The 288358-nt window shown below is 40.4% G+C and overlaps 3 protein-coding genes, 4 long non-coding RNA genes, 1 other non-coding gene and 1 pseudogene across 16 annotated transcripts; 4 read left to right on the top strand and 5 right to left on the bottom strand.

Moving 5' to 3' along the window:
- Positions 1 to 28959: 28959 nt before the first annotated feature.
- Positions 28960 to 53354, bottom strand: LOC610995. 3 transcript variants are annotated; one of them, XM_038546771.1, is made up of 6 exons: positions 53124 to 53354; positions 49021 to 49222; positions 45145 to 45338; positions 32946 to 33073; positions 30263 to 30409; positions 28960 to 29209 (listed from the first exon to the last, which is right to left on the bottom strand). In XM_038546771.1, exons 1-6 carry the CDS (start codon positions 53134 to 53136, stop codon positions 28979 to 28981), a joined length of 915 nt encoding a protein of 304 aa, XP_038402699.1. In that variant the 5' UTR covers positions 53137 to 53354; the 3' UTR covers positions 28960 to 28978. The 3 variants fall into 3 exon arrangements, with proteins under 3 accessions (XP_038402699.1, XP_038402701.1, XP_038402700.1); XM_038546773.1 differs by lacking the exon at positions 30263 to 30409; XM_038546772.1 differs by lacking the exon at positions 49021 to 49222 and having other exon boundaries at positions 53124 to 53351.
- Positions 53355 to 58829: 5475 nt separating this feature from the next.
- On the top strand, positions 58830 to 61063 carry LOC119873416. The gene is made up of 3 exons (XR_005364001.1): positions 58830 to 58971; positions 59072 to 59148; positions 60820 to 61063. It is a non-coding gene; the product is annotated as an uncharacterized LOC119873416 (long non-coding RNA).
- A 49047-nt stretch (positions 61064 to 110110) lies between these two features.
- On the bottom strand, positions 110111 to 114496 carry LOC119873417. The gene is made up of 2 exons (XR_005364000.1): positions 114316 to 114496; positions 110111 to 110529 (listed from the first exon to the last, which is right to left on the bottom strand). It is a non-coding gene; the product is annotated as an uncharacterized LOC119873417 (long non-coding RNA).
- A 6298-nt stretch (positions 114497 to 120794) lies between these two features.
- On the top strand, positions 120795 to 127872 carry LOC119873418. The gene is made up of 4 exons (XR_005363999.1): positions 120795 to 120866; positions 121271 to 121319; positions 125353 to 125433; positions 127785 to 127872. It is a non-coding gene; the product is annotated as an uncharacterized LOC119873418 (long non-coding RNA).
- Positions 127873 to 130631: 2759 nt separating this feature from the next.
- Positions 130632 to 207466, bottom strand: ABCA8 (ATP binding cassette subfamily A member 8). 6 transcript variants are annotated; one of them, XM_038546766.1, is made up of 40 exons: positions 207332 to 207466; positions 202288 to 202487; positions 192203 to 192304; positions 190708 to 190912; positions 187277 to 187441; positions 184429 to 184532; positions 183084 to 183310; positions 181145 to 181286; positions 180625 to 180810; positions 178639 to 178786; positions 177000 to 177168; positions 174803 to 174861; positions 173948 to 174058; positions 172721 to 172896; positions 172135 to 172254; positions 171755 to 171893; positions 171079 to 171169; positions 167650 to 167789; positions 163912 to 164031; positions 160873 to 161071; positions 159102 to 159268; positions 155561 to 155694; positions 154886 to 155023; positions 151578 to 151685; positions 147742 to 147915; positions 147429 to 147542; positions 144845 to 144964; positions 143948 to 144016; positions 143404 to 143495; positions 142124 to 142244; positions 141102 to 141219; positions 140338 to 140429; positions 137324 to 137484; positions 136554 to 136629; positions 136385 to 136479; positions 135518 to 135637; positions 135177 to 135317; positions 133459 to 133538; positions 131707 to 131762; positions 130632 to 131575 (listed from the first exon to the last, which is right to left on the bottom strand). In XM_038546766.1, exons 3-40 carry the CDS (start codon positions 192296 to 192298, stop codon positions 131477 to 131479), a joined length of 4872 nt encoding a protein of 1623 aa, XP_038402694.1. In that variant the 5' UTR covers positions 192299 to 192304; positions 202288 to 202487; positions 207332 to 207466; the 3' UTR covers positions 130632 to 131476. The 6 variants fall into 6 exon arrangements, with proteins under 6 accessions (XP_038402694.1, XP_038402692.1, XP_038402696.1 ...); XM_038546764.1 differs by lacking the exons at positions 202288 to 202487; positions 207332 to 207466 and adding exons at positions 194222 to 194400; positions 197863 to 198084; XM_038546768.1 differs by lacking the exons at positions 202288 to 202487; positions 207332 to 207466 and adding exons at positions 194222 to 194400; positions 197863 to 198084 and having other exon boundaries at positions 143948 to 144013.
- LOC119873458 lies at positions 150557 to 150663 on the bottom strand. The gene has a single exon (XR_005365054.1). It is a non-coding gene; the product is annotated as a U6 spliceosomal RNA (small nuclear RNA).
- LOC119873258 lies at positions 196500 to 203238 on the top strand. The gene is made up of 2 exons (XR_005364282.1): positions 196500 to 196650; positions 202844 to 203238. It is a non-coding gene; the product is annotated as an uncharacterized LOC119873258 (long non-coding RNA).
- An 18204-nt stretch (positions 207467 to 225670) lies between the features above and the next one.
- ABCA9 (ATP binding cassette subfamily A member 9) lies at positions 225671 to 284713 on the bottom strand. 2 transcript variants are annotated; one of them, XM_038546751.1, is made up of 40 exons: positions 284435 to 284713; positions 279022 to 279266; positions 278645 to 278746; positions 276470 to 276677; positions 274789 to 274953; positions 274118 to 274221; positions 273318 to 273544; positions 270938 to 271079; positions 270484 to 270669; positions 269449 to 269596; positions 268661 to 268829; positions 267828 to 267889; positions 266974 to 267084; positions 266195 to 266370; positions 265838 to 265957; positions 265392 to 265561; positions 264733 to 264819; positions 262493 to 262632; positions 258617 to 258736; positions 257261 to 257459; positions 255290 to 255456; positions 254523 to 254656; positions 252226 to 252363; positions 249273 to 249380; positions 246980 to 247153; positions 246679 to 246792; positions 244051 to 244170; positions 241534 to 241602; positions 240862 to 240953; positions 239539 to 239659; positions 238847 to 238964; positions 237796 to 237887; positions 235411 to 235571; positions 234950 to 235025; positions 234783 to 234877; positions 233974 to 234093; positions 233626 to 233766; positions 232500 to 232579; positions 227728 to 227783; positions 225671 to 227595 (listed from the first exon to the last, which is right to left on the bottom strand). In XM_038546751.1, exons 3-40 carry the CDS (start codon positions 278738 to 278740, stop codon positions 227497 to 227499), a joined length of 4905 nt encoding a protein of 1634 aa, XP_038402679.1. In that variant the 5' UTR covers positions 278741 to 278746; positions 279022 to 279266; positions 284435 to 284713; the 3' UTR covers positions 225671 to 227496. The 2 variants fall into 2 exon arrangements, with proteins under 2 accessions (XP_038402679.1, XP_038402680.1); XM_038546752.1 differs by having other exon boundaries at positions 264733 to 264823; positions 265423 to 265561; positions 284435 to 284710.
- Positions 258820 to 260850, top strand: LOC119876675 (annotated as a pseudogene).
- Positions 284714 to 288358: the final 3645 nt, after the last annotated feature.

Raw genomic sequence — 288358 nt, 5'->3', positions numbered from 1 at the left:
TAAACACACAGCCCATTTACATTAATTGAAGCTGAATATTTACAAACTGCAAAGTTCTAGGCAGGTTTCTGAAAGCTCATGTGCAAGGACCGGTAAAATTTCTAGTGCTCTAACCTGAGTCTTATCATTACAGGGTTCATAAATATAGATAAATCTTGGTCGGTTGCCACTAGCATGGTTTCTGGGCCTCTACTCCGAATTTGTGGACTCCTTTTATCCAGGAGCCTAAGCTTGGAAATGACAAACATTTATCAACCTCTGAGCTCCAACAGAGATTGGTTGCTATTATGTCATCCCGCTGATCTTTTGGGATGTCTCCATGGAGCTGCTCTTCCCATGTATAGACCCTCCTCCACCATTTATATGTTCCTCTCATCCTTTCTTCCACCTTTGTTTTTTTCTTTCTAGCCTGTTCTTCGACAAAACAAAATAAACATCATAGAAATAGACCAATATCATCTGGTATGACAAAAGTCATATCTTTGTGTAGTAGTATAATAAAATTTACCTCTTTCCAAAATTACTTCTTGATTTAAGGTTTCCTCTGACTTCTGTTGTTTCCTCTCTGAGGACTCCAGAAAAAATTTAGATTTCTTGTCCTGCCTCCACTGATCTAACTAGAAGACAAACATACCTGTCTTTGTATGTTGTAAAGGATGCACGGGGGAAGAATGATGCAGGGAATTTTGTTTCTGAGCAAATGTGTGAATAAATTTTAATTCATATTGATTGTATAAATACCACCACCACTACTACTATTACTACATTGGGGGGTTTAAAATACATTTAGAATTAAAATAAAGAACAATAACAATATAAGTAGGAATGAGATAAATGGAGTTCTAGTTTCTAAGTTTTTTGTATTATCCAGAAAAGAGGGTAAGGGCATCAATTAACATTATTCTTTGATAAGTCAAGGATGAGTATTGTAATTTCTGGGATATACTAAAAGAATGGCTAATTTGTGTACAGCTTCCATGTTAACATGTTAATTAGGAAAAAGCCACTTAAAACAAAGTAAGGAAAGACCAAAAAAAAAAAAAAAAAAAAAAAAGAACAAGGACCAGATAGGACAAATAGAAAGCATATGGTGGTAAATGCTGGTAGTTTTATCTAGATGACAGTATACTTGCTATTGTTATAAGCTGAATTCTTTCTCTGCAAAATTTATATGTTGAAGTTCTACCCCCAAAATCTAAGAATGTGACTGTATTTGGAGATAGGGTCTTAAAGAGGTAATTAAGGTCAAAGTGGGCTCTAATCCAGTATGACTGGTCTACTGAAAGAAGAGGAGATTAGGATTCAGACATACACAGAGACAGAAGGAGGATATCTATCCATAAGCCAAGGAACGGCAGTTCTCAGAAGAAATAGACTCTTCTAACACCTTGATCTTGGACTTCTAGCTTCCAGAACTGTGAGAAAATACATTTCTGTTCTTTAAACAATCTAATCTGTGGTACTTTGTTCTGACAGCCCTGGTAAACCAATACAACTATCTAGATATATCATTTTTTACATTAAATATAAATGAAGTATATGCTCCAATGAAAAGATGTAGACTGTTAAGTTAGAGTTAAAGAAGACCCATCTATACACTGGTTACAAGAGACACATGACTTTGTTTGACCTTAATTACCTTTCTGTATCAAAAATAAGAGAATATAGGGCACCTGGGTGGCTCAGTTGGTTAAATATCCGATTCTTGATTTCAGGGTCAGGAGATGGAGTCCACGTTGGGCTCTGCACTGGGCATGGAGCCTGCTTGAAATTTTCTCTATCCCTCTACCCAGCCCCCCCCCGCCCCTGCTCTCTCTCTCTCTCAAAAAAAAAAAATACGGAGAGATTAAAGTGTGAAAAAAACATATACCAAGCAAACTTTAGCCAAAAGAAAATTTGGTATAGCTATGAAAAGATTAAAAGATATTGATTTTATGGCAAAAATATTATTTGAGATAGAGAACATTTCATAATAAAGAAAGTTCAATTCACCAAGACAATATAAGAATTCTAAGTATGTATTCAATAATATGTCATCAAAATACATAAAGCAGTACAATTTTCATGATAAAAAATAAAAGATACTGCAGTTGAAAAAAACTATAAGGCAAATATGGACAGAACCACAATAGTATGGGAAGATTTTAGCACATCTGTCTTAGTGGCTGATAAAATAAGTGAATAAAGAAAACCAGTTAAAATCTACAAAGTTTGAGTAACACAATCAATAAATTTGATCTAAGGACATGTAGGGAACGTGTAGGTAACTAAAGAACACACATTTGTTCCAAGCACACAATAAAAATTGTATGTGGAAACATAAAGGAAGTCTCATCAAATTCAAGAGTGCAAATCAATGTTAGACTTCTAAACAAAATTCAATAAAGTTGAAAATCAACAACAAATGATGCCAGAATAACTAGACATGCATATAAAAAAGTGAGCCCCACCCTGTACATCACCTCAAACATAAAAATTAACTCAAAGTAGATCTTAGACCTAAAGGTAAAAACTAAAACTATGAAATTCTAGAAGATTCCATCGGAGAAAATCCTCATGGCCTTAAGGTAAGCAAAGGTTTCTTAGGATAAAAACAGGCACTGATCATAAAATAAGTTAATATATTGGACTTCATCAAAATTTAAAACTTTTACTTCAAAAGACAATGTTAAGAAAATGGAGAGCCAGACCATAGACTCAGAGAAAATATTTGCAATACATATATATATGACAAATGATTCGTGTTGAGAATAAAGGATTTTTTATAGCTTATAGGTAAAGGGGCAATAACCTAATAAAAATAGGCAAAAGACTTGAATGGATACTTTATAAAATAAGGTAGTTTAATGGTAAAAAAAAAAAAAGCAATGAAGTGATGTTGAACATCATTAGTCATAAGATAAATGCAAATTAAAACCACTAGGATGGCTAAAATTAAAATGGCTGACAATAGCAAATGCTGGTGGGGTGTGGAAAAATTAGAATTTAATGTATTACTGCTGGGAATGTAAAAATGTAGAAACTCTTTAGAAAGAAGTTGGGCAGTTTCTTTTCTTTTTTGTTCTTTTTATAATTGAAAGTTTTCCCTTTGTCTTTTCACCCCTCCCTCCCACCCACCACCCTTCTGGCAACGACCAATTTGTTCTCTGTATTTAAAACTCTGTTTTTTGATTGTTTCTTTTTAAATTTGTTTTGTTTCTTAAATTCCACATATGAGTGAAATCATGTGGTCTTTGTCTTTCTCTGGCTGACTTATTTTATGTAGTATTATACCCTCTAGATCCACCCATGTTGTCACAAATGGCAAGATCTCATTCTTTTTTTTATGGCTGAGTAATAATCCATTGTATATATATCCCACATCTTCGGGATTCATTCTTCTATGGTGGACACTTGGTTTGCTTCCATATCTTGGCTATTATAAATAATGTTACAACAAACATAGGGGTGCAAATGTATTTCTGAATTCGTGTCTTTTTTAAGATTTTATTTTTATTTATTCATGAGACATACAGAGAGAGAGGCAGAGACAGAGACAGAAGGAGAAGCAGACTCCTCACAGGGAGCCCGATGTGGGACTCAATCCCCAGACCCGGGATTACACCCTGAGTCGAAGGCAGATGCTTAACCACTGAGGCACCCAGGTCCCCCTCATGGTTTTGTTTTTTGAGTGTAAATATCCAGTAGTAGAATTAGTGGATTATTTGGTAATTCTACTTTTAATTTTTTGAGGACCCTCCAGACTGTTTTCCAAAGTGGCTACACCAATTTGCATCCCCACCAACAGTGCACAAGAATTCTTTTTTCCTCCATGTCCTTGACGGCACTTATTTCTTGTGTTTTTCATTTTAGTCATTCTGACAGATATAAAGTGGCATCTCATTGTGGCTTTCATTTGCATTTCCCCAATGATTAGTGATGTTGAATATCTTTTCATGTATCTGTTGGCCATCTCTAAGTCTGCTTTGGAAAAATGTCTATTTAGATCCTCTGACTATTTTTTAATCAGGTTTTTGTATGTGTGCTGAGTTGTATAAGTTCTTTACATATTTTGGATACTAAGTTTCTTATAATGCTTGTACATTTATCATATGACTCGGAAGTTTCATTCCTAGGTATGTACATAAAAGAAGTGAAAACATACATCTACAGAAAGAATTGTAGCTCTTCCTTGACTTATGATGGAGTTATATCCCAATAAAGTCATTGTAAGTTGAAAATGTCATTACGTCAAAAAAGCATTTAATACAGCTAACCTACTGAATATCATAGCTTCGCCTAGCCTGCCCTAAATGTGCTCAGAACACTTCCTTTAGCCTACGGTTGGGCAAAATCATCTAACACAAAGCCTACCTTCTCTCATGTAACTTAGTGAATTCTGTACCGGAAATGAAAAACAGAATGATCCTATGGGTATAGAATGGTTGTCCATATATCAGTTGTTTACCCTCCTGATTGCTGGGTAAGAAGAGCTGCAGCTTACTGCCAGTGCTCAGCATCATGAGAGAGGATCATATCACATATTGCTAACATGGGAAAAGATCCAAATTCAAAATTCAAAGTAGAGTTTCTACTGAATACGTACCACTTTTGCACCACGGTAAAGTCTAAAAACTGTAAGTTGAACCATCATTAAGTCTGGGACCATCTGCACACAGAAATGTTTATTGTAATTTTATTTATAAGAATGAAAAACTGGAAGCAACCCAGTTGTTCATCAGTGAATGGGCAAATTGTGACATACCCATTCAATAAAATAATCCTTCAGCAATAAAAAGAAACAAGCTACTGATACATGTAACAACACAACTGGGTCTGGAAAACATTATGGTAGCATGACAGAAGGTCAATAGTATATGATTTTTATCGATGTGAAATTCTTTGGCGGACAAAACCAGTCGGTAGTGACAAAACAGTTTAGTGGTTGTCTAGGGCAGAGGGTAGTAATGGAGAACATTTGGAGTGAAGAGAATGTTCTATACCTTATTGTAGTGGTGGTTATGTGTTTCTATTTTTCAAAACTCACTCAACTGTATATTAAAATGTGTCTGTTTTATTGTATGTAATTATACCTAAATGAAATTAATTTAAAAAGAAAAAATCAATAACAAAAATATTAAGAAGTACACCTCTAAATAAACCATGGGAGAATGAGGTTATAGAAATATAGTAGTAGGAATCATTTTTTTAAAAATCACTGTTCATATATGGAGCTTAACTTTTTAGTGGAATTCTAGCATAAATTTAATGGGAAATAAGGTTGTTTCCAAATCATCACTGTTATAGTTAATGTTGGACCAAATTTGGTGATGTAAATAATTGAAGAGAGGTGCTTACAGAGTTCTAAATGGTTGAACCACATAAAAATCCTAGTCCAGGATGGAGAGCCTGTACTACCTCTGCTTGCTATGAGCTACCTACACATCTCACTGAAAATACAGGTCTGTCAAAACAGACACATTATAGGTCCTCATTAGTTCTTTGCATTTTGCTCACAAGGCGTACAGCGTTGTATGGCTGAGCCTATCTATAGCTGTTCCCGCACATTGGCTTCCAGGAAGTAGGGAGAGGGAATATTTGACTCAGCTCCTAATAATGAACATATTAACCCTCAGAGAGAAGAAAGCTACAGGCAGGATATCAAAGAACCCCCTGCAAATGTTTGCCATAATCATGCTACATCTGTAAATCTGCCTCTCCTTAAATTTATGATTATAAAAAACATGCAACAACAGGGAAACGCTAGTGATACAATGTTAAGTAAAAAAAAGAAGCATTTAAAAAAAAAGAAGCATTTTACAAAATTAGATAGACATCTTCATAACAACTGTATATGAAACAGGTGAATAAGAGAAAAGATGGGAAAAATGTAGCAAATTCTTTTTTTTTTTTTTTTTTTTTAAAGATTTATTTATTTGTTTATTCATGAGAGACACAGAGAGAGGGACTCTGGGATCATGCCCTGAGCCGAAGGCAAGACACTCAACCGCTGAGCCACCCAGGTGTCCCAAAAGGTAGCAAATTCTTAACACTGGTAGTGCTAGAATGGTAGGATTTGGGGTGAAAGATACTTTCATTCTCCTTTTTTTTTTTAAACCAAAACAAAGGAAATTCAAATGCATCGATTGTGCTCAATGGCAGGGCCCACTTCCCGCATTTCAGAAATGTCTGTTGGTGAGGCAAGGAGGGAAGATTGAGTGTGTTGACTTTTGGCAGACAGGAAGAGCTGAAATTCACCACTTGTGTTTCAATCTTTAAGTACATAAATAATACAAAAGTAAACAGCAGGCACCCTTTTCAGCCTTGAGTCTAAGAAGAGACTTACCAAAGGTTCTCATTCCCAAATTTCCTCTCTCACTGACCTGCCATGACCTAGAGATTTCAGGGCTGTGACTGGGAATGGGGTTCTGGTCCTGAGCAGAAAAATGGGAAGGCAAATGAATCATAAGGGAGCATAGGAGCAGGCAATGATCGGGATTGTCTCATTAGATAACTTTTTCCCCAGAGCCAAGAAGGAGATCTGCAAGACCGTCCACCCTGCTAATTCGGGCTGCCCTGGGCTCAGACACATCCTGTCCTCAACAGCCCAACGGAAGGAACATGGGCTTCAGAGTTAGATAAACGTGGGAAGAGAACCATTTGACCTTGGACAAGTTACTTTACCTTCGCTGACTCTCAGTGTCCTCTTTGAAAAAAGGTGGGTAGTAGCAACTATCAATACTATCCAGGCTTCTTTTGTTAGAAACATCAGAAACTCACTCAAGCCAACTTGAGCACAACCCAGGAGAATTTATTTGAAGGTTGCCAGAGCGTCCAATAACTTAAGAAGAAAAGGAAGGAGGAGCAGAAAGCCCTGAGAAAACCAGAGACAATGATTTTCCTTTCTTTTCTTACTTTTCTCTTTCTCATGTCTTCATTCTTCCATCCCACCCTCCAGGCTGGCTTCTGAGCTACTCATGGGAGAGGGGGTGCGGTAGAAGGATATCTGTATAAACTTGGCTGTGAAAGTCATTATTTTAAAATACTTGTTTGGGGACTTTCCATACTGGTGACAGAGGTCTTTAGAATTGTTTCTTGTATTGACTGAAGTGCCACACATCCCACAGTTAATGCATCTTGTCTTGGCTGCTGCGAAAGCCTGCCCCAAGTGCACAGAAAAAGCCACACTGTGTTTTCCATCGCAACCAAGGGAGCTGCTGGCCTAGGATGTGATTTGTCCCTGTCTTCTGCATGCTGTTTTGTCCGGCCACAAGCTTGCTTTGTTGGCTTGTAAAATTTCAACAGCTGGTGAAGAGTGGGGGGTGGGGAGTGGATGAGAAAGCCCACATTTTTTTTTTTAAACTTGCACAACAGTGGGGGAAAATTGTTCATGACGAGGACCAGCGATTTGTGAATTCATGTTTATAAACAACATTCATAAACATTGTTTATGTGCGTGATTACAAAGAGATTGACCAGAGGGGACGGGGGAGGGAGAGAGAACTAAAGCCAGACAGAAATACTAACAGGTCTTGATTTTCATCGTACCTGTACTGACAAATTCTATCCTGTGAGTCAGGACAGGAGTTCATGAAATGCAAAATTCCCACTTTTAATATCAATAAAGAAGATTGTCATACCATTTCACAGTTAAAATTGACAGCTTCAATCCACAGAGAGGCTGGCCCTTTCCAAGTTGCAAGAAGACACATTCTGGCCTTTCACGAAGATGGTGCCGAAGGTGAAGAAGGAAGCCCCTGCCCCTCCCAAAGCCAAAGCCAAAGCAAAAGCTTTGAAAGCTAAGAAAGCGGTGCTGAAAGGCGTTGCACAGTCACAAAAAAAGATCCCTCGGTGTCCATCGAAAGATGAGTGGATAAAGAAGATGTGGTCTATGTATACAATGGAATATTCCTCAGCCATTAGAAATGATGAATACCCACCATTTGCTTCGATGTGGATGGAACTGGAGGGTGTTATGCTGAGTGATGTAAGTCAATCGGAGAAGGACAAACATTATATGGTCTCATTCATTTGGGGAATATAAAAAATAGTGAAAGGGAATAAAAGGGAAAGGAGAGAAAATGAGTGAAAATATCAGTGAGGGTGACAAAACATGAGAGACACCTAACTCTGGGAAACGAACAAGGGATAGTAGAAAGGGAGGTGGGCAGGGGGTTGGGATGACTGGGTGATGGGCACTGAGGGGGACACTTGGTGGGATGAGCATTGGGTGTTATGCTATATGCTGGCAAATTGAACTCCAATAAAAAATATTTTAAAAAAATAATCAAAATAAAATAAATAAAATAAAAAAGGAATAATAATAATAAAAAAGAAGATCCGTACGTCACCTACATTCTGATGACTCAAGACCCTGCATCTCCGAAGGCAGCCCAAATGTCCTCGAAAGAGTGCCCCCAGGAGAAACAAGCTTGATCACTATGCCATCATCAAGTTCCCCCTGACTACTGAGTCAGCCATGAAGAAAATAGAAGACAACACACTTGTGTTCATTGTGGATGTCAAGGCCAATAAGCACCAGATCAAACAGGCTGTGAAGAAGCTCTATGACATTGATGTGGCCAAAGTCAACGCCTTGATCAGACTGGGATCATCTATACTGAGTACAGCTGGCTATAAATCTAAATATACATTTTTTCACCATAAAAAAAATAAAAAAAATAAAAGAAGACACACTCTGATTGGACCAGCTTGGGCAAGCTGCCCCTTTCTAGACTGATCATCTGGGCCAGGGAGAGAGGTCACCTCATGGAAAATGGCTTCCAAGGGTTCCCAGCTCAGATACAGGATCATGAAATATTGGAACCTACACTCTGTGAAGTGTCCACCACATATCCTCAGGAGATGAAGATTTGATTTATGTTAAAACCCCAGCACCATGTTTGAGATGAAACAAAATGGGCATTTGTTTCCTTGCCTGAAGCATCATAACCCTGTTTACTGAAAGCTCAGAATGAGTTACCCCAGGCTGGTTACCCTTGACCCTGCTGAAGTATCTGGGCCAGGGTAAAATGGTACATGTTTCTAAGAACCCGAAGAAACTGGTTGCTGAAGTAAGCAATTAGCTGTCAGGGATATCTTTCAATTTTCATTTTATTCACGAAATATTCACTCTTGATAATACTCCAGGTCTACACGGAGCTAAAGCTTGAATTCCCAGGTTATTTCCATAATCCTCACGGTAGAAGGGCAGGCATCATTATCTTTTCTGCAAACATGTTCACTGGAGCTCAGGGCAGGGGGGTGGGGGGGTTACCTTGGAGACCAAGGTGATGGGAGTTAGGGGTGCAATTTCCTAGCCTGATGTCATGTTCACCAGGCAGAGCCGGGTCCTTTTAGGAGTTTCGTACTCATCAATAGCTCTAGGCATTTGTTTCAGCAGATTAATTGCTGGTGTCTGATTGAGGCTTGGGGAGTTTCATTCAATCGATATTCAATCGATAAAGTCTGTTTGGTGCAGGATAGGCATATGGGCCCTGCCCTCGGGTAGTTTATAGAACAGCAGCAGCAGACCTAGAATATTGTTGAGCAAATAGTTGTGAGGCAGTTCAATTAATTTTATCCTAAATCCTACTTAGAAAATGTAGAGTATTTTGAAATAGACCAGAGAGAAAGGAAACTTGAAAATTTTCTACCGTTTGACCAAGAATTCAACTTTAAGATGTTTCTAATTTTTTTGCCATTACAAACAACTCTGCAGTACACCACTTCTTGGTCTTGGTCTTGGTCTTGTTCTTGTTCTTGTTCTTGTTCTTCTTTTCTTCCTTCTCCTCCTCCTTCTCCTTTTTCCTCCTCCTCCTCCTCCTCCTCCTCCTCCTCCTCCTCCTCCTCCTCCTCCTCCTCCTCCTCCTCCTCCTCCTCCTCCTCCTTCTTCTTCTTCTTCTTCTTCTTCTTCTTCTTCTTCTTCTTCTTCTTCTTCTTCTTCTTCTTCTTCTTCTTCCTCTTCCTCTTCTTCCTCTTCTTCTTCTTTTTCTTGCCCATGTCTTTGTAGTACTATTTCTGGTATTTTCTGAGGCTAGATTCTTAGAAATGGAATTTCTGATTCCAGGTATATGGGCATTAATTAATCAGCTAATTAACTAATATTTATGGGTTTACAATTATAGCAGCAGTATATGAGTGTGTTTGGTCTTGCTTTCTTGCTCACATTGGGTGTTATCAACATTTGTTAAACGTTTGCTATAATAATTTTTATCTCTTTACAGTTTAAATGAGGCGTAGCATTTACTGTTTTCCAGTTTGCTCATCCTGCTTCCTGTTTGTATTTCTTTTCCTATAGTCTGTTCTTACCCTTCACCTTAGTTTTGTTTTCTGTTGAGATGTTTGCCCATTTCTTATTGATTTGTAGTAACTCTGTATTTTGGGAATTATTTCTTCATCCACTATATTTGCTGAAAATATTTTCTTCAGGATGTTGCAGTTTTTTTTTTTTTTAACCTTGTTTTTGGTGCCAGTTGTAATGTGGATTTTCTATTTTTGTGTTGTCAAATCTGTCAGATCTGTTCTATTATACCTTCTCGGTTTTATATCTTGCTTAGGCAGGCTTTCTTAACCTTAAATCAATAAAAATATCTTTGTTTTTTTCTAATGCTTTTGTAGTTTTGTGGTTTATCTTTAGGTATTTAGTCCATCTGGAATTTGTTTTTGTGTATGGCATGAGGGAGGGATCTAACTCATTTTTTCAAAACAGAAAGTCTCAACACAATTATTAAATATTGTTTCTTTTTCCCTCCACTTTAAAAAATGGTACATCATATACAATATGCTCACATATTCATACTTCTGTTTCTGGGCTGAAAAAAATTGATTCTCATATATAACTGTCACCCAATCAGTATTATGTAAGCAGATGTGCAGTTTCCCAGTATCAAAACCAAGCTACTTTTCTTGCAAGGAACAGTCCCATTTCAACTCTGATAATTCTTTTACCACTCAAATCTTCAGCATTATGGCTGATTTTCTTTCTTCCATTGTTCTGTCTCCTGAAACATCTTACTGTGTGAACAGGCCTGATTTCCTCAATAAATGGTGGCAAGTGTGGTAGCTTTTTCTCTTCCATATTCCCCAAGAAGACTATTAGGTTTTATATGGAGCCCTAAACCTAGCCAATTTCAACAGACTTTGCCTTTGGATTATTCTTTAGGCCTTGTTTTTGTTTGCTTCCAGGAGAAATCACAATAGCCTGGATTCTTAAAACTGGGAACCATCAATTGTCAGAGGCCACATGCAGGTTCCTAGGTCCCACATCTAAAATTTCATTTTTTGGTTTGAGGGCTAGCCCTAGAATCTGCACTTTTTAAAAACCAGGCCTTTGCTCTTCCTGTAGGCTAGTCCCTCATTTGTAAATAAGGTGACAACTGGACAACCAGAGCTGTGAGAACAAAACCTCTGGTGTGGCAAATGATTCTCTAGTGCCACTATTTCTAGTTTTATAACAAGAGGTGCTACAAAATAAACTCTTGGGTCCTATTATTCCAAAGACGCCTTGGACGTTTACTTCAATGAAACAAGCCAGAGACATTCTAATAAAACAGAACCAGCAAAGCCAAGAAAAGAAAGAAAAGAAAACCCAAAAGCACTAGATTTTGAAATTTCACTGTTGAGTGTCTTGTATCCTTTCAGAATAAATGGGGATTATGCATAACACGCCTACAAGTCTCTCTTCTCTGAAGGCACCATCAGAAGAAAGATTCCAATGCTAACATGAGTCAGTTGCCGTGGAAGCCGACCCAGAATGAACCACTGCTTCCTTTTTCACCATCATGTCCTCTGGGAATTATTAAGAGATAGATGCCAGAGAGAGCAGAATTTGAGAAAATGCCAGGAGTTTGTTTGATCTGGTTCTTTAGAGATGCAAATGTGTGAAAGGAATTATGCGCACGATGGATGGAATCATAATATTTTATCCTGTCATCTCTACATCAAGGCTTAATTGGGCCTTGCTTTAAAAAAAAAAAAAAGACAAATGGGTGCTCTGTTTGTCAAGAGGAGAGGAGACTTCTAGATCTTTTACTTCTGATAATTCAGTCCAGGCTCAACAAATTAGTTCATTTATAAAGGATTCTATTTCTCAATGCCAATGTATAGACAGCCCCCTATTTACGTTGGTTCGACTTAATGATTTTTTGACTTTACAATGGCGTAGAAGCAATACACATTCAGTAGAGACTATACTCCAAACTTTGAATTTTTATCTTTTCCCAGGCTAGTGATAAGTGGTACAAAAGTGATCTCAGGTTTTTCCCTTTGGCTCTTTCATAGAGAGGTGCCTATTAGAAGTTGAATGGTATCCTACCCATCCACAAAATTCAAAGGTTAAAGTCTCAACCTCCAGAATCTCAGAATGTGACCTTATTTAGAAATAGGGTCATTGCAAATATAGTTACTTAGGTTGAGGTCACACTGGAGTGGAACCCACACATATGGAGAAGGCCATGTGAAGATGAAGGCAGAGATCAGAGTGATGCACGGAAGCAAAGAATTGGCAAAAATTGCCAGCAGACCACCAGAAGCTAATAGAGAAGTATGAAATGCATTGTCTCTCCAAGCCCTCAGAAGGAGCCAACCCTGACAACCTTGATCTTAGTCTCCTGGCTTCCAGAACTGTGAAAGAATACATTTCTGTTATTCCAAGCTACCCAGTGTTTGGTGCTTTGGTACGGCAACCTCAGGAAAAAGAATACAGGGCTAAATTTACTTTCTTCGAAAGTTGTTGATTTTTTAGTCATGGGTGGTTGAACCAGAGGAATCAGCTTTGAGGGCAGGTCATTGGAGACAAGTGATAAAGACTGATTTACAATTTGATTTAATTAAAAACAAACTTTTATTTGACACTTGCTCTATCAAGTGCTGGATTGGATGCACAAAGGGGCTGTAAAGGTAAGACACAGTTCACTTCCCTCAGGAACAATCTAAGACAGGATAGGAAAACATAAGAAGAGCAGACATAGCTACACAAAACAGTCCTGTAATAACCGTTCAAATGCTACTGGATTTAAGCAAAAAGTAGACCAAATTATGTTGGGAAGATCGAGAAAAATTTGTTTTATTTTTTAGAAGAGGTATTATTTGATCTAGTCCTTAAACATTGGTAATATTCTAACAGGTAGAAATTGTTGGGAGAAGAAGGGGAGAATGTAGTGGGAGAAAATTTCAAAGTTATTTTATTTTGTGTGAACTTGAATTATAGGGATTTGAAAATATGATGTTAGTAAAGTCCAATTTATGGTACAAAATTTGGAATTATTCTTATTACCCAAATTACAAACCCAGCTTGTTGTATAATCTCTAAATGAGTAGGGCTGAATGGATGGTAAATTGTGTTCAAATTATTACTAAATGTCGATGCCTCTTTTACGGGTAAAACCAATTACTCACTCTTCTGTATCATTACTGTAATTATTCCAAAAACCAATCTGTTGCTTGTATGATTGGGAAATTCTATGAATGATTGTGGCAATTATGATGCTATTATTTTAATATTTACCATTATTAATAATTTAAAATCTTTCCGTGTTATGTAACTATTCTCTAAACTTTTATTATGTGCTTATGCTATGCCCAATACTGAAAAATGTGCCTTAAAAAAAAACAAAAAACAACGCAATGTTAGATGTGGTAAAATGCTCCGAAGGTGACAGCGCAGTGGTTATCATACACAATAAGGGTAATTTAGAAGAATTCTTTCTGCAAGACATTAGAGCTAATGTTGAGAATAAACAAAATAAGTGGGTGCACCTTAGGCTCACAAAAACTCTGTAATTGGACAAAATAATGAGGGAACATGGAAAAACAGCTACCCATCTGAAAGAACAATTTTGCTTGTAGCTCTATGTGTTCAGAGAACATAGACTCCAAACTCTGTAGATGTTCCTGCAGGATAATTGCTCCTAAGATAGATGAATCGAAGAAACACCTTCCTTGTGCAGAATGGGACTGCCTCTGGCTGAGAAGGTCCACCAGGGGTTGGGAGGCTGTAAAGGCAGGAAAGCTGAATGAGCTAGGGAAAAAGTGAGTGGTCTAGCCTGGTGGGAGCTTAGAGGAGCAGGAACTGGTCTGGAGAGGGCCTCAGGGGCACCCACCGACTGTCTCCATCCCCCAGGGAAAGTCAGCAGTAGGGCATCCACTGAAGGTTTTGAGCAGGGTTGTTGTACTGTGTCTGAGAAGGTGGGTGCTTGCCCACAGTAAACGTTCGACTCATCAGAGCCACCGTGTAGGACGTTATCAGTACCTACACGGGGTAGACATCGCTTGAGTTGTACCCACATCCTGAGATCCAACACAAGTAAGCTCATCACATTCCTCTCCTGCCAAGATACTGTATGGCATTTCCCCCCATCCCTGCCTTTGGCAAAAGGAGCAGTGACAGGCACTTGCTCCCGATTCCTGGAGTCTCAGGATTCTAGGAAATAGGGGAAAGCGGCTCTGAAATGCATTTCGCCCATATAAAATGGCAACTCTTTCTTTTTTCTTTTTTCTTTTTTTTTTTGTAGGGTACGTACATTGCTGGCAGAATGACACAGCTGTTTCCTGAATCAAAGATCAACTTGTGAGATTAGTTTTTACTGGTGGCATCGGGGTAATTGCTTCTGTAAAACATCTGCTCCATAATAGAAAAACAAAGATTTCTTTGCCCCGACTGAGTGTAATTACTTTTGGCTACCGGAGGGAAAGTTTTGGGATCATCATCAAAATGCAAAGAGGATTGTTTGCAGGGGGATTTTTCTTTTTCTTTTCCTTTTTTTCCCCCCTGGAGTAGTGAGGGGATTGTAGGAAGATCTGGGTTTATTAGTGTTTTGTAGGCTGTAATCAAATAAGGTGAAACTCCCAGATTGCTATGGGCTTATTAATACAGCTGATGCTGACCCCAGTGAATTAAATTTGGTCAATTCAAAACTATTTCATTTTGAAAGGAAGTGAGGGCATATCAGAAGTGGGGCTTTTCCTGCCAAGTCCATAAACAGCTGTAATTTTAGGGCATCCTTCACCCCCTTAAGATCTGCTTTGGCAAAGTATGACATTTTGAATGCCTCAGGCTTGCTCTGATTTGCTGTTCGGGTCCACGTCCTGTGGATGCAGGCTGGCTATGATTCCATCCCCCTAACAGAGTGCTGCTGTCATGTTTGATTGTCAGCGCTCTCTCTCTCTCTCTCTCTCTCTCCTTCTCCATATGTCACTTTCACCATACACCGCACACCTCAGCATCCTGAACTCTCCATTCTTTCTACGGTTCTCCCTACATCATACCCAGGCCCTGATCTGACTCTCTTCATACAGCCTTGCAAACTTCCCAGTCTCAACCCTACTCTGCTCTCCCTAATTTCCTAAATTCATCTCTAGTCTCCCAAATTCAGATTTTATCACTTCCGTTTTGCAAGCTTCCAAAAGCAGATTCCCTCTTGGAGCTAGTGTAACAATTTTAAGGATATTCCTTCCTCTCTTTGCTCTTCCAACTCTTCCAAATGCTTGTTATTCGCAGGCCACTCTTCCCCAGATCAGAAGTGCTGGTCTTGCTGGCAGTTCCAACCCTCTGACTCACTACATATTCCTTCCCAGGGGACCTCATCCTTTTTCCTTCCATTACTTCTATTTTTGTGAATTTGTAGTGCGTATATTCGTCTTCTGAGCTCCAGATCCTAGCCAACCAACTGAGTTGCTCCCCTTTGATGCTTTCATTTCCTAGGGCTTCTATACCAAGTTCCTACAAGCTGGATGGCTGAAAACAATAGAAATTGCTAGATAACATAGTGATGTTAGAACTACTTTTATTGGTAAAAATAATAGCTTGTCAACTGTTGCAAATGAGCTCTCACTGGAGAAAGGAAAGTCTTTGGGTTTTCTTGTATTGGCCAACATGTTTTGGAGACACCTCTTACCATGAGTAGGGTATGAAAAAGCTTACAAGGTGGCAGCCCACTCTCTTAGAGTGAGCATCTGAGGCTGGGTCCTTGAATAATCCTGTGTTGAGCTTCTGACTCTTGAACATTTCTGGGTGCCTGAATCTAACTGAGAGTAGCTGAATAGTGTTTCTGGAATGCTTATGGTGATGGTCTTGGCCAAATCTTTTCCAATTAAGGTGGTGTTCATAGCTCCCAAAAGACAGAGAACTGGGACTTCATCTGAGTCCACAGAACAGATTGCATGAACTGTTTTGTGTCTGCTTGCCAATAAGTGTTGAATAAATGTCCATGCAGTAGGAAGAATCTGGTCTCACATTTTCTTGCCCTATGACCTAGCAGGAAGGTTGTAAGAGAACAGCTAAACCTTCCCCACTCTAAACTTTAGCATCTATCATCACCTACAAAAGGAACTTAGAAGTCATGCAAGACCCTTAGGCCAGCTCACAGCATAAGTATATGTAAAAATAATAGACCGTTTTAGTCATCAACTTACGAATTGAAACAGACTTCAAAAAGGCAAGTATACAATTCTTCATTGGACAATTTAGAGTTGTTGCTCTAAAGGAAAATGTCTTTTAAGCCCCAGGAAATATCTAGTGGGAGGTGGAAGAAGAGGAATTCAAAGATTAGCTAATGGCCACATTAAAAGCCAAGAGGGCAAGGACACAGACGCCCACTCTGGGGAGACAGCTGTGGCTGAGACTTGGGAGGTGGAGTCCTCTTAAATCCAAGAGTAATGAGGAAAAGACTGGTTAGGAAAAATATGTCCCATTGCAATTATCTTTGCCCATAAGGATTTAGGACTTATTTTTCTTTTTAAAAATGTTTTAAATTTAAATTCAGTTAACATATACTGCATTATTAGGTTCAGGGTAGAGTTCAGTGATTCATCAGTTACATATAACACCCAGTGCTCATTACATCACGTCCCCTCCTTAATGTTCATCATCCAGTTACCCCATCCCCCACCGACTTCCCCTCCAGGAGCCCTCAGTTTGTTTCCTATGATTAAGAATCTCTTAAAATTTACCTCTCTCTGTGTTTTTTATCTTATTTTTCTTTCCCTTCCCCCAAATTTATCTGTTTTGTTTCTTAAATTCCACATGTGAGTGAAGTCATATGATATTTGTCTTTCTCTGATTGACTTATTTCACTTAACATAATACCCTCTAGTTCCATCCACGTCATTACAAATGGCAAGATTTCATTCTTTTTAATGGCTAATATTCCATTATATGTATATGGAATACACACACACACACACACACACACACACACACACACACCATATTTGCTTCTCTTAAATCAAGACCAGACAAGGGCCGGATGCCAGCAAAGCCATGACAGCAGTGACCTACCAAATGGTAGGGCAGTGGGGTTAAGGATAGAGCCATCCAGCCTGAGGAAACAGCAGTTACAGTTCAAGCCCTGCCTTGTCATTGTCTTCTGGATTGAGACACAAGATTGGCATTTTGGAGATCAAAAGACAAACAGCAAACAACTCCCAAGAGATTTTATTCTGGGGTGAAAGTCGTCTCAACTAACTGTGTATTTAATCTCTGGACAGGACAGTGTAAGAATGAAAAGTGGACCAATGAGAGAAAGGATAAGCCCTCCACCCCTCTTTGCCTGCTTTCATTTTTAAATGTTGCCAAACTGATCCCACATTGACTTCCCTTCACTCTCAAGTAAACTGCTTTATTTCTTATTCAGTCATCACAGCTTGCTGGTCTGTTACTTGGCTTCTGGAAGGATGGTGTTTGCAACCTCAGTGGGCACGAAGAAAGAAAGAAAGATGGGCTAGTCCAGAAAGAAAAGGGCTAGGGGCAATATGATTTTGATAAACTGAAAAAGAACAGCTGGCAAACCTTCCTGCAGGCCGTGATTCTTCATTTTCCAGATGCTAACTTCTCTACCTTAAAAAGAGCCCAGAGAGAATCATCCCAGTTGGAAGCAAACCAGCTGGGTGAGGGAATAACAATGATGCACATGTTGGCACTTCTCCATTCCAGCTTCTGTGGCAGGGCTTGACATCTTTATACATGGCACGATGGCTATGGGAATCTAGAACACCTTTCTGTGCAGTGCTCCCAGGCCGTGAAAGTATTTCCAGAGTTTGGAGGTCCCAGACTGCCTTTTTAAAGTTAATTAATTCTTTTTTTCCTTATTTATTTTATTGAGGTATAATTGACATATAACATGAGTTTCAAGTGTGCAACGTATGTTCGGAATTTGTATATATTGTAAAGAGATCACTACAATAAGTCTAGTTAACATCTGTCACCACATATAGTTACAATTATTTTCTTGTGATGATGAGTGTTGAGACCTACTCTCTTAGCAACTTTAAAATCTGCAATACATTATTATTAACTATAGTCATTATGCTGTACATGAGATCCCCATGACTTAATTATTTTATAACTGGAAGTTTGTGTCTTTTTACTTCCTTCATCTATTTCTTCCATCCCTCATCCCTTGCCTCTGGCAACCACCAATCTGTTTTCTGTACCTATGAGCTTGGGGTTTTTTGTTGGTTTTTCAAAAATTCCACATGTAAGTGAGATCATATGGTATTTGTTTTTCTCTATGGGACATTTCTCTTAGCATAATGCCCTCAAGGTTCATTCATGTTGTTGCAAATAGCAAGATTTCATTCTTTTCTAGAGAAACAGAGCACAAGCAGTGGGGGAGTAGGAGCAGAGGGAGAGGGAGAAAGAGAATCTCCATGCTCAGCCCAATACAGGGCTTGATCTCACAACCTTGAGATCATGACCTCAGCTGAAATCAAGATTTGGATGCTTAACCCACTGAGCCACCTAGGAACCCGAAGAGTTCATTCTTTTTTATGGCCGAATAGTATTCCATAATATATATATATATATATATATATATATATACTTTATGGCCGACTAGTATTCCATAGTGTGTGTATATATATGTATATAGTATATATAATGCATATTTATTCATTTGTTGCATATTTATTCATTTGTCCATCAATGGACACTTAGGTTGTTTCCATAGCTTGGCTATTGTAAATAATGCTGCAATGAGCAAGGAGGTGTATATATATTTTTGAATTAGTGTTTTCATTTTCTTAAATATTCAAAAGTAAAACTGGTGACTTACCTGGGAATTATAATTTTTTTTTTATAAAAGTATAATTAACATAGTGTTATATCAGTTTCAGGTGCACAATATAATGATTCAGTATTTCTGACATTACTCAGTGCTCACCATGATAGTATACTCTTAATCCCCTTTATCTATTTCACTCATTTTTAGTTCTATTTTTAATTTTTTTGAAGAACTACCCTACTGTTTCCACAATGGTTGTATCATTTTACATTCCTTCCAGAAATGCATGAAGGTTCCAGTGTCTTTACATCCTTGTCAGCTCTTGCTATCTTCTGGTTTTGTTTTGTTTCCTAATAGTAGCTAAACTAATGGGTGTGAGGTGGAGAACAACTTCATTTTAAACTAGCTTTGTTCTCCACTGGACAACTTTATGATGATATATTTTACCCATGTGAGTATGAATCAGGATACCTCTCCAATGGTGCTATTGTTACATGAAGAATAGACAGATCCAAGCAGAAAGACACCATCAGGTGCCTGTGGCATGAGAAAATGGGAAAGAACCAAGCAGGGCACATTCGAAGGGGGCAAGAGAAGTTCAGTGCAAGTGTAGACAAGGCCCAGCTGAGCTGGTGAATGCTTCATGGTAGACTGGTCAAATTATATCCCTTGGACTCAGATCCTCATTAAAGACCTGCACCTCAGAGACATTTTGGCTGACCAAGGCACATCATTATGAAGACAGGGCATGATAACAGTAATTTAAATGAAGTTAAAAGAGCAGTCTAAATTAGAACAGGTACTCATATTTCAACTCCTCTCAAGAAGAGTCTCCATGGGGTGAAGAAAATTCACTGAAGGAATAATGAGGAAAATAATCTTTGGAAGGTGAACTTGACCAGCTGTGGTGAGTAAGGTTTAGAAATAGGTAGCTCATCCCAGGGATTCAAGGGCTCTATTGTTTTCTTTCAAGTCATTTCAGTGCAGAGCAATTTTCAGCAGCAGCTTGGTCTACCCTGTGACTCAGTCACGTTCTGTTAGAGCTTTGTATCAAATGCTACCTTGTCTCTGCTAGCATGGCTAAATGCTACATCGTCCCCCATGTGGGGAGCTTCAGAACCACTCTCTTGGGGAGTCCCCGATGGAGAATGTGGCATTTTTTCCCGACACCTTTCCCTAGCTGTGCTTCCCTGCTGTCTTGCACACACTCTGTATCCATCAGGGTGATGGTAAGCTTCTTGGGACAAAGGGAGGGGTCATTTTTTTACTGCACTTTATGACACCCAACAGAGGAAACACACAGCATAGGTGTGGGAGTTTGGCTGACTTGTGGTAAAAAATAAACATGGTTTCCTGTTTGCCTCTTATTTTCATTCCTAAGTGGTGAGGAGTTGCTGGTACTTCCAGCCAGGACTAGTATTTTATGCAGGCAAAGGAGGTGTCATTTGCAGACCAAAATAATCCATATCTGTAACCTTGCAAAAATCTTCACCTCTCACTCACCAGTATCATTGCTTAAAGTAATACTGAGTATCTTAAATTGGGCTAAATCATTGTGTTACTGGGAGGGTTGAAAGATTGGCACCTTGAAGCATTATAATTATCTCATGCATCTAATTAGCTTGAAGCAGTTCCAAGTCCAGAGAATATTCAGCTGTCCATCCAGCCATCTCCATCCATTCATCCATCCATCTATCCATCCATCCATCCATTCATTTATCCATTCTTTAGTTGCCTCTTCTTGCAACTAATTTTACACAATCTAAAATCGATCTTACACAGTCTTGTGACTTTTTAATAATGCCAGGTGTACATATTAGCTTTTCCAGGGAGACTGCAAGCTCCTGAGTGAAAGGAGACCATCTTGAAAATTTTTTTCATCAGATTGTAGAGCCAAAGGCTAGGTACCCAATAGGTGTACAATATATTCGTGTTAAAATTGAACGAGACCTGGGAGCTGGTCTTCCCACCCTGGCAGAGGAGGACCTACAAACCAAGCCCTCCTCCCATTTCCCTGCAGGACTGCTGCAACGTGGCTGTTTTCAGACTGATTTACAAGATGGGCGGAAGTGCCTCAATTACTCAAAACACACAGTGCTACCTAAGGGAAATGCCTGCCAATTGCAGGAGAGTCTGCTGACATCTACTTTTTGTTTCTGGAGCTTTCAAATCTCCTGTCTGCCCTCTGTCACAGGCATGTTCATCTCAGAGTCACCTTGTGTGCTCACTAGCATCATCAGTAGTCCTTGGCAACAGCTGTTGCATCAGTGGAAAACCACACTTGGTGTTCAAAGCTTGGGCGCCATGTTTTATTTTCATTCCTCCACTTCTTCGCTGGACATTTAATGAGTAGCCTTTGAGTACCAGGCATTAGACCAGGCATGGGGGAATACGGTGGTGCATAACATGCAATCACCACTCTTTAGCAAAGCAGAGCCCTCAAGACAGACAACAGACAACCACAATTCACTGTGATAAATACCACAACAGTGGAGCAAAATAGAGAGGAACTAATTCCACCATAAGTGAGGAGGGCAGCTTCACCGAGAAGGTGATTTTCCAGGTGAGTCTTAAGGATAAGCGGGAGTGACCCAAGAGAAGAGGAGAGGAAGGACAGTGGTGGCAGAGTGAATCTGTGTGCACTGGTGCCGAAGAGTGGAAGAGTCCAGAATATCCAGCGGTGAGGTGCAGCTTGGTGTGAGGGGAGGAGCATGGAACTCAAAGGAGGTGGGGGAGAAAATGGGAGGTGAGGCTGGAACAGGTGCAGAAGGGTGTGGGTGGGGGGGATGCTGAGGATCTGGGCTCTTGTATATGGACAACAGGGAGCCGTTTACAGAATGGGGAGACAGAATCATATTCGTGTCTCAGAAAAATCTTTCTGATGAGAGAATGGCTATCGGGCTATTGTACGTGAAGAGAAGGGATGATGAGCGAAAAGCTAAGACAGTAGAAGGAAGCTGGAGATGAAGGACATAATTAGTTTGAAAGATGCTTAGATGGTTGGAGCCATAGGTGGGCCACACACACACACACACACACACACACACACACACACACAGATGTTAAGCTCGACTCCAAGATTTCCAATTCCAACAGCTTGGCCACTTTATTAAATGAGGTGGAGAATGTGGGAGGGAATAAAGATGTTGGAGGGAATGTGATGTTTTGGGCTGGGACATGCAGAAATGGACACACCCAGGCAAGGCTGGAATTCATAGAAGGAGGGATGAGGCTACAAAGGGTGTTGTTTCAGGGCTGTAGAGCTCTGCATTTGACTCACAGATGACCACTTTAAGGTAAATTGGGAAGCTTTATCTTCTTGAGCATCGGATCGACTTGGGTTGGAGTCTGTCACTGTAATTTACTCACAGCCTGACCTTATGCAAGCTCACCCACGGCTCCCAGCCTGCTCGCACATCTGAAAGGTGGAGGATGCTAACATCTACCCGTAGTGTTGATATATGGATCTACAGGGCCGTGGTGATGTGCCAAGACACGGGAGACCCTCTGCAAACACCGTAATCAGCATGGTGCAGAGTTCTAAAAAGACCCTGCTGAGCACTCAAGTGGGCTCTGTGCAAATTTAGTTATTCCCAAAATTCTCAAAAAAAAAAAAAAATCCAGAAGATCTTTCTGGCTCCTGAGCTAGGTGTGGCGTTTCATTATGCTTACCAAAGCCCTATTTCCTCATCTTAATTATTCCTTGAGGAAGGCTGCAGATTCTGAAGGACACTGGGCCCCTAAGATTCAGCTCACGTGTTCCCTTTCCTGGCATTCCAGAAAAACAAATGTTGGAAAAAACCCCAAAGCCTACTGTCCACACAGCAATCCTCAGAGATTCCTGCAATTGCTCGGTTACATGGCTATTCACGACATGCAGATTATAGGGTTACTTAGTTAAAGGCTCTGTGGCTCAACCAGATAAAACTAAATAAAAAAGAAACATGCAAACGTTGGACATTTTCTGAGCATATGGCAGCAGTTACTTCTAGTCAGCAAGAAATAGGAACAAAACATAACAAAAACCGTGAGGCTTTTGTTTTGTTTTCCTGTTTTGTTTTGCTTCTCAAGGATGTGGATTATCTGGGACCCAGGAGTGCTTATAAGGAACAGCCTTGTTTGAAAATATCTGGTATTAATAAAAAGGATAAAAGTGCAGGATATTTGCAATTTTTATGTGGGCCTTGTTTTGGTGGCTGTTGTTAGAGCTGTGTTTTGGAATTTGCGTGGAGGTGGTGGTCTATAGGTCTCGAGACCAGCCTGGGCAAATAAACCTATTCCAGCAAACAGCACCACCATCCATCCAGTTGCTGAAGCCAGATATCTAGAAGCTATTCTGGAAACCTTTTGCTCCTTCACCTGTGACATCTACTCAAACATCAAGTATTGTCAGTGTACCCCAACCCAGGCCTCTGACCTATGACTCTCTCTCTTTTGCCTCTACCTTGGGCCAGGCCATCGTATCATATCCCTAGCCTGGACCATGGCCTTGATCCCCTAACTAGAGTCTCTTGTCTCTGATTTTCTGGTTCTCCCCGTATGGTAACCAGCATCATCCTTTTAATGGGCAAAAATCGCATGGCGCTCTTGTGGTTGAAACCCTTCTATGGATTCCCCAGTGCCCTTGAGGTGTGGTTGAGCCTTTGCTGTGCTTCTGAGACCCCTCCCAGCACCTGATGCTTCTTCCCCTTCACCTGACACCATGCTTCCCCCTTCTCTGTCTCCACTCCAGCCACATGGGTCCCCCCTTCAGTTTCTTGAACGCATGGTGCTCACTCACCATCAGGACTTCATACAAACAGTTCCCATGCCAGGAAGATGCCTCTGCTATGGTTGACTCCTCTTTGTCTCAGTTTAAATGTCACTTCTTCAAAGAAAAATTCCCTGGTTTTCTAGGTAAAGTCTAGCCCCTCCCCCGCCCCAGTATGCCACATAGGATCCCGCGTTTCCTGGTGGAGATCACTCATGTAGCACCCTTTGTTGCAACTCCTTGCTGGTCTGTCCTTCCCACTAACCTTCAGGCCCCTCTGGGTGGGGAGTAGACACCACATCTATCTAGTTCCGTTGGGTACTCCTAATACCTGTACAGCGCCTGGTGTACTGGAGAGACTCCCCACCCCAACATTTGTTAAAAGAATGAATGTGCTGGAGGTATAGATACTTGTCAGCCGATGTGACATCATCCCTGTGGAAGAGGCACTCGGAGCTCCTTACCCCACAATGTGACTGCCACTTTCTGGACCTCAGAGCACAGTGGGGGGGATGCAGGCAATGAGCTGTGTAGGGGTAATGGGGAGGTAGACCCAGGACTCTGTGCATAGGGATGTTGTCATGCTCACTGTCAGTGCCCAGGGCCTGCCGCAGGCCCGGCCTGTGGGAGACACTCAGGAGATGGGTGCGGGGCCTGAGCTCAGAGTGCTCTGTCCTAGTTCTTCCTCACTCCTTGATCCTGCTGCCTCCCTCCCCTCCCTGTCACCCTCAGGGCCCAGAATCAGTGCATATGTAAACCCCAAGGGACAGGAAAGGGCCTCTCTCCGGATTTACCAGCTGTGGCCACACGCCCTGCCCAGCCCAGGCAGGCCCAGTCCAACCAGCCTCGCAGATTTCCTCTCCTTCCTGCCACGCTGAAACACTTGGGAGGGTTTTTGAAGGCACCCCATCCTTATTCTATCCAGTGATACCTTGGAGGTCACAATGACAAAGCAGATGGAAAAGTTTAATTCACAGACAATAAAAACTATAATTTCTAGAGTCTCAAATGAAAGGCACTTCTGAAACTTAAAAATGGAGCCAATCGCATTTCTTTGGGATTTCCAGGCTTGCTTCCTCCTTGTAAATAGCTAAATGCAGCAGCTTCCCTTTACCTGGCAGTGGTGCCAACCTCTGTCCATCCCAGTGTCTCCCAGTCCAGGCTCTGGGCACCTGCTGGGGCGGTGGGGAGGGCTGGGGGCTCTGCTCCTCACAGCGGGAGCAGTTCTTCACTTTCAGGGAGAAGAGTTCCCAGGTTGGTGTGAGGGAGCGATTGTAGGCTAAGGGGCTTCTGTGTTGGATTTTGCAGCCCCAGTCCTAGCCCTCACCACCCCCTCACTCTCAAATTCACCACACATGCACACAGGCACACATGCCTGCACATGCACACGTGCATTACACGTGCATACACACCGCACCCACCCACCCACAAGCAGGTGTGGCTACCTACACACACTCGTGTACACATGCACACACTCATGCACACGCATGCACATGAGCCTGGATTTGAGACTTAGAATCGAGCCTTGGAGAAGATAAGGAAATAGACGGCTACCACTACGTCCTCGTGCGGTGCCAGGCATCTCCTTGGTCCTTCCTACACATCACCTTGGTGAGAGGCTGGCCCTGGTCTCCCCTCCTCACCTGAGAGAGGCTGAGGGCACGTTTTGCGAGGGGCAGGTGGTCTCGGCACTGAGGGAGCCCCAACAGAAGGTCCCACGGTTTTAGGGACCCTAAGGCCAGGGGGGAAGAGGAGGAAGGCTGGGGGTGGAGAAGTCTTGGGGACCGAGTCCTGGGGGTGGGGAAAGTCATGATTTCCCCCCTCCTTCTGCCCAACAGAGGCTCTGAGGATGAAGAACCCGGTCTACCCAAGCCCTCGGGTAACAGACCCAGAAATGAAGGCACCCAGCGAGGGCCCCGAACGTGAGAACAGCATGAGGCCCAGGGCCCTGACTCTGACTGCAACTCCCTGTCTGTGGTCAGGCCCGGAAAGGTCACACATGGGTTCCTAACCTGGAGCCATGCCGTCTTGCCCAAGGCCACAGGTGTGAGCAGCAGAGCTCGTCCTCAAACCGACCTCAAGCTTCTAGCGGAATCGGGAGCCGTCTGTCTGTTGCCCTGCGCCCCTCCTAAGGTCCCCACTTAGGGAGCTGCACGCCGCCCAAGCCCCAAGGAAAAATATTTCTCATGCACCTGCCCCGCTCGGCTGCCCCCAGCTTGGTGCCCTCACCTTACATCTGAGCCCCGGAGGGCAGTAGCTAAAATGCAAAGATGTTAGCTACACACTGTGGCAGATGAATCCCCCAGCATTTGTCGCAGAGGCGCGGGGTCCCTATCAAGATAGGGAAGAGCAAAGAGCAAATAAACTGCAGTGCGTGAGAATGGGGTGAGGCTGCGTGTGCTGGTTCTGAGCAAGTGTGGAATATAAATTACGGCTCGTTTGGGGCTGCTGGGCAAAGGGCGAGCTGGGGAGGGCATGTCCAGGCCATTAGAGAGCGCTCATCAAATGCCCACATGAGATTGGAGGCAGAGATGTGATGGCCTGTTAGGATTTCCTGAAACTTAATAACAGTGGATTATTATACTGGAACAATAGTGTGGATTAAATGAGGTAACTCCACAAAAAGCTTTTAACACACGGTGCCTGGAACAAGGTGATTACTCAGGATATGCTGGCTGATGTAATCATTATTACTTCTCACCTATGAATCTTGCCCTGCTCAAAGCCGTAGTGGAAGAAAGCTTTGTCTGTGTAGATCTCGCTTTGCGTATTAATGGGTTCCTGCAAAGCTGTAGATAAATCAGATTTATTGCCAGGTGTGAATTAAATTAATCGTTCTGCTTTTACTGCCAGAGCCCGGGGTCTAAGTGTCGGAGATCTCTGTGGGTCTCATGCTTTTATTGGCTTCCATCGTGATTGTGCAGAGCTTTTTCTCTGCTTGGGTCTGGGCGGAAGGCTACGCCTTGTTTAAAAGAAAACACGCCCAGGTTGGGTAGCATGGATGTTAAGCTCTCGCTGGCACCCATACAGAGCTTGGCCTTTGGTGTGGAATCCTCGCCCTGAAAGAAGCAGCAGGTGCGAAGGAGTGGCTCGCAGAAAAAAGAAAAAAAAAAAAAAAGGGAAGAAAGAAGCTTAAACACAAACTGCCAGGTTATGCACAAGATACTCAGGATGGATTCTTAACACACATGGTCAGTTAGCCTGCAGGCAGGTAGAGCAGTGTTGGGACAGCATTAGATGGCGCTCTACCAGAGATCCTTCTAGAAAAGGAACTGGATGAGTTCTTCACTTCCTTTGCAGGGAATTTCATCTCCAAGAAGGTAGAGGAAACCACACAGAGTTCATTCATGGTACAGTTGTGGAAAGTCGAGGAGAGACAAACAGAGAAACAGACTCTATTTTTTAAAAATTTATTTAAGCATGAGAGGTACAAGCAGAGGGCGAAGCAGGCTCCCTGCAGGACTCGATCCTGAGACTCAAGGATCACACCCTGAGCTGAAGGCAGATGCTCAGCTGCTGAGCCACCCAGGCATCCCGAGAAACAGACTCTTAAGTATAGAGAACAAACTGTTGGGTACCAGAGGGGAGTGCAGTGAGGCGGGGGGGGGGGGGGGCGGGTGGCTGGGTAAAACAGGTGATGGGGATGAAGGCGTGCACCGTGATGAGCACCAGGTGTTGAATGCAAGTGTTGAATCACTCTGTTGTACACCCGAAACTAATATAACACTATATGTTAACTATCCTAGAATTTAAAATTAAATTAACTTGAAAAAGAAACTCTAAGGAAAAAAAAAAAAACAAGGATAAAAGAAAGAGGACACCAGCCCCAAAGAGGAGGAACTGTAGTGTCTTCTCCGTAGCATACAGTTCAGAAATACATGAAGGTCTATAGCTAAATGATGGCATTAACAAAAAGATAAAGCCCTCCATGAATTTGTGAAAAATGTTAATGATTTTTTTTAAACAAAGAATAAGTTTTGTTTCTGTTTTGGGGGGTTGTTTAGTATTTTCAAAAGATGGAAGCAAGGAGAGGATAGAGCACCTTCCTGGAGACAGCACTGTAACGAAACAGACCGAAGCATGGCTTCGGTAACCATGGCAACACGGGGAGGGACCTGGAAGTGGACCAGGTGGCCTGTCAAGAGGTGTCAAGCAACAATGGCAAATGACAACCCAGCCGAAACAAGAGAGAGAGATCTAGGCCCAAAGGCATCCCGCCATTATCAATAATGGCAAGGTGGAGGAGGCTAAGAAGCGACCTTGGGATGGATGCTTAAAAAGTGTAAGAATATAGATTTTATCCAGCGCAAATAGAAATTTCTCACTCTACTGGTCTGACCTGCAAACTGGTGGGTAGCCATTGTGGCAGACATTGATTGCTCCCCCATTAGCCATTTTATTACTTTCTTTTAGTGATGATAGAAATTGCTTCCCAGTAAACACCCCCATATGTGCCTTACCAGCTTACCTCATGGTTATGGCATGGGCAAGCTGTCCCATTCTGGCCAAGGAGAATTGCTGAAAAATCTGCTGAGTGGCTCCCAGGAAAGATTCTGTGTGTGTGTGTGTGTGTGTGTGTGTGCGCGTGCACGCAAACATATGCATGCATTCGTAGCATGAGGAGAAATTTTGGCCTTCCAGTGTTTGATGTGCTTATGTGAGGATGTGGTGTTTGGTGCATTGGCAACCACTTTGTCACCATGAGAAGTGAATCCCAAGGTTGCCATCCAACATTCTGGTGATGGTAGACCAGGAGGATGGAAAGAGTGGGGTCCTTGATTCATTTCACTGAAACCACCCCCTTCCCCATCTTTAGACTTCTGAGAAAAATCTATTGAGGATTAAGTCTAGTTAAGTATCACAGCTTCTGATTGTTTCACTTTCCCCAAAATACTCACATGGAGGTATGTTTGTGGCTCTCAAGCTATCTAAATGTTAAGTCAGGTTTGAGAATGCCTCAGCATTCCTGAGTCTCTGGGCTCTGTCTCTCTTTTTTTTTTTTTTTAAGATTTTTAATTTATTTATTCATGAGAGACACACAGAGACAGAGAGAGGCAGAGACACAGGCAGAGGGAGAAGCAGGCTCCATGCAGAGAACCCGATGTGGGACTCGATCCCGGGTCTCCAGGATCAGGCCCTGGACTGAAGGTGGCACTAAACCACTGAGCCACCCGGGCTGCCCTGGGCTCTAACTGTCTTAATGCAAAACCCTGTAATAAGGTGCCAGAATGCAGTTTTAAAATTTTTATTATTTCATGTCTTTCGATTTTGTTGCTTTAACTATTGGGGGGAATAAAGGCGTTTTAGTGTGACTCATTGACTTTTCTTTCTCATGGTTGCTGTCATTGTTTCTCACACCCAGCTCTGTGGAAGACAAGGATAAATCCTGGAGGCTCCCTTCAGCAGTGCATGGAATGCTCATTTTCTGCAGGTGCGAATTCAGGGGCAGGTCCCGGGGAGACACCAGTCTTTTCATCTCCTACAAGGTGGAGAATAATGGCAATGACATAGAATGTGGAGAGAAAGGAGCACCTGCCCCAGCATAGCAGGTTCATAGCCTGGCTCTGCACTGAGCAGTGATAATCTTGAGCAAGTTCATGTTAAGGAAGCAGCCTTTCCTGCTTCATCGATAATGTGGGAATGATGTTAACATGGAGGTCATGGAGATTAAGGATTGGTAAAGTCTTTAGCGCTATACTTGGCACATGGCACAAACTCAACACATGGGTGCTGCTGTTCCCAATCCATGGCAAAACAAGGACGAGTTGGTCACCCTGCCAACTGATGAAGTGAACAAGGTTGGGAAGGAGTGCCCAAGTGCCGATGCATGAACGTGGTGGACAGGAAATTTGTTACCAAAGGGAATTCCAAGACCTCCCCCAAACGTTTTGAACTGAAATCACTACAAGCCCGGGGAATCTATTCATATGTACACATAAATATTAGAATCATAGGAATGTATGTCTAGAAAGACATCACCGTAATGGTTTGAAGGAAATGCATTTTGGAATGGTCCCACTTGGACTGAGTCCAGAAGTTCACAGGTGGGGTAGAGGGATAGGAGCCAGAACCATCTTCCCTTATCACAAAAACTTCCCTTTTCCCCAGACCTCTCTCTCCTCTTGAAATGAGGAGACCACAGCTAGCTAGCTATCCTATCTCCGAACACCACAGCTGCAACCATTTGCCTTCCAATCTCCCCCTAACCCTAAGGTTACCGTCTCTTAGGCACTAGGCCATGTTTAGTCTCTCGGTGTAGCCGGGTTTACTGTTCTCAGTTCTCTGCTCCCTCTTACCCTACAAACCCGCAGTCAGCAGAAATGGAACAAGTGCATTTCTCTGCAGGCTAGCGAGTGAGAAACTTGGGTGGCTGCAGTGGCAAGCCAGTAAATTTTAGGCTAGTTTTGTTACACAGCATTTTTGCGGCCAGAACTGACTAATACATTTCTTGAAAGGGGAAAGAATTGCGGTTTGTCAGAGTTCTCACTAAAAGACTTAAAAACCCTTTCCCAAGGAGAAGCAGCTTGCTCACCGTTGTGGCGAGAGCCTGGAAAGGGGAGAAGAACTGCCCAAACTGGTAGCGCTTGTGCACGGCGATGTCCCCAAAGCGACTGCGGCGCTCCTTCTGGCCGGCCAGTCTCTTCTCTGCCTTCATGTCCAGAAAGTGCTGGAAGGGGCCCTGCTGGGGCAGACAGGCCACATGCCCCCGCAGTGAGGAGCCGGGGTAGCACCTGGTTACCAAGTGCCACGTGCTCACACCAAGACAAGGCAGCTCTTGTCCATGCCTCTCATTTATTAGTCGGACGTCCACTTACCTTTCTTAATTTTCTGTGGCCTTGGGAGATGGCTCAAGGGTACAACCCTTCTGTTTGTTGCTGGGAGTCTGGCACACCAGACCGGGGGTCAGGGCGCTGAGTTCTAGTTAAGAGCTTGCTACTTGCTCCAGGGCCTTGACTCACCCCCCTACCCCCACCCCCACCCCCACCTCGTATAGTGGATTATTTACGCCTTTTTCCGGCCTTGAAATGGCACGGTTGATATGAAACTGGAATGTCAAGAATGCCAGGGCTTGAAGGCCATCCTTCTTGGAGGCAAGGGACCGGAGGCGGGGTGCAACATATGTCGGAGGGTCTTATCTTGCGATTCTAATCTCACTTCTACTTGAAACAGAGGAGCAAAGGAGCCCCGCTCACATTCCACTGGAAGCGTGCCGTGGATTTCCCCAGCCAGAGTGTTCCCCTTCACTGCCCTGCCCGGACCCAGCTGTCTATTGGGGGGTCCTGTGGGGTGCCCACTGCCTGAGCAGTGCCAGGCACTGCCTTCTGACTGCTGTGATGCTTGCTCTCGCCTGGCCTTCCCGGATCCTGCCCATCTCACCCTCACTCAGATCCCTCTCCTGCCCTAACCCCCTTGGGCTGACTACAGAGCATCTAATTCTGTTTGTACATCAGTTTCTCCAAGGAGCTGGTTCCTCCTCTGGCCCTGCCCGTGTGGCCAGTGGGAGAGCAGTGTCCAGCCTAGATTCTGACCCCGGGGCCACCCCAGGCATGCCTGGTGCTGTTTGCTGAGGAGGCTCAGCAAACACGGTCTCTATCCACATCGTGATTCGTTTACACCCCCAAGAGGCAGGGACACGGTTAGGAACGTGAGTAGGGGATGGGTTCCTGCTGCTGGCATGCCCTCCTTCCTGGCTGACACACCTGGGAGGGTGGGGGGCTGCCAGCGAGTGGGCGGCTGGACACGCCGCAGGAATCTCATCCCAATTAGGGGCTTGGGCCGTTTCCTGCCTCCCACACAGCAGGAAACAAAGATGCATGTTGTTCTGCTGCTTTCCAGCACTGACCATAAGGAGCCACAAGGACACTGTGACAGCAGCTCTGGAGGCGGGCGAAGGGGCTGACCAAGACCAGGGACCACGAGGGATTCCAGGGATCAAACATCCCACTTCCTGGGTGGAGAAACTGAGACCCAGCCAGGTGGGAGGACTTTCCTGAGGTCTCTCCCGTACCTTCTCTGGCATCACGTATAAATTCACTGCATTGCTTCTGGGTGGTGACTCCGTTCCAAGGAAGGTGGTGTTCAGAGCCCACCTTGAAGAGCAATGGCATGAAGCTGCTGGAGCATAGATGGGGCTGGGGCCCCCTGAGTGCTCTGGAAGGGGCCAGAGCCCCCAGAGGGCAAAGCAAATCTGCAGTGCACCATGAGAGGCCTCCAGCCTGGCCTCCCTCCAGGCCGACCTCCTCCTTTTCCTGACTTGCCAGGTCGCCTTTCTCTGGGAGAACCAGCATCACCAGCACCATCATCACATTTTTAACACAATCAACACGTGCCTCCTTTTTTGCCTTGGTCTCTTCCCCCTCTGTCCCTGCCCTGCCTTCCCCTGCCTCACTCTTATTCGTACTTCAGGGCTCTGATTTTTGGCTCCCAGTGAAGGGCCACCTCCACCAGAGTCAGTGACGCCCTAGCTCCCCAGCCAGAGTGGGATCCTCCACCTTCGGGCTTCCATACCATTTACTCCGGGGGTCTCGGTCCCCCTCTCGACTCCCTGTGAGTGTCTCTCTCCTTGCCCATGTCTCAGCTAGACTCTAAGGTCCGTGAGCACAGGGCCTCTGTTTTTCCATCCGCACGGATTGTCCACCTACATGATTACATGTCCTGCAGGGGGGAGCGCTCCACAGACATTTGTCACATGAGCGAGCGATTCAGTTTAGAAGAAAGCCATTTCTGGGTTTTAGGACAACAGGGTTAGATGACCACCAAACTTCTCAAACACGTCTGTCTCACAAAGCAAAATGAACCTGTGAGCCACAAGGTAGGGTGTTAGGGGATGAAACCTCACATCTTAGGCCTTGGAGGTGTGACAAATTCAGGGCCAGGAGAAGAAGCAGAGGTGTCCTGGGGTGGAAAAAACCATTCAGAGCACTGGAAAACTATCTGGTTTTGAGGATTTCTTCTTTTGTCTTTTAGGGGAGCCCTGATGAGGTTGAATCATGGAGGGATTGGTTCAGGGCTTTGTTTCTTCCCCTGCACTGGTCCCATGTGGTGACAGAAGGTGATGGGGGGTGGGCTGGGGACATCAGGGAAGAGAAACCACTGACACTGGCTCCTTTGGTCTTTGTCAGCACTTGGCGTGCTGAGCTTACCCCTGTGTGGGGCACACTCTCATTTCTCAGTGCACAAAGGATAAGGCAAAAAGGGATCCTTGGAAGACTCACGTCATGTATTCGTAAGCTCTTTGCTATTGGAGGAGACAAGTCCCAGTGTTGTCTCACAGCTTTGCTGGTGCTCAGACTCGAGATTAATGGTGGGTAGACAGGTCCCAGGGGGATCAGCAGCTTCCAGTCTGTTCCAGGGAAGGGAGGAGAGAAATGCCATGCTGCAGGGTCCATGCACAGTGTTGGCTTCTTTCCCTCCCAGACCAGGATTACTTTCTTTGTGTTTGGTCCCACCCACAGAAGAGCAAAGAAGGTTCGCGCCGCAGCAAAGGAAGCAGACCCTCAACCCAGAACCAAGAATGAAAGCCCTCATTGGGAGAGACACATCGAACCCATGTGATTTGCTTTCTGGAATATGATAAGCACGGTGGGCAATTCCCTTTGCTGGGTGCATTAATGGCAAATTGTTTTTGCTGATGCCTCAAGAGTTAATTATTGCTCTGGGTTGAGCAGAGAAGATCGTTATGGGCTACACGTTGGTCATTTAATTAGGTTAATTAAATAATGAATTATGTCATCTTTCCCACTTTTTTTACTTATGCGGAATTATTATTATTTTTTTATATATTAGTGCAGAAGTCGGAAAACTTTCTCTGGATGGGCCGGATGGTAAACATCTATTAGGTTTTGTGGGCCGCATGGCCCCTGTAGCAACTACACGACATGGCTGTTGTGGCACAGAAGTAGCCATAGATAACAAGTAAATAAGTAGGTGCGGCTGTGGTTCAATAAAACTTTTATTGATGGGCAACAAATTTAACTTTCCTATCATTTTCCTGTATCACAAAATATTATCCTTTGGATTTTTTTTTCAGCCATTTAAAAATGGCAAAACCATTCTTAGTTTGCAAGTCCTACAAAACAGATGGCAGGACAAATTTGGCCTAATGGGCTGTAGTTTGCCAACCCCTGATTAGTGGATGCTTGGATACACCCCCTGTTGCAAGGAGACAAGTGCTAATTTCCAAAATAGAAATGAGTATTCTGAAGTTTTCTCAGCAATTTCAAAATCGCTATACAAGACAGGCGTCTGGCCCATGACCAAGCCTTAAGCAAACCAAGCCTAGGCTGGCTGGTCTAATTCAATGACAAAATCGAGGGTTCCCAGGGACCTTGAAGCCATCCAGGTCCTATTCTAGACTTGATGCGTGACCACATTTAAACCAATTTAGGGATACGAGGCTCATTTAGAGATACAAGCCTCTGGAGTCCTGGAGTAAATGATCTCATCATGGTGACCCTTAATCACTAATTTTCACACGGGCAACTTGGAGGCCTGTGATGCAGTTCTGCCTCTGTGTAACCTAACTTCCTAATGGTGTTGGACAGGATTGTTTATCCCCATACCCTCCCCTCACCCCACCCCATACACCAAACACGTAACACCGTCTCTAGGTTTTCCTCTACCGAGGCAGCCATGGTATTGAGTGTTGCTTGTGTCCTTTTCTCTAGATTTTAAGAGCTGAAGTTGTAAGGACAGCCAGCGTGGGAGACCTGGGTCTGGGTGGTATTTGCCCATGTGGCTCCTGAAAGCTGTCAGCAGCCCGGAATGAAACATTGCTCTTCCAACAGAATTTCAAACTAGAGAATGAAGCAAACTTGACGTAGCAATTTCCCCAGGATGCCAGAGTAGGAAAAAAAAAATTCGGAATGATTCTTTCTGCATCTGCTGGAATACTTAATTTTTGAGACCATGGGAAGGTTCTGATATTTTAAAAACTTTCATTGGTGGAAGTAGGGTGGTGGTGGGCTAGCAGAGCCTAGCCCAGGATCATGTACTCAGTAGATTCTCAGCAAGTGATAATAAGACAAATGAAAGGGGGAAGGGGCTTGGGGGGCCCTGATCTGCCAGCTGAACTACTTCTTAGTTCCGTGGAAGAGCATGTGTTATTCTGGGAGGAAAGGTCCCCCCCAGACCAGGCCAACCAAATCCTGCCCTAATTTTACACCACCAGGCTACACTTTGCTCTGTCTCAAACAGCTGCCACTGGCTCAGTATTATCTTAAAAGAGGAATCCAGGGGCGCCTGGGTGGCTCAGTTGGGTCAGCATCCGACTCTTGATTTTGGCTCAGGTCATGATCTCAGGGTTCTGGCATGGAGCCTGCTTAAGATTCTCTCTCTCCCTCTGCCCCTCCCTTCCCTCTCTAAAAAAAAAAAAAAAAAAAAAGGAATGCAGCTCCCATGGGCTTTGCCAAAGCTTCCTCGGTCAATAAGTGTCTGCTTTCTGCTGCGCTGGCAATCAGTTCTGCTGGAAGCAGGGACTGTTCGGCAGGTGGACACAGCCAGCCCCCACTGAGCTCAGGATGTGTTCCCAGGCTGCGACGCGCGCCCCTTTGTCCGGGAGAAAAACTTTGGAGGGTTATAGGAGGGATGGGAGGAGAGAAAACTGGGGTTTCATGTTGCTCTTTTTCCTTATGGAATAATTATGACATTTAAGACATTTTTATGTTCTTATCCTTGGCAATTTTGGGGGGTTGGGGGTGGGGTGGGGAGGGAACAGTCGCCCCGGAGATGGAGGGGAAGTTGGAAAGAGTTTGCCCTCTGGGAGTGATTAAACCCTGGAGAGAAATACACATAGTCCTAGAAGACTGGGAAGGTTTTTAAAAAGATTATTTACAACATAAAAACTAGCTCCACACCCTCAATCCAGAAAGCACTTCTTGCCTGGTATAGGAAGGGCTTCTTTGCATCTTGGCACTAGACTCTGAGCTCTTAAAGGCACAGTTTGGGGTCTGTGGGTCTTTGAAGCCCCAGCATTCAACCTGAAGCTCGGGGTACAGCAGGTGCTCCGTACACGCAGGTGACAGAGTCAATAAAGACTGAATGAGCAAGAGGAAGACGTGCTGAGCATCTGCAGCTTTCTGGGCAACGTATCCTGTGCTCAGCAGGATCCCAGCTTCTCCCCACCCAGGGCGGGCTGTCTGTGCAAAGGAACAGCGGTCCAGACCTGGGAGAGTGGCTTGAAAAGGTGCGAAATGTGTTGAATTTCCATCTCTTTGCTGCAAGTAAATGGAAAAATCCTTTATTGCTGCTCTGGTGTCTGGCCCGTCTTGTCTTCAGCAGTTTCTCTTTAAGGGGAATTTGGCTTCCAGACTGTGGGGAACTATCAGACTTTGGCTCCAGCAGGAATTCTCATCCCTAGTGGTGTGTTGGAGCATCTTGGGCGGGGGTGGGGGGTTTAAAAATTCCAAAGCAAGGCTGCACCCCAGGCCAAATGGACCTGTGTTTGGGCAGGTGGGACCCTGGACAGGCCCTTCCGGGGGGATTTGACCCTGTGCAGCCCAGGCTAAGAACCACTGGGGGAGAGTTGAGTTCACCTGTGCTGACACGGTATTATTACCAGACAGCCGCTCCTCTGACTGCAAGTTAGCGGCCAGGCCAGGGGGGGATTTTAAGGGTGGAAATAATAATCTTGCGGATTACAGTGTTCAATTGGAGTCAGCACTTCTTATTTTTGAGAGTGGCTTCAATAACTGAAAAAAAAAAAAAAAAAACCCACCCTGAGACTTTGTATCAAAAAGTCACTTAGTTGGGCTTTAAAGCTTTATTGCTTCTTGCCAGCTTTTGAATGGGAGTTGGGGGTGGGGGGAGTATTTAGTGTTAGAGGAATGTCATGATTTTTTTTAGAGCAAGATTTGCATTAATATTTTTCTGAATCCCCAGCTCCTTGCATGGGGCCTGCCATGTAGTAGCTGCTCAGAAATGCTGGAATAGTTATAGCAGCTGCTGCTTGCTGGATGCTTCCTGTTATATTCACCATCTCACTTATCTTCAGAGCCACCATATAAGACAGGTCCTATTTGTATCTGCATTTTATAGGGTGAGGCCGACTTCTAAGATGGCCTCAGACTCTGCCATCTGCTTGAGTGTGAATATATGGGATGTAGCCCATGAGGATGTTACATTGTGGCAAAGATGAAAGGATTTTGAAGATGGAATTAGGGCCCCTGATCATTAATTAAAAGGGAGTTTATCTTGGGTGGGCCTGACCTAATTAGGTGAGCCCCTTAAAAGAAGTTCAAGAGGCTCGAGACTCAAGTCATGCTGGCCGTACAGAAGCATGCCACCATGATTTCTTTTTCTTTTTCTTTTTAAAAAATTATTTATTTGAGAGAGAGAGAGGGAGAGGGAGAGAGTGTGCATGAGCAGGAGGGGCAGAGGGAGAAAGAGAATCCTAAGCAGACTCCACACTGAGCGCGGAGCCTGACTTGGGGCTCAAGCTCACGACCCTGAGATCATGACCCCAGCTGAAATCAAGAGTCCGACCCTCAGCCAACTGTGTCACCCAGGCACCCCAACATGCCACCAAGATTTCTAAAGCTGCAAGCAAATGGACTCTGGCAGGACCCTGAGTCTCAGATAAGTCCTGAGCAGAGGACCCAGCTAGGACTCGTAACCTATGGAAACTGAGATATGGGCAGGCATGGCTGTAAACTGCTAAATTTGTGGTAATTCTGTTACCCGGCAATAGAAAACTAATACACTAGTGAAGGAATAATGATGTAGAGAAGTTATAGGGCTTGGCCAAGAGTCCACATCAGGAATGTGAGTGGACCCCTGACATTTCTGACTCCCTGTTGTTTGGCACTGACAACTACCATCAGTTTGAGAAATAAGGCTCATGTGCATCAGTTCACTGATCTTCTGTAAACTATAAATAGGGCAAAACCAAGGCTGATATCAGAGCCTGCTACTTTGTGAAGCAAAGTAGAACCAGAAGCAGGAGATGTCAGCGTATGTCCCACATGGTTTCTTTTTTTGAGGGGGGGTTGTGGTGGTTGAAATAAACTTGATTCTGACATCAAAATTCTGTATACATATACCTCCCAGAGGAATTTCTTTTCTTTTTTCTTTTTCTTTTCCTTTTCCTTTTCTTCTTTTCTTTCTTTCTTTCTTTCTTTCTTTCTTTCTTTCTTTCTTTCTTTCTTTCTTTCTTCTTTCTTTCTTTCTTCTTTCTTTCTTTCTTTCTTTCTTTCTTTCTTTCTTTCTTTCTTTCTTTCTTTTCTTTCTTTCTTTTTTTTTCAAATTGTTGGACCTAATAATTCATCTCTCTGTTAGTTAAAAATTTTAGAATTGACTTGGATTTTGCCATCAGTCATCTTCTGTATCATGAACGTTCCTGAGGTTTGTCAATTGCCTCTTTGAAAGATCTTTCTTTTTTTTTTTTTTTGAGATTTTATTTATTTGCTCATGAGAGACACAGAGAGAGGCACAGACACAGGCAGAGGGAGAAGCAGGCTTCCTGTGGGGAGCCTGATATGAGACTTGATCCCAGGACCCCAGGATCACCATCTGAGCCAAAGGCAGATGCTCAACCACTGAGCCATCCAGCCCCTGGAAGGTCTTTTTATGCTGTTCTCCTTTTTAGTTCCATTGCCAGTCTAGACTCCCATCTTCTCCTAACTAGGTTATTGCAGATATATATATATTTATTATATTATATTTACATATTATATTGATAATATATAATATATATTTACACATTATATTTGTATATTATATATATTTATTATATATATTTATATATATATTTGAAATCAAGTCCATCTTAGATCTTTCACCACATTGACTTTCCTAAAATACTTTAATCTGAACCATCCAAACGCTATCAGACTTTTGGGACCCTAACACACAATAACAGAAAAAGAACATATGTTCTCCACTTTATTATATCTAATATCCTTCTTTCTCCATGATCTTTTAGTTGCATCAGCTTCTTTTGGTTTTTCAAAACCGTTGTACTTATTTCCGCCTTGTTGCAGTTAGCGATTTCTGTTTGCCTTCTATCAGTGTTCCCTATAATAGGCACCACACTGGGTCCTGATTCAGCCACACATGGTTTCTCCACACAGTGGGGATCGGAGCAACAGGCATGGAGAGGGTGTCTTTTCAGAGTCACGCTCGCAGCTGGCCCCACATGTAGACACGTTTGGAAGTCATGCACTTCCAAGAGAAGGACTGAGGAAGACTCTTTTAAAAAGGAATGGGAGCACGAGAGCCAATTTACCGAACATCAAAGAAACCTCAAGAAAAAAAGAGACATGGCCAGGGGCACATGGTGACATCCATCTGTTTTGCTTCTGTTGAGAGAATGCCGACCTACTTTTCTGATTGGATCCAGAGTTGAGGCCATCATGATTATTAGGGTTGTCCATCCCTGAATAAAAGCTAATCCTTGCTTCTAGTAGTAGTAAAGTACATTTTAATCCAGCTCTTCCAGTGTGTGTGTGTGTGTGTGTGTGTGTGTGTGTGCATGTGCAAAAGTTTGTTGGTGGAGAAGGGGTATCTTGGAAAGTTACTGTTTTCTTCCAGTATCTTCCTCTTTTCTTTTTATTCACCTTTCTTCTTTCTGCCTGGGAGGTGGATGTGATGCACAGAGCTGAGCAGTCATTTTGTGAGCATGAAGACTTATCTTGAGGAGGAGGAGGAGGAGAAGAAGAAGAAGAAGAAGGAGGAGGAGGAGGAGGAGGAGGAAGCTATGAATAGCTTGGGTCTCTGATGCCATCATGGACACCCCTACCATCCTTCCTCTGGACATCTTGTCACATGGGGGAAATGCATTCATCTTTCTGTTGGTGGAACTCTTTTCTTCGAATCCCCTCAGGGCAAATGCACTTCTGTCTGATATAAACTCTAACATATAGGAACGCCTGAGTAGCTCAGTGGTTGAACATCTGCTTTGGGTTCAGGGCATGGTCCCGGAGTCCTGGGAGTGAGTCCTGCATCGGGCTCCCCACAGAGAGCCTGCTTCTCTCTCTGCCTCTCTCTGTGTGTCTCTCAAGAATAAATAAAATAAAATCTTTTTTAAAAAATCTAAAAAATAAAGTACATATCTCAACTATTTGAAAAATACTTGGTAAACTGTCCAGTGTTAACATGTGCGAGGAATAATTCGACATCTTTATTGTAATTTAAAGATCCTTTTCAGGAGTTATAATCAGGGTGAGGGGGATTCAGGGATGCCTCTCTCCTTCATTACTGGCTCGTGGGAAATATGCCTGATGGTGTGAGATGGGGAATAGGGTGGTTGAAAGAGAATTTGATCACAGTAATGAATCAATCACTCATCAGCCCTGATGTGCTTTAACTTTGTCTGAGGCAAAGAAGAGCCAAGAAGGAGTTACTCTTTGTCTTTTAGCAACACTTAACTGAGCCTCTATTTGGGTACATTCAGGTTTGGGGTAAGAGGAGTGGGCTGTAGCCACTGCATACGCCAGTGAGGCCACTGCCTGCATCATTAGACATGGGATCTGCCCCAAGAAGGGGACAGACCCACTTTTCCCTCCCTGGCCCAATCACAGCTGAACCACTGAACTCAGCTCAGGAGCATCTCACAAACTGTCTCTCGTACAGAAGACAACGATGACAATGGTGCAGACGCTAAGATCCTAAAACTCTCTGTGTTATTTGGGGCCTGGATGAAGGAGGTGAGAATACTAGCCCAAAGAAGAGTGAACCCAGTGGGAGACATGGCAGTTAGGAAAGACTGCCACGCAGGGGAATGATCCGACCCATGTCACCCAGCCCCAATGGGTGGAATTGGAACCAGTGATGGAAGCTTCTAGAAGGCGGCTCTGGATTCAGATTTGCTTATGATGCTCACAGCGGCAGCTGCCAAAGACAGAGCGGTCCACCTCAGTAGATGGCCACGTGACTGCTGGCATTTCAGATTGACCTACTGCTTGCAGAGAGGGCATATAGGGATCCCAGCGTTCACACGTTCGCTCCTTCCCTCGGTGACCACTGACGGATTGGGGTTACTTAGGTCTACTGTGTGTCAGGCTCTTCGTGGTCAGCCTGCGACTTTTTTTTTTAATTTATTTTTTATTGGTGTTCAATTTACTAACATACAGAATAACCCCCAGTGCCCGTCACCCATTCACTCCCACCCCCCGGCCTCCTCCCCTTCCACCACCCCTAGTTCGTTTCCCAGAGTTAGCAGTCTTTACGTTCTGTCTCCCTTTCTGATATTTCCCACACATTTCTTCCCCCTTCCCTTATATTCCCTTTCACTATTATTTATATTCTCCAAATGAATGAGAATGGAGAGATCACTACCAACACCAAGGAAATACAAACGATTTTAAAAACATATTATGAACAGCTATACGCCAATAAATTAGGCAATCTGGAAGAAATGGACGCATTCCTGGAAAGCCACAAACTACCAAAACTGGAACAGGAAGAAATAGAAAACCTGAACAGGCCAATAACCAGGGAGGAAATTGAAGCAGTCATCAAAAACCTCCCAAGACACAAGAGTCCAGGGCCAGATGGCTTCCCAGGGGAATTTTATCAAACGTTTAAAGAAGAAACCATACCTATTCTCCTAAAGCTGTTTGGAAAGATAGAAAGAGATGGAGTACTTCCAAATTCGTTCTATGAGGCCAGCATCACCTTAATTCCAAAACCAGACAAAGACCCCACCAAAAAGGAGAATTACAGACCAATATCCCTGATGAACATGGCTGCAAAAATTCTCAACAAGATACTGGCCAATAGGATCCAACAGTACATTAAAAAAATTATTCACCATGACCAAGTAGGATTTATCCCTGGGACACAAGGCTGGTTCAACACCCGTAAAACAATCAATGTGATTCATCATATCAGCAAGAGAAAAACCAAGAACCATATGATCCTCTCATTGGATGCAGAGAAAGCATTTGACAAAATACAGCATCCATTCCTGATCAAAACTCTTCAGAGTGTAGGGATAGAGGGAACATTCTTCGACATCTTAAAAGCCATCTATGAAAAGCCCACAGCAAATATCATTCTCAATGGGGAAGCACTGGGAGCCTTTCCCCTAAGATCAGGAACAAGACAGGGATGTCCACTCTCACCACTGCTGTTCAACATAGTACTGGAAGTCCTAGCCTCAGCAATCAGACAACAAAAAGACATTAAAGGCATTCAAATTGGCAAAGAAGTCAAACTCTCCCTCTTCGCCGATGACATGATACTCTACATAGAAAACCCAAAAGTCTCCACCCCAAGATTGCTAGAACTCATACAGCCTGCGACCTTGAAGATCTCTTCCCTCCTGGTGATTCTTGGGTGCTCTGAGCATGACGCACTCCCCATTTTGCACAAGGGAGAACCAAAGCACCCAAATCAAATCCGGGACGAGTCGCACGGAGACCCTTCGTCGTCTCTGCGCCCCTGCCCTGTCTCCTCTCCTTTCTTTTTCCATTATCTGTTGCTTTCAGAGAAAAAAACCAAGTCATGCTCTGCTAAACCATCAAGGCTTGGTGAGCATGTTCAGACAGGATGTGCAGTTACCCAATACTGGTCTGAATGATGTGTTTTCCTGACTCTGACAAATTGGAGCAAGCTCTCCTTTTGATCTACAGTCTTCCAAATCTCCCCCAGATCCCCCCCGCCCCCCCCCTCCAGGGGAGGCGGGTCATAGGCGAGGGATGTGGTTCGGATTTCATACAACACATGGCTTTCGGACTGGGGAGTGGCTGCAGATGCTTCTGAGGCAGTCACCCCTGCTCTGCTATGCCCCGAGATTCCAAAAATTGCTGTGGAAACCGCACATTTCCAAGCGAGCCCATTTCACCCATTTCTTAAATGTTTATGACTCTCCCTCCCTCCCTTTATCCATCCTTCTCTCTGACTCAGTCTTTCTCTCTTTCCCTATGCACGCGTGTGCACACACACGCACACTCCACCACTCCACTGTTGATGGATCTTTACATCCTACACTCGTCAGTGTTTCCTGCCAGGATCCCTTGCCTGGCGGATCCTCCGTGGGGCGAGGAGCACCCCCGCAGCCGGGGAAAGACCACCTCGCTTCTGCAGCCGGGCATTCCACAAGCAAGCAGGCCCACTCGCCTCGGGCCTCTCTCTTCTTAATGCGTCAGGCTTGCGAGTGGTAGTGAGAGCAAATTGGCAGCCGTGTAGGACTGTCTGACGCTGGTAAAAGCATCTGTTGGAAAGCTTGCTTTGTAATTTCCCGAGCCTTTTGGGGTCAGAAGTGGGTAGAAACCCCTACATGGAAGAAAAAGCCTAATTACTTTCAAGTGGGAGGAAAATAAGAAACAGAAGTGCTCCCAAGGGTGGAGCCTGTGGACTCCGATGACCTTCAGGCTCTCAGGATCAATGTCTCCAAAGCTTCCCAAAGCACTGCTTTCTTCTGGAGCAAACCCTGGCATTCTCCTGAGATAACTGATGGGGCCCAGACTGGCCCCTAAGTGGGCAGGAGGGCTGCTCACACGCAGGCTCCGCCAATGGTGCTCTCCTGTTAGGCCGGGGGTGAGCCAGAGAACACACCAGGTCCCCTTGGGGCATTAGTGTCTTTGATTATCTTTGTCCATTTTATTCACCGAGGTATTTTCAGCACTTGGAAAAGAACCTGCCACAGGGTGGGTGCTCAACAAAGATGCGCAGAGTCACAGAACGAATCCTCTGTGCTCCCTCAAGTCCCTGTTGCTTATCTGGCTTGGCATGAAACGGCCCGATCTGTGAGACTCAGATCGAAAAGCAAAGGGGGACTTGGATCCCTACATGGAACTGGAAAGGAATGGAAACTGGGAAGGTTGGAAGAGAGGGGGGGAATACCATTCTGCTCCAAGGAGGTGTCTGGAAAAGCCCCGGGCTTCCTGCGTGCCCGCAGCAAGCAGCTGAGCTGGGAGGCGGGAGGAGGCCAGAGCTTTCCCCCACCTGCCTGTCAAGGTTCTAGCTCATCCTCCACTCGGTCTGCAGTGAAGGTGTTGCACTTGCTTGGCTTCCAGGCTGAGGCCTTTATCCCAAAATAAAGGGGCTCCTCTCTCTCTCTCTCCTTTTCTCTCTCTCTCTCTCTCCAACTTTTGCTACATCTCTTCTCTTCTCTTTCCTTACCCTGCAATTCTCCTTAATTACTAGTTTCAGTAGAAGGGGAATAAGACCGAGCTTTGCAAAAAAAAAAAAAAAAAAAAACCAAAAACCCACTTTCCAAGCCCTCTCTTATCTGGTCCTGGTCGTCAGGGCCCTCCTCGGCCCGAATGTGACTAGCATCCAGAAGACTTTTAGGGAGGCGAAACCACAATTTTCAAGAAGTGAGCCCTGGCGGTGTAACGAAAGGCCCTTCTGATTCAGCCCGGATGGGGCTCTGGAGGTAATTAGGAGAATTTATGGATCCCCTTCTGGCCACTCTCATTTGCCTTTGTGCTTAGCACGCGGAGTAAGTGATAGCTCCACGTTACTGACCAGAAGAAGCTGCATTTTCCACTTGGCAAATGAGGCTTAAAGAGAAGTTTTCACCTGCCCCCCCTTGCTTTCCTCTCCCCTGTCAGTGGGGCACACACAGGGGAAATGCCGTGTGGATATATTTGCAGAAGGCTTGACTTCTTTAGCTAGAGAAGGATGGAGATGCAGGGATGATTCGCCCCCCGGCCTTCTGGGCGCAGACGCCGCCGGCTGCTCCATGTGTTTAACTCAGGGTTGGTAAATTAGAGCTTGAGAGCCACAGGCAATGGTAAGTCATCCCTTGGGGAATAGGTAGGTGAGGGAGGAGAAAAGGGGGGGGGAGAATTTACAAAAGGGGAAACAAGGAGACAAGCTTCCAGCTGGTGTAGCTGCCAACCCATGGATCAGTTCTGGGGTTGCTGCTCCTGCTCTGAAGACACCTGCCACTGACCCTCAGTGACTTGTTCCTCATACTTGAAGGGAGACCATGTTGGCCAGTGGCTGTTCCCTGCCTTGGTGGGACATGTCTGGGGCTCAGGCCTGGGCTTTGCTGGGCTTAGAGGCAGCCCCGCATGGAAGAGCCCAACTCCGCAGAAGCAAAAGTGATCATTGGAGTCCCTTGGCCAGAACAAAGCCATCCCCCAGAAAAATGTGTGCTCTGCTTTTCCTCCCAAGTATCAGAGGCTGTCACTGAGAAGGTGAGGCTGACTCTGGGGCTCACGACACAGAATGTGGCCTCTGAGGCAATTGGCATGCACGGCCTTTCATCCCATCGCTGTGGTCCTTCCTGGCACAGCCCCAGATAACACCTGAGTAATGAAATTAGAGCCTTTGAGCTAGAAGTTCAGTTACAAAGAGCAGTAGCTCCACAGACTTGCTCTTTGCAACCACAATGTTTTTCCTACCCCAGCAGTTCTGCCCCTGAGCGAAAGGCTCCAGCCCTGGGACCCCATTTTATAAACCCACAGGGGATCTGCAAATGCATGGGGACTGGGTCGGCCTGTAGCCTTGGGCTGGCCTTACCCTTGGCATCTTTCCGAGGTTCTGTTCTGCCAAGAGACGGACCTTCCTTAGTAGCCTTGCCATCTTCTGTGTCTTTTGCTTTGTACTTGGAGATGTGGGCACCTTCCTTCTGCAGCATCTGCCCACCAGGCAAGGGCTGGTCTTCAGGCAGATCCTCTTGCTTCTTGTTCTCCTTCTTCCTCTCACGGGGAACTCTAGGGATTAAAAAAATCCACCATCAGGTACGACATTCTGAGTGACCCAGTAACTTCCAAATGAGAGGCCCGGCATGTGGTCACGAGAGGAGGTTACTGAACTGGAACTTTCAACTTCGTGAAAAATCATTCAATCTGGAAAGAAAATAAATCGATGCTGTCAGCTTATTCTTGCATATTTGCATGTGGCAGTAATGAGAGAAGGGTGGGAAGATCTCCCAAGTAGTAGAACAGCCTGAGAACAGGTGTCCCTCATGCAACATTTCCAGTGGTGCCACTAAAGAATTACACACATACACACACATATATATTACAAAGAAAACAGTTCTTACAGAGATGAGACACTAGAGTTCAGGAAGCATCTAAGAGCTGGTATATATATATATTTAATATCAAGCAATTTTCTTTTTAAATTCTTTTACATTTGAGTATGATTGACACACAATGTGACCTTACTTTCGGGTGTACCACATAGTGATTTGACTTGTCTACACTTGATGCTGTGCTCACCACAATGTACCAGGTGTCACCACACTATTTAATTTTTATGGGGTAGGGTTAATATATTGCATACCAAATTGTGTTTTCTGTTTCTCCACCCATCCCCGCCCCATTTCACATTGTATCAATTCTGTATTGGGGGAATATTAAGCAGTTCTTCAGTGATTTTCTTTTTTTTTTAAGATTTTATTTTAGAGAGAGAGAGAGAGAGAGAGAGAGAGAGAGAAAATGAGCAGGAAGGATAATCTCAAGCAGACTCTGCACTCAGTGTGGAGCCCACAGTGGGGCTTGATCCCAGGACCCTGAGATCATGACCTGAGCCAAAACCAAGAGTCAGACGCTTAACCAACTGAGCCATCCAGGTGGCCCTTCAGTGATTTTCAAACATCCAAGTCATCCCACTGGACAAGACCCACAAGGTCCTTCCTGATCTTGCTTCCTTCTCCCTCTGCTGTTCTACTCAATCTGCTCCTGCCCCCTCCCTGCCTACCCCAGTGTCCTTTCAACAGGAGAACCATCCCTGTGCCCTCAAAATGCTGCTGGCTCTTGGGCTTCTGGGGTTGGCTTGTCTCCCTCTCTCTGCCTGAATATAATATTTTCCCTCCTTCCTTCCCCTGAATGCTCATCCTCCTGGGGAACTCCTTCTCATCACTTCTTCTATGGTGCTTGCTGTTCATGACACCTGCCCCACCCTGAGCTGTAGACTACCTTCGCTCTGGTCTTTGGCATCTTTATTTTTCTTAAGATTTTATTTATTTATTTGAGAGAAAACGTGTGCACATGTGCATGAGAGAGTAGGAGTGGAGGGAAGGAGCAGAGAGAGAAGGAGAAACAGACTCCCCACTGAGCAGGGAGCCTCAATGATGCAGGGCTCAATCCCTAGAACCTGCGATCATGACCTAAGACAACGGCAGACATTTGACTGGCTGAGCCACCCAGGTGCCCCTCTGGCATCTTTCAAGTATCTCCATTTTAGTGCAATAAATGGTCTGTTTCCATACTTATGTCCACTGTTAGATTTTTATGTTCTATGAAATCATAGACTCCTTCTTGTTCACCAATGTCTCCTTAACACATAGCAGCATATCTAGTAAGAGGCAGATCCTTAATCCATATTGGATGGGTAGATGGATGGATGGATGGGATAGCATGGATGGATGAGAGGATGGTTGGGAGGATGAATGGATGAGAAAGTGTTGGGTAAATGTAGAGAAGAACAAAAGACAGTAGATTCAGAATATTACTATGTGGAAGGGAATGTTGGAGGGGGGATGCGTAATCAACCTCAGATCCGCAGTGATGACCAGAGTTAGGAGCAGAAAGTCCACAGGGTTGCATCTGGGATTCATCAAGAGTGTCCAACTACGGCAAGGACTCAGAAAGCAGGACGTGATTTTTGCTTTGGCATTTTGTGGTTAGCACTAAATGGTAACATCTCTGGTGGATTTAATATTTTTCCCTGAAAGCCAAAGAAATTTAATCTGAAAACTGGCCTCCTACAGGTGATAATTAGGAGAGAATGGTTAAGGATATAGAAACATCAGGTCTCTGCTTGGAGCCTCGGGTTAGGACCAGTCATTGAACTACCCTCACTGATATTGGACAGAAACCTAAACGTTTCTCCATGCCATGCAATTTTTTAAAAAGTGCATCATTTTTCTTTTACGAATCTAAACTTGGTGTCCGAAGTTGCAGTTCTTGAAGTTTCTATTCATTTAGGACGTTTCTCTTGCTCCTCTCAAAAGATCCACTTAGTCCATTTGTATGCTGTCTAGTTGGAAGTAGCTGGCAAGGCTTTTTTTTCTTTTTAAGAAAACAAGATTCTTAAGCTTAAAAGAACATTAGCTCTGTGTTTGATCACTAGATACCTCCAACTTTTCTAGCAAGTTGTAACATTTGTACTGACAACCCTAAGGCATATTTTGGCACATTAAGGAAATCTACACTCAATAAATATGTTATTATACACGTCCCTAGTGCCCTACTCAAGGACCTTAACGTGCTCCACTCACTTTAGGATGCTTGTTTATAAAGTTGTAGCTGGGCCTTCCCATCGACCAGACCCAGGCAGATATGCAAATGAGCATGGGCCCATAGGACTCAATTAAGCCTTGCCTTGTCATCGGGTGACCATCAGGGAGCTGGGGATGTCCTCCAAGAGAGCACTTAAAAATTATACTCACAAAATGTTGACGAGAATACTTTTTTTAAAGGGCCCCAAGTCAAGTGACCAGTAACCAGATTTCCATCTGCTTCAAATTAAATGCGTTTATTATCTTTGCATCTCATTCTGCAGGTCCACATCGTCAGTGAGAAAATACCCTTTGGGATCTTAACTTACACTTAAAAAGCATATTTATATAAGTTTAGCTGGCTGTTTGCTTTCACACACAGGCAGCGATATCTCTTCTTTCACTTTGACTCTCCGCTTTATTGAAGCTGCGGGAGGATGCCTGTGGGTTCTACTCATTCAACGCTTGGGTTTTGTTGCTGTTGTATTTGTGTTAGGTGTTGGAAGTAGAGTGGAAACCAGATAGTAAGTAAATATATAAGTGAAGTCATTGTAGTTTGTGAAAGGTGCCAGAAGAGACATTAGGAAGCAAGCCAGTAACTGTCAAAGACCACCCCTTGGAATGGGTGGTCGGTAGAGCCTCTGGGCAAAAGAATTAGGAGCTGAGACCCGAAGGTAAGAAAAGCTGTATTCAAAGAGAAACTAGGGGATGAACATCTGGGCAGAGAAAACAGTCACCATAGAGGCTTTGAGTCATTCCAGGATCAAAATATTTAAGGGAGAGAAAGCAAGCCAGTGTGGCTGGAGAGGATAGAGAACGTGAAAGTGGCGTGAGATGCAGCTGGAGAGAGGCCAGAGTCGGGTCAGGCAGGGCCCCATGGGAAATGTTCAGGATTTTAGATTTTATTCCAGGAGCGACTGGAAAGCCAGGAGAACATGCCATGCTTGGATTTGCATTTCATGAGGATTAGGTTGGTCAATCTGTGAAGAAGAGATTGGGAAGATTGAGGGGGAGGATGAGAGGTGGTTGCATCAGCCTGGGTGGGAGGTGTGTTGATGGAGGTGGAGAGAAGGGGAGGGATGGAGAGGCTTCAGGAGGAGACTTGGCAAGACCCCCCTGCTAGAGAGGGCAGGGGACAGGAAGACCCAGAGACCCACTGGTGTTCTGACCTGAGCAGCAGGTGGATGCCGGTGCTCCTTACGAGAAGGGGCAGTCCTATTGGAGCCATGGCTGTTGGTGGAAAGGTAGGGACCGGAAACCCGTTCTGAACATATGAACTGGGGACACAATTTCTAAGCTCCAGGTAGAAATGAAGAAGTCGCTCGGCAATCAGTCTCTCAAAAGGGTGAAGCTTGTCATTTGTTGTTGTAACTTTAGAAGTAAAGACAGAAACATTTGGAAGAACATGCCGTGGAACTTGAGACAACTCGAGTTGGGGAATTTAGGGATGGTCAAGGGTGGACAATAAATCTTGTGGGTGGCACAACCTGTGGAAATATGCAACCATGGGTTTTCTCCTCTGCCACTTCTTATTTGATCAGACTTTATTCCTGTTCTGGAATAAAAACACTAGGTGGTGGTGGTGGTGGTGGGTGTGGGTGTGTGTGTGTGCAGGGAGTCCAAGAGCTGCTGGTGCTGAGAGGGATCATGGAAACATCCAGAAAGGAGGATGAGAATCATGATGGAGAGAGAGAGAGAAGTTCTCGGGGCTGGGAAGACCTGCCTACGGGATGATACAATCTACCTATTTAATATTGTCCTTTGAGTTCCAGGGAGTGGAATTCATTTTTTTTTAAGCAACTCTACAAGTGACATTTTCTCTTTGAATCGAGTATGAGAAAACATGAACCGAGGCACCTCGTAGCATTTCTTCAGCTGCGTCTCTGCCTTCCTATTAATTTTCAGCAGATTCTGTTTGTTTTTCCGCCAGTCTGCCCACTTCTGAGTACACGCTGTCCCGCTCTCTACTTTGCTTATCTCCTTTTCTGTTTGCTTATCTCCTTTTCTTTTCTGGATGGTGCTTTTAGGAAGCATACTATTTGGAGGGTGGGGGAGCAGCCTGCAATGCAAAATGCATTATCGGGAGGTTCTCACTGGCACCTGACTTGGAAGAGTAAGATTGTCCCTGTGGATTTCTGGTTTGTGTATCTACAATCTCAGAGTTGTGCAGGGGAAAGTCATTGGGTAGAAGAAGTCTGAGTTTGGAAACTAGAGAGGTCTGACTCTATCCCTTAGCCTTACTGTTTTTTTTTTGTTTGTTTTGTTTGTTTGTTTGTTTTATTTCATGACTTTAAGCTTGTGACCTAATGTCTCCGGACCCAATGTTTTCATCTGTAAAGTAGGTAATGATATATGTGCAAATTGCAGGGTTGTTGTGGAGTTTAAGTGATGTGACACAAGCGAAGTTCCTAGAGTAATACTTAATTCATGCTGGTGACCACAAACGGCCCATCCTATCATTCTTATTAAACTTACCAACACACTGGTTGTCAGTTTGATGGGAAACAAACGCTGTTGGTAGCCTGTAAAGGCTGTTGACAAGCATTACCGTATGGGTGGAGGGGTGCTGGGGTGCTGGCTGGAGTTTCTCTGTCACAGTCTAGCAAAGTCTGCCAACCTTGCGAAATTGGATGAAAAATTCTAATTGAACAGTTACATTTAAAAGTGGGGGTCTTTCCTATGCATTGTGGGTCACAAGCTTCTCCTAAGAAGACAGGGCTGGTGACCTGGGGCCTCCACTGTTCCAGACGGTGATTGTCAACCGTGACTTAGAAGCAGCTGATGCTGTGATAGGAGATGCCTTTCCCAGTTCCCCACTGTCCCTTCCCAGCTCTCTGTCCCTCCTAGACAGTCTGGTCTTGGATCTTATATGGACTCTCAACTAGCTTGTATGACCTTGGGCAAATTCTTTTTTTCTTTTTTCTTTTTTTCCTAAAGATTTATTATTTATTTGAGAGAGACAGAGTGAGTGGGAAGAGCAAGGGGAGAGAGAATTCCAAGTGGCCTTCAAATGATTGCGGAGACCAACTTGGGGCTCAGTTCTGAGACCCAAAGATTATGACCTGAGATGAACCAAGGAGTTAACTGACCGCCCCACCCAGGCGCCCCTTGGACAAATTCTTTAACTCTTTCAGTCTCAGTTTCCCCATCTTTAAACTGGAGATGATAGTAATATTTACTCTGAAAGCTTCTTTTAAGTATTAAATCACATCAATAAAAAGTTTTCACAATGCTTGGCCTGCAAAAAATACTTAGGGCTAGTTATTGTTATCATCAGGACACTTAGCAAATTTGTGGGCATTTTTTTTTAAAGATTTTATTTAATTGTTCATGAGAGACACACAGAGAGAGGCAGAGACACAGGCAGAGGAAGAAGAAGGCTCCCCCCAGGGAACTTGTTATAGAACTAGATCCCAGGACCCCAGGATCATGACCTGAGCTGAAGCCAGATGCTCAACTACTGAGTCACCAGGTGCCCCTGTAGGCATCTAATGGAAATACAAACTTAGATGAATACTAACAGAAATCAGACTGTGGGTAAGAAAAACATATGTTTCAGGAAAATAATATTTTTAAAAAATACCAATGGGATTTTCTCTTTCATACATGCTTGTACTTGACCCCCCCCCCACACACACACTCTTTTCAGGAAAAAGCTTTGTAGGTAGATACCCTCTGTTGTCTGCCAAGTCCACCCTTTGCTTATTCCCATATCCATGGACCATCTTGCCTCTGGTGTCCAGTTAGGTTTGGCCAATGGGATGCTCCCATAGAGGATCAAAAGAGGGGAGGATAAAGATGCCACTATTTATTCCTCTGGCTGGCTCCTTCCTTGGAAGGAGCCTTGACTTGCTAGGACCCTTCCTGAAGGTTACAGGTTCTCTTTCCACACTCTATCCTTCTGGGTTTGGTAGTCCTTCCCTCAGGTCATCAGGTTTCGGGTCCAGAGGTGGTAATGGTTCCACTGTTCCTTGCAGTTCCCCTATACTTTTCCCACACCTTTGCAAAACCACTTTGATTTCTTCTACAATATAAATTATTGGTTGAGGTAGCTTCCACTGTCTTGGAGAAGATCAGAAGTCTTATAGCAGAAGTCTTTCCACCAGACAGGAAGAGGAAGTAGAAAGGTTGCCATAAGAGGCAGGAAGACAGGGTAAGACTTGATGTGTACCATGGCTTGGTCCCTAAGAAATGGTTGTCTCTCCTCCCTTGCTTCCCTGTGGCCCAACCCACCAGGCTTCAGCAAAATTGGGGTGATGAGGTGTTAGAAACTCTCACAGAAACCCCAGATGGTTTGAGGGAGACTCATCTTGGCTCACCCCCTACTCTGTGCATTCCTACTGTGTCCACCATGGTCTAGAGGGGTCCTTGAGGTCCAGGGTTTCTGTCTGTCCTGGTGAGAGGATGTGCAGGAGTGAGAGCGGCTGTGTCCTGGCATCAGCCTATGGTCAGAGCAAAGAAGCTAGAGGCCACAAAGCACCCACACCTGGCAATCTGAGGGACCCTCAGGGATCTGAGGCATCAGCAACAGATGCCAGCAGGACACCCACGATGGAGAATGAGATCAACCACACCTAAACAAACACCAACCCAAGACATTGAGGAACAAGACTGGTTGGTAGCTGAGGACACCAAGGCTGCCAGCCACAAGGGCATGTCATCTTCCCTCTGCACCCAGATACCATGTCGGAAGGAGGAGAAGTGAGACAAGTGGCCACCTTTGAATTGACAGAGTGTTTACCCAAATGAGGCTGAGTTCATCTCAAAGTGAAGTGTTTCAGACAGGAATCGAATAAGTTATCTTATTCAGCACTTTTTTCCCCCTCTGCCATTAAGGAGGGATGGGAGCTCAAGTAAGAGAATAATGATGACCTACAATGAGCTTCTTTTTTTCAATGCCTCTGAGTGTTCTGTGTAACTTTGATGCCCTGTCCTTGACGTCCTCACAAGACTGATCCTTTCCATCGGACCTTTGTGCCAGAGCCGCTGAATCACATTAGGGAGGGTGAATGCCTTTAACTTAATACAGTCATTACTTTTACTTATTAAATCATCTTAATATAATAACATTGAAGTAAGTTAATACAGAAAAATATCCATATCCCTTCTACATATTGCTAAGACATTTACTTTTTTTGTGGTTTCTTTATCCATATTGTTAAAATACTGGGAGATAGACTGGCTAAACCCTGTGCTTAAGAAAGGCAGTGGTGCCCATAGCCAGAACTTGTCCCTGGTGACATAAAGGAAGAGAGAGAGATGAGCTGGTTACCTGACGTTGTCATACGGCAGCAAGCTTTTGCTTACTTGGGAGACCTTCCAATTAGTGAAGTGGGACATTCTTAGGAAGGTGTCCAGATTCAACAGTGTGTTGGTAGGATTTCACACTTTATTTCCTACTCCTTAGCCTTTGCCCTTATACAAAATCCCAGGATTCATAAGGATCCCTCTCCATCCTTTCTCTGGCATCATAGGCCCTGATTTGGGGGGGCTCTAGCCTCCTTTAGAATGTCAACATTATGATGTTCCTGGAAGAATTTTGCAGATGGAATCCCTGGGCCTGTTTTAACGGGAGTCCTAGGGAAGAGATTTGAGCTTTGCTTACCTCTGCATGCTTTCTCCCTTTTGTCTTCAGATGCTCGTGACATTTTAAGGCAGTGTTTTACTTGGGTTGGAAAATGTGCTCTGAAGCAAAATACATCCCCCTGCTCTCATGGGTATGGCTCTGATTTGGAAGCATGTGCTGTTCTAAGCAATTGCCTGTTCACGTGCCCCCACGTGCTTAGAGCTCTAAAGAGACACAATCAGATCTGTCCACATCCTTGAGCAGGGGAGATACCTATTTATTTCAACAAGGTGGCCGGTCGGGGTTAATCCAGAAGTGATATTATGGAATGGGAAGCCTATTTGTGATGGGTGAGAGCAGCTGGTATTTTGAGACGTCATCTGGTTGTCTGTGTAAATACTTCCAAGGGTGTTTTCTCAGCCATCCCCACAGTTGGCAGTAGGGCTCTGGGTGATGACAGCTTTGGGGTCACATGACAAGTGCCCAACACAGGTGATGCACCTGTAGGTTTTTCAACTGTGAAGAAAGGGGGGCTTCTTAGATGAATCCCAGGGAAAGAAATGGAGTACATACTAAATAAAACCTAGACACAAGATCTGTGGACAAATGGATGAAATAAATAAACCATTTAAGACTTTATAGTTTTTTTTTTTTCCCACTAAAAACCAGGCTACTTGGTACCTGAGATCTACTGTGTTAGTTTTACCAGCATGACCATGTGTGAATCTATTTAGTTGCCAAACATGCAAAGGTAGTTTTAGCTTTTTTTTTTTTTTTTTTGGCAGGGGGAAGAGGGTGAGGGGGGCAGAATTGAGTTCTTATTATATTGTGGTCAGAGAATATAGTCTGTATGCTTTATCAATACTTTGATATTGGGGGGCCTGGGTGGCTCAGTCAGTTAGGTGCCTGCCTTCAGCTCAGGGTTCTGGGATCTAGCTCTGAGTCAGGTTACTCGCTCAATGGGGACTTTGCTTCCCCTCTAACCTCTGCCCCTTCCTCCCTTTCTCTCAAATAAATAAATAAATAAAATCTTTTAAAAAGTACTTCGATATTATTCAAGATGTCCTTTGTGGCCTAGCATGTGCCCACCTTTTGGAAATATTCGCTGAAGACTTGAATGTGAATTATCAAGGAGTTGAGACAAAATTCTAAACATGTGGATTTTATCAAATATCTTAATCATGCTATTCAAATTTCTAACATTGTTATTAATCTTTTTTTTTTTTTAATTTTTTATTTATTTATGTTAGTCACAGAGAGAGAGAAAGAGAGGCAGAGACACAGGCAGAGGGAGAAGCAGGCTCCATGCACCGGGAGCCCGACGTGGGATTCGATCCTGGGTCTCCAGGATCGCGCCCTGGGCCAAAGGCAGGCGCTAAACCACTGCGCCACCCAGAGATCCCACATTGTTATTAATCTTGATCACTTGATTAGTTTGTAATAGATGAATGTTAAAATCATACGTTAAGAAGTTCAAATTTAAAAAAAAAAGAAAAAAAAAAGAAGTCCAAATTTTCCTAATTCTGTTGACTTCTACTTTATATGAAATCACTGCTTTTGTAGGTCAGTCAAATATTGGCAATTTCATGTGGCTCAGCCTGGTACTTTGAGGCTATGTTGCTAATGTTCACCGTCTCTGCTTTCTTATATTTTTCTGGTTTATTATGTGATAACCTTCCTTGTCCTTAAATAATATCTTTTCAAGTCTATTTTATCTGACATTTATGTGGCTAGAGCATCTTTATTTTGATCAGTACTTTTCTGGTGTAATCCATGTGCCTTTATTCTGTTAAGCTCTATTTGGACTAATGTTTAGAATTCTATTTTTTCTGTTTATTATACTTTCTATTTGCTCTCTGTCCCTTTTCCTTGCCTTATTTTTGACCTTTAAGTTAAGTAAATTTTCTTTAATCTGTTTATTCCCTGTATTTAACTCTTTGGAGGTTATATATTCTATTTCTCCGATAGTCTTACCAACAGACTCAACTTTGATGACTTCCTTTTTTTTTTCCAAGTAAACCCTTGAGCTCCAGGGTATGTTCAGGAGTTGGAATATCTCAGATGTGGATAAATTCACCAGTTTCTCCAGAAACAAGGATGCTTTTATTTGGTCATTTATCAGCCAAACATATATAATTGATGGAAAGGAACATAAAATGTCCCTGAGGTTAGTGGAGGTACATCTCCTCTGGTGATAGAATTTAATAAACTGAGTTCCATGAAATTACCAGTGCTCAATTGGTTTTGACTCACAAAAATGGCAATTTAATGGAGCTCAGTTCAATATTTTACTTCCCCACCATGTTGTCGTTATCTTTATTATTGTTATGTTATTCTTTTGCATTTTTACATTGCTTCTTCCTTGCACCCTTTTTCTGTTTCCCACCACAAATCTTGGTGTCTCTGTCTTGTACTCTCCTCCTTGGCTCTTGCCTTGTCTCTCTTCCTCATCTCCAAAACTCTGGGAGGTGAAAGAGGAGTCTGGAGTCACTATAATGTAGCAGGAAGACTATGGCTCTGTTGCTCAATGGCATGGTGCTAACACTCTCTCTCTGAATGGCTCTGGATATGTCACTTAAATTTTCTGTGCCTTGGTTTCCCATCTACGAAATAGGGCTCATAATGGTTCCTATCTCGTGTTGTTGTGAAGTTTAAATAAGCAAATGTAGCTAAAGGATATAAAAAAAAAAAAAAAAAAAAAACACAAGCTGGATGTTCAGTAAATCTTAGTTAACAACCCCGGATCAAAGTCTCCTTTTCTTTAGTTGAAAAGGATGATAAATTGAAAGATACTCATAATATGTTATTGAGTGAAAAGAGGTCACAAAATAGTAAGTGTAATATAATTTCATGTTGTAAAAATAGTATCTATGTTTATATACACAAAGGAGATACATAGAATTTCCTAGATTATGGTTTATTTATATCTTCCATTGTGCTTTCTAATTTTTCCAAAGTGAACATATATCCTGTGTAATAAACTACACTTTAAAAATGCCTTGAGTTGGCTTATGTGTATGTTTGCTCTATTGCAGGGTTTAAATTAGTGAGTTACAACACAGAGACTGTGCATAGAAGGGAGAAGACCACCGGGTGATGTGGTCGTTTTGATAGGGTCCAGACTGCTGGCAGACAGCTAAATTAGATGGGTCATCTCAGAGACATTAAGAAATTGGAAACTGAGGCATGGGGCGCCCCCTGTGAGCGAATGAGTGGGTACGGAAGTTGGAGCCAGGGTAGAGGAAGGGCAATGAGGTGGTCATGCAGCAGAGACAAGCTAACATGTGGCCCCAGAGAGGGGTGTGTGGAGAGAAGCTGCCTGAGTCCCTGATGATACTCCAGCCTTCAGCTCCAGTGACCTGTGGTGGGTGGGGGGTTGGGGGGGTGGGGGGATCATATTTATTTATTTATCTGTTTGTTTGATTATTTATAAATTTATTTTTTATAGGTGTTCATTTTGCCAACATACAGAATAACACCCAGTGCTCATCCCATCAAGTGCCCCCTCAGTGCCTGTCACCCGGTCACCCCCACCCCTGCCCACCTCCCCTTCCACCACCCCTAGTTCATTTCCCAGAGGTAGGAGTCTCTCATGTCCTGTCTCCCTTTCTGATATTTCCCACTCATTTTTTCTCCTTTCCCCTTTATTCCCTTTCAAGGGGATCATATTTAACCCTTTGCAAGCAACGTCTGTGCAACCTTAAAATCCGTTTCTCACTCTGGAAGCTAGCTGGAGTGCGTTTCTGTTTCTTGCCAACAAATGCCCAGGGAATTTCCACTGGCTGCTTCTTGCAAAGCCTCAGCACCCATTCTTACCAGCCACTCCTCAAATGTACCTGCTGGTTTGGTTTCTCTCTGAAGGTTTTCGTCCTGTTTTGCAGTAGCAGAGTGAGCAAGAAGAGTCTGGGGGCCTTAGCTGTAGGGTCAGCTCTGGCCTCCTGCCATTACCGAGAGCCATTGGCCCCAATCCATCAAAATAATCGCAGAATCTTAAAGCACTAGCGATGGTAGCCAACTTCGCATCAGGAATCTCAATCTTTCTGAAAGAAGCAAAGTCAGGACATGCCCCTCTGATGCAGCACACGAAGGAAGGCTCTGAGCATGAAATAATTAGGCCAGGCCTGGTTCACGTCATTTTCCTTTATCTCCAACTGTCACTATCAGACTATTGAAACAAGAGATTTCAACCTAAGAAACTTAAACCTATTGCACTAGGCCGTGGTGATTCCCTCTGAGTCAGACAGGATGATATTTGAGGTCACAGAAAACCCTGAGGTTAGATTTTTTTTTTTTTTAATACAGAGGAGGAAGATTTCAGTTAATGATAGAACTCACCTAGAATTTTGGTTTCTTAATTCAAATTCACCATGCCAGCTACCAACATGAAGGCCACCCATCGCCCCTTCCCTCCACTCCAGGGCACCCTTGTGCCTTGAGGCCACTGTTATCTTGAACTGTACCCCTTCCTCTCCCCAGAGATAGTCCATCAGTGGAGATGCCCTGAACTGAAGCTTTGTGGGACTGCAGCCTTCTTCAGGGAAGAATAGGCAGAAGGATGCTGGAGGAGCATCACTTTCCATGGGACACTATGCGAAGAAACTAGGGAAGGATGGCCAAGAAGAGGCTTAAGGAACAGTCATTGCTCAACTAAGGAGGCAGTTGAGAGCTAGATCTATAGGAGTTCATTGCACATGTTCATTCTGCAAAGTGACATGCTCTGCCCGTGGGCTGGTCCTACAAGTGGAAGTTGGGGACCATTTGTTCTTCTTATCTCGGCCCGGAAATGGATTCCAATTTCAACGTAAAGCATTAGTCACAACACAACTTTATATAATTCACTAACTCAGAGTTATAATTATGTAGATAGACAAAGGCTGATGTTTATTTTCATACTCTTTATTTTTAAAAAGTGAGAATAAAGAGAATGAGAGACAAACTAAAATAGTAAATTTCTCTTTTACTTAAAAAATATCTACTTGTAAAACATGATGAATCTGTGGATTCAATATTATCACTCTCTGTGCATTAAAATGGATTTCCAGGGGTGCCTGGGTGGCTCAGTCAGTTAAGGTCATGGTGTTGGGGTCCTGGTATTGAGCCCCACATCACGGTCCCTGTTCAGCGGGGAGACTGCTTCTTGCTTCTCTCTCTCTCTGCTGCCCCCCCCCGTTGTGCTTTCTCTCTGTCAAATCAAGAAATAAAATCTTTAAAAAAATAATAATAAAAGGGGTTTCCAAAGTACTAGTACTTGAAAAAACTATTAGCACCAGTGGAAATGACTTTGAACATGTATGGAAAAGAATTCTCACAAATTTCTTCAAAATGTAATAATTCATATACTTTGCTAGATGCTTAGATAATCTCATTTATTCATTTAGCCATTCAACAAAAATATATTGAATGCCAACTCTGCACCAGGCCATGTGCCAAGTCCAAAGTAGGGAAGTTTCATTATGTAATAGAACAAGTCTGGGACATTCTCTGGATGATGGGGCTACAGGGAACCAGAGAAGTAAACAATTTGGGGGAAGAATAAAAGCATCCGGGGACTCAGGTCAGTACCTTCTCCCTGGAAAGGTTTGGGGAGATTTGGAAGTACTACAGGTGACTATTAAGTATTTAGGGAACTTTTTCTTCTGATTGCTCCCATCTAGGAATGGAGAACTTATGTTTAATGGGCACCTGCTGGGGGATAGTCACAGTATTGGATGACACACACACTTCTGTACGTGTATGTATTGGGTATATACTAGATGACATACAAAATATTTATAATATTTTGAATAATGTAATAATTTAAAATGTAATGATGCAATATTTAAAACATAATCATTGCAATAAACCTGTGACATAAGTATTACTTGCCCATTTGAATGATGAGGAGTCGAAGCTCAGAATCACCTGTGTAAAGTGGTACATATGAGGAAGAATGATTTGTACTGAAGTCTGTCGAATTCCAAAATCTGCTATTTTTTCCGCTTATATTGCTATCCAGGGAATAAATCAATTAAAAACTGTAAAACTCAAATTTTATTTTGATATATGACATCCCTTATGAGGTGTGTGAACCTGGGCAGTTTCTTTAAGCTCTCGGAACTTCATTTGACCATTTTAAGATGGGATCATAACAATCTCACTGCCTGTCTTAAAAGGTTGCTGAAAAATTCAATGAATTAAGTCAAAGTACTCAGTCAGCTGCACCAAGTAATGTCCAAGACGGCGTTGTAAAAGTGCTGAACTAAAATGAAGACCCGTCATCTTATCTTTTTGATGGTGCAAGAAAACCAAAGGCAATTATTTAAATTTAGCCAACGAGGTAAACAAGATAAAAAAAAGAATGACAATTTCTTTTAATTACAACCGAAGGGAAATACGAATTAAAATGGTTTTTTGTTTCAAACCGTGTAATGTTGCTTGACTACTAAAGAGGAGATAGGTTGGTGGTTAAGAATAAAGATTTAGTAGCCAGAGTAGCTGGCTTTGAATCCTGTCTCTGCCACTAACTGGCTGTGTTACCTTGAGCAAGTTACTTGACCTCTCTGTGCCTCGATGGCCTCTTCTATATAATGAGGCTAATATAGCCCCTTTTTCATGGGCTTGTTCAGAGAATTCAATAAGCTGACATTTGATAAGTACTTAGAAAATTATGTATAAGTACTTGATAAAATAAAAAAAAATCTTTGGGGCTCTGAATAATAAGGAAAACAAGGCTCAGAAAGGTCAATCAACCTACTCAGAGTCACAAAGGTACTAAGTGGCTGTGCCTGGGTTTGATTCTGGCTCAGTCTGACTCCAAAAGCTTGGCTCTATGTGCCGCACTGTCTCCCAGTGGGGACCTACTGTAATTCAGCCAGGTCCTAATTTGGCAAATGATACTGTATTTACCCTAGTATTGAAGGGTGTGTCCAAAGTCTGGAAGGTTGCTGGGTGAGTCTGTGCAGGACGCCTGAGAAACACGTCCCACATAGAGGCCAAGAGACTCACCGGGGTACCGCAGGGGACACTCTTTGGGGACCCCTAGACTTCCTTGGAAGGGCTTTGAAAGTTAGAATTCCAGGGCACTAGACATAAATGTCCATGATGCTTCTCTATTCCAGGTATTGTCCTAAGAGCTTTATACATCTTCCTTTCACAGCACAGAGATTAATCTGGGTTCTCCCGGGGGACCCACACAAGCCCTAGAAGCTTGAGTCTTCCTGCTGATGCACTACCATTATTTTGTACTAGCTTTTGCTAATAGAATTGCCACTGAACTGATTGTATTAACTCTAGAGTGAAATAAAAAAAAACAGAACTAGGCAGATTGTGTGGGTTACCCAGTCACATATAAGGATAAGGGTGAGAACATGACAGCTTTACTGTCATCTCCTCTGGAGTAATGTTCTTACTCTCTCTGGATCAGATGCAGCCGAGCCCATCCTACACGTGTGAAAAAGTGCCAATCTCACATGATGTCAGAAGGAGAAATGAACATGGGAGTGGATGACAACTCGCCCTTATTCCTTAAGGAAGAATTTTTTAAAAGTTTAGCTGCTTGGATACAGAAAGAAACACTCATAAAAAGAAGAACTGACGGCATGCGTATTAATCAAGAATCTTCTGTCCTTTTTGGTTTGACCAAAGCACATTTCTGAGGCTCAAAGCTCAATGATCAAATGCCACACTCTGATGTTCTGATGAAAGCAGTGGGATTTTGTTGAAGCCTAGATTTGGATTTTTTTAAAAATATAACAAGGTGATTTACAGATTTTATTTATTTATTCATGAGAGACAGAGAGGTAGAGACACAGGCATAGGGACTCCATAGGCTCCATGCAGGGAGCCTGCCATGGGACTCAATCCCGGGTCTCCAGGATCATGCCCTGGGCCGAAGGTGGCATTAAATGCTGAGCCACCCGGGCTGCGCTAGATTTGGATTTTTATGACCCTCTCCAAACTGGTGGCCAGACCCCTGTGATCACAGGGAGGGTAGAAACACCAGCAGCAGTACTATGCTGAACATCGATAGATCTCTTCCATCACAAGCGATCCATGGGCATTCTCCTATTAGACCTCTTCAACAATTCTGTGTGGGAACTGCTTTTACCTCCCTTCCGAAAGTGGGAGAAAAAGTCCAGGAGCTGATGAGACTCATGTCCCGCTGCACAGCTGGCTAGTGGTCCATCCAGGATCTCTTTGTAAATATTAGGGATATTTATATCCTATCCTATTGTTGCTGATCAAACAGTAACAAATCTATGCTAGAAAAGTTTGATGATCTTAGTGCATTGGGCTGCTCTAACAGAATACCATAGACTGGGTGGCTTGTGAACAACAAACTATTTCTCCCAGTGCTGGAAGCTGGAAAATCCAAGATCAAGGCCCTGGCAGGTTCAGTGACTAGTGAGGTCCCTTTCCTGGTCATAGATGGTTGTCTTTTTGCTGTGTCCTCACATGACAGAGGGGGCAAGCTTTTACAAAGCACTAATCCCATTCACGAGGCTCTCCCCTCATGTCCTCATCATCTCCCAAAGGCTCCACCTCCTACTACCATCACATTCGGCCTTAGGATCTAACATATGAATATGGGGATGGGGCCACAAGCATTCGCCCTATAGCACTGAAATTCATAAAAACAGACATAGCACGATATTGAAAATGTGAATTTACAAGTCAACGCCCCCCACAAGTGTAATTCGCGAGATTACTTTAAAAAACAGCAACCCTAGATCTTTAGGGGATTTTACATAGTTTTTGCAAAGCTGCTCGATGGAATGGTTTAATGCTTTAAGAACAGATTTTTCCAGTTTTTTGGACCATGCTGAAGCATTGCCAAGTTGTATCATTTGAGAATTCTTGGGATAGTCTCATATAGAAGGGGAAGCCTGCTGATTTGCCCAGTCCATTAAGATGACATTGCAAGAAATTAATAAGAATCTTTCATATAAAATAACATTTACTGAGATTTATAGTGGATATAAATGATTTGGGGGAAGACAGCTTATTAGCAGAAAGGTTCCTTTTTCACCTAATCACCAATTATTGTAACTTGGGGGGAAGCCAGCATGGCATCTTCTAACCTTCCTTTGTCATTGAGTGTCTTTCTCTGAGAGGGATACCCACCACTGACTTAGGGAGGCAGCAAGTGGCCAGCTGGGTCTCCATGTTCCTCACAATGATTTATCCATCAAAACTGATGGTAACAAGGAGCTCAAGAGGTGGACAGTCATCCACAGCTAGGAAATATTCCATGTGGAACTGTGCTTCCTTCCAAGAAGAGTAGGCAACCATGTGAATGTTCTAGAAAGAACCATAGAGGGAGCCCAGCATGGGCTCACAGAGAGGAGAGACCACCCATGCATGGGAGGCTGGTGGCTATTGACAGCCCCACATTCCACAGTGAGCTCTAACGGGTCTGGAGCCCGGCTCTGCTGACCCCAGCCCTTCCCAGCAGTGGGAAATGTGGCTCCCAGGTCCACTCCAGACTGCTCTCTGGGGTTTTCTTCTCTGGGTACTAATCACTAGGTAAGCAGAGACGCAACAACCAGTGTCTTCTCTCCCAGTGATCTTGTGGTTCATTTCTCCCACCTAACCCATTCATTCCTCCCCCTCAACATACTCTGGGAATTACTGTATTTTTCTCTGCGTGTTTATGCTGATTACATATTTGTTGCTCTTGTCTCCCATACGCCCTCCTTAAAGGGTGGGCATGGTCCCCTTCTTCACTATGCATTATCTGGAGTGTCTAACTTGCAGGACTTTGTGCCCAGAGGGGGTGTGGTAAAGGCTTGTTTACCAACTTTTCAATTTCTCTGTGTACCCTGTCTTCTACCCTGGGAGCTAGCCTGAATCAAACCTTCGATGGAGTCTGGAGAAGGCAGTCCAGGTCAATGCCATTCCAGATAATACGTTTCTCCTATGACTGAAGCACAGGGTAAGGCTCTTTAAATGAATAAGACATAGTCTGTGCCTTCCAGAGCCTTTCAGACCAGAGGAGGCATTTGCAGCTTTGCTCTTAACACGCTCTGCTGGGTCCAATTAGTTGTGAAAGGTGTCATCAGCGATTTGTTGCTACTAATAAAGTAATAAATGGGGAAGAGTTATTTTAAAAGTAAATTTCAGTGGATTCAGACATTTTTCGAATAATCCTTCATAAATTTTCTAGGATTATTGATGAGTGTGAAACTTTTGAGTTCATAACTTTTTTTTTTTTTTTTTGGTCTCTTTTTTCACACCCCAATGGACCAATAGAAGGCATGGTTGCCTCATTCTGGCAGAGGCGTAAGTAAGATGGATAGTGAAGGATGATGTATGGCAACCAGCTTGACAGCTCTGACCCCACACCTTTCTCACCAGTGCAAAGGAAGGTTATTTGAATGCAAGGCATGAGGGTAATGTTATCACAGATACCATCTGATTATAGGAAGAGGGAGGTAAATTCTGCTGGGGAAGGAAAGGGATTGAATGAAGTTCTTGGATAGGACAGATCAAAATTGAATCTTGAAAGGCATTCTCAACTTGGGCAGAGAGCTCTGGGGAGCGGGGTCCACCAGCAGTAAGATTTAGGCAAAGTTGCCACAAGGGAAAGTTTGGAAAGTGTTCAGGACCCTATGAGTAGTCCAGCATGGGAAGAAAGATGGTGAGGAGGGATCTAGACTAAGTTGGGGAAAATCTTGAAGGGTTATTGGTGGAAGATGGAGGTGTTTAGACTTTATGCTGTATGTAGTGGAAAAACATCCACATTTTTCAAATTTGGCACATTAACATGTATAATTCTGTGTGCCGGACACATAGACTAGTTCTTAAAGTGTCCTGGAAGGGTTTAGACACATTTGTCTGCTTTTGGCAGCTATGTTTATTTCTAAACAGCATAGTGGTTAACTGGCTCTAGAGCCAGTTAATTTGGGTTCAAAAACTGGCTCGCTTATTAACTATAGACCTGGCTTCACCATGCCTGAGATTCTTCATCTGTAATATGGGGATAATAAAAGTGCTTATTTCACGTATTTGCTACTAATTATTAGAGGTATTAAAATGTAAGTGCTTAGTATTAAGTGGGTGAAAATATATCTTAGCTCAGAATAAGCACTAAGTACCTGCCAGCCGCAGTACTATTATCTTTGCTGAGGGATACCTGGGTGGCTAGTTGGTTAAGCATCTGCCTTCAGCTCAGATCATGATCCTGGAGTCCTGGGATCCAGCCCCAAGTTGGGGCCCTGCTCAAGTGGGAGCCTGCTTCTCTCCCTCTCCTCTCCGTTCATGCTCTCTTGATATCCCTGTCTATCTCTCTGTCAAATAAGTAAATAAAATCTTAAAAATAAAAATCCTGTTATCTTTGCTGAGTAAGTACATGCGTGTTCTCTGATTATTTCCTGATGATGTAAATGAAATAGGACACATCTTAATGAATCAATCCATATTTCTTTTTTTAAAATGATTTTGTTCATTTATTTATTTAAGAGAGAGAAAGAGACAGAGACAGAGAGAAAATGAGGGGAGGACCAGAGGGAGAGAGACAAGCAGACTCCATGGTGAGCACATAGCCTGGTGAGGGGCTCGATCTCACAACTCTGGCCTCATGACCTGAACCAAAATCAAGAGTTAGTCGCTCAACAAACTGAGCCACCTAGGTGCTCCTCAAACCATATTTCTTAAGTGATCATTGGAATCACTGTGTTACGTTCTGCGAGGGATATAGAGAAGGAAGTTGGGCGCACAACACCCTCAAGCATGTTTCAGTCCAAAGAGAATAAAAAAGACCAAGTGGGGAAAAGCTGAGCAATAGCAAAGCAAAGCTGCACCAGTTTACCAGCTAGCACAATGCTGCACCAGAGGAAGGGCATTACAGAACACTTCTCCAAGAGTTTGGAGACGAGGTGATAGCATGTAGGCTGGAGTGCTTTGGGAGATCTTTAAGGAATGAGGAGGAATTTGATCCGGGGGTAGGAATCAGATATTCCGGGAAGAGAAGGAGGGGCATCTAACAAGGTTCTGGGTGTTTATTTGTCATTTTTCCCACTCTTTTAGTCATACATTGGTTGGTGGTTTAAGGTGTTCTTAAAATTTTCTCAGGTTCCATGCATCTATGCTTCTCGGGCCTTCTTTCTCTTTGGGGCATCTTCCTGGTTCCCACGGTGGGGCTCTGTATAACTGTGCGTTCAAGGGCACCTGGGTGGCTTAGTGGTTGAGCATCTGCCTTTGGTTCAGGTCGTGATCCCTGGGTCCTGGGATCAAGTTTTACATCAGAGTCCCCACAGGGAGCCTGCTTCTCCCTCCGCCTGTGTCTCTGCCTCTCTCTGTGTGTCTCTCATGAATAATTAAATAAAATCTTTTTAAAAAAATAACTGTGCATTCAAGAAATGATCCTTCTCCAGTTTAGAAATTGTAAATATGGCCATAGGATTTATCTCTTAGAAATCAATTAATCTGTGCAGAAAGATCTTTGCATGTTTTATACTTTTGAGAAACACTTTTCCCTCTTCCCCAAATCCCTTTTTCTGTTAATTGGTCAGTAGCTGCTGGTAAGCAAATCCCCATTTATTCCACCAACTACTTTAAAAAGTCCCTGAAAAGCTTTGCATAAGAAGCTCCACTGATTTGGCCAAAGAGGGGAGGAACAGGGGAAAAGGAATCAGGAGGGGATACCATTGTTCAATTTTCTCAATAACAGAGACCAGGAAGCCAAATATAAAAGAAATGGAACTCAGGAATATCTGAAATGGGTGGTTGTCAAGAAAATGTTACATTCAGTCTTTGCTATTTGTTGCACGTGAATATTCTTATTTTACTCATCCTGATTTCCTCTGAAGGAGATAAATGATGTGGGGGGAGGGTCTGTACATAATGTGAGTCAGGTGGCCTTAACTACACATACATGTCTGCTGGGGGCCTACGCCAGCAGAACCCGGAGGAGCAGAGTACAGTAAAGGACAGGGGGTCATCGGGACAGCAGTGGACAACAATGGGAAGCACACGCAGAAGAGTCCATGAGCAAGCATCTCTGGGACATGCTCTTCATTCAGCAGTGCAGAGTCTTTCAATGGACAAAGGGCCCAGACAGAGAAAAAGGAGTAGGATATCTGGAAGAAATAAGAGTTATTGGACCAAGAATCAGAGGCAGGAGTGGGAGAGAATTCTGAATAAAGCAGACTGCTCTCCATGATGTGGTGGGCATCATCCAATCAGTTGAAGACCTGGAGAGAACCAAAGGCTGACCTCCCTGGAGCAAGAAGGAACTCGGCCAGCAGATGGCCTTTGGACTTCTTCTGCAACATGTCTCCCCCTGGTTCACCAGGCGATTGTTTTTGAACTTGAACTGGCCTCACCAAGCCCCACAAATATGTGAGCCAATTCTTTAAAACAAATTGGTCTCTCTCTGGAGAATCTCAATGAGTACAGTGGCACAGTAGGTATTCCATGCATTTCTCTCCTTGCTCTTTTTTTTTTCCCTCTCACTTTGTTCTTAAAAACACTATTCAAGTTCATAAAGCTACTCAGTGGCAGAGACAATATTCAAATCCACCTCTGTATAAGTACCGCGCACTAACTGATTGCGCCACTGGAGCTCCAATCAAACAAACATTGTATGGTCTCATTCATTTGGGGAATATAAAAAGTAGTGAAAGGGAATAAAGGGGAAAGGAGAAAAAATGAGTGGGAAATATCAGAAAAGGAGACAGAACATGAAGACTCCTAACTCTGGGAAATGAACTAGGGGTGGTGGAAGGGGAGGTGGGCGGGGGGTGGGGATGACTGGGTGACGGGCACTGAGGGGGGCACTTGATGGGATGAGCACTGGATGTTATTCTATATGTTGGCAAATTGAACACCAATAAAAAATAAATTTATTAAAACAAAAACAAAAACAAAAACAAATCCACTTCTGTGTGACTTCAAACCCCATATTCTGTTCACCAAAGATATACTCCTTAAGACCCAAGGAAGGGCTTTTGAAAAACTAAAACTTGAATCCCTGCCTTCTGGTCGGTCTGGAGATTCTACTGGAACCTAATAGGAGACCTAAGCAAGGCTCAAGTAACTGGGCTCGCTGCCTCACTGGGCTGTGCTGTACAAAACACAGCTGGCCTCCAAGGCTGAGAAAACACAGCCTCGGGTCCTCGCCAGCTTGGGTTGGCTGGAATCAGGGTGACCTGATCCTTCTGAGCCCTTCAGCTTCAGTGGAAGGAGAGGTGATGTTTCTTTCCATCCCAGGTGCCTGGAAGTTCAGCTGGGGAGTCCATTATCCCAGCCACAGCCTGCCAAAGAGATGCTCTGCTTTTCTGTTCCTTCTCAATATTTCCTGGCAGTAGATTCCCCCTTTATTCCTGCCCCTCTCTATCTAAACGGGACCTGGACCGCACAGGGGGAAAGGGAGTGAATTCAGGGTCCGTGATATAATAGGAGAGGGGTTATTGGATTGAGGAATGACAATCCTCTCCCTTATTAATCTCCCCTACTTAGGACCAAGAAGCAGAAGGCCTGAGATAAGGAGGCAATTTTCTCATGATTCCTTTCTGCCTGTTGGCAGCGTGAGTGGCAGGACTATAAAATCGGAGTAGGTTTTTCCAATTGCTTTGGGCAGCAGAGTGAGTCCCCACTGTTACATGCCTGAATTCTCCACTTCAGGAAATCGGGGCCAGCTGCTCGACAGCCAGCGGCTGAGAAATATGGGGGTGCCACTTGGTGTGTGAGAAGCACACAATCCCACCGCTCTAATTGCCTGAGGGCTCCTTTGAACGTTGGAAAAAGAAAAGAGGAAGGAAAGCACTGTGGTTTTTAAATTATTTTTCTTATGTGGTTTTCTTTCAGGGAATTCTGCGATGGAACCGTGAATAAATGAGAACGATCTTTAAAATATTCAGTATACCAGAAGTTATGTGCTCCAAGGAGTATTACACATTATAAATCTTATCAGTGCAATCATCTTGACTACATGCTTATTCTAAATCTTTGGTGGGGTGTGCATCTCTTCTGTAGTCAGGTCTTTGCCTTCAGAAGCCCAGACTTTCATCATCACAGAGGAAACAGATTAATTATATCTCATGTGTCAATAACCGTAAATGGGGGATCCCTGGGTGGCGCAGCGGTTTGGCGCCTGCCTTTGGCCCAGGGAGCGATCCTGGAGACCCGGGATCGAATCCCACGTCGGGCTCCCGGTGCATGGAGCCTGCTTCTCCCTCTGCCTGTGTCTCTGCCTCTCTCTCTCTCTCTGTGACTATCATAAATAAATAAAAAAAAAAAAAATAACTGTAAATGGGCTACCTATCAAGGTGTTGAAAATATGGCTGGATTACAAAGGGAAACCTAACTATCAGTTGATTAAAGATATATGTTTATAATAAACTAGCTCATAGAGGTTGACCATAAAACCTGGGAAAAGGCATGCTAGGCAAATGTAAGTTAACAGAAAGTATGAATCTTCACTTAGTGTCAGACAAGATTAAAGCCAAGGCAAAGAGCATTAAATGAAACAAAGAAGAATGCTTTACATTTATAAAGAGAATCACATTTATGATCTAACAAATACGTTCCATGAGGCCAGGAAGATTTGATTTCTTTCTGTTTTCCTTTTAAAGATTTTGTTTTATTTTTAATTTTTTAATTAAAAAAATTTAAAGATTTTATTTATTTATTCATGAGAGAGAGAGAGAGAGAGAGGCAGAGACACAGGCAGAGGGAGAAGCAGGCTCTATGCAGGGAGCCTGATGTGGGACTCGATCCTGGGTCTCCAGGATCACGTCCTCTGAAGGCAGCACGAAACTGCTGATCCACCCAGGCTAACCAATTTTTAAAAAAAATTTTAAGAGCGAGAGAGAGAGAGTTTGAGCAAGGAGAGAGGTAGAGGGAGAGAGTGAGAGAGAATCTTAAGTAGGCTCCATTCTCAGTACAGAACCCATCTCACGACCCAGAGATCATGACCTGATCCGAAATCAAGAGTTGGATGCTAAACCGACTGAGCCATGCAGGTGCCCCTTAAAGATTTTATTTTTAAGTAATCTCTACACCCAACGTGGGACTTGAACTCACAACCTGAGATCAAGAGTCACATGCTCTACTAGCTGAGCCAGTCAGGCACCCCCAAATTAGTATTTGAGAGACTTTAAAAATTAGGTGATTTCAAATTAAAAAACACTCCATTTTTCCAGTTTCTCTTGTAAAATCAGAAAATCTGGCAATACTGGGCCTGAATGTTCATGTCACATCCATTAGTCAGGCAGGAGTTGGCAAGCTGTGTCCCATGGGCCGAGTCCAGCCCTCTATCCAAAGAAATCCACACCAAGGACAGTTATGCCAAGACACATAATATAAGGTCAGTATAGCAAAATCAATTGTATTTCTATGTAATACCAAGAGATTATTAGAAAATAATGTTTAAAAATCATATTTTTATGCTGGCATCAGAAACATTAAAAAAACAAGAATGCATCTAACCAAAATTCTAATATCTTTTCATAGAAAACTACAAACATACCATTGTATTAGTTTCCTGGGTCTACCATTACAGATTACCGAAAACTAGGTAGCAGGCTTAAATGAAGCTCTCTTGTTAAGAAACAAAATTTAGTCCCCTACATGCAGACTTTTTAAACCCAAAATGCTTTTGGAACAGATTTAAGGCCATTCCAGATGCAAGGAAGAGAAGTAAATTCATACATACAATAGATGCTTTAGGGTATTAGGGCTTAATTCCATGTGGGATCCCTGGTTGAGAAGTGTTGTCAGATTAGTCTCTCCTAGAAGTATGGTGGGAAGTTGAGGGGAGAAAGCCAGAGTTCATATCCTACCCAGTCCTCCCAGCTGCCCTTTGACCCTATTAGCAGTACAGTCACTTATTTCCAGATACTGGAGAGTCAGTTTTCAACATTCAAGAGGTAATTGTGCCCTAAAACATAATTGTGTACTTAAGAGCTTCTTTTTTCCCTTCTTTCTCAGAATAGACTCTGAGATGTTGGCTGTACTTGGATTTCCTTCTCTCATTCTGTAGCACTCACTTCTCGGGCTGGATAATGTTTTCTATTTAGGAATCACAATTGAAGAAGTGGTTAAGCCACTTACGCTTCCAGGGACTATTGTTTGAGCATTTCCAATGAGGGCTAAGCTAAGAAGGGAATCACAAGGGGCCTAAGTGTTTACAAAGTAGGTATCTATAGCAGATTGCCTGCATCTGGGCATTTATAGACTTACATGAGGATGATGGTCCCTTCTCTTTCACCCCACTCTTCCTTAGTTCCACCTCTTAGGTCAGTAATGGCCATTGTAATTGGGGAGCAGTCTAGAGACTAAACCTACCCTTGCTATATGTACTCCATGGCCATCATCATGGCCTTAGAGCCCTAAGAAGTTTCAATAACAGTCTGACCTGGCAGTGACTGTGGTTACATAAGACTCACACAGTGGGGGCTTCGTACGGGTTAGCTCTTCAATGAACTTGAGCAGACCAACACAGAACAGAAGACTAGAAGAAGGAGGGAAGACTGCTGGACACACAGAAGCGGAGAGAGGGGGGGGTTCCTTTCTCTGGAGAGTGACCCAGAGATATAACACTCTTTCAGCTTAATAGTCTGCAGGCATGTGTATGAGAGAATGTCCTAGACCTTCATCACCTAAGAAAGAAGATAAGCCTTCATTTCCATGGGATTCTGGACTGGGTTAACGTTAAAGCATCCCACACAGGTCAGTCATTGTTATGCAGATTGGGGTGCTCAACCATGTTCCTCTGCTAATGGCTGGTGAAGATCCTAGCTCACTTCTGAGAGGCTTCCGTACCCACAAGGCTCTGAACGTTAAATGTATAATAGTGGGTTATAGTCTCAATAGTGGGACTGTGATTCATTCCTATGACAATCCTTTAATTTGCCGGCCAAAATATATGTGTGGAATGGGGATAATGTTTCAGAAGTGGCCTTATGCTGGTGCAGAATAGGCACGAAGGAAGGCAGTTCCTTATCTCTGTCAGTTGTAGGAGGCATGAGTCAAAAATGGATTTTTATCTTATCTTTGTATCATTTAAGAAATATTTATTGAGTACGTACTAGGTTCTGGGGAATGTGATGGCAACTATAACCTCAAGGAGCACTCAATGTAGTTAGGAAGATAGACATGCAAACCAATAGTCGAAATGTCATGGGATAGGGTTCATTAGATCAGGGAAAACATCAGAGTTTCTGTGAATGCAGAGATGCTGGAATGGAGTTCAATAAAATGAGTGGAGGAAACAGGATGTGCAAAGGAATGATCAGAAAGACCCAGATGTGTTTAGAGTAGTAATTAGGTAAGGCCAGGCAAGAAGACAGTTGGAGAGAGAGAGAGGAGAGTGAGAGAGAGAGAGAGACAGGCAGAGAGAGAGAGAGAGAAGCTAGATTGCAGGTACATGTGTGGTGCTGGGTGGTAGGCTGAGAGAGGACATCAGATCTTGAAGCTGGAAAGACATGTAGAAGGTCTCTAAAAATCATATTATAGAATTCTGACTCTCAGAGCCAGTATGTACACTCAGAAAGCTGGTTCTTGAGACCAAGAAAATCACTGGAATCATGATTTCCTTTTGGAATTGGTTGGTGACATCATTCCACGCTTCAGAAGCAAATGGTTGTGAAGGAGGGTGGCTCAACCAGCATACCCCTAAAGGCGCTAAGAAGGAATTTTGTCCACCAGCCCATAATACCCTGCTATTCAAAGGCAATCCAAGAAGTGTTGAAATTATATATATATATTTTCCTCTTCAGGTTTTTAAAGACTTGACTTATCCAGCTACAGTTTGGTTTTTTTTGGGTTTTGTTTTTGTTTTTTTAATCGATGAAGAGGGACCAAAACCTTACCATGAGACCTTATGTAAATTATCTAATCCCGCTAAGCTCTTGTGTTTTCTCAGCTTTGAGGATACTAATGGTCTCCTCCACCCGAGAGTTTCTGAGAAGATTTTATGAGAAAGTCTATGTAAGATACTTAGCACAGTGCCTAGAACATAGCAGAAATGTGATCAATGATGAACTATTATGGGGGTTTGGTTTTAAAAAAATCTATCAATTGATTGTGCCTCTTCGATCCTGTACCCTTGACCCTCTCTAAAACATCCTATTGGCTTGATCTCATTTTCAAACCTTATCTCTCTTCAAGGGAAGTTGAGTCTAAAATGTAGTTGGGAAACTGAATTAGGATCTCTTCTGCATGAAGGTCATGTTCTGATAAACCCAATCCAACTGTATTCCAGTTATGAGGGTGAATCAGGATGATGAGCAAAGAGCTTGGGAATCCTGGCATGAGATCTGTCCACAGGTTGCTGCAGCTGGTATAAATAGCTATGAATTGCCAGATGATTTGCTAAGGCACCACACCCTATATGAGGGGGGTACATATCCCTGCTAAGGGAAGGCAGCTAAAAGAAAACATTGTACTATGGAAAGAGCAAAGGGCATGTTCCATGGACAGCAAGAGCCAGTGAAAAGGCAAGGCTCACCTTCTACATCCTTGGAATGGCTGGCGAATATGCCCTTGAGCTTCACAGATGGCGAGTCTGAGAACAAGGAATGCAATGTCCTTGGAGAGTGGCTGCTGGGTGATTGATGAGGTAGGGACTCCACAGCTGTACAGAGCCATCGGCCCCTCCCGGGAAAGCTCAGAGACTTGCAATAGTCAAAGCACGTGACCCCTTGCAGAGTGAGCAATAACACAAAGATATGCAAATGGACAACATGGCCTAGAAAGATGGCTCTCTCCCACTGGCCTTTCAAAGGTTTTGGGATAGATCTCAATCTCACCCTTTTAACACGCTTTTTGGAGTTTTTCTATTTTGGTCAGTGCCTATGATGATTATGAATGCCTTGGAAACTGGCAGAAAATGAAGTGATCTGGTTCTCTGAAATGCATGATGTTGGGAAATGGCTTCATGGCAGAGACTGGACATGTAGAGAGAGCTCAGAAGTTGGCTGCCATTTCTGTTCTGGTAGGGGGTAAGGGCAAGGAGAAGAAAAGGAATGGTAAATGCTATTTTTGTTGAGAGCATGTCAATACCTACCATCTGCTAGGTATTGCCCAATGTGTTTTTGGAGGTATTTTGTCAGTTAATCCTCAAGATAAGATACAGACAAGGGCTATGATCACTCCCATTTTGTGGATGATGAAACCAAAATTTAGAGAGCTCAAGTAAATCACTCTTGGTCACAGAGCTAGTATATGGTAGGATGGGGTCTTTGAACAGGATCTGATCCTGAAGGCTGTACCCTTAACCACTAAGCTAAACTATCGTGACTTTTATCCGACCTAGAGAAATACTGGTCTAAGCATGTTTCTTCAGGAGCAGCACTTATATCTTTGATGAATGTCCTTGACCTTGACTAAGCTTCTAAAGAAAGGAGTCCGTGTCTTGTTAGAATTTAGTGTCCCTGCACCTGGCTGGTGGCCCATACTTGATAGCTGATAAGTGTTAGTCAGCTGAACTGACTGAATTGATGAGTTCTTTTTTTTTTTTTATTTTAAACATTTTTTTTAAAATTTTTATTTATTTATGATAGTCAGAGAAAGAGAGAGAGAGAGGCAGAGACACAGGCAGAGGGAGAAGCAGGCTCCATGCACCGGGAGCCCGACGTGGGATTCGATCCCGGGTCTCCAGGACCGCGCCCTGGGCCAAAGGCAGGCGCTAAACCGCTGCGCCACCCAGGGATCCCTGAATTGATGAGTTCTATATGACATTTTCTGAAAGCTCGCCTTGCAATTTAAGAAACGTGGTCCCTTTACATTCGTGCGAACAACAAAAATCACAAACCTCCCTCAAGAATTAGAATCCAATTCAATTAAAAAACATGACTTATTTATTTCTGGCAAGGAGTTGAAGTGAGAAACATTGTCCTTCTCCCCATCTATTTGCCATAAATTATTAACTTGCATGGTGCCTGATATGAATTTGTATTAAGTAACTGTGGCTTAAAAATATTTGTGAAATCATCAATGTATTCTTTACAAGACTTGACTTAAATATGTGAGGAGACAGGACTGCTGGCCACCAATGGAATGTTGTGGGAATCTGTTTAATGTGGGTTGTCACATTTGGGCAGTTATCAAGCCCAGGAGTTGTTTGGGACAAAACTCAGACCTTTATCTATAATTGTGTAAGTACCAGTGGCTCTGATCAAGATGAAAGTGTGTTTCTCCCCTGGGTATGCTGGTAAACATCTAACAAAGAGCTCTCTTGAAAATAAAAAAAGCCCTAGTTTGTAGCATTGGCTTGTTTGTGTAATTTAATATTCACTCCATGGTTGATTTTAATTCCATTGAAGATGGAACTGAAAAGAGATGTACATAATCTTGTCTCTTGAAATGGTTTAAATGGCCTCTAACATATCACTTATTCCTCTAGAACTTCTATCCTGGTCTATGTGGGATTCCCCTCACTATCTATGCATAGTGGGTGCTGGGCTGGTTCCACTATTATGGCTTTTTGTCTACTGAACCAGATGCTTAGGATTAGGCTTCAGATTCATAGGCTGTGCAATTTCCTGTGATGTTTTATCCTGGACAGAGTAGTAGCTAGAAGGTCCCTGAGAGTCCATATAGCCCAAGACTTTACAAATAAACAATCATGAGGATGGTGGGAGCAGAGTACACCCAGTCTTCATGGTCATCTGTCCAGAGTGAGAAATGCCCACCATTTAGGGACCAATGGGTGGAGGAAGGAGCCATGTCAACCATCAGATGTAGGTTGAGTGGGGAGGTTCTGCAAGCTGCCTTGATGAACTCTTACAGGCAGCATTTGTCCTCTTCCATCCTTGAATCCCCAGAATCCTTGGCTTGGAAGCTTCTGTGTAGTTTAGTAAACTGTCATGTGCTAGACCCACGAGGCGACTGATGCCCAGACCTTCTGCCAAGGAGCAGAGCATAAAAACTCTGTGCTACACACACAGAATGGTGATCTGTCCTTCGTGCTAAGGGCTCAGAGAGGAGCATGCCTGAATCAGACAGCATGCCTAAATCAGACTGAGCTGTGTGGGGGTGGTAGTCAGGGAGGGCTTCTTGAAGAAGGGAGGCCCAAATGAACTCTTAAAGGATGAGTTTCTTTCTTCACAGCTCACTAGATAGGACTCAAGTCATTCAAGTTAGTTGGACTCTCATTCCTTAAAATCTTCATAAAGGAGTCTCTTTCATCTGCTTTGGACCCCAGGCTCCAGGAAATAAGAAGCATTTGGTAGGATTGTCTCTAGATGAAGCTATTAATAGTCCTATAAATATAATGAATTTTTGTTGGGGGAATTTACTAGTTCTTAAAAGAATATTTCTGATCAGCAGATATCAAATTTCTAACAGAAAAGGGGCCGAGGGCTGATCCTATAAATTCCCCTTGCCCTTTCAGACTTAACCAATTATAATTGTTTAAAGAAGAATGAAGATTATTATTGCAAAATGAAAGTTTACAAGAGCCACTAAATGAAGACAAGTCTTCCCAAGGCTCATGAAGAAGCCAGAGTGAATCATCCAGGATGGGATGATCACCTTGTCCAGTAGGTTTATTCCTCTATGTCAGTATGCTCTTCTGAGATGAGTTGGAGAACTTCCACAGAGTTTGAGAACTAACACATGCATGGTGGGTAAGGTCTTTGGCTACCAAAAGACTTCAAAGTAAGGACATGCTTCATCCCAGTTCCTATGAATATGGAAGATTACCAGGGGCAGTGTTGAAACTCTAGCTATGGTACAAAGCCGCCCACTCTTTAGGACAAATAAAAAGGATGAAGGGTGTGTTCTTAGGAAGAGTTAGGCTTTTATCACTGTAGAAAAAAGGATGACTGCCCCAGGGTGGTGGCTTTGGTTTGGGGGAGACCTGAAGAACGAGCTGTTTGTGTTTTGTGTGTGTGTGTTTTTTTTTTTTTTTTTTTTTTTTTTTACAAGAATATCCTAGTTACCAATTTGTCTTTCAAGGGACTGATGGTGGCCAAAGGACACTGCCGGAGGACTGGGAAGGGGAGGTCCCCACTGATGCCAATGGTGGGACAGCCAGAGAGGACTCAGGGTGGCCTTGAGTAGAGATGCCTGTGTGGTTTAAAGGGATGGGTGGGATGGGCCCATCAGAAGTCAGAGATAGTACTAGCTAATCTACTCTCTATTCCGTAATCTCAGGCTTGGAAAACTGCCATGGCACTTGGCTTTTGCCAACCATAGAGATGCCCTGGGAGACCCCCCAAATTCAACTAACTCTATGAAAATGAGTTCTGTGAGCTTTAGAATTCCTCTCAGTGGGGGGCAGTGCCTATATACCCAACCCTGTGTTGCAAAGAGATTATGACTTTATTCAGCATTTCTAAGAGGCTATTCTGGGGAATGTTATACTGATGATGTTGAGGGAGGGGTACTGTGGAAAAAAGTTATCTATGTTCAAGCAAGTCTGTAAAATATGTAGTTAAATAGAGTTAGAATGTTTATGTTCTACAAGCTTTTTCCAGGCTTCTCACCTGCTATCCTGAATTGTGGGTCCCTAACAGGGATATCTTAGGGACCCACAATATCTCAAAATTCAGGTTCTAATGTAAAAAGTAGGTGATGTTTCTACTTTGGGGTTACACTGGTAACACAACATCAACAGCACACTGCAGGCATGGATTTGTGTATTTTGAATAAGAACCAAACAAATGCCATATGTACAAAGAAAGGACTAGTGGGGGCAGGGGCAAAAGGGAGAGACTGGTGGCAGAGACTTAGAAGTCAGCCACCCCTGGTTGAGGGTTAAGTGCCCATGATTCTAATTCTGAATTACTGGGTGACCTTTGCAGGATCACTCAACATATCTGGTTCTGTTTCCCCACATGCAATGCAGAAATTTAAAAACTCTCAAACTTTTCTTACAAAATATTGCAAGCCTATTACACAAGCCAATGCTGTGAGAAGGTCTTGAGCTCTGTGGTCAAGTACATGGCCTAATGACAGGGCAGGATGCTGGCCATCAGCAGGATTAACTGAAGAGTTTGCTGGGCAGGCACAGAGAGCATCTCCTGCCAGGACTAGGGGGCAGCTGACATCCTGGGGTCAGGAGGAGGCAAGCCTGGTGTGCATGAACACTCGGGCAGGTATTCAGGTTGCATTCCTGGGTGTTAGTGGCTTCCATCCCCAAAGGACAACCCTGAAGACTTGAAAAGACAAGAGAACCCAGAACAATAATAAGCAGGTGGTCTCTCTTCTGCAGCCGGCAGACAAAACAGCCCAGCTGACCCTCGTGGGAGTCTCTCTTTCTATTTGTCCTGGGGCTTTCTTAGTCACTGGATGTTTTATAGGACTTGCCCAAGGGATTATTTGCTTAGAGCACAGCTAAATCCTACTAAAGGACGGGACTTCCAAGAAAGGACACATCTAAAAAGTGTTTTCTTGTTGGTTTTTCTTCCTCAGTTGGTGGTTATGGCAAGCTTGTGTACATTGGGCCCATAGGCGATATCCTTTGTCCTAATTTTATGATTCCTCATTTCCATTGCTGAGTCATCCATTGGGCTGTCTTGGAATCCCAGGGGAAAAAAAAAACCTGGAAGGAGGAGCCAGCAACAGGGCGGCCTGACCTTTTTGAATAGAGCAAGTTCGCCACCTTGAGTTGCAAGTGAGTACTGCCGGCCCTTGGGTGATGAGCAAAAATTGGGAGAGGGGACAAATGGGGCTGGTTCTCTTTCAAAACAGAACAGTAAGGCCTGGCCTACCTCTATGACATCCTGAATTTTTTAAAAAGATTTTTATGTATTTATTCATGAGGGACACAGAGAGGCCGAGACATAGGCAGAAGGAGAAGGAGGCTATCCGCAGGCAGCCCGATGTGGGACTTGATCCCAGGACCCCGGGATCATGAACTGAGCCAAAGGCAGACCCTCAACCACTGAGCCATCCAGGTGCCCACATCCTGAATTATCTTTAAGAAGACCTAGTGTAGGGATCCCTGGGTGGTGCAGCGGTTTAGCGCCTGCCTTTGGCCCAGGGCGCGATCCTGGAGACCCGGGATCGAATCCCAGGTCGGGCTCCCGGTACATGGAGCCTGCTTTTCCCTCTGCCTATGTCTCTGCCTCTCTCTCTCTCTGACTATCATAAATAAAAATTTTTAAAAAATTAAATAAAAGAAGACCTAGTGTACCAGTCACAGTTGTTCAGGGGAACATAACCAATAGAATATATATGTATACGACTAAGAGATTAGGCAGGAGTTGATGTTAGGGTCTTGAGGCAAAATTTCTTCATTTCTAGGAAACCTTGGTTTTTGCCCTTAAGGCCTTGGACTGATTGGATGAAGCCCATCCACATTAACCAGGGTAATCTCTTTTACCTAAAGTCAACTGATTGCGGATTTTAAACACATCTCAAAATACCTTCACAGCAACACCGAGACCAGCATTTGATTAAATAACTGGGTATTGTTAGATAAGCTGACACATCATCAATGTGATGTTGAACGAGGCAGATGCAGCCCCAAACACTGGGAATCCCTCCTGTGCAGACCCTTGGAAAGCACAGAGGACGACAGGAGATCACCACGAGTCCCACTGATGTGGGGAACAAAGGCAAAGAAAAATTATTAAGTTTCCTTACTACCGACAGCCCACTGACAAGTCCTTGAAGCCATCAGAGTGACCTTCCTCTAGGGACTCAGCTGCCTCGTTAATACTTTGCTAAGGGCAAAAGGCAATCTTAGCTCAATCCCCCAGGATCCTGTAAGTCTACTTTAACATATAAAAATTCCTTTGGAAATGTCCTTAATCTCAACACCAACCCCTGAACGCAAGACACACGTTGGCAATCAGCCCCCAAGTATATGACTCACTGATATACATCTGAAGGGTCTCATTGAATAAAGGACAGGTGGGGCTAGGTAGGGAGTGATAGGTAGGGGGCTAGGGGATCAGGCTCACAGAAATCTCAGAAATGCTGAGGCATAAAGAAACCAGAGATAAGGGAACAAACGAGACCACCCTGCCCTAGGTGTGGGTGGGAAGGGTGTCTTTTTATGACAGCCACTTGTGACCAACAAAGAATAACCAGAACCTAAAAGAAGTAAGCCATTAAAGATGTTATCACCAGCCCTTACTCAAACCAGGACATCACAAGAATGATCGGGCCATAAGCTCTCTGGTCAGTTCTAAATAAAAGACTGTCGGTGGAGGTTGGCAACCCCATCAGGTGCCCTCTCACTCCTGAGAGCTTTTTCTCTATCTTTGCTTAATAAACTTCTATCGCTTTACTGACTCTCCTCTGTCTGCAAGATTCATTCTTTGTGTGAGACAAGAACCTTGCTCTCCTGCTTCAAACACACTGCTGTGCAGAATTTTCTTCAGCAATCGTCCATGGGGTTTCCCGACCTTCCCTGTCTTTTGAAGCTAGAAGCTGCATCTGTAGCTGGGGCCATGTGTGCAAAATGCCTACCTTGCCCACCTTGCCTCTTCCAGCTGCCACCACCCTCCCCACAGAGCCCTGGCCTGGGAAGCCCCTGAACCAGGATGTGATTTCTGAAATGCCTTCCTAAAGCATTTCCCTTCATGAGCTCATCGATCGGTTTTCTGTGGGCTTGGCAGGTGTTTGCTACAGGTAAGGAAGGAGTAAGGAAGAGGAGGACATGATGGAGAGGCCCTCCCATCTGATGGGAAGAGAATCATGAAGAGAACTCTGGGTTCTGGAAACTGAGGTCAAAACCTGAGAGGAGGGGCTGTCTGTGTGTAGCAGGTTCCGACAGAGCCCCAGTTTCAACAGGTAGGCAGCTAAAGAAGAAACATAGCAGGTGAAGGACACCCTTCTGTTTGGCAAAAACCATTAATTACCAATCAGCGGATGAATCTTGATAGTGACACGTGACCAGATGTCTGTGTCTCTTCCCCTAACAGAGCTAAAACTCATGTTTCCCTGCTTAAAAAAAATAGGCAAAGAGGGCTAAGATAGCTAGCTTAATAATGGAGATCGAGTTTCCCATGCTTCCCCTATAATACTGCGGGGCCCCAAACATCCCCACGTCCACCTGATTGGGGAAACTGTCTTGGATCTTTTTTTTTTTTTTTTTTTTTTGCAAAAAAGAAAGGAACGTTAAATATGTTTCTTAGCGTTGTCTCTCCTTTTCCACTTGAGCAATAAATGTGTGCAGGAGTCACTGTAGTCAATAAGATTGTCACTGGCTGTGTTAGCTTCAAAGTACAAGAAGACAAGAGTGAATAATCCCTAAAAGGACTGGGCTGTGCTCATGGAATGTTAGCCTAGGAAATGCTGAGATGCACACGCCCATAGGGGGGCAGCATTTCTCCTTGCCTAAAATGTCTTAACTATTTCAGACACATCAGTAGGGCAGGGTATCTACATCCAAGAAGTGAAGGAAGTCATCCGGGTTCAAGAATGACCACAGATGCCCCCTGGAAGGGAGAAATCACTGATGATGTGCTCGATTGTCGTTAGAATTGGTTCCTTCACCTCCTCGGCCAGGGACAATGGAAGCAGATGGAGGATCAGAGGATGAGAAAGGATAGATGCCCCCTAAGAAGAAGGTTTCATAGTGAGAGCTGGGAATTCCACTTTCATAAGACCAAGCAATGGTCACAGTCTCTCTTTTGGGTTAAATATTGTGCCGTTTCATGCCTGTCCCATGCTCCATGCCAACAAAGGCTTAGATTGTTTTTTTTTTTTTTTTAGTATTTTATTTATTTATTTATTTATTTATTTATTTATTTATCCATGAGAGACACACAGAGACAGGCAGAGACACAGGCAGAGGAAGAAGGAGGCTCCCTATGGGGAACCCGATGTGGGACTTGATCTCAGGACCCCGGATCACGACCTGAGCAGAAGGCAGATGCTCAACTACTGAGCCACCCAAGCGTCCCAAAAGGCTTAGATTTTAAAACTTGAAGAGAATGAATGCCTTGTTGAAAAAGAACACTGGCAATCTCAATATTTCAAGCCCAGTAAGTGAGATAGAGCCTTTTGGAACTCTTGAAGAGTTAAAATTCTAAGGGGACGAGGTGACAAATTTATTTGGGGAGAATCTTGTCCCAGAGCATCCCCTCAGCTTTCAGATCCTGGGTATTTTTTTTTTTTTTCAGGATTCTCAAGAGAAATGCCAACAGTGCCTCCACACCCTGCAAATGACAGCCGCCTAACTCCTCTGAGGCTTTTCTCTTCACCTTAATCACAGCTAGATGAAGAAAAATACTAGCAAGGGCGTCATCAGTGAGATGAGTACATCTACCCTCTAGAATATTCATAATTGCACCGGTCCCTGGAGACAGGTGGGGACTCAATCGAATTGTCAGGAAAAGCCTGAACTGCTTGCTCCACACCCTGGGCCCCCCAACCCCACCCCACCCCACCCCGCCCCAAATGTCTTGCTTTGACTTGCTGCATGGTACCAGCAATTTGTGATCAGAAATCATCTGATCTCTCAGTCGTTGTGGGCAGAAGTGACCATGGGAAGCCCCTTGACTGTGTACAGATCTTCCCATAGCAGAGTGGAGAAGGACTGGAAAGATACAGTCTCTCATCCTTGCATGAAAATAAAGACTGTGTTCATGAAAGTAGAAATGTGGCTCTTCTCTGACTTTTACTGAAAAGAATGCCTCGCAGTCAGATGACCATCCCTTTTGTAGATGATGAGACATCAGGTTGAGCTCCTCAGTGGGAAAGAGAGGAGATCTCCTTTCCCAACATCATCTGACAAGTCTCCTCGGGGTGGGGGTAGGGGGTCATTGATGGCATTCATGCGATTATGTTTAAGAAACTCAGGGTAGATTTGTCAGGGCATGGTGTTTAATTCTTTTTTAATTGTATTGTTTTTTTTTTTTTTTTCCTTCTTCAGATAGCAAAATACAGGGAACCAAATCCAGAGGAAGTCTCTGTGGAAGATGAAGGTCAAACAGAAGGGAGGAAGTGGCCAGTTTATGATTTAGCACTCTCCAGAGGCAAAGCCAATTGCATTTCTCCAGGGAGATTTGCTCAACCCTCAACAGGTTCAGCCAGAGAAACCCATTTGCAATTCCCCAGACAATGATTATGAAACACACTTCTCCCTCCCCCATCCAACTGGGAAACACAGTCCCCATGCTAGTGACCCAGAAATAAAAAGTCCTTATGCCCAGTGTGGAGAACATACAAAAAGTATTCGTACAAATTTAAATTTCCAGGGAAGGCAAAGAAAAGGACAACACAATGGATTTCTTGTTCACTGCTCATGAGTGTCATGAACTCTTAAGGCTTGATGGGGGGCGGTCTTTGCAAGCCACCCCAACCCAAGTGTTGTCATTTTGCGCAGAGGACATTTTTGGAAGAGTGATGTCTAGTGCGAGAATTCGAGGAGCTTTAGCAGAGCCAGACCGTTACTATAATCACGTTAGAATCCAGCTCCTCATGTACCACTTGGATGATTCACATCCAAAATTGTTTTTTAGGGAAGCTGATTTTGTTGTTGTTGTCATAACTACAAGCCATGCTGTCATTTCCCAGCACCCAGAGAGTTGTTACAGGCAAAGCTTAATGGAATAATATAGATGGGTCTTCAGCAAGTCAAGGATCTATGGTTCTATGTCTCCTTTCTGCTCTCAGGTCATGGAGTTGTTTTCATTGTCACATAGCAATGGCACAGTGGTCCCTATATTGAGGCCTGTCCCTCCTGGTTCTGGGAATCGGATCATCAACATCAATCAAATCATCATGACCAACAACAAAAATCTCATCCAACCTGCTTGCTTTGTGAGCAAAGTTTCTTACACTCTGTTCATTAGGGCACTGGTTCCTTGACATCTTCTTAGATCTGCCTCTACATGAGGTTGTCTTAGCCCATAAAGTTTGCAAATTTTGATGATCAGTGAATTTAGTCTGCTAAAAAAAATTAAAATAAAATGTGATCTGCTAAAAAAATTTTCCTAACCCTCCAAATTTCTCGAGCAAAAGCTTCAGATATTGCTAGAATTACCAAAGGTGGCACAGAGACACAAAGTGAGCAAATGCTGTTGGAGAGACGTCGCCAATCAACTTGCCCGGTGCAGGGTTGCCACAAACCTTCAATTTGCTTAAAAAAAAAAAAAAGAAAAAGAAAGAAAGAAAGAAAGAAAGAAAGAAAGAAAGAAAGAAAGAAAGAAAGAAAGAGAAAGAAAGAAGAAAAAGAAAAAAAGAATGCAGTATCTGCAAAGGGCCATACATTGAAGTGTAATAAAATGAGGTATGCCCATAAACAAATGGAATTTCAGATCCAGGATCTTGGTTCTCTCTCTCTGTCTCTCTCTTAATCTTTCATTATTAGAGACACAGAAGTAGTTTTGAGTGTGTTCAGACAACTACAAACAAACGGCTTATGCATCTGATGATATTGGCAGCTGAGAGCATATGACAAAGGTCCCCATTCAATTTCCCTTCTCAGGGTTGAACCAACCTTTAAACATAATGGGTAATTATTCTTCAGTAGGAACACAGATTTCCAAATCAATAAGCACTGAACTTTTGGAACCCTCCCATGGCTTAATTTGAATGCAGCTCAAGCTGTCACCACCCAGGAGGCCCGGATTAAATTCTAGGAAGAGAAGTGTTTCTTGTCCGGCCTTCCTGATGTGGCAGAGGCTTGGCACTTGGCTAAAAAGCAAGCAAGAAATTGGCCATGGCGGTTTCTTTGTTTGACCAGGAGGTGGCACGATCTGAAAGCCTATTACCACATCTCACTAGAAACAAGGAGTTTCTGTTTTTTCACAGTGAGGTCAAAGATTCAAAGCAGGACTGGAAGAAGACCAAATACTGTCAAAGACCATAATTCATATCTTGAAGGTTCTTGCAGTCCCTGGGTGTATTTCTTTGGGAAGGCCCAGAGGAAAAAACAAAAAAACAAAAACACAACCAGGCAATAAGAAATCTCATATGTACATTCTGGGAATTGTAGAGACGGTTTCCCATGTTCTTTTAGAGAAAGGTACAAAAACAAGGCGCTTTTATGTTGTCATAAATAATAAATTGGAGTAGAGAGTGGGAGAAGGACCTTTCGTTCCTTTTCTAGAAAGAAACAGCTTCATGATTCCATGACCTTTCCTGTTGCCCTGGAGGAATAGAAACTTCCTGACTTCTACAATTAGACCATTTGACGATTCTTATCTCTCATGGTATTTAAGAACTGGGAAGGATTTTAGAGAACACTTGGTCCAAGTATTAGCCAGCACAGGAAGCGATCTCATGAGCAGATAGAAGAAACGCTGTCTATTTGCAAAAGTCACTAGGGCCAGTGGTACATTTCCACATCATTCAGCTCATCCTTGGGACTGCATGTGAGGTTTTTGTTTTAGTTGAGCTACTGATAGTCCTAATACTGCTTATTGGGTACTTCATTCATTCACGATCCATTCATTACATGAATATCCGCTTCTTTCATTAGTACTTAACCATGGCTTCCCATGCTAGGCACTGAATGAAACAGGTTATGTGCCTTCTCTCACTAAACACTATAGTCAGCACCTGAGACAGGTACTATTATTTCCCATTTACAGATAAAGCAATGGGCACTCAGGAAGATTAGGTAATTTGTCCACAGGAACCACAGATCCAAGGGACCACAGCTAGCAAGTGGTGATGGTCACTGCGATGCTCTCATGGACCCAAAGAGCATGTGGATGGCCCTGTAGGGATCCTGTCTTCTCACCCTGCCACCAGAGCATCTTCATCTGAACTCTGCTGGGCACATCTGCCTTACCGGGCATCTGGATCGATCTTCAACACCTGAGTTTAACAACTTCCTTTTCATCCACATGATGACCCTTCAAATACTTGCGTGCTATGAACGTATCCTGGCACTCATTCTATCAATTTGGTTTCTTTTAGGCTAAGCAGACCCAGTTTTCTAACTGTTCCCTTAAAGACATGGCTTGTGCCTTCTCACTACCCTGTTGGTGCTCTCTGCAAGCAACTCATTTGTCAGTGTTTCTCTTTTTTGAAAAGAAATTACCTCACCAGAAAACAGTGGGCATAATTGCTTTCCTTGATCCACACAGTGTCCTGTCCAGGGTGGGAAGATATGAGTTCTGATGATATTTCTGAAACCAAACCAGCTATCATTTGACGCTGTGTACCACTTAATCTCCGTGGTATTCTATTTCCTTATTATTTCCTATAGGTCTCTTTGTACCTGTCATAACCTTCTGAGACTTGCCATTCCTCGTTCATGGGCCATCTGCCTCCTGCGTTAGCCTGGGCTTTGTGATGGCTGAGGCTGGCTGGGGCTGCTCTCACCACCCTTAGAGACTGGCCCAACCTTAGAGCACCACACAGCCGTGTAACTGGCAAAATCATGGATCCACCACATGGAAAAATTATACTTCCTCTTCCTCCTTCACAGGATTGTTGTGTAAATCAAGTGAGAAAACCCATGTAAAAGGACTCTGCTAAAAATAATGCTACTCCCATTACCTGCAGACTCCATTGCTCATGCTTTTTTAAAAAAAAGGCGAATCATGGTTTTGCATGGAATACAGCACTCCCTGGGTAGTTGTTCCTTACTTTATTCAGCTGCTCATTAATTCTGTATTTTTTAAGAGTCTACTATGGGCTCAGATCATGTATTTTAGTTTAAAGGACTATTTATAAGCTCAGCAAATTCCTCTGGTCTACTCAAGTTGCACTATTTTCCTTGTCTAATCCTGGCACTCTTTCTTCTCTTGCATCTACTTTTATCACTTACAAGTGGACAATCTAAACCTATTACTTTTACTGCAATATGCAGTGACCAAGTTGGGTTTTGACTGCGTTAGTTAGATGCATAAAATCCACGTGTTTGATTTTGCTTGCCTGAAAAATCACATGGGGAGAATGGGCCGTAGGGGCTGTTTCAAATATTGGAAGGGGTTGATGTGCTTTAATTTATTTCTCCTGATAGAACAAGAACAAGAAAGCATGGCTCAAGGTGATTTAATCACATCAGGGAGAATTTTATCATGATGGAAGATAATCAATCCCTACATTAACTTGCCCAGTTCAGGCTGAAAGGAGCCTAAAAAGTAAGGACCTTAAGAGAAATTGATACTGGTGATGATGGTGTATTTTTCTTTTCCATTAGAAGTCTTTCAAAGTAGGTGAAATGCCTTTTTACTTCCTAATGTTTCCTATGAAGGTGTTCCATGGAACTTTATGCAATTAGATTCCTTACAAAAGACTCGTCTATTATGTGCCTTTCTGGGAGATTTATAATGTACAGTAAAGAAACCAATAGAACTTTGTTTAACCCAGTGTTGTCCAATCTTAACTTTAGAATCCTTTGTTCATAGGACTGTTTATCATCTGTTATCACCTTGGGAAACGTATGCATGCAATAATTTTGGACAGATCCAGCACTTGAAGCCAAGGAATCCCACTCAAACTCTAGTGGTCTCTGCCTTCTATACAGTCTTCTTCATTCTTAGACATATGCTATTTGCAAAACCCTCCAGCAAATATGCAAGTGTCTTAAAAAAAAAGTCTTTCCTTCCTGTAATTTGAGTTTGAGGTGCATATATCAGATGAGGCCTCAGAATTCTCTATTACCATAATTTATAAAGGTCAATGTGAGACCTGACCAGACTCTAAAGTCTTTCTGTGCCTCAAGATATTCCAAGCGCATTTCATGGAGTTGTCTTCCAGCCACAGGGGCTCTTGTCCTTTAAGTTTAGCCAACAGAGTGGAGAAGGTTGCCTCTTTGGGGTCAGCCAGCTGAGCTGAAGGAAGTGTTCTTTCCTTCCCAGACATTCTGCTTTGGTCCTCCTGCAGAAGGTGGGACTAGGTCCTACCAATACCCAAGCCCAAAGCCTGGGAATCTCACTCTATCCAACACTCATGACATTTTACCTAATGCATCTGGCCCAGAGTCATGCCAAACGGAAAGTGGGCTTGCCATTGCAGCCTGCATCAACTTTGCTATGGAGAACTCTATTGTTCTACTCTGCTTCTTCCTTGAGGGATCTAACCAGCAGGGACTTGTAGTCCTTTAATCTGTCTCACAGCAGGAGGAGACTGCCACAGCACCATGATTTTGAGACTCAGTCTACTTTGGGGGATCTCTGCTTCCCAGATCTTTTTTTTTTTTAAGATTTTATTTATTTATTCATGGGGGACACACAGAAGGAGAAGCAGGCTCCTTGCAGGGAGCCTGATGCGGGACTTGATCCCCAGACCAGGGTCACACCCTGAGCCGAAGGTAGATGCTCAACCATTGAGCCCCCCAGGTGTCTGCTTCCCAGATCTTAATGCCTGCCTGTTCTGTCATAGTCCTAGGGCCACAGCCTTACTCCCTAACCCCTCCAGGATCAGAGCTCCATTTTACCCAGAAGCTGATAAAACAGGTGTTCTTCTTCTTGAGCATTTACATACTGGCCGACCCTGACTCTTTCTGCTCCGAAGCCAGCCAGCAGCCACACAGATCTGAGTATAACTTTCACTTAATGCTCCCCTTGGTAGAAAGGTGTTTACTATGGAAATGTTGGCTCATGTGGTAACTCTATGTTAACATTCTGAGGATATGCCAAATTCTTTTTAACAGTGCTGAATCCTTTTACATTCTGAGCAGGGACGTACGAAGTTTCCAGTATCTCCACGTCATCTTCAACACTTGCCAGTTTTTGTTTGTCTTTTTAACTGTAGAGGTCCTAGTGGGTATAAAGTGCTGTCTCATTTTGGTTTTGGTTTGTACTTCCCTTATGCCTAATAATGGGGAGCATCTTTTAACATGCTTATTGGCTATTCGTAGATCTTGTTTAGAGAACTCTATTCAAACCTTTGCCCTATTTTAAAATTGGGCATTTTATCTTGTTATACTGAGTTGTAAGATTTTTTGAATATATGTTTTGGATATTTGACCTTTGTCATGTTTGATTTGCAAAAATTTTCTCCCTTTTTGTGAGTCATCTTTTCACTTTCTTGATAGTGCCTTTTGACACACAAAAGGTTTAAATTTTGAAGTCCAAATTATTCATTGTTCCTCACACTTTTTGCGTAATAGCTAAGAAGTCATTGCCTAAACCATGGTTGCTAAGATTTACACCTAGTATACCTAGTTTTATAGCTGTAGTTCTTATATTTGGTTGTTGATCCATTTTAAATTTTTTTTTTTAATTTTTATTTATTTATGATAGTCACAGAGAGAGAGAGAGAGAGGCAGAGACACAGGCAGAGGGAGAAGCAGGCTCCATGCACCGGGAGCCTGACGTGGGATTCGATCCCGGGTCTCCAGGATCGCGCCCTGGGCCAAAGGCAGGCGCTAAACCACTGCGCCACCCAGGGATCCCGGTTGTTGATCCATTTTGAGTTAATTTTTATAGAAGGTGTGAGGAACGGGTTTGCTTTCATTCTTTTGCTTGGGAATATCCTAGAATATACTTTTGCCTTGTACTTCTTCTTTTTGAAATTTAATTTTATTTATTTATTCATGAGAGATACACAGAGAGAGGCAGAGACATAGGCAGAGGGAGAAGCAGGCTCCCTGCAGGGAGCTTGATGCAGGACTCGATCCCAAGACCCCGGGATCACGACCTGAGCCGAAGGCAGACATTTAACCACTGAGCCACCCAGGAGCGCCTTGCCTTATATTTCGCTATGGGGAAAAGGCCTGGTAAAGTCTTTGCAATCACGTCATTGCCAAATTAGGAAACTAACTACTTGATTCCAGTTATGAATATGTGTAGTTGGAACTGTGAGTTGGATACCAACTTCTGTTAGGGGACAGAATCTCATTGTAACAAACCCCAAGAGACTCTTAAATTATCATGTTGGCTTTTCTATGTAGAGTTTCTGTATGGACTTAGCAGGCTTCAGATTATTATGTTCCAGCAAGGGGGCCATTTTCTGGGAAAGAGACATCTTTTAGGCAGATGGAGATTTTGGCAGTGATGGCATTTGGTTAATGGCATTTGGCTTGCAGAGATCTTGCAACATTGAGTCTTGGGACTGAAGATAGATAATGTGATGATGGAGTCAATTCATGGTCCAATTTCAGGGAAGACAGCAGGATTTTTTCTAGGGAGTGTCTCTTTTTTTCCTGTATGCCACTGGCTCTTAAAAATATGAGACATACCAGACCCAGAAAAATGCTAACAATCTCACCCTTTCCACAAAGGAGATTAGGAGACTCAAATGAGTGTCATCAAGAGTTTTGATTCCTGCTCGGCAACATATGAGCTAGTTTTTTCACCCTTGATGAAAAGTCATGCTTTATAGAGCTTTTGTGGGGATGGGGGAATCCTCATTTTTTTGAACCATCTTTCCACTCTTAGATTTAATTACATTAAGTGTCCAAAAATTTAATTAAGATCCATTCTTGTGACAAATGCCTTCCATCCCCCCCAGCAAAAAATTGCCACTGGAGAGCATTTAAAACGTGAGGCCGCCTTGACCTTGAGTCCAAGAGAAAAGCTCCCACACAGGCAGCTCCTTTGACTAGGTCAAGGATGATTTGTAGCTCTGAGTTGCTGGGTTTCTTATGAAACAAGCATGAATTGTCCTGGCCCGTGTTGAGAGTCTGGAATGGAATGTTATGTCACCCTGCAGGGTGATAGGAGTTGGGTTTCCTTGTAATGAAGATTGCCCGTCTTTGACCAAATGCCAGTTCTAAGGATGTAACCTTCCTAGAGAAGGGACCGCTTGTTCCCTTGGCATGAATAAGACTCACGCTGTGTTTGTGTAGCATCATGTGCCAATTTCCAGCAGTGCTGGGAGGACTAGAGCATACCACCGTAGGACAGTATCCAAGACACCAACCGCCAGCATCATGTGACCATTCTGTGAGTGCAATGGGTTTAAACACTGGATAGAAAGGGGACAACAGAATAAGGAGCCAGGGATTTTTTTTTTTTTTTCTCACAAAGAAAGGAAGCCCCTATCACTCCAAGAACTTGTCCCTTGGTGCGAAAATTTTTTTCCACTCTATTTATCTCTCTCACTTACTTGTTCATTGCAAGTAGCTTAAGCACGGTAAACATCTGAATAAAATTGATTCTGATTATGGTTATGAATTCCCGGTAGAAATCTAATGCGGAATTATAGCTTCAATACACCGCTGCTATGAAATACATACTTATTATCTTTATTCAAGGTACTGTAAGACACCAGGCTCTGGCATGCAAACATGAATGCAGGTCATCCCTGCCATTTGATGCTTGAAGCAGCAGGAATAATAGCTCTCTTCTCCAACTGAGTACAAACATAATCACACTTTGGGCTAAAATTCACCCCCAGGCCCCAGCCCAACAAGCAAGGTGACTTAAGAAACAAAAAAGTGAGAATGGATCACATTCTTTTAGAAATAGGATGCTCATAGATAAAAATGTAGACACAGACCCATACTAGCTGAGATGAGACAATTTTCATTGTACCTACCAGCATTTCTCTCTCCACACCACCCTCTCCAACTCCAATCTCCCTTCCAGTCTGTCTGAAAGATCTGTTCTGTGCTGGTCATATTAGATCTTTAATCTTGACTACCATTAATTGTTAACCTACAAATCAGAGGCGGTCAGGTTTTCTTCTTGTAAGCTTCTCTTTATGCTTTAGCATTTTATATTCTGCGCTACAATTCACTGCTTTAAAGCCACACGGGGCTAAGGTTTAAATTTTACAGTTTGTCCACCTCATTACGTACAACTTGAAATGCTTTCCTCTCTTCTTTCTGTTCTGTTTTCCTCCTCTTGACTGAAATAGATATATTGACTTAAATCAAAGCAAATTGCAAGCACTTGACAATGAAAAGATGTACTTGAGGCTATGGGCCAGTGGTAATGTCTGTGACTATGTGTCATTAGTAATGATGGCTCCATAGTAAAAGCTTTAAGTGTCCATGAATTACCCTGAACTGTTCTTCAAATTTGGGGTGATGATGTTGGTGATGCTTTCCTTAAGATTTATTGATTCCTTATCAGGAATCAATATGTTCGTAATTGGCTTTCTGGTCATGATCTCACTTAATCATTGTGATTCAATTATAAGGTAGGTACTCTTATCAACCATATATTCCACAAGAGGAGACCAAGGCTGGAGAGACACAGAACTTGTTCCAAACGGCAGAAGGACTGTGGATAATGACAAACACCCACAAATCCTCCCCCCACCCCCACCGTGGCACAGTGGTGAAGTACAAAGGTCCCTGCTAACAGCCAGGGAAAATCCTAATTCAGCCTTACATTTGGGTTTAAAGATTTTAAAACTTATGAAAGGAAAGGATAAATGACTGGCGGAGTTCAGATTCAAAGATGAAAATCAGTTTGATGTCTGTACCATATGGCGTCTCACTGTCCCATTTCCGGTTTGTACCCCATAAAACTTTGATGGGGATTTTCATCTTTGAATCACTGGGGATTGAGTCAGACAAGATTTGTCGGTGTGCCTTTCATATTAAAATTCCCTATGTCCTGGGAATCCTATGGCTCAAAACAGACATCAGCTTATAGAACACAAGCACATGGGTCACTGGACTCTACACTGCAAAGTGGATAATGAAGAAATGAAAAGAAATACTTTTTGGCTATTTACCTCTAAAGTCTAAAAAGTGTATTAACAGCTGCATGGACTCAGCAACTCATGTCAAACATCACATTTACTTAAAATGTCCAGGCTAGAAGTACTGCCCACACTACTCAACTTAGAGATCCTTGTGACAAGACAAAGAAAGTGGATTCATTTGTTGTTGCTGGGCAATTCCTTGAGCCAGTCCTTGGATGATAAGTAAGGCATTTCATTTGTTATTTGTAATTAATATTTTTGAGACTCAAATGAGGCGTTGAACAATACTAAATGTTCTGTGAAGCAAGAGGAAAGCCAACAGCTTCTGACTTTTTTCTATCCTTTCTCCCTCATTTCAAAACAAATATGTTAATATCATTCCAAGGTGTGTAGCAGATGAGTGGGTAATGTGAAACTGGAGAGAGAGTAGAGTAGCATTAGGAAGAAGAACATTTGTGATTGTCATGTGTTGAAGGACAAAGCGAGTGAGAGAGTAAGTAATGGAGCCCAGCTCTGTAGAGGGTTTTATAATTTACAACATTGTTTGTATTTTTCTCCCAAAGTCAGAAGGAGAAAAGGCAGAGAAGCAGATGGAGCAAAGGTCAATGCAGAGAAAGAGACTCAATAGAACATCCAGTGCCTCATCTACCTGAAACTTATATATCTGGCAATTGGAATAATCAGAATCCAAGTAAGAATAAGAAGCAAGAAAAATGCTTTTCGCATATGCTGGGTTAGTAAGTGGCTACTTCTGTATTGTTATTTTCATAAACGTTGCAGACAAAAGGCTTTCTCTTGTAAGAGGTTTGGAGGATTGTGTAATTTCCCTTTTATTTTGTGGTACCATAGACCACAGGATAAATTTATCCTTAGGATAAATTTTGATAAATCTGAACGAAAATCAAAATTTCAGCCATTACTCTCTGCCATCTTTCTTTCCTCTCATAAACCAGAGTTGACAAAATTTTGACAATATACATGTTATTTCTTCTGCGTACCACTTCTTTGGCTTGGGGCACATTTTGTGCTGTAAACATGGGCTATGTATCCTGTTTCATCTTTCTGCCTCCTAGACTTTACCTACAACAGTCACACCAAGGAAAACATAATACAGTAAAGTTATGAAGAACAATTACTCTCCGGATTTAATCCCATTGTGGTCAGATCATGCTTGTTGGGAAAATCTAGTGTCTTTACCACTGTTCACCAAAACCATAAACATCAGGTAGCAGCTATAGGTCCTCAAGGTTATGGGTTCCTTTGCACGTAGGGTTAACCACATTCTACCTTCCTACAACTAAATATCCTATTGTTCTAGTCTATAGGAACTGACTAATGAACGCTAGATTCCAAGATGTATTCAAAGCCAGCCTTCAAATTCCAGGCCAGGAAGAAATTTAATTCTGGAGTTATTTCTGGAAATAAAGCATCCTTTTGGTAATCTTGACTTCTCTCAGGGTATCTGATGGTGATGATTGGAGTAAAGAGTGTGTCAAAATAGTATTCTCCAATTTAAGAACAAGTGATTGGATTGAAAGCTCATTTTTTGAATCTAAAGGTTTTAAAAAAGAAGGCAAATAAATAGCTTTCACAACTCTCTTTCCATAGTCACACATGCTAAAATTTTGAGTGCTTTTTTAAAAAAGCAAAACTTTTCTCTCTTTGAGCATAAAATTTAAACACATGCATTATTGATTTATTTTTTAGAAGACAGGCATGTGTCTGTGGCCCAAGGGGATAGAATTTAGTGATTCCAAGGCTTCTTCCTCCCTCAGGTGGAAATACTTTCTCTTGAGTATATCTTGAATGCAATGTAGGTCATTATACATTCTTGCTGCAAAAGGGGTCAGAACATCCCAGTGAGAATATGTTTTTAAAATAATGTACCAACCACCATAATAATTCCCTATTTCTGGTTCCCAGATCACTCAGATGGACCAGAAAACCTGAGCCTGGGGCTGCACCTGACAAGTCATCTGACTTACAGAAGAGATCCTAATGATGAAAGTTTGCAGTGCTTAGCTAAAAAAGAAAAGCCCAACAATGTGCTTGGAAAAATCTTGGAAGTAGAAATGCTCCTTGGCATTAAAAAAAAAAAAAAAAAAAGATTAAAGTGAAAAATGCAACAGGAAGCAGAAACTTGAACAGGCCATCCTAAGGCACTTGTCTTTGAGTGGATTTGGGTCAGGGTCACAGAGCCAGCAGGCCAGCATTGGGTTGTTTGAGTGAGAAGTTTTAGGCCTTTGCAAACAAGCCATCAAAGAAGCATGATTCAATGCACAGTGAATCATTTGAAACCTTCAGAGCTAGAGATTAACCACCAGGAAACTGGCCCATGTTTGCAAAAGGTGGCCCGGCCATCCAAAGAGCATAGAACCACAGTCTCCACCACCAACTGGGGGACATTCTGTTTAGTACAGGCAGTCACTACCCCGGGAATGTTCCTTTATTCTTTTCCATGGCTTACATAATTCAAGCTTCCATGGGTGAAGAACTTTATTCTGCATCATTTTTACTGTTTAAATTGAGGACTTTTTCTTGGATTTGCAGGGTGGCCCAAAGAGAGCACAAATGCTACAGGCTGACAGAAGAGGGAGCACTTGTAACTTTGAAATAACAAAAAACACAGTTTCCCCTTTAAAAAGTAGAGCTCTGTTTATTTTTTAAAAAACAGCTCTTTCTACAGCTGCACACAGCACCAGATGTTCTCGCTGTGAGGTTTGGGCATAGAAAACCCTTGGAGGCCCCAAGCTCACGTTTGTTTCCAGAACACCCACCTACTCTCTCCTTTCCCATATTGTTTATGAGAAAAATCCATTATTCTTACTGCCAGGCAACTTGGAAGGCTGTGCAATCCCTTAAGGGCAGAAAAAATAAACATGAGTGAGCTAGAAAGAAGATAAAGTAAGATAAGAAGCTGGTAAATCCTAAATCAGGAGAAGAAGCAACCAAGAAGGATCTGGAAGACAAGGTAGAGGAAATGATTGCAGTTTTGTGAAGATAGTTGGCTGAAAAGTGAATAAAACAAAACACAAAAACACCAATTTTCCCAAATTCTATTATGCCTTTTGTTTCCAGTATGCAAGACATTAAGTTTGATGGGCTTTGTTTTTTCATCAAGACAACTTATTTTCATGCCACAGATGCAAACAGAAAGGGAAAATAATAAGATAAGAAGTAGGGCGTCTGGGTGGCTCAATCGGTTAAGTGTTTGCCTTCAGCTCTGGGTATGATCCTGGGGTTCTGGGATCTAGTCCCATGTTGGGCTCCCTATTCAGTGGGGAGCCTGCTTCTCCCTCTGCCTCTGCAGCTCCCCTTGCTTGTGTCCTATCTCTTGCTCACTCTCTCTGAAATAAATAAATAAGATCTTAAAAAAAAAAAAGTAAGGAATCCAGGTATCAGGTCACATACCCTTACTATTAGATCCAGCCATACGCGATTGCCAATATTCGACTTTTTCATCTACTGAATTGACAATATCATGTAGTTCATCTTTTTATTTTTATTTTTTTAGATGGGCCTTGTTTTTTTTTTTTTTTAACTTTTTAGTTAAATTCGATTTAGTTAACATCTACTGTATTATGAGTTTCGGGGGTAGAATTTAGTGATTCACTGGTTATATCTAACGCCCAGTGCTCAATCCATCACATGCCCTTCTTAATGCCCACACCCAGTTATCCCATCCCCCCACCTACCTCCCCTTTAGCGACCCTAGTTCATCATAATGTATTTGTGAATGAGACAAGACTGGGTATATAGGGTGCATACAGTTGCCACATATATCACAAACTGATCTTAACCAATGTGGTTATTACAGTGATCAACTTCCTTTTGGCAACTTCCGTGATGAAGATGCTGTCTTGGCCCATGCCAGATCTGGCCTATTTTTGTATGGCCCATGAGCTAAGAGTGATTTTTATATTTTTAAAGGACTGTAGAAAAAAAAAAAAGAATATGCAACTGAGACCATATGTAGTCTGCAAAGCCTAAAATCTTAATGATATGCCCCTTTACAGGAAAAATGCATGACCAACAGAGTCCCCAGGAGTACCTAGCACCCATACTGCTTTTTCTTGCCTCGTCTTATTTTATTTTTTGCTCTTATTGTGATCATCACAACGTAGTATTTATTGAGAACAAACCATGTGTCAAGCATCGTTCCAAAAATGTATATGTTAATCTATGTTAACAAAACACTGTAAGTAGGTACTATTATTGTCACCACATATGCAACTGGGAAGAGCTGAAATGGGGATTTGAGCCTGGGGACCCGACTTCTGCCAATGTAAAACGTAATATGATTTCCTTGCTGTGTGATTTCAGACTTTTTGTCACCTCTATTCTGACAAATTCCTGTAGGGGCCAAGGGCAGGCTCACCCCAACATGGACCATGTTGGCATAAAGATTATTTCAAGTTAAAAGTAATCAAAACCCAAACAGAAGCAGGAACAGCTCTTTGCCTCCCTTTCAACTGGTAAAATTTGCATCAGAAAGAAGAGCCTGTCCCAAGAAGAGAGTTATTAACAGAGACTCCCCTTTACCTAAGAAACTTACAGGCATAATAGGGCAATCCTGTTTTTACAAACATCTCCTTTCTCCCTACTGTTAATGGCCTACCTTTCTTTTGTTTCCCTGACCCTACCCCTCTCCTTAGCTCCTATAAGATTTATGTTGCCTCATTTTCTTTGGAATTTCCAGTCTGTGTAGATTCCCTGCACATACGCCTGTTACATTTGGTTTTCTCCTGCTAGTCTGCTTCATGTCAGTTTGATTTTAAGTCCAGCCAGAAGGACCACAGGGCAGAGGAAAGTCTTCCTCCCCAACACTACATATAGTGGTTAGTAAAGTGGGAGCTGAGGAAGGGAGAGAAATTAATTTCCTAGAGCAAATTAAGTATTTTATACATTTGCATCTCAGTTGCTCTGCTGAAGTATTTTACTTAGTGTTTAATTCAGCAGTTGAACAAATATTCACTAGATGATGATTTTGTCTTGGGTCTTTGAGAGGTTTAGGGTGTTCTGATCCTCACCGCATAAGAAGAAAAGAACAAAATTAAAATGAAGAAATTGAGAGCTCAGCACAGTGGTTATAGTAGGTGAGTTCTGACTCCTAGAGTATGATTGGTTGTCTTTTCATCAATTGTTCTGGTAATTAATGGTGCACTTAATGCATTTAGGTAGCATTGAGTTACATTTAATCTCCTTTGCATGGTTTCCAAAAAAAAAAAAAAAAAAAAAAAAAGGAAGAAGAAGAAAAATAAGAAAAAGAAAAAGAAGCACATGACACATCCAAAGGACTATTGGATGAGATCAGGATGGGTTAAATATTAATGATTGTGAAGCCTCTTCTATACTTTTTGCTGAAGCCATGGTCAGCCTGTGTCTTAGGTAGAAGGAACAGTGGAGCTCTTTGGAACATGATCAAAACTTTATATTTTCCTCTAATAGACGTCTTGTTTGTGGAGCTGTGTGTGTGTGTGTGTGTGTGTGTGTGTGTGTAGCTTTGTAATGCATCTGGGGCTTTTATTCTGAAAAATTGAAGATAGAGATATGACAGCGAAATGTATCACGGGACCCTAGACTGGATCCTGGAAAGATAAAAGACATTAATGGGAAGAAAAAAAATACAAAACCCAAATAAAATCTGCACTTTAGTTAGTATTATGCCAACATTGACTTCTTGACTTTGGGATAATTTCATTATGACTATGTAAATGAACATTAGGGGATACTGGGTAAGAGTAAATAAAAACGTTCCTTGTGATTTTTGAAAAAATTTTTTTTAAATTTTCTCAACAATTTTTGAAATGAAACTCTGGTTCTAGACAATTTCTCCAGCACCGTTTACCAACCGTTCTATCTTGTCCCCAACCATTCTTGCTTGTCCCCACAAGCAAAATGCTTCTACTTGTGCAGAAATATGCTTGTAAGAGAAAGTTCATAACAGGTGCATTTATAGTAAAAAAGAAAACCAAACTAATTCAAAACCATGACTTAGATGTTTTAATGGTATTTGTGTACGTATACTCTGGCTTCACTGAGGGTCTTGAATCTGGAGCTTAATGCTTGAGTAGGTTTGGGAGAATTCTCTGTCTTTGTCCAGATACTATTTTAGTCTCATTCAGCCTCTCCTTGGCTTCTGGGAATTCCAGGTATATGTATGGTAAACCAGATGACTCCATCGCACATATTTCTTGTGGTCTCTTTCCTCTTATCTTTCTTCTTCTCTTTTTGTGCTTTAGTATGGATATTTTCTGATGACTTGTGAGCCCACTAATGCACTAATAGAGGTGTTTATAAACCCCTCCTACTTGTTGGACTTTGCAAGAATAGCATAGCTGCTAAAATCCATCAGCAGTTCGGTCTGCCTCTGCTGCTTCCTGCTGGGATTTCTTGGAGGATCAGTCTACACACAGCTGTTGAGGTATCCACTAACTATTTCAGGATTATTTCTTTCTTTTTTTTTCTTTTTTAAATTTGTTATTTATTTACTCATGACAGACACAGAGAGACAGAGACATAGGCAGAGGGAGAAGCAGGATCCATGCAGGAAGCCAGATGTGGGACTCGATCCCAGGACCCCAGGATCATGACCTGAGCCGAAGGCAGACGCTCAACCGCTGAACCACCCAGGCATCCGTCAGGACTATTTCTCTGTAGAATTTGCGGCTCACCCTTTGTGCTTACTTCCTCTCCAGGATTCATTTTCAGTCACTTATCAAAGCCATGAATTCTAAATACTGTCTCCCAAATTCAGTATGACTGTTACTTTCTGCTTAGGCTCTATTCCCAGAATGGGAAAGTATTTCCCTGAGGGGAAAAGTTGGATAAATATGGAGCTTGTCTAATATGTGTTCTTTCTTTCAAGAGTAACATCCTATCCAGTTTTTGTATGCTTTAGTTTTTCTTTGCTGCCTTTGAATATCTTTTTATAATTGCTATCATCAGGAAGGTTACTTTGACAAAACTATTTTGTCATGATTACAACCAGCACATGCTAATTAGGATTTCAGGTGTACATTTGCACTTGGAAGAGTAAGATAGGACTTTAAAAGTTGACATGATCAATTATTTAGTGACTCAAATAAATAAGTGGGATTACAGTATTTTATGTTGGTATTAGCTTCAGATTTCAGGGTCGATACCATTTTGAATGTGTATAAGAGGCTGGAAAGCACATGGCTTGTGGACTTCTGGTTCCTTTGGCAGGAAAGAGCACAATAGAGCAGCAACCTGTCCCCAGTGCAGAGACTAAGTGCATTTGTAAAACATATGTTGACACTTAAAAGCTGCCTCTAAATCTGCAGGCATTATATTTTTGCAATCCTCATCTGTTAGAATGCATTTCCAGCCAGTGCCTGCCAAGAAGTTTGAGTCAGATTCTCGGAAGATGGAGACATCTGATGCCACCCAGGTGGCTGGAAATAGAAAGCAAACATTTCTCTATTCATGCAGGGCCACTGAACAGTAAGCTTCTAGAAGCATTCTGGAATGGGGAGTCCATGGATATTTCAAAGTCAGACCAAAAGATGGCACCCTTTGAAAATGTAGCTTGATAAACAAAGAGGAAAAATACAGAAAGGTGTTCTTTACATCGATTTCAGAAATGTAAGGCAGTAAACATCAAATGTAACATTTAAACATCTTAATGATGATTTAAGGGATTTTTTGTTGTTGTTAAACTGTTTTCAGTTTTGAAAAATTGGCAAAGGAATCTCATGTATTTTTCTGGGTAAGTTGGAGACATTTTACTATGTTCTCAAGAAAGTTGCAAACAAAACCTTTTTGTTGATATAAATAACAGGATGGTGTCTGAAGCTTTTCTCTTTTTCCTTTTTTTCTTTCATTCTTTCTTTGCTAGGTAATAATAGCTGCTGGCTAAAGAGTCAGGAAGTAAGATGAGGCTCTAAACCATGAGACTTTTTGCACTAATGTTAAGTGTAGATGTAGTGAGTTGACTACCTAATACCTGGCATTAAGGTTAATTATTTCTTCCCATCATGAATCAAGAAGGCCCAGTGTAAGACTTCAATTAAAATCCTGCTATGTTCAAAGTTGTAAAGCATGGTAATAGCTTTTCCTTTTTTTTTTTTTTAATGATATATTCCCTAAAAGCAGTGATGTTACACTAAGTAGAGGTGGGATTCAATTTGTTGGACAGAAGAAGAGAAGAAAAAGAGGTAACTCTAGGGAAAAGGGTGATTTTTATTAGCAAGAAAGTACTATATGGGGGCATCAAGCTCCAAGCACCTTATGGGGAGACGTATAGGGGAAATACTCAGAGGGATACAGTTGCCAAGATATAATATCGCCGACTTTGCAACTTTTCTTAGAGCTGGTTGTGTTTCCTTAATTCCTAGAGTTGACCTTTGTTCTACACAGTTCTTAATTGTGGGAAATATTTCCAGTATAATTGATTCTCTGTACAACATGTGCTCACAAACAGGCGTGGATGATATGGATGGATTTGTCTTTCTATTCTATATTGAACAATGATCTACTGGTTATTTGATGTGATGTTGGAACACCCCTCTGCCCTAGAGGCAAACTATTCCTGCCATACCAGACAACAAGAGCTCTTGAGTTTGCCTTATGAGTTTCTGCCTCTGTATCTTAGTTCCATGTATCTTCATCCAAACACTATTCTGCATGTGGGTGTGTGTCCCCAGTCAATGAGGAAATGCCAGTTTAATTATCACAACATCTTGCATAGCCTTGCTTTATTCTATCTTTTCTCCCACAAACCATTACAACAAAGGGGAAAGTTTTGGTGTCATTCTTCATGAGTCCCAGCCAATGTTCATATCTTTTTCTTAAGCCTTCTAGATGGGTGTGACCTGCAGCACCTGCCAACTAGCACTAGTAAAATTTCTGATGATGTGCATTTCCAGCATCTGAACACCAAGACACAGTCTCAACCCACACGCATCCTACACAGCCGAGTAAAACTAGGATGGGTTTCAAGTTCCAGTGTAGACACTGGGATGAGATGATCCAAGTCCAAAGCAAGGAACAGCATTAATGAAAGGACAAATATAAGTGAAATCCAAAGAGAAACCTCTGATGGTTTGAGTTGCTAAACTAAAATGGGATTTTATTAAAAATATGTTCTAACTTACAGAACTTGATCAGGCTTCTTGATTAGAAAACAAATCAAGAAACCTGTTTATACTTGCATTTTGATTCCATTGGTTTTATTTTGTTTTCTTTTTTAAAGATTTTATTTATTTATTCATGAGTGACACAGAGAGAGAGAAAGAGAGAGAGAGAAGCAGAGACACAGGCAGAGGCAGAAGCAGGCTTCAAGCAGGAAGCCTGATGTGGGACTCCATCAGGGGACTCCAGGATCATGCCCTGGGCTGAAGTTTGGGCACTAAACCACTGAGCCACCCAGGGATCCCCTGATTCTATTGGTTTTGGATGTATTTTGTATTTAATGGTATTCTCATCTCAACTGATAGACATTGACCTTTGTAATAAGTCCTAGATTTTTTTTTTTTAGATTTAAAAAATTTATTTATTTGAGGGAGCACCCTGCACAACAGAGCAAGAGAAGGGTGAGGGGCAGAGGGAGAAGCAGACTCCCTGCTGAGCAGGGGACCCCCACACACACATGTGGGGCTCCATCCTGGGACTCCAGGATCATAACCTGACCCAAAGGCAGATGCTTAACCGACCGAGCCACCCAGGCACTCCGAGTCCTAGATATTTTTCACGACTTTTTATTTATTTATTCATTTTTTATTTTTTAAAGACTTTACTTATGTATGTATGTATTTATTTATTTAACAGAGAAAGCACACAAGTAGGCAGAGTGGCAGGCAGAAGGAGAGAGAAGCAGGCTCTGAGCCTGATGTGGGACTCTGTCCCAGTATCCTTGGATCATGACCTGAGCTGAAGGCAGATGCTCAACTGACTGAGCCACCCAGGTGCCCCTTTAATGACTTTTTAATACTATTAAGCTTCACTTGAGCATTAGAAAGTTCAATTGCTATTACAATTGTGGGAAATAGTTCAGAGGTCTATACATTGATTTTGATGAATTATGCATTAATTACATGTGGATTTCAAACCCTAATATTTAAGCACTAGTTTAATCCACAAATACTGGCATACTTTTCATTATTCAGGAATAGATCAAGCTTGGAAAAAAGATGGATCCAGGAGCTCCGAAGCACTGCTACATTGGGGGCAGGGGCTTGCCCAATTATATTTGAGGTGGGAGGCTCTTTATGCAAGACTTTCTGATTTTAGATACCATTGGTAGCTGTAGCTCTGTCTGGGTTGGAGGTACACTGGAGCTTCAGTGATCTGCAAAGGGAGATAAATAGATATACTTCTACCTGTTGGTCTTGAAATTCCATGTCTTCTCCATCTTCTCCCACCACCAGCCAGTACACTAAAAGTTAGGCAGAAATTTGAGGTCAATAAGCTGGAGGAGAGAGTTCAAAGTGTTTACAATGGAGGGGGTATATTAATGAGGGCAGGCTAACTATTATAAAGAGATACAAATCACACTGACTTAATACTCAGGGATTAAGGCTCCTTCCATGTGGTACTGAGATGCTTAATTGGAGGTCCACAGAATGCATGGTTACAGGGGTACAGTTCAGGGGTCTGTGGGCTTGATGAGGGGAAAATGGCATCTTTATTTTCATGAATCCCAGCTAAAAATTAACACGATTTTCCCAAATGAATGTGGTTTGTTGCCAGGGAACGAAGAGATATCTGCTCATGGCCTATGGTGTGTGTTGCTGAGATAGCAAGTTATCTTACAAAGAGAACAAAAAGGAAAGCCAGGAAGATAGTCCAACCTGGTTATTGATCCCCAAAGACAAGGATGAGAAGGGACATGCAGGTATGAGATAAAAGAGTTCAAAGGGTGAGAGTGAAAGGCAGAGCTTGGAGGAATTCTCTGGGCTATAGGAATGCTTTATAGATTTTATAAGTTGCCTGGAACCTTGCACCCAGGCAGGAAGCGCTTAGGGGCTCTTGTCTGGCTCAAGGTGAGAAGCTTAGAGTGTGACCACAAGGTCAGTTCACGTCCATATTTCACCACGGGTTTATTGTAAAGACAGAATTGGGTGGGGTATACGTTCTTTCCCATGAATATCAGGCAATTTTCTGAGTCTCTGGTCATTGTCTAATGATTACAAACTAATTTGCCTCAGATCTCAGAAGAATTCAGTTGTCCATCCTGAGACTTGCTGTTATGTCCACAGCGAAGGTGTCCCTTCCAAAATCCACATGCAAGTTGGAGCACGTGCATAGACCTGCCTCCTCCAGTAACTGTCCTGACCTCACCTTCTACCTCTGCCTCCACTGCTCCCTCATTTCAGCCCCACCAGCTTTCTTTTTTTTTTTTTTTTTTTCCCACCAGCTTTCTTCTGTTCCTCATGCCTGTCAGGTAGCCTCCCACCCCAGCACCCTTGCTCTTATTTCTTCTGCTTGGAAGACTCTTCCATGTGCTTGACTCCCTCACTTTCTTCAAGTCTTGGCCCAAATCACACCTGATCAGATCTACTTGAACTTTTCTATCTGAAAGAGCTACTTGCTCCCAATTTTCTCTCCATCTGCCCTTCATTCTCGATCCCTGTGAGTCCACTTCATATTTTCCCTGCATGAACATCACCACATAATTGACCCTTACTCATGATGCTTATTGCTGATTGACTGAAATCATCCCAAAATGCTAGCAATAATTATTGTTTGTTCCATTGGAAAGAATACTTTCAGGTGATGGGACAACTGCTTATGAAGTTCAATCGTTTTGAATATTTGCAAGAAGGTACAAGGGTCCGAAATGTTTTCCACAGCAGAGCAGCAGGAAAGGCAGTTCCTGAGTGGCCAGAATCTGCTTGTTCTGGAAAACAGAACCTAACCGTGGGAGCTGAAGAGAACAGTGACTCTCAAGCTTAAGCAAGGGAGTGTGTTTTGGCCCAAGATCCAAAATCATCATCTAGTTTTGAACTGAAAATGAACTTAGTGATAATGCTGTGATAATTTTTAAAAATTAAGAGATCAACATGTTCCAGCCTCTGCAGTCACACAAAGTGTTGGGTGGCCTGTCCAAACAGCAAGGGCTCTGGGATCCGCCTGCCGGGGCTGGAATCCTGGCACTGCTCTTACAAACCATGTGTGGTGACTGCTGTGGGGCCCACCTCGGTCTTCTCTGAAATGGTGCACTCATCTCCCCCAGTTGCTGTGAGTTGTGTTTGCTACTGGATCACAGCCACTTTTTCCTCCCAAGAATTGCCATAGGCCCCATGGAAGCCACCTCACCACCCCCTAGGGCTGCTGGCAATCAATGGGCATGGGGTGCAAAAGACTGGCATACTCACCTCAAATGCATGAAGTCTGGTGCAATTCATTCTCCAGAGCTCCTGATGGAAGAGGTTGAAACTGTTCTCTAGCCCAGACCACTCCTTGCTTAGCTTTCTCCTCTTCTCTGTCCTTCTTACCTGGCTTCCTGTTGTGAGTCTGGCCAAGCTACTCCATGGCACTGTTGCCTCATCACTGATTTTGTTTGGCCAAGCAGCCACACTGGCCCCTTCCTGGAAGCCAATGCCCTGGGTAATGGCCCACAGAGTCATGAGCAAATGTGAGTTCCTAATATGAATTCTCAATAGATCCTGTGTTCAACGGTCTCCTCTGCCTCCCAGGACTTTCCCATCATACGTCCCTTAGATGAAATCTCTTGGGGCTTAACACTACTCTACCCTTTGGGTTTGAATCCATCAATCTGGCCTGAGCCGAGGATCACTAAAGTACCCCACCCATAGACTTGAATAAAGGCATGGGCCCCAAGCCCTGTTCTCCGTGTCTCCTGCCTTGATCTCCCCTTGGGGCCTGTGAGGGCACATCGTATACATCCTCCAGGACTCGTGAGTGACAAATTTCTCCATTCAGTTTTTCTTATGATCTGTTGTTGAACAACAACTCACCATCTGGCACCCTGTGCTCCACTTAACAGTTATTAACAGTGTGTGGTGCGGACAGCTCTGCGTTGCTCCCTGCAGAACTGTGTGCGGTACAGTCTGTCACGCAGCCACAGGGAGGGGTCCTGTGTTCCTTATTGGCACAGAGTGAAAATGTCAAAAGTTACATGTGAATTTACAGTCAATAAAATGTCTACTAGAAAAAAAAAAAACATAACTATTGGTGTCCTGAAGAAGATGATAGAGTTGTGTTGGCGACTGACCATGGATAGTGTCTTTTGGCTGCAAATGGCTGACTCTCCCATGGGGGTGGTTCTATCTGGAAGGGGCCACAGCTTGCTGGCACTGTCTGCACAGCACCCTCCCACCTGCCTATGCAGAACACAGGCTCAGGTTCCCAGCCCAAAGTGCAAACTCTGGATGAAAAAGCAGAGGCTTTATGAGCCCCAGATTGCTGCCCGTAGGCACTGGTTTGAGGTCACACAGCTGTGGCTTCAGCCTGTTAGCGCCCCATGGAGCATGAATCCCCACCACAGGTGTTAGTTTGCTTTCAGATGTATTTCCAGACTCTAAGCACTGACCTCGCTGTTGATGTCAGGTGACTCGGCTAAGATTTTCCCTTAAGGGGAAATTCCTTAGGGTTCCCTAAGGTCCCCTTGCACTAGTTAATGGCTGGGACAGGTGCGTGGCAACTCCTGTTCCAATGTGGTCTACTGGATAAAGGGGCTGGGAAGTGTCCTTTGAAGGAGGAGAGGGAGCATCCTCTTTCTTGACCACTATATTTGTGGTAGTACCAGGCCTCCAAGTCCTAACCTGTATGATAGGGGCGCCCTTGGTCAGGCAGTTATGGTTTCTCATGAAGGCAAGTGTAGCCTAGGCCTGCACTCCCCCTCTGGCTGCAGACCTCCCTGCTATCACACCATGTGCACTGACCCTATGAAATATGTAGGTATCAGCCCTGGCATATGGTGGCTTAAGATATAATGACCTGATATAAACAACCAGGGGAATCTAAAACTCCAGCTCTTCACTGAATGTGGAACCCCCATAGAAGGGGCCTGGGCATGGCTCAGCTGTGTAGTGTGCCAATACGCCGAAGCACCAGAGGCCAGGCCCTATGATCCTGCTACCATTGTGCTAGTGGAGGTCAAGCCCAGTCCTGGTGATGTCAATTGAGACATTCTGGAGAGGGATGCAGCTGCTAAGGAGTCCCACCGCTGAGGACATTCCCTGTAGATCTTCACAGAAACACTTTGCAAGGGGAACTAGTGGGAGGTAATAGAGATTGAGAAACTGAAACTTAAAACCTGATGCTTTTCACCACCCTGTCCTACAAAAGGGAAAAGAGGGACCAACCGTTGTTGAGTGGTTCATACTGGCCCTGCGCTACTGCTCACCACCACAGAAGTGAGGCAACAAGTTGATGTTTCCAAAGACCCCAATGCATCACCTTTTAAAAGACTCCCACAGTCTGAGGGCCACATTCTTGAGAGACCCAAGTGATCCCAACACCCCACCCACCAGTCGTCCACTGACGACTCATACCACTAAGGAACACAGAATCAAGGCAAGGGCTGCCATGGTGGATGTTCTCAATATCATAATCAAGGCTTCCAATGACAAGAACAGTCCAAACCCAGAGGCGCGCACACGTGTACATGTACACACACACGTACACAAGATAAGGATAGCGTATTCATTAAACATTCAGAGCAAGATCAGCTGGATCTTCCAAACTTTCCACTCCATCTTTGAGCCAGGCACTTTATATCCATGAAAAGTGAAATGAAATGGGGTCACTTATGTCAAGGGGTTTTACAATGGAACTGAGAGGCCAGGAAGGAGATGGGCCTTATGTACATTCTCACAGGAAGAACCATATTCCAAGGACTCTGCCCAAACTGCAAGTTGCTACCCCCAGTTGGAGACTTTGCTTAGTGATAGCCTTGACAACCAGTTATGTTCAGTCAAGATTAGTTTTCTGCAGCCATTGCCAATCAAATTCTTCATAAATGACACCTATAAGCATTCCCTTTTGTCTATCGAAACCCTTGACCTTGTTCCTGGCAGGAATGGCACTATTGGGGTTATTGCCTAATTCGGGGTTCCCCAAACTACAATTCTAAGACCCCAAATAAAGGCTTTGTTTTTATTTTAGCTCTGCCTCTCTTCTCCATGCATATATCATATGAATAGCCCCCTTTCCACCAAACCACACGCTCTGGTCCATTCTTCAGAGTATTTATCCTCCTCTTCTCCAGGCTTCCAGCTCCTGACCTTTCTGCTCTTTCTTCTTTCTATTTGATTCTCTGGACTTAAATGCTCATTTCTCTTTTCCGAGTGGCAAACCATAATCTAGAATTCTGTCTATATAATAATATATGCAATAATGTTATAGATTATTAGTAGCTATATTTTTCATATAATTCCATACATCTGTAATTATATTATAAAATTTTCATGCTATATACATTATATAATATTATATATAAATTTTATATTTATATACAATTATTATATATAATATTTATATTATAATATAATAATACATATATATTACATAACATATAACTTATATTACAGAAAACTTTATATGTGTATTATCATATATATTTCATATATAGCACATATTATATACATCATATATATCATCATATATTACATAATATATAATAATATATTATATTATAATGTAATATATAATAATAAACATGTTATATAATACTCATTATGTATATATTATAGATAATTTTATATAATATGTGTGTTATATATTTTACATAATAGTATATATAATTCTATATTATGATTTATAAGAGAACCAAGAAATAGGCCCTCACCTCTATGGTCAACTAATATTCAACAAAGCAAGAAGGACTATCCACTGGAAAAAAGACAGTCTTTTCAATAAATGGTGCTGGGAAAATTGGACAGCCATGTGCAGAAGAATGAAACTAGACTATTCTCTTACACCATGCACAAAGATAAACTCAAAATAGATGAAAGATCTAAATGTGAGACAAGATTCCATCCAAATCCTGGAGAAGAACACCTTTTTGAACTTGGCCACAGCAACTTCTTGCAAGATACATCTATGAAGGCAAGGGAAACAAAAGCAAAAGTGACCTATTGGGACTTCATCAGGATAAAAAGCTTCTGCACAGCAAAAGAAACAGTCAACAAAACTAAAGACAACCTATAGAATGGGAGAAGATATTAGCAAATGACATAACAGATAAAGGGCTAGTATCCAAGATCTATAAAGAACTTATTAAACTCAACAGGAAAGAAACAAACAATCCAATCATGAAATAGGCAAAAGACATGAACAGAAATCTCACAGAGGAAGACATAGACATGGCCAACAAGCACATGAGAAAATGTTCCGCATCACTTGCCATCAGGGAAATACAAATCAAAACCACAATGAGATACCACCTCACTCCAGTGAGAATGGGGAAAATTAACAAGACAGGAAACAACAAATGTTGGAGAGAATGTGGAGAAAGGGGAACCCTCTTGCACTGTTGGTGGGAATGTGAACTGGTGCAGCCACTCTGGAAAACTGTGTGGAGGTTCCTCAAAGAGTTAAAAATAGAGCTACCCTATGATCCAGCAATTGCACTGCTGGGTATTTACCCCAAAGATACAGATGCAGTGAAAAACTGAGACTCCTGCACCCCAATGTTTATAGCAGCAATGTCCACAATAGCCAAACTGTGGAAGGAGCCTCGGTGTCCATCGAGGGATGAGTGGATAAAAAAGATGTGGTCTATGTATATGGTGGAATATTACTCAGCCATTAGAAATGACAAATACCCACCATTTGCTTCAATGTGGATGGAACTGGAAAGTATTATGCTGAGTGAAGTAAGTCAATTGGAGAAGGACTAACATTATATGGTCTCATTTGTTTGGGGAATATAAAAAATAGTGAAAGGGAATAAAGGGGAAAGGAGAGAAAATGAGTGGGAAATATCAGTGAGAGAGACAGAACATGAGAGACTCCTAACTCTGGGAAATGAACAGGGGGTGGTGGAAGGGGAGGTGCGGGGTTTGGGTGACTGGGTGATGGGCACTGAGGGGGGCACTTGATGGGATGAGCACTAGGTGTTGTGCTATATGTTGGCAAATCTAATTCCAATAAAAATATATACAAAAAATAAATAAAATAAAAGTTGACAAGAAAATGAAAAAAAATATATAACTAGGAAAGAGAAATGGGTATGTAAGTCCAAAGAATGAAATACAATTTACATGTTATATATAAATACACATACAAAATATTAGCATGCATAAAACAAGGATAACTTTATCTGCTTCTTATAAATTTGATAGAATTTATCCCTAAAACTCTCTGGACCCAGGGCTTTTTGGGTGTAAAGGGTTCAATTGTTATTTCAACATCATTAACGATTTTTTTTTAAAGATTTACTTATTCACTTTAGAGAGGTGGGGGAGGTGCAGAGAGAGAGAGAGAAAGAGAGAGAGGAAGAGAGATCCCTCAAGCAGACTCCCTGCAGAGCCAAAAGCTGCACAGGGGCCTGGATCCCAGGACCCCAAGATCATGACCTGAGCTAAAATCAAAGAGTCAGCCACTCAACCCACGAAGCCATCCATGTGCCCTCCATCATTAGCAGTTATTATTCTATCCAATTTGTTTTATTGATCCTTGTCTGTGTCAATTTTGGCATTTCAGGTGATTTTTTTCCAAAGATTCTAGGATTCCATTCTCTTTCTTTTATTAACAAATTCATGCTAATTCAATAGGACCCATACATATATTTATGTTTTGCTGTCAATTAAGACGATCATTTCTATATTCTGTCCTACAAAAGATGTGTCTTGATCCAGTCCAGGTTCTGTGGGTCTCTCCTGCTCCTTTGTTGGCATCCTGAGTATAGTTCTGCAGCGGGATGAATAAGGTTGCTGGGATGAGGGTTTTTTGTGCTCATTTGAACAAAAAATGAAGTCCATGGGGTCACTGACTTGTTCTTACTCCTTCTGCTATCTTTTGCTTCCTCCAGCATTATTTTTCTCTTCTGCTCCGATACTTTCTCCAAGAATGTGTCAAGAGAGTGTTCGTCTGATAGACTTTGAAAGGGCTTGGGGGTCTGCGAATATCTTTATGTCAGTGTCTCATTTAAATGGTACTTCAGCTGGTATACAATTCTAGCTTCAGAGTTCTTTTTGTTCAACCCAATGAAAATATCACCCCATTCTTAGTTCATGTCCAATATTCCATAACAATACCATCTTTATACTTCTGTGACTGATCTGCTTTTCCTCTTATGGTGCTTTAAATTTTTCTTTCTGTATTCAATGTCCTGAAATGTCATGACAATGTACTTAAATCTGAGTTCGTTTTTTTTTTTTTTTTTTTTTTTTTGTATCTCTCCTGTTTAGTGCTTTCTGCACTTCAATTTTAAAGCTTAATGTTTCTTTAATTCTGGAAAATTTCAATTGGTATTTCTTTAAATATTTTCCCCCGTGTTGATTTTTTCCTTCTTAGGCAGACCCTATTAGATTATCTTGATGCTTTTCATCTTACAAATGCCTCAAGTTTAATTTTATTTTTTTCTGTTTATTAATTTTTTTTCTGAAGCTTTGTGTGAAAGCTCTTTGACCTGACTCAGTAATTTTGAGTGGAATCCCTTCTCGGGTTCTGGAGACTGAAATCTGAACTTAGGTTACCAAGGTGGTTGGGCTCTGGTGAGGGTCCTCCTCCTGGTTAGTGCAGAGCCGCCATCTTCTGTTTGCTCCACATGGCCTTTTCTTGGCATCTGCTTGGGAGAGAGGAAGAGAGATATCTCTTCTAATAAGGCCACCAGTCCTATCTGATCAGCACTCTACCCTTATGATATCATTTAACCTTAATTATTTCCTAAAAGGACCATCTCTAAACACAGTTGCATCTGGGATTAGAGCTTCCACATGGGAATTTGGGCGTGGGGGTTGTGTTGTGGGGATGGAAGGGTATGAGTGTGGGGCTGGGATGGGAATAGGGAAAGGGAGAAACAATTCAGCCCACAGCACCATCTTTTATAATGCATGCCTTTGGAGATAATAGAGACAGTAAATATCTTTCAAAATAATACCATATTAATTTTGTTAACTTCTCTTAAACCATGGTATAGATCTGCCAAGTGTCATTAGTTTGAAATTTGGCGTATTTTGTACTGAACTGTGTTTGTCCTTAAAGATCATAACTTCAGTTGTTGTTGTTGAGGTTACTTAAAATTTGTAACAGTAAAACTATGTCATTGGCAGAGACAATAATGCTTATCTTTGTATTTGCTAGGGCAGAGGTCATGCTTTACAAGTTGCAACATCTGTGCAATGTCTCTAAATCCCAGGAAATGTGAAGGGATTTGAAATTAAACTATACACAAGGGTGGTTCTGTCGTTTAGCTTTTGAGCCAGGGAAAACCAATGAAAACTTATTGAACTCAGTTTACTCATCTTTAAAGGATGGAAAATCACTCTTGCTTATTGGGGGATGTTACTAGTCAAGTAATATATGGACACTCTTAATGTAATATAAAGTATTTTACATATCAGTTGGTAGGAGTAAGAATCATAGGTCCTGTATCAAGAGAAACTGAAGAAAGTCTTCTGCTTGTGTTGAGTTTCTTCAACTTTTATAAGATTTTTGTCCCTCTCCAAATTTAAACGCAGAGCCTACTCTGCTCCTTGTTAAAGATTTGCCATTCAGAGGGTTTAATGACCAAATTTCTAGGAACTAGGCCAATACCCCAGGACAACCCTCTTGCACCATTCTAGCTTTTTCAGTGTTCTCTGAAAGTTTTAGAAATGAAGAAAGAGACCTTTTTAGGTAAAGAATTTTAATCTACTATTTTTATAAAACTGAATATACCTTCACTAAAGTGGAGTCTCACAGAATCTCGGCTCTACAGTATGTTCAGAGGAATGAGTATCACAATGAGGAAAGAGAGGTAGCAAATAGCTAGCATAGATAGAGCACAGGCTATGAGTGTTCCAGACATTCTTTTTTTTTTTTTTAAAGATTTATTTATTTATGATAGACATAGAGAGAGAGAGAGGCAGAGACACAGGAGGAGGGAGAGGCAGGCTCCATGCCGGGAGCCCGATGTTGGACTCGATCCCGGGACTCCAGGATCGCGCCCTGGGCCAAAGGTAGGTGCTAAACCGCTGAGCCACCCAGGGATCCCTGTTCCAGACATTCTATATGCACACTTAACTGTTTCAATTGTGGCAAAATACATGTAACATAAAAATTTCCATCTTATACATTTTTATGTATACAGCTCAGCAAGATTCATGATATTGTGCAACCGTCACCACCTTCCATCCCCACAACTAACTTTTCATCTGACAATAGTGAAACTCTGTACCCATTAAACACTTACCTCCTTATTCCTCCTCTGCCATCTTGAAGCCAAGGGGATTTAGATGCCAGGCAATCCAAGAGTGACTTCTTTCTAGCTTTGTGACCCCCCCAAACTTACCAAACCTTGGATTTGTCTTCCATCCTACCCACCTGTGGGTTGCTGTGGAACTCAAAGAGCTGTAGTAGGCACTGTCCTGAGTCCCAACATTCTTTATACCCAAAGTCTATAGAAGCAGAAAGCCATATGCAACTGTGTGCAATGTTTGAAATAAACCAAACAAAAGGCCCTGTCTAATAGAATCTAAACCTCAAACTGTCAAACAGGTCAAAGTTCACTGAGTATCTGTTCTATCCCCACTGATGCAGAGATTTCAGACACTGATTAATGGATTGATTTAATGATTTTTCTAGGATAGTAAATCAATGTTCAGAGAAGGCTAATACAGTGACCAAGACCATACAACTTCTAATGAGCCCACCAGGATTAAAACCCAGATTGGCCTATCATTAAGCTGGTGGTCTCCCCACTATCCTGAGTTGCCTATGCACTCACCAAACACAAACTGAGGGTCCTTCTCTTCGATTTCTTCACAATTTTATAAAGAAGAAAAATTACAGACACTTAATGCAAACCAAGGAAGGGAGCAGAACAACATAGCATCAGATGTTTCACTGCCTAGTACCAACAAGTATGCCACCTATGAGAATTTAAGAAAGAAAAAAGACATCGTACACTACACAGAACTGACAACGCTTTTTCTAGGTCATTACACAATTGAGCTTGACTTTGGAAAAAATGTACAATTTCGAGAAAAAGAAGGATAATCTAGTTATGGAGAAGTCAAAGAGCATAAGACCTTGTAATAATTCTGCAGTGATATTAAGGAATGTGTTCTGAGTCTACAGAAAAGCTAGACCAGAACACCAGGTTCTTATGCTAATGAGGTCTTAATCCAGGTAAGGGAAAAAATGGTCTTTAAGAAACAATTCAAGACCCCATTGCATCATTGAATGTATTTCTTGGACAAATGAAGTCCATTACTTAGTTGCCCCATTCTGAAGAAAAGGCAGTTCTGATTCTAGAACAACCTTCTAAACATAATTACAGCAATAATATGACCTCAAGTCCTCCCCAAGATGGGTGACACATTTCTGCCTTTTCTACCTCCATCCTTCCACCACAGCCACTTGGAAGATACTTTGAGTTTCAAATAAGGAAGAACTTTGAAAATTTCTCTTTGGTTCACTGAACTAAGAAGCCCATGTCCTGTTTAAGAAAAGGACAGTCAGCTTGAGAATAATCTGGGATAGGACCTGAAACATGAAGGCCAGCAAGCTTCCATGGCCATGACAACAATATAGTGGGACTGGAAATGATCCTGTAGAGTGTCATTTTTGGTGCTCCTTTTAATCAGTTTTTTTTGCAGTCTTTCCCCCTGTATATCTTCCCAGTGTTGATCCTTCTGGTGTCCACTCAATCAAGTGTCTTCTCCGATAGTATTTCATATTCATCAACATTTGCTTGAGACACAAAGACAAGTAAGCCACATCCACAACCTCAGCTGGGTTACATTCAGGCTACACATATTTCAAGGAGCCAATGAATAAGGTTCATTACTGAAAAAATTCATGATTGTCACATTTGGAAGAACATTGAACTGTCCAAGGTAGGTAGGTGGCAGTAGGTTCAGAGGATGCTGATACCAGGAATGTTGGTCACATACATTTTAGAACACAGAGTAGCAAGCATATGTTCTGTGTGTCTCTGTGTGTGTATACACAATATATAAATATACAATAAATATATACATGTAGCTTTTGTGAACCAAGTGTCAACCACCTTCACTCAATACTCTTTGCTCTTGTGGATCATATTCTTCCAGACTATTTTAATTATTTTTTAAAAATATTCTATTTATTTATTCATGAGAGGCACAGAGAAAAAGAGAGAGAGGGAGAGAGGCAGAAGCAGGCTCCATGCAGGGAGCCCAACGTGGGACCCCATCCCGGGACTCCAGGACCATGCCCTGAGCTGGAAAGCAGATGCCCAACCACTGAGCCACCCAGGCGTCCCCTTCCAGACTATTTTAGAAAGAAGAGTTTATTAGGAAGAAGACATTGTGCTACCATCCACTCCTTGGTTACCCCTTCTCCCATACTGCCTCCTTCCCTAATACAACTCTTGAAATGTTCTCACCAAATATAATGCAGCATCTGAAGATGTGCAGCTGAGGAGGCTGCAGGTAGTCCTGGATCTCTGGTTGCCACCTGTCTCAGACTGCATTTCTCTCTGACTCTGGAACCATATCTGTGGGCAGCATCAAGCTCCCACAGGTATCTCCTTAGTGGAGCCAATCTGAAGGTAAACAGAACTCTAAGTTTCAATTATAAATACCAGAGCAATGAATCAAAGTGTCCTCTTTTGGGTCATGAGCTCACTGCTTTGAGCTAACTGCTGGGCCAAGAGGGGGTGGAGCACATGACCAGTCTAGCTTGCCAGGGTACAGCAGCTGTCACAGAGAGATATGATCCTTCAAGAAAAAATGGACATGGTTGAAGAATAAGGAGAAAGAGATGCTGGACAAGTAAAAAATCAGTTATGATTTGTATTTGTCTCACCTAAGTTTTGTTATTTTCTTAAGATAGAATTTTTATTTCTTTATTTTTTGTATATTTTTTATTGGAGTTCGATTTGCCAACATATAGCATAACACCCAGTGCTCATCCCATCAAGTGCCCCCCTCAGTGCCCATCACCCAGTCACCCAACCCCCTGCTCACCTCCCTTTCCACTACCCCTTGTTCATTTCCCAGAGTTAGGAGTCTCTCACGTTCTGTCTCCCTCTCTGATATTTCCCACTCATTTTCTCTCCTTTCCCCTTAATTCCCTTTCACTATTTTTTATATTCCCCGTATGAGTGAAACCATATAATATTTATCCTTCTCCTATTAACTTACTTCACTCAGCATAATACCCTCCAGTTCTATCCACGTTGAAGCAAATGGTGGATATTCATCATTTCTAATGGCTGAGTAATATTCCATTGTATACATAGACCACATCTCCTTTATCCATTCATCTTTCGATGGACACCGAGGTTCCTTCCACAGTTTGGCTACTGTGGACATTGCTGCTATAAACATTGGGGTGCAGGAGTCTCGGTGTTTCACTGCATCTGTATCTTTGAGGTAAATCCCCAGCAGTGCAATTGCTGGGTTGTAGGGTAGCTCTATTTTTAACTCTTTGAGGAATTCCAGAGTGGCTGCACCAGTTCACATTCCCACCAACAGTGCAAGAGGGTTCCCCTTTCTCCACATCCTCTCCAACATTTGTTGTTTCCTGTCTTGTTAATTTTCACCATTCTCACTGGTGTGAGGTGGGATCTCATTGTGGTTTTGACTGGCATTTCCCTGATGGCAAGTGGTACGGAGCATTTTCTCATGTGTTTATTGGCCATGTCTATGTCCTCTTTGGTGAAATTTCTGTTCATGTCTTTTTCCTATTTCATGATTGGATTGTTTGTTTGCTGTTGAGTTTAGTAAGTTCTTTATAGATCTTGGATACTAGCCCTTTATCTGATACGTCATTTGCAAATATCTTCTTCCATTCTGTAGGTTGTCTTTAGTTTTGTTGACTGTTTCTTTTGCTGTGCAGAAGCTTTTTATCCTGATGAAGTCCCAATAGGTCACTTTTGCTTTCATTTCCCTTGCCTTCACAGATATATCTCACAAGAAGTTGCTGTGGTCAAGTTCAAAAAGGGTGTTGCCTGTGTTCTCCTCTAGGATTTTGATGGATTCTTCTCTCACATTTAGATCTTTCATCCATTTTGGGTTTATCTTTGTGTATGGTGTAAGAGAATGGTCTAGTTTCATTCTTCTGCACGTGGCTGTCCAATTTTCCCAGCACCATTTATTGAAAAGACTGTCCTTTTTCCAGTGGATAGTCTTTCCTGCTTGTTGAATATTAGTTGACCATAGAGTTGAGGGCTCATTTCTGGGTTCTCTATTCTGTTCCATTGATCTATGTGTCTGTTTTTGTGCCAGTACCACACTGTCTTGATGACCACTGCTTTGTAGTACAACTTGAAATCTGGCATTGTGATGCTCCCGGCTCTGGTTTTCTTTTTCAATATTCCCCTGGCTATTCGGGGTCTTTTCTGATTCCACACAAATCTTAAGATGATTTGTTCCAACTCTCTGAAGAAAGTCCATGGTGTTTTGATAGGAATTGCATTAAATGTGTAAATTGCTCTGAGTAGCATAGACATTTTCACAATATTAATTCTTCCAAACCATGAGCGTGGAATATTTTTCCATCTCTTTGTGTCTTCCTCAATTTCTTTCAGAAGTGTTCTGTGGTTTTTAGGGTATAGATCCTTTATCTCTTTGGTTAGGTTTATTCCTAGGTATCTTATGCTTTTGGGTACAATTGTAAATGGGATTGACTCCTTGATTTCTCTTCCTTCAGTCTCATTGTTAGTGTATAGAAATGCCACTGATTTCTGGGCATTGATTTTTTATCCTGCCACACTGCCGAATTGCTGTATGAATTCTAGCAATCTTGGGGTGGAGTCTTTTGGGTTTTCTATGTACAGTATCATGTCATCTGCGAAGAGGGAGAGTTTGATGTCTTCTTTGCCAACTTGAATGCCTTTTATTTCTTTTTGTTGCCTGATTGCTGAGACTAGGACTTCTGGTACTATGTTGAACAGCAGTGGTGAGAGTGGACATCCCTGTCGTGTTCCTGATCTTAGGGGAAAGGCTCTCAGTTTCTCCTCACTGAGAATGATATTTGCTGTGGGCTTTTCATAGATGGCTTTTAAGATGCTGAGGAATGTTCCCTCTATCACTAACCACACTCTGAAGAGTTTTGATCAGGAATGGATGCTGTATTTTGTCAAATGTTTTCTCTGCATCTATTGAGAGGATCATATGGCTCTTGTTTTTTCTCTTGTTGATATGATCTATCATGTTGATTGTTTTACGAGTGTTGAACCAACCTTGCATCCCAGGAATAAATCCCACTTGGTCATGGTGAATAATCTTCTTAATGTATTGTTGGATCCTAATGGCTAGTAACTTGTTGAGAATTTTTGCATCTGTGTTCATCAGGGATATTGGTCTATAATTCTTCTTTTTGATGGGGTCTTTGTCTGGTTTTGTAATTAAGGTGATGCTGGTCTCATAAAATGAGTTGGAAGTATTCCATCCCTTTCTATCCTTTGGAACAGCTTTAGTAGAATAGGTATTGTTTTTTCTTGAAATGTTTGATAGAATTCTCCTGCGAAGCCATCTGGCTCTGGACTTTTGTGCCTCGGGAGGTTTTTGATGACTGCTTCAATTTCCTCCCTGGTTATTGGCCTGTTCAGGTTTTCTATTTCTTCCTGTTCCAGTTTTGGTAATTTTGTCTCACCTAAGTTTTTGGTGTTATGGTGATAAAACTCCTTTTGCCATTGTAAGGAAAATAATCTTTAAATATTCATCATCTCCTCTATTCATCATCTCCTCTTTGAGGGAGAGATCTAGACATTTTCTTTTTTGAGATCTAGAGATTTTTGATGGGTTTTAAGTACTTAACTAAATAATGACACTTGATATGTTAATGTGTAGTTCATGTTTTACTAAAAGTAAAGTTCCTCTATAAACCATACGTATGGTAGCACAGCCTAGGGCAAATCTGTAAAACCTAAAGCACTAGTCTAATATTGATCATGCTACAGTGGTCATTTAATACTTCAGAACCCAAATTATTTCAAAATAAGGACCCAAATTATTTTTTTAAAGATTTTATTTATTTCTTCATGAAAGAAACAGAGAGAGAGAGGCAGAGACACAGGCAGAGGGAGAGGCTGGCTCCCTGAGGGTAGCCCGATGTGAGACTTGATCCCAGGACCCTGGGATCACGACGTGAGCCGAAGGCAGGCACTCAACCACTGAGCCACTCAGGCATCCCAAAGGGCCCAAATTCTTGATGAAGCTGGTACAATGCTTAGATCATATTTGTGGACACAGAACACAAATTGAATTTTTTAAAAAGATTATTTATTTATTTATTTATTTGAGAGCGCATGAGAGAGAGAGAGAGAGAGAGAGAGAGAGAGAGAGAGAGAGGACAAGCAGGGGGAAGCAGCAGAGGGAGAGGGAGAAGCAGACTCCATGCTGAGCAGGGAGCCTGATGTGGGGCTTGATCCCAAGACCCCGGGATTATGATCTGTGCCAAAGGCTGGCATTTAACTGACTGAGCCATCCAGGTGCCCCACAAATTTAATTTTTTAAAATACAATTTACCTCTAGCAGCTCTCATCTCAGAAATTAATGCCCCTTTCACCAAGACCCATGCTTGCATCCTCAGAAAAAGAACTATTAAATCATTCCTTGTCTAATTACATAGTAGTATAGATTATACTTATTATGAATGCTAGACTGATTTAATTCCCATTTATTTTTAAAATTTATTGACATGCTAACCAAAATTAACTATATTTGATGAAACTATTATGTCTTCTATAAGGTATTTTTGTTTTGTTTTGTGTAGTACAAACAACTTTCAAATCTCTTGCCACAGTTAACAGGAAATACCCACTACTGGCCTTCCTTTCTGGCTCATTTCTCTCCTGTCTGTGTATCCCAATCGATGCTATGTTTAAATCTGTGCCCTGATATTAGTTGTGTCCATTAGGCATAAAGGATCCCAATATGAGGGACTTCCCTGGGAATTTGTACTTTTGGAGTAGAAGGCAGAGATGGACAGAGGGCAGGGAGAGCCCCTGGGGATGCTAGAGCCAGAGGTCCTCCCAGGCAAAGATGGATAATATCCACATCAATACACCCAGGCCAGGAGGTGATGAATCCTGAGCTGCTCCTTCAGAAAAGTCAAGGCTGGAACATCCCTGAGAGACCAAACAACCCTGGATCAAATAAGCCTGATTTTGCTAAGAAGAGAGAGAATCAAGCTAGGGAGAGAATTAACAACAAAGCTTAATGACTTCAGTGGGGAAGAATTTATCTCTAAAGTAGCATAAACAGCCCGCTCATATGGAGAACAGATGTGGCTTCATGTAAGTAAGTACCAAATGAGGTGAAAAGCTCGCAGGCAGATGGGAGCAGGACTAGTCTCTCAGAAATGCAGGATTAGTCCCAATACATTCCTACACTTCCGTTGGTCTTGTTTTGTCACCCACTGACCTCTTCTCTCTGGTGTTCTGCAGCCATGTGGCATGAACACTCTTGGCCCAAACAGAGGATGCCATGCAAGGTCAACCTTTCCAAAAAATTGTCGGCTCTTTGGCCTTGGGCTCCTGTTACCCTTGGCATCACCTCTGCTAAGTGTGGAGCACTAAATCCCTCCTACTTTTTCATACAACCCTGCTGATCTGAGTGTTGGGGTAACTGTCCTTTTTTCCAGTGTGCTTCTAGAAGCTTCTATTTTTTTTTCAGGATTTCTTCACATTTCTGGGTTTACCAAACCAATTGTCTCTATTTTTTTCTCATATGCACTATGCATTTTTTTTTTTTTTTGCATCTTTTTCACAATCTCGGAGGATTTTGATTGGGAGGGAAGGATGTGGCTACTTATCTCTAAATAGAAATCTTCCATTTAAGATTGAGATAGCAAATAACAAGGACACCAAGCACCAGCCTCCTTCCATTTTCCCCTCCCATCACCCCCTCAAAAGACTCCCCACCTTCTGGTGTATTTGAGAAAGAATGGGCATATTGCTCTACATAAAGACCTTCCTGGACAATTGGAGTCATCAAGGAAAGTAGGGTGAGGCTCCACTATCCTCCTGTTTAAGCAAAGTCTTGAGTCTGTGTGTGTGAGGATTGAGTTCGTCAAGTCATCACAAGATGGGATATTGAAAGCTGGATTTAGTCTACTGGTATCAAGAACAAACAAAAGGAGTAAATGTGGGATCCCTGGGTGGCGCAGCGGTTTGGCGCCTGCCTTTGGCCCAGGGCGCGATCCTGGAGACCCGGGATCGAATCCCACATCGGGCTCCCGGTGCATGGAGCCTGCTTCTCCCTCTGCCTCTCTCTCTCTCTCTCTCTCTGTGACTATCATAAATAAATAAAAGTTGAAAAAAATATTAAAAAAAAAGGAGTAAATGCACTTGGTTTTAGTTGATTTTTTTTTTAAAAAGCTATATTATGTAAGAGCCCCAGTAGTTTGTTTTACTTCTAGCATTTATCAGTGTTACATGGGTTCAGATCTGAGCCTACTTTTCTGACTCTAAGAGGCACAAAATCAGTCAAACTCTGCTTTTAATGACACGATCACAGAGTTTCAGTTCGTTTAAGGCAAAAGAGTATTGTGAAAATTTTCTTGTCTTGGTTTTATGTAATCCAACGTTTGTAAAATTTTCCATTTCCCTCTTGACCTCAAGCAGCTCTCACTTGGCAAACTATCCAAATCATAGAATATCCCTCGTTGAAGGAAGATCTCAATGTTTGGCTTGAAAATGTACAGACACCGCAGGTTTGGATTTCTGAAAAGAAAGGGGGGAAAGCCCCAGAGTATAGTTTAAATAGAAGGTTGGAATCCAGTAAAATTGTTGGTGATTCTGGAAAGTCTCAAATCTGTTATCACTGTGTCATGAAAGAGTGAATCAGAACTAGAACAAAGTGGTCATCAATCTTGTCAACATGCAGGAAGTTACTTGAAATCCTGAGGATGCTTCAAAAGCAACCAGCATTGTGGTTTACAAGTACAACAAAGTAGAGAGAATCAACTCTTTACTGAGGTCCTTTGGTAAGGATGTTGGGAATTATTCATTAACCTAAGGAATCAATCGTCAACACTATCTTGTTATTCTTTTCTCCATCATACAAAAAATATACCTAAAAGCATTAAACTAGTAAGTTTTCTGAGATTAAGAGCCAACGTTTAGTAAGGGGTTTTTGTTTTTGTTTTTTTTTGTTTTTGGTTCTAATATTTTACTTGAGTATGGGAGACAATCTCATATGAAGTCCAAATATTTAAAATCTTTAAACTGAAGATAGCTAATAATTGATGAGTATCCAGAAGAATATGGGGATCCTGGGAGAGTGACAAACAACAAACCACAAAAAAGAATACAATAAGAAAGTCCAGCGATAAATCTGATTTTTTCCTGTGTGTCGTTGAGTGATCTTTATCCTCTCATACTTTCACAGCTGCTGATCTTCCAGATGTTCTCTCCCGTGGAGCTCTGTCTTTTATGGGGTATGTGTTCCTTCCATGATAAATCAGTCTTTTCCATTCCCCAAAGCACTGCTCGCTCAAAGCAAGCCATTTTTCTAATCCTCACGCAAACTTTCTTAAATTTAGTACAACTCTTTCAAACATTACACTGAGCAAAACTGATAAAGTTTAAGCCTCGGTGGAAGGCAGAACATGGCTCCCCTCCACTATGGATGCCAAATGGACCAATCTTTCCTCTCAGTCCATCCAATAAAATGCTCCAGCTTGAGTCTTTGAACCCAGGGGAAATGAGATAAAGAAGTAAGGACAGTAGAGACAGTCTTCGTGATGACAATGCTAAGAGTTCAGGAGCAGTGACAACATCGAGAATTGAGTAGTAGTGGCCATTGCTGTTGGTGTCAACAATCTTGTAGTGATGGTCCTGGTACTGTCACCTCGAAATAGATTCCTATGGCCTAACCTCTGATTTCTGACCAGTTTCTGAGACCAGGCATTTAGTTTTTCCAGCATTTCTGTGAGTTCCTAATATCTTTAAAATAAAGGCTTTTACAGCTGCCAGACTTGACTTCAGTTATTTCAACTGAGACTGTTACATAATCTGCAAAACAATTCTTTGGATGAAGCTTTGGCTTGTGAGTGGGACCCTTCTTGAGTTTCTAGGGGTAGCACAAAGCTAGGGATGTACTTATCCTTGAGTCATTGTATAGGTTAGTTAGCCTATCTCTGCAGAAAGATGACACAGAGAAAAGAACAAATGTGTCAATGTAATTCATTATCTTAATCCAGACTTTTTTTAAAATGAACTTCACTATTTTGGTTAAAGACATTCAGGAGGGCAGAGGGGGATGTGTCTGCCGACTCATGCTGGCTCCACCTGGGAACACTTCAGATTTCGACACCCCTGTGCCTTTTTTCTTCCCACTGAGTTCATTTCTGCATCCCATACACTCTTCCAGAGTCCTCTCTGGAGGGTGAACACCACGTCTTGCCTCATTCTGTGCGCCTATTGAATATATTTTATATGATGCACACCTGTCACTACCTGACCGTCATCTTCTGCTGCTTAGATAGCCATGACTTGTAATAAATGATCCTACCCCTTGTCCCCAGGTGCCCCAAAGGTACCTGAAAACCAGTATTTTTTTAGAAAAGAGGGAGCAGTGGGTCACGGGACAGGGGAAAGCACATGTGTAGACTGTTGGCTGTACGCTTTGGAGATCAGACAATGATTTGGGCAGAGATTATGTTCCAGACATGTGAAGCCTGTGGGGTTTCCTCTTGCTGCTGCCTGAGCTGTGTGTGAGTTCAGGGGCGCATTCAAAGTCCTAGCAAGCTCTCCACTTGTCTTAGGTTTCATGTTTCTGCCAGGCTATCCCAGCATTCATGGGCATGTGGGCAGTCACCTACACGAGGGGAGTTTACCTTCATCTTCCTGTGGCTTGCTGACTCAAAGAAACTCTCCATTAAAATTCTAGCTGCCCTGAATTAAAATTCAGTTCCCTGCTTCTGGCAGTAAAGTGGTGGGCCATCACCGCCAGCTCGAAGCCGAGGTCCCCCCTCTTCTCAGGGGCAATTCTGCAAATTCTGCTCCCTGGCTGTATGCGGGAGGGATGAGAAGATGCCTTGCCTGGAGGTTTCCAGGCAAGAATGCTAAGAAGTCGCCATTGTCCTACCAGGTACAGGATTGTCCTCCTTTGCAGGAAGCAGATGTTCACAATTTGTCATTTTCCATTGATCATTTTCAGGATCTTAAAATGGTTGTTCCCAAGAATTTTGGCCAGTTCTATACTGGTTTTCTTTGATGGAAAATAATCTGCTCTTTGATGCTTTCACTGCAAGTAGTCTCACAACTGCTTTTGGCTTATGAAATGAGAAAAATGAATTTCCACGTGACCTCAAATTCTCACATATCAGTGTTTATGCTCTTTGCACAAGAAAACAAAGTTTTTCTCAATAGAATGTCACCATTATGGAAGTATTTTCTTACCTAACTACAAGGGCGATTTATTTCCCCTTTGTTTTGTGGAATGTTCCAGGTTAATATAGCTCATTCTCCCAGAGGTCTTCTGCAGCTGCAGTATTTCCAAGTGTTCATTTATTGTGAAATCTGTCTGGCTAGATTAGATTAATTCCTTTGAGATAAAGCTACAGCCATGTTTAATGATGAAAAATTATTCCATTCCCTCTTAAACCCATTTGCAGAAATGGCATATCATTTTACATGTGCCTAAATTTTTATTCATCCATTTCCTCCTCCTCCTGTGCGTTTTCTTGGCATTCTAGGTTTTCTTGGTTGTTGTTTCAGTTTTTCTGTTCTTTTACCCTTGCCCTAGTAGTCTGATTGTATTTTGCTTAGGGTAAGCTATCTCAACTCCTTTTATCAGTGTGAGATGGTAAGATCGATAAGTAATAATAAAAGAGACTATTATATTCAATAATTCAGTCCTTTTTTTCTACAATTCTTGGGTGAGATGTGAAACAAACAAAATATAATGATCTTGCCTAATTTGAGGATACATCAACCATCAGCTCAATATCTTTGAACCCCGGTGGAGGGGTTAGAGTTCTAATATCCTCTTAGAACATTACTCAACTTGGATTTTAATTTATAAATGTAATTAAGAATGTAACTAACTTGAGAAAAAATTTAGCTAACTTGACTTGGTAGCATCAAAGGCCTAAATGCAACATGGATCCAGTGGGAAGGGCAGAAAGTCTGGATCCTGGATCCCACATGCTCATGGGGCCTGTGACATTACTACTATCTCTATAGCTACTTGTTACCGCAACCAAAAGGTAGGGAAACAGTATCCCGCTAAGCCCTTATAAAATTCTTACCCCGAAATTTAGAGCATACAACTGAGCAGCATGGTTTAATAAAAATAAAAACAAAAGCAGTGTTATTTTTGAAGTTTTGGTAATTCGAGGTAACGAGCATGGTGATTTTGAGTGCAGAAACAATGCTAACATAGCTTTATCTTGACTTGGGATATTTGTCCTAATTGCTCTTTCTCACTAGTCTTAAAAGCTCCAGGAGCTTAACAGGCCTTCCCTGGTTCCTTGTATTTAAATTTTTGCAAATATTCGTCCTTCCAGAACTCTGGTAATGGATGATTCTAGGATGATGAAATCTCTAGAGACTGTTATCAGTGGAGAAGACTTGGGCTTAACCAACAACCTCATCCTTCTGCACAAAATGGCAGTCCCTCTAGTCCAGGGTCCTTTAGCACCATTCCTCTCATTCCACAGCTCATTCTTCTCCTTTTCTGTGTTCTTTTCCAACATCTTCTTTCTGCCCTGCTGGGATTTCTTGAAGGAGCCAGCTTCTTCAACTTTATGAAGCACAGAACACAGGTTCTTCATAACATCCCAGTTTTTGAATAGCAGGTATACAGCACAGAGTATCAGATATCTGTGTTCACATAGAAATAGTGATCTCTCTGTATTCATTTTTAAGCCTCTCGGCTCTTCAAAATCCCTCTTCAGGGAAAAAACAAAGGGACCCACAGAGGCTCCAATAAGCACAGACTTGATATGTCACCGCTTAGACAGCTGCAGCTAAATGCCCAGCTGTTGTGGTTTGCATGTTGTGACAAATCCAAGAACATCCACTGAATGGCCACGAACCATGGCCATGGCCATTATACAAACAATGGGCAAATAATCTTGGGTTCAAGGCTCAGATCTGAAAAAAAAGTGGGCCTGGGAACTTTTTTAGTCTCCCCTTCCCAATCTCCCTCCTTCAGTTCTCTAGGCAGTAAAATAATTATCTCACAGTTCATTGGTCTTGGTCTTCTCCAGATTGGAATGGCAACTGGGTCATCAGTTTCATGACTTCCTATCACTCTATGTGCTTTTTGTTCTCCCTCTTGAAGGCTTGCCATTTACCTCCTTCTTTCTTTAGGACCTCACTTCAAGGACACCTTGAAGTTTTCTCTGCCTCAAACTTAATGCTATCAGGAAGAGCCAAGAGTCAATTACCCTCCTCTGCCACCACTGTGGTTTTAGGTAATTATGTTAGCATGGCATTTATCATATTCTATTTTCATTCTAGAGACACTGGAATAACCATGGGAGCTTTGGAACGAGACCAACTTGGATTCAAATTCCAGCTCTGTCAACCATGTGATTATAGGTGAGTTATTCCAACTGCCAGTAAGTTTCCTTACTGAAGAGTGATAATAATCATCCTTTTAAGGTTGAGCCTGAATAGCTGGTATAGAGTAGTTGATTAATTAACAGAAGTCTTCTTCCTTCTCCTTCCTGATAGCATTTTACTTTACTTGCCATTCCTGTAAGAGTGTCAGTGTTTGGCACATAGGAGCTCATAAATATTCAGTTATTGAAGAAATGAGTAAGAAGACTTCTCTAGGAGAGAAGATAATATATGTCATGTATTTTTCATCTTGAAAGAAGCAAACCACCCGTCTCAACTTTGATCTATTTTCCTAGCCATTTATTTTGTGATTTTCATTTGTCATTCAATTTTCAAGTTTTTGGGGGTCTCAGAAGCTCACAGATTGTAATTAGAAGACTCATCTGCTGCTCAAATGACCCATAGCCCTTTGGTCCAGCAATGTTCAGGTTATTTTCAGCCACACACCTTATTTTGAAGTATGAACAATTTGTCTCAGATAATTTTTCCCTTACTCTCACAGATATTCTTCACTTCTCCGAGTATTTACCTGATATTTCCTGAGCATATAGTATGTATTGGTAACTGGGGATACAAAAGACAAATGAGACATAGCCCTTCCCCTTTGTCAAGGAGCAAAATAAACCACTCCAAAATATGTCTCTTTGGCATAGGGATTATTCTGAGCTGCTTATTTTTAAGAAACAGCAGACCCAGGAAAAGCTCTGAAAACCAAGTAGAAGTTACCCCTTGATAAGGGAAATGTACATTTATAAGGGCAATCTCCCTGTGTCAGGGTGTTTCCCTGGCTGTACTGGGAAGGGGAGGATGATGAAATCTCTAGAAACTGTTATCAGTGGAGAAGACATTGGCTTAACCAACATCCTCACCCTTCTGTACTGTGCTTTCCTGAAAACCTCCCATGCCTGGCTCTCCCCTGCCACCCACCATCTTTTGTTTATTGCTGGAGATGGCACTTAGAGTGATGGCTTGGGCCATTTCAGGGAGTTACTCAGTTTTCCTGGGTATCTCTCATTTGTTCTTTTTTTAAAAAAAAAAAAATCCACCACTGCACTAAAATAAAATTCAAGCTCCCTGTTCAGGCTATGGATCCTCATATGATGTGGCCTCTACCCACTGCTCTGAGACTCCAGCAACATGGAGTCTTTCTGTTCCTTAAACACATCAAGATTGTAAGGGAGTTCAGGACACCCTCTTCCTCAAATGGGCTACTTTGGCATGTGGATTATTTTGAGCTGAAGGCACTTGAAACCCTGTGGGCTCAAAAGGAACTTCTGTCCTTCTTAACCACTCAGAAGAATCTAAATTGGGGGTATTTGGCAGAATAAGGGTTATTAACAGAGATACATTTTATTTGGGGAACGGAAACATCTAATTGTCAAACATCTGCTCTCCTTACCACCCTGTGAAGTGCATTCCTGTCCTCTGAAAATCCCAGATCCATCCTCTCTTCTCCTTAGTTCAGAATGACATATATTCCAAGCCTGTCTTTGGAATTTCCATGTCTATGTGGATTCCCCATATGTACACCTATGAAATTTGATTTTCCCCTGTTATTCTGTCTCACGTCAATTTCATTCTTAGCCCAGCCAGAAGGACCTTTGAAGGGACAGGAAGTTTGGTTCCTCAACAATTATTCCTACCTCAGGACCTCTGCATCTCCTTTTCCCTCTGCCAAAACTTCTTTCCCTCAGACATTCACATACTTGGCTCCTGACTGACCTCCAGGCCTCGGCTCAAATGTCTCCTTTTCTAAAATATCACCCAATCTAAAGTAGCTCCCAGTCACGCCCACCATTTGCCCTGCTTTATTGGACAGTTTCATTGCATTCAATAAATTGGACTCCAACATCTATGCTATCCTTTCTTGAGCACTTTCCGGTATTATAGAGGCTGGAAATGTCTCTTCTCCTTCAGTTCAGGGTCAGCTCAACCAGGCCAGGAAGTCAGATTTCAACTCAGCAGGATAATAAGAATTCTTGGCACCTTTTATGGTCTGTTTTTCTGACTGGTGGCAGGAGAGCAGCATCGGCCTCTCTAGAACCTGGGTACAAGCTACCTCTCAATCCCCATAGTGAGACTTAGGTCACTCAGGCTTCCAGGGGTTAAGACCTCAACCTTAGAATCTCTATTTAATTTATATGTCATGTATTTTTTTTTTCTTCAAGGTGAGGAGCAGGAAGAAGACATGAATTTTAAATCACCAGGAAAATGTTAGGGATGTTTTGGAATTTATAAAAAGAGTATTAAGCCTCCTCCCTTCAAAATGTTGCATTTCCTTTATGTGACATGATGGTGCTGCTTTAGTTGTTTCTTTAATTCTTTCACAGCTGTGCATGGCCCCCTCGAGTGAAGTAGACAAAGGACGTCTCCTGAGACACTTGAGTCTCACCATATTAAAGTCATTGCATTTTTTTACCCTGATGCCTTTAGCATTCGTTATTCAACATAATGTATTACTTGACCTCTCTGGGATCTTGGAAGACTGTATTTTTTTTTTTTTTGAATTGTGGGAAAATTCTCCCCCACAGTTTTACTTCCACGTCATAGAAAAGGATCTGAAAGTGACATAGATCCAAATAGAAGGAGAGGAAACCAACAAGTGAGCTGGAAAGGGATCAAGCATGGAGACTGGAATAAGATGGAGCTGGGGACAAGGAGACACAAGCCGTGACCCCTGACGCTGTACATCTGTAAAATAAAGATATTGGTCCATTAGCTGGGGTATTGTTTCTACCATGCTAGTCAATCTACTATTTTTTTTAAAGATTTTATTTATTTGAGAGAGAGAGCACAAGCAGGGGGAGTAGCAGAGGGAGAGGCAGATTCCCCACTGAGCAGGGAACCCCACATGGGGCTCGATCACAGGACCCTGAGATCATGACCTGAGCTAAAGGCAGATGCTTAACTGACTGAGCCACCCAGGTGCCCTAATCAATGGCTTTAATTGAATGTTTCCTTAAATGCTATTTTGTTGGTTCTCTACACAACCAAAGGAAAGGCAAAACAAACAAAAAACCAGAAAAAGTTAGAAAAATATTATAGGACACAAGTGAGATGAGACAAAAAGAATGGATAGAGAAAGATTGACCATAAGGAGCAAAATGAGTTATTTTTAGCCCAGCAACGCTCTGTGCCTTCAGTGGCCTGCAGATATAATGGGCTGTTACAGGTTGGGGGTAAAATCTGCCGAGCTAGTCTGTGATTTTAGTTTCAGGTTTCCTCACTGGCCTCAGAAAATGTCAACCTCCCCCATGTGGTCATCAACCATTTCATAGTTCACCATATTGAGTGCAGCACCATGTCTGCGATATAGCAGATGTCCTTGGCAGGTGTATCAAGTGAAGCCAATGCCAGACAATGGTCCCACAGGAAGCCATGTGAAGACTTGGTAGGCTTTTCCTTGCAGGAGAGAAAGTACAAAAATTAAGCTTAGGTTTGACACCATTGTCACTTTCATTTGTCCAAAGACCTGGTTGTTTGGAGGGTTAAGGCTGGTTCGATTCACAGGCCGAGTAAAAAAGCTCCTTGGTGCTAAAATTCTGCTACCTTCAAGAGGTGTCTCCCACTGACCTCCCAGATAACTTCAAATGAAACAGAGCTAGTTTGTATTATTCCTTTGGGTTGTGATACGATGTCTTCTACGACTTTGTTTGTTTCGCCTTTCCTTTGGTTGTGTAGAGTTAGTATTCAAGGGAAAGATTCAACTAGCAAATTGATTGGCATGGTAGAAATGACACCCCAGCTAATGGACCCATATCTTTATTTTTCAATCAACTGTATAATGTCAAGGAGGCATGGCTTGTGTCTGAAAATAAGTCTGTTCGGTGTTATTATTTATAGATACCTCGGCTGGCCCTTAGGAAATGTGGTGAAGCAGGTGCATGTTGATGTATCCTTGAGAACTGAGGGCCTATGGATGAGAGGGAGCCTTTCGGGATGTGTGGTTGTGGGGACAGCTTCTTGGAGACACCGGACACTGGTGACAGCGAACGGCAGCTGGCTCTGTTACTGCGTTTGTCACTTTGGGTTGTCATGGTAACCCTATGCGTTGGGTACCACTACCTCTGAGATGGGCACCGGTAGCTCCATATTGTGAATGGTAAACTAGGTGTGCACAGGTCGGGAATGGTAGACCCCAGATTGAATTCAGGCCAACCTGTAAACCTCTGAGTCACACAGCAATAGTCACAGAAGGCAAGAACTGAGTTTTGCCTTCTTAGCTTTTTACTCTTGTTTTTATTTTAAGCTCTGTGGCCCAACCACACAAACTCTAAACCGAGGTTGGGTGATGGCCCAGGGAGACTGAAGGAATGACCCAAGGCGATGGAGATGTAGGTTTACTGGGGGTGGGGGGCTTATGTACTGGGCGTCCAGGGGCAGCAAGTGGACAAAGTATCCACTGTGTGGACCCATGTGTAGTGAGGTTTTATAGCCTATCAACTGGCTTTGCAACTACTTGTAGCTTCTCTCCTTCTTGCAGGGCCAGTGTTCTAAGGAGAGCAAAATCTGCTATCTGGATAATTCTCTTACAAAGGAGGTGCTCCAGGTTGGCCACCCTCGGGGCCCCTGACCTGGAATGCTGAATAGCATGTTCTTCAGGACATTCTGCTTGAGGGGAATACAGAGGGAGGACAGGATCCCTACCTTCTCAAGGTAGTGACTGGAGCGGCATTCAGGGGGTGCTGTGCTTGCACAAACCAGCCTTCTGACACATACCACACACCAGCACCCGATGAGCAAATGGACCTTGGGAAGAGGCTGTGGGAAGGGTTATCTAGAACAGAATTTTCTAGGCTGCTCAAATTTACTGGAGTCTGACAGGGTCAGGGATTCCAGAGGGAAAAAAGGATACGGAAAGACTGATCAGAGAGTCATTTCCCCAACTCAGAAAATCTTGTTTAACTACATGTTTTGCTTGATAATCACATGCAGTGATTTTTTAGAAACATTGTTCTAGGAAATATCTCTGTTTGCCACCACCCTTAACTTCTTCAATCATGGTGTGGTGTTTTTTCTTTCTTTACATTTGGTAATATGTTGATTAAGGCAACAAACGAGCTCTCACATGATCAATTTTTTCTTTTTCTTTTTTTTCTTGAGCAATTTTTTTCAATTTGATTTCAATGAATTTGTGAATATGGAGGCCACTTAGTCAAGAAAAAGACACATGAAAATACATGAAATAGAAAATGTATTTCAAAACTGCACATATGAGATTCATATTCCCCACCAACTCGGTCAATTGACTTGTTACTACATCTATCAACATTCTTAGATCAAGTGGCAAATAGCCACGAAATATCAATTACAAAAACAGGCAACTCTAAAGCCTTGTTTTTAAAATTCAATGAATGTGGGACTTCACTGATTTATGAAAATTTAAGAACTACAATAAATTCTGAATGGCAACTATCTCAATGCTATTGACAGTGTTACCAGTGGATATGTTTTCAAATATATAGACATCGGATATTATGACCAAAAATGGTTTAATATTTTTAGCCATAAGAGTATATATGAAAATCTATTTCAAAAAGTATGATGCTTTTGACATGGTCACTTAAAATTCTTACTAAAATATCAGCTCACAAAGTATAAAACTGGTAGAAGAATAAATGCATGGACTTCTCAGTCTAGATTAGAGAAAAGAATTTCAAGGTTCTGCTAAAAAATTAAACAAGATGTACTTACCATACTCAGAAAATGAAACAATTTCATAAAAGTGAATTTATTCGATATTGTACAAAAAAGTAGAATCAAGGTGACCCGCAAAGACACAGAGGCGATGACTGGGAGGTGGGCTCAGCCACATGCCTCTGTTCATGTGGTGGCTGCAATGGCCCTGCCCTTGCTCTTCCTCTCCACCGCAGGAAGAATCATGTTGGGTTTATAATATACTTTCTAAAAATATGACATTGATGCTATAAAAATAAATGTCTTAAAAAATAACCACAGGTTTGAACGGAAACATAAAGTATTTGGGGCTTCCAGGGTCTCTCTGTGGGAGGAGCTTGGGGCTTCAAGGGTCTTCCTGTGGGAGGAGCTTCCACTTCACTGAAAGGTCAGGTTCTTCATCGAAGTCATCCAGCTCCTGCTCCTTGGAGAGCTCCAGGAAAACCTGAGAGGGGCAAGACAGAGAGAGACGGAGATGTCACATTGCCCCCTGTAGCTCCAAGTGAGTGCAAGGTGCATGCACATGTTGTACATGGATGTTCCACGGATGACACAGGGTCCCTACCGCTGACCCACCTGCTCCAGGGTGGACTGGGAGAGGCTGTACTCCTCCAAATCGAAGCTCTGTTTAACTGCAGAAGGACAGACATATGTTAGGAGTTCATCTACTATTATTATTATTTTTTTATATCCAGACGGTCTTAGAATTCAGCATGCCATACAAACAGCAAGTTTCAAAAACATCTTACATAAAAAAGTTTCGATAAAAATGGTCCTGATTTAAGTACAGCGTGCAGTTCAAAAAAGAGCTGTGCATTCACTTGGGTTTGGGGAGAAAAGTACATTTAAAGAGGAAACTGTGCTGAAAAGGTTTCCTTCCCTGGATGTGAGTCAGTGTTTTTGCACATGCAGCACAAGAAGAGGTAGAAGGTAGATGCATTTTGCAAAGGGAAGCCTCAGATTATGGAGAAAGATGCCTGAGGTTTCCTAGGGAACAGATAGCTTTTGTGACCCTCTTCCTGCTGTGACAGCTTGGTCCTAACTTGAGTCGAAAGCCTTTCTCCTTGACCAGAATAGATGGGAAGGCTCCTGGTTCTAGAAGACTCTTTGTACCCCTGCTAATAGTCTTCATGATCATAGTGATACCCCCTTTTTGTTCTCTGCACCAAGTACCCCAACCTTCTGGACCACGTGGTCCCAAAAGCACTCCCAGATTGGCACTGTGGCCAGTACCAGCCCAGTACCATTGGTGACATATTTCCAGGCTGCTGCCCTCCTATCAGGGCTGTGACTACCCTTCTCTAGGGAAGGTGACAAGCAAGCAAAAAAAAAGAGCTGTGACAATGAAAAGAGCATAGGGAGGAAGTTTCAGCCAGCACAATTCAGAGAGGTGGAGTTCATGACCTCGGGGGGCAGGAAATCATGGGGTGGTGATGGTGGATGTGGTGAGGTCAGTGGTGAAGCACAACAGACACACACAGAGATTGTTTTCATGACCAGACAGGAGGCCAGTTTCTTAATACATAGCCTAAGGCCATAAAATAATATGCAAGGCCCTATAAAATTAAATTGTAAATATGCATCACACCTTAGTGTTCCCAAAGAAAGTATCCTCCTTGAATGTATACACAACTGAATTTTTAAAAAAGATTTTATGTATTTATTCATGAGAGACACACAGAGAGAGGCAGAGATACAGGCAGAGGGAGAAGCAGGCTCCATGCAGGGAGCCCGATGTGGGACTTGATCCCATGACCCCGAGATCACAACCTGAGCCAAAGGCAGACACTCAACCACTGATCCACCCAGATGCTCTTTTGTTTTTTGTTTTTTTTAAAGACACAACTGAATTTTGACCTAGGTTCTCCATATATATTATGGATAAACACATGGGTAAAACCCCACAAAGCAGAAGTAAAATCACTTCCATTAACCCCCATCCCCCAACACACACAGAATGCCTCCACTTCTTTGATTCTGTGCCCCTAAAATTCAATTGGGGATTTTTAATTTTAAAAATTAACACCTTAGAGGCTCCAGAGTGGTACAGTTAAACACCCGACTCTTGATTTCGGCTCAGGTCAGGATCTCAGGGTTGTGAGATCGAGCCCCGAGCCAGGCTCCACACTCAGCGGGGAGTCTGCTTGGGATTCTCTCTCTCCCTCTGCCCCTCCCTCTTGCTCAGGTGCTCTCTCTCTTCAAATAAATACATAAAATCTTTAAAATGAACCCTTAGCTCACATTCCCTTTGCATCAGGTCGATGGACTAGTCTATGACTTGGGATGACCTGCTTCCTGGGATCTCATTTCAAAGTTTATGACTCTTACCCCTCTCTAATGTGAAGAAAGCTTGCGCTAAAGGTCGTACGTCTTCCATTGGCAGTTTATAGACCATCACAGGAGAGTACCTGCGGGGAGAGGGGTGGGGCTGAGGCTGAGACCACCTGTGCAGGTGCAGGCTGGCTGCGGCCCTGTCTCTGGTCGTTATCCTCATCAATAAGAGGCAGCATGGTGCAGGCAAAATGCCTGGGGGGAGGCTGTTCACAAGGAGAACTGGGGGAGGACCGGGGGAGGCTCAGGTCCTTGGTTCCTGGGATGGGGAGGGCAGGTGCAGTGCAGAGGAAACGTGCACATCTGCCAAAGCCACCTGCCACCTCATCTTTCCAGCTGGGCACTTGGCTCCTCCAACTTCATCTTCCAGGCTGGGACCGATGCCACGTAGTTTCTTCAAGTCGCCCAACTCAGGTGGGGACTTGGTCTTTTCTCCAGAGAACTCTTGCCTCTCCAACCTTCCCCATGCTCCTCAAAGTGCTTTCCTAATTAGGATGATATAACTGAGTCTTTGATGAGGCGCCTAGAAATTGCCAGGAATTAAGCACCAAATAATGCTCAGCCACAATTTTTTAAAAGATAATTTGTCTCCCAGATTAACGTTTGTCTTTTTAGCATTTGAAAACCAAGAAGATTTAGATTTCATTTCTGAAGATGCGATTTTCTCTATTTATGGGGGCGATCATTCTCATCTATTCTATTCATTCCCTGTGCCTTTATGACCTATTTCTATTCAGTCATGGGCTGCACACTGAGGAATGGCATTTGCTTTGATATCTATACTCCAGTGTAGAAATATATTTTCCCACTGTATCATTTTTTTAATAAATTTATTTTTTATTGGTGTTCAATTTACCAACATACAGAATAACATCCAGTGCTCATCCCGTCAAGTGCCCCCCTCAGTGCCCATCACCCATTCACCCCCACCCCCCGCCCTCCTCCCCTTCCACCACCCCCAGTTCGTTTCCCAGAGTTAGGAGTCTTTATGTTCTGTCTCCCTTTCTGATATTTCCCACACATTTCTTCTCCCTTCCCTTATATTCCCTTTCACCATTATTTATATTCCCCAAATGAATGAGAACATACACTGTTTGTCCTTTTCTGATTGTATAATTATGACTTATTATTACCTTTTCCTATCTGGTTCCTCCCCTACCTCCTAAATCATCTGTCTTCTAGGTAAATTCTAGGTGTTAAAAATGACCCTAAAGTTACCCTTTGATTTTTTTACTATTTTCCTGAGAGCTCTTCCATTACCATAGTGTTAACAGATTTGAAATAAAGTAATTATATTCTACTTATGCCACCTGTTAGCTCTGTTATGGTAACTTATCAGTTTCCTATTCTAAAAGATAACAATCAATTCCATTTCTTATGATCTTGTCGTGGCCAGACCCTCACAGTACCTTTTGGAAACCATCTGATTTTTCACTGGAACAACAGTGTCTACCTTGGAAAGACTCATTGCGGATTCAATAAGCCAGCACAACACCAGGACGGTATCTGGCACATAGTAGGACCATGACACAGGCTATGTCTGATTTTCCATCAACTCTTCTCTTTTCTAAATTAAGTTTCTGCGGAGGCCAACAAATAATGTCTTGCAAGTTTCCTTTTGGGCTAAGTATGGACTCTCAATCACCACAAATCAGTGAAACCAGTGAGGAAAAGGTGACATTTGGTATCAGATCCAAACCAGCAAGCATCTTTACCTTTTCTGCTGAGCCGCCTGGGGGAAAGCCCTCAGAATTTCCTGATGGAGACTTTCCCTTTGCTCAGGGGTCTTCACCTTCATCTCCAGGTAGTAATTCTTGCCAAATTTACTCTTCAGGTGTTGGATGGAACCGATACATCTGGAAGTCAGAGGTGGATGAGGTGGTCACAGTAAGGGGAAGGAGACAGGGAACACAATGTTTGAGACTCTTGACTTGCCGCTAGGGTTGTCTCAAGGGCCTTGGTGTTAGCCTCAGGTGCAGTAGCTAGAGATCTACTGTCCGCAAGCTCCCCCAGCCGTGCACCTGGAGCCCAAGTGTGGGTGGGGACAGGCACCCACCTCAGCTTTCCAGACACCATGATGGCCACACGGTCACACACGGCCTCGGCCTCTGCCATGTAGTGGGTGGTCAAGAGGGCGCCCCTCTCTGTGTTTTTAAAGGTGGCCCGGATCGCCTGCCTGAATCGTCAAAAGACTATTTGCAATTAAGAAAGCCTTCTAATTAATCATAAATGGGCAAAAAAATAAAAAAAACAACATTAAATGGGCAGAGAAAAGAATTTTTAACTGGCATGCCTGTGAGCAATTAACAAAAGGAGCATAAGCAAGGGAGGAATCCTGGAGGGGGCAGGTGGGGTCAGGAAGGGGGAGCCGGGTGAGGGCTGGTGAAGGGGAGGCTGGCAGTGGACGAGGAGCAAGGCACAGACAACAGCGTTTCTCACGAGGCTGGGGTTGAAAGAGAAATGCTGAGCAAGAGACTGCGTATGAAGAGGCTGTGCCAAGGAACGGAGAGCTAGAATCCAACAGCAGAGGTGTCACCACCTCGTAGGAGAAGATAAATGCAGAATAAATACTCGAGACAACATCCAGAACCCACCCCAACCTTTACAACCTAATGGGCATGACCATTCATTCCCCTCCGGCCGGGGCCCTGGACACCGTGACTGTGGCCCAGAGATGCGCCACCACTACCTGAAAGATCGGTGGGACAGTGTGTCTGGGTCCTGCTGATGTTTATTCTCTCTCCAATGATGAAATAGTATCAGGGGAAAGGTTTGGGTTTTGGTTTGCAAAATACCGGTGTTACTAACCATAGGGAGAGGTGTTGCCCCTGCCCCCCCGCCCAACACTAAGAAAGAGTGTAAGGGACCATTTTTGCACAAGTAGGACAATTCACAGATGCCCTGACTAGGTAGCGGTCCTCACCACATTTGCTGCTGCCCCTCGGGGTCCATGCCCGTGGACGGCTCGTCCAGAAGCACCACGGATGGGTTTCCCAGGATGCTCAGTGCAAAGCACAGCTGGAACGAGAGGAACAGTGTGTCTGGCACCGACAGGCAGGGTGCGCAGAGTAACACTGAGTCTCCCCTCTTACCTTCCTCTTTATTCCCTCGGATAAGGTCTTCACGGGCAGCTTCAGCTGGTCCTGCAGCTTGAGCGCATCTGCCAACCTGAAGCAAATATAATTCCACTAAGGAAGTGGGTAGGAGGACAGGTCACCCAGTTAGAGGGATGGGGAGCAGAGCTCAGAAATGCACTTTGGAAAACAGATGCCAGGCAATCTTTTTCCTTTTTTTAAAGATTTTATTTATTTATTTATTTATTTATTTATTTATTTATTTATTTATTTATTTGAGAGAGAGAGAGAGCAGGAGCATGGGGGAGACGCAGAGGGAGAGGGAGAAGCAGACTCCCTGCTGAGCAGGGAGCCCAAGGCAGGGCTCGATCCCCAGGTCCCAGATCATGACCCGAGCAGACACACAACCCACTGAGCCACCCAGGTGCCCCAATGCCAGGCAACCTTAAACTGGCTGGTCTGATCCCTCCAGATAGACACTTTTCCCTTTTAAAAGAATATCATAAGCCCCTATCATGATTTCTAAACAACTGTTCTAGGATGAATAGTTTATACTTAAATTTTAGTATTTTTGATAACTTTCCCCAATGGTTACTATTTTGATATTTAACATGAGAAGAAAATGAACACTTGGAAATCCGGGAAACCAGGTTCTAGTAGGGAGTCTACTCAGTGTGGTCTGATCTGGGTCAGGGTTCGGAGTCTCCTGTCCTGAACTGATAGTGAAGTTCCTCACTCCCAACCCTCTCCCGCCCCTGTAGAACAGAAAAGGTGTGGCTCCCACCTACCTGGAGATGGTGACTGCCGCGTCTGCCTTCTTCAGCCCTTTTACAGCAGCAAACACCTCCAGGTGTTCCTTCACAGTCAGGTTGGGCCACAGCACATTCTCCTGGGGACAGTAACCCAGGAAGCCCAGGGAGCCGTCCCCGCTGCTCCCTTTTAGTAGCACCTGCAGAGAAAAGTTCACCCTCAGAGCCTGCCCTTGGGGTTTGTTTTTCCTGCATTTCTCAATGGCCTCTTTCTCTTTACCAAACCTAGAACAACTAGAGACTCTCTAAGTCCTAACTAAGTTGAATAACCTGTAATCATTCCACGTTGGAGAGATGTTGTCAGAGAGTAAACCCATGAGCGACCACTGTGTGCACCACCTAATCTAAGCTGAAAAATCAAATATCTCACAAATATCATGGCCAACAGTTTATATCCAATTTTTCTCATCATAGTCAGAAAATAAGTATATGAATTTATGAATTTAAGTACTTGCTATTGAACACACTCAGTGATCACATGTTCTTTGAGTACGTAACAAATGTTGTGCTGTCTGCTTTGGATACATGGGGGAATGGAAGGCCTAGCACCCTTGTTTCTTGGGTGTTTTCGTTCTACCAAGTGAACTGGGCAATAAACAAGAAGAAAAATGAGCTACTGGAATAAATGGTGCTATAAAGGAAGTAAGTCAGGATACTGAGGAGAGGACTAACAGGGAAGGTGACTGGGTAGGATGATTACAGAAAGACCCTCTGCTGAGGGACCACAGAATGGAAGACCGAGAGGGCATATGCCATGGAAGAGTCCAGACGAAAGGAATTTGGAGCAGAGTCAAGAACCAGAGCAAAGCCCTGTGCCATGATGAGGCTGGATGTGTCCTCAGACCCGAGGCACAGCTGGGGGCCAGGTGCAGAAAGAGGGAGGGACGTGACCAAGGCCCCTTTGGACGAGCCAGCAGGGTGGAGAGAGGGGGTCCTTCAGCCTCAGTGCAGTAAGAGGTTGTTGAAAATAAGTAGGACAATGGCATTGTTTATAAATAAAGATCACACGGGCTGATCCAATTAAAGCTAATTTCATGACACCCAAACAGTTCAGTTTGTTAACTCAGATCTTACTTAACCTTTTAAAATATTTCATTTCATCGAAAGATGAATGGATAAAGATGTGGTCTATGTATACAATGGAATATTCTTCAGCCGTTAGAAATGACAAATACCCACCATTTGCTTCGATGTGAATGGCCCTAGAGGGTATTATGCTGAGTGAAGTAAGTCAATCGGAAAAGGACAAACATTATATGGTCTCATTCATTTGGGGAATATAAACATTGGTGAAAGGGAATAAAGGGAAAGGAGAGAAAATGAGTGAAAATATCAGTGAGGGTGACAAAACATGAGAGACACTTAACTCTAGGAAATGAACAAGGGGTAGTGAGGGGAGGTGGGCGGGGGGTTGGAGTGGCTGATGAGGGGACACTTGGCGGGATGAGCACTGGGTGTTATGCTATATGTTGGCAAATTGAACTCCAATAAAAATAAACAAATTAAAAAATAAAATATCTGGAAGGATAAAAAAAATAAAATATTTCATTACCATATACCTATGAACAGATACTACCTCCTTTTTAGCCCATGCTTAATGAGGAATGGTCTCCACAAAACTAAGGAGTCCAGTTAGGGTTGAGCGAGCCACCAACACTCCTGAGTGGCCTCATTCACAAACACATGATCTCATCTTGGCTTTGGAGGGATTGTGAATCTTTGTTTTCTCCTCCCTCTTTGCTGGGATATTCATCAATCCCATTCCTGGAGGTCCTTTCCCTTTTGGGCTGTGTGGTGCCTTATATTCCATTCTCCACAATCCCTGTACATCCTTTCCAAAGGAGCTCTTAAGGTTTTCTATTTTCCACCATAGTTTTTTTGGGGAAATGTGTTCTCTATACCTCGTGTTGTCTCTCTCTTTGATAAAACTGAGCTCTTTTTCTTGTGTCTGGCCACCTTACACAGTTCAGTTCCATGTACAATTCAAGTTGACTTCACATCACTTTTGCTCAATTTTGAGTCAATCCTTGAGAACTCTCCCAAGAAACAGTGTATTTCTACAAAAATATGTCTCAGGATCCAAGCACTTTGTGAAGGACAATGAATATAATTGCTTACAAAGGTTTTTTTTAAATTAAAAAAAAAGATTTTATTTATTCATTCATGAGAGACACAGAGAGAGAGGCAGAGACACAGACAGAGGCAGAAGCAGGCTCCATGCAGGGAGCCTGATGTGGAACTCGATCCTGGGTCCCCAGGATCACGCCCTGGGCTGAAGGTGGCGCTAAACCGCTGAGCCACCAGGGCTGCCTTTTTTTTTTTTTTTTTAAACATTTTAATCTCAGATGAAAGCATTACATACTGGGAAGACAATGTTCATTGAAACTGCTAATCCTGTGTGTCAACTATACTTCAATTAAAAAAAATAAAAAAGCAAATTGTAATGTGTTACACTGTACTCACTGTTAATAAATGGAAGCAAACAGTTGGCAAGAAAATAAAAGTGCAAATCCATCTGTTTCATGGTACTATATATTTTTTTAAGATTTTATTTATTTATTCATGAGAGACACACAGAGAGAGGCAGAGACACAGGCAGTGGGAGAAGCAGACTCCCTGCAAGGAGCCCAATGCAGGACTCGATCCCAGATCCCAGGATCATGCCCTGAGTCAAAGGCAGACACTCAACCACTGAGCCATCCAGGTGTCCCATGCTTCATGGTACTATAAATAAGACTTATAGATTCTGATAATGATTTCTGATCTGATACAGGATATTCCCTCTAAATGTCTCTGAAGGCATAAGTAATTATTCCCTGCCAGCGATAAGTTTTCCCATGTATTATCATGTTAATTCATGAATGTATTATTCTGCTACTTGAACTACTTCAGTCATCTAACGATTAAATGAGATTTGCTGTTTACTAAGTTTTCACAGTTTAAGTTTTTTCTGAGCACCATGAGATAGCATATTCTCCACAGAATTCACCTACCTGTCCAGCAGTTGGTTTTGTGTCTCCAGTTATCACCTGAATGGATGTACTTTTACCAGCTCCGTTGTGTCCTAATAATCCTAAAACCTCACCTGAAAAAAAGTTGGTTACACTTAATATTAATTGACTCTAATAATAAAATTAAGAATAAAAAAGTCTCAAGTCTTGCTATGTGACAAGTGTTGTGCCATGTGCCTTAAATACAGTATCTCCTTTACTTGTCATAAGTTGTTATCATAATCCCTTTTTACATTTTGGGGACAGCTTTCAGAGATGAGGTTGGCTGCCCAAAGTCACGCTGATAGGAAGGGGTAAAGCCTCTCTTGGAAGCCAGTGTGTCAGGCTCTGTCTCCTATGACCCTAAGGATGTGTGATAATACCACAAAATGAGGTCATCTCAAACCTGCTGGTCAAGCCTTCAGACTGTGCTGGCACAACCCCACTTAGCTCTCTCGTGAAATATAACAAACTACTAGCAAATCAATCAGGCTCGTTAAATAGAAATGTCATGGCTTCCGTGGTCTTTTCATAGAATGCTTATGGTTTCCGTGTAGAGGTGACTCCGCCCCATCTATAGGGGGAGTTAAGTTAATTTTACTTAGAAAAGGGACCCGTCAAAGGAGCTGTCAAGGTCACCTGCTGATGGGTCTGTGTGTGAAACCACAAGATGTACAGAACAATTCTCCTCAAGAACCATAAAACTGATGAGGGCCCCAAGCCAACAGGGGAAGAGCTATGGGGTGGGGGTGGGGGAGCAGTCAAACCTTTTCTAACACAGAAAGAGACATTTCTTGTGGCTATTTTCTTCTTCCTCTTGGAAGAGCAGTATTTTCTCTTTCCTGAATACTCTTTGCGAAGACAGCTGGCAATAATGACTGGTTTCTGTAAATGACAAGTAAATCACATTAGACCTTAATTCTCTTCATCAACTTTGAAGAAGCCCTGTCTTTGCACTGGGTTGGCCCCTCATGGCGCAAGCCATGACATCACAGAAGACCTTCTACTAGGTGACACGTTTATTGGCCATTCTCCAATCCCGGTCCTTAGTGTTGGAGGGAAGATATGGCCATTCTGCCCTCCTACAAAGGCAGTTACTCAGACACACATTATTCTGCGTAGAACAGGATCAAAGGGATTTGGAGAAGTACTGAATCATGCTCAAAGGGCAACGTGCTGTGGACTACACTTTGCCCTGTGGTCTGTACATCGCACCTTCTCCAAGGAACAATGCTAAGGTGTCACTTTGTTCCTGTTCTAAAATTCACAAGTTCTGGGCCATCTAAGTGGTTTGGCTGGTTAAACTTCTGTCTTCAGCTCAGGTCATGATCTCAGGGTCCTGGGATCAAGTCCTGCATTGGGCTCCCTGCTCAGCAGAGTCTGATTCTCCCTCTCCTTCTGCCCCTCCACCCCTGACCCCCATGTCCCAACTCAAATAAATAAAACCTTTCTCTGCATCAAATAAATAAAATATTTTAAAATAAAATAAAATAAAATAAAATAAAATTAAATTAAAAAAAATAAAATTCACACATTCTTTCTTGGCTTTTGCAACTTGAGTTGTACTCTACTTCTTGGTCTTTATCCCAAGAATGATGAACTGAGGTAACATGGCTTTTAACCTGTTTCAATGTAAACAAGATGATTACATAACTAAAAGGAAGTTGTGATCTGTGCTTGCATGGATGGGAGGAACTCAGGATGATTCGAGGATCAGACTCCTAGACTGACCGCTTTAACTGACACACTTCTATGTTATTTGATGATACGATTACTCCATATGGTTTACCTCATCAGAGTTTGTAGAATTCAAGGCATCTGCTGTTCTTACTCTTTCCATTTGAACATCTTCATCCTCTCCTTCTAGCGCTTCTGGATTTTGACACACATCATTGCTTCTTGGAGAAATTCTAGAGCCAAAAGGCATCCGCGGATCATTGATAGAGGGTTTTCATTCTTGTGTTAAGAATATTGTTTTCTTTAAATCTGATGCTTTGAGTATTTTGGGTATTATTAAACTATCATCACCTCCTTTCAGTGTGCTGACCCTTCCTCCCTTCCCGACCTTGTTCCTCTGAAGGGTACTGTTGTACTTAGTGACCCTTGCTTCATACGTATCTTTCATTCTACTCATCTATGGAACATTCTTTTTCCAGTATCACTGGGCAACTTGGTATCTGTTATCTAACAGAGGATTTTAAAGCATAGTTTAATGATGTGGTTTTTCTGGAAGCCCTAGCTTTAACACCACCACCATGTAGGCATTATTACATTCCCATGGGGAGGGTAAGCCAGAATATTTGAAGTATTTGAAGTCAGAATGATCTCAGAACATACAAGTTAGATGCTTGGTCTCCTGTTAAGCTTGGCCATTTCTTGGGAATATGTGTCAGACTTTCTCCTCCATTTTGAGTCTGGTCCTTCATACTCTTATCTCAACCTAGTCCCACATACTGATCTTAGATTTGTTAAAAGTCATCTTTCACCTTGCAAGTCATCCACCCTACTGTCTATAAGAGTTAAAGATGAAACCAATGGGAGACAAAAAGGGCATAAAATATTTATGGCCATGTCCTTGCATGGTGCAAAAAAAAAAAAAAAAGAAAAGAAAGAAAAAAGGACAGTAGCTTTTAAGTCCCATTAATAACTGGACCAGTCTGTGATCCACCAGTTGGGCTTCTTACTACCAGAGGAAAAGAGCACAATTATTTGTCTTTGGCCTACTGATCATTCCATTCCTCCTTCCTGGATTGGCAGTATTCCTTCAATTGCCAATCTATTAAAATTGATGGCTCTTTAAACTGAAGTAGTGGCATGTAACTAGTCCTCTCTTTCACTGATCATGATGACAGAGACCGTAATAGTCAATGTTTCAGGTCTGTTTCTTCCTCTACTTAAAATCATCTTTCATTTAGGTACTTGGATCTCTATTTTTTTATATTGGCACATTGTTGCTACCCCAGCTTATCCCAGGACTTGGCAGTTCTTTGCTGATTGGTTAATTCATGTATGAAAAACTTTTTAAGTATTAATGATTGAAATAAAAGAATCCAATTTGATTTCTCCAACCTAAAGAAGGGATCCCTCCTCATTGATTTCTTTCCATACTTCCATTCCAGACATCGAAGAGTAAAAAGGAAGATGATAAAATGAAGGAAAGGCTAGGAAGAAAGAGAGGGATGAATGATTAGAAGCATTCTAAGATAAATGTTTACATCAGATGTGAATTAGAAATAGTCAGCCTTCTCCAAAGATGCAGTTGGAAAAATCATTACGAATTTCCAATAATCTATTTGTCAAATTGTGAAATTACCCAATTCATTTTCAATCTTGTTTCCAGAAACATTGAAAACAAATATAATTATGGAATACCATTACTTTACGTCACTCCCTCTAATACCAGGACAGTGTTTTCAAAAATTGGAAAGCATATTATCTGGTCAGTTGATCTTTAGAGAAAAATTTGTTCCATATCTTACAAATACTTTATATCCATGGGCTACAAATATCCATATCTATCTTCATAAAAAAAAGTTTTATTGTGTGTACAGGAATTAAAAAGATTCAGTACAATAAAAGACACAATGACTTTTAAAGACAAGTGTGTTCTTACAATTAAGAATACCAGAAATGGTCCTACACTTCTTGGTTCCTGAGTCGTGTAATAAGCCATGGCTTGCTGCAAAAGAAAAAACAATGATTAAATACTAAGTTTTCTCGTTTCATGAATTTTATCCATATAAATGTGAACTGGCTCGTTAAACAGCCCTACTAGCACATGCCCTGATGTCACCATGAGTATTGGTAGGTGTCCATTCCAAAATGTGTGGCAAGAAGTGGTATTCCTTCCTCCCAAGGTCTATGAGGCACTGTGCTTTTATTCAAAGCAACAGGATTTAGCCTATTACATGGTGAGACAATGCTGGACATCTGTGTTAGCCTCCCCAAATGATGAGAGAGAAAGTGTTTCTCCTTTTCCCTGAGAGCTTACACACCTTCCTGTGACCACTGATCCATCATAAGGCCCCTTCCTTTTTTTGCCTCTTCCCATCTTCACTCCCATATCATATCTATTTCCCTTTTGTAAAAGTCTATACTTCTACATCTGTATCTATATATTTGTATTGGTTGATACTTCTCTATTCATCAGCAAGGAAAAAAAAAAGCACTTTATTCCTATGGAGTGCCTCTCTAGAATCTCAAGATCCCCCAAATTAGGGGTCTTAATTTCATTTGTCCCCTAAAGTGGAGCATGCCCAGGAATGTAGAAAGGCTGCTCTATTTCCCACCACCTATTACCTTGTCTCCCCACACCTGAACGAGGGCCAGGTTTTCTGACACAGTTTAGCTGGAGCACATGCCCTATCTGGGAGGAATTCAGTCAGAATCCATGAGGTAGGAATCTTTAAATGTCATGTATATTCAGCATGTAGGAGAGTCCCAACCCTAAGTAACTTCCATAGCTAGTTATGAGTTCCAGGACACCGGGACAGATGGGAGCACTACTTACAATAAAATAGAAGACCATACAGCCAATTAATGTGGTTTGTGGTACTAAAAAGATGAGGCAGTACAGTGCGACATGTTCATGGTAGTCAAATAGCAGTATAAACACAGAGAAGGCGGTGATCTAAAGAAGATATGAACGTGCACGTTAACCAGTCTGCATTTCCAGATAGGCTCCCAATTGAGATGACTCATCTTGAAGATATTCCGAATTTCAACTCCAATCTCAGAAACTTAAGTGAAATCAGCATATCTCTCAGTGACTTAGCTGGATTACTCTAACTGGGTGTATCAAGAATGAGACAGGACTGGGGAAATCTAGGATCTAATATATGGACTCCTTTCATTACAGAAAAGGAAAAAAAAAAGGTGGCATTATATTGTTCTTGGAGGTAACATTAGTAGATAAGCAATAATCATAGGGAACGCAAATTGACATTTAATGGGAATGACACAACAGCAACAGTGAGAGAAGACTTCTGTTAGGGACACCAGGGGAAATAGAAGCTCATACCAACCCGGAGTGGCTTCAGTGAAAGTACTCAAATTAAAAATTCAGGGATAAGAGATAGTCACCAGGACAAGGGAAGCTCTCAGAATTTTTCTTCTAAAACATTGCAGTGATCAAAGCCTCCTAAAATTTTTTTATTTCTTTTATTACTAATGACCATTTTTATGGTCAGCATATTCTTCCTAAAAGTATGTTTCTATCTTTCTTTCTAAATTTTATTTCTTAAAAGATTTATTTATTTATTTTTTTGAGAGAGAGAGAGAGAGAGCACAAGTGAGGACGGGGGGAGGGGGAACAGAGGGAGAGAGAGAGAAAGAGTCTCTGCTAGACTCCTGGATGAGTGTGGTGCCCGATTCGGGGCTCGATCTCACAACCCTGAGTCAAAATCAAGAGTCAGATGCTTAACCAACTGAGCCACCCAGCACTCCTAAAAGTATACTTATGATTGTATTTCTTTTTTGTACTCTAGGCTTCCACGGCCTCCTGCAGCCTGTAGAATAAATTTTTGAGTTCATCATTAAGGGCCAATGTGGTTCCAACCAATGTTTTTACCATAACTAGGGCCATGCTGAGGCTGCACATTGTTTTATTTCCTTTTCCATACCAGGTCATCAGCAGTTCCTGGAATAAGCCTGGAGTACCCCCCCACACCCCGAATTTCTCTTCATTTACTGAATCATCAGTCTCCTCTAGCTACTAAAATCTTACTCTTCCAGTTTCAATTCCTCATGGAAGTCTGTGCTCTCATTTTCCTGAGTTAATCTTTCCCTTCTCTGGTTGTCATAGAGATAATCTTTTAAAAAAGAGATAATCTTTTCCTTATCACTTTGTTTCAATAGGTGGCGGTTCCCTCTGTGTTTACCCTCTGAGTACCCTCTCAGGGTTGAAACTGTTATTTTTTTCTGCATTATCAGTCTTAGTTTGTGACACATTGTTAGAAGTCAACTAATATTTGTTGGATTAATAATTTACTTTCTGGCCCCAGAAATAACAGGAAATTAGAGTAGGTAACATATTTTTCATTTCTAATTTAGCGAAAATAAGTATTGCTTTTATGGAATTAAATTCAGTAGATTATGGAGAAGTAGTTTCTAGTTTTAACTGTGCTAGCAACAATATTTGTAATCTTGTATGGCCTTGTGGAGGTCCTTGGGCTTATTTCTTTTTCAGTAAAAAAGAAGATACAAATGGTTTCAGGGTTTCTTTCTAGCGCAGCTATTTTTAAGAGAGATAAGGGTAGAATTAGAAAGATAAAACATGCAGATTTTGAAACGAATCCTAAGGAAATATTTTAGACTGTAATTTTATTTTATCATTCTACTGCGGGCACATTTTAAAATACTGGCTCAACGATGTCCTTTGACAGGTGAATGGATAAAGAAGATATGGTATATGTATACTATGGAATATTACTCAGCCATCAGAAATGATGAATACCTATCATTTGTTTCGACGTGGATGGAACTGGGAGGGTATTATGCTGAGCGAAATAAGTCAGTTGGAGAAAGACAGTTATCATATGGTTTCACACATATGTGGAATATAAGAAATATAATATATAAGATATATATATAATATATAATATATAAGAAATAGTGAAAGGGACTATTAGGGAAAGGAGGGAAACCGAGTGGTGTAAATTAGAGAGGAAGACAAACCACGAGAGACTCCTAACTCTGGGAAACAAACAAACGGCTGCAGAAGGGGGGAAGATGGGGTGACTGGGTGATGGGCATTAAGGAGGGCATTTGATGGGATGAGCACTGGGTGTTATGTATGTTGGCAAATTTAATTTAAATAAAGTATTTTTAGGGACACCTGGGTGGCTCAGGATTTCAGCGTCTGCATTTGGCTCAGGGCATGATCATAGTTTAGGGATCGAGTCCTACATTGGGATCCCTGTGAGGAGCCTGCTTCTCCCTCTGCCTGTGTCTCTGCCTCTCTCTGTGTCTCTCATGAATAAATAAATAAAAACTTAAAAAAATAAAATAAAATAAAATATTTTTAAAAATAAAGAACTAGTTCAGAATTGTGTATTTAAACACAAAAAATGAATGTTTACAAGAAATATACTTACCATACAGAAGCCAAAAGACCAAATGCCACTATTTCGTTTCCCCTTGCGAAAAATGAATGAAATCACATATGTCAAGAAGATAAGTGAGGTGGAATAGCCAACAGCACATGGGATCTGAAATCAACAGGAATGGTGTGTTTAGTTAAAGACAAATGCAGTCTAAGAAAACAGTAGGATCCAAAAGATTGTCAGAGCACAGTGTTCTACAGTTATTTCACTAGTGACAATTTAATATCAATGAAAATAGTTTACACCTTCAAATTTTTTCATTAAATCATACAACAATATTTGTTCTATGAAGATGGTCACTTACTTGTATAATCGGACTTGTAATTTTAAAGAAAGTCTCTTGGAGATTTAAGCCGTAGTCCATTAAATACATAAGAAGGAAGATCAAGCAGTACATTGGAACATCCACCAGCGCCTGCCCAAACCAGTAAGCAGAAGGGAAGAGGCCCGAAATCCGTAGCTGGGACTGAATTTTGTTCTGATTAAAAAAACAGCAGAGATACAAAGTGGTATTTCAATTTGAGGTTTAAGAAAATGTGGATTATGTAAGGAAATATTCAAACAAAATTTTCATATGTAATAATTCTGCATCATGCTATAAGCATCATCTGGACCAAGGGATATGGATAATTCCAAACATAAATGATCAGTTTGCTGCTGTGACTAACAACATTGATATTCATCACACACCTGGCAGAAATATGTGAAAGAAAATCTAAGTATTAATGCTGCAGTAAACAAAATAGAGATTAATGATGTATGGGAGCATAAATCAAATTACCTCTCAGACAGGAGCCTCATTTAGGTAATTAGAGACCATCAGCAAATTAACTATCTTTTTAAAAATTTATTTATTTATTTGTGGGGAGAGAGAGAGAACAAGCATGAGTGGGGGAGGGAGAGTGGGAGAAGCAGACTCTCTGCTGCAGAGAGCTGGATGTGGGGCTCCATCCCAGGACCCTGAGATCGTGACCCGAGCTGAAGGCAGATGCTTAATCAACTAAACTATCTAGGCACCCTGAATTTAACTATTTTTAAAGGAGAAAATATACTTGAAATTGCCTAATATATTATAATTGCTTAATTTGTGCCAAACCCCACATCACTTGATAAGTAGTTTTAAAATGTGTGATTTGGTATGTTTATTCAGAGTATGACAAGGAATATAAAATACATAATATTTATGAATGTAATAATATTGATGTACATATGTATAAATATTTGGAAGGATAATAAACATTTGAACATGTGCTATGCCCAAACGACCCTAAAGTATCACTTACTTAAAAGAATAAAGCTGTTTTAAGTGTATATAAAAAAACATATTATATATATCTATGTATAATTTAATCATAAATAAAATATAGTATTTTATGTATATAAAATATATAATCTTTGGGGAGACAGACTTGTGCTCTCCCTATATAATAAATATATATGCAAACTATGTGGTTAGGTAAAGGGGGCTTGAGCTCTAGGATTAGTTAAGCTTGCCTAGGAGAGAATGAAATGTAGCATGAAGAGAGATCTAGGGGCTGAGATCTGAGGAGTTCCAGAATTTAGAGACAATGGAAATGAGTTACAAGTTCCAATGGAGGCAGACAGACAGTGGCCAAAATGTTGGGAGAACCATGATGGAATTGTGGCATCACACTGGCCAGAGAAAGAAAGTGTTTGCATTTCCTCTGGGAGACATTTTTTAAGTTAGAACTATGTTAACACTAAGGTGACTGGCAGTTCTATCAGGCCAGCAGATGGCATTCCCCAAGATTCCTGGAGGTTCTGCACCAAGAAGGGAATAAGGACGTGGATAGCACCCCCTTCTCTTGGACAACAGAATTACTTTGGAGAGGGAGAAATCGAAACAGATAAAGATGGCTATGCACGGTCATTTTCAAAGTTACAAAAATGGAGCCACTAAACGATATTCTATCAAGATTTGTAAATAAAGCTAATGCAAGTTGGCCTGGGTTGATTAGTCATGGAAATCCATCATCCTATGACCGCCACTCAAAAGTTGTCTCTGCTCCAGAGCTACTGAAACAGAATCTTTGTCTTACAAGATGCTCCAAATATTTGTAGATACATTAAAAATCACTGGGATTAATGAAGGAGGGTCTGTGAATGAAAATGTATAAATAGATCGTCAGTTGAACATTGAAATTTATTTTTTATCTAAGTGCTCACGTTTTCAAAATATCATTTTCTCTTATTTCAAGGATCTCTTTTTCATTAACTTTTTTGAAATGCAATTTTGAAACAATGCAAAATACCCCTATTAAGTATACAGTTGCATGGGGTTTGACAAATGCATGTATTCCTGTATCACACTCATCACCCAAGTATTGAGCATATTCATTACTCCCCCTCCCCGATTTCCCATACTCCTTTGCAGCCAATAGCCTTTAGCACTGATTACAAGAAACCACAGGTCTGGTTTCTGTCAATATGAATTTATTTTACTTTTCTGATAATTTCCTATAAACGAAATCATTCAGTATTTACTCTTTTATGTCTTCATTCCCTCAGTGTAATGGTTGCAAGTTGTATCCATGCTGATGCATGTTTAGTGGTTTCTTCTTTTGTATTGTTCAGTAATATTCCATGGTATGGCTACACAAGGATTTACTTACAATTCACAGTTCGATGGAAATTGGGGCTGTTTCAGGTAGTTGCCTATTACAAATAAAGCTACCAAGAATGTTAATGTACCAGTCTGTATGTAGAAAGACATTTTCTTTTCTCCCAGATAAATACTTCGGAGAGAAATTCTGGGCCATACAATAAATGTATTTTTAGCTTTATAAGACAGAGCCAAATTGCTTAGCAAAGTGATCGTGCGTTTTATATTCCCGCCAACAATGCATAAGAGTTCTAGTGTCTCCATATCCTCACAAACTTGATATTAATGTTATTCATTTCATTTAAAGTGTTGAGGGACCTCACTGGGGCTATTTTCCTGATTACTCATGATACCAGCCATCTTTTTATGGGAGCGTTTTCCTTCCATATATCTTCTTTGGTGAAGTATTTGTTCAAATATCTTGCCCATTTTTAAAATTAGCCTCTTTTATTACTGAGATAGAAGAGTTCTTTATATTCTTGACACCATTTTTTTTTTAAATATGGAATGCTCCACAAATTTTTGTGACATCCTTGTGTGGGGACCATGTTACTCCTCTTCGTGTCTTTCCAATTTTAACATATGTGCTGCCAAAGCAAGCACAATGCAAGTCTTCTGTTAGATGTACAAGCATTGTGAATATTTTTCTCCCAGCTGGAAGCTTTTTATTTTATCATTGGTGTTTTACAAAGAGCAAAAGGTCTTACCTTTGATGAATTCCAAGTTCTCATTTTCTTTTAAGGTATATTCTTATTCTGTCCCATGTAGGAAATAACTGCCTACCACAACATATATGATTTATTTCAAAATAATTTTGTAGGGGCACCTGGATGGCTCAGTGGTTGAGCATCTGCCTTTGGCTCAGGGTGTGATCCTGGGGTCCTGGGACTGAGTCCTGCACCGGGTTCCCTGCAGGGAGCCTGCTTCTCCCTCTGCCTGTGTCTCTGCCTCTCTCTCTCTCTCTCTCTCTCTGTGTGTCTCTCATGAATAAATAAATAAAATCTTTAAAAAAAGCAAAATATTTTGCATATGGTGTAGGTGAGTGCTAAGAACATTTTTCCCCCTCATGTCAATGTCAGGTTGTTCTGGTAAAATTTGCTGTATTCCCTGGCAGTTTTACTGAAAATCAACCAATAATATCTGAATTGTCTATTTTGTTTCATAAGCCCATATGACTATCCTAAATAAATGCAACACATTCTTCATTCCTACAACTTTGTGGTAAGCCTTGAAGACAGAAGCATAACTCACTCAACTTCGTTTTTCTCTTTAAAAGTTATTTTGTCTATTCTAGGCTCTGCATATCCACATAAATTTTAGAATCATTCTCTATCTGATTCTCTATCTGATCAATTTATTTATCCCTATATTTACAAAGCCTTAAAAAATTTAGATCTTAGGACTTACTGCTGAATTGGCTGCTCTCTTAAATGTGTACAAATAGCTCTATGGAAAATCCTTTAATTATATTACCTTCAGCTTCTATTCATACAAAGTAATAAAGGTTTCATTATTACCTTATAATCATCAATGCTGCCCATGGCGATATAAGGAGCACAAGATGATGCCAGAATCAACCAGAACGTGGTATATCCTGGGAATTCAAATGGATTACTCTGTCTCTCCTGAAAATGCAAAGAATATAGTGAGCTGAATAACAGATTCAAAATTCATTTTCTGGAATACATTTTTAAAAATATCAAACTGATTATATATACTCCTGCCTTAAGGCCCTGTTGAGGTTGCCAAACTCTTTTATTATCCATCCAGTTTTGAAGCTTGACTCTTGTCTTTATACGCATTCATGAATAAGGAAAATGACTCAATGAAGGTGAGTGAATTGATATTACAAAGTTGGAAAAGAAAAAGGGAGTAGATTTGTCATTTTCTCTTTTTAAAAAATTTTTAAAAAAATTTATTTATTTATGAGAGACACAGAAAGAGACAGAGACATAGGCAGAGGGAGAAGCAGGCTCCCCATGGAGAGTTTGATGCGGAACTCGATCCTGGGATCCTGGGATCATGACCTGAGCCAAAGGCAGTTGCTCAACCACTGAGCTACCCAGCTGCCTGTCCCCAATTTGTCATTTTCTTATGTTACGATTCTAAAATTTATTCTGATGTTAAATAATAAATAATGATAATTCATTTGAAACATTCCACTTTTAACTCCTATTTAATTATTTCAAATGTGATAGCTTGAGTCAAAAAATCCTTTCAGATGTTTCGTGGGCACAATGATGATAAGAATCTTTCTAGGTACACCACAAGACCAGATAAATATTGGTTGAGGGTTCAAAAATAGAGATAAAGTAGAGGACTAGAAGGGGAAGTGAAATCTCCAAGAAAAATCTTTGTACTTGGCTACACATCTGGTTGCTCCTGTCTAGAACAGTCTTGGAGGACAGAAGATTCACAGACTGTCCTGAAGGCAGTTTGCATGTTACTTTCAGGATCCACATAGGTGCTGTTTGATTACACACATTACTGAAAAAAGTTATAACTGGAGTCCAGTCGTCTTCAGGCTGGCCATCAGAGACACACCTGCTAACTACAGAAAGGTGAGACTTAATTAAGCTTATTGACCGAATCTCTTCAGTATATCTCACATGCTGGGTGGACTCCGCACTCGGTGGTAAGTCCATGACTTTGAGCAGGACATGAGCAAGGTCTGACACTACAGAAAACTCTTATTTGAACAAGGAACTGGTAAATTCACATAGAATATGAAATGACTTGCAGGAAATAATAGAGTTTAGATATTGGGCACATAAATACAGGTCAAGTAAGGTAGTTGCTATCAAATTCCTTGTAGCTAAAATAGAATGTTTTTATAGATGGAAGCTCAAGGCAATTTGCTCAATTTGCATCCCTCCTCAGACACCAGCAAATTGATAGGAGTTAATTAAATGAACCTTAGTATATATTCTAAAATTAATTAATACTTGATGGATGATTAGAACTTTTTGCTTTAATGATTTAGTTTCTTACACATTGTTACTGAAAGGGATTTTTATTTCCTGAACACATCATGAACTACATTGTGAAAAGCTAACCCAAGATCTTGCAGGAGTGAGTAAAAATAATGGTGGGTTCTTGGCTCTTTCCATAATCAGGAAAAGACAATTATCATATGGTTTCACTCATATGTGGAATATAACAGTGCAGTGAATCATAGGGAAAGGGAAGGAAAACTGAATGGGAAGTCATCAGAGAGGGAGAAACACCATGGGAGACTCTGGAGTATAGGGAAAAAACTGAGGGTTGCTGGAACGAAGGTGGGTGGGGGTAGTGGGGTACCTGGGTGATGGGCATTAAGGAGGGCATGTGATATGAGGAACACGGGGTGTTATATGCAACTGATAAATTATTGAACACTACATCTCAAACTAGCGATGTACCATATGTTGGCTAATTAAATTTAAATTAAAAATGTAATGGTGGATTCATTTATATATATGTGGGTGCCTGGTCCTTAGCCATATATATTATCATAAAACCCAATAGTGGAATGGAATATAGATAATTTGTTGAACTCTGACATTCATTTATGCATTTAACAAATTAATTAGTGCTCGAGGCCCTATCTCAAGTATAACATTTTTTAAAGATTTTATTTATTTATTCATGAGAGAGAGAGAGAGAGAGAGAGAGGTAGAGACATAGGCTGAGGTAGGCTGAATTAGAGGCAGGCTCCCTGCAGAGAGCCCGATGTGGGACTCGATCCCAACCACTGAACCACCCAGGTGTCCCTCATGTATAAAATATTATGTAGTGTTAAAAATACATGGTCTCTGGGGATGCCTGGGTGGCTCAGTGGTTGAGCATCTGCCTTTGGCTCAGGGGGTGATCCTGGGATCCAGGATTGAGTCCCACATCGGGCTCCCTTCATGGAGCCTGCTTCTCCCTCTGCCTATGTCTCTACCTCTCTCTGTGTGTCTCTCATGAATAAATAAATGAATCTTTAAAAAAAAAAATACATGGTCTCTGTGTTCAAAGAACTCTCTAAGAGGAAGAAATATATTTAGGAAATAATCAAAAAAGAATAATTACAAACTCTAATAGGTATTCAGGTTTGTATAGAGTCCAATCACCTGGGCTTTTTTTTTTTTTTTTTTTAAGAAATAAGGATTTCCCCTCACCCCCAGGTATGAAAAAGCTGGTTTGGTAGGTCTAGGGTAAGCTCAAATAATTAGTATTTATTATAAGGAACTAGAGTAATTCTAATGTAACCATTCTGCAATTTTAGCCTGAACTTTGTCCCAATTTTTTTTCCTTTTCTAACATTTCTAAAAAAAATAATAAGACCTCAGTTTTGTTTCTCTTTTCTTTTCTTTTTTTCTTTTCTTTCTTTTCTTTCTCTTTTCATTTCTTTTCCCCTCTCTGTCTTCCTCCTAATTTCCCTCCTCCCCTTTCCTTTCCTTCCTTCCCTCTTAATGTTTTTGTGCTGGTTTCAGTGCTGTATAAGTTCACTTTCATTACCTCACATTCTCCTTGAAAAGATATTTTATTAGTTCTGTTTTTCATTTAAAAAATTGAAGCTCTGGGGGGACTGGGCTGGCTCAGCTTGTAGAGCATGTGACTCATGATCTCGGGGTTGTGGGCTCAAGTCCCACGTTAGGTGTAGATATTACTTAAAAAATGGAAGCTCTAAAAAGCGTATTGATTTTTCACACCCAGGAGCTAGCATGAATCCAAATGGTAATTTATTATGCAAGAGTTTACACAACAAGAACAAGATCGCAGCACTTCAAAGAGGGGTGATCTGGGAGATCCTGTGGGAAGAGAGTCCAGATTCCTGATGGAGGAGAGTCAATATACTTACACTTGAAAATGTACTTCTGTCAGTTTGGATATGTGCTGATGGTGTAATCATTCCAAGTAGCGCATTACTAATGATATCCATAAGAACTGGGAAGCAATTTAGTCTTTTGGTATTGCACGCTAATGAAAAACTGTAATTCTAAAATATAAAAAGCAAGATTATAAATTCTCAAAGATCTTCATTTTTTTTTTTTTTTTTGCTGAAGTGGTCAAAATTCAATATTTTAATGAAAAGTTGTGGTTTTAAAATGATGTCAAATAATCAAAGAAAAAATACCATATAAGTAAAACAAAATATGTATGTAGGCTGTATTTAATTTTCAGGACCCCAGACATCTGGCTTAAGGCTAGAATCAACTATTAGTGTTTAAGAATAAAACAGAGGTTTCAGAATATATCTATTATAAAATCCCTGAGAGGAAATCTGAGTTCTTTGGACTTAAATATGCACTTGACAGTGGGTATTATACAGTATTTATTCTGCTAATACACACAGTTTGTATTGTTAGACAGTGACTGAGATTGAATTATTCAATATACTAATGACTATCACTGAGTAAGTAGGAAATGAAAGCAGTACTTGTTTTTCATTTTGTTTCCTGGAGAACTAAGTATCTTGATATTATGTTAGCTTTCCACACCTTTGAGAAACATTATGAAACAGAGACCAGCATACCTTTGTATTACCAGATACTGTGATGGCTCCATTATAAGATGGGTCATCCAGGCCATTTTTAGTTCCAAATACATCTACTTCCAAAGCTATGTTCTGATGCTCCACAGAATGTATAAAGTCATCAATGCTTGCCCCTAAATTATAATTAAATATATTAGGTATACCACAAAACTTAGAAAATCAATATCAAGTTGTACCATGAAATTATAATTAATGTCATTATGTGATCCTTACTGTAATATGTACTGTCATAAGAACATAAGAACAGGGATCCCTGGATGGCGCCGCAGTTTGGCGCCTGCCTTTGGCCCAGGGCGCGATCCTGGAGACCCGGGATCGAATCCCACATCGGGCTCCCGGTGCATGGAGCCTGCTTCTCCCTCTGCCTGTGTCTCTGCCTCTCTCTCTCTCTCTCTCTGTGACTATCATAAATAAATAAAAATTAAAAAAAAAAGAACATAAGAACATATTTGCTACTGTGAATTAAGAATCTATGCACTTGTCATGGAGTTTACTTTATAATATGTTTGTTTGTTTCTGATTATTGCTAATGTGAAAGATAAAAGTCTTTTTTAGCACCATATGGTATTTGGTGCTATATTTTTCCTAGACTATTGAAATGAGTGGCCTTCACAGTTAAAGTTTTAATGACACATATAACCTCCACTAATTAACCGCAAAAATTGCTAAATCTCACTTTACTACTTCTAGATTATTAATTGACTTTAAAAATGTGTCTTGATATAGGAAGACAACCTGTTGGATGAAGACATGAAGAGCTTTGTGGACCTTCCCCTAGAAAAGCAATCACAACTTGAGAAAATTACTAAAAATCCAACAAGTTAAAAATCTCCTGATTATCTTAGAGGCATACAGAAAATAGAAAACAATAATTATTTAAGAAAAATGTAATACACTGGGTAAGAACACTAAGAAACTGGCATTTGAGCCAAAACCTATACCTTCACTCCCTATCCTCGATTAGTATGACAGAAGCTCCACTCTGACTGGATCTGGTCAAGAGCCCAGGAATCCTTCTTCTTCCAGCCCAGTCTAGGGCTATAGTATCTTCCTGGAAAGAACTGGATCCTTGAAGACAAGGATAATTGGGCCTTGTTATTTTTGGCCTCTTGTGCCTAGGATAGAGCTTCCATATTATGAATAGAGGATGGATGGAAGAAGAGAACTCTAGACCTTTCACTGCCTGGGATGGAGTTTCTGTAACCTGGACCTGGAAGGAATGAGAAAGGTTGGTGGCCATCCCTTCCCAGGATGATAACTAGATAGTCACTGAAGTTGCATCCTTTCTTCACACCATACACAAAAAATTAACTCAAAATGGATCACAGACCTATATATGAGAACTAAGAATACAAAAACCTTAGAAGAAAGTATAGAAGTGAATCTTTATTATCTTGGGTTAGATAAAGCTTACCTAGATATGACACCAAAAGCACAAGCAAGGAAAAAAAAAATAAGTTAGACTTCCTATGAATTAAAACATGAGGCTTCAAAGGACACTAATGAGAAAATGAAAAGGCAATCTACAGGATGATGTTTTTTGCAGTTGATTCTTATTATTCATGGTACATATATTCTATAAAGTCACCACAAACACTGAAATAGTGAATTCCTTTTTTTAAAGATTTTATCTATTTATTCATGAGATACACAGAGAGAAAGAGAGAGAGAGAAAGAGAGAGAGAGAGAGAGAGAGAGAGAGGCGGAGGGAGAAGCAGTCTCCATGAAGGGAGTCCAACATGGGACTTGATCCCTCCCCAGCATCAGACCCTGGGCTGAAGGCGGCACTAAACCACTGAGCCACCCGGGCTGCCCGAAATAGTCAACTCTTAATTATTGCTCCTAGGGGAAACACAGGGTTAGGTTCCTGTGAGCTTCTGGTCACAACAGTTTCTTTGACCAACCCATGTATCACCACATTTTATATATGTTTTGGTATATATATTGTTGATTCATTCACATTGATATCACAGCCAGTGGCACTATAACTCATGCCTGAACAAAGCTTATTTAACACACGTATTTTCTCTGTAAGGTACCTTACAGCCTTCTTGACTTAGGGACACTGGAAAGCTATTCAGCACCATACTTGGGAGCCTTTTTCAATAGCAGAATCACCAACAAAAAGCATGAAACTGTGAAAAAAATGTGGCACTAAACAGACTACAGAAAGGATACTTATGTACAGCATGAGAGCTTAAACAAGAAGGCAGAGTGTCACCTTGTTCTACCTCAGGTGCAAAGTGTGTGCCCAGTGACTCAAATTTTCACTTCTCTGAGCATGTCTGTGAATGGCTATGAGAGAGCCATGAGTATTGGTTTTGCTACTGACTAGACAAGTTTGCAAATACCTCACCCGTGAACAATGAGGATCTATTGCAACTAATCAGAGACTTGTATCTAGAACATATAAAGACACTTAGGACTCAATAAAAAGAACATACAACCCATTTTGTTAAATAGGAAAAAAAGACACTTCTCCAAAGATAGATACACAACTGATCAGTAAGCGCATGGAGAGATGCCTACCTAAGGTCATTAGTGATTAGTAAAATGCAAATCAAACCACAAGATACTAGTTGATTCAAACTATGATGAGTATGACAAAAAAAAAAAAGACAGGAAATAACAAGTTTGGGTGAAAATGTATAGAAATTGGACTCCTCACAAATTGTTGGCATAAATATAAATTGGAGTAGTCACTTTTTAAAAGTTTGACCATTCCTCAAAAGGCTAAATATAGTCACCACATGACCCAGCAATTTCATTTCTGGGTTTTATATCCCAAAGAAAGGAAAAAAGAGTTCATATAAAAACTTACACATGGACGTGTATAGGAGCATTATTCATAATAGCCAGTTATTGGGGAAATATACCCATCATCTGATGAATAATAAATAAAATGTAGTACATTCACACAATAAAATATTATTCCACAATTAAAATGTTAAATATCGAAACATGCTACAACAGAGATGAACCTTGAAACATCGTGCTAAGTGAAAGAAGTCAGTCATAAAAGATCATATCTTGTATAATTCGACTTATGTTAAATATTAAATGTCCAGAGTAGCAGATCTGTAGAAACAGAAAGAAAATTTGTGGTTTCTCAGAGCTGGGGACAAAGTGAGTGAGAGTGAGTATTCACAAGTATGGGATTTCTTTTTGAGATGAAAATATTCTAAAATAAGTTGTAATGATGGTCACAATATTCTGTGAAATACACTCAAACCTACTGAATTGTACACTTGCAATAAATGAAATAGTACAGGAGTTATATCACAAGATGTTACAAATGCTTTCATTTTGCAAACAGCTGCCAGGAAATATTTTTCTCCTTGGCAAATATTTTCCTGATTCCTTTTCCATTTTGGGCTTGTATTCATCATCCTCAAGCCTCATGAACAGTCCTATGCTGAAGAAGTCAAAAGCTCATTTTTCCCCTCTCATGTTTTATGTTTTATAAGTATTACTTGTAACAGTGAATGCATTTGGGAATGGTGTATTCACCACAGAATACCTGTTTTATTGATGATCAATAGTTGAGTGAGAGGATCACGTGGTTGTTGTCCAGGAGCAAGGAAGTATAAATGAGGAGAAAGGTCCCAAGTGTAGCTCCTTTCATAAATTCTCATGATGATATTCTCCAAAAGAAGGGGGCAAATTCCAATTCCTAGAATCAAGAAACTACACAGAAGAAAGATGCCAGCATGAATGCACAGTCATTTCTGAACCTTTTGGAACCATCTGAGCAGATTATGATGTGATGAGATCAATAAATTATGAAAATTAAACATAGAGCTCTCTGAGTCATTTCTTGAGTATTTCGTCCTTTTCCTACCTCTTAATTAAAGATGAGAAAATTAGATTTATCCTTTTCTCACTTCTCTTGTTACTCTCTGGCCCCTGCATATCCCACACGAATCCCTTTAACTGTGCATGCAGATTCTGCTTCTCTCCCGAGACTCCGGTACTTTGCCCTCCCTTCCTGCTAGTTAATCAGTCAACGCTCTGTACTCAATTTTCTTCACACCTGCTCCTTTTCACATAGTTCCTATTTCTTTAGTGACAGCAGGATTTCGTTAGTCTCCAGGCTCAAATTTTCAATTATTCTTTACTCTTTATTCTCCTATATTCTCTATTTAAAATAAGTTGATTTTTTTTTTTTAATTTGAGAAAGAGAAAGAGAGAGAGCAAGAGAACAAGCACATGAGTGGGGTGGGGAGGAGCAGAGGGAGAGGGAGAGGAAAAATATTTCCAAGCAGACTCTTTGCTGAACTTGGAGTCCAATACAGGGCTCGATCACATGACCCTGAAACCATGACCTGAAAACCAAGAGTCATACGCTTTGCCAACTGAGCCACCTAGGCACCCCTCAGTTGAAAATTTTTATCATTTCTTCATTATATCTTGCCTCAAAACTTTTCTATTCCTAATTTCTAATTTTACAATATTACATCTTATTTGAATTCTTGCTAAATGCTCGGCATCTCTCCAGACTCTGTCATACAGGGTTGCCAGATTAATAATAAAGGTTTTTCTTTCTTTTTTTTAATAAGGTTTTTATTAAATCATGCTATCTCCTTGTCAAAGATTCTCAAGGAATTCCCATTATTTATTTATTTAGCAAGTATTTACTGAGACTCTATTATGTGCTAACAAGCCTCCTATTTTTCGATGCTTAATCAAAGAATTCATAGACTAGGTAATGATTGACAGCCAAAGTGCCAAAGACACAAGGGTGCTAATGAGAGGTGATGTGACTCTTAGGAGCAGGGATAGTGCTCACCATGCACACTATGGAGTGAGCTTTCATCACGTAAGAGGGCTAGTGGGGAAGTCATGACACCTAGGTAAGAGAAAGTAGAATACAGTGGGAGAGTCGGGACATCCAGGGAAGAATCAGGAGCATTATTGTAGAGCATCTAAAATAAGGCATCAGCATATAGATATGCTGGGGGAAAAATCCACATCCTGATGTGTCAGTCACCTACCATAGTGGAAAATTTGAAAGAGATGGAATAACACAGGAAAACTACATTACTTCAGCTTTTTCCTGAAACTTGACTCTAAAACATTATAAACTTCCCCTGCTAGCCTGCTGATAGATAACTACTAAAACCATTTACTAAACGGAATATTATTCTTTATCCAGTTTTATAGGTGGAAAAATTTATTTTTATTATTTGGTTGTCTTCTCCTGTTTTTACATCTTAGATTTGTTTTGTTTTTCTTTTTGTTTTTAATGTTTTGACTGAAAAAAAGAAGTACTATCACACTCTGGCACTCACAGTGATAAGAAAACTTTTCTTTCATGCTTTAATTTCAAGAAGCGAACCCTTGCAATTGTGCAGATCTGCTGTCTCCAGAGAGCCATGCCACCTAATGTCGTTCTCATTTCATTAAGTGAACTGAGAACTTGTTCTGTCTCAACAAGCCTCTCCGTGTCTCCGGTTCTTTCTGCCTGTGCTTCTCCCAACATGGCAAAATCTGCAAAATACAAAAAAAAAAAAAAAAAAAAAAAAAAAAAAAAGAAGCAATTCATAAAATGCCACTTCGGATGGACCTTATGGAGCTTACTGGAGGAGTTTGTTTTACCAATGATATCAGAGTCTTCTGCATAACTGTAGGCATTATGTGGTATTATTGGCTGCTGCCCTGAATCAGAAAAATCAATGAAAGTTTCATTCCTTGAACAAAAGGAGTAGAAAGGGGCTCTCAGATCATTTGGATACAGACAATACATTAAAGAGGTTACGATGAATATGCAAAATAACATAGTGCCTAGATGTCACTTGAAAACTTGGTAAAGGAAACAACAATCTCAGGTGCTCACCTAGAGAAACAAGCTATAAATAGACATGCTATCCACTGAGGGTTAACCGTTCATTGTTGTTACTGGAAAGATCTCAAATCTGTTGACACCATTTGAGGCTGCACTGTCTTGGATATACCCCACAATTTCTAGATACCCAGGATGTTGTTCATTGTGTGGTGCTAGAATAAGCCTGACATCAAACCTCAAAAAAGCACACACCCATAAATGTGTAATCACAGACACAGAAAGACACCATTCCAGTTACTAATAAAAATGTAAGGATCCTATACAAGATAGTCAACAGTACATTAAAAGAATAATTCTGAGATCTTCTGCTTCCACTTAGTTGCAAGAGACTGTCACCTTTCTTACCAAGAAGAGAATAGTGCCTGCTATTCTGAACTGATCAGATACATGAAAGCACAAAGACAGCAAAATAATAATAATAATTTTCATAGAGAGAAGGGCCATTCCTAGGGGAGGCAAATTTCATGTTAGGGGCACAGTAGAAGAAGGAAAGAAATTTAGACATGAATGAGGAGAGAACAGTAAACAAACACGGTCACACGGCCTGGCAGGACAGACTAGAGTCACGTGGTACCCAAGTCATAAAATGAGTTTACACCTTTTACCAACTCTTTCCCATGAGAACTTCACCAAATACATGGGAACAAAGGCTGGAGATGGGAAAGAAGAGCTAAGAAAGATACACACCAAGTCACATAGAGTCTTGTGCAAGATGTCATCAAGGTCCATGGGGTCTTCCTTTGTGAAAGAAATCCACCAGGGGCTGGCTACTGGACAAATGAGCAGAGAGAGATATACTGAGATAGAGTGGACCTTGGCTGGGTACATGGTAATGTCTGAGTGTAGGGTGGTAAGGTGGAGAGATCTCTCAAGACATGGTAAGCTGTAGTCAAGAGTGGAGAGTCAGGTTAATTCCTTAGTAGTAGAAAAACTGAAAATCCCCCCCAAAATAAAAAATGACAGCAAGATGAAAATCAAGGAGATATCTCTTCTCCTCTTCCTCCTCCTCCTCCTCCTCTCCTCCTCCTCCTCCTTCTTCTTCTAGATATCTTTTCTTGTTGAGAAACTTGGCAGTGGAGCAGTATCACATAGAGAGCGGTCTAGAATTTTGTCTGTGCTGGAATATGATTTTAATGTCAATAAGAATACTTAGACCCCTTGGTGGCTAAGTGGTTGAGCATCTGCCTTCGGCTCAGGTCATGATCCCAGAGTCATGGGATCGAGTCCCACATTAGGCTCCCTGAAAAGAGCCTGCTTCTCCTCCCTCTGCCTGTGTCTCTGCCTCTCTCTCTCTATGTCTCTCATGAATAAATAAATAAAACCTTTAAAAAAAACAATATCTAGGAAATCCACAAATATCTGTACATTGAACGACACATTTATAAGCCAAGTGTTATAATAATCTCTCATCAAATAGGGTGTATCATTGGAAGTGTAAAAATTATTTAAAATAACCAAATAGAAATTTTGTAGTTGAAACATATAATAACTGATTTTAAAAATTCACTGACAAAAACAAAAGCTCAACAGGTTTCTTCCAGTGGAAGAAAGAAATCAGGGAACATCACAAAAGATAAATTGAGATTATTAAGAAAGAAAAAGGAATGAAAAAAAAAAATGAAGTCTCAGAGAAACGTGACTCACTATCAAGCAAACTAACATACACTACCATGTACGTTAATGGAAGTTCCAGAAGGAGAGTTGAGAGAGAAGGGGTCAGAAAGTATAGTGGAAAAATTAATGGCTAAAAACTTCCCAAATTTGATGAAAAACATTAACTACAGATATAAGAAGCTCACCAAACAGGATAAATGCAAGAAGGATAAATGCAAGAAGCAGCAGGATAAATGCAAGAAGGGGCACCTGGGTGGCTCAGTGGTTGAGCATCTGCCTTTGGCTTAGGTCGTGATCCCAGGGTTCTGGGATCGAGTCCCTCATCAGGCCCCCCACAGGGAGCCTGTTTCTCCCTCTGCCTATGTTTCTTCCTCTCTCTCCATGTCTCTCATAAATAAATAAATAAAATCTTAAAAAAAAAAAGGATAAATGGAAATAGATGAACACCTAAAGACATCAGAGTCAAATTGAAGCCAGGGACAAAGACAGAATCTTGAAAACTGCCAAAGAAAAAAACAGCTCATCATACATGAGAGATTCTCAATAAGATCTAAAGCTGACTCCTCATCAGAACCCCAGGCCAACAGGCAGTGCGAGAACGTAATTGGAACGCTTGAAGAGAGGAATTGAAAGTAAATATTTTGTCTGAAATTGCTCTTGGGAAACAGGATGAAGGTAGTCAGCCTTGGTTAGAAAACGGGCCATCTTTAATAACAAGGCAAAACTAGCAATAAAGGGAGCAAATGTGACAGGGATGTATTTTGGCTTTATTTATCCTTGTTTAGGAATGGACTTGCATCTTATGGAAATATATAACCGCAGTAGGTGTTGTGAATACATTTACATGATCGTTTTCGTGCATTTTATTTACCTGATTCATCGATAGCTGGTTTTCCTTCTAGTTTCAGGAACACTTCATTCAAAGTTGTCATGGAAACACCGTAATTCTCAATTCCCAGGCCAGGACATCTATCCAGATCCTCATAAAGTGCTGAAGAAGACACACACAAGCGAACTGAGTCACAACGTCATTCAAATATACATAAGATGTATATTTGCGAACTGAGGACAACTTTGCAAACTAAAAAGGACAGATGCATGAAATTATACTTGTGATATGTCAGACATTTAAAAACTAACATTTCAGAATAAGTAAACTTACTCTTCAAATTCTATGTTATTTTTAATTTTATATTGTTAATAGCCTCTATATTAACTTCTTTTAATCAAATGCTAATTTATATTTACTTATATTAAGATCATTTTACATTTTTTTTTCTGACTTGCTTTTAACATTTAGTTACCAGTGGAACCTCAAGTTTTTTCAACTCTAATGAACTAAAGACTCTTTTCCAGGGCCATTTGTGCTTTAAGCGGCCCAAGGGAAAGAACTAATTTTTTGAGAATTAGTTGGATGGTGCTGAAGCTTTTTCAGTTCAAAAGATATATGTTTAAGGAAGTACATAAATTATAAATCATTTTTTTGATTTCTGCCTTTGACTGTGGAAGAAAAAATTCACAAGATCTCCTAGAGAATGTACAACTGACCCAGGGCATCTTGGAATAGTCAGGAACTGGCAGGCAGGACTCCTGCTAGCAATTCAGTATCCAGTCATTCTTTAGTTTGTTCACCAAAAATACTTTTGGTTTTCTAAAAACAATGAACAATGCCCCTGCCTGCATGGATCTGAAAAATAACATTTAATTAAATGAAGCTTGGATAAAAACCTAATTACAGAAGTCCTGAGGCTTCCACCTGCAGCTTCTAATTGGGCAAAAGGATAAGTTAAAGGCTTTTCATCTTGTTAGAGTAGCATATACAGAAAAGCAGAAAAGAAGATTCAAACTGCTAGTGAGCCTTATGTGTAATTCTTTATTTTACCTAAAATATTACAAACCTCCTCTAAATTATAACTAGTATGAATACCCTAATTATAACATTAATTAGGGTTCAACTAACATTTTGCCTGATAGCTCTAAGGAATACTTGCACTGTCACCACAAAATGTATAGTTGAATGACTTTGTGGGGTAATTTATGTGTTTGATAACCACACATGGCCTGGTTAATTGCTTCAACCACCTAATGTGGCTCTCATTGTGCCCCATTACCAAGGAGTAAATCTTCCGGATGACATACATTACAAGTAAACTTTTTCTTTCTTTTTAAATTAAACTTGAGATTATTTTATTTTATTTTATTTTATTTTATTTTATTTTATTTTAGGGAGAAAGAGTATGAGAGGGGAATAGAAAGAGAGAGAGAGAGAGAGAATTCTAAGCAGACCCCACACCCAGTGCAGAGCCTTACCCCAAGGCTTGATCTCATAACTTTGAGATCATGACCTGAGCCAAAATCAAGAGTTGAATGCTTAACTGACTACCATCCAGACATCCCTTGAGATAATTTTAGATTCACATGTGGTTGTAAAAAATAATAGAGAGATCTGTACACTTCAGTCCATTTCCCCAGATGATAATATCTTAAAAAGTCACAGTATGATATCACAACCACGCTATTGACATTAATACAATCAAGATACCGAGCACTTCCATCACCTCAATGATCATGCTACCCATTTACAGCTACACCCATCTCTCCTGATCCCCTCTTCTCCCAATCCATGCCAACTATTAATCTGCTTTCCATTTCTATAATTCTGTTATTTCAAAAATATTATATAAATATTGTCCTACAGTATGTAATCTTTTGGAATTGGGTATTTCCACCAAGCATAGCTCTCTGGATATTCATCAAGGTTGTCGCATATGCCCGTCAGTAGCCTGTTCCCTTTTATTTTGTTGAGTGGCACTGCACATCATGAATGTACTACAATTTAACCATTTACTTGTTAAAGGGCATCTGGGTCCTTTTGGCTATTGTCTGTTCCAGATGAAGCTGCTGTGTGCATGTACAGGTTTCTGTGTGCATATATTTTCATATCTCTAGGATAAATGTCCAGTAGTGAAATGATTCAGTTGTATGGGAGTTGCATGCTTATTGTTTTAAAGAAACTGCAAGCTTTTTCTCAGAGTGGCTGTGCCATTTTATACTCCCATCAGCAATGTATGAGTGATTCATTTTGTCTATATCCTAGCCAGTGTTGGATAGTATCACTGTATAAAAAATTTTTTTTAGCCATTCTGCTAAGTATGTAATGAGATCACATAGTGGTTTTAATTTGCATTTCCCTATTGACATATGATACTGCACACCTTTTCATGTGCATCTCTGCTACCTGTACATCATCTTCAGTGAACTGTCTCTTCTTATATTTTTCCCATTTTCCAATTAGGTTGCTTGTCTTTTACAGTTAAGTTTTCAGAGTTCTTTATATGTTCAGATACCAGTCCTTCGTGAAGCTTGTGAATACTTTCTCCCAGTCTATAACTTGTTCTATCATCTTCTTAACGGGATCTTTTACAAAGCATTTTTAAAAATTTTGATGGAGTACAACTTAGTTTTTTTCCTTTCATAGGCTGTGATTTTGGTGTCATGCCTAAGAACTCTGCCTAGTAGTAGATCCTGCAGGTTTTCTTATTCATTTAAAAAAATTATGGTTTTACATTTTATATTTATGTCCATCATTTACATTAAGTTAATGTCTGTATAAGGTAAGAGATTTAGGTAAAGGTTCTTTTTATGCCTGTGGATCTACTTGCTCCATTTGTTGGAAATGTTATCCTTCTTCCATTGAATTGTTTCTCCACTTCTGTCAAAAATCAGCTAGGCATATCTGTGTGGGTCTACTTCTAGGTTCTAGATTCTGTTCTATCTAGCTTTGTGTTGATCACTCTGCCAACTGCACACTCTCTTGATTATTCTAGTTTAAGTAATGCTATAACTCTCTCCCCTGGCTCACCACAGAGTGACCTGACAAAAACCACAGGTGCTTTCTTCAAAAGAGTTGATGGGGGCACTCAGAATCTCTGACCAGGCTGATTTCTGGGTGTCTTCTGCAGGAAGCCAGTCTGTGAAGACTGAAACAACATGCCCGCTTTATCTGGTGCAAAGTATCAACAGAAAGTATCAAGGGAAATGAAAATAAAAAGAAAAAAAATCAGTAGAAGATGTTCCCCAAAAAGGGACAAGATAATTGTCCAGAAATAGACCCTCATGAAATGAAGCTACATGATTTACCAGACAAAGAATTCAAAATAGCTGTCATAAAAAAAAAAAAAAAAAAAAAAGATGGCTGTCATAAAGTAGACTTCTATGCTTTGGCCTAAAAACCCCAAAGTTATCACAAAAGTCTTGTCAAGAGAAGAATCATGGGACTGTTTCATGTAATGGTAAAGCCAGAGGTTTTCAATACTTTGTGTTCGTTCACAGTTATGAATACTAGAATTTCTGCCTCTGTAGTCACACGACTACAAAGGGAATGGGAGATTTAAAAAGGCTCCCTAAAATACCCAGACATTGAAATACAACTATTAGATTATAATATTTCTCACTATAGACAAAATCATCCAGTTACTGTATTATTCTTTACATTGTGTTTCAAATACCTGCACGCATTGTAAGCTCTCAATATAAGAATTACCATTGTTTCTACGAATATTATTTACATATTTCATTTCATAGTGTACATTAGTACATAGTACATTACCTGGAAATCTATTTGTTCTTTCTAAGGGCAATGTGTAGACAAGTTTTCCTTCACTTTCTGCTGATAATTTGGCATCAGGGATGTGCTGTTTAATAAGCGATGTTATATTTTCCTGAACATGCATTTCATTCAACTGCAAACTGGCATTTGAAAAAAAAAATCTATGTTATTTGACACAGTCTTCAGTGGCATGAGGAAAATTACTAGCTTCTAAGGGACAAAGAAAAGTCAATTAAAATCTAATGCAAGAGATAGGTCATTCAAACATGAAATGAGAGAACAACAAAAAAAATCAGATCATATAAATGTAATGGGAGAAAACAGAGGGAACTAGTCAGAAGTACTGGTCTGGTTATTCTGGGGTGATGTCCAGACAAGGTTGATATTGACTCAAGTCCTTACAAGGAGAACAGCACCAGAGTACAGATACCAGAGACACAACCAAGACTATACAAAATGGAAAGGTGTCGATTTTTGGAAGGGAGTTTAAGTTGGATTAAAAGGATTATTGTATTGGACAAGAAGAAGGGATTTTTGATAGGCAAAGACACAAGGCAAGGTTCCATTACTTGGTTTACTCTTTCGTACAAATTTATCAAGTTATTAGTATGTGACAAAAATTTCCCTAAATGCTGAGGGTACAATGGTGAATGAAAGAGCATTGCTCTACACTTACGGAGTTGACTTCTAATGGGGAGACAGGGAGAAAACAAATAAACAGATAACTAATAGATTAACAACAGTGGTAAGTGCTATGAAGGAAATGGGTTGCAGTTAGAAATTAATTGTGGATGAATGTGGGTATGGATTGTTGAGATCACTAAGTTTTGCTTTCTTTGTATGCTAACCCAGAACTTTGGCTAAGAACAAAGTATCATAGAGAAAACTAGTGTATCCATTTAAAAAAGCATGGATATTTCCCCAGTGTAGAAAAACAAACAAAAAATGTATTAATCAAGGTTATAAATATGTAGCCGACAAAATATCAGGGGTGACATGGCTTCTAACTTAGTTTTGCCATTTGAAATATGTTACTTAACCCTGTAAGGAACCTTGTTACTTAACAGTTTGCTCTTTAGCAGAAATGGAATGATTCTCAACATCTAAAGTTGCCCTGAGAACTAAATAATAATGATGTTTTAACTTAGCAAGTCCTTTAAAAATGGCTATTTTATTTGATCAAATGCTTATACTGAAATTATACTCTTTATTCATAACTATTAAGACCATGTGAGAATATGTATTATTTTTAGAAGCAGTGAAACCCCCTGAGGGAATGAAGCAAAAACCCCAAAACTCATAATTGTTCTCCATCTTATTGTTTCTCCTTGAAGTAAGAATAGTTTAAGAAATACTTCTTGGTCACTTACAAGAACTTGTGTGGGTCAAAGAGAGACCTGCATGAGCAGCACATGTATTCTCTCTCCAGGAGTGTGTACCTTGGAAATGGGGGTCAACAAACTTTTGCTGAAAATGGCTAGATAGTAAATATTTTAGACTTTGCAGGCCAGTAGATCTCCACTACAGTTATTCAACACTGCTGTTGTAATGTGGAAGCAGCCATAGGCAATATCTAAACACATGGGTGTGGCTGTGTTCCAATCAAACAATATTTACAACAACGGGAATTGAGCTGGATTTTGGCTCATGGGTCATAGTTGGCTGACCCTGATTTTTTTTAAAAAAATATTTTATTAATTTATTGGAGAGAGAGAGAGAGAGAATGAGCATGAGCAGGGGGGAGAGGCAGAGGGCAAAGTAGATTTCCCGCTGAGTAGGGAGCTGGATGTGGGGCTTGATCTCAAGACTCTGGGATCATGACCTGAGCAAAAGTCAGTTGCTTAGCCCATTAAACCATTAAGATAACCCTGGCTGACCTGATTTAGAAGAAATAAGGCAATTTACACAAAGTATTGTCTAGGAACACTTGCGGATTGGGTAGGGATCCTGATTAGCATTTTTTATTTTGAGGACATTTCTGTTACCATGCTTTTTGTGCTAGGTGCCATGTAATTTACTCCTCTACAACCTTCACTTGCAACTAGGAATTGTTATTCCCACTTCATAAGGGAGAAAACTGAGTTTCAGAGATTTTTAATTATCTTCCAAGGAGCAATTGAAACAATGTGGGATAGGAAATGAAATATTAGAACAATACACAGAGCTGGAAGATTAATAAAGGCTACATGAGATAGCACTCAAACAATGCTTTAGGACTGAACAGGTGGTAATGGGTCCAACGAAACTGCCAGCCTCAGCAAATAACCTCAAACAAGGTGAAATGTAAGTCATGACAGGACATGTGCAATGAACAATGAATTAGTTTTGACTAATGGCTATTGAATTGGCTAAGGGCAAATAATATGGAAATCATAATAGTGCGGGCCACACCAGCATCACACGACTACAAAATCTGGATTCTGGAAGGTAAAAATGGTACCATTAAAGATTTTTTGTTTGTTTTGTTTTATTGTTGTCATATATATATATATTTCTTTTTAAGGTATAGATGGTTTAAATCAGAGCTGTACTTTGGACAAACTGACCAATTCACAAATATATTAAAAAGTAATTTAAAATATGGATTTGGATATTAGCCTTCAGGGTTAAAAATATCCAGGTACGGTTCTGGCTCTATCACTTATGAATCTAGGGAGACTCTCTGTTCTTCTGTAGAGTAAAAGTAACAACAGTTTCTATCTCAAAAGACAAAAAGATTTAAATAAAATAATGCTAAGTATCTTATCTCTGGATGACTCAATAACAGCTAGAACATGCTATTTAAAATAATGATAAAAATAAAATGAAGAGGATGGAAAGAAGAGGAAGCACAAGACAAGATGTCTGGAAGAAAGAGTGGAAACAAGGAGCCTACTTAAAAAATTATGTTAATAGGTGGGTGAGAGAGGAGGAGGGTGATAAGTACAATGTGTCAGGTATGAGAGTTCCCTCAATCCAAACCTTCCTAAACAAACAATGTATTGTGGATATATTTTCTATCACATTTATCTCCATTTTTTTGTTAAATTATCTTATATTTTCTTTTTTTTTTTTTTTGAGAGAGAGAGAGAAGGGGCATATGAGTGAGAGGAGGGGCAGAGGAAGAGAGAGAGACTTGTCAGCAGGCTCCACACTTTCACAACCCCGAAATCATGACCTGAGCAGAAATTAAGGGTCAGCCACCTAACCTACTGAGCCACCCAGGTGCCCAAGTTATCTTATGTCTTCAATCTCTATCATCTACTCATCAGTATCCCTCATATATACACACAGCAATTCCATTTTGTATACATGTATCACCAACATCTGTATATGCAAACATCTGTGTGGAAAAAATCAAGTGTTTCTCGTGTGTTGTAATGTGCTGCATCATGCATCATGCTTCGCTAGCTCATTTCTCATTTTCCCAGCCATTTTGAGTGGCTCTACCTTAAGTGATATCCAATGCCCCATTTCTTCTTTAAAAATAGAGAAGAACCTGCACACTTCAGCTTCCCGCTGGAGAGAAACACTTTCCTATCTGAAAAGGAAGAAGAAAAGAAGAAAGTCTGTAAGCTTGTTAAGGAGTCGCCCACTGTTTCCCAAGAAAAGACAGGTAATCATGATCCAGCTCTAATCTAGGAGCTTCTGCCTATTTAAATCCAGGGCTTAATAAAGACTCATGGAAACAGGCACACTTTAGCCTTATTTGTATACTTCAGGCTATTGTTTTGCCATCCAGCCAGCCACGGAGGTGATGTGGATAGATCTTGTAATACAGACTATCATTGTGTATTTTAATGGACCAAACACTAAAATTATTTGAACATTTCAATTTGATTCACCTTAATTTGGTGTAAGTATTAGAATAGACTCTCATTTCACAATAATCGACTTTCCTGGCAGATCATGCCCCAGTGTAATCAAATGATAAAATTCGGAGAGACACATGGAAATGGTTGGGAGCGAGACTCTTTGGGCTCCGTTCATAGCATTACCAGCTGTTCAGATTTCCAGGTACAGCTAGATGACCACATTATAAAATACAGCTGCTCGGAATACCAATCCATATTTCTTAAGTCTCATGAAGACCTCATCATGACACTTAGTGAAAGCCAGCAGTTACCAGCCAGGATGTCAGCCTCATCCATGAACTGGGTACTGAAGAGGATCACACGGTCTGCTTTCCGCTCCCTCAGGAGGTTCCAAACTTGGTGCCTTGAAAAGGGATCCAGTCCAGCAGTTGGTTCATCTAACAGGAACACCTACCGAGGAAGGATATATATCAAGAGTGTCTCCAGTAAGGCGCAGTTCTTCCAGAAAACATGGAGAAACCATATTACTTATTATTTAAAAGGATATTGATGTTAGGATCTTGTTATCCTATTTAATGCTCTATCACAAATATTTTATCACAGACATCCTTTACAAATAAAATATTTGAACTACTACTAAAAGTTTCATTTTTAAAACTTTGAATTTACCTCTAAATTTAGTCTGACTTACCTGAGGATCTCCTAAAATGGCAGTTGCAAAGCTGAGTTTCCTTTTCTGTCCACCACTTAAGTTCTGAGCCAGGACATCCTGAATATTTTTCATCTCCAATTCCAGTAAAATTCTTTGTATCTAGCCAAATGACAACATTTATGTCACACACCAAGATTTCTTTTCTTTTCTTTTCTTTTTCTTTAAATTTGAAAATACAAAGTTGTAATGTGTAATGGTTAAAAGCATGGATCCTGAGGCAGACTGCCTGGATTTGAACACCATGCCGCTCTAACTAGCTGCGTCATCTTGGGCAACAAGCTTGTTCTTGAACTTCAGTTTTCACATGTATACAATAGGGATGATCACAGTACCTATTTCATAGAGTTGTTGTGAGGAGCAAATCAATCATTATATTTGAAAGTAAGGCTAATGCTTGGCATGTAGTAAATTATACATCAGTGTTAGCTATTATCTAAAATTTTTTTTGCCCAATATTTAGACATGATTTGCACAAATATAATTTAAATAGAGCATAAAGAACTCAGTGCAAATAGAGTCAACAATCTCATTTTGGCCAATACATCAGTTCTTATATATTGAGTACCTCTTTGTCCAGTTCATGTGGTCGAATTCCTTTTATTTTAGCAAAGAGCCTGAGATTTTCTTTCACAGTGAGGAAGTCAAACTGTACATTGGATTGTGGACAAATTCCAGTGAGCTGGCTGATATTCTCCAGATCAGTTATTTCTGAAAGTTTATTGTTATAAATGGTGACTGAACCTATAACAAAGGTTAAAAGTTAATATCAGGATCATGCTTGAATTAAGATATTTCTAGACAGGCTCTTAACTTTAGAGGATACACTGATGATTACCAAAGGGGAGGGCCCTGGGGGGTTGATTGGGGGAAATAGGTGATGGGGATTAAGGAGGATGTTTGTGATGAGCACCAGGTATTGCACAGAAGTACTGAATCACTATATTGTACACCTAAAACTAATATTACACTGTATGTTAACTAATTGGAATTTAAATAAACACTTAAAAAAGAAAAGCTCTTTCTAGATGAAAAATCCCTATATATTTATTAACTACATTTTAGACACATGATTTTCTCTTCCAGGGTTTTTTAATTGGCACTACAAACTTCCATTATAGTTGTGTGGTATACTGGAAAGGAGAAAAAAAAAAAAAAGAAAGAAAGTCCCATCTGCAGCTTTTCCTATCAAGATCTCATCCATTTATCCACTGCTCACATTTAGTTTGGTTATGTAACAAAGAGAATCCTAGCAAATGGGATAAACACAGAGGCTGTGAAGTTATCTCTGCACCAGGATTTGCCTTCTCTTTGTTTCTGGGATCATGAACCCCTGGGTGAAGAATCCCAACCAGGCTCTTAGAGGATGAAAGTCCATGTGAGCAGAGAGAAGCAGAATTCCTAACTGCAGCCCTATATATGTGAGTGAAGACACGCCAAAACATCCAGCACCAGCCAATTAAGTCCAGAGAGAAGCACTGCCAGTCGACCCCAGAACCATAAGAAATAATAATTTTTATATTAGGCCATTAACTTGGGGGATGCTTGTTATGCAGCAAAAGCTAACAGATAAAAGTTCAAATGTCAAATAATAACTAGTGACCATGACAGTGATTCTCATGAAAGACTCAAATTTCATGTATAACAATCAAATATGTCATACCTCATAAGCAAGTTCTATAAAATAACTTCCAATTCTCCATAGTTATCTGTGTTTATGATTGATGATCAGAAAGACTTTATATTAACAGCTTGATTTATATGTTGACCTGACTTTGGAAAAAAAAACTCTTACCTTTGGTGGGAACAGATAGCCCGCTAAGAATGTTTAACAGTGTTGATTTTCCAGCACCACTGTGACCAAGTATTGCAGTGATTTGGCCTTCATATATGTCAAAAACCAGATCTGGGAGTGGGGTTGGGGGGGAGAAAGGAAAAATGGATGGGAGAAAGGAAAGAAGGGAAAGACGTAGGGAGACAGGAAGGAAAACAAAATTACAAATAAAATTGTATTACAAAGCTAATGGATTGCCTTTTTATTTCCTCAACCATGTTTTCTAAATATTAATACAGTGGTTGGTAAAATTCAAAATAAAAACAGTAGAATGTGTTTTATCGGTTTATATGCCTATCCTGTTTTGAAATTTTGAAAAAACTTGGTTTCACAGAAGGAAACACATCTAATACTCCCAGGTTCATAGACATTACCTGGTATATGGTGGGTGGATGCTAGTATGTATGGACTAAACAATATATTAATGGTTCAGTAAATTATTATGTGGCTAAAAATCCTTTGAGATAAATTGCTCTTTTTGCACAAAAGAAAAATATTCAGTATCTACAACAGCTTTGAAATTACAGAAGGAAATTTGAATTTGTAGGGAAAAAAAATCCAGAAAACCCTTAAACTACCTCAGTGTTACACAATACACCTTTCAAGTACCTTTGATTCTAAAACATAATCAATTTTTTCTAACTTTTATGTAGTCAAAGCATGTGTTAGAAGGGAAATTTTATCATGGGGCTCGAATAACTCATTTCAAATCTGAAATGCCACCACTAATTACTCACAAAGCACACATACAAAAAATGGAATTAAAATCACAAATCACTATCAATAGAATAACTAAATGTTCTTTTTTCCCCCTACCTTTCAAAGCTTCTATTTTATCAGGCTTTCCTTTATATTCTTTTGTAACATTTCTAATTCTGAAAAAAAAGAAAAGATATTTCAGGATATGACAATTTTCTTTGGTTTGTACTTCTAATTTTGGTTGCCAGGATTGGATAAATCTTATCATCAGGGTACAGAAAGCTCTGGGATTTCACTCTCATGAAGTCATGCTTGTGGGAGAGAATCACCTAGAATACTGCTTCTCATTCCTAGCTGTTACATTAGCATCACCTGATGAGTTTTATAAATTTACCTATGCTTAGATCCCATCACCAGATCTTCTGATTCCAAAGATTAGGCAATGGCCTGGCATTAGTATTGAGAACCAGGATCATGTCTAACCTGCAAAACCAAGGAAGCTAGATCAACAGGTAACATGGACATCCAATACTGAAAGGTTCATTATGAACTACTGGCACAGATTGGAAGTATCTTTGGTTTACCTTGAGTCAAGGTCTCCAGAAGTTGGTAAAGAGGTACAGGGGTGCAGTATGGAAGAGATGCAAAGACTGCAACAGTGACAGTATGGGTTTTATAATCTTATCTAATTGACCTCACACTATACCATTTAGTAGCTGTTACCTTAACCAAAGTACTTATTCCAGGTAAGTTTCACCTTTTGCAACCTGAAACATTTTTTTTTTAAGATTTTATTTATTCATTTGACAGAGAGAGCACAAGCCATGGGAGCAGCAGGTAGAGGGAGAGGGTTAGGGAGAAGCAGCCTCCCTGCAGAACAGGGACCCCGGATTCATGACCTGAGCTGAAGGCAGAAACTTAACTGACTGAACCACCCAGTCACCCCTCAACCTGAAACTTTTGAGTGTTTTAGGGTTGTGCTGAAGGACGAGTAAAATATTTCATCTTGCATGTATAACAAACATAAAATGGTATCAGATTATGATACTAGAGAAGAATAGAATTCACATACGCTGGATGCTATTACAGATCTGGAGCCCTAGGCACTTTATTGGTTTTATTCTATTAGGTAAATATGTAATTCATAAACAAAATCAAATTTATGCTTTTTATTTTGTCATCTAGGATTCGGGCTCCACTCATATTGAATTGTTTGATTAGATTCTTCACTCTATTTTAATCCCATTTACCATAGCACTTAGAGTGGGTGAGATGCTAAAGAGATAGAAGAAATACAAAAAGAAACATAGAAACACATTAAATGAAGCCATTGCTTTGCTTCCTCCCAGCTGCTCTGCTGGAAGTTAAACCTAGCTTAAGTCACAGGACAAATGTAAGAATAGAAGATAAATATGGAACAGGCTAAACTAAAAACTGACAGGGCCCTAAAAGCTCTGTAGGCTGGAGTAATCTGAGACCATTCACAGAGGACTGACAGGTGGGGATCACGTGGACAAGTAAAATGTCAACAGTCAGGGGTCTTGAGGACTTTATTCCTATTTTCTTATCTGGAAAGAAAAGTTGCCAGCACCAAACAAAAAACACATCTGGAAATGCATATGTGCAGGACACCCTATGGCTCCCCTTCCTCAATTCCCTTTGTGTCTGTGTTCAGATCCTTCCTCCCTTCCTCCCCCTACTCTTTCATTCTCTTCGAAAAGGCAATCCATAGGAGAGGAAAGAGAAGTTTTAAAAACTGTGAGAAAAAAATAGGGAGTATGATAAAGGAGGTGGGACAAGATGTGAATAAATGAGACCAGGTAAAGCAACGAGAGAGGCTAAGGCCAAAGAAGAGAAACAGCAAAGAAAAGATTGAGAATCCAGGCGTTTTCATTGGATTATCTTAGTTGGTGAAATCAAATTTTGTATTCAATCTAAAGGTCAACCACAGAATATAAGATAAAATTAGTTAAAGGAATTTTTCTCTAAACTTGAGGTGGCAGGGCATCTAGGTGGCTTAGTTGGTTAAGCATCTGCCTTTGGCTCAGGTCATTACCTCGTGGTCCTAGGATCGAGCCCCTGCTACGTGGGGAGTCTGCTTCTCCCTCTGCCCCTCCTCCCACTCGTTCTCCCCTTCTCTCTCACTGTCTCTCTCAAATAAATAAATAAATAAAATTAAAAAAAAAATAAACTGGAAGTGGGAAATGACAAAGGTAGCATGGAGGGTGTTAGGTGGGAGCTATCCGTAGGGAGCAAAAGAGAATTATGATGGCTTCTCCATCTTTGGCCTGCTCTCCATCTGCATCCTTGTTACCTGATGGCTTCTTTTCCATGGAATTCTGGAGGCATTGGTTCAAAAGAGTCATTAGATGAAGGATTGGAATCAATTTCATCTTCGAGGGCCACATGATCAGCTTTATGTTGCCGAGACCAAAAGGAGGGTTTCAGGAAAAACAAGGGGGGATATTCATGTCCATGTTCATCTACGTGACCAAGAGACAATGAAATTTTGGATCAATCATCAGTTTAAGGGAAAGAGTCACTCTAATAAAGCAGAGTAATGTAACCTCTCTGCCCAGGCATCTGAACAAAACACTGACACAACAAAGGCACGTATTTTCCTTGATATGTGTAGTCGCATCAGGAAAAAAAAAGTCTCTAAGATGTCTCTATTATAATCATTGTTGGGTGGCTCAGTCAGTTAAGTGTCTGCCTTTGGCTCAGGTCATGATCCCAAGGTCTGGGATGGAGCCCTGTGTTGGGCTCTCTGCTCACCAAGGAGTCTGCTTCTCCCTCTCCCTCTGCCTTGCCTCCTGCTCCTGCGTGCTCTCTCTCTCTCTTAAATAAATAAATAAATAAATAAATAAATAAATAAATAAATAAAATAGTTCCTACAGGAGGAAATGAAACTGGAATTCTTAAAAATCCAGGAATGACTTAAATAAATGTTAAGACCCCAAGAAAACCAGCTATTGGAAAACACATACAAGATATGCTAGGCATGTTGAATGGTATCCAGGAGTCCAGGTGTCAGACACTGGCAAAGGAAGAAGAAATGGACAAATTGGGAGTTTGTGTCCAATGTCACTTTTGATTACAGAGATTCCAAGAGAAAACTGAACAAGATTTAAGGAAAATGAGGGACACACTGTAAGAAAGGGAGAGAAAGGGGTAAAATAACTTATTGAAATTTAGCAGAGTGGAATTTTTAAAAAAGCTACTTTGTTTTTATGCTTTATCTCATTGCCAAATAATAACTTTCCTCTGAAGCAAATTTACTCCTTATGACTCTTTCTGGAAATTAATCCAGTATATTTGCATTTAATTATCATTTGTTTCCCTACATGTTAAGAGACATTATAAAATGAAAAAAATATATTTTACTAATATTCTGCAACTGACCTCCAGCGTAATAATGATATGTTTTCAAGTTCACGTGTACTTCTCACGTGTTCAATCATTCATTCATGCAATATTGACTGAACACTTTCTCTACACCTGCCATTTGGTAAATTAGTTAGTACTTAACTCTTTCTTTTGAGGAGGAAATCTAGCGAATGAAAGCTCTACTGCTCTCCCAGGTCCATTCTACCACCAGATTTACTATTCCATGATTCTGTCATTTTAGCTGGTTAATTTTTCTTTCTCTCATTCATATTTCTTGATTTTAACAGGATTGTGAACAAAATCACGCTGTTTGAATTCAGGCTTACATTCAGGCTTCAAAAATTTGCAAGTGTATACTAAATGTTCTAGTCAAAATTGCAGATCCTGGCAACTATTATTCTGGCCAGTCAAGTAGCAAGAGATAAAGAACTAATGTGGCCATGGGCAAAGCCCTTGTTTATTTCCTTCCCACTGATGCACAAACTAGTTTTTAAAATATAAATAACACATGTTAGGAGATTCATTTTTAGGAAATAATATTCTATTTTAATCGTATCACTACTCACTTGGCAAAATTTTCTCAAAATAAATCGTCAATGCCACATAGAAGAAAAGATCAAAAGCCAACATGAAATTTGTTGCTATTATCAGTTTTGAGTCATCCGATGGATAAGGAAATGCATTAGAATTCAAATCATAGTCCAAGTGCAAAAGCTGAAAATTAAGAAGTAATTAATGAAAGGAAGTTAGGTTTGTGATAAATTTTCAACAATTAGGTTTAGCATAAACCTAGAAGAGCTACTTTCTGCTTCATACTGGGAACACAAAGTTGAATGAACCTGCCTTCTTCACAACTCTCAAATCTTTGGGAAGGCACAGGTATGTGATCAGCTATAATGAAATGTAGTGACTACTAGGATTAAAATATGTTCCAAGTGAAACTGGAGCATTAGGAGTGTCACAGGATTTTTGTTCCCTTAATGCCCATGGCTCTTGGTCACACTGCTTCAAAGAATGAAGAGGTGGACTGGATGAAGAGTACTGGGCAGCAATGCTAAGTTTATTGAGGGATAGTATAAAGCTCCCAGAGAGGGAGGGGACCCAAGAGGGTTGCCATTTTGGCGTTCAAATCTAGAGGTTTTTATAAGCTCTTTTGCAGAACTATTTTGAGTACCCTGAGTGTGGTCCCTCTGTGGACTGGCTGCTAAGGTGTGCCTATCAGGACTTTGATCATGCACCTGCCTACCTATTGGGTTATTGTTCATGTGTTGATGGTCTCTTCCGCTAACATTTGGGACTAACTACCTCAGATTGTGATAGCAACTGATGTTTTATGATTAACTGTTATGTTTCTGGATTTTTCCAAAAGTCACTTCTATGGAGACTGCTAGATATGATGCTATTATGGTCTGGTCTGAGATGTAAAACAGGATGCTTGTGTGGTTTTGTCTTAGATGTCCCAGCTCCCTGTTTTCTTGTTAGGGACTCTGGCCCTGACTATATTAAGTGTCTAATTAACTCCCAACAGTAGGATGCAGTGAAGTATGGGAAAAGATGACATTTGAATTCAACCTTAGATATATTTTTACCAAATGAAAAAAAATTGAAAAAAATTTTTTTACCAAATGGAACACAGGACAAAGATGGCTACATGAGAGAATTCATGCCCTTGGAAAAACAAAACGCATCAAGACTGGTGTGTTTAAGGGGAGCCTATGGGAAAAGTGGACTTGTCTATGATGTTCAAGTTAATGCATCTTTTATAACTAATAATCCTTTCATTAAGAACTAAATGCCAGATACATATGCAATGATCGACATTGCCATTTAATTGGAGGGATAGCAAAGTAAGTTCAATGTGAGAATCAGATAAAAAGAAATGACATTTGATGAGCAGAAATGTAATTTGCTGGTCAATTAATGTGTTTCTAACATTTGATTTTCTTTTACATAGTGGTTTTTACATTCATGTATGTCATTCAATTACAAAGTCAAAATACAAGCTGGAATAATTAGAATTGGATTTGTAATATCAAATCCATATTTAATTAATAGCCAAAGAAAATGCTTTAGATTGTCTCTAAAGAATGATATGCTGACTTTCCATTTGTTCACTCACCACGTGGCTTATTTTGCTTAGCTCGGTATGCCCAAAGCATTTAAAAGTTCATCTCTACAGGGCATCTGGGTGGCTCAGTCGGTTAAGCGACTGACTCTTGGTTTCCACTGAGGTCATGATCTCAGGGTCCTGGGATGGAGCCCTGCATTGAACTCTGTGCTAAATGCAGAGGGATTCTCTTTGGATTCTCTCTCTCCTCCTTCTGCCCTTCTTCCCTGCTCGTTCTGTCTTTCAAATAAATAAATAAATAAATAAATAAATAAATAAATAAATAAATCTTTTTTAAAAAGTTCATCTTGGCAATGTCACAGTAGTCTGCAGTGGGGCTTTAAATCTGATAATGCTAATCATAGAAATAACTATAGACAACTGAATTCCAGACACAAAAGATGTTTCTGAAATGCCATCAATGAACAGTTGGGTTGTTTCTCACCTGGGCCATTCCGAGGCTGAAGGCAAAGGGGCTAAGAAAACTTAAAATCCACTCCAAGGATGTAGGAAGGTGCCTGTACAATGCTGTAAATCCCAAACTCCCCCAAAAGATGGTAAGAAGGAACACGATCAGGCCAGTGAGGAAAGATTTCTTTACCAAGACGCTCATTAGAAAAGCCAAAGCTATCTAAAATGAGAGAAGATCCAGTTGGTTCATATTTCTCTAAGGATTATTCTTAGCATAACACACTAAAGGATTGAACATACAAAATTAGAGTTACATTTTTTTTTGTCTATAATACCAAACTGTGCTCTACAAATTGCACTATAAGCTGGCATTACAAAACACTACAAATCTTAAAAAAAAAAACCCAAACACTACAAATCAAATACATAGATGTTCTCAGGCAAATAGCAGACAGTGAAGAAAAGGGATATGGAGAATAATTACTTATTCAGAAAGCAACATTTTATCCTTAGGGTAAGAGTTGAATGGAAAGCAATGTAATTCACAAACTCACCAAAGACAATCCATAGAGGAAAAAGAGGGTGAAGATCGCCATGAAGCCAGTCAGAATGACAAACTGGACAGATTTAATAATAAGTGCCAAGAAAAGTGCCATAATGAAGATGAAAACAGCATAGAGCAAACCCCAGGAGAGCCTACAGTGGGAACAAGACGTTATTTTAAAATTTTGTGTTTCATCGAAAAGAGGATCTAGAATGGATTCTAACACTATTCATTTGATTCATTCGTTCTTTCAGTAGATATTTATTGAATTTCAGGACATGTAAATACAAGGTAAATGTTCTGGGAAGAATTCTTTAGGAACTAGGGATATTCTTTGTCCTGAGATTAACTCCAGAAATACACATACACACAGGTCATTGTGGGGAAAAGGAGAAAATAGTCTTCCAGTCTAACTGATTTTGATCCAAACAGTTTTCCTGCTGCATTCATACTCTGTGACCTTGAGCAATCACTCATAATTTTTTATTGCTCTGGACACTAGGAATAATACCACAGTATTAGTTCAATGAAGTCATGTCTATGTGGGACACTGGCCTAGTACATGGTAACCCCCTCAATGAATCTCAGATCCTTTTCTCCTCTCTGGGGCCTTTATAGGGATGAGAAGTTTCATGAATTTCCTAGAGATTAAAAAAATTCTCCCTTATGTGTAGCTCTGTTGCTTTCTCTTTTTTCAAGAGCTTTCATCTTTCTCTGGATGCGTACACCAAATAGTCTACATACTTGCCTCTAACTCCATCCATTTACTATTAAGATAGGATACATCACTTTCCTTTCTTCAATTTTTTTTATCACATTGATTAACATTCTTTGAAGGGCAAAATGAAATAATGAAAAACAAAAATAGCAGCAAAACTAACAGAATAATAGCTTAAGCAGGGACACCTGGGTGGCTCAGCAGTTGAGCATCTGCCTTCAGCCCAGTGTATGACCCTGGGATCATGGAATCCAATCCTGCATCGGGCTCCTCGCAGGGAGCCTGCTTCTCCCTCTGCCTATGTCTCTGCCTATTTGTCTCTCATGAATAAATAAATAAAATCTTAAAAAAAATAGCTTATGAATACAACAATTACTCTGTGCCAAAGAGTGTTTTACCAACTTGGCAAATACAAAATCATTTTATTTTCACAATGGCTCTATGCAGGAGCATCATTATTTTCTTCATTTTATAGACAAAGAACTTACTGAACAAGGATGCTAAGTAATTTGGTTTTAACTTCAGGCATTTTGGCTCTAGAGTCATTAGATTTTACTGCTCCGCTATACTTCCCTCCAATATTAATTCAATATTGACTTAAAGGATTTTCTTTCAGATTCCAAATTAGTTGCCATTTGCATATTTCACCCAGCTTCCTAGCTTCTGTGTTGCTTTACTTTCTCCTCACAACATCACCTCCATGCTTTTTCAGTGGTTCTCAAGTTCGCTCTTGCACTGGGCTTTACCCATCCTTGGAATTAGCCAGCTTCCAACATTTTAAATTCAAACTATGCAGCCTCTATTCTCAATCCTGTTCTGCCAGCTTGTTCTTTCAAATGTATCCCTCATACCAGATCTTTAGTCTCAAAAGAGTTTCTGATCTTTGACCTCTTTTTCCCCTCCTTTCAGTCCCATCCTGGCTTGAATTCCACTTCCATCTGGCTTAGGCACCCAAATCTACCATTTCTACCGCACTCTTACCAGTAGACTCAACGGTCATCCTTCATTATCCCTACCTCACAACCCCACACAGCCCAAGCCTGCTGTTCTTCCTTCAGTTGGAGAAGCCTAGTGACCCACAGCCTTAACTTGGCAAGTGTTACAAACAAGGACAATTTATTCCATCCATAGGGAAGAGTTAGAAAAATCATTAGGTTTGAACACTGATGCTTTAAAGAGGCCCATTTTCCTGAATCCCTACACTTATTTATTTGTGCTATACTTGACTCACCAGAACGCTGAATCTCGAAGACCCATCATCTTCATCAGAACTTTCATCTTCTTCCTCTCTCTTGTAACGTTAATAGATGCATAATAAGTGAATGAGGAAAAGGAAATGATGCAGAAGAAAATGAAGAAATCAGCTACAATGCCTCCTTGCCTAATGAAGGGATGTATCTTCATATTCTTCCCAGTAACTGACATCAATTCCTCCATCACTGAGTGATTTGTTGTGGTCTGAAGAAATATATTAATAAACAAAACTGATCTATTCATAGATGGCATATTCTGTTTTCTCTCATCTCCTTTCCTCTGAACACATTACTGGTCAATCTGGATCTGATGCTAGCCTGAATTTTCATGTCCGCCTTCTGCCACTGGCCTACTTGGGGCTCTGACACCAGGCATTCTGAGCTTCTCACAGTTCTCAAAATTTACTATGTCATTTATCGCCTTCCTGCCTAACACTGCCTTATAATGTGCCTGAAATACCTTTATGACCTTATATACTTGGCAACTCTTAACTCAAGCTTCAGTTTTAAATGTTACTTCAATTAGGAATTCTTCCTTGGCACCCGAGTCTCAGAAGTTTGCTTATTTACTTACAGACACTTTATACCTTCGTGATACCCTACGTCTCCCATTCTAATAATGCTTTTTAAAAATGTTTTACTTTTTATAGCTTTTATTTAAATTCCAGTTAGTTAATGTATCGTGTAATATTGGCTTCGGGAGCAGAATTTAGTGATTCATTACTTACATATAACACTCAGTGCTCATCACAAGTGCCCTCCTTAATGCCCATCACCCATCTGGCCCATCCCCTGCCCATCTCCCCTCCAGCAACCTTATTTGTTCTTTATAGTTAAGAGCCTCTTAAAGTTGCCTCCTTCTCTCTTCTTTTTCTTCCCCTATGTTCATCTGTTTAGTGTTTCTTAAATCCCATGTCTGAGTGAAACCATATGGTATTGGTTTCCTCTGATTTATTTTGCTTAGTATAATATACTCTAGCTTCATCCATGTCATTGAAAATGACAAGATTTCATTCTTTTTGATGGCTGAGTAATATCCATTATATATATGTATATATACCACAACGTCTTTAGCTCTAATACTATTCTTATGATATGCCTGGCCTCCTGACAAGGTTGAATTATTAGGAGAGAAAATTTCTTTTCTATTTATGTCTGTAGCCCCTATGGCATATAAAAACATAAATACACTTTGTTCTAAAGAACCAGTGATGAAGTGAAAGAACAAGACTATCCATTTATATTTTCTTTTATGAAAATTTGAAGCTTCTAATACTGTTCATCTTCATGGAACATTAGTTAACATGGAATATTTGTACTCACTTCTATAATAGCAGCATTGATAGCAGCTTGAAGAGCCACAAAACCTTGCTTCCAGTATTTTGAAACTTGGCACTTAACACCTTCACTCAGATTATAACAATGAGCTTTAAGAAAGAAAAAAAAAAGAAAGCCATAACTTATCATTATGGATTATTTCAGTCCTGATTATAGGAAATAGTGGACTTTACGATGGCTGCACATTCTAAATGTTTACTTTGACTCAAGGCCTATGAAAATATAAACTGGGTAATGATTCTTAAAACAGGGCCAACAGAGCACTTGTAGGGGACATTCTGTATTAAATTAGAATACACTATCTTCCCTGCTTCTTCACCAATCAAGAATTTTGTTGAGCTCTCCTCTTCTATGGTTTTGTATTGTCAAAACAATCTTTTTATGTGTTTCAAAGGTTAGCAGCTCTTGTATGGATTGAGAAGCCTATGGATTGAGAACTAAAGCTTTGTCTGACATTACACACAATACAGGTAATAATGAGCAACCGGCTGTTCAGAAGAGGTGAGATAACTTTTGCTCTAAAAAAAAAAAAAAAAAAAAGCCCACCAGTCCACTGAGTATTAAACTGCATTAAAGGGCTACTAATATTTAACATGAAAAGTTAAAACTGAGTATTGGAATTAAATGCATGTTTCATTAACATTTTTAATATTTAAAAATCATTTGGAAATAGTTCAGGCTTATAAATGACAATATAATGAATACATATGTACCTAAATTTTAAAAATGAATAAATCATTACATATATAATTAGAATCCCCTGTATATTGTTTATGATCCTTTTTTAAAAAAGATTTTATTTATTTATTCATGAGAGACACAGAGAGAGAGCCAGAGACACAGGCAGAAGGGGGAGTAGGCTCCCCGCAGGGAGCCCAATGTGGGACTCAATCCCAGGACCCTGGGATCACGCCCTGAGCTGAAGGGAGATGCTCAAACACTGAGCCACCAAGGCGTCCTGTTGTCTATGATCTTATTGCTCTTCCTTTTTTTTCTTTTTAAATATTTTGTTTATTTATTCATGAGAGACACACAGAGAGAGGCAGACACATAGGCAGAGGGAGAAGCAGGCTCTTTGCAGTAGCCCAATACAGGACTCAATCCTGGATCCCAGGATCATGACCTGAGCTGAAGGCAGCCACCCAACTGCTGAGCCACCCAAGTGTCCCCTTATTGCTCTTCCTACCACCAAGCTCCTTACTGGCTAAATACCTTCCTGAACTTTGTGTTTATATATGCTTTCAAGTTTTTATAATGTATCCCCATACTACACATGTAACTTAAAAATGGCTTACCTTTATATCTTATATTTCATTACAGTCATCATTCTGCATTTTGCTTCATTGCTCCATATTATGATTTTGCAATTCAAATAAATGGCCTTATTTTTTCTACTTCTTATGATTGTATAGGACCACATTGCAGGAATGCAACTCAATATATTTATCCAATGATAATTTGGTTAGTTTCTTTTTACTTTTTTACTACTACAAAAAAAATAGCTACTTCTATGAAAGTCCTTATATATGTCTTCTCATGAATATGTGTGTATCAGTCAGGATAGTCTATGATATGCCTCGTAACAACCAACCTTCAAAATCTTACTGTCTTATCATAGCAAAAGCTTACTTCTCATTCAGACTACAGATTTAGCACAAGTCTTTGGAAGGAGGGGAGCAAGGTTTTCTGTTTCATATCTAAGGGTTCCCGAGGAAACAGAGTTTCCATCTAGTTTGCAGAAGCAGGTGAGGAAAGCTCGTAGAGAACTCACATTTGCTTTCCAATGCCTTGAATATCGGTATCTAGCTATAGTTACAAAAGAATTATTCTATGCCCTCAGAAGGAAAGGAAAATAGGCTGATGCTCAAAAAAAGGCAGATGCTCAACCACTGAGCCATCCAGGTGCCCCTATAGTTTATATATTTTTTGTTTGTTTAATAATACTATACTATTCCACAGTTATAAAGATATTCTCCTATATTGACTTCTAGAAAGTTTACAGGATTTTTTTTTTTTTGAGTTCTGTACCTGGAATTGGTTGTTTAGTATGAGATAATTTCATTTTGTTCTTGATGGAGAGACAATTTTCTCAGCACCAATCACAATGTCTTATGTTAGTTTTCATGTTTATGTGAGAGCTTTCCAGGTTTCCTTCTTCTGTTTCATTGGTCTATCTGTCTTTCACTATGACAATAGCATATTGTCTTAATTACTTATAATTTCATTATTTTTAAAAACCATCTTGGCTTTTTTCTTTGTCTACTCATTCACTGAGTATCAGTCTCTTCAGGTTCCAAATTAATACAGAAATTTTCATCTCATATAAACCCAAGATTTTCTCACCTGTCCTCATGTAGCTAAAACCCAAACCTCTTGGTTACTGAGACTGGCAAAATCACACAGCTTTAATAATAAGCAATCACTCTGGATTTGGTGCCCTCTTCATTTTGGGCCCTCGAGAATAAGCTTACTCAGACATTTAAAGAGAAACTTCTACTTTATCCACAAACAAATATACTTTCCTTTAGCAATAATATAGTATAACCACATATTACATTTAATATATACATATATGGGAATTTGTATATGTATATATGTGTGTAAATATATATGTGTAAGTATTTACATATATACATATAGAACCATATATAACAACCATCTAATATGCTAAGTTAATAAACCCAAAAACCAACGTACATTTTTTGAATGTGTTGATTATCCTGACATCACATCACAGGTATTTTTAAATTTGCTGTATTAACATCCACTCCCATGTACAACTTATGACATAATTATAATAGCGAGCACTGGAATTACATAGCTGGAAAGTTACCTTCATGGTCTCTGTGTTCCCTCCTTGTTGGGATTCTGTGGCCTAGCGTGAACTTCAAATGATATGAGAATGTATTAGTAAAGATGACTTGTATTATTTCCTCAGGATAATGTGTCATTACTTCTTTAATACTTTCTTCATTGGACAGTCCCAAAACTTTTTTATCTGCCATTATGAGAAGAGAATATATTTGTTAGTAAATTATGAGGAGACCAACTTCAAGATGTCACTTTAAATTACTTTTACTAGAGTTCTTTATGGAAATACAACAAAATCAAATACCAACTTTGAATAGGTCAGGCAAAGTAAAGTTTGGGAAGAGACATTGCTGAAGGTCATCTAGATACATTCAGAAGGACTACATGAAAATCAGTGATTTTATTTTCATTTGCAGTTCTTGAACCAATTTCAATCACATATAATATCATTTCATACCAATTAAACTATTCACAGGCAAATCAGCATTGCAATAAATCTACAATGATAGTAAAAAAAAAAGTGGCCACGAGTGGTAGGTCATTTGTGGCCTAACTGTATTTCCATCACAGATGGAAATAATTATAAAAATTCATTTCCTGTTAACAATCCTAACAGTATGGTAAATATACTTTAAAAAATGAAAATCCTAAAAATACGTTGACTGGCTATATTGACATCACTAAAAAGTCCCTCTTTTCTGCGGACATTGTGTTAAATGCTATAAAGATGCTATAAAGATGTCTCATTAAGATTGAAAAAATGAGAAGGAATGCAAAAAAAAAAAAAGTCCTGGATTGGGGTGAGAGTGTTGTAGATGCAAGCAGAGGAAGAAGGTAACATGTATTTTGATGGAACTATATTTTTTTCCTGGAATCTATTCCTTAAATCCATGTGATCTTGAGCAAGTCACATAGGCTTTATTACTCAATTTCCATTATTTGTAAAACAAACAATAATACCTATTCGTAGTACAGAATATTACTATAGAGTACAGAAAAGTATAATACAGAATAGTAATATTATTACAGAATAATATTCTATCACTACAGAATTAAAGTCTCTATAAGATCTAGCATATGATAGCCTTTAATGAATATCATAATTGCAGTTACATTATTTATGAAACAAAGATAACAACCCATTCATTGTAAAAATAAACTTGATGTGAAGACCCTGCACATTGTAGTCATTTAACGAATATTTATTAACCCAGTTGCATGGGACCTTGAACCAGAGTGTTGTTGAGAGGCATAAATTTCTGGCATTGTGACCTCCCAAGAGGACATCTGTAAATCAGAGGATGAGTGGAGACACACCCTGGGATAGAGAGGGAGACAGACCAGACCTTAGGTGGACAGCGCAGATCAGTTTGGGATCATGAATCTGAAGTGGAATCAGTGTTTGTAGGCAAGATGCACAGTGCAAATATTCCAATTCAGGTGGAAAGTAAGGGAGTGGTGGTTGGTGAGGCATGATGGAGAAGCAAGTCTGGAGGGAAGCCATCCACCTGTCCCAGCAGTGTGCAGTGAAGCATGGACAGGACAGAAAAGTCCAACATAATTTGGGAACTGTGGCCATACAAGTTCCATAGTAAGAGCCTGAACACAGATCACAGAGAGGGAGACTTCTGGATACTGGGTACTGTTAGGGGGTCAGAGTCCAAGCACAAAATTGATAATTACATAAGCTGTAGTAGAATCGTGGACATAGGTTAGCAAAGAGAAGAGACCTTATATAGACTTCCAGTGACTGGGTGGAGCAAGATCTAAAAGTTCCCCCTACATTCCTACATTCCTACATTCCTTCCTTCCTTTCCTCCTTCCTTCCTTGAGCATAGGGAGGGGCAAGAGAGAGGGAGAGGGAATCTCAAGCAGACTCCACACTTAACACAGAACCCAATGCAGGGCTCAAGCTTACAACCCTGAGACCAAGGCCAGAGCCAAAACCGAGAGTTGGGTGCTTAACCAACTGAGCCACCCAGGCACACTAAAGTCACATTTTTATGTTCTTTTTTAAAATTGACATATAATTCACATAACATAAAATTTATCCTTTTAAACTGTATAATTTCATGATTTCTAGTATATTCACAAAGTTGTGCAAGCTCTAAATTGTTTTTAAATTATAACTCAACTCATATTTATGGCTCAATCACCATAGATCTCGCTTTGAGGTATGCATTTATATTTGCAAAGAAGAATCGTTTCTCTTTGGCTGACTTTCAGTCAGTCCCCTTTCTAGTAAACACTCTAAAATTCATTTGGGACATTGCCACTCTTCCACTCACATACCATGTGGTTTGGACGTGGTTGAAAACCTAGTTTGAAACCTAGTTTGGACGTGGTTTGAAACCTAGAAACACAACCAGTGGGCAGTGACGATACTGTATTCTTCTATCCAGTGAGATTAGTTCTTGGTAGACCAAGACCAACGCTAATGCAAAGTAGACCATCATTCCAATGGATCTAATCTTTGAAAGTATTATGAACTATTGGGAAAGGCCTGTACACTTTTCACTGAAGTTGTTTGTGGTAGGGCTTAAATCTGGAGATTCTGCGGACTAAATCTGCTTCTATCTGGGGAGAGCCAACCTGAGAATGAGACTAGCACACAATACTATAGACCTGGCAATTGAGACATATTTCTTCCTCTGTTGTTGACAGATCTCTATCCATACTCATTTCCTTAACGTGAGACAAAAGATGCCCTCCTTTCTTTGAGTCAAACTGAATTGGGATTCTCTCATTCTTAACTGATATATTCATGAAAAATGTAGCAATGTTAATCTTATTTTCAATATGGTGATAATGTGGCTCAGAGAAGTTGATGACTTGCAAAATGCCCTGCAGATGCAGTCACAGAAGTACTTATAGCCAAATGTTCTTTGACTCTAAGACTAGTTCTCTTGCCTCTGCATGAGGCTGCTTTTCCTCTGATTTCAGAAGACTATTCTTCAGGAAAGTGATCTTGACAGTAATAATGCTCTTCTTATTTTTCATTGATAGGTATTTTAACGCTGAAGGGTGGAAATTTGAAACACAGAATATTCATCAATTGAATCTTCAAATACAGTAAGGCAACTTTCAGTAGTAAAAAGGTAGAGATAGAATTCCTATAATCAAATTCAAGAAAAGACTCATGTTTTTTTTTGTCCCTAATGATAAGCTAATGCCAGAGTGACAGTCTCATTCTAGTAATAATGCCTCCACAACTATCTGTCAACAATTCCCTAAACATTTCCACTTTCCAAAGTCTGCCAAACTCTACATTCATGCTTTTCCATACGCTATGCAAGATCAAGATTTCTTTGTTGAGAGTTTGGACACACAATTTCACATAATCTATAAGTTTTGACAACACAGTTTATCAACTGAAATGCAAATTAAATGCATGCATCTGCACTCAAATGAACCAGATACCAGAAATTCCTCTTTGGTTGCTAGAAAACTCACCTTTCATGAAGGAGGCTAAGGCTACTTTATCCATTATCTGTTGGGTTGTATTGGTGATAGGTGTGTATACAATAGAAAATAAAGAATCTTTAAACGAGTCTACTGGTCCCAGGTCCATGTCAGGCAGTGAAGAAAAATCATTAACTTTATGATTAGTAGGAAATAGATACAAACAAAGTAGGAGGAGCAGTGGGTTGAACCATTCCTATACAATCCAAGAGAAAGAATAAAGAAAATTAGGACTTCAAATTAGTTATCCACAGTCATTTGTTCATAACAGTTTATCTCTTGCATTTTTCTGCTTTCAGTATATGCCACCTTATGAACTGTTTAAAATATGTACAGTGCAAAATTCAGCAGTCTGAGTAATTCCAATGAGCTGTTAATAGGAATTCCAATGTATTGACCCACAGCACCAGTCTAAATAAAGCATGCACTGATCATGAAAGTATGAGAGGCAAGAGTGGAAGGCTATTATAAATTATCACCAGCTGGTACGACCTACTCATGCTGTATCTACAACTCTCTCTACTGAGAGCCTAACTAGTGTTTCCTGAGACAGTTCTGAGGCACTGCTTACTTGGTAACAAAATACTGGCTATATGCTAAGATCCTGGTATTGGAATTTCAGTACCATTCGCATTCAGGCAACCAGAGAAATACTGTCTCAGTGAGTTATCATTACTGGTTTCCTGCAAACTTCCATTAAGACATTATTTTATTTCCTAAATGGATGAGTATAGAAAAAATTCGCAATAGGTATACAGTAAAATTCTAATGTAGTTAAAAATGGTACTTGGGGCACTGGGATGTCTCAGTGGTTAAGCATCTGCCTTTGGCTTAGGTCGTGATCTCGGGGTCCTGGGATCAAGTCCTGCATGAGGCTTCCCACCTGTAGCCTGCTCCTTCTTCTGCCTATGTCTCTGCCTCTCTCTCTGTGTCTCTCATGAAGAAATAAATAAAATCTTTTTTTAAAAAATGCTACTAATTTATATCTATCTGATTTTCAGAAGATATCCAAGTTCACAGGATTTTTTGTGATACGGTAAAATGATGGGAGCTAATGCTAATTTTCTTCTTGGCACTAATGACATTTCCAAGTTTTCTACTCTTTGGAAGAGAATGATTTACTTTTAAAAAGAGAAGAAGAATCAAAAGAGAAAATACCAGTTATCTACTTCTGTGGGTTGATTAACCAAGCCTTCAGAATCTCAGTATCTAAACCTGACTATCCATGAGTAGGACCACTGACTTTTAAAACACTTACTGGATTTTTCTATCACTGGCCAGCTTCAGTGCTTTTAGAGCTCAACTCAGGGTCTGTGTCAACTGAAATATCTGCAGACCGACTGCAGTTTGAGGAATAGCTCCTTCTCTTGTAGAAAAGTTTTCTGCTTTGATTTGGTTTTTGAAGGGGAGATAAAGTATAGTTACTTCCCAGGGAATACACATTTTCCAGTTATAAATACAAAGTGACAGAGATATTGAATCATACCATAAAGGACTCTCTTCTCATCCTCCATTTTTTCAGAAGGTTCTTGCAAAATAATGCCCAGGTCTGTTGACAAACACTTATCTGTCTCTTAGTCATTTTGTCCTGTTTAATAAAAAAAAAAAAAAAAAAAAAAAAAAAAAGGAGGGGAAAGATAATATAAATGTGACCATCTTAATGAGAAGAAATATCCTGCAAACAGAAAAAGCGCAGCCTGATAGTTGCAGTGCTACAAATGAGTGCTTGGAATCTGTGAGTTCCAAAGTTAGTGTTTTATGACTCCCCTAGCTTTTTTTTCTTCCCATTTCCAAACTCTTTACTCCCTGATTTTTTTTTTTTTTTTTTTGTCATGCACTGTGTCAGCTATCAGTGTATTGCCCCCAAATTCATTCATTGCAGCCTGCTCTATGAAAATGGATCTGGGACTTTTACATAGTTTTCTTTGACAGCTACATGATATAAAGCTCTGTCAGTAAGGAGGACCAAAGAGACATTGCAGAGTGGTGTCAGAGTGGTGTCAGAGTGGTTCATTTTCCCGGTTCCTAAAGAATACATTTTTTTCCCCGGCTGCTTAGACTAAATGATTTTCTCCAGTGCAAAGTGCCTGGATGGTGAAGGGTTTTCAATAGCTCTTGACTAAAGAGCAGTAATGTATCTGGGAGCCCCCAAAAGCTAGAGCCTTTCACCCAGAGCTTTGTTTTCTTCAGATACCTTACTGCAATGTCACTTCTTGTGGCTTGACGTGCAGTAGGCTACAACCACACCTATCCAAACACACCTTAGTTGATGCAACATGACCCTTGCATGGAGTAAAAAGTGATAGCCATCTACCACCAATGGGGTAGGAGACCTCCCTGCCCCCATTCCTAAGCAAAGATGACTTGCTGCTGAGGTTTGCTTGGGAACCCCACACTGACACAAAGCAGAGACAGGCTAACATCCAAGGAGGGGAGAAGCAGCTCTCACATATTCAAGACCTCCCAACAGGTACAAGGATAGATTGTGCAACAGGCCACAAAACAAGTCTTAGCAAATTGAGATTATACTATGTTTTCTGATCAATGGGATAAAAAACTAGAAATCAGCAACAAAAGAAAAGTTGGAAGGACACTGAATCAGTAATCAAAGACTTCTCGGGACCAAAGAAAAGCCCAGGACCAGATGGTTTTTTTAGTGAATTCTATCAACTATTTTAAAAAGAATGAAGGGTGTATGGGTGACTCAGTCAGTTAAGCATCTGCCTTTGGCTCAGGTCATGAGCCCAGGGTCCTGGGATCAAGTCCCACATAGGGCTTCTGGTTCAGTGGGGAGTCTGCTTCCCCCTCTCCAGGAGTCCCTCATGAAAGCTCATGTTTTCTCCCTCTCCCTTTCTCCATTTTACCCCCTCCCCATGCATACACACACTCTCTCAAATAAATAAATAAGATCTTTAAAAAAAATAAAAAAGAATGAATGCCAGTCCTCAAAGTCTTCCTAAAAATTGAAAGGGAAGGAATACTTTCAAACTCATCCTGTGAGGCCAGCATTACCCAGAGGCCAATGCCAGATAAGGACATTACAAGAAGAGAACATTACAGACCCGTATCCCTGAGGAATTTAAATGCAAAAATTCTCAACAAAACATTAGCAGACGAATTCAACCATACATTAAAAAGACCATACACCATGATCAAGTGGGATTTACTCCTGAGATGCAAGGATGGCTCGACATATGTAAATCAATAAATATCATACACTGTGTGAACAGAATGAAAGGTAAAAAGCATATGATCATCTAAACAGATGCAGAAAGAGTATTGCACAGAAGACAACATCCTTTCATGATAAAAACACTCAACAAAGTAGGTATAGAAGGAATATATCTCAACCTAATAAAGGCCATATAAAATAAGCCCATGGCTAACATCATACTCAATGGGTGAAAGGTTGAAGGCCTTTCCTTCATGATCAGAAACAAGAAAAAGGCTCCCATTCTTATCATTCCTGTCCAACATAGATGAGGAGCTCTACTTTTGTCCATACCTTTTGTCTGGTAAATCTGGAGTTCCTTCCTTAAAGGCAGACTATAACTTTGACCGTAGAAAGGAGTGGGAGCAATTATGAGCCAATTCTCAGCCTAGTCCTTACGAAGTCTTGGGTGTGTCTGCTTGCTCTTGCGGCTCTGTCATTGTTAGAAGAGCATACTTGGGCTAGCCCTGGGACTTGAAAAGCACAAACAGCAGAGCTGAGTCATCCCAGTCATATGCCAGTATAGAGTAGCCTACATCAGACTCCAGCCAGCCAGACTCTAGGGATCTGAGCAAGCCTGTCCAAGATCAGCAGAACCTCCTAAAAACCAACCTGTACATCCCAGCTGTAAATGTTTATTTATTGTTGTATGTTATCTGTTGCTTCTTTTTCTTTTGCTGTGAAATAGTAAATGCAGCAATAGACCACAGATATATTACTTAGGATCCCCTCTTTAGTTTCTACATTATCCTGTTTCCTTGGTTTTAGTGGCTTTTTATTTTTGATTTCTAATTTGATCATGCTGATCAGAGGAAGTGTGACTCTATAAGAGATTGCATCTTTGAAATGTATTGAGACTTCCTTGGTGGCCAGTATATTTTAATATTTGGAAATATTCCATGTATGCTTGAAATAAACATATGTCAGCTTTCGGTGTGTTTTTGGTATCTTCCTAATTGTGTTCTTTGAAATTTCAGCATCCTTTCTAAGGTTATGTTTACTAGATCAATCATTTCATGATAGTATTCTATTAAATTTTTCAATGATGATAGGTTTGCCAATTTCTTGTATCTCTGTTGCTTTTTAGTGTATGCATTTAAAGGCTAAGAGCCTAGGTACATAAGACTATTGGTCATATTTTAAAGGGTAGGTTACTTCTACTTCTGATAATAACACAGAGACATGAAGTTTCTTTAGCTTAATTAATACTTGCCTAACATAGCTTTATCCATATCTTTATTTTTAACCTTTTGTCCAATTTTTAATTTATTTTTTATTTTTAAAAAATTTTTCCAATTTTTAATGTGTGATTAATGTAAGATTCAGAATTAATTTTTAGAAATCCAAGCTGATAGATGCTATATATTTTTTTATTTTTTTAGATGCTATATTTTTAAGAAGTAAAATGTATAAATTTTCTTTTTGGATGATGTTCCACTGTGTTTTATTCTCATATAAAATCTGCTTTTTCTCTGCTTCTAGTTTTGTCCATATTACCTTCTATTGAAAATTTTCAAGGCCCCCCCCATCATGTTTTATTCTTGTCTCAAAGATATAAAAGATGTTTATAAAAGATATTCTTTTGATGATTGCTCTTAATTTTTGGACTTTCCTAGAAAAACATCTTTCTTTTTCGAATGGAAACTCCACATAATTTATTATCACTATCTTCTTACACTCAAAGACTTTCTAGGTCATTATGTCTCTGCTGAATTTCAAACCTGAGCATTCTGGTTATTATTATATAGAAATTTGGTTCAATCTTTAGCTTAAAGAATACCTAAAGTGAATTTATTTTAGCCACCTATAGTTAATTAAATTTGCCAATGGATTACCCAGGTTACTCTGGGGGAGGCTGAGATATTTGGGCTTGTTCTTGAGATGGAGAGTAGCAGCTCTACCTGAACGAGGCTTGGATAGGCTTTAGCCAGATTAAGAACACAGGACCCTTTGACTTATGTGTAGGTTAATCCAGTGTGAAAACATCCGATGGACTCTACCTAAAATTTCCTGCTGAGAGCAGCATTATTCTTCCATAGATACTGTGCCACCATCAGAGAACTACATAGGAAAAGACCACGCCTTTCCCCTGAACAAAGAGCATTTATGAATATATATGTATGTGCGCATGTGTGCATGTGTGTGTATGTGAGCTGGTGGTGGTGATGAGGATTAGGTAGGGAAATTTATACTTTTTTTTTTTTTTTTTTTTTTTTTTGCAGAGACCCAAAATACCTCTCAGGAGGAAGTTTCTTGGTGCATAACAGTAATACCACATCTTTCCAAAGCCCTAATCAACCAATACTACCCAAATATGATTTGCTGAGCTTCTCTGGAAAACTGTAGAAATTGAGTGCTCTCAAAAGGTCCTCACTGCAGGAGGAAGCAGTGTATCTAAGCTGAATTATGAAAAGTAATGATATTCTGGAGTGATCATCAATTTTCTGGAAAGCACACCAGGGATGTGACTTGGGAGAATGAGTTGGGACTTTAGAGCACAGACCAGTAGCTCCACCTTGAATTGGCTGTAAGTCCTGAATTTGAGGCCTGTGTTCTCTTCCTTTCATGTGTAGGTCACGTTGGCCAGTGATGGAAAACCACGTGGTTGCTCTGAATTTCCTCGTAGTGATGAGGAATGGGTGTGCCTTCCCCAGAAGCTGTCATTCCATTCATGCCACAGGATGACACTGAGGGCTGTGTTATTTCCTGGAGACACTGCTCAAGTAAGTTGGTCAGAAGCCAGTTCCAATGGGAGGCAAATTAGCCAAGACAGTCTCAGAGACCGTTGCCCCAGGGAAAAATCTACACATGTCTGCTGATGAGGCTGAGATGCAAGGGTAGGTGGAAGCAGGTTGCATGAAGAGGTTAGAAAGTTTAAGGAATGGCAGTTGGTGGGAGGAATTTCCCAAGGGGAAAAAAGAACACATTAGGTCAGGTACCCAGTAATACTGGCTTGACGATCCCTAAAGGCTGTTCCAGTGCAGAGACTTCGGACACTTTTAAGGAGAGTGTTGCAGGGTTGGTGGGCAGGAAGGTAAACTGGCCAAAAACATGATCTCACTGTGGAATCAGCCGCAGCTCAATATAGCATGGAAACTGCAGTCTGGCTCCAATCGCCTTGATGTTTCACTGAAAATTAGTATCACCTACTCTATTTTCCTCCAATCCACAAATGTTCTATAGCTTATCAAAAGACTAACAACAACCTGAATTCTTTATTATACAAGCAGTAGACAGTTTCAAGTTGTAAGGACTGAGTTTTCTCCTCTTATATGGTTCTTAAATTCAGAGCAAAATGCTTACACTTTAGGAGCTTGAAATCTCTGTTTATGGAAATAATGCACATTTGAAATAATATTGTGATACGGAAACACAACATATTTGAACTCTGATTCAGTACATCCTGTGCACAGATTAAAAAATCCTGGAAATCATCTTACATTTCCCAAATTCTCATAGCCTGAGAGTGAAAGCCAGAAACGAGTTTTTCCGTAAATGCTTCTGGTAAACAGTCTCACAGTCATGGAACAGTTTATCCAAAATGCCCTCACATTATTGTGCAATAAAAGTAAATAACTATCACTTGGAAAACAATTCAGGTTTACAAATCAATTCTCAAGATTCTTAGTTCTTTCCCGTCAAAGTTGTTAAGCAAATTTGGGCTTATTTCCACACTCAATTTCTGATTAAAAAATCATATAACAGTTGCATAACGTTTAAAACCCTGTATTTTAACTCAGTACTTTCATTTATATAATACTAAATTCTGAGTATTCAAAAACATCAAAATAGCCCATTTGTTTTCAAAATAATTTTCCCATAGATGGTCAGCATTCAGTTCCTAAAGGCTTATTTATAATTGTGCAACAGGAAAAAGGAAAAAGGAAAACTCCCAAAAACAAACCAACAAAACAGAAAAAATACAGTGAACTTACTTTCTGAGAAATTTGAAGCAAGGACTCTTGAAGAACAGTCTATCCACTGATCTCCTTATTGAGAAGAAAACAATTCACATCTTTTTCCTGGTTCCTACCACATCTCTAGAATTTACGTTAACTGTTTGACTTCTGTGAAAAGTTCCTGAGAAGGTTGCTTTCAGAAGTTACAGCCTGAGCTCTGTGGGCCCTGCCAAACATTGCATTCACGTGATCCCTCTTGGACTGTTGGTCTTCTGGTTGACATTCAGCCAGTTTCTGCAGAGTGCAGTGGCATTTACACTTGGTGGCCTGGCCCTATCATATTATAAAGAGCAATCTTATCAAGGAGATTTAGTTTTCCTAAGCTTTTGTCCATTCTGCCCAAGGCAATTGTTGGTTACTATTAAAATTTAAAGCAGTGGCTTTGGAGACAAAGTTTAATCAGAGAAAAGCTCTTCTCTACACACACAGCTCTACATTGCCTGATTGACGTCATCACTTTGATAACCAAGGTTTTCATTTTTACTCAGCTCAGAATATTTCTAATCTCCCTCATGATTTGCTCTTTGACCTGTTAATTATTTAAAAGTGTGTTAGTTTTCCAGTGTCTGGAGATCTTGGTTATTGATTTCTACTTTAATTGTATTACAGTAACAAAATATATTTTGTATGTCAAATTTGTTAAGACTTGTTTTATGACTCAGTATATGATCTGTCTTTGTGAATATTCCATATGCACTAGAAGAGAAGTGCATTCTGCTGTTGGGTGAGTGGAGTATTACAAAGATATCCATAAGATCTTGCTGGTAGATGGTGGTGTTCAGTTTTTCTATATCTTTGTTGTTTTTCTTTTGATGAGGTCTCCTGATCACCAAGAGAGGAGTATTGAAGATTTTAACAAAAATTATGGAGTTTTCTATTTTTCTTTCAGATCTAACTAATCTTATCCAATCCACTTTGACACTGTGATGTTAGGCACATACATAGTTAGAACTGATATGTCTTCTTGGTGAATTGGTCTTTTTATCATTATGTAATAATGTCTATCTTTATTCCTGGGACTTTCTATGCTTTAAAGTCTACTTTGTCTGATTTTAATATAGCTATTCCTACTTCCTTTTGATTGGTTTCCATGGTATGTTTTTTCCATCTTTTTATTTTCAACTATCTATATAATTATATTTGAAGTGAGCTTCTTTTAGACAGCCTACAGTGATGTCATCTTTTGCTTAAATCCAATCTGATAACATAGATCTTTTTAAAAAAAATATTTTATTTGTTTATTTGACAGAGAGAGCGTGTGCGTGTGCATGAGCTGGGGGCAGGGGGGCGGGTGGCAGGCAGAGGGAGAGGGAGAAGCAGACTCCTCGCTGAGCAGAGATCCCAACATGGGGCTCAATCCCAGGACCCTGAGATCATGACTCAAGCTGAAGGCAGATGCCCAATCGACTGAGCCACCCAGGTGCCCCAACATATGTCTTTTAATTGGTGTGTTTAGACAAGTTACATTTAACATAACTGGTGATATTTTAGGGTTCAGGTCTGCCATTTTGTTATGTGTCTTCTTTGATTTTCATTCTTCTGTTTCCCATTTCCTGCCTTTTTTTGTCTTATTTGAAAATTTTAAGCATTTAATTTACTCACTGTGATGTAGTATATATTTGTGTAGTTATTTTAGGGATTGCTCTAGGGATTACAAAAGACACACTTAACTTTACACGGTCTACTTAGAAGCAATATTTTACCACTTTAAAGTGGCACTCCACTTAAGTGGAGTGTGGAAGTCTTACCATTATATGGGGGCAAAACAGGTAGGCAGCCAATGGGGTGCTGCTTAACAGCTATAACCAGAAAGAGTCAAGAATGGAGAGTAAGATACAGTCGCCATTATTCTAATATAAAGTTATTATTCCTTGTGTAGTTCTCAGCCCTGAGCTAGTTTTCAGGTCCAGAATCCATGATCTAAAGAAGTAGCCAGAGGAAGGATCCCAAAACATCTTGACAAGTATATACTCTGATAGTTTCCCCTAGTCCTTATTCAAAGTGACCTACAGCCATTTACTTAGATGACTGTGTGCACTGGAGAAAGAAAACAAATCCTCAGGTATTTCAAGAGCTAATGGGCATATGCCTAAAAGGACAGAGATACCTAGAAAATCAAAATGTCACATGGCCTCATTGTTGCAATGAGCACACAAAGTCAAGGTAATAAATGGAGTTATGGTCAAAGCCCAGCTTTATGTGGTCCTCCTGGGTCTGTGAACATACCTAGTGGCCATTTCTCTAATACCAGGTATATCATTAGACTTACTATACTTGGTATTTGAAATGACCCCCAAGTTGAGTCCTGGGCCTGTTGGGTAAGAAGTCTCACATAATGGGAAAGCAAGTGGGCATTCACTTAACCTTCCCCCAGCCAAGACACGGAATCAAGAACAACACTGCGTCTTGAGGAAGGGAAAGTAGAGACCGTTAGTGACCTACAGAATACAAAGGAAGTATATTTACCACATCTTCATTTAATTTACCAGTCATAACCCTCCAGAAACCAGATAGATCCTGAAGAAAACCAGATTATCGTAAGCTCAAACAGGCAGTGGCAGCTGCTTTGCCAGACATGGTATCTGTTCCTAGAATAGGTCTGCAATATTCAGCTAGTGATTCTTTTCTATTCTGATTAGAAAAGAGTTCACATTCAGATGAGTTACACAATCATATTCCTTTATAGTTTTGCTTCAGGGCTATGTTTAATCCTCTTGCCTCTGTTATAGTCTTAAGAGACCTAGAGTATCTCCTAGAACATCATATAACATCAATAACATCATGCTGATCTATCAGGACAAAGAGAGAGGACTAGTGTACCACAGGTGACATGGATAAGACACAAATGCTCCAGAGAGTAGGACACAAATTCTGTGAGGATAAGGAACCCATCATGTCACCTCTGGGTCCAGTGGTCAGGAGTGCTCTGCATATCTCTTCCAAAGCAAAAGATGAATGGCCACATCTTGCATCTCCAACCAATAGAAGACCAGTACCTAGTATGTCTCTTTGGACCCTGGAGGCAACACATTCAACATCTAGTAATACTTCTCCAGCTCAAGAACTGCCTGCTAGGGAAGGCTGCTGTCTTTGAGTGATATTTGAGTGAGGCCTGGAGTAGGAATGGACTTTATGGCAGCTTCAGAGTGTTCTGAAAACAGTTGCCACTCCCATCATGTGATCCATAAGCCCTATGGTACAGGAGAGGTCAATGGTGGAAAATTTCTGTTAAAATGAGAATGTTTCAGGGACAACTGGCTCACAGTAAATAAACTCAGGGACAGCTGGGTTGAGCTTAGGTTGCCTAAGCTTAGGTTGTGATCCCAGGGTTCTGAGCCTGGGATCGAGTCCTACATCGGGCTCCCTGCAGGGAGCCTGCTTCTCCTTCCACCTATGTCTCTGCCTCTCTCTGGGTGTCTCTCAGGAATAAATAAATAAAATCTTAAAACTAAAAATGTTTTGTTGTGTGGGCTTCATACCTGGGGAATAGATCAGAGACTTACCAGACTGTGATCTCTCTACCAGTGAAGATTTTAGGAGTCCAAGAAAATCACTTTGTCTAGTCAAGGGCACACATTGTGTGAATGTGCCTTCTGCTTCTGTAGAAAATTTGCATAAAGAGCTTTATGTTTTATAAAAGCTCCCACCTGTGGTTTCTCACTTGAGTTTCATATAACCTAGGGGATAAAAAGGACTCCGAGGACACTAGACTCAGTAAGGTTATAGGTTTTAGTCTCAACCACGCAGCCAGAAAGAAGGCAATGCAGTCTCAGATGACCTGGGATTCCAAATCCCAACCTCTTTCTCAAATTAGATGTTTCATCTGCATTAGCAAATAGATTGTTGAGGATTATACTCAAATTGATCACCGTTTATGGGTGTGTGTGTGTGTGTGTGTGTGTGTTTACTTTTATCATAAACCTAAAGGGGGTCCAGGAGATAACTGGAATTAGTTCTTAGTTTTTATATTTAGCACACAGGATAACAATCAAGCCAAGATCCAAAATGACCTAAATGAGAGCTGCATTCTTTTAAAGTCCAGGCCTGTGCATATGTCAGTTTGATTTGTCATCAAAGATAACTATTGATTATCTATCTATTCTCTCTCTCTCTCTCTCATTCTCTCTGCCCACCCATCTATCTCTGTCCATCCACCTACCTATCTTGGTAATGACAGGGTGATCTTCTCAGTTAATATCATCACTGACTTTACCTTAAGACTTGTCCTTCTTCTGGCATGAAGACTCATTTCAGCACCTTGACGTAAAATCATAACATGAGTTCTACAATAGTTTATACCAAATAGTTGGTATAATTATTCAACATGTAGGCATCATATTAAAGCTACAAAAATAATTCTCTTTCAAAACAACCTGAGGCATAAACAGAACCGTAGGGTACCTGGGCTTTATGGGTCTTCCTGTAGGAGCTTCCACCTCACCAAGGAATCAACTTTCTCCTCCAAATCAGCCCAGTCCTGCTCCTTGGCAAGCTCCGAGACTGCTGTCTTCCTCCAGATTGAATTTCTAACTCCAAAAGGATGGAACTCTTGTTAAGAGTTCAGACATTTTCTTCTTGAAACTAATGTAGCACTCTGTCAACTATATTTCAATTAAGAAAAAAAAAGAGTTCATACATATTTGTACCCAGATGATCTGAAAAGCCAACAAAGTATCAATGTCAAGGAGCAAGGTAAGATAATCCAAGTTCATGGACTGAGTTTGCCACAGGATTAAAATATATCATGCATTTGTTTATGCTTAGAAAACAAAAAGTGCTGAGATACTGTATCTGAACTCAAAGGCTCCTTCCCTACAGGAACAAGTGTTTTAACATTCAGCACAGTGGCAGGAAATGGTGGGAGGCAGGAACACTTGAAAAAGGAAGTGTCAGAAGATTATAGAGCTGGTTATCCGCTTTTCTGAGGGAACAGATATCCTTCTGTGTCGCTTTCCAGAAACCAGGGCAGCTGCCCTTAGTTGGGTGCTCATCTTAATCAAAGAATGGAGAGAAGATGTGTCCCTGTGCCCATGGCTTCTACCAAAAGGAGTCAGGAGTCTTCCAGAACCAGAAAACCTGAATGTTCTCCATAGAGTAAGTGACAAGCAAGCAAAGATATCATCGAGCAGTTGCCAAGGAAAATGCCACAAGGAGGAAGTTCTGACCAGCAGAGCCCATGAGCTAGGACAAGAAAAAACAAACAAACAAAAAAAACGCAAGACCTAGCTGGAGGAGGCCGGACGCTCACTTGTAAAGTGCAACCAACCACAGGAGGATATGTTATTCGCATTTAGATGAGTGGCCTGTTTCTTCATTGATGGTGTAAATCAATAAAAGAATATCAATTACAAAGGGATCTTTTGATCTTTTCTTTTTTTTTAAGATTTTATTTATATATTCATGAGACAGAGAGAGAGAGGTAGAGACACAGGCAGAGGGGACTCCATCCCAGAACCCTGGGATCATGACCTGAACCAAAGGCAGATGCTCAACTACTGAGCCACCAGGTGCCCCTAAAGGGATGTATCTTTTATTTTGTGCTTACTGTCTGTGCCTCTATGCTCTAAAACAATGATCTCCTCTGATGAACATATTTAACTGGGTATGTAATTAATTAGTTTTTGTCTTATATTATGCCAACATACATGCAAAACAATGAATCAAACACACCAGCAAACATGGAGCAAGAGACGAAACCATCCCAGGTTACCTGTTCTTGGTTACCTGCTCTTGAATCTCAATGGGAGGTTTTAACATTTTTCATATGATGGCCAAATTCAATGGATCCTATATATGGATTATTTTATTTTATTTTATTTTATTTTTTTATTTTTTATTTTTATTTTTTTATTTATTTATGATAGTCACAGAGAGAGAGAGAGAGGCAGAGACATAGGCAGAGGGAGAAGCAGGCTCCATGCACCGGGAGCCTGATGTGGGATTCGATCCCAGGTCTCCAGGATCGTGCCCTGGGCCAAAGGCAGGCACCAAACCGCTGCGCCACCCAAGGATCCCTATATGGATTATTTTAATGTTTGAAATTATCTGCTTCCCAGAGTCTCCTTTCAATAGTATATCTTTTATCTATTTTTAAGTTGAAGAAAGTTTGGGCTAAATGCTGCACATTCTCCTCCAGAAATGGATCGACCAGTCGGGAGGAACACCTCAGAGATTAGGGTGAGGCTGGCCTCCGGGTTATCAGATTACCACCTATGATAAATTCAAATCTGTGGAAAACTACTTTCTAGTCTTTATTGGGTAAATAGGAGTCTGTTTTGTATACTCGAAAGAGTCTAGTGAATTCACAGTAAATAAAAGGATCTGGATTACAAGAAGGACTTTGGGGATGGAAGGGAAATTTGGGGGAAAGTCAGTTCAGCATCTCAGGGTCTTTGGAAGGAAGCAGGTAGGTGCCAGCCCAACTGCCTTTTTGACATCTCTTACCTGACTTTCTAAGCTGCATGCTTGGCCCTGGGCATCACTAGTCCAAATAAAAACTCAATGTCCTGATGACACCGACCCTGTTTCCTAAAAGTTCCCATGTGTACTGGAAATCTAGGTCTACTCTTTTCACTCCATCTATGACAGTCAAACTGTATTCCTAAGCGTGGGGTAACATGAATGATTTTCTGAGTAGGAGACCGAAAGTATTTAAGAATTCAGTATGAAAATCTGTTCAGAAATGTTCAATATTCACAATCTGTTACTTAGATAAACTGGCCACATTTGGAAATCAGAAAGCATTAGATTCCCTTTCATAAGATCTGATTCCATTATTTGCGGGTCAATAAACCTCCTTGATGATGCTTATTGATGGTACCATGGTGATATTCTCGTATTACTGAGTTATGATGCTTCCATGTTCCTGCGGTGGACATGAAGCTCTTTCATTGAATTCTCCATTCAAGGAAGCTCTGGAGAGCAGGATCAGGAGACAGCCTCCAGCTGTCGGTTCCTTCTGGATCTGCCTTCCCTGCAGAAGCCCATCTGACACAAGGTCACATTCTTCCCAGGGTCACTTGCATCCAGGGACTGAGCTAGGCTGGGATACGAGCCCAGCTGTTCCTGCTGTGGACAACTCTGATGGCAAAACTTGCCCCGAGCCCTCCACCAGGTTGCCTGGGGCTTTCCTGCTCTTGGATCACAATTCCATATCCCCCTTTCTCCCATCCCCTTTCTCCCTTTTAAGAGACGTTAATCCTTTATTGATTATCTTGCACTCAAAATTCCAGTTTAGCATCTTGCACTAGAGAATCTAACATTTAATATCAGACATGGTCCAAGAAAGTGGGCAATGAGATGGGGTTTTGAAACTGGGTCATTCATGTCCTGGCTGGAAATGGAAACTTCCCTTCTTTGGGTAGTATGGTGGTAGGAGAACAAAAAACCCATGCACAGGGTTGTGTGGACCAAATGTTAAAACTTCCACCATCGGAGATGAGGATATGCACTGGTGGAAAGGAATGCACTAGCAAGTACACATCTATAAAGCATTTGAGAGTAAGGCCTCAACAAGTAAATACTGGGGTACCTGGGTGGCTCTGCTTTAGGCTCAGATCATGATCTCGGGGTCCTGGGATCGAGTCCCACATCCTGCTTCTCCCTCTTTCTTTGTCTCTGCCTCTCTCTCTGTGTCTCTCATGAATAAATAAATAAAATCTTTTTAAAAGAAGGTAAGTATATAAGAAATTTGAACAATATCATCAAGCTACTTGAACTAATTGGCCCCCACTAACACTCCAGACAAAAAAACAGATAAAAAAATAATAAATGCACTTGGAATACTCATCACAATATTGTAAACACAAAACAAATCTCAATACATTTAGTAAATTAAAAATATTTTAGGGCAGCCCCGGTGGCCCAGTGGTTTAGGGCTGCCTTCAGCCCAGGGTGTGATCCTGGAGACCCGGGATTGTCAGGATCCCTGCAGGGAGACTGCTTCTCCCTCTGCCTCTCTCTCTCTCTCTATTTCTCTCTCTCTGTCTCTCTCTGTCATGAATAAATAAATAATAAATCTTTAAAAAAAATAAAAAATAAAAAAATAAAAATATTTTAAAAGTGTACTTGACCAAAAGGGAAATTAATCATAGCAATATACCGGGAGATTTCCCAAATAGTTGGAAATTAAACAACACACTTATAATAATGTCTATTTCAAGGAATATATTAAAAGGAAAAATAAAGTATTTTGAAGTGATAAAAATAAAATGCAACATATCAAAATTTATGAGAAGCAGCTAACATAGTACTTAGAGGACAATTTATGGTTGTATGTGCTAGTGTAAGAAAAAGGAAAAATCTGGGGCACCTGGGTGGCTCAGCAGTTGAGTGTCTACCTTGGCGCAGGTTGTGATCCCAGGGTCCTGGGATCGAGTCCCACATCGGGCTCCCTGCTCTGTGGGGAGTCTGCTTCTCCCTCTGCCTGTGTCTGCCTCCCTCTGTGTCTCTCATGAATAAATAAATAAAATCTTAAAAAATAAGGTACTACATAGATATAGTGATACATAAAACTATAGTTATACCTATTTATAGTTCTATTTACCTGTTTTAGACAACATACCAAGGAGGTGCTATATGCGTGGCTGGGTCTATGTGTGTGTTTGTGTATTTTGCACGTGTGCAAGCACTCCTGCAACTTCTCACTAACTCTGAATTTATGTCCATAGATCATTTGTCAAAATAAACGACACCCTGATGACAAGGAACACGCCTTCCTCTCTACTGCACGTGAACCCATCAGAAACACTGATCCGATACTGGGTCACAAAAATCAATCACCAGGTGCCATGGCCAGTGGTGGCAGCCAGGTTGTAACAGAGCTGTTCCCCACAACCATGAGGACAGACCCCAAAGAAAAGTATGCAGGTAAAATAGCAGAATAGACTCTTAACAGGCATGAGGCTGCATTTATTTCAGATTTATTTGCCTTTAAGTTGATAAATTGATATATTCTTCAGCAGAAAAGGTCTGGAATAGAGACTATTTATCTCAGAACTGAGTATTTGTCCCTGGTTCACTTCAGTCTCTTTTTTTTTCCTGCACTGAAATCATTCTTGTCCTTTTAGGTTCTACAGAAAACAGAGATATAACAAACAATATTCTGAGAAAATGATCTGATAAGGCTAAGATGCAGCAGCAGCAGAACGTAAAAAGCATTCCTTCTGGAAACTGGCCACCCTCCTTCTAAACACCTCTTGGATGGAAAGGGAAATAACACGGGAAGTTACTGATTTTATAAAATGCAGAATACCTGTCAGAGTCAGGGGCATATCTTTAAGTGATCAAAGGCCTTCAAGGCTGTTGGGTGGCACCCTCAGGAGTTCTCTGGGTGAAATCTGACACTGCCCCCTCCCACCCCAAGGAGGGAGGCCAGGAGAACCTGGGGACCAGGCAGGCTACTCCACCTGCGCAGGTGGCGGGTTGAAGAAGCAGGGGAACTTACTCAGGAGCTTTGTCTCCCACGCTGACCACACGAGTAGGTCTCCAAATGGGCCAGAGGATCTTAAGTGTTTACACTAAGGCCTTAACTGGGCTCAGCCGTGTCCACCCTCCATATGGTCTCAACAGCACATCTGAGAGCTGAGACCTTACAGTGACTCTGGGAGGGAGGGGGGTGGGGTGAGGTAGGGCAAGGGAAGGGGATGGGGAGGGGATGGGTCATGCATTCCAGCCCCAGGGGAGGAGCAGCAGCCTGGATTGCCCCGGCCAGGCCTAGGAGCCTGGGGCAGTGCTGTCTTCCTGATGACCTCTTACACTTAATCCCATGGGGGGGAGGGGAATAAAATAAAAGCATGATTCAATTCCCAAGACAGAAAGCTAGTAAACTAACAACAAAATAAACCAGAAAGAAAGCCAAAGCAAAGAGACAATAATAAAGATTAGGAAGTGGAGACTGGAAAAACTAATTTAAACTAATTTAAAACTTTTTAATAAATAATAATAAATATTTAAAGACATGTAAACCACCAGCTAACTTAATTACTTGGGGGCCCAAAAGGAAATGTGGATTAAAATGAAATATTTTCTAGGGGTGCCAGGGTGGCTCAGTCCCTTAAGGATCTGCCTTCAGCTCAGGTCATGATCTCAGGATCCCAGGATTGAGCCCCACATGGGGCTTCCCGCAGGGAGCCTGCTTCTCCCTCTGCCTATGTCTCTGCCTCTCTCTGTGTCTGTCATGAGTAAATAAAATAAATAAATAAATAAATAAATAAATGGGAAAGAAATGGGACCCAAAAAGATGCCAAAATGATATTTTAAACAGTATATCAAAATGAAAAATTAGAAAACATTATTTCTTAATGATAATGAAAATACAACATATCAAGCTTGTGATTATATCTAAACTAATGACTACAGGGCAATTTATAGCTCTCAAGGCATATTAGAAAAGATAAAAGGCTAAAAAAATCAGTGACTGAAGCTTCTGTCTTAAGAAGCTAGAAATCGAAACAGCAAATTTAACCCGACAGAGAAGACCAAAAGAAAGACCAACAAAAACTAGAGTTTGATTCTTGAAAAACAATTAAAAAATTGTTAATCTACTAGGAGGATTGACTAAGAAAATATGAGAACAGAAAACAAATTACTTATACCAGAAATGAAAACGAAAGATTCTTTTTTAAAAAGGATTCTATTTATTTATTCATGAGAGACTCAGAGAGAGATGCAGAGACACAGGTGAAGTGATAAAAATAAAATGCAACATATCAAAATTTATGAGAAGCAGCTAACATAGTACTTAGAGGGGAAGCTGACATGGGACTCAATCCCAGGACCCTGGGATCACGACCTGAGTCAAAGGCAGATGCTCAACTACGGAGCTACCCACGTGCCCCATAACGGAAAGTTTCTTTGTAAATCCTACTGATATCAGAAAGTAATGAGGATATTATAAACTACCACACTATCTTAATAAATTTGAAAATTCAGATTAAATGAGAAATCCTTAAAAACACAGCCTACCAAAAGTAACACAAGAAGACATTTTTTTTTAAGTTGAATAATTAAAGAAGATGTGGTCTATGTATACAACAAAATATTCCTCAGCCATTAGAACGACAAATACCCACCATTTGCTTCGACATAGATGGAACTGGAGGGTATTATGCTGAGTGAAGTAAGTCAGTCGGAGAAGGACAAGCATAATATGGTCTCATTCATTTGGGGAATATAAAAAATAGTGAAAGGGAATAAAGGAGAAAAAAATGAGTGGGAAATATCAGAGAGGGAGACAGAACATGAGAGACTCCTAACTCTGGGAAATGAACTAGAGGTGGTGGAAGGGGAGGTGGGCAGGGGGATGGTGTGACTGGGTGACGGGCACTGAGGGGGACACTTGAGGGGATGAGCACTGGGTGTTATTCTATATGTTGGCAAATTAAACACCAGTAAAAAATAAATTTATTAAAAAAATTAAAATAAAAATTGAATAATTCTACATCAATTTAAGTCATTGAATCTATCACACAAACTTTTCCCTGGAAGGTAGGAGGGAAATATCCAGTCTAGATGAAAAATTTTTCTAAATACTTAAGGAAGAACTGGTACACTCTTACAGAAACTTTTCAGACAATAGAAGGAATGCACATGTCAAGAGTTTACCTTACTGCTAGATGGAAGGGATCCATGTTATCTCCAGGGACATGGGAAGTTGGCTACTGATCCTTGGCCCAGAGAAGACTAGAAGTGCCTAAAATGTGAAATGCCCCTGGCAGTACATGGGGCTACCTTGTCTTCATTGTATAGGGATGTTGGGGGTGATGGTTTACATCTCATTTAACCAGAGACATAGCCTGGGTTGGGTAAATCACCAGTTGGGGATAAATATACTTTTCCTGGGACTCTCCTGAGGCCACTATTCCTTGTACTCATCTTGGTGGCTGATAATTAAAATACAGAGAGGAAACTGTGACTGAACAAGGACTGTGAGGACTTACTTCTGGAGTTCTCTCAGGCCCCAGATACTTTGCTTGTCCTTTGTTTTTCCTGCTGTACCTTACGGAAATACAACCCAAAGAGTCTGGTGAGTTCTTTCAATCATCTGCCTCTATACAATTGATGGAATTGGCACAGTGGACAAGTTTTAAAGTATCCTTGGCTCCACAGTTTGAATAATGGCTGTGACTTTATTTGGGAGAGAGACAGATAGAAAAGATGGCCAAAGGAGAATGTAATGGAGAACCACTGATGCCAGCTGGGTTTCATGGCCATCCCTGGGGCCAACTCCCTAAAGCACCACAGTCATGGCTGTAAGGAAAATCTTATCTGGGGCTTTGGTGTTGGTATATCTAGAGCCAAAGATGAAGTACAAGTGCATTGTAAAAGAAATTTGAGCCGAGGTCAGAAGGGAAAATGGTACCTGGGGGGCTTTGAACTCTTTCACCAAGAATGAAGTAAGAAACAGCCTGGACCACCAGGTGAGGACTTAATGTGTGCACTCCTGGCGTGTTTTGTTGTAATTTTTTTTAAATAATTAAGAGTAGGTGACTTTTAGAAATTAAAAGAAACTTGACTGCCAAGTCATGGCTGGTGATTGTTAAGAGAGGGACATGACATCATAGAGAAGCTTGAGGGAAATCTGTTTTGATGGGAATATGGTCCCCGTCCAATCAATGATCACCAAAAAAAAAAAAAAAAAAAAAAAATACATAGGTAGCGGCGGGGGAGAATCAAGACTACCTAAGCATGGGGAGATGTGGTCAAAGACTCAGGCTGTTTTGTGAGCAAGCCTAGGGAACTCCCTTCCTCTTGAACATCTGTTGAAGTGAATTTTACACATGAATGAATATCAAAGAACTCTTTTTCTTGCACCAGATACGCCCAAGTGGAAGGGAATGCTCGGTCTTATTCAGACCCTCAGGTAGCACCAGCTTTTGCAGAAATTGGTATAAAGGGACAAATTTCCAATCTCCAATGAGTTAACCAGGGTAAATGGGGTGGGGAATTGTATAAAGTACAATAAGACAGGAATTGTGCAACTCTAGTCCTACGTAGGAAGTGGAATACTCCTTCCAAAGTGGCTGTGGAAATGTTGGGAAAGCAAGCAACTTTGGACTTGGCAACTGGTGAGTCTACAGTTTCTTCTCATTTTGTCTTTATTTTTATTTTTATTTTTTTTCCTCATTTTGTCTTTAACTCAGTTGATGTGGGAGGCTGTAACATTATCATTGTTTTGCAGAAATGTAGGGTGTTTGGGGCTTCAGGGTTCTTCCTGCGGTAGCTTGCACTTCCCTGACAGGTGTCATTCCTCATCAAAACCATCCATTCCGGCTCCTCAGAGAAGCCCAAGGAAACCTCTCCAGAAAATGGGGGGTGGGCAAGAAATAGAGAGGGGGGTGTCACCCTGCCTCGTGCAGCTCCAAGTGAGTGCAATGTCTATACTCGTATTGCCCATCTGTAGTCCATGGATGGTGTAAAATCACTGATGCTGAGCCACCTGCGCCAGGCTGGGCTGCAAGAAGCTGTACCTCCTGCGAGCTGAAGCTCTGCTCTGCTGCAGAAGGGGGGCCGGGTGTTAGGAGTTCATATATTTTCAACGTGGATGGGTCACTATCTCACCTGAGGGCACAAACAGAAAATACAGGCCAATCTTAGATGAAATGATGGGCAGAGCACATCTTACAAGCTAACACACCAGCATGTCTGCTTAGGTTTGTGGGGAAGAGAGCTTGTGTCAGGTTTATGTGTTGTCCTCTCCGCAGACTCAGCACAGCAGCAGGAAGCTGTGGGGAGAAGACACACGTAGGAAAGGGAAATGTCAGGATCTTGTATCAAGGGCAGCTCTGGTTATCTAAGGAACAGATAACTCTTGGGCTTTTGTTTTCCAAAAGCCATTATGGCTTTGCCACGAATAGAGTTGAAAATCCTCCTGGTTCAGCAAAATAGCATGGGAAGCACAGCTAGGGTCCCTCTTGGAGCTCAGCAGGTTGGAAGGGTGCCACCACACGTCCCAGGCCGAGAGCAGCCGCAGCGCCAATCTGGGCAGGACTGGGCATGACCACACGGCCCAGAAAGTCAGGGTGCTAGGGGTGGAGAAGAGACAGATGCATCGCAGTGACCACAGATGCTGTCAACAGAGGTGAGGAGAACATCTCTCTTCTGGTCACATGAGATGCTGCTCGAATCATGAACTGCCTAATAAAGCCAGTTAGATCTTCACATTTACCCTGTTGAATTTTGGCTTTTTTGTTTGTTTGTTTGTTTTTTAAACATGAGGAAACATCTACTATCTTTGTTCTATGATGATCTATGATGTCTCTCCCTTTGGTAACCCTAAGCTCACTGCTTCTGACGTGAGCAATGACAGTGGCAGATGTCCCACCAGTCAAAGAAACACATTCTCCAATTTGTACTTTTTTTTTTTTTTAGAAAAGCTTCTAGTAAGATTGTATATGCTCAAAGATCCATGTACCAGCAACAGCACTTTTTGAAGGCCAGTGAGCAAGAGGTTTTATTTGATCTTCTAGATAATTCTACTCAAGATTAAACAATAATATACTCAAATGGTACTGCTCACTGAAAGTTGTAATTTGTGAATTGTGTGGCCTAATATATAGGATTTATCATGATTTTGATGATGATTCTTATCTGGTGCTGAAAAGGCCACATTTCTTCTTAGTATCTTTAAAAGAAGAAAAGATAGTGACTAAGTATTCCCATTCAGTGACTAATATTTGTGTCTTTAAGAATTTCTCTATTAATGCTTCAATCTATTGTCCAAATTGCTTTAAGCAACTAATGAGTGGCAACATTTTTTTAGATTGCCGTATCTTTATAATTTATCCTGGGTATTTTAGATTACCTATTATCATTGTGTCCACCTACCTGTCCTGCACTTGGTGCCTCCAGCTAACATCCTAATGGATGTTCTTTTACTGGTTCTGTTATGTCCTAATAACCCTAAAAGCTCACCTGGAAAAAGATATATTAATGATAATAGAAAGATTATTAGAAGTCTCTGTATGTGGCAAGTGCTATGTTATGTGCTTTATTCTATTTTGTTTTTTTTTAAATATTTTATTTATTTATTTGACAGGGAGCGCATAAGCAGGAGGAGCAGCAGGCAGGGGGTGGTGGGAAGAAGCAGGCTTCCCACTGAGTGGGGAGCCTGATGCGGGGCTCAATCCCAGGACCCTGAGATCATGACCTGAGCTGAAGGTAGACCCTTAACCAATGGAGCCACCCAGGAGCCCCTGTTATGTGCTCTATAGATAGATCTCATTTAATTGTCGAGCTGAGAGATGTAATTATGATCCCTTCTTTATAGATTTGGGGACAGAGGCTCTCAGAGTCCCACACATGGAGAATGACAAAGCCACACTTGCAAGCCAGCTGTGCTGAATGGAGGGAGGCAGAAGGCAGCCTTCTCTCATACCTGGTCTTGCTGTTTGCCTTGTGTTCATCCAGCATCATTACCAACGGTTCATGGAACCGGAACTGGTTGGGGTTGTTTTATTTCCAAGTCTCTTATTTATTTATTTATTTATTTATTTATTTATTTATTTATTTATTATTCATTCATTCATTCATTCATTCATTCATGAGAGACACAGAAAGACATAGGCAGAGGGAGGAGAAGCGGGCTCCATGCAAGGACCTGATGTGGTACTCAATCCTGGGAATCTGGGATCACGCCCTGAGCCAAAGGCAGGCGCTCAACCACTGAGCCACCCAGGCATCCCTCTTAATGATTTTTTAATTGAAGTATAATTAACAGAGTATTGTAATAGTTTCAAGTATACAATACAATGATTTAACAATCCTATCCATCACTCAGTGCTCATCTCAGCAAGTGTACTCTTAATCCCCTTTATCCATTTCATCTATCCCCCCAGTCAACTCCCCTCTGGCAACCTTCAGTTTGTGCTCTGTATTTAGGAGTCTGTTGGGTTGTTTTTTTGGCTTTTGTTTTTTTGTTTTTGAACCGGGCCTATTTTTAAGGAGAATGCTTTAGCAACCAGCCTAAGTGTGGTTGAAATATTCAGTGTCAAGTGTTGAATAACTGTTCTGAATTTCATGGTTTAATCTAGACCAATTGTGTTAATATTTCCAACAGCGGGATATAGGGGCTCAGGGCAGCCCACCCCAAATTGTACCAACATGACATCTTGATTCTCTTGAATTGAAGCTACTTGGCAAACAGCCAGTGCAAAGACTCTCAGACCCTCCTCCGTCCCTCTGAAAGCAGGAAATAAACCTCCCATATGAAAATTACCCTTCCTGTCCTAAGAAGTAAAAAGACATCATTATCACCAGATATAGGAACTTTCAAGTTGGAGAAACAAATTTTGTTACTTTTCACTAATCTACTACCTCAGCCCAAATTCCACTTAGAAATTCCTTACTAATTAAAACCCCCATGGGGCACCTGGGTGGCTCAGCGGTTGAGCATCTATCTGCCTTTGGCTCAGGTCATGATCCCGAGGTCCTGGGTTCGAGTCCTGTATTGGACTCCCCGCAAGGAGCCTGCTTCTCCCCCTGCCTATGTCTCTGCCTCTCTCTGTGTCTCTCATGAATAAAGTTTTTTTAAAAGTCTTTAAGACAAGACAAGACAAAACAAAACAAAAACATTTTTTCCTTTATCCTGTCAGTTCTCCACAAATTTATTGTCCCTTTGTCTAAAATGTATAAAAACTACCTTCGTTGGTCATTTCTTTGGGTCTCAGTGTCATAATATGTCTACATATGCAATAAATGAGCCAAGTGAACCCTGTAGGTAAAAAAGCGTTTTCTTCTTCCCATTCAGCAGAATCAAACTGCTGGTGCATGAGCACAATTTAATGCAGTGTCATCAAATTCCACCAGTAATCAGTGGATCCCTCCCCATTATGAATCTGCAGGGGAAAAACATTCCTGATTTATTTTTAAATGTCCCTGGTGATGCAGTAAAAGGGAATCATGTAATTAAATAAGCACTAAATAAATGTCTTTTTTTTTAGCATATCTCATTTTATTATCCTTCACTTTATTTTGCTTCGCAGATACTGCATTTTTTTTTTTTTTTACAAATTGAACGTTTGTGGCAACGCTGCATCAAGCATATCTGTTGGTACCATTTTTTCCAATAGTACATGCTCACTTCAGCCCTCCATGTCACATTTCTGCAATTCTCACAAAATTTCAAACTCTGTCATCATTATCATGTTTGTTATGGTGATCTGTGATCGGTCGTCTTTGATTTTACTACTCTAATTGCTTTGGGGTGCCGCAAAGCTCGCCAACACTATGGCAAACTTATTCAACAAAGGTTGTGTGGACTCTGATTGCTCCACTGACTGGTAATTCCGATGGATTTTTAATGGAAGTTCAAGTTTATTGGTCTCCAATGTTAGTGCTAAAGTATACACTGGATCATAAAGAGCATTAGAGGTTGAAGTTATAGACTGCGATAAATCACTACCGGGGCATAAACTTGATGATGCACTGTTGCTGTGTTTGATTTTGCTATAAAATTTATCCGTGGTGGGAGAGAGCTCCAAGGTTCTGCTCACTTAGTAGTGATCAATATTCACTTATGTGCCAAGATTCCAGATTGGAAACTCCAGAAAACAGAATCTTGGGAACACTGGCCTGGTTAGTTAGATACCAGTCCTGGAAACTTGCAAACTGCAAATAACAAATCACTCTATTTTATATTTCCAAAAGATTTGGTCTTCTAACAAAATTAACAATATATATTCAATACAACCCCAATTCAGTTAGCAAAGGCTACCTGGCTCTGTACCTATCTGATGTTGAAGACGGTAAGATTATAAGAACTAATGGGATTTTTCTTCTTAATATTTTATCAATTTTCCAAATTCTCTACTGTTTTCTCAAGAACCCAAATGCTTCTTTCAAAGGGAAAGAGATCCAAAAATGAAAATCTAAAAAAAAAAAAAAAGAAAAAAAAAAGAAAATCTCTCTTACCTATATATATTGGTTAATATGTTCATCATTCATAATATGTTCATTATTTCTATCTTAATCTTCTTCTTTTTAAAGTAATCTCCACACCCAGCATGGAACCCAACACGGAGCTTGAACTCACGAGCTGAGCTGAGATTAAGAGTCAGATACTTAACCAACTAAGCCACCCAGGCACCCCTCCCCACTCTTTTTAAACTACCTTAATCTTCTAATGAGTGGAATACACTAGTAAAAGGAAAAGTGCCATCAAAGGCTTTTGAAATATTTGTTGAATCCTTGATTGCTGACCTGCTTTATTATTTTTAGCCTATAATTAATGGACTTCTGCTTCTGTTTATAAAGATGTGGCTTTGTCCTTCAGGAGGCAAGTACAAAGAAACTTGCTACTGAGGGGAGATTTATTTTGCTGTCAAAAATATGAAGCAACATAGATCCTGAGTCATCCCATTAAAGTGTCTTGTTTCATTCTCTTTTTCTCAAGAAAGTTCTTGACAATGTTTGTTGATTCATACTTATCCCTCTTTTAACTATTTTGGCCTGTTTCATAAGAAAGAAAAAGAGAAGGGAAAATAAATTTAACATCTGAATAAAAAGAAATATCCTGCAAACAAGTCATAGCCTGATGATTCTACATTTCTAATTAACTGCTTAGAATCTCTGAAATTCAAATTTAGCATACAGGTGCTTCTCTGCTGCACTCCATCCCTTCACCCCTTATACCCAGATTCTTTCTCAATAGAGTATTTCTAAAAATGAGTACCTGTCAGGGATGCCTGGGTGGCTCAGTTGATTAAGCGACTGACTCTTGATTTTGGCTCAGGTCATGATCCCAAAGTTGTGAGATCAAGCTCCACATCAGGCTCTGCACTGGGTATGGAGCCTGCCTATGATTCTCCCTCTCCCTCTCCCTGCCCCACTCGCATACACTTTCTCCCTCTCTCTCTCTTTAAACAAATAAGCAATAATGAGTACCTGTCTCTTGTTTCCATAAATACATATTAACACATCTGCAATCTAATTTAGATTTTCCATATTATTTAGCCACTTTAATACATTGGTAAATATCAATCTTCAGAAACTGATTTATCCAACACAATTTAAGGGGTACTTTGTTAATTCTTTGAGGTGATTTTATTTATGGTAATTTGGTGTGGGGAAACTGTCAAATTCCCTTTTCCCTGTGAGGAAAACATAATCTTACTTTCTTTCTTTGAAAACACTGCAGTGTCGAAATAGAAAACTTACCAGATTTTGAAACTTGGATGATTCTGTGACTTTTGACAACATAAGGATTTCACCAAGAATAACATAGACCTTTTACGCACATGTGAGAGAATATGTCTGGGTGATGTGCCTGGAAGAGGAATTGCAGAATTGTTGGATGTGAACGTATGTGTTTTCCCACCTGAACTATATGAGAATCTATTTTCCTACACCTGCTGCAATGCTGAGTATTGCCATTCTCTCTGTCCATCTGAAATACTGCCCAAAATTATTGCATTGCTCTTCGAGGCTGTAGTTCTTTGCCTTCCAAAGGAGTATCTTCTCACTTAGATTTCTTCTTTTGTGAATTATCCTTTTGTATTACCTGCTCACTCTCCTATTTGGATTTTAAAACTAATATATTTTTAGGAGTTCTTTATTCAGAACATTCTTTTTTTCTGTTTTGTTTATTTCAGACAACTTTACATATTTACCAGCTCTTCTACTTTCTTAATCTTAATTGTGTTTTTCATTTCTTTTGTTGTTTCGAGGTTTTAATTCTGTTATGATTGAACATTGTAATTTTTACTCTATGATTGTGTGTCTGTGTCTGTCCTGTTTTAGGAACACTTTCCTTTCCGGAAGTCAAAATACATTCTTCTACATTTCTTCCTAATATTTCTGAAGGCTTATTTGTCACATTTTCTCTCAAATCCACCTACACGTTGTTTTTTATGTGAGGCAGAAGGTGGGGATCTAACTTTTTTCTTTTATATTGATCAAACTAATTGTCACAACACCACTTACTTGTTTCTTTCTTCATGGACTTTTTTTGTGTGTGTATTTCCCTCTCAGGTTTTATATTCATATTTTGAATCCTTTTATATATTCCTTCCACAGTGTCTTTGTTTTTTAAGACTTATTAATTTTAGAAAGGGACAGGACAAGCATGAGTGGGGGAAAGAGGAGAGGGAGAGAGAGAGAGAGAAAGAGAATCTTGAGTAGACTCCCTGCTGAGCATGGAGCCCAACACAGGACTCAATCTCACCACCCTGATCAGGGTCCTGACCTGAGTCAAAACCAAGAGCTGGACTCCTAACTGAATGAGCCAGCCAGGCACCCTGACACACTGTCTTAATTACAGAGATTTATAAGAAATTTTGAAAGATAATTCCTTTATGCTTTTTTAAAAAAATCTTCCTGTCTCCTCTGGGATATAAACCTTCATCATTGACGGTGTTAGCTCTTCACTAAAAGGCATTTTTGTGCATTTGTTGCTATTGCTGTTGTTTTTTCCCTTTTCTTTCCTGAACACATACTTGTACCCCTTTTCACAGTTTCCCTGTAGTTGCATGTAGCCATGAAACTTGTCAAGACCTTGACAAGGAAATGCGAGCAGGAGTGAGAGGAGCCAGTTTTGAGTCAAGCTTTTGTAAATTGGTATTTCTCAATGGACCTTCTTTCCCTGGATTCCAGAGCAGTTGACAAGGCCAACAGGTGGATGGGTCTACTTCTCTAAATCACCGCTCGAAGAAAGATACCCACTGGCGAGGCACAGCCACCTGGCATTCTTTTGTGAGGAAGAGTAATCTCGTTTGTTTGAGCCACTATACTCTTTGGGGATGATTTGATATTGCAGCCAAATGTGCTCTAATACACCTTTCCACATCTTCCAAATCTTTACATCTTACAAACATTTGGACAAGAAGAATCTTGGAAACATTACAGTAATGAATCTTCTTATTCCTTCAGTATTTAATCCTGATGTTCTGAATATTCCTTCATAACTATAATTTATTCTATCAGAGCCTGACATCATTTACTGTCTTTATCACTGTGGCTTATAAGAAAGAAGCTCCAGCATATACCTTAACTCTCTGTGGAATTTCCAATTACCGTCATCCTTGTTATTGCTTATGGAATTCTGGTTCCATCTCTTCTGTTCATAATACACAAGAGGAGATGTTTCATTACAATCAGAAGTTGATTCAACGCATGAATGGATGTTACCATGGAAAAGCTGTGATATTGAGGGGATGGAAATTCTCTCCCTGAAATTGAGATTTTGATTCATTTTAGCTAGATTCAAAACCCATAACCTATTACTCTGTGTCCCTAAGCTTTTTTTTTTATTTAAGAATTTTATTTATTTGAGAGAAAGAGAGAGAGAGAAAGAGAGAAACTGCAAATGGGGCAGAGGGGAAGGGAGAGAGAATTTGAAGCAGACTGCACTGAATGTGGAGTCCAATGTGGGGCTTGATCCCATGACCACAAGATCATGACCCAAGTAGAAACCAAGAGTGGTCACTCAATCGACTGAGCCACCCAGGCACCCCTGCCTCCCTACACTTCTTGTCATTGATCATCTGGGAGAATCGAAATGGTATGATTTATAAAGCAAGTGATTCTAATCTGAGTTGAGCAGACATACTAAAGACAATCAGATTAAGCATGCATGGGAAAGAGAAACTGAGGGTGGAGAGAAATAGTATTTACTATTTTGGAGTCTTTGTTAGTAGCAAAACTGGAGATGCAAATATCATGTAATATGAGCCAGAATATGATATATACATATGTATAAATATATATTTCATATAAATTATATTATTTAAATTAATTAAATTCTTATTTATATTTATATATTATTATATATAATAATTATATTATATATAATTATAATTATATTATTATATTATTTATAAACTTGATATATAATATCACATTATATTAATAGATTATTATTAATATTATAAATTATATATCATTAAAATATATAATCATATTATATATAAAATATATATAAAATTATATATTATTTATAAATTTAATATATGATATTTAATATTATATTATATTTAAAAACTAATATTAATATTATAAATTTTTATATAATATAAAATATATTATATATATTTATACATATGTATCTCCTGTGTAATCTTCCCTGATGAGGAGTGCTTTTTGCCATAGACACCATCCTCAAGCACTGTATATGGTACAATCAGGCAATGCTATTTAAAGCATGGTTGGTTTCTGGTGAAAGAAATAGGTAAGATTGTGGGAATATGCTTTAGAAGGTTTTATAGAACTTGAACATTTCTGCAACCTCACATAACCCATTTTTGTATTTAAGAAAGTATTCTAATGACTATCTTCATGTGGATTGTTTCCTTCATATCTCATGGTAGTAGAATAGTGATACTGTAGCAACAGGTCTGACCTATAGCATATGGAGCTCTAGGGGTGTTTCTAAAATCCCATGTGCTCTAGATCTTCCCTTGGGTGGAAGCAGAACATGTTTTTTTGTTTGTTTTATAAATGTGGCATCTGTTCAGTTGAGCTTTAAGAATACCAGTCTTCTAATCAGCAACATAGAATACCTATAGTCTAGGGTATTGAGTAAGATTTCAAATTAGAGTAATAGGTGCAAATTTTAATCAAAGTCCTGGTTGAGAAAAATGTATGTGAGACTAATTTTTAAAAGAATCTGGAGTTTATTTTTCAAAGCCAAAACAACGTTAATACATGAAATTTTTTTGCATGTCTTGATTCTCCAAGAATATTGAGTCTACAGTATGTTGCCGGATGTAAACAAAATAAACATACACACTATCCTCTTGCATTTGGTAAATAAGTTAACTGATTTTCTCTGGCAGTGCTCAGTCTCACAGATGGAAGTTCAGGGGCCCAGGTGTGGGAGTTTAGAATGGGTGTAATGAGAGGTCATGGTTGTAAGGGGGAAATCTGGCCAGTGAATATGGCTCAAATGATAAAGGGGACAGAGTTGCTTAGGGGTGGAAGGTAGGTCAAAGTAGGTATGGGCCTTGAAATCATAAGTTCTCTTTTGATCATCTAAATAAATGACAGAGAATTGCTAGGACAGAGTTTGAAAATAGAAAGTAAGCAAATATACAGCAAGGCATTCAAATAAAGTGGTAGTATACACATGAGTTTCAATAGCTAGAAACGAGTGATGAGAAGGACAATATAAAATCAGCACTAAGTGATAGGAATATTTTTGCTTAAGTTTCCATATATTTTTTCTAGAATAGTGTTTTTTTTTCACTATTTCCAGCCCATCACTTTCTGAACTCAAGATTTCACCTTAAAAATTTGTTAATATCAAAGTTTTTCTACTTCTCCTTTGCTTAATGTTGTCAGTTTGTGAAAACTAGAGAATGTAGTTCAAGAGTAGCATGAAATACACAGAAGAGATTGAAAATCCAAAGTAATCTGATCTTAGAATTTTCTTGTAGCCAATCAAGTTATAATATACTTGATGTACAATTGTGAGGAAAGAGTCACAAACCATAATCCAACCTATAATTACAATCCTGTTTCATTCTAGATAATTAGAAATACTAAAAGTGAGTTTTTCATCCTATACTGCATTTTCAAAAAATAAGTCTACAAAAATTTATGACCTGAGATAAAATTCTCTGAATGCTCTGAGCAAGTAATGTAATCTGTCAGTTGCTACATGTGTAAAATAAGCAAAGACAGTACGTTCCCTGAGGTCATTTTCAGCTCAGAATTTTGCTATTAATCTGTATTGCTGATTAAAATGTACTTCTAAACTCTTGGTGAGGAGTTGGTGCTGATTAAGGATATTTTTCCATGTGAGGTGATGTGTCTGCCTCAAAATTTACCTATTAGAACACCACAAAGGAAAAACTTTCCATCTATACCTGGAGAAGCACATTTAAAAATACACCAAACAAAGATAGATAAACCATTAGCCAGCCTTATTAAAAAGAAGAGAGAAAAGACTCAAATTAATAAAATCATGAATGAAAAAGGAGAGACCACTACCAACACCAAGGAAATACAAACGATTTTAAAAACATATTATGAGCAGCTATACACCAATAAATTAGGCAATCTTGAAGAAATGGACGCATTTCTGGAAAACCACAAACTACCAAAACTGGGACAGGAAGAAATAGAAAACCTGAACAGGCCAATAACCAGGGAGGAAATTGAAGCAGTCATCAAAAACCTCCCAAGACACCAAAGGCCAGGGCCAGATGGCTTCCCTGGGAGAATTCTATCAAACATTTAAAGAAGAAACCGTACCTATTCTACTAAAGCTGTTCAGAAAGATAGAAAGAGATGGAATACTTCCAAACTTGTTCTATGAGGTCAGCATCACCTAGATTCCAAAACCAGACAAAGACCCCACCAAAAAGGAGAATTATAGACCAATATCCTTGATGAACATGGACGCAAAAATTCTCAACAAGATACTAGCCAATAGGATACAACAATACATTAAGAAGATTATTCACCATGACCAAGTGGGATTTATCCCCAGGGTGCAAGGCTGGTTCAACACTTGTAAAACAATCAATGTGATTCATCATATCAGCAAGAGAAAAAACAAGAACCATATGATCCTCTCAATAGATTTTTTTCTCAATAGAGAAAGTATTTGACAAAATACAGCATCCATTCTTGATCAAAACTCTTCAGAGTGTAGTTAGTGATAGAGGGAACATTCCTCAACATCTTAAAAGCCATCTACGAAAAGCCAACAGTGAATATCATTCTCAATGGAGAAACACTGGGAGCCTTTCACCTAAGATCAGGAACAAGACAGGGATGTCCACTCTCACCACTGCTATTCAACATAGTACTGGAAGTCCTAGCCTTAGCAATAAGACAACAAAAAGACATTAAAGGCATTCAAATTGGCAAGGAAGGAGTCAAACTCTCCCTCTTCGCAGGTGACATGATACTGTACATAGAAAACCCAAAGACTCCACCCCAAGATTGCTAGAACTCATATAGCAATTTGGCAGTGTGGCAGGATACAAAATGCCCAGAAGTCAGTGGCATTTCTATACACTAACAATGAGACTGAAGAAAGAGAAATTAAGGGGTCAATCCCATTTACAATTGCACCCAAAAGCATAAGATACCTAGAAATAAACCTAACCAAAGAGATAAAGGATCTATACCCTAAAAACTACAGAACACTTCTGAAAGAAATTGAGGAAGACACAAAGAGATGGAAAAATATTCCATGCTCATGGATTGGAAGAATTAAGATTGTGAAAATATCAATGTTACCCAGGGCAATTTACACTTTTAATGCAATCCCTATCAAAATACCATTGACTTTCTTCAGAGATTTGGAACAAATTGTTTTAAGATTTGTGTGGAATCAGAAAAGACCCCGAATAGCCAGGGAAATATTAAGAAAACCATAGCTGGGGGCATCACAATGCCAGATTTCAGGTTGTACTATAAAGCTGTGGTCATCAAGACAGTGTGGTACTGGCACAAAAACAGACACATAGATCAATGGAACAGAATAGAGAATCCAGAAGTGGACCCTCAACTTTATGATCAACTAGTATTCGACAAAGGAGGAAAGACTATCCACTGGAAGAAAGACAGTCTCTTCAATAAATGGTGCTGGGAAAATTGAACATCCACATGCAGAAGAATGAAACTAGACCACTCCCTTGCACCATACACAAAGATAAACTCAAAATGGATGAAAGATCTAAATGTGAGACAAGAGTCCATCAAACTCCTAGAGGAGAATACAGGCAACACCCTTTTTGAACCTGGCCACAGTAACTTCTTGCAAGATACATCCATGAAGGCAAGCGAAACAAAAGCAAAAATGAACTATTGGGATTTCATCAAGATAAGAAACTTCTGCACAGCAAAAGAAACAGTCAACAAAACTAAAAGACAACCTACAGAATGGGAGAAGATATTTGCAAATGACCTATCAGATACAGGGCTAGTTTCCAAGATCTATAAAGAACTTATTAAACTCAACAGCAAAGAAACAAACAATCCAATCATGAAATGGGCAAAAGACATGAAGAGAAATCTCACAGAGGAAGACATAGACATGGCCAACAAGCACATGGGAAAATGCTCCGCATCCCTGGCCATCAGGGAAATACAAATCAAAACCACAATGAGATCCCACCTCACACCAATGAGAATGGGGAAAATTAACAAGACAGGAAACAACACATGTTGGAGAGGATGTGGAGAAAGGGGAACCCTCTTACACTGTTGGTGGGAATGTGAACTGGTGCAGCCACTCTGGAAAACTGTTTGGAGGTTCCTCAAAGAGTTAAAAATCGATCTGCCCTATGATCCAGCAATTGCACTGCTGGAGATTTACCCAAATATACAGATGCAGTGAAATGCCGGGACACCTGCACCCCGATGTTTCTAGCAGCAATGTCCACAATAGCCAAACTGTGGAAGGAGCCTCGGTGTCCATTGAAAGATGAATGGATAAAGAAGATGTGGTCTATGTATACAATGGAATATTCCTCAGCCATTAGAAACGACAAATACCCACCATTTGCTTCGACATAGATGGAACTGGAGGGTATTATGCTGAGTGACATAAGTCAATCGGAGAAGGACAAACATTATATGGTCTCATTCATTTGGGGAATATAAAAATTAGTGAAAGGGAATAAAAGGAAAAGGAGAAAAAATGAGTGGGAAATATCAGAAAGGGAGACAGAACATGAGAGACTCCTAATTCTGGGAAATGAACTAGGGGTAGTAGAAAGGGAGGTGGGTGGGGGGTGGTGACTGGATGACGGGCACTGAGGGGGGCACTTGATGGGATGAGCACTGGGTGTTATTCTATATGTTGGCAAATTAAACACCAATAAAAAATAAATTAAAAAAATAAAAATAAAAATACACCAAACCTCGTAAGCTTTCAAGACTCTTTGCCTCACTTGATTTTTCAGAGGTTCTACTGTTCAGGATACACCAGCTTGCTAAATTCTTAATTTTCCCTCACTGAAATAATTCACAGACCATTGTGTAACACATTACTGAAACTTGGACTCTCTTTATAAAGTACAGAGACATGAACTTCAAACAGAAGTTACTCTAATGCCTGCAAATTTTAAAATGTAGTATTGACCATTTTTATTTTGAAGTCCCTAGATTTCTTCAAAAATAACAATTTTTCTAGTTTAGTCCAAAGTATTTAATGCAAGGCATCAAAACCCCCAAATGAAGAAATCCACTGTCTTTAATTCATTTTTTACTTGGCTCCAAGATGATAAAATTACCAAGCAGTTGGTTTATTTTATTTTATTTTTAAAATTTATTTATTAATGAGAGACACAGAGAGAGGGGGGGGGGCAGAGACGCAGGCAGAGGGAAAAGTAGTCTCCATGCAGGGAGCCAGATGTGGGACTCGATCCCGGGTCTCCAGGATCAGGCCCTGGGCCGAAGGCGGCACTAAACTGCTGAGCCACCCGGGCTGCCCCAAGCAGTTGGTTTAAAGACATATAATGCAAGGGGGTGATTTAGAAAATGCCTAGAGATATTTTTGATTGTCACACTCAGGTGGAGATTGCTACTGGCATCTAGTGGGTAGAGACCAGGATTGCCATTGAATATTCTACAATATATAGTACAGCCTCTCCTTTCTCCCTTCCCCAACAAAGAATTGTCTGGTACAAAGTATCAACAGTGCCACTGTTGAGAAAAGCACATCTAGTATGAGAAAAATAAACCCCATATCATTAAAATTATTTATTCATCATCACTGCAATATTTTCATTTATTAAGCCCTTAGAATAAATTATTCTTACTTTCTACTTCAAATACTCCAAAAATTCACTCAATATAACTTTGTATTTCTAAGTTAGGTTATCCTTTCTTGTTTTTTTTTACAATACAACAAAGGGTAGACTCATCCAAAGGCATTATGTCTTGGGTTGGAAGTTACTGTTATTGGGCTATACTTTGAGGATGGTGTGGCACAGATGGGTTGAAAGTGAAGAAACGGTCACACTTGTAGAGCTGATGCAGGCAAGGATTGGGGACAGGCAGCTTAGAATAGTTCAAAGGTCTATGGCAATTGCATCAGTGTGGTCCAATCAAGAAATATTTACTTCAGGGTTTTTCCCCACCCCTTTCCTGGCACCTGTGTTAGTTAACATAATATTGACTGTCTGTTGTAACAAACAATCCCACAATGTCTGTAATCTTAGTAGCTTGATACCACTTTGTCAAAGGAGTTTCATTTTTTGGTTTTGTGTTGGTGTATAGGTGTGTGTTTCATGGTTCCATCCTGAATAGTCCAGGTTACTCTGTAGGGAAGCTCATCTCCAAATGGGGACTCCCAGGACAGGTGCCAGAAAATGTGGTTTCTGGTGACGTCCCTTTTTCTGGCTTCCAGATAGCCACCTCACCGTGTCCTCATGTGATCTATTCCCTGTGAATGCATAGAGGGATGTGGTGTCTGTCCCCTTTTTTGTAAAGATACCAGTGCTATTGGATTAAGGCCTCAATATTATGACCTCATTGAACCTTATTATCTCCTTAAAGGTTTGATCTCTCTCCAAATACAGCCACACTGGAGTTCAGAGCTTTAACATAGGAATTTTGGGGGAATACAATTCAGTCCATAACAGCTAACAACAATAATAGTAGCAAGAACAACAAAAAACTCACCTAAATAAGAGTATACAAGTATATTGCACTGATTTTAAGGTGTTTACAGGATCATCAGTTGGAGAGGTCATAACATACATAAACAATGAGAAATTAAAGTCTGCATAAGAATAGATCCTTGCAGCACAAGAAAACATATAAAATGAGAAATATATTTTAAAATTGTAAGATACGTCATTTTTAATTGATTACTCAAATTCTTGCTGAAATTACTTATTTTAACAGGTTTCAAATTGCCTTTATAATCACGACAGACAAAACATAGACTGTACAATATTAAAATGTGAAAAAAAAGACAGAAAAGAAAAAGTTGTGTATCACAAATAAGCAAACAAATCAAAACAAAACAAAACAAAACAAAAACCAAAAACCAAAAACCAAACAAACCTTGAATTACAGAAAGCAAATATTTGTGATGAGCGCCGGGTGTTGTACGGAAGTGTGTGTCATTGTATTGGACACATGAAGTAATATGACACTATATGTTGACTAACTGGGATTTATTTTTTTAATTTTTTAATTTTTTTTTACTAACTGGGATTTAAATAAAAACTTCAAAAAAAGAAAAGCAACTACTGTGCTGCTGCAATCAAGGCCTCCTATTCCCCTAAAACCAGGATTAGGTCTTAACTTTATACTTATGCACTTAATTCAACGGGATAAGGAAAGAGTCAATATTTTAATGTTCAGAAAAAGAAAATTAGAGAATGTCTGTATCATCTTCAGAAACCCAAACATTCTATAATAAATGCATTTTTTATTTACTACTGTATGACATGCGGGATTTAGTTGCCCGTACAGAGGCCCCATGGTCCACTGTCGTGACTGTTCTCACTGACTTTACTCCTTAGTCCTTGCAGGTGTCGTATTATTGAGAAAAAAGGTGACATGGGTATCAGAAGCATTTTGTATCATATCTGAGATAAGATATATTTATGACAGAAAATATTGTCTTTAAAAAGAGGCATAAGATTCAAAAGAAACAGAGTATTTGGGGCTTCCAGGGTCTCTTTGTGGGAGGAGCTTGGGGCTTCAAGGGTCTTCCTGTGGGAGGAGCTTCCACTTGACTGAAGGGTCAAGTTCTTCATCAAAGTCATCCAGCTCCTGCTCCTTGGAGAGCTCCAGGAAAACCTGACAGGGGCAAGACAGAGAGAGACAGGGATGTCACGCTGCCCCCTCTTGCTGGCAAGTGAGTGCAAAGCGCATGCACATGTTGTACATGAATGTTCCACGGATGACACAGGGTCCCTACCGCTGACCCACCTGCTCCAGGGTGGACTGGGAGAGGCTGTACTCCTCCAAATCGAAGCTCTGTTTAACTGCAGAAGGACAGACATACGTTAGGAGTTCATCTATTTTTTTTTTAAACTTGGAGAGTTTTACCAAGTGATATACAAAACATACAAACAGATTTTAACTATAAAAGATAAGGTAATAAGTATTCTCAGACTAACTATGGAAAGACATGTGCTGGCTTGGGCAGCGCCCATACTAAATACGGAAAGGTAAATTCTCCATGTGGTCTTGTAACAGGATGGAAATTCTCTCCGTTGTCTTGGAGTTTAGGGAGGGGCACACAAGAGGAAAGCAGTGTGAGGTTCCAGACCACCTATGCAGGGTCAGTGGGGAGACAGTTCCCTCTGCGCTAGAACACTAGCATGTCCCCCTCCACATCTGCCTTCACTCTGCTCTGCTCGGCTCTTTGCTCCACTGGCTGACTTAAGAAGCTTTTTCTGATGGTTTCCACCAGTGAGCTCATGAGGAGGGACAGAGCAGAGGGAGGTCAAGGCCTTTATGCCTTCCTGCCCACCCTGACATCAGCTTTGTCCCTTGATTGAAAGTCACTTCTTCTCACAGGGTCGCAGATTCTACATGATTCTGCTCCCGGGTTCTAACCACTGCATCCTCTCTTAATCCCTTTGGACCTAAGAATAGCAACACTTCTGCTGTTTCTAGTCTTGGGTGATCACACTGCTCCTTGCCCCTTTGCAAACGGTCCCTGCATAAACCAAACTTGGTTGAATTATCCTACTTTCCGTTTACCATTTATTATCAATGTGGACTGTGATTAAGACCCCAAACATGCAGATCCATAAAAGGAAGAAAATAATGAACAGAGAGGTTTCTTGTGGGCAATTATCAGATTGCTTTTCCTTTCTCCTCTCTGTGGCCAGAGGAATTGGTGGGATTGGCCTGCAATCTGGGGAAATGGGATTGTGTCCTTGACTCATGTCTTGGAACACATAAAAAATTATGGACGGTGATGGCTCTGTACTTTCAGAGTTTGGAGAGGCAAAGACGCTGGATCCAACAGGAGGTACTCTAAGAGATCTCTTGGAAAGGTATGGGGATTCCAAGAAGTGGCCCAGGGGCTGCAAGAGACCAAGAGACCAAGAGAAGAAGACATCACCCACCCCAGAGTGAAAGCTGTAGTCAGAAGTTACAGATGGGAGGGGAGAGGGAGTCTTCAAGGATTTCATCTCTGCACAGGAGGCCCTGATGCCATAGTATGGCTCTAATGATCAAATCTAGCTTAGCTGTCAAATTTTCTCTTTTTCTCTCCCCTTACACTCCATACTGGGGAGGCTCAAAACATCAGCATATGCACAGAGAAGGGTATGAGATAAGAAGGAAGATAAAACCATCCCTCTGGCCTCCTTAGATCCAAGTTTCCAGATATTAAGCAACTCTGACCTGGAGTGAGCACACGAGGCCAGAGTTCTGTTGCAGGTTGCAATACCCTAAAGTGATCTGATGCTATGGGAGCATGAGTCTAAGGAATGGTCAAAGGAATGTTCATGGGACATGTGTTGTGCTTGTACACTGCTGAGCCTACTTAATAAAGGCATTATCACTGAGAATGTAACTGTGTCTAATTTAACATTTGGAGGGGGGAAAAGAATTGCTAAGTTATATTTCCAACAACAGTGGGGCAGAAAACTGTGATAACAGAAAGCAGAACTTTAGTTTTAGCAAGTGAAACACAACAGAAGGAATCTGAATGGGAGGGAACATGTTTAAAAGCAGAAACATTAGAAGGCTGGATTGGCAGAGTTAATATTGTGAAAATGTCAATGTTACTCAGGGCAATTTACACATTTAATGCAATCCCTATCAAAATACCATGGACTTTCTTCAGAGAGTTAGAACAAATTATTTTAAGATTTGTGTGGAATCAGAAAAGACCCCGAATAGCCAGGGGAATATTGAAAAAGAAAACCAGAGCCAGGGGCATCACAATGCCGGATTTCAGGTTGTACTATAAAGCTGTGGTCATCAAGACAGTGTGGTACTGGCACAAAAACAGACACATAGATCAGTGGAACAGAATAGAGAACCCAGAAATGGGTCCTCAACTCTATGGTCAACTGATAGTCGACAAAGCAGGAAAGACTACCCACTGGAAAAAGGACAGTCTCTTCAATAAATGGTGCTGGGAAAATTGGACAGCCACGTGCAGAAGAATGAAACTAGACCACTCCCTTGCACCATACACAAAGATAAACTCAAAATGGATGAAAGATCTAAATGTCAGACAAGAGTCCATCAAAATCCTAGAGGAGAACACAGGCAACACCTATTTTGATCTCGGCCACAGTAACCTCTTGCAAGATACATCCATGAAGGTAAAAGAAACAAAAGCAAAAATGAACTATTGGGACTTCATCAAGATAAGAAGCTTTTGCACAGCAAAGGATACAGTCAACAAAACTCAAAGACAACCTACAGAATGGGAGAAGATATTTGCAAATGACTTATCAGATAAAGGGCTAGTTTCCAAGATCCATAAAGAACTTATTAAACTCAACACCAAAGAAACAAACAATCCAATCATGAAATGGGCAAAAGACATGAACAGAAATCTCACAGAGGAAGACATAGACATGGCCAACATGCACATGAGAAAATGCTCTGCATCACTTGCCATCAGGGAAATACAAATCAAAACCACAATGAGATCCCACCTCATACCAGTGAGAATGGGGCAAATTAACAAGACAGGAAACAACACATGTTGGAGAGGATGTGGAGAAAGGGGAACCCTCCTGCACTGTTGGTGGGAATGTGAACTGGTGCAGCCACTCTGGAAAACTGTGTGGAGGTTCCTCAAAGAGTTAAAAATCGATCTGCCCTATGATCCAGCAATTGCACTGCTGGGGATTTACCCCAAAGATGCAGATGCAATGAAACACCGGGACACCTGCACCCCGATGTTTCTAGCAGCAATGTCCACAATAGCCAAACTGTGGAAGGAGCCTCGGTGTCCACCGAAAGATGAATGGATAAAGGAGATGTGGTCTATGTATACAATGGAATATTACTCAGCCATTAGAAATTATAAATACCCACCATTTGCTTCAACGTGGATGGAACTGGAGGGTATTATGCTGAGTGAAATAAGTCAATCGGAGAAGGACAAACATTATATGGTCTTATTCATTTGGGGAATATAAAAAATAGTGAAAGGGAATAGAAGGGAAGGGAGAAGAAATGGGTAGGAAATATCAGAAAGGGAGACAGAACATCAAGACTCCTAACTCTGGGAAACGAACTAGGGGTGGTGGAAGGGGAGGAGGGCGGGGGTGGGGGTGAGTGGGTGACGGGCACTGAGGGGGGCACTTGATTGGATGAGCACTGGGTGTTGTTCTGTATGTTGGCAAATTGAACACCAATAAAAAATAAATTTATTATTAAAAAAAAAAAAGAAGGCTCTTAAGAAAAGACTCCCCTGTACATTAGGGAGGCAGCCTTCCTGGAACATCTCCCTCCCTTCTCCTAACTGTTTGTAAAACACTTCATGCTGATCCGAGTCTGTTGTAGGAATGCTTCTCCCTAGGGTGATGCAAAATTGGTCACTAGGCCAGGATGGCCACGGTGAGAAATGGCCCATAGAGCAAAGGTGACCGGCAGAAGGAAGAAGTGAAAAGAAGCTATCTCCGGCAATTGTAACCTTGTCTCAAGGAGAAAAATTTCTCTAAGAACTAGAATGTCTGGGGCTTCTAATGACTGACAGGTGAAAGTAAGAAAGCACAGGTGAAGAAGAGGGGGAGAGGGACTCTTGGGTGACTCAGATGGTTGAGTATCTGACTCGTGATTTTAGCTTAGGTCTTGATCTAAGGGTCATGAGTTCAAGCTCCATGGTGGGCCCACACTGGGCGTGGAGTAGGCTCCACACGCCCAGTGTGGAGCCCACTTAATAAAAAGAAAAAGAGGGGAGTGTGTGCAGCGTTTTATCAGATGTCATACACTGGTATATGTGGTGATAGGTAGAATCAGAGCCCATGATAGATCGATGCAGTACATAAAGATCACAGTCCAAGAGTTTGGAAAAGAGTTATGTCTTAGCCCACTCCCATAGAGAGGGACCTCCTCATCAACATCTAATGCTATCTAAGAGTACAAACAGGCTAAAAAAATTTTTTTTGGGGATCCCTGGGTGGCGCAGCGGTTTGGCGCCTGCCTTTGGCCCAGGGCGCGATCCTGGAGACCCGGGATCGAATCCCACGTCGGGCTCCCGGTGCATGGAGCCTGCTTCTCCCTCTGCCTGTGTCTCTGCCTCTCTCTCTCTCTCTGTGTGACTATCAAATAAAAATTTAAAAAAAAAATTTTTTTTGGTATGAATCTGTGGACACTCCAGTCACAAACGCCAAAGGTCTCTTCCTTCTAGAGCCTCATTCAATTAGGACAGGATTTCCCACCCTTGCCACAAAGGACATTTTGGTCTGATGCGTCTATGCTGTGAGAGGGAGCTGACCTGTGTGCATTGCAGGATGTTTGGCATCATCCTTGGCCTTAACCCACAAGATACCAGTCGTACCCCCCTCCCCAACTTCCAGCCTTAGTTACGACAACCAAAGATATCCACAGACATCACCAAATCACTTGTGGTTGAGAAGCACTGGATTAAAAGTCTTAATACTTTATTTCTGGTATAATGGCACAATTTCATGTCCGTGTACCTCTTATACTGGTTTAATGCAAGATTTGAATTTCTCTGTTTCTTGGAGTCCTTATCTCTAAACAGTGAATCTTACCTATCTCTAATTTGAAGAAAGCCTGTGATAAGGGTCGCACGTCCTCAACAGGCAACTTATAGACCATCAGGGAGGAGTACCTATGAGGAATAGAGAGTGAGGCTGAGCTCCAGGTTGCAAGAAGACAACCACTGATGGATGTGCATCTAAAAAGCAGCAACAGGGACTCCTGGGTGGCTCAGTGGTTGGGCATCTGCCTTTAGCTCAGGTCGTGATCCTGGGGTCCTGGGATTCAGTCCCACATCGGGGGCCCTGCAAGGAGCCTGCTTCTCCCTCTGCCTATGTCTCTGCCTCTCTCTCTCTGGTGTCTCTCATGAATAAATAAATAAAATCTTTTTAAAAATAAAATAAAATAAAAAATAAGCAGCAGCAACAATATCGCCAACAATTTATTTCAATGCATAGACACATGCATTGCAATGGACAGAGGTAGTGAATGTTCTTTAACCAATAAGAAGTCATTTTACTGAAGAAGAAGCATGAGGAGGCTCTCAGAGCTAAGCTCCTTTTTGGTCTCAGGAGGAATGAGACACAGAGGAAACCCCCAGAGCCTGCACCCCAGGATTACTTATTATCCTTCTTCCTTAGTGAGAAGAGAATAGCATTTAAGACAAAAGCACTAGGTTTGCCTCCTGCCTCTGCTGCTAGGGTTTGGTGTGGTCTAACCGACCTGAGCCTCAAGTGCCATTATCAATAATAATAAAAGTGCTAAGAGCCTCCACTCACTGAGCATTGACTGATGCCTGGTCTTGGTTTTAGACTAGTGATCGTATTTAATGGGGATGGTTTTACCCTCTAGAAGGGATCCCGATGACCTCGGTCCTTGCACACGTTAGGACCTGGCCCATGAGCGAGCAGCCAGGAATGCAAATTCCCTTACAACAATCAGCTTCCAAATCAGTACTTTGCTCTCTCATTTCCCTCCCATGGAAGGAAATTCCCTTGGAATCGGGCCTTCCTCTAATAATTAAAATACTCACAATTACCATAATTTCTCTAATAATTAAAATACAATTACCATAGAGTTAAAAAACCCAAAAAGAATGATCAAGTAAGGCTTTTATTTCTCTTCACAATAATAGAAAACGGAATAATAGAAGACACAAAAACCAACACCTGGGCCTACCTTTCCTGCCGGGCAGCTTGAGGGAAAAGTCTCAGAATTTCACAGTGGAGGGGCTCCACCTGGGTGGGGGTCTTCACCTTCATCTCCAGCAGATAATCTTTGCCAAATCTGCTTTTCAGATGTTGGATAGAACCAATACATCTGGAGGGAGGAGGAGGAGGAAGTTAAGCAAGAGAAGGGAAAGATAAATCTATGCCTGGTGATTTTCAGCCTCCAGAGAGAGGCCAGGGCCATGCAGAGGGGAAGCAACCAGCCACTTCAGCTGGGGACAGTGATAACACCATGTGGGGAAATGTCTTCTGCTCCTGGCCCACGGAGGCCCAAGGGTGGGCAGGGATGGGCACCCACCTCAGCCTTCCCGACACCATGATGGCCACGCGGTCACACACGGCCTCGGCCTCTGCCATGTAGTGGGTGGTCAGGAGGGCGCCCCTCTCCGTGTTCCCAAAGGTGGCCCGGATCGTCTGCCTACATTAGGTCATGGGCAATGTTAGCTAGCTGGAACGCTCAAGGTAAGAGGACAAGACTTTCAAGCATGTTTCACTGGCAAACATGCAACAACTAGTGAATTCAGATTAGACAAAGAAAGGATTTTTGAAGGCACGGCAGTCATGTCAATATCCCAACTATTGGGCAGAGTGTTGAATTCAGAACATGGCTGGGGCTGAATGTAGAGGATGATATTGGGTAAAAGGGTATTTAGAAATGCTGAATTCCAAGGATATGTATGAGAGGGCAATGGGAAGAAAGATGGAAAAGGAGAAGCACTTATTTAAAAGCATGAAAGTAATGATAAAGTACAAAACAGCAGATTTCAGAATCCTAAGAACTTGGGATTTTTTTTCCTCTATAAGAACCACATTATCAGGTCATGCTGTAGGAATTGAAACTGAGTAAGAGATGGATGTGGTTGACTATAAAAAAAGGCCATGCATATCCGGAAGACCTATGATGAAAAACAAGATTCTCAAAGTATTAGGGTGTTAGAATTCTCTTTTTCTTCTTAATAAAAATTGGCTGTGATGGAGAGTCAGATTTTTCCCCCTTATTTCATTTCCTGATAACGTGTTGTCTTTTGCCTTATAAACAATGATTTTGAAGACCAGTTGTTATAGGACTAATCAGTTCACTTAAGTTTATTCATGACACCTCCTCACCACATTTGCTGCTGCCCCTCGGGGTCCATGCCCGTGGATGGTTCGTCCAGAAGCACCACGGATGGGTTTCCCAGGATGCTCAGTGCAAAGCACAGCTGGAACGAGAGGACAGTGTGTCTGACACCGACAGGCAGGGTGCGCAGAGTAACACCGGGCCCTGTTCCTACCTTCCTCTTTATTCCCTCGGATAAGGTCTTCACGGGCAGCTTCATCTGGTCCTGCAGCTTGAGCGCATCCGCCAACCTGAAGGAAGCAGAGTGCGTCAATCCACATCATCCTCAAACTGTGGGGACTGTGAGTGGGGGATGGGCAAATCAGAACAAACACTATATCAGAAACATTTTAAAAAGAGTATTCTCAATGATCATAAAATTGAAACCACCTAGGATCCTTTATGAATCTTTCCTAGCAAATTCATATTTTTCAATGACTCCTTTCTATATGAGGGATAATCAATAAAATTTTTCTATCCAGCCTTAGTGTGCAAGAACACAACACTCAGCTGGCTTCTTGATAACCACAGGCATGAAGTCATTGGTTAGAATCTCTCCCTTCGTTAATTCTGTGTCAACATCATTCCTATCACATCACCCCCAGTAGAGAAAGGGTGTGTCTCCCCCCCAGGTACCGTGTGATGGTGACTGTAGCATCCCCTTTCTTCAGCCCTTTGATGGCAGCAAACACCTCCAGATGTTCCCTCACTGAGAGGTTGGGCCACAGCACGTTCTCCTGAGGACAGTAGCCCAAGAACCTGAGGGAGTCTCCTTCACTGTTCCCTTTCAAAATCACCTACAAAAAATTAATTCTCACATTCAGCCCAAAATTTTGTGTACATGTGTATGTGCACATCAGTGCATAATTGAGCGATGCACTCCCCCTACACACATGGCTGCCGAGAGTGCAAAGGGAAGTAAGTGATCACTTAGCTCGAGGAGAAAGATGGTAAAAACTCAACAGATCAAAAGGAAGATATTCCACATTGACATATCCCTCTATTGTATTTTAGCCTTTATTACCAAGCCCATTACGTTGGTTGAATTCAGGGCTGCTTATTTGGTTGTCCATTGTTTGACCTCCTTCATTGATCCAAGAGTTCAAAGGATTAGACACTTGTTGAGGATTCTGTGTCCTCAATGTTAAACTAGCTAAATTATAGGACCTGTTCCACAAGTTTATCACGAGCATTTAAAAGGGCAAAGATTCTCAATTAGGGACAATCTTCCTTCCAGAAGACATTTGGTAATGTCTGGAGATGTTTTTGATTGTTATACTTGGGTGCTGCTGGGATGGAATGGATAGAGGCCAGGGATGCTACCCTACATCCTATAATGCACAGGACAGTCCTTTCAAAAAAAAAAAAAAAATCCAGTCCAAAACGTTACCAGTGCCAAGCTTGAGAAAATCTGAGCTAAGGTAATAAATGAAAAGTCCTTGGCACTAGTCCAGCACAGAGCAACCAATAAGCACCACTAAATGGCATTTATTATTTTTATGAACCAGTCATTGTGCTATACGATAATATTAACAGGTAATGTGTACCAGGGCTTACCATGTGCTAGAATCTAAGCATTTATGTGTTTTGAATTATTTGATCAAATTATTTTATACAAATTACTTCATCACGTAATTTATAGTATATGTTCTGCCAAAGCGAGCACATCATCAAGTAATTTATATAGTGTTGAAGAACTCTATATGACTCAGGTCGTAGTTTTATCATTTTTGTTTCACATAGGAGAAAACTAACATGTGCATAGATTCAGAGACTTGAAGAAGGTCACACAAGCTACCCCCAGCAGTTAAAGCTGGACTCTGCCTTCAGAATCCAACCCTTGACTTCAATGCCATATTGCCTTTCCCTAATACAGAGGAAGAGAGGACTAGTTAATGTGGGCTTGCAGAGCTTTCAATCTAGAGAGAGGGATGGAAAATAAAAACAAATAGAGATATACGGGGATGAATTATAGCCCCTGCTTAAAGCTTTCAAGGCAATAAATGTGATAAAGAATAAGAAAAAGATCCAGTGTAGCTACGAGTGTAGTTAGGAAAAGTCCTTGTGGGGAGGTAAATTTCAAGGAGACGAGAAGAAGGCAACCAAGTACAAAGCTGAATGAGGAGCACTCCAGCCAATGGAAAAATAAACCCAAAGATCCTACAGAGGGACGATGACCAAAGGCCAATGTGAGTGGGAGATACGCAGAGCCCAGATCTTACAGGCCCTTTTTCTGCCATGGTAAAGATTTTGGATCAATTCTAACTGAAGGATGATAAGCAGGATAGTGACACAATCTCATCTGCGTCTTTGAAGGATTCCGCTGGTCGCTATGTGGGCAAGAGTAGAAATGGAAAGATAATTTGGAGACCTCTGTTGCAATCCACACCATGAGACAACCTCTCTTCATGGTCACTCCCTCTGCCCTCCCTCAACCTTCTGTAGCTTCTGCTCAGTCGTTCTGTCCTGTGGACCTCTGTCAATCATTTTATCCAACTTGGCCTAGGCGTACTGCCAAGTGGCATCCATATATCATTCTAGTTTTTGATTTGGAATTTAGACAATCATTATTTTTTTCTCCAATCTATGATCTCTGTTTTCTGAATAAATCCTGGATCTTGACAATTCAATTCAACAAATCGTCAGGCTACATAAGTCAACAAAAATTAAAACAAAAACAAAAACCAAACAAACAAAAAAAAACACAAAGATTTCTGACCATGAAGAAAGCTAATGTTTAGCTTCACTTAACAAAATATTTCCTGTTAATGTCATTACTTTTCATTCAATAAAGCATATGTTGTAGACAATACGTACCCTTTTCAGCACCTATTTTTGGAATTAAGGAGGAAATTTTTATTTGTTAAGGGAGAAATTTTTAATCTTCTTCATTTCAATGCACAACACAATTGATTAATACGAAAGGATCATTTATGCCTTTTTAAGATTGTCATCAAATGTTCACTGTTTAGTGCTTCATTGGGCAGCATTAATGACCATGTTTCTGTGTGTTTTACTGACCTGTCCTGCAGTTGGATTTGTGTCTCCAGTTATCATCTTAATAGTTGTACTTTTACCAGCTCCGTTGTGTCCTAAGAGCCCTATAACTTCACCTGAAAGAAATAGGTATGCTCAGAATTAGAACTTCAAATAATTTCAATAAACATAAAAGCAAATGCTATTAGAAAGCTCACTATGTGTCAAGCTCTGTGTCTAGTGCACTAATGCATTATTTCACCTATTCTTCACACACACACACACACACACACACACACCCCTAAGCATTGTTATTGACTTCATTTTATAGGCAAAGAAAGTGAAGGGTAAGGAGGGTATGTGACTTGTGCAGGGTCATCCAGCCAATAAGATGCTGAGCTAGAATTGAAACAAATCTTGCTTCCAAAGTCTGTTGCATTTAACAGACACTTCCACAAAATGTGCTGTTTGTTAGAATGGAGATTGCACCCCGGTGCCCCAGGGAGTCTGATCTGTGTACGTTCCCTGTTGGGAAATCAATCATCTTACTTCAAAAGCTACATCATCCTTCTTAACAGAAGGACTGGCTCCTTTTCTTTTCGTTCTTTCTTCTTTTTAAAAAAAATTTATTTATTTTATTTTTTGCTGTTGTTCTTTTTTTGTTTGTTTGCCTGTTTTAACAGAACGGACATAACTGTCTTTTTAGGCAAAGAAAAGAAAAACACCACTGTTTTCGTAACTGAGGCTTTTAATCACGTGCCTGCTGATGAGCTGGCTACCTCTCATGATTTCAGCAGAGGGCCCCAGATTCAGGTACTAGTCCTGCCTCCCAAAGACCTCATCTCGGGAGGTCAAGATCACTCTGCTAACAGTTAAAACTACTGCCTTGGGGATCCCTGGGTGGTGCGGCGGATTGGCGCCTGCCTTTGGCCCAGGGCGCAATCCTGGAGACCCGGGATCGAATCCCACGTCGGGCTCCCGGTGCATGGAGCCTGCTTCTCCCTCTGCCTGTGTCTCTGCCTCTCTTTCTCTCTCTCTGTGTGTGACTATCATAAATAAATAAAAATTAAAAAAAAATAAAACAACTGTCTCCAACCTTTTTTAACACAGAAAGAGACATTTCTTATGGCCACTTTTTTCTTCCTCTTAGCAAAGCAGTTTCTCTTTTTGCCTGCATATTCCTTCCGTAGACAGCTTGCAATGATGACAGGTTTCTGTAGAGACAAGTAAATAACAAGGGGGCTTTATTTTTACCTGGAAATGAGTGAGTGCTCCATACCCCCTCCAACTACATTTTTCCCTGTACAGAATCATGCCTCAGACAAGTCCTTCCCCCAGAAACTGCCATTTTCAAGTGACCTCTCCCAATCTATATTCATGCAGGGAAATAACATTTGCACCATATCGCATGATTGGTGTTTGTCCTTCCTCAGAAGATAGGAATAGAGACATCCACCAAACCAAAAAGACTGTTAAGGCACAGACTCACACATGCACACGCACACACACACACACACACACACCCCTCAGAGGGACTCTCTCCTCTTGCAGTAACCTTTTTGGCCATGCTAAAGATTTTGGATAAACAACCCTAAAAAATAACAAGCCTGTGTCTATGCAATGTGTGTGTATTTGCCTTGTTCTCCTATCCTTGTAGACATTGCATATTCACTGAAATCAAGTAATGAGCTATGTGTGGGAGGATGAAAGAAACACAAAGTGTTTTTCAAAATATTCATATGAGGATGTATCCCCCCTTTCTTGGATGAACGTTTTTAGTAGTTGTACCTCATCAAAATCTGCAAGAGTCTCAGCATTTGTGGTTCTCCTTCTTTCCCCCTCAACATCTTCACCCTCTCCTGCGGGTTCTTCTGGGTTTGGAAAAATACTGCTGCTTCTTGGAGAAATTCTAAAATCAAAACAGTGTAATAATAACAGATTTCCAGTTGAAAAACTTGTAGCCAAAATAATGAGCTTTCTGTAGACTGCTCTCAGTGATGTGGACAGATTAACCGTGAGTACAACATAATCCCCATTTTTTCACTCTACGCCATCTGCTTTGTAAACAGCCTGGTTTCCACTGATGAGTCAAACGATGTTACTCTTACATCATCCTCACTCTTTGCCTGGGTTTACTTTTCCTTGTTGATTGTGACTTTTAAAAAAAATGAATAAATAAAACAGGACACAGATTCCGAAGCACAGTTGCATGAGAAAGGCATCTAGGAACTGGAATTTTGGCAGACATTTTGGAATTCTAAAGACTTTGCAAGAACCATGGATGGAAACATTTGGAATTAGAGATGCATCCCAGATAATCCAGGACACATAATCACCAGTGAGTGAGCATCGCCCCTTCTTAGGAATTTGGGTCAGAATCACTCCTTCCCGACTGCTACCCATCCAATTTTTCCTTCATCATCCTGGATTTTCATCTCCCTCTTTCATGCCATCCCAAATTACTGCTGTCTGCTGATTTCCTAAAACATGGCTGTCTTCTTGTCACGCTCCTGCTCTACCACCTACTTCACGCTTGAACTTGATTCATATCTTGTCAGTTAGGTGAGGTTTCTAAAACATTCCTGTCTTTGTTTCCCATTAGGTAATTTGCAAAATGTTCCCTATGCTTCTTTATTCCAAAATCCTCCAAAATTTAGCTTTAATTTAAATATCCATTACCTTGCAATACAAACCTTCAAGTTCTTTTTAGCTACTTCTCAAATCTACAGGAAGGTGGCATTTATACTACCTTTTGTTCTTTTGCTCAAACTACCTTCCTGGACAGGCTACACTTACCAATTGTTTATCTTTACTTACCCATTATTTTAAAGCTTTTACCTTTCCTATATAACTTTCTTTTAGTATGTCAGTGGAATTATAGTATTCCTTAATTTTTCAGTGTCTCACATGTGCTAATGTGGCTTCCCATACTAGATTGTGAGCTCATAAAAGTATCATGAATTTTAGTAATTTCGTATACTACACGATTCCTTTAAAAAAAAAAAAAAACCCTGTGCAGTAATTTTTACTTAATTAACTTAAGAATATAACAATGTTTTTAAACAATGAATATTAAAATAGCACATGAAATTTTATTGGAATTTTCTCAACCTGAACACAGGATCTTTTCTCATTGATTTCTTCCTAAAGTTCACTTCCAGACACCGGAGAACAAAAACGAAAATGAAAAAATGAAGGTAAGGCTAAGGGGAGAAAAAGACAATCAATATTAGAAATCACCATAAAAACAACAACTTTAATATTGGAATTTATTTAAGGAGATTGATCTTATGTACAAAAATAGATCTGATAACATTTTCACCATTTTGAAAGACAATTTAATATTCAACGAAACTCTCAGCACTAGCTTCACTGCTCTTCAGAAAAGCCATAACAGACAAGACAGTGGTAAGTTGGTACCAGGACTGTTCATGCCATTGGGAGTTTGGGTCCACACTCAGTGTGTGTGTGTTGCTTCAGATATGCTTTAAAAGCTGGATTTTGTGATACCCGGGTGGCTCAGTGGTTGAGAGTCTCCCTTCGGCCCAGGGCCCTGGAGTCTCAGGATCAAGTCCCACATTGGGCATGGAGCCTGCTTCTCTCTCTGCCTGTGTCTCTGCCTTTCTCTCTCTGTGTCTCTCATGAGTAAATAAATAAGTAAATAAATAATCTTTTAAAAAAAGTTGGATTTTTAAGTGCCCAAATTAAACTTTTTAACTTAATGTTAAGCATACAAATGTGTCCCCCTCATGCAAGAACATTTAAATGGAAATGTATTCTTACTATTAGCAGTGCCAGAAACACAATTTGCTGTTCTGAAGCTCCTAAATAATCCATGGAGTCAGGAGAAATCTATAAAATGAGGAAAAGTATATTTAGATGAACCTTTTTCTGTTTGTAAATCTCACCTCATGTAAGATAAATTAATGTCCATTAAATGACCTTGCCAGCGTTCTCTCTTGTGTGCATCAGGTAAAAGTCAATTTCTGACTGCCCTGTGGGTCTTCCGCGCTTTCAAAGTCACCTAGTGACTATGCTTGACTAGAGGCTCAGATGCTTTTATACTTAACACTGTGAGTCAGCAGATTCACCCTGCTAGGAGAATCCCGGGTGGTGCTGGAAGGACCCATCAAAGCCATGGGCAAGATCTGTCTTAAGACAAACCTTCACCCCTAACTTTTACCTGTCTTTCTCTCTACATCTGTGCTCCTTCCTCAAGAGCCCTGGAACCATTACATTGCTCTGTCCCCTGCTCCGCCCACTCTTAAGAATAATCATGACAAAGACAAAGATCTTCACCTGGAGTTTTGCAGTTTTCATTAGATTTACAATAGATGCATAATATCCATAATATCCATCCATAATGCATAAATGCATGATTTTCGTTAGATACACAAAACATCTTAAAGCATCTCTCAACTCTTTAGTAAATAAAGAGTAAAGAGCCAATTTTATTTCCTGAGCTATATTTCCCAGGACTTTCTTCTGAGCAATCTTAGGCTGATATGGTAAACTCTATCACATTTGTCCACCATCTAGAAAAGATGATTATGTTTTTGCATTGAATGGTTTGCCGGGACCCGGACCTTATTTTAAATGATCTTGTTCTCCTATGTGCCTCAGTCACCCACTTCCAAATACAGTACCACATCCAAAATCTATGTTACTCCCCTTCCTCTTTGCCCTGTCTACCGTGTCTAATTTTTTCAGCTTTTTGCTCTACCATCCTTACTCTGTAATCTGGAGTTGGTGACCTTCCAACCCACCAACCTCACCACTGTCTCACTGTCCATAAATGCCCTCATTTCCTTAACTTCATACTCCCTAGCTTAGAATCCATGGTCCGTTGCTATAATTTCTCCTTATACAGAACCACCGCTCCATGACTCCCCTGGCAAAAACACTAAGCCTGGTTGAACCTAACTCCACCTGCCCTGAATCGCATATGAGAAGGAGATTATGATAAGAAAAACTATCAACTTTGCTGACTTCACTTGGAAAGTAGGGCAAGGGGTCTTTGCCTGCCTGTTCTACTGACTTACTTTCTGAAATCACTGTTCACATCATTTCCTCTATCCTCAAACTTTCAACACCTCTGTTCATCTCACTCTATATTGATAAGTTCATCTCTTTCCCTAAGAAAGGATCGCACAGAAAAGAATCATGCCTCTTCCTACCATCAAAGCCACTGATCTATCTGCCTCACGCTATGATCTTGGTAAATGGATGGAATGTTCCTGCTTTGATAGAAAGCAACCTCTTTGCTTGGGCGCTCTATGACATTCATTTCTCAGCTGTTCAAAGACTTGGCTTTTTAGATAGTTCATGTCCCTCTTTTCATCAGAAATTTTGCTCATACCTTCCTAGACCAAAATGTATTCTCCTCATTCCATCTCGGATACTCTTTTTAGCAAAGCTGGAAGTAGGTATCTCTGCACCCTGCACACCTTCCTCATCTCACAGTATCTCCTAAGCTCATTCTTGTTTGGTTTGGCCTTCACCCTTTCCTTGAATTCTATCTGCTTAATATCACCAATGACTTCCATGTAGTCAGTCCAGTGATCTCAGTTATCAACTTTCTAGACCTCTTGTTTGATAGTTAAATCACTCCCTCCTTCCTGAAATATTCTTTAGTGCCATCTGGCATATATCCTTCTGTACGGATACTTTAAGTGTTTAAGGAAAGTTCCTGCAAATAGATTCTGGCACACAAGAGTCCTCCACTTTTTTTCCTACCTCACGAGTTCTTTCTCAAGAGGAGAAGACTCTTCCTCTTCTCGATTTTTAAATTTTGGTGTCCAGGTCAAATCCTGGGCTCACTTTTTATTCTAATTATACTTACCCTGTAGATTATATTGTCTAGTGCCATGGCTTTAGATATCATTTATATGCTGATGAATCTCAAGTAATCACCTGCTGGATTTTAGATGCAAATATCTACTGGCTACATGGCATTTCCCATTGCATGCCTATTAGGAAACTTAAATTCAGTATGTCCAAAATTAACAGAAAAAGTGCATCTCTTAGCTTCCCAGTAGGGTCATTTGTTCCAAGGAGAGAATGTTATCACAAGAACTATAAAATTCTACTACTGTAGAAATATCCTTGACCTTCATGAACCAAGACAGAGCTCCTTATTGAATAACATGACTCTTGACTGTGGTAAGAGAATGATCTCTCCAAAGACAGAGTCTTCAAATTCTGTACAGATAAGGACTCCATCTACATTTTTAGAATATACTAGGCTATTTTCAATGGCCACATATTTCATGACCTGAGGACAGGAGTGAAATTACTTACCTCAGAGAAAATTAACAGTGAGCCAATCAGTGTAAAAGGTGGTATTAATATGGTGCAGAGAAATAATCCTAGAAATCCATATTCATTTAGATCCGTAGCAACTATTGAGAAGATAGTGATCTAAAAAAAAAATAGCGGTCTAATTTCACTCAAGTGTAACAAATCTGAATTTTAGGATGTTTTCCAAGAGGGTGGGAATTCATCTTGTAAATGTTCTTATTTTCAGCGTTCGCCTCATAAGGCAGTACTACCACCATGGTTATTTTTTCTTTGCAACATAAGATTGTGTCAAAATTCAGTATTGGATTGACTATGACATTTTTAGGACACAAATTCAACATGCATGCAAATCATTTGGATTCTTGCTGAAACTCAGATTCTGACAAAAGGGCTATTTATTGCACATTGCTCTGCATTTCACAGTAGGTCATTGGCACCTGTTTGGCTGTTAGACATGCCAGCTACTCATTCTCGTAGCTGTATAGTTTTTCTTTGACCAGATGTGAAAGAATTAAATAATTCTGCCTTCAGAAAATGTGTTGTTTCCATTTCTCTGCACCTATAAATGATGGTCTACATAAATCCTTACCTATTGACACTCTTAGTCTTTAAGGAAAGATTCTGAAAAGTATAAATGTGGTTTAAAATTATGTGAATTCAAAATTTTAATGGTTAATAACAGATTATTTTTCAAAAAGATGGTGACAGTCTATGTTCTGATGAACCATGAATGGGTGAGCATGTTCCGCCACCTCACTGACACTGGGTGCTATAATTAATCATTGTAGGTATCCTTGTTTTATTGCTGATATTAGGTGACTAGCTGTATAAATTTACTGTGTACTATAATATTGGCCATTGGTTTTTAGTAATTTGTCCTTCCTGTGCTTATATTTTTTACTGGGCATTTTTAAAAGAATGGCATGGTGTTTCCTTAATTCATGCAATTTTTCCTCTGTTTGACAGCTGCTAATAGTGAACCATCACTGCAATCTGAAATAAATCATACTGAACTATCTTCTTTATAAAATTTATTTTGGGTTTATTTTGTTATCTTTTTATTTAGAGAACTTTGATTTTCCAGATTATCAATGTTTTTCTTTTTTGCTGTATCTTTCTTAGCTTTTGTTAGTAAAGTTATGCTTACTTTATAAAAGGAACTATTATGTTTTGTGGATTTTTAAATATAAATATATTATAACCATGATTCCCAAAGTTATGCAATCTTCATCCATGTTTAACAGAATTCAGTGGTCCATACTAGTGCTTTTATAGCATTTAAATTTTTTTCTTAAATTCTTTAATTTATTTCTTGGTCAGATTAATTTCATCCTTAAATTGTTCTCCTTTCCACCCCCAGCTTTATTGAGATATAATTGACATACAACATTGTGTAAGCTTAAGATGTACAATATGATGATATGATACACATATATATTGTGAAATGATTACCAAAATGAGGTTAGTTAACACATCCTTAATCTTACACAATTACCTTTTTTTGTTGTTTCAGTGAAAGCATTTAAGATTTACACTCTTAACAACTTGCAAGTGTATAATACAATATTGTTAACTATAATCCTGGTGCTGTACATTATATCCCAATAACTTATCTAATAACTGGAAGTTTATACCCTTTAGTCAATATCTCTCTATTTCCCTCACCCACAGCCCCTGGTAAACAGCATTCTTTTCTGTTTCTATGGGGTAGCTGTTTTAGATTCCATATATATATGAAATCATACAGTATCTGTCTTTTTCTATCTGACTTATTTCACTTAGCCTAATCTCCTCAAAGTTAATCCTACAAGGGGCAGGATTTCTTTCTTTTTATGGCTGAATAATGTTCCTTTGTATGTATATACTACATTTTCTTTATCTATTCATCTGTCAGTGAACACTTAGGTTGTTTCCATGTCTTCACTGCAATGAATAATGCTGCAATAAATATGGGGTGCATGTATCTTTATGAGATAGTGATTTCATTTCCTTCAGATAAATACCCAGAAGCAGAATTGCTGGATCATATAGTGATTCTATTTTTTTCTTTAGTTTTTGAGGACCCACCATACTGTTTTCCATAGTGGCTATACCAATGTACATTCCCCTAGTGGTGTAAAGGATTCCCTTTTCTCCACACCCTTGCCAGCATTTCTTATCTCTCGTCTTTTTTGATGATAGTCTTTCTAACAGGCATGAGGTGATATCTCATTGTGCTTTTGATCTGCATTTCCCTGATGATGGTCATATTGAGCTTGTCTTCACATACCTGTTGGCCATTTGGATGTATTCTTTGGAAACATGTCTATCTAGATCCTTTATTCATTTCAAAATCAGATGACGATGATGATGATGAAGATGATGATGATGATGATGGTGATTTTGCTATTGAGTTATATGAGTTCCTTACATATCTTGAATATTAAACCCTTACCAGATATATGGTTTATAAGTATTTTCCCCATTTCATAGGTGGCCCTGTCATTTTGTTGATTGTTTTGTTTGCTATGCGGAAGCTTTTTAGTTTGATATTGTCCTTCTTGTTGATTGTGCCTTTAAAATACATATTCTTAAACTTATTTAAAAATTATTTAAAAATCAAACAATATTTACTGTCTGCATACTTACAATTAAGAAGAAAAATGACCAAATGCCACTATTTTTCCTCCCATTGCGAAAAATGAATGAAATCACATATGTCAAGAAAATCAGAGATGAGACGTATCCAATACTACACAAGATCTGAAAATAGAAATATTAAGGTTGGATAAGGTAAATACTGTCTAGGAAAGCATTAATGCTTAAACCTTAGCTTTCCAAACTATGCTATAATGAAGGTAATTTGGAGTTCTTTAGTTTAAGGTTAATAATGTCTCTGCATTCATGAAATATAGCCTAATAAAACTATCTCGTAATTTTTGCCACTTACCTGAACTAACAGGTTTTGAATTATAAATATAATCTCATCTGGGCTAAAAACATAATCCATTATTTGCATTAGAAGGAGGATCAAGAAGTAGAGTGGAATATCCACCAGTGCCTGGCCAAACCAATAAGCAGAAGGGTAGAGGCCTGAAATCCGTAGCTGTGAGTGAGCTTTTTTCTGGAAAAGAAAAGGAAGAATCATCAAAAGTGCTGAAGAGTTAAGACTTGAGAAGTTGCAAATATGTGGTCACAAAATCATTCATTTTTTGTGTGTGTGTGTGTGTGTCCCTTTCACATATTGTGCTGATTTAGTAAATGACACCGTCACTGGCCTCACTCCAGGGGGATTGATGGTGCTCCAAACTACATGGCAATTTCATTTTCCAAAGGAAAAATGCGCTAATAGAACAAGTTCATATTCTATCACAGAATGACTGGATGTTGCTTCAATAAGATTCCTGCTCTTTTCTTTGTAAAGTTACTCTTCCTTTTGGCACTAATGGAGACTTGCAAATTGTACAAAGATTCAAAAGATGTAGGTCTACAAATTTCCTGTAAGATTCTTCAAATTTATGTTGGATGTAAACAGCCCATTTATAATTGGCATTTTATTTTAGGTCTAAGAAATGATCTTCTGATAAGTCAATTTCATGACCAACTCTTTAGGTTGGCATAAGAAGATGTCTGTTATGAGATAAAAATAAGACACTTATTGTCTTGAAGTAAACCACATTTTTCATTATTATGTATGAAAACTAGTAAGTAGATTTTGATATCGTGACCCACTCTATGCTATATGGTTGCGATGACTGTCTTAACACAGGGTTTTAATATTACTTCAACTTTCCTAACAGTTGACGTTTCCTAACAGACATGCAAACGTGATGAAAATTTTAAATCTAAAGTTGAGTCTATTATAAAGACATCCAGGAAAAAAGTTAGGATGGGGAGTACCTGGAAAAAAAGCAGGAAAGAGAATGATGGTGAGGGTGTGCTAGAGAACTGGATATTTTCTGTTCACTAATGTGTTCAATATGTTTACTGAGCATACCATGTGCTTTGTGTTGGTCATGGGGCTCTTGTGGAGTTTAAGTGCAGGGAACAACAGTGGTAAAGGCAGTATGTGAATAACTACAGTAGTAGCTACATAATTAAAATCGTTAAAATTAAAATTATGAAGTACAATTAAGATAAAGGTCCTATGAGAGATGAACTGTAATTAGGGGATCCATAAAGGAAAGTTCCCTTTTCAAGGGCCTGAGTTAGGTCTAAGTGGTGAGTAGAAGTCACACAGGTGACAGGTAGGGAGCTCTGCAGGCAGAGAGCACAGAAGAGAAGACCTTTAGTGGGTGGAGTTGATGCTCTTGGGAAACTAGAAAGAAGCCAGCACAGCTGGACACAGTTTCAGAGGGGATAGTGGTGTCATAGCAAAGTGAGGAGACAGCCAGGTCTTTCTAAGCTACAGCAAGGATTTCATTCTCACTTTTTGGTTTATCAAGAAACCACTTAGGGACTTAGGCAGGTAATCTGCATGGTCAGATGAGTGTTTTTAAGTAATTGCGCTGTCCCACTATGTGGAGAATAGATAAGGAGATGACTAATAAGGATCCATAGTGAGCAATTAGGGAGGTTGATGTGCTTGTCCAGAAGAGAGATGACAGTGGCTCTGACTAGGGTGTCGTAGGAAAGATGGAAGAATGTGCAAAGATTCTAGACATATTTCAGAAGCAGATTCCATGACTTCACTATTAGCTGGCTACAGAGTTTAAGGAGAAAGAGGTATCGATATGGAGCTGCCAGTTAAATTTGAATTTTAGATAAATATCTTTAAAAAATTTTTTAGTACAAGTATGTTCCAATTGAATGAAGCTAAAATGAACCTTGAGAGGGGCCATGTTTTTCAACAATAAGCCAAAGTGCTGTGGTGAGTAGGTTTGGATCATTTAACTGAGCAACTTCACCACCATCTTAAATCGAAAACTGTCACTGAGAGAGGTGTTGTGGTGATGTCAGAGGGTCATGGCTATCACTAAAAGTCAGTGATCAACTAGATGACAGCTGCCATCCCCTGTTAACTGATGATATACCTCCTAGGCTGTCTTTCTTGAGGTCTCACATTAGTTTAAGAAAAATAGTGTGTTCTTCATATTTGCCAACCTTTAATTAAAATGCTTGACGATGCATTGTTCCAAGCATGTAAATTAGGTGTATCACCTCCATATAAATATATGGTCATAACACGGAGAAGGGGTCTCTGAATAATAAGAACATGTGAGGACTTTGTTAACTCTTCTTACTTTATAGTCACCGATGCTGCTCATCGCAATGTAAGGAGTAAAACAGGCTGCCACAGGTATCCAGAAGAAGGCGTTACTCAGGTACCCATGCTCATAAAACATGTGCTCCTGAAATCATGCAGAATACATGAGCTGTTGGCAGTTGGACGAATGGTTCATTTGTGCTTAATCTTAACTAAATCATTCAAATTCTCGAATTGGTCTAAACACCCAGAACACTTCCCAAAGTCCCATCTGCAACTTCTTACCCACATTCTTTCAATCGTGTGTTGCAGCCACCTGAGCATTTTGAACATGTATCCAGATTCACAATGAATGAGAAACTCCGCTGAGTTGCATGCATTGGCTATGGTCCCACAGTTGATAACTCATGTGACAAGCATGGCACCTCTGCTCTCTGACTTTATGATGGTCACATTTAGCTGATGTTTGAATAGACAATGGAGTTGGTGGACTGTCAATGGAAGAGCTATTTTGCTACTCTTAGAAATTGGTGCCATATCAGTTCAGTTCAACATTTACAAAGAATCATTCCTCTGGCTCAATGAGATGCATAAGGAGCAAGTTCAAATGCCTGCAGGCACCTGGCTGGGAGCACTGTTCTTGGCTATCCAAGATCATTCACTAGCCTCTTCAAATACAATAGCTAGGGAAACATAGCAGCACCTCTACCTGCTGCAGTTTTCTTAGATGTATAATAATAATCATACCGCCTATCTTAAAGTCTTATTAGGACATTTAAACATAATAATAAATGTAAATCATGTGGTCAGTGTTCTGAGGACCTAAATTTAACTTGGGACCTCATGTGAACAGGGATGCAGTTGTTTCTGCTCAAGAGATTTCCAGAGGAAGGATTACTCTGATGTGGTTTGAGAGGACCACAAGGGTAGTGCCTCATGAGGCACTATGGAGACTGTGGGGCAGCCCCTGCTGCACCCCAAATCTCTATAGCTTTCCAACAGCATGTGAGAAGCACTCACTCAACAGTTCTTACAGCTCTTTCTGAAGAGGCGAAGAGGTTAACACAGGGGCAGAAATTGTTAAATGACCTGCACCATGGCCACATCAAACAACGAACAAGGGGAAGTGGAGAGAGCTTGACAGTGAGGGCATCTCTGTAGCAGGTGAAGGGAAATTCTGCTCTGCACCATTGAGTGCATCTTCAACTACACGAGGCCCTGGGGTCAAAGCTAAACTTCCCCCAAGATAATCACGCAGGTCACCTAGGCTGTGGCCACCACATACACAGAAGCTATGGGAGGCAGATACAACTAGAGAATGCAAGTGTCTCCAGAGCACCATTTTTTCCTGTCTTAATCTCTCCAACCTTCTCTCTGCTTCCAGCCCCAGCAGAGTTTTACTCTGAAGGGAGAAAAAAGGAGGGCAGGGAGTCCAGAGAAAAGTCACTCTCTCCTTTCTACTCCAAGATGTTAGACTAGAAAAGGGGGAAGAGAGGGCAAAGCCCTCTACTGCCCACTCACCCATCTCCACCTCTGTTAGGGCACAAGTCAGCCCTATAGGAGTTTGAAGTGGATGGGAAATTGAAGTTTTGGACATCCCTGGAATAATTCTTAGTAACAAAGAGTGACCAGGGAGCTGAAGGGAACGCCTACATTGTCATTTCAAGAAGGTGGAGGGAGATTCAAGATGGTAGATGATAGAGTTGCACACCCTCCCCCCACTGTGGAGATTCTCAGGATCTGAGCAGGCCTGGCCAACTGTATTTTAAATAAGAACTGCTTCTAGTTCTAATTCAGCCTATCCTCTCATCTAGTCAAAGCTAAACATTCTTTAATAGAAACTCGATGCACTCCCAAGAAAAATAATACGAATAGCAATAGTGATAATGAGTGCAACTTATTGAGGGCCTGTGATTTTCTATGTTAATGTGCCTTATTGCTCGTCTTTACAGTAACTCAGTCAACTGAACCTGGTGCTCACATGGTCTTATTTACTTCTTTTTTTATATTAATTTATTTTTTATTGGTGTTCAATTTGCCAACATATAGAATAACACCCAGTGCTCATCCCTTCAAGTGCCCACCTCAGTGCCACCCAGTCACCCCCACCCCCCACCCATCTCCCCTTCCACCACCCCTAGTTCGTTTCCCAGAGATAGGAGGTCTTATTTACTTCTTAAGAAAACTTTGTGGGCCCCTAGGTGGCTCAGTGGTTGAGTGTCTGCCTTTGGCTCAGGGCGTGATCCAGGGGTCCCAGGATCAAGTCCATCAGGCTTCCCACAGGGAGCCTGCTTCTCCCTTTGCCTGTGTCTCTGCCTCTCTCTGTGTGTGTCTCTCATGAATAAATAAATAAAATCTTAAAAAAAAAGAAAACTTTGTGATGAAGTTTTTATCTGTACTTTTCTTTTTCCTGTGGATTGCCGAACCAAGGTCTACAAAAGGTCCAGTAGTTAAGAAGACCACACTGTCTGGCCTTTAAGCCTCTGGCTGTTTCAAGGAGGTCCCATTACTTACTGCCACAGATGGTGACAGATTTGAGATGAAAAGCTGTCAGTTCTTTTTCCCAACTAATTGCATTTTCTGCTGTTTCACTGACCCCAAGTCATCCAATTCAGGTTATAATGTTTCATCATCATTGCTAGATAGTGTGTGTATGTATCTACCCATAAATATACACTATATGTATGTAAAACATACATTTATTCAAGGACGAGTTCACAAAAATAACACGATGTTATTTCAGCATTTCAAGTGTCTTCGTGAAAACTCGTTAGGGCTCAGGATAAGTGAAATAATATTATACTTACTTCAGGGGCATCTGGTTGGCTCAGTGGGTTAAGCATCTGACTCTGGATTTCAGCTCAGGTCATGATCTCAGGGTTGTGGGGTCAAGCCCCATTTCAAGCCCTGTGTTGGGCTCTGTGCTGGGCACGGATTCTCTCTTTCCCACTCCCGTGGCCCTTCACCCACTCTAAAAAAATTATACTTACTTCAAAATATGTGCTTCTGTCAGTCTGAATATGTTCTGAAGAATTAAAAATTCCAAGTAGCCCATTGCTGATGATATCCATGAGGACAGGAAAGCAATTTAGCCTTTTGGTATTACAGGCTATCGAGAATCTGTGATCCTAAAATACAACAAATAGGCATTTTAAGTCCTCAGAAAGCAAATACAAAATTTAATGAAAGAATACAGTAGAAAATCATTCAAATTGTTGACAATACAGGAAGGCTAAAGCACTGGATGTCAGTAACATCACTGTCACTCATATTATTTGATTAATTCCCGCTATATCACAAGGAATCCAGTATTTTGGTCTTTACTGACCATACATCAGCCATGTGGCTATTTATGCCTAAACACTCACAAAACAAAATGCCTCAGATGATTTTTAGCAGCAAGGCCATAAAACACAAAGCAACGTCTCTTTAACATGGCAGTAGGCTTTCTTTCAAAACGTGATATATGCATTTTACACATTAAGAATGTGTGGATACTTGGAACCAGAAGGCAGGCAGCATTGTAATGAAAGCATAGGTTTTCACAAATACTGAGCTTGTAGTAGAAGTGTTGTGTGTAAAATCTCCTGAAAATGGCATTTAAAAATCATTTCATAGTATATGTAAGTCAAGTCATTATGCTGCACACTTTAAACTTATACAGTGCTGTCTATTAATCATATCTTAACAAAACTGGGGGAAAACATATGGTAAAAAAATGTTACATACATCTCTCTCTCTCTCTCTCTCTCTATATATATATATAAAACAACATCTCTTTATATATATCAACATATATAAAAAATATATAATATATTTATATATATAAAACATATGACATGCATATACACATATGTAACATGATTACTTTTTGCCCAAATAAAGAGAATATAAGTGAGTTATTATTTGGGCATGCATTTTTACAATCCAAAATAAATCACCTGAGTTGTATCTAACTATGTAAGGCAATATTTATTGATATTAAGAGTGCCATTTTTTAAAACTATTTTTCTGGTAGCACCTGGGTGGCTCAGTGGTTGAGCATCTGCCTTTAGCTCAAGTCGTGATTCCGGGGTCCTGGGATCAAGTTCTGCATCAGGCTCCCTGCAGGGAGCCTGCTTCTCCCTCTGCTTATTTCTCTGTCTCACTGTGTATCTCTCATGAATAAAAATATCTAAAAAAATAAAAAATAAAAAAACCTATTTTTCTAAGCATACTGGAAACTAACCTGATAGAGACATACCAAGAATTAGTTTGATCAAAAGTAATTTCTGATTTTATGATTGACACAGAAATTATTTCTGAAAATTAACTCTGACAAGTTGCAAATGGTCAAGGTTTGTAACACTTACCTGCTCTGATTTATACATAGAATGCTGTCTTGTCATCTTTTTTCATTTTTCTACCCCGGGGATCTCTCCCCAAACTCCCTCACAGTGTAGGCAGGTAATATACATGGGTGAAGCAGTGTGGAGATAGAGCAACCTGGCAAGTAAAGTCCAAGTCTAAACTGGGCAACTGTTTCTCAATTCCAACTGCAGACTCCCAAAATTGGCATATGGAGGGATTTTTCAACAGAAGCAGAACTACAAATTTTTTATAAGAAATACATCAATCTTAAATATTGCCAAATAAGGCAGTCCTTCTCAAACTTTAGGGAGCATACTAATCTCCTGCAGATTTTATTTAAGTGCAGATACTCAGTAGGACTGGAGTGGGGGCTGAGAGTCTTCATTCCTAGCAATGATCCACTGATGTTGATTCATGAACCACAAGTTGTAGGAAACTACGAAGGTTTTAAATATCAGATAGAGGAGCATAAAGATTTATCTGAAGATTTGACTCATTTGTGTAAAGTTTAGCAGGAAAAAAGACTTGAGCTGTTCTCTCATAAAAAATTTATGCAAATCCACTGTAAAAAAAATTAAGAACTAATTTTTTTGGTAATGGAGCTACAGTTCCCAGTAGGTATTTATCAGATTTATTATTAGAGGATTTGTCAAAATGTAATTTGAAGTGAAATCCAATTGAGAAAAAGATTTAAATGAATGATTCATAATAGTGCATGCAATTTAATAAGGAATGAAATCCAACAGCATTTCATTATATGTTTTTGTAATGTATTGGAGACTGTGGGCAAATAATTGTAGTATAGCTTCTCCTCTAAAAATGAGAGATATCCCATCAGTTTGTGTTAAATTGGCCTTTTATGTCAATTATTAGGTATTATTCAAATGGTGTTCACAACCCATCTTTGGTGAGATGCAACTATCAGAGCCCAACATACCTTGTCATCACCTGACACAGTGATGGCACCATTGTATGAAGGCTCATTTGGGCCATTTCTAATTCCAAAGGCATCCACTTCCAAAGCTATGTTCTGTTGCCTCAGTGAATGTATAAAGTTATCAATGCTTGACCCTACAGAGAAGGTAAAAATCAAAAGTAGAGCAAAGTAAAACAATGGTCAAGTAATATATTTTTAAAAAAACTAAAATAAAATAAAATAGTGTCACCCAAAGCATATCACAATAAGAACTGTCTAAGGATTGCTTTAGAAAGGCAGAATTGATACTATGATACCAAAATCCACTCTGATATCAAAGATAGGACAAGATTACTTTACCGAGAGCCTAGCCACTTACATATAATTTCTGTTAGTGTAGAAATACTACTTAAAACTAACATTATAATCCTTAAAGATAGTAATCATCTATTTTCTTAGAAATTTGGGCCAGATTTTTTTTCCAGAGCCCAAGACTGCATAATACTTTAAAAATATTGTGGGAAGACCTCAGAGATATAGATTTGTCTTACTAAATCCCCTTTTGTTGCTTGGTCCCATAAACTTCAGGATTTAAGTAAGGTTGCAACATGCGTTTCTAAAATAAACTCCCAATCTTGAACTTTTCATTTTAAAATTAACTTCCTACTTGGCCTCCTGTGTGTTTTCTACAACACACAGGATTTATTTTTCCCCTCATGGTTTACATTGTCTTGGAAATCTCTCTATAAGAGCAATACTGGAAAGTTATATTTTAGCTGTACTTTTACCTGTTTTATTGATGACCAGTAAGTGGGTCAGAGGAGCTTGAGGTGGCTGTCCCGGCGAGAGGAAATACATAGTAGGAGTCAGTCCCCAAGAATAACTTTTTTGATATAACTCATAGAACAGATGTTCCAAAAGCTGAGGGCAGAGGCTAATGCCAAAAAGCAATAATCTACATGGAGGAAAATGTAAAAGAAAGAAACTCATCTATAGGAACTTTTGTAGATTTTTCAGTTGGAGTAGATAATGGGTATCATAAAAGAAAGAAATCATACACACTAACCAAATATAGAAATCATGCTTTCTCCCCCATTTCTTCTAATGTGAAGTAGTTCCTATGTCTCTATGCTGGGACCTTCTCTCTAAATGCCTCTCCCCCATCCTCCCTTCCTCATTTTGGAAATGTCACTCAGGCTCAGGATGTTGGCTGGGTACAACTCTTCAATCTCTCTCTGATTCCCACTTCTTTCCTCTGTTTCCATCTCACATGTCTTCCTTTTTCTGGCATATCACCAACACTCAGATGTACTACACTTTGAAACTCTTACCCCTACGGTTCCCAATTTCTATAAATCACATTTTCTCATTCACTCAAGTTCCAAGGGCCAATCACTTTCCACTCATCTGGCTGTTTTAAGTCCCTCTTCCAAATGGTTGAAAATTTCTATCATATCATCATTGTTACGTGCCTAAAACCCTTTCCTCTTTTACTTTTCAAGTCAGGACCTTAATTATCTCTTTCCTGACCTTTTTCAATATTGTCCTCAATGACCATTTTCCTTATCTCCAGAGTCTACTGCTTCTAAACCATCTTTGCACTGTTGCCCAATTATGTACAATTTGGCAATCTGTTTATTTTTTTATTTGAAAAAGAGAGAGTGAGAGTGACTGCAGGTGGAGAGAGGTGCAGAGAGAGAGAAATCTCCAAGCAGACTCCCTGCTGAGCATGGGGTCTGGCATGGGGCTCGATCTCATGACCCTGAGATCATGACCTGAGCTGAAATATAGAGTCAGATGCCCAACTGACTGAGCTACCCAGGCGTCTCCCTTGCAATCTATTCTAATTATGTCGATCACCTTTTCAAATAAAAATCCCATATTCCTTATTATTCATAAAGCCTAAACTCTTCAGCTGTACATAATATATTATCAAAATTATTTCTACTTTTCCATGTACTTTGTTATAATTCACTGAAATGGATAACAGCTCTTCTGACTTTTCATATATCTCCAAACTCAGTGTTGCCCCTCTGCCTGAATTTCCATCCTCCTTTCTTTCCTGCTACATTTTTCTATACCAGACTCCATTTCTCCCTCATACAAAATTGTTTTTCTGATGCCCATATTGGTACATAATCTTTCTCATACTGAATGTTCTGGTCGACAATATTGTCTAATCTTATGCCATGGTTTTTAGTGTACTTCTAATCACCCTCAAGTGCCAAATCTCATGTCTGATTTATTTCGATACATGTTACAGATATTTAACATAGAGTGCTGTGCAGAGGTGCTAACAAATATGTTTTAGTGAATGAGTCCTGGCTGGAGAGCAGGGTTTTCGCAAGGAGGTGTGACTCAATGAAGAGCCCAAAACTAGCGGGAAATGCGTGAACCATGAAGCAAGTTCCAGGCAGTGACATGAAGCCTTGGCTTAGACACAGCCTGGCACAAAGTAACTTGGACAAAGAGGATAGGATGTTTTGGGGATGGGATCCAAATGCTAACTTCTATACTTCAGAGAAATGATCTCAACCCTTTGATAAGAACAGATGCGGTGTGAAATAAAAAGAAAGAGCCCAAACTTTTTTTACTGGGTGTAATTACATATTCACCAAAGCAATCGGAAATTGTTTTCTATGTTAATAAAGACCACATGCAATTACTGGAATTTATCTCAAGAGGTTTTGGGGTTTCTTTCCCCTTGAATTTATTTTGAGAACACTGACCAAACGTATCTGAAACACTCAGATACTCACATGGTCAACAGAGTTTTTTTTTCATTCTTTAACTTTAAGAAGCGAACTTTTGCTATGGCACAGAGTTGCTGCCTCCAGAGAGCCATGCCACTGATTGATTTCTTTGTTTCCTTAAACGAAGACAAAACTTGTTCCAGCTCAACAAGGCTTCCTGTGTCTTTTGTCCTATTATTTTGTAACTCTCCCCAAATTCCAGTGTCTATAAAACATAAAATCAATACTTTATAATGTTGTTTTAGACACATATTACTTAGATTTTTCTATGACCACATTTTCACCAGATAGTGTCAGAGTCAAGAATCTTGGGCAAAGATCCTAAAAACCTAATTTGTGGCATTACTAGAGTGACCACAAAATAAAAGGAAATAAGGCAATAAAAAAAAAAAAGTATAATACAGGAAGAAAACGAATGACATAATTAAAGAAATCTTGTATTTTCTTTTAAATAAGCTTTGTGTCTATAGCTTTAAGGACATTAGCTTTCACTCATTCTAGGGAAATCATACTTGGCTGATTCATTGCAAAAGATAAATGATCAGTATTTCTGACGAAGGTGGAAATGCTGGTACATAGACAACCCTCCTCATTCCCTTCCAAGGACATGAAATTGGTAGAGGCAATATTTTTTAATGTAGCCATGATTAAAAATAAGATTGTTTGAAAGACAATCCTAGAAAAACTGATCAACTTTAGACTTTTAGAAAGCTATAAAATATGTATATTAAAAGTTAAGTATAACCACAAGTGTAAAACTTCAAAAGTGAAAAAAAGGGGAAATAAGGTATTTTTAAAAACCTACTTAATCAATAAAAAAAAATTAGAAAATGGGGGAAAAAAGAGTGTAGTAAAGAGTTAACTAAGTAGAATGATAGTAAACCAGAAGCAAGGAATTAACTTAGATCAAGGAGAGAGGACTTTCTAAGGACTGATACTTGCGCTGACAACAAATCTTCCAGTAATGATGGAACCCTGAAGACATTGGAACAATATCCTCAAAATGTTACAACAAGAGTTAACTGTCAACATACAACTCTAATTTTCTTCTCTCTGTAGCACTTGTATCACATATTTATTGTCTACTCCATGAGGACCTAGTCTTATACACTGCTATATTCCACACTCTTAGTAAAATGCATAGTAGAAAATAAGGAATTTAAGAGAGGGTGCCAGCATTGTACAAAAAGGGAAGAAAGAGACAGAAATACATCTCTTCTCTGCTCTAAGTTTTCCCAAGACCAGACTGAATCAGAGCACCTCCAAAAGCATAGAACCTCATCATTCAAAATATATTTTCAAGATAGACTATTCCACAGACAGACAAAATGGAAGTTTCTTCTTCCTTTTTTTTTTTCTTACCTGATTCATCAATAGCTGATTTTCCTTCTAATTTCAAGAACACTTCATTCAAGGTTGTCATGGACACACCATAATTTTCAATGCCCTGGTTAGAACATCTATCAAGATCCCTGTAAAGATCTAAAAGTAGTCACAGAAATGCATGAGAAGAATATAATTTGTAATGATATTGATAGTAACTGTATTTTTGAACAATAGAGAACATGTGTGATGAGCTATTTATAAGAGACAAAGGTATGATAAAGACATTCCCTCATTTCTAAAATAACCTATACGGTGTGTTTCCATGTCTTGAGTATAAAATTGTAATCATCTACATTTGGTTCTTAGAATGATTATGCAGGGTTCTTTGAGACATATGATGTTTTATTTATTCTGTTTTTAAAAAACTAATTGCATTTGATTATGGGGAGAGTGATAAATGAACTGAATACTTGTGGCCTCCCACAAATCCATATGTTGAAACCCTACCCTACAGTGTGATGGTATTAGAAAGGGGGGCTGTGGGAGGTGGTTAGGATTAGATGATGTCCTGAGCCTGGAACTTTCATAAATGGGATTAACGCCTTTGAAAGAGTCACAACAAAGCTGGCTTCCTCTCCCTGCCATATGGGAAACAAGAAGTCTGCACTCTGCAACCCCAAAGAGGTATCTCACTAGAACCTAACTGTGCTGGAGCCCAGATCTTGGACTTCCCAGCCTACAGGACCATCAAAGATAAATGTCTGCTGTTTGTAAACCCACCCAGTCTATAGTAGGTGTTAGTAGCCCCAACTGACTAAGATAGGAAATGTTAAATTCTAAAGCCTCATTAATTCAGAAATATTATTCCAAAAACTGAGAGAAGAATACTCTCAAGAATAACTAGTAGGCAGCAGAGTAACAAAAGCAAAAGCACAAATATTTATAGAAGTAATTTGGTGCTGTACAGGCTTCCCTAGTTTAGAGAAGTATATAAATTAAAGGAAAGGACAAAGTATGTATGCAATTTTGTATTTACTCTCTTCTCCCGCTTCTGACCATGGTATGGAGATTACACAAAAGCCTTCAAAGAAGGTAGGTCTTAGGGCCCCTGGGTGGCTTAGTGGTTGAGCATCTGCCTTTGGCTCAGGTCATAATTCCTGGGTCCTGAATCAAGTCCTGCATCAGGCTCCAAGCAGGGAGCCTGCTTCTCCCTCTGCCTATATCTCTGCCTCTCTGTGTCTCTCATGAATAAATAAATTAAAAATTTTTTTCAAAAGGTTGGTCTTTATAGGAATGAGTAGGCCATTTTGAAGGTTGTTATTGTTGATTTTAAAGATACTGGCAATAATTTGGGGGCATTTCAGGAAAATTGGAAGTAGAATAAAGGATAAACCAATTCAAATATTGGTAGAAATTAAAAGTTTCTATCTTACCAGTGTGTTAGGTAAATAAAAATACAGATGTAGTCATGATTTTTAATGAGTTCTAAGTGTTGGTTCTTTTTCAGTCTTTCTTTAAATTGTGCATTCTCCTTTGAAATGCATTTAACAAATAATCAGGTAACAGTTTGCTTTGTGGCCTCATCAAGATTTCTGTTTCCACAAAAGAAGATGTCACCAAGACAAGGAGGAGAAGAAAGAAGAAAATTACTGATGTTCTTGCAAAATCAGAGCCAAAACCGGGGACCCCTGAAGACCTGCAGAACTTGATGAAGGACTATTTCAGCAGCAGCCGCTCAGTGATTGAATTAGAAGAACTAAACCTACCAGACTCCTGTTTCCTCAAGGCCAATGATTTGACTCATAGTCTTTCATCATACCTAAGAGAAATCTGCCCTAAGTGGGTAAAACTTCGGAAAAACCATAATGAGAAGAAATCGGTTCTGATGCTGATCATCTGCAGCTCTGCTGTCCGGGCCTTGGAGCTCATTAGGTCGATGACAGCATTCAGAGGAGACAGCAAAGTTATGAAATTATTTGCAAAACACATAAAGGTCCAGGAGCAGGTAAAGCTGCTGGGGAAGCGTGTTGTACACCTGGGTGTAGGAACACCAGGGAGGATTAAAGAACTCATTAAACAAGGTGGCCTTAATTTGAACCCCTTAAAGTTCCTGGTTTTTGACTGGAACTGGAGAGATCAGAAGTTGAGGAGGATGATGGACATTCCTGAGATTAGAAAGGAGGTTTTTGAACTTCTGGAAATGGGAGTCCTCAAGTCTGTGCAAATCAGAATCTTTGAAGCTGGGCCTTTTCTAAGTCTGGGTTCTAATGAAAATTTCAGTTTTATGCTGGGATTTTCATCCCATTTAATAGCTCTGGAATATTGCAAGGACTCAGTAAATATCAGCTATTGTTTTATTATGTTAACTGCACCACCAGATGAATCACTAGAAATTTTTGGTGGAGATTCTTTGACAAAAATAAAGCTGTCCTTTGCCAACTTCTCTGTATAATAAAGTATCACCAGCCTGTGTATGAAAAAAAAAATTCTGTTTCCACACGAATATGTATGTCAAAGACATGGTGTATGCATCTAAGACTGCAGTTATCTCACTGATTCTAAGATAAATACATTTCATCATCTTTTACCATATCTGAAATGTGCATGTATCACAAATGCTGGTATGTCATTTTAAATGGTGGCATTGTTCTTTCTTTTTTCTTGGTAGCACATCCTATATAGCTGAGGCTATTTTAGACTTGGAGAAATACCATAGCTTCTAGGTCAGGTCTGATTCCAGGTGCTGTATTTATTTTTAATATTTTATTATTTTTAATTTTAAAAATATTTATTTATTTATTCATGAGAGACACAGAGGGAGAGGGAGACATAGGCAGAGGGAGAAGCAGGCTCCCAGTGGGGAGCCCGATGTGGGACTCGATTCCAGGACCCCAGAATCATGACCCAAGCCAAAGGCAGATGCTCAACCATTGAGCCACCCAGGGGCCCCTATTTTTAATATTTTAATAATATATTTAAATAAATTAAATCATTTAATCCTCATGAAAATTCTATATAGTTAGTACTGTCATTATCCCCTTGTTACAAACAGGGAAACTGAGGTACAGAAAAGTAATACAACCTGTCCAGGATAACAGAGCTATTAACAGCCTTGCTGGGATCTGAACCCACCCAGTCTGGCTCCAGTATCCCAGGTTTTGACCACCACACCCTATCGTCTGGTGCTATGTTTCTTATGAACCATGATCATGGCAGGTTTATTGATTCATGTAGGCAGCTATGGAAGCCATTATTTTCCATTAAAAGCTGTCAAATTTCTTTAACTCAAAGTAAACACATTTTATGGTTACACTTTTTTTTTTCCCCCTTGAATGCAACCTACCTCAAAACTCTTGGCAAATGAAAGCATGTTGGGAGACCACATAGAAAAGTGGGAATGGCAATGAGCCTCCAGGCTTCTGTATTTGTGGCAAGGTTATGGATTTAGAATGTTTGGAAACATATAGGTTGATCATATTACTTAGGTTATAACATTATGTCACGGTGTTTTAACAAAACCATGTACTGTGGAGTCGTACCATTCCCTTAGCTCCCATTTAACACTCTATGCTGTTTTCACAGACCTCTCCTTGCCTGGACCACTCTCCCTGATTCATTCCTGAAACAAATGTCCCAAATATTTCTAATTTTAGCCTGATGTGGTCCTGAACCTCTTAATTGCATATGTCACCACATGAAGCATATTTAGCATCTTTTGCCCCAGTTTATTCATAAATGATCTGGGGGTAATATCAGGAGCTAATATTAGCAGTAACCCTGGGGAATATTGGAGAATTAATGCAAAGTGCCATGCACTTAGCAAGTATAAAGGTGTCAGCCATCATTCTTAAGGCTACTGTTACAGTTAGTAACATCGTTATAAACCATTCTGTGGTCTCCATGTTCTCTTACCTGGAAATTTGTTTGTCCTTTCCAAAGGCAAAATATATACAAGTTTTTCTTCACTTTGTGCTGTTAATTTGGCATCAGGGATGTGTTGTTTTACAAGTGATGTTATACTGTCTGGATCGCACATTTCATTCAGATGCAAACTGACATTTAAAAAGAACGTGTTAAAGCCATTTTTACCCAACATCATCTCTATACATTATATATATATATATACACACACACACACACACACACACATATACATACATAAAATGGAAGAAACAAGACTTAAAAATAAATAGTCCAAATTAATACAGTCCAAACTGTATAATCTGGAGGCTCTAGTGTAAGGGATAATAACTCAAGGATTATTATTTGGAGGAAAGATATTCAGCGAGATGGTGGCCAGAGTGAGGTGAAGGAAACGCCTAATTTTGTCTCCATCTATCCAAAAGCTCAGCTTTGAATTTTCCCTTTGTAGTAAAGTATGGATTTTGCAAAAACTAAGATTTGAACACAGTGAAAACAGACATAGACGTTAGCTTGATACAGTCATTAAGAACATGGTCCTAATGTCCTACTGATCCACATTCCAGAACTTGGGTTTAACCTCTTCCAGCATCAATTTTCCATCAAAGTTCCAATCAATGTCCCAATACTCATCTCTCAAAGAATTTTGAAAGAATAAAATAAAATATGTTTGTGATCACACTGAGCCTTACACCAAGTAAAACTTCAGTATGTGTTAGCTAATTTTATCACTTTTTTGTCCAAAATTTATTCAAATCAAAGCTGATCTGTCTTGGTAAGAACATATAAAGTTCTTCATGAAATCGTTAGATTTTTAGAAGCACCATTTTAGTCACATCCATTGAAATTTACTGATGCAATAAAATGATGAGGACATCACTTTGATGACACGAACCTAAAAAATCAATTTAGATAAAAACTATTCTGTGTTTACAAGGCCCTATGCAATACACTATCCAGGATCCCAAAGAGAAAGAATATAGAACCTTCCCTACAGGAGCTTGGAACATAGCAGTCATATAAAGCTGCATATATAAAAGAAGTGGGGGAGAAGGAAGTTAAGTCAGTTAAGCACTTAGTACCTTGTCAAATATTCATTCATTCAATATTTTTAGCCTTGACTGCAGTGTAGGTATTATTACTGCTGTTACATACATGAAATTACTGAGGACCAGAGACTTAATTGAGTTACCTAAGGTAACAATTCAAAATAGTGCTTTTCAGATTCCAGAAAAGAGGATGCTTATTAAGGAGAAAATGTTCGGAAAAGACTTTCAAGGGTAGATAAGATTTGAACTTGGTTAAAATGGGATGGAGGAGCAATGTCAAACAGATGTCCTACCCTGAGCAGAAAGAAGACAGCTAAATCACAGAACATACTTAGAAAACAATGAGTGGTTTATTTTAGTTGGAAAGTATTGATTCAATTGGATTGTACCAAGCAATTATGATGGAATGGTAGATTTGATCAGATTAAACCCTCAGTAAATAATGAAGGGAATACATTTAACCTCTGAGGATAAAGTGACTTAAATTCTTTTTTAAGAAATAATAATATTTTAGCAGGAAGTATAGGGAAAGATTCATATCACACCTGTAAGCTTGGCCTAAAGATCTACCACTTTAAATGATGTGAGATTGGGCATATTATTAAAACTCCCTGACATGCCAGAGGGTAATAATACCATCTTCTTACAGTTATCTGAAAGATTAACTATAATTACATGAGTCTTCCATATGTAAATCTCTTAGCAAGAACTTAGAGCATAGCCAACATGGAATAAGTAATAGACATTACTTAGTAACATAATAATGATTAATAATGATGTTAATTATTATCAGAAAGAGAAGGAGATAGAAAAGAATGAGAGAGAAGATGAAGTCATGGAGAATGGACAGGAGGCTATTGAAATTGTCCCAATGAACGAAAAGAAGTATTGGAAAAATGATGAGAGAGGGTTGGAATGTCACTAAATTTCTCTTTGCAACAATGTGTTGTGAAAATATTTTCCAAAAATTTTGTTTAAACTCAGCTTAATCATTCTTGTATTCTCCAAGTCTACAATCCCACCTGCCCTTTGTTCTAGTTTAAGAAAGAGAGCTTGTGGTGTCATTCTAACACAGCATTCTTGAAATGATCTTAATAATTTTGTAGCCTACTTTAACATACTACTACTGAAATTTCCTGTCCACAACATGTTCCAACAAGTCTCCAACAATACACGTGGTACCTTAAATGATAGCCAATGCCCCATTTCTTCTTCAGGAATAGAGAAGAGCCTGCACACTTCAGCCTCCCATTGGATATAAACACCTTCCTATCTAAGCAGAAAAGGAAAACAACACATTGTATTAAGGGGTTATTCTTTCACTGTTTATAAAAGAATATCTCCATTAATAAATAACGTGTTTTAGGAGATGACTCACTAAAATATTTGCATTCTAATTCTGGTCATATGTAAGCTAATTTCCTTGTCATCCAATAACTGAAATGATATGCTAGTTTATTCCTAGTAAATTAAGAAAAATTATCATACAATGAAAGGATCTGTTTCAAGTTAACTGACATTACTACTGAATAAAACATACTATGTGTTTGAGAGTATGCTACATATTTAAAACCAATCAGTTGCTTTGCAATAGGATCAGAATATATCTGTGGGACAATGTACATGGAGAAGTGGACATTCAAATGGGTGACAGCAAGTCTCTTGGTTCATGACAGTCACACACACGGCAGCTGTGCTGGAACTTATCTACACATATTTCACACATGTCTCTAATTTCTCACGAAGATACATCAGAGAAAAACAACATGGATGGAACTTGAGGGATTATGCTAAGTGAAATAAGTCTGAGAAAGAGAAAGACAAATACCATATGATCTCACTTATATGTAGGCTCTAAAAAAAATAAATCACCAGCCAGGATGTCAGCTTCATCCATGAACTGGGTACTGAAGAGAATGACTCTATCAGATTTCCTCTCTTTTAGGAAGTTCCATACACGGTGCCTCGAAAGAGGATCTGAGCCAGCGGTTGGTTCGTCCAAGAGCAAAACCTGCACATTAGGAAACATGAAATCATTCCCCTCTTGGAGGTAAAACAAAAACAAAAACAAAAACAAAAACAAAAAAAAACAAAAACAAAAAACAACAAAAAAACTTTTTTTTTTTTAAAGCAATATATGTGTAAAAGTCTTTGGAAGAAATATCTTACTACTTAATTTTTCATTGGAACAGTTCTTTTGCATTTGCCATTTGCAAATTCAGTCTGATGGAATACGATACATCCATAGTCCTCAATCTCATTCACCAGTAATTTTGGCTCGGCTTACCTGAGGGTCTCCTAAAATGGCAATCCCAAAAGTTAGTTTCCTTTTTTGTCCACCGCTTAAATTTTGAGCAAGGATGTCTTGAATATTTTCCATCTCCAAGTCCCTTAAAACTTGTTGTATCTAACCAAAAAAGAAAAAAAAAAACAAAAAACAAAAAGGAAAGGAGGTGAAGTCCCCAACCCAGCACCTGTATTTTAAAAACACAATCATTGTGCTGTGCTTTGCAAAAGGTCTTTTTACCCTTTAGATGATGAACCATGTAGAAGTAACAAATACATTTAGAATTTTCTAGATAAACAATTACACGTTCATGGCTGTGAGACATCTACATGTCACACATCTAACATGTTCTTCTACCTCTTGTTCTACTTCATGCGACTGAATCCCTTTTATTTTAGCAAAGAGCCTGAGGTTTTCTTTCACAGTGAGGAAGTCAAATTGCACATTGGATTGTGGGCAGACTCCAGTGAGCTTGCTGACTGTTTCCAAGTCCGTCATTTCTGAAAGGGTGTGATTATAGATGGTGACTGAACCTAGAGGTAGAAAGGTTGACAGTGAGTCACGCTTCATTTAAGGTATTTTATTTTATTTATTTTTTAAAGATTCTATTTATTTACTCATGAGAAACACAGATAGAAAGAGGCAGAGACACAGGCTCCATGCAGGGAGCCCAATGCGGGACTCGATCCTGGGACTCCAGGATCACACCCTGGACCGAAGGCAGGCACCAAACCACTGAGCCACCCAGGGATCCCCCCACCCCCATTTAAGGTATTTTAAAGCAAAAAACAATGTGTGTCAGTCACCCAAATCTTTTAAGCATACTGTACCTATAAGGAATGCACTATTGACTAGAAATGTAATGTTCCCAATTCCTCTGAACCAGTTGGAGTGCTCATTCATAGAGCTACTTATCTTAAAATACTTAAACCACAAAGATTTTCCTAAGTAAATAGAACATACATCTGCTAAAAGAATAACTTGAAGACACTTGTAAAACTTTTCTCTAACGCACCTGAATGAGACTAGTAGTTCGTGAAACTACTAATTATGGAAATAACTAACAAAACAAATTAACTAATGAAATGCATAGCTAATTAATTTGCCCATGTTCTTGCCCATAATTATCTTCTCACCTGAGGTTGGGGTGGATAGTCCACTGAGCATGTTCAACAGAGTTGTTTTCCCAGCTCCACTGTGACCAAGGAGGGCAGTGATTTGGCCTTCATATATGTCAAATACTAGACCTGGAATTATTATAAAAAAATACCCCACTCAGAGCCTACGTATTAACTTTATACATTCTCTTTAAAAAATTAAGATTTTTTTTTTTTTTTTGAGAGTGAGAGCACAAGCAGGGGGAGGGGCAGAGGGAGACAGGAGAATCTCAAGCAGACTCGGTGCAGAGCACATGGGACTCTATCTCACAACCATGAGGTCATGACCTGAGCCAAAACCAACAGCTGGATGTTTAACTGACTGAGCCAACCAGGTGCCCCACATTCTCCAAAATTTTTATAATTTCTTATGGCATGTGTATATTTGGCTAGCAATATTCAAAATAAAATCCATTTCCAACTTCTTCCCTTTAAAATTGTATCTCCTATGATACACATTTTATAGCTGTAGCATTGTCATGACATCTTATTATATAATTAACCATTTTTTTTTGATAAGGGCAGTTCTGTCATTAGAAGAAAGTCAACTATAATAAAGATCGTTTATTAGGATTAGAGTGTGATGAGTTGAAAATAAGAATATCATGATGCAGTCACACATCTTTCAAATCTATCAGATATTAAAGGCATACCCTGACCTTCTAAAATTGTTATATGGTTTTACATTTAGTCAGAAGGAAACATTATGTGTTCAAATGAAGGAGAGTTGTGGTGTCTGGAATATCTGTTCTTTATCCCCGTGAAGACAGTACAGCAGTGAGGCATAGTCACCAAATCCAACAGCCTTGTTAAATGTGATGTTACTTTATTACCTTTCAAGGCTTCTACTTTTTCATTATTTCCTTTTCCATATTCTTTCTTAAGATTTCTTATTCTGAAAAAAAAAGAGGAAAATGTTTTAAGGACCTTGTGGAAACAGAGGATTGAGAAATCAAGTCTTTGAGGTGGTGAGAAAATCCAGGAGGTCTTTCCCTCATTCAAGCCCAGGTGATGGGAAACACTTTCTTGAGGAGACAATGGCAAATCGAATGATGAACAAATATTGAGCAAAGGCTCAGGGAAGTTTGGGATTTCTAGTTGTCTGGAAACAAAACAATCAGCATTAAGACACATCCATCACCTCAGAGGGGAGATATGCATGACATGAGTACCCTAACTTAGGTTTTTCTTCCCGTCTTCTTGGATGCCTATCTTCCCTTTTCTGCATCACCTGTCTCTTCTTTCTCCTCTTACTCATCAGGAGGCAGAGAGGAGAGAGGATAAATCACAAAGAAAAGGAGAAGAATAACAAGGGACATGATGACAGTGTCTGTCATAAAGAGAGCAGACAGAGAGAGAAGGGAGAGAGAAAGAACAGCACAAAGAAGAGAAAAAAAAGAAAATGAGAGAAATGGAAATATGACGATTATTTATTCATTGATGTTTGTTGTTCTGCCATAAGATATTTGTAAATAGAAATGCTGACAATGTCAGAAAACAAGGTGCTTTTAACAATGATTGTGGCCTTTCACGAGTGGAATAGGCTGGATGTAGGTGGGTACAGAGAGGCACCCAGGAAATCTTTGTCACATCTGTGTTTTGCCTGATAGACCTCTGGTCCCTGACCTTTTCCTCCATTTACACCTTCATGTAATTCTTTTATTACCTTATGGCTTCTTTTCCGTGGAATTCTGGAGACACTGGTTCAAAAGAGTCATTAGGTGAAGAATCTGAATCTATTTCATTCTCAAGGGCCACATGATCAGCCCTTGGGTGTTGAAACCAGAAAGAAGATTTCAGGAAAAACCAAGGAGAACGTCGATGTCCATATTCAGCTACACGGACAGAAGGCAACAGAACATTGCATCAGTCACCACTTTAAGGGTTGGTGACCATAGGACATCTTGTCAAGGTAACTGCTTTGGGAAGCATTTAGACACCCTTAAGATCCAGAACCAAGCACTAGCTTTCCTCACCTAGCTCTAATGCAAGGACTCATAGTATAATCATCCTTAATCTCTTGCAAGTATCTCTTTTGAAAAAGAAACCATTTAAAGTATTGTGGTAGAACAAGATCTTAGAAAGTTCTATAAACAAAGTGCAGCCCATCATATACACAATGGGCTTATCTTAGAAATTATGAAAAAAAAAGCTTGATAATTTATATTCAATATATTGTAGTTATTTTACTTATTTTAATTTTTAAAGATTTTTTTTATTTGAGAGAGAGAAGGAGAGAGAGAATGAGCAGGGGGAGGGGCAGAGGGAGAGGGAGGAGACTCCCTACTGAGCAGGGATCCCAAGGCCGGGCTTGATCCCAAGACGCTGGGATCATGAGCTGAGCTGAAGGCAGACGCCTAACTAACTGAGCCACCCAGGCGCCCCTGTAGACACTTATTTTAAAGAAAAGCACTGAATGAAATTGCATTGAATCACAATTAGGTTACTACTTACTGGGCAAAATTTTGTCAAAATATAATGTCAAAGCCAAATACAAAAGAGCATCAAAAACCAACATGAAAAGAGTAGCTATTATTAGGTAGGGGTTGTCTGAAGAATCCAAATGGATGTTAGAGTTCACATCATAGTCCAAATGTATAAGCTGGAAAAAAAAAAGAGATACATACACTGAATTTTAAAAGGATAAATAAAGTATGAAAAATTATTAATGTCTTATTTCCGCTGAACACTGGGATTGAAAAGATAAATAAAACACAGGTCCTGTCTTTACAGAGCTCTAATCTGTTGGAAGACATAGCACTGAATTCATCTAGCTACAGAGCAATTTGAGAAGTTAGTGGGGGTAGGTACTAAGGGCTTAGAGTCCCACGGGCAGAGAAGTAGGCAAGTCCTCTGGGAAGTAAAATCTCAAAGGAGAGGCTGTCTACAGGATTTAATCAGGTGTAGGATAGGGGCAAAGGGAACATTCTAGACAGGGGGCACCAGTTGAAAGGGGTGGGTGGGTGGGTGGAGTGAAATACTTCAGTATTTGGACAGAAGACACAAGAATAATTTATTATATAGTGAGATACACAATGAGTTTACATGTAACATAACCGTTCATGTAGCGTTTTATGGTTATGATGTCATACCTGGAATTAAATTTTCTGAGAAGAGGTTCAGTTCCATATACAACTGGGCAATAAAAAATAAAAATTTATTTCTATTGAATTCCTGGTCTTCAAATACTTGCGATAAAATTAAGGGTCCTGTTACCTGAGCACTGAATTAGTTAAATGTTCACGGGGACAACCCACGAAAAGCCAAAGCTGAACCACATCGATAATGGAGTATCAGCCTATATTTAGTGACTTAAAGCCAGTTACACTTAGAGAGAAAAATAAAAAAACCTCTCCAATAACTTAATGTGTATCTTCACAAAAGTGGATGGGAATTCTGGGGCTTAGAACATATAGCATGATTTTCTCAGAGAGAATTCTTTGACTGTTTTGTAAAAAAAAAATCAAATAGTTAAATATTAACTCTTACCTGGGCCATGCCCACAGTGAAAGCAAAAGGGCTCAGAAAACATAAAGTCCACTCCAAAAATGCAGGAAGATGTCTGTACAATGCAGTGAATCCCAGACTCCCCCAGAAGACAGTAAGGAGAAAGACAACCAACCCAGTAAGGAAAGGTTTCTTTATCAACACGCTCATCAGGAAAGCTAAGGTTATCTGAGAGGAGAGAAAAACTTCAGGTAGCATATCATTCTCTGAGAATCATCAGTAGCATAACAAAAAGAATTTCATAATACAAAAATATATAACATCTGTTCCTCCCCATCCCACCCCCAGATACTGTCTCATGCAAATATTCATATGCTGCAAAGAGAAACAGAAAAGGTGTGATCAGAATCAGTGAGAAATGACTGGTAGATTTCTCTGAGAGAGAGAGAAAAAAAAGAGAGAGAGAGAGGGAGAGATAATAAATTCACCAACTCACCAGAGACAGGCCATAAAGGAGAAAGAGGGTGAAGACCACCACGAAGCCAGTTAGGACGACAATTTGGGCAGATTTTACAATAAGAGCCATCAAAGTAGCCACGATAAAGATGAAGCCAGCATACATCAAACCCCAGGAGAGCCTAGCACAGAAACTAAGCATCAGTTCAGAGGGCTGGTGCTTTATCACTTTATTCATTTACTTTGCTAATGATTTGGGAAGCTTACCATACATTGAGAGTAAAGGGGAATATAACAGCGAAGACATTAGAAAACTTCTCTGTCCCCGAAGTTCATATACTACCAGGGAAGGTAGACAATAAACAAGCAAACAGGTAAAATACGTAGCTGATTGCAAAATAAGAAAGAAATAGCCTGAGTAATGTAATGAGGGTAATTGGGAGCAGTTTTCTGGGAAGACATCTCTGACCTACACATCCATTCTGGGATGCTTCTTTCAGTAAAGTAGAAAGACCATGGATAAAAAACAGATGACGGAGCAGGGATCAGCAAATCAGTAAATCTTTTAGGCTTTTTGGACCATACGGTCTCTTGCAACTACTGAAGTCTGCCTTTGCACGGAAGCAGTCGTGGACAATCTGCAATGACCAGGCTGTGTTCCAATAACAAGACACTGATGTTTGAATTTCATATAAACTTTGGTGTGCCATACATGTTCTTTTGATTTTTTAAGGCATTTTCATAAAAGCCATTCCTAGCTTGCAGATTGTTCAAAGAAGAACCATAGTTTGCCAACCCCTGATGTATACGATTAAATTTATATTAGGTATGGATCAGGTATACACTTAGGCATAGGGATGCAGAGATACAGAAAGATAGATGGATACGGAAGATATGTTTCTCTTGCTCTCAATGCCAAAGAAACAGGAAGAAAGTTCTTGATAGGGGAAAGAGAACACGCTTTCTAACCATACTGATGTAGGTTCAGGTTTTCTCTGCTACACTGTAACTGTATGGTCCTGAGAGGCAGTTAACTCAATCTCTTTAAATTTCCTTGTTGTCTACTGAAAAAATAATAAGAGAATTAAACAAAACGCATGTTATGTGTGTGATGTGGCAACTGGTTATCATGAACACTTAGCTTTTTTTTCTTCAAAATATTAAGGCCATCCTGTTTTGGGAAGTCTTGCCTAATTGTAATGATGCCTTTTGCTCAGTCACGTCTGTTCATCTGAAATTGTTCATCTCTCCATGAACTTCTTAATTTCATTCACATGCGGTATCAATAGAATGTCATAGCCTTTTCTTAGGGGAGAAAAAGCCTGATTTTTTTTAACCTTTCTTCATTGAATGGATTTGGTTTCTCTCTTCTTTTTTTTTTATCATATTATTTACTTTTCTCTGACTCTGTAGATTTCTATTTTTTAAAAAACATAGCAAGATTTTCTTCAGTGTTGAGCTACAGAATTTTAATACAAAAGAGACACCAGAAAAAACTCCCATTCTAGATCAAACTAGCCATCCTTTTTCTCCACTTCTGCACTCAGTTAATTGAACATCTCTGGAGAAAATAAAATAAATAAATTTGGTGTAAAATGTGGGGTCTTCTGACTCAACTGAACAGTGCCTAACCTCCTTTTAGCGACTACATGGCATCCGTCCAGAACTATTCTGTATGTTCCACAAATCTTGTTCACCATTGACAATAACATCAGTGTGTAAAAAAATCCAGTTCAACCCATGACTTTTCCAGTCCAGAACTCATGATTTTACTATTCTATATCTCAAATACATCCCTTGGCTAAACCCATTAAATTCTTTTTTTGTTTCCGGTTGGGGATTCACTCCTCAGTTTCTTAACTTACATCTACTGATCTCTCAAACTGTGACCCTTCCCAAATTTTTATTAACTGTCATCTAATATTGAGTGCTTAATTCTTGTTAAACTCAACACGAAGCGCTTTAAATACATTCCCTTCTTTCTTTTTTAAGATTTTATTTATTCATGAGAGACAGAGAGAGAGAGTGAGAGAGAGAGAGAAAGATAGAGAGGCAGGCAGAGGGAGAAGTAGGCTCCTTGCAGGGAACCCAATGTGGGACTCGATCCCAGGACCCTGGGAATCACAACCTGAGCCCAAGGCAGACACTCAACTACTGAGCCACCCAGGTGCCCCAGAATCATTCTTTCTATTGCTTAGTGACCGGAGTATCAGCAGACATCTATGGGACCAGGCTTCCTTTAATTCAAAGAAGTGTGACAACTTTTATTTACCAAGCTTACTTGAGTCTATTACAATCATTTATAATGCCCTACTTAGGAAAGAATCAAGTTTAAATATGACACTTTATAGGCTTAGGGAGTCTAACCAGCTTGCTGTACTTATCGATGTTGCCTGATAGATTGTGGCAACATAACTTACCAGAATGCTGACTCTCGAAGGCCCATCATCATCATCAGTGACTTAATGTATTGTCTTTCCTGTGTAACATTGACTGATACATAGTAAATGAACGCAGAAAAAGAAATAATGCAGAAGAATATGAAAAGATCAGTCACGACTCCTGCTTGGGCAACAAAAGGTAATATCTTCATATTTATACCAGTAATGGACATCAGCTCTTCCATCACTGAATGATTTGTTGTAATCTAAGGGAAGGTATCAATGAACAAATTGTTATCATCAAGCAATTTATAATTTCATGCATTTTCCCCTCAGTTATAAGAAATTATGTGCATTCCACATGTAAATAAATAGGCTTATCATGATTTGGCCCCGTGTAGTTCCTCAAACGCTCCTAAGTTCTGTCCTGCATCCTCAGATCTTTCCTATTTACCATCTTCACTGAACAAAATTTTACTCAGGCTTGAAGGCACAACTGAAATGCTGCTTCAGTTAGCCATCTTCCCTGATATTTCTCATCGAGTATCTCCTGCTCCATTATTTGCCTTCAATTCCACAATAGAACCTAAATTCTTAGTGATTTCATATCCATATCTCTATCTCCTCACTGCCCAGTATCTCTGGAGAAAAGTAACCGTGTTCTACTTATCTCCTGATCCTCATTGCTTAGTGTAATGGCTTAAATACAACAGTTGTTCAGTGTATTGTGCCAAATAAGTGAATCAATTAATTAAATGCCAAGATGGGACAATCTGTTACAGCACCATCATGGAAATGTAATTTGCAATGCAGTTGGTTTCCTTTAGCTTCATACTCACTTCTATGATAGCAGCGTTAATGGCAGCTTGAAAAGCTACAAAGCCTTTCTCCCAGAACATTGAAGCTTCGCATGTGACTTTTTCATCCATTACTTGACAATGAGCTTTAATAAAAGAACACAACCGTTTACGGTGGGATGGGACATTCTTGGTTAGGGGAAAAAGCAAAACCTCAAATGTTTCAAAATGCCCTCCAAGTCCACCATAATAAAGCGTATGGTAGGACTTCTCGGGTGAGGTTTGAAGAGCACACCAGAATTGCTTGGTTAATGTAGTAAAGACCAGTTACCAACAATTTTTCATTCGTTCTTGTCATGCTCTCAGTTAGCAAGAATGTTTTGTTGAGCTCTACTCTTCTGTTGCTTATGCCAAGAAAGTGCTACACTTTTTTAAACGTTGGGGAATCACTGAGCAAGAATCTTTCCATCAGGGTGTATTTAGGAGCAATGCAGGAATAATAGCAAATACAATTTCTTAATTAAACAATTTACTGAAGGAGACAAGCTTGTTTAAAATAAGAATGAATCTCATGTAAGTTTAGCAATTAAGAGTGCACGTGTGTAGGTTTGTGCAGCCCTCAGTGACCACATGTGCCCACTGGTGGCTGATGATGCGTAACCACACACACACACACACACACACACACCCCAAACTTCTTGTAGGAAAGTTACCTGAATGGTCTCTGTGTTCCTTCACCTTGGGGATCCTACCTCCCCAGAAAAATTTCAAATGATAAGAGAAGGTATCATTAAAGAGGACTTTCACTGCATCTACAGAGTAGTTTAAATCCAAGTCTTCCATGCTTTTCTCATCTGGCCACCCTAGGACTGTTCTTCCTGGCATGAAAGAAAGAAGTAGCTGGTAAGTTAGAAGATTTCCATGTGGTCCAACAACAGCATGCCATGCCATGCCATATCCAGTTATGCTAAAGTTGTTTTATATTAAAATCCTTTATTCACTAAAGGCAGGGCTGGTCCTAAAAACAGACTCACACCTTGGGGAAGTGTCTAAAATTCTAGATAAAATCACGGTTATGTGGAGATCACTTTTATCACAAATAGATCATACCTTTCCAAATACACTTTTAAACCCAGGATTTAAAGCACAATGAATTTGAAATAGCAGCAATATCACTCATGTACACACAGATCTATCCAAAGATGAAGTAGATGCTATGATTATAGTATGTATTTTCATATGGTGATGGTGTCAACGTGGCCAAACTTCCAAAGACAGTAGAAAGTTGTTAAATTTAGAGAATGTTTTCTCAAGGTACGTTGTTTATTCCAAAAGATATAATGTGAATTAATGACTGTTACTGACCAAACCTGGGTCACTTAAACCATGTAATTCTCTGGAGTCTAGTTTCAATTGGATGCCCGCGGCTCTAGTGCAATTCGACATGCTCCTAATCGTCTGCATTTCCTGCAATCTGGCAGCTGCATCCAGAGGCTTAATCAGACTCTGGTCAAATCCCTTTGGCAAGACTATAGGTGGTGGTGTGTTCTTTCATCAGAGTGTCATGATTTCTGATAATCTGGTTTTTTGAAGATGTTAGTAGCCATAGATGCTCAGTGCCTAGGTCCATTAATTCAATGGGACTATCAAAATGGTGATAATATATTTCCATCATTTGTTTTTTATTTATTGGTAGAAAAAATTATAAAAATGGCACTTCCCATCGTCTGTTTGATTATCCAATAGTACAGTTCATATAGGATAAATCCTGGTATCTTCCCATTATGTACAAATTTTCATAAGAAGGACTGGTTCTGTACCATCCTCCAAAAGAGATTCTTTTCTCTTTATACATTTGGAAAGCCTGGATTTTACATATACATGGGATGAGTTTCAAATCATCGCACGTGTTATTCTTTTTGAAGCTCAAAGTACACCAACTTAGACCAGTGGGAATATCCTCAAGTTGGTTGCTGAGCCCCTTTGATAAAATCTGTTATCACTGGCTTCCTATCTATCTGGAATGACAAAAATTTTAAAAATATATTTATTTATTTATTTATTTATTTATTTATTTATTTATTTATTAAGAAAGAGAGAGAGAACATGGGGGGAGAAATAACCTTGCCACCTGGTTTTGTTTATGACTACTGCCTGTGATTTCTTGGTTTTGCTGTCTAATTTCTCTCTCAATTTTTTATGGATTTGAAGAGATTTAAAAACCCTGCTGTCAGCACTGTCCAACATCTCCAGAATCTTCTCACTAACATATATTCGAGTAACACCAGACTGTCTCATTTTGATATAGACTATAATGAGGATAACAGGAAATCCCAAATTAAATTTGTGTGCTTTGCAAATAAGGAAAACACCAAGATCTGCCAGGGAACATACCTTTCATGAATGGGGCTGAAGCCACCTTGTTCATTATCTCCTGGGTTGTTTTGGATTCAGGTGCAAATGCAATTACATAATTAGAATCATTAAAATTATCTACACGTCCCAGATCCATTGCAGGCAATTGAGTAAAGTCATTAACTTGATGTAAATTGGAGGAAAGTTGATATGTAAACAGCACTAGAAGAAATGAGAAAAACCATTCCTACACAGCAATGAGAGAAAAATGAAGCAAATCAGTAGCTGTTCATCCACAGATAAATCATCCACGAGCAACTTAAAACACTTAGTATTGTTATGCAATTTGGGCCATTTTTTCCTCTCTCATGGTTCCCAAGTGTTTCCATTTTCTTTTATCCTTTGATTAGACATTTTGAAATATGTGCATCATCTACCAAGAGAGAGTTGTGGCATTTATTCCAATTATAACTGAGAGTCTAAGTCTATCATCCTTTAACATGACTGTTAGAAGCTAAATTGCTTCATGCATTCATGAAGTGGTTTATTCATGCCCAGTGGTTTACAGTCATGCTGACCTGAGTGTCAATGATAAAGAAATGCTAGCTATCATGAAATTGGTTTCCAGCTCTCATCCACAGGAGCAAGTGCCAATTTTTACCTGCTTTGGCCCTGCAAGTGGGAGAGTGTCAAAATACTGCTCATAAAAAGAATTTTTAAAAAATCTTTGTCATTGTGACAACATTCTGATATTGGAAATGCAACAGAATGCATTTGAAGTCTGGTATGAAGAACATATTTTAAAAAAAATTCATGAGAGACCCAGAGAGAGAGGCAGAGACACAGGTAGAGGGAGAAGCAGTCTCCCTGTGGGGAGCCTGATGCGGAACTCGATCCCGGGACCCCAGAATCATGACATGAGCTAAAGGCATATATGCTCAACCATCGAGGCACCCAGATGCCCCGAAGAGCACATTTTATTACTTTCAGCTCTAAACACAGGGGCTTTAAAAGTGGTATATATCTTATTTACCACCTGATCTTAGTTTAGTACGTGTATTGCTCTATACCAAATCTATCTACTTAGATGGATAAATTGACAGATATAATGTGTATATTAAAAAAGGGGAAAATGTTGGAAGTAACACATCTCTTTAGAGTAGAATCCAACTTTTATATTTATATTTATTTAATCTTTACTCCATGTTGGGATTTTTGTATGCTTCATTTACTGCCAATCCAAGCATTCAATATAGCTTTGTTGAAAGAACACACACGTACATAATGTTCATAAGACCAAATTTTAATATGCTAACCCTTGCACTTTGGGTATTTTATAAACCATTTTTAACTCTTTAAATACACTTTTATCAGTTTCCTTAGTTTTTTACACAATTTTCTATATTGATCATTCTTATCAGTAGAAAATAAGTACTCTCTCAATAGAAGCAAAAGTTGAAAATGCCATTTTCTTTTCCTGTTTGTTTGTATACCTATTATTTTTTTCCCATTGACATTGCCTGTATCCACAGTACAATTGAGTAGAAGTGCTACAATTTATCTTTTGAGTTTTTTCCTTAATTTTGGATTACTTGCTGGATTAATTCTAGATTATTTTATTATTTTATTTATTTATTTATTTATTTATTTATTTATTTATTCATATTAGAGAGAGAGAGAGAGAGAGGCAGAGTCATGGGCAGAGAGAGAAGCAGGCTCCATGCAGGGAGCCCGATGTGGGACTCGATCCCGGGTCTCTAGGATTGTGCCCTGGGCCAAAGGCAGGCTCTAAACTGCTGCACCCCCAGGGATGCCCAATTCTAGATTTTCTAATTCTAAATTTACTTCTTTTTTTGACTATGACCCTGAACTTTTATTTACCTTTTTCTTCATGAATTTCAAACAAGTTCAGATGTTTAGAATTATTATCTCTGCAATATAAAGACATGGCTTTATTTTTCAGGGAGCTTCTGAATATCAATTAGTTAAAGAATGCCTTTAGTAAGACCTATAATAATAGTAATATATTTAAAGGACTCTCATTTGAAGTGATCACAGAGTCCAGAATTTGAAACAATAAAAGTCCAGCCTGTTGGTTAAAAATATAATACGTACATGAAACATTAAATAATGAAGATAAACTGCACTGCCCCCCTCCCCCCCCCCAAAATTCTCCTCTTCTAAATATGAGAAGACGTGGACTCTGAACCATACCAACAAAGTCTCTCTTTTCATCCTCCACTTTTTCAGAAAGTTCTTACAGAGGAGAGCCCATGTTTGCTGACCGACACTTATGTGCCTCTTGCTCATTCTGACCTGTTTATTTTAAAATAAAGAAATGAAAGAAGCAAATGTGAATGTCTGAAATAGGAAACATTATGCAATCAAACCAAAAAGAAGTACCATAACAGCTGTTTCCAATTGCATGTCTAGGAAAGGGAGCCAGAAGGCTAAAAACATACAAAGGGAAATTCAAATTAATGACCAAATCAATTAGTTTAATCTTCATGAGAAGCCCTTGGGATAGATCCCATTATTTTGTCCATTTAAAAGAGGAGGGAAATGAAGCACACAGAGGCTAAGTGACTTGCCAAACACAGCTGGGTGGCAGAACCAGGGCTTTAACTTGGATGACCAAGTTCTGGAGACCTCGCTCTTAACCACTGTGCCAGTCCTGTGGAAGTTGGTCTAGGGATTGTGTGGATCAATTCTTTCCTGCAGGATCAGAGATTCTATCAGCATCCAGACAGGTGGTGAGGAGCTCTAGGAGGGATGCACGCAGACTACTTATCCACAGGTTTTTGTCTGTGACATCGTCATCAGAAGCCCCTAGATGCTGGAACATAAGGAAAGATTGATTACTCTCTCAAGAGGCAGAGTAAATATATGATCTTTTAAAAAGAAAACCTTATTGCAAGAAACAAAAGAAAAGTTTTTAAGTCTTCCGCTTAACAACTATAATAAAATTCAAGAGGAAAGGTAAGAAGAAATGAAAAGCAACGTACATGCTTAAAAATCCCACTGAAGTCAGTAAAGAACACAAAATCTGATACAGAGAAAAATTTTGTAATCTTACCAAATTTTCAATGAAAATTAAAACTCATTTAAAAACCATGAGAGAGATCAAAAACACATAAGTGGAAAGAAAAAAATAGGATCAGAAGTAAAGTTTTTGGTAAAGAGATACTCAAAAAGAAGAGAAAACAGTCTGGAGAAAAAGATATTGAGGTAAAAAAAAAAACATACTAGTGGAAATTAACTTTTCAATGTAGTGGAAAGACATGTATATTTCCCAAAAAGGCTCTCCAAGTACCAAATACAATGACAAAAAAATAACAATTTTTTTAAAACTAAAGGATAAAGGAAAAAGTTGGAATCAAGTTGACAGGGTCGAGGGGGTAGTTCAGTAAGGAATGAGTAAACAGTTTGCAATGGAATGAAAATCAACCTGATATCTTCAAAGTGGATTCGCCTATTTTCCTTTGAAAAATCTACCAATGGGATAAATCCAAAAACATTGAATTATTTATTTGCAATAAAATTAGAACATGGTTTAACCCCAAACCACAGACATTCCCCCAAGAAATGTCAACCAAACTATTAAATTCTGCCTCAAATTAAGGAATACACTCAACAAACTTTTTTTTTATAATAAATTTACTTTTTTTATTGGTGTTCAATTTACCAACATACAGAATAACACCCAGTGCTCATCCCGTCAAGTGTCCCCCTCAGTGCCCATCACCCATTCACCCCCAACCCCCGCCCTCCTCCCCTTCCACCACCCCTAGTTCGTTTCCCAGAGTTAGGAGCCTTCATGTTCTGTCTCCCTTTCTGATACTTCCCACACATTTCTTCTTCCTTCCCTTATATTCCCTTTCACTATTATTTATATTCCCCAAATGTCAAAAAAGTTTTTTGACTCCCTGATTGAAATGTGCATATTAATCAAAGAATGAGAAAATTAATTGAATCTAAAATTATTAAGAAACCCTGAGAACCAGACAACATTCTCTCACTTGAAATAACCTGTAGGGTAAAAGGCCATGGCAGATGCATGGCATCTGATTCCACCTCATGGAATGTCAGGAAGATGATGCAATTCTGCATGAATACAACATCGTTGCTTTGTTCAAGTCCACAGCCGAGATATAGGAAAAGAATACGGAACATCTTTACACCAGTGGTAAGAAACAACAATAGCCCAAACGAAATTAAAACCACATTTCCCGTGGCATGAACAAAAAACAAGAAATGTGGAGAGACCTTGATGAACTGAATCCTCAAGAAAGACAAGCCCATGATGGGTACAAAGAGAGCCAATCTTGCAGCTTCCATATCTGGGGGAAGCACCTCATCTGGGTGTGGGTGGAGAGACAAGGTGTGTCCACCGGAAAGGGTATTTGCAAAGACAAGGAGGGAAAGGTCAAAGCTTAGATAATGTATTGATGGGATACAAGAAGTAGAATCTAATAGAGTGTAAATGCAAAGAATTAAAACAGCCTAAACAAGTTTTTCTTCACCCTACAACCATGTTGGATTTTCGAAAAGGATAAAAGGGTAAAAAAATGTTCCTGAAAAATAGAACCCCTGAAGCTCTGTGACTTCTTGTGCTGTCTAGCTTCTGAGACCTTGCCAGAGTTGCACCCAGTGGTGTGAAAGTGTTCTTTGTTGGAAAACTAAGGGCAGAAAAATAGAGTTATTGTGGTAAGGCCTGTTGGGTAAAGAGGTATGTGTGGGGTCATTACAGAAAATCTGGTTCTTGCAAAGTTGCGGGCCCCATTTTATTGCCAGGAGAAAAGAGCACCTAAAATAATTTTCAGATTCATGATGCCTGTTACTCCAGCATGCATATGAGTGGATAGGAGGGAGGTAGAAATAGGGATAGGGGGTGGGCAGACAGCAAACACATGAATCAGATAAGTTTGTAGTTGGGAGTTCCTTGAACTGGAAACTCATTTTAATTGTATATTATTGGAGGCAATTTAGGCCTGATGATTTACAGGCACCCATGTTGCTCAGCAGACCAGTCATTCATTGCCTCCTATTTATGGGCTCAACCTTGGCCTTGGAAGTAAGTCAGGTAAGGACCTAGGCTCACAGGGAGAGAGCACTAGCCTTTAGGCTTACACACAGGTCTACCAGTCAGCCAGACTGTCAGTTTCCAGTATGTGGGTCAAGTCATCAGCAACTCCATAGAATTGTTTGCAGAGGGCAGCCCGGGTGGCTCAAAGGTTTAGTGCCACCTTCAGCCCAGGGCCTGATCCTGGAGACCTGGAATTGAGTCCCATGTCAGGATCCCTGCATGGGGCCTGCTTCTCTCTTTGCCTGTGTCTCTGCCTCTCTCTCTCTGTGTATGTGTCTCTCATGAGTAAATGAATAAAATCTCTAGGAAAAAAATTGTTTACATAAGACATTATATAGAGAGAACCTATATAACAACAATTCAGGATATACCTAACAGTGATTAAATAATCTCTTTCAAACCCAGTGAAGGCAGCAGATTCCAGATATAACACCCAGTCTGGTAATGGTAGCATGATGTAATTATTTATATGGTCATCTTAGTGAAGTCCAAGAGTTACTAGCCTATCTCCCAGAATGAGCTACGTAATTGAATCTCAAGAAGTCTATTTCATTATTTTCTTGTCAGGAAGAATAACAAAATTACTGAGACTTAGAAAGCATGAATGCCCATGAATTATCTTAGTTGGTAAAGAAAACATGAAACGTAGTCTTAGTTAATAGAACCCAACATTAGGAGAGGAATTTCTCTCTGCCTTAAGTAGGTGATCTTCGCATTTGATCTGCCTCCTGAATACCAGTAGGGATGAGCATATTCATGGCTGTGCTCTCGCCCCATGGATAAGGTCAGTATTAGGCCATGAATCTAGTAGCCAGAAACAGCCACTACCTGTTCCAAGGATAGTGGCTTGAGCTTTGGCACAAGGCTTAGAGCACAAGGTCAATTGGCCAATAAGACCTGGGTTTGAGGGGTTGTTGTGTCCTCCTTTGGTGCCATATTGAAGAAGGATGGAAACCACAGAATTGCTATTTATTGTCTTTTCCATCAAATTACTAATGAGGTTGTTTCTGGCTACTGGAGTCATGGCCTAATATCGATCTTATCCATGGGACGAGAGCACAGCCATGAATATGCTGGTCTCTACTGGTATTCAGGAGGCAGAGCGAATGCGAAGATCACCTACTCAAGGCACAAATAAAACCTAATCATTGTGTGTTCCAGGGAATTTGGGGCATCTGCCATTTCAATCTGAAAGGCGAGGAATAAACTGAAGAGAAACAAGGCAGGCAGGATAATGGTCCTGTTCTAATCCTGGAACTTGTGAATATTTTACATTACATGACAAAGGAGAATTAATAACAGATGGGAGTCAGGTTGCTAATCAAGTGACTCTAAATCAGGGAGATAATCCTGAGTCATCTAGATGGATCCAAGGTAATCGCAAGGGTCCCAAAAAGTAGAAAAAAGAAGTGAAAAGGGCAGAGTGAGGTGCTGTTAAAAGGACTGAACCCATTGCTGGCCTTGAAGATGGAGGAAGGCGGGCACGAGCTGAGGCATGCCAGCAGCCTCTGGAAGCTCAAGAAGGCAAGAAAGCAGAGTTCTCCCTCGCATCCTCCAGAAACGAATGCAGCCCTTGCCAGCACCTTGATTTTCGTCCAGTGAGACTCACATCACACTTCTCACCTCCCACACTGTAAGATGATAAATCTGTTTTGTCCTCAGCCATGAAGTTCACGGTCATCTGTGGCAGCAGCCACAGAAAATTAATACAAGGAGCACAAAAGGAGGCTGAGAGCATGAAGCCTGAGAGTAAGACAAGGACAAGGGCTCTAGGACATAAAGAGTTGCCTTTATGAGGTGCCCCCTTGTGGAACAAAAATTGTCCAAAAATGAACAAAGGGATCATGTTTGGATGAGCTCCTGACGATGGTGCCACCGGAGCAGGCTGTGATGGCCTGGAGACCCCAACTGAAAGAGACCACGACATTGCCAATTGAGCAGTCAGTGCCCTGGTGAACCATGGTATCAGAGACAGTTAAATATGTTGCCTACGTGCATACTCTCCTTTCTTTCTGTGGAGGGATGCATGTGCTAGAAAGTCTTGATGACTACAGAAGAATGAACTGTCACGATGGTGGTTATTTATTCCTGACTAAGGACTGAGTCCCATTCCCCGCCCCCCCCGCCCCCCATACAGGGTATTTCCCATCAGGATATATACACATCCTAATGTATAGATCAAGGGAAAGGAAAAAAAATTACTGTTCACCAGAGGAACATAAAATATCTTACTAATTTAAATTGCTCTAGATAGGAAGTGTGATCTAGAAATAATAATGTGGCTATAAAAAACCAGCCACTCCCCACCAGATAGAATTCCTCGTAGTCAGAAAATAAACACATTGCACAACAGATCAGATCAAGATTCCAATAGATGGAGTATGATAAAGAAGGTCAATAAAAATATTGCCCTGAGTTTTCTTGATGAAAATATTCTCAAGCCAATTAAAACAATTCAAGACTCAGAAAATCGTGTGCCCCCTCCCCACTCACCCACCCCCCTACGCACTCATGCTTATGGATCCTCTGGCAGTAAAACTGAAAACAAACAAAAAACAATAAGTAATTCTAATCACTTGGGAAACAGCCCATGCTTGCAAAGAGGCAACAACGTAAAGTCACATTCCTTTCAATTCAGCCAATACCCTTTTAAGATAATATATGCTATTTGTCCAAACATACTTTATAGTCATGGGATAAAAAAGAAAAAAAAAAAAAAAAAAAGCAAGCCCCACTTAGTTCTCCAACTGGTTTTTTAAGCCATACAACATTAAATACTCAGATGACTTGGAAAATCAGAACAACTAATAATTTACTGCATTTTAATAGTTTCCATCTAAATGTTTGACATTCCCTGTTTGAAGTCATAAGTTATAGTTGTATATGCAAAACAACCACAATTTTAGAGATTAACTTACTCTCAGGAAAGCTGGAGCAAGAGTCTAGAAACAATGCATCCACAGGTCTCTGCATGTCCTGGAGGAGATTTCACATTCCTTTTGGGTCACTACTACATCATGCTTTTAATTTCATGTTTATTGTGAAGAATTCCGGTTTAGAATGATTTCCGAAAAGGATTATGGTCTGAGTTCGGCCAGGCTGCCAAAAACTCTCCGCTCACATCACATGGTGACTTCTTTGCTGTTTTCCTTTTCTTTGTCTCCCAGCCAGCCACTCAGCAGGGAGTTCGTAGTTGCAGATGGCTCGCTGGACATATCAAAACATCAGCAGCTATCAAACCAAAGAGAATCTAGTCTTTCCCAATTAGCTTTTTCATACAATGCCCTAATGGCAGAGTTGACCCCCAGCACAGCCTTTTTTTAAAAAAAAAAAAGAAACATAAGTGAAGAGATGGGTCAGAGAAAAGCAGAGCAGAGAGAGGTTGAAAAAGAAAAGATATATTTTTTTTAATGATAGCTATAAATATATACCATCGGGTCAGAAAGTCACACAAAATCCTCCACTGAAAATTTAGTTCTTAAAACCTGGGTGCAGAAATATGCCCATGAAGCAGTGTCATGCTTCAGGGTAAAAGAACGAGGTCTGGATTTTCAGCTGCATTTCAGCTGCAATTGCATGCCAGCTAAGTGGGGCATCTCTCCTGGAGTGCCAAGTAGGAGGATGCGGGGAGCCAGGTCATGCCAAAGCACCTGCATCCCCCCAAATCTACCGGCTTGTTCCTTCTGCCACAAGTCCCAGCAAACAAACCACTTCCTCTGGAACCAACTGCTGGTTGGAGTAGGTCCTGTCTTCCCTATTTTTCAAGAAACGTTTCTAACAGGTAGGAATTGCCATCCCACCTTCTTTGAGCATTTCAGTTAAGGCCAGGCAATTCCCGTGTAATTCGTGGCTGATGAAGAAAAGCAAAAGAGGGCCTGCTGTCTTTCCGCTCGCAGTCTGTCCATCTGTTCCAGGCTTCTGCGCTGGGGTTGCTCTCTGAGCACACGACCGATGGAGAAACGATGTGCTGTGCGTGCAATTCTTAAATCGAATAGACTCCTCTGTGCCCCAGGGTCTGCAAAAATCACATGAGATCCTCCTCACCTACTTCCCATCCCTCAATGCTTATTCAATCGTGTGTGCTCTTGCACTAGTTGTGAGTTCAGAAATTGCTCTCAGCAAACAAAACAGAGGCAGATCGAACTCATTAATGCCGGAGACTGTCAAACTTAAAAAGAGAAAAAAAAAAAAAACACAAACCAAAACACTTCTGAGCGGTCCTGCATGTCTGCTGTCTTCTGCAGAAGATACAAAACTATCCGGTTTTATAACACGGCCAGCATTCTGTAAGCAGAGAATATAATTCAGGAAATGTTTTTCAGTAACTTTTTTCCTAGAAGGATTTTTGTATCAAGGATGGAGCTGATGCCTTCTGGCCCTTGTTGGCTCCTGAACCCTATCGTCTTCTTCTTTTCTTTTCTTCTTTTCCATTCTTTTCTTTTCTTTTTTTTTTTTTTTAATAGAAGTAGTTGACACGCAATGTTGCATTGGTTTCAGGGGTACATGGTGATTCAGCAAATCCATGTGTTATGCTATGCTCACCGCAAGTGTAGCTACCATCTGTCCATAAAATGCTAGTATAATACCATTAACTGTACCCCATGCTGTGTCTTTCATCCCCATGACTTACTCATTCCATACCTGTAAAGCTGTACCTCTCACTCGCCTTCAGACACTATTCTTTTCCTTCAAAATGTTGGCCTCTTCCTTCCCACATGGCACATGTAATCTCTGTATCACTGTAACAGAGTGAGGGCACGCTCATTAATCTTCAACATTTTCTTGACTAAGTCTTATATCTTCATTCTTCTAAATAATCTTTAGAATCAGCTTGCCAATTAAAAAAAAATCACGCTGTTGGGATTTTAAAAACAGAACAGTACTGATTTTGTGCAGAAGGTAATTGCTATAAGCAACCACATATGGCACTTACGATGTGCGGGGTACACGCACTTAAATATTAACCCATTTAACTCACCTAATAATTTTATCAGGTAGGCTCACCCCCATTTTACAGATGAGAAAAATGAAGCCCAGAGAGTTTAAATAACTGGCACAAATTTAGACAGCTGGCGAGTAGCAGCAGATCCTGGGTAAAAATTCAGAGCATCTCCAGTCTGTAGCTTAAATAACAAATGTTATGATGTCTCATTTGTAGGGGGTCCCTGTTCACCCAATGGTTCCCACTTTAGCTACACATATTTTACCATTCGCCTTGCCTTATGCTTCATGTATTTTGCAGCAACGTTCTCCAGTGCCGGAAGCCTTATAGATTTCATGTGGTCGTAAAACATTCCTTGGAGTTTTTTCCTGGCTGCTTGTACAGACTACTTAGCTCCTGGGACATGTGTGTAAAAGCAGAAAAAAAAAAAAAAAAAAAAACAACTTGATTTGCAAAGAAAGGAGAATGGAGCCACCTAGCAGCCTGACAGAGAAAGAGAGACACAGAGACAGAGAGAGAGAGAGAGACAGGGAGGGAGGGAGGGAGGGAGGGAGACTGAGCACATCTGCTTGTTTCCCAGGGACTTTGTGATCTTGCTTTTTGTCCTTCCTCAGACCCAGCTGCAAGGCTACAGTTGGGTTTTGGCAAATACTCTCCAAAAATTCCTCTTTCTTGTTTTTTTGGTTTTTTTTGTTTTTTAATATAAGAAACAAATTCTACTTGGTCCTATTTTGTGTGCTCTCTCTCTCTCTTTGCATTGAAACATCCTTTGTATGGTATATTCTTGCTCTTAATTTTTATTTGCATTTGCATTGCTCAGATATGTTTCCACCTATCTCTATCATCTGCCTATGGGCTGTCTCTTGAAGCAGTATCATCAACTTTATGGTCAACTAATATTCGATAAAGGAGGAAAGACTATCCACTGGAAGAAAGACAGTCTCTTCAATAAATGGTGCTGGAAAAATTGGACATCCACCTGCAGAAGAATGAAACTAGACCACTCTCTTTCACCAAACACAAAGATAAACTCAAAATGGATGAAAGATCTAAATGTGAGACAAGAGTCCATCAAAATCCTAGAGGAAAAAAAAAATCCTAGAGGAGAACACAGGCAACACCCTTTTCGAACTTGGCCACAGTAACTTCTTGCAAGATATTGTTCTTTTCACCCAGTCTGTAAATCTTCTACTTTCTGTGAGAGATCCAAGTCCCTGCAATAAGCAACTCATATTGTCCAGTTGTCTCATTATACAGTTTCCAAATGAAGCTTTCCTGCTTTTTTCCCATTTCTCCTTTTCAATGCTGATCATAGTATTTATTTTTCCCCCTCTGTTCCTTTTTTTTTTTTTTTTACTTTCAACTTGTCCTTTTCTCTTTTGCTGTGGAAAGCCCTGGATGAGTACTTTCTAGTCTTTCATTCCACTAGGAATCATCCTTAACTCTTGACAAACATACTTGAACCTGCCTCACTCTGTCAAGGGGAAAAAAAAAAAACAGCCTAAATCTCTATCTCCCCCACCCCCAAGACCTGCTATTTTGGCATCCACACCCCACTCCATATGGATAAGTCGGCCAGCATGGTTGACCTCAAAGCCCAAGCTCTACTCCTTACTCCTTACTCGCAGTGCAATGCCAAGCAGGTGACTCGCCCAAGGAGCCTCTCAGTCCCTCATCTGTAAGATATAGATGATATGATACTATGCAACACGGTCTTTTAGGATTTGAACATTTTAGAATTGGGGGTCCGATTAAAGGAAACAACACATGTAAAGTATTTAGCAAAGTACCAAGCGCTGACTGAGCACTTGATAAATGGTAGCAATTACACTCTTCACAGCCCTGGAAAAACTACAAATGGTAGGGTTTTTTTTTTAATTAAAATATAATTGACATGCAA

Source organism: Canis lupus, chromosome 9 (assembly GCF_011100685.1).
Source record: "Canis lupus familiaris isolate Mischka breed German Shepherd chromosome 9, alternate assembly UU_Cfam_GSD_1.0, whole genome shotgun sequence".
NCBI lineage: Eukaryota > Metazoa > Chordata > Mammalia > Carnivora > Canidae > Canis > Canis lupus.
This window is presented reverse-complemented; position numbering and strand designations above follow the sequence as displayed.

What these genes read in the sequence shown, in the direction of transcription:
- LOC610995 (XM_038546771.1), bottom strand. An exon ending in GGCATCCACCTGCTGCTCAG is followed by an intron (nt 45,339 to 49,020) that starts GTCAGAACACCA and finishes TTTAATCCCTAG; the next exon opens with AGTTCCCCGTGAGAGGAAGA. An exon ending in AGAGCTTACGAATACATGAC is followed by an intron (nt 30,410 to 32,945) that starts GTGAGTCTTCCA and finishes CTGCCCCAGCAG; the next exon opens with GGCCCCTTCCAGCACTTTCT.
- ABCA8 (XM_038546766.1), bottom strand. Translation starts at nt 192,298, where the DNA reads ATGACTAAGAGACAGATAAGTGTTTGTCAACAGACCTGGGCATTATTT. An exon ending in TTTTGAGAAAATTTTGCCAA is followed by an intron (nt 177,169 to 178,638) that starts GTGAGTAGTGAT and finishes TTGGTCACGTAG; the next exon opens with ATGAACATGGACATGAATAT. An exon ending in GGCATTGGATATCACTTAAG is followed by an intron (nt 167,790 to 171,078) that starts GTAGAGCCACTC and finishes TTCAAATGCCAG; the next exon opens with TTTGCAGTTGAATGAAATGC.
- ABCA9 (XM_038546751.1), bottom strand. Translation starts at nt 278,740, where the DNA reads ATGAGCAAGAGGCACATAAGTGTCGGTCAGCAAACATGGGCTCTCCTC. An exon ending in CACGGAAAAGAAGCCATAAG is followed by an intron (nt 267,890 to 268,660) that starts GTAATAAAAGAA and finishes TTTTTTTTTCAG; the next exon opens with AATAAGAAATCTTAAGAAAG. An exon ending in ACTGGTCATCAATAAAACAG is followed by an intron (nt 254,657 to 255,289) that starts GTAAAAGTACAG and finishes CCTTCTCTGTAG; the next exon opens with GGTCAAGCATTGATAACTTT.